Source organism: Callorhinus ursinus, unplaced genomic scaffold (assembly GCF_003265705.2).
Source record: "Callorhinus ursinus isolate GAN/ISIS: 27379988/994484 unplaced genomic scaffold, GSC_fseal_2.0 scaffold6, whole genome shotgun sequence".
NCBI classification, from domain to species: domain Eukaryota; kingdom Metazoa; phylum Chordata; class Mammalia; order Carnivora; family Otariidae; genus Callorhinus; species Callorhinus ursinus.
Genome location: NW_027397068.1, coordinates 2,993,159 through 3,281,516, shown reverse-complemented (window position 1 = coordinate 3,281,516; position 288,358 = coordinate 2,993,159). Strand labels below are relative to the sequence as shown.

The 288,358-nt window shown below is 38.7% G+C and overlaps 3 protein-coding genes, 1 non-coding gene and 3 pseudogenes across 17 annotated transcripts in view; 2 read left to right on the top strand and 5 right to left on the bottom strand.

The window, feature by feature from the left end:
* The window catches only part of BCKDHB (branched chain keto acid dehydrogenase E1 subunit beta), a 216,434-nt gene extending 208,907 nt beyond the window's left edge, over positions 1–7,527 (bottom strand). For 4 of the 8 annotated variants that reach the window (XR_012378482.1, XR_012378483.1, XR_012378485.1 and 1 more), the window contains exon 1: positions 7,255–7,525. Coding sequence is in view for 3 of the 8 variants with exons in the window: in XM_025859004.2 (XP_025714789.2) it covers positions 7,255–7,459 (205 nt within the window). In the remaining 5 variants the exon portion in view is untranslated. Of the gene's footprint in view, positions 1–7,254 lie in introns of all 8 variants that reach the window. The other 4 variants (XR_012378486.1, XM_025859004.2, XM_073893547.1 and 1 more) reach the window with 3 other exon arrangements.
* A 44,841-nt stretch (positions 7,528–52,368) lies between these two features.
* On the bottom strand, positions 52,369–52,857 carry LOC112813368 (centrosomal protein of 19 kDa-like; annotated as a pseudogene).
* A 10,541-nt stretch (positions 52,858–63,398) lies between these two features.
* Positions 63,399–150,779, bottom strand: TTK (TTK protein kinase). Of its 7 annotated transcripts, XM_025858568.2 has the most exons (23): positions 150,658–150,766; positions 114,240–114,589; positions 112,889–113,029; positions 108,359–108,578; positions 107,897–108,003; positions 104,950–105,093; positions 104,139–104,244; positions 103,909–103,981; positions 103,723–103,814; positions 102,190–102,277; positions 101,089–101,209; positions 96,750–96,898; positions 85,241–85,377; positions 83,777–83,903; positions 78,667–78,759; positions 74,219–74,376; positions 73,945–74,096; positions 72,785–72,909; positions 70,661–70,741; positions 66,415–66,591; positions 65,979–66,063; positions 65,561–65,658; positions 63,399–63,896 (listed from the first exon to the last, which is right to left on the bottom strand). In XM_025858568.2, exons 3-23 carry the CDS (start codon positions 113,025–113,027, stop codon positions 63,813–63,815), a joined length of 2,556 nt encoding a protein of 851 aa, XP_025714353.1. In that variant the 5' UTR covers positions 113,028–113,029; positions 114,240–114,589; positions 150,658–150,766; the 3' UTR covers positions 63,399–63,812. The 7 variants fall into 7 exon arrangements, with proteins under 7 accessions (XP_025714353.1, XP_073749645.1, XP_073749646.1 ...); XM_073893544.1 differs by lacking the exon at positions 114,240–114,589 and having other exon boundaries at positions 150,658–150,779; XM_073893545.1 differs by lacking the exons at positions 114,240–114,589; positions 150,658–150,766 and adding an exon at positions 143,125–143,143.
* On the top strand, positions 150,286–182,854 carry ELOVL4 (ELOVL fatty acid elongase 4). The gene is made up of 6 exons (XM_025858544.2): positions 150,286–150,764; positions 173,711–173,898; positions 175,097–175,177; positions 176,506–176,677; positions 178,231–178,358; positions 180,779–182,854. Exons 1-6 carry the CDS (start codon positions 150,665–150,667, stop codon positions 181,046–181,048), a joined length of 939 nt encoding a protein of 312 aa, XP_025714329.1. The 5' UTR covers positions 150,286–150,664; the 3' UTR covers positions 181,049–182,854.
* Positions 167,647–168,022, bottom strand: LOC112813779 (enhancer of rudimentary homolog pseudogene; annotated as a pseudogene).
* Positions 182,855–226,581: 43,727 nt separating the features above from the next.
* On the bottom strand, positions 226,582–264,839 carry LOC112813627 (parafibromin pseudogene; annotated as a pseudogene).
* On the top strand, positions 252,052–252,190 carry LOC112813664 (U4 spliceosomal RNA). The gene has a single exon (XR_003205562.1). It is a non-coding gene; the product is annotated as a U4 spliceosomal RNA (small nuclear RNA).
* Positions 264,840–288,358: the final 23,519 nt, after the last annotated feature.

Below are 288,358 nucleotides of genomic sequence, written 5' to 3'. Positions count from 1 at the left end.
TACAGCTGTTTCCCTTCCTTGGCTGGATACTTCCCTACTTGGTCGGTCTCTAAATGGTTTTTAAGTTCTTCTATATGCTGGTGACTCCCAAATGGGTTTCTCCAATCCAAACCTCTCCTCTGAGCTTCTGACTTACATCCAACAGTCGCCAGTTCCCAACTTGGGTGTCGGGCTTTTCTAAGTCAGTAAGCACTCAGCTAAACTCTTGATGTCTGCTCCCAAAACCAGTCTTTTCCATCTTAGCAAAGAGCACTATCCTCAACTTAAGTGTCCAAGCCAGAAATTGAGAAAGCACCCTTGAATGTCTTCCTTTGATTCATTTCTTGTATCCAATCCATCCAATCCTACTTCCAAAATAGAGCTTCTTCCGAAGACATATACTTTGGATATATCTTTGGATACATATTACTTCCAAAATATAGCTTAAAATCTAGTGCTACAATGTCCGAATTCCAGAACTCACCATCTCTTTCCTGTTCCTGAAAACCACCTCCTGATGTCTTGTCTTAGCCAGCTCTGGCTACTATAGCAAACACCACAGACTGAGTGGCTTAAACAACAGAAACTTATTTCTCACTCTTCTGGAGGTTGGGAAGTCCAAGACCACGGTGAGTCCCTGATGAAGACCCTCTTCCTAGTTTGCAGAAGGCCATCTTCTTGCTGTATCCTTACATGGTGGAAGAGAGAATCTCTCTTGTGTCTCTTCTTCTCAGGGCTTTAATCCCATTCATGAAGGCTCCACCCTCATGACCTAATTACCTCCCAGTGACCGCCATCTCCAAATGCAACCACACTGGGGATTAGGGTTTCAACATAAGAATGAATGACGGATGGGGAAGACACATTCAGTCCATAGTACCACCCCCTTCACCACTCATTCATCAAAGCGCTACTACAATAAGTCCTAAAAAAGCATTGCATTTCATGTTACCCCTCTGCTCAAAATCCTTCTAAGTTCTCTGACTGCACCCGGAATAAAGCCCCACTCCAAATCATGTCCACAAAGCCCTGCTTGATCTCATACCTGCCCACCTCAGAAGTCCTATTGTGTACCACTATCCCCAAGGCTCAGCACCTGACTCTTCTCTCAATTCCCCCAAACCAAGCTCCCTGCAACATCAGGACCTTCATGAACACTGGGTCCTCTGCCTGGCACCCCCTTCATACCTCTTTGAATACTCCTTCGTGATCCCTTAGAGCCTAGTTAAATGCTATCTCTTCTTAGGGGTCTCGCTAGATCTCTATTATTCTTTTTTCCTGCACCGGAACATTTCCTATAGGTCATTTATTGCAACTGGGATTGATTTAAGTATGCATTTGCTTGCTATTTGTTGTCCATCTCCCCCACTAGACTTCAAATTCCATGAGCACGGGTCCATATCCACATTTGTATTTTGTGCTAAGCACCTGGCATAAAGTTTAGCGTCCAGGAGAAAATTAAAATGCATACAATGAATAAAGAACCCTATACATACACATAATGCCTAAAATCAGGGACAGGGAGAGGCCCAGATGTGTTCTTGGGGAGCAAAACAGTGCAATGAAGGAAGTTTAAATGTCAAAAAGTAGAGGGGCATGTGGGTTCAGGTGATGAAGCGTCAGACTCTTGATTTCAGCTCGGGTCATGATCTCAGGGTCATGAGATCAAGCCCTGCGCTGGGCTCACGCTCAGCGTGGAGTCTGCTTGTCCCTCTCCCTCTGCTCCTCCCCACCCCTACCCCGCTCGCTCACTCTCTCAAATGAATAAATAAAATCTTTAAAAAAAAAAAAAAAAAGGAGAAGTTTAGGGTGCCTGGGTGGCTCAGATGGTTAAGCGTTTGACTTCGGCTCAGGTCATGATCCCAGGGTCCTCGGATCAAGCCCCGCATTGGACTCTCTACTCAGCAGGGAGTCTGCTTCTCCCTCTCCCTCTGCCACTCCCCCTGCTTGTACTCTCTCTCTCTGTCAAATAAATGCAATCTAAAAAAAGTAGAAGTTTAACCATTTAAAACCTATTTCCATCTAAATTTCTTTACCATAAAATGTGGATGATAATAGGATCCCTATCACAGCACTGTTATATGAGGATTAAATGAATTGCTACATGTAAGCACTCAGAATAGTGTTTGGTACCTGGTAAGCTCTGATAAAAGTGTCTGCCATCATTATTACCATTCTTTGGGGTACCATGGAAAGGTCTGGATGAACAATTATAAAGTCAGAAGAAGAAAATAGAGTAGGAAGAGAAAACGGGAAGGACCTGATTTGGGGCAATTCTGATTAAGACAGGGAAAAGACACATGGAGAGAATTATCTAGTCTCAAAGGTTCCCAACTTTTGACATGGTTGTGGTGGTGCCAGACTAGCACTCAGAAGAGCCTACCTCATAATGCTATATTCTGCCAACACTTCCAATACTATGGAATAAATGTTTGTGTCCTCCCCACCAACATTCATATGTTGAAACTTCATCCCCAGCATGATGGTACTTGGACATGGGGCTTCCGGAGATGAACAGGTCACAAAGGTGGAGCCCTCCTGAATGGGATTCATGCCCTTATAGAAAGAGACCCCACAGAGCTCCCTTCCACTATGTGAGGTCATAGTGAGAAGACAGCCGGCTAAGAAGCAAGAAGCAGGGCCTCACCAGACGCCAAATCTGTCAATTCCTCAATCTTGGACTTCCCAGCCTCTAGAATTGTGAGAAATAAATTACTGATGTTTATAAGCCACCAGTCTATGGTACTTTTGTTACAGCAGCCCAAATGCACTAAAACATCCAATCAACACATCCAAACCTAAGTCATCCTCTCTCCAGAAACGTGCTTCTCTCTTCCAGCACCCCTCATCTGTATCGGTGATACCACCACTCACCCTCCTTTCGGCATCCCAGGCTAAAAATGTCAAGTCATCTTTGATACCCCTTCCCCTCAGCCCCCACAGGCAAAAGAGCACCAGATCTAGTCAATTCCTTCAAAACACACAATCATCCCCGCTGACACTCCCCAACCTTTAAACAATTATATCCTCTCACATGGACAGTACAATATCCCTCTGATTGATTGTTCTGTCTCCTTACTTTCCCTTCATTAATCAATTCTATAAACTCTCCTCATAATAACACACGAGCACATCGCAAGCCACTCTCTTACTTATAAGCAAGTGATGGCCCTCCCCAGCCCACAGAATCAAACCCGAACCTGAATGTAATGCACCCAGCACAGTGTAAGCTACACTGCATATATTCAATCTTTTCTCTCCCCCAACCTTTCTTCTGGCTTTCCAAACTTATTTCCTACCCCTCCTCTTTTTCCTCCAAAAGAACTCACTCCTTCTCATTCCTCATAGAAACCTATGCTTTCTGGCCTCTCTTTACTCATGTTGTTCCCTTCTCTACAAATTCTAATACTGGAAAGAAGAACTTCATCCCCACAGAAAGAGACTCTTCGGTCTACCCTTGATTTCTGAGAGCTGCCTGCCAGCGCAACCACAAAGGCTTTCCCAGGCACCAGAGAACAAGCTTACCTCACATTGGGGGCTTCCGCATTGCTTGCCCTTTTTCCTTCTAGGAAAATACTGTTCTTCTACCTTGGAGTTAATTCCTTAGTCATTCCTCACAGTGAAGCTTAAATGTCACCTCCTCAGATTCGACCCTGACCATCACTCCACTCTAGTCTCTTTCATGTGTCAAAATAACCAAAATTTTAAAAATAAAACTATTTGTAGCATACATGAAAGACAAAGAGTTACTATCTTCATTAATATCTTTAATATGCAAAACATGAGCAGAACAGTAGTGTAAGAGGCTCTGAAGATAGATCTATTTGGGTTCACATTCTGGTCCGGCTACTCCTCAGACTTGGGCAGGCCACTAACATCTCTGAGCTTCAATTTTCTCATCTATAAAATGAGCATAACAGTCTCTAGGTCACAAGGTTACTGTGAGGATTACAGACTGATGTCTATCACACCTGGAATAGATAGTTGTTCAATAATGGTAGATAGGATTTGTACTGATAGACAAAATTACTAGGCATATAATTTTTTAAATAAGCAAAGACAAATAAATCTGGCAAACAAATATCTGGTAATTATTCCTTAATAGAAATAAAACAAGTACATATTAAAACAAAGTGCAATTAGAACAACACATCCAAGCATGCCGTGCACACACACAATTCTGATCCCAATTCCAATCTGTGTGTTTTTTTAACACACAACCAAGCAATTCTGCACCACCAGCTGGGTGCCCTACAATGTGACCCAATTCTGACACCATCTGCCTGGAGTTAGTGTCAGATCCCCCAGGTTAAGGGCTCAGTCCTAAGACTGCACCCACCTCCCAGTTCACATGCCAATCACAAGTCCAGGTTGTCACCCATGCTTCTGACTCACTGGCTATAGATTGGAGGTTCCCACCATTCCCTCTTTGGGTTCAATTAATTTGCTAGAATGGCTCACAGAACTCAGAGAAATATTTTACTTACAAGATTACTGGTTTATTATAAAAGGACATAACTCAGTAACAGCCAGATGGAAGAGATGCATAGGGCAAGGTATGGGTCAAGGACACAGAGCTCCCACGCTCTCTGAGCACGCCACTATCCCTGAATCTCTACCTATTCACCAACCCAAATGCTCTCTGAACCCCATCCTCTTGGGTTTTCAAAGGAGGTCTCATTAGATAGTCATGACTGATTAAATTCATTCAACCTCCAGAACCATTCCCCTCTGCAGAGGTCGGGGGTGGGACTGAAATCCCACGATTGATTTCTCTAGTGATCAGCTTCCATCCTTAGATGAACTAGGAGCTTTCAAAAAGTTACCACCAGCGTAACAAGACACCTTTATTGCTCTCATCAAAGGTTTAGGAGCTCTGTGCCAGGAAAAGGGGACAAAGACCAATATGTATTTCTTATTATAAATCACAGTATCACAGCACGACTGTGATTTTATCATGACACCCAATACTCAGACTCTTATACATGCAGATGGAAGTATAAACTATAATTTGAACTATGTAATAAAAATCCATTAAACTGTTCCTATCTTGAGTCAGAAATCTCATCCCTAGGACTTTAAAGAAATAATCTCAGATACATAAAGGATACATGAAATGTTTCTATCCACATTATTTATAACAGTGCAAAGTGTAAAACAAAAGCATAATGGTAATTATTAAAAGTTTCCACTTATTGAGTGAGTGCTTCTTAGTAGTCAAACTGGGTTAAGTACATTGTACACAACTGTCTATATTTAGTCTTCGTAACAATCTCTGAAGTAGGTATTATTATAAAATCCTTACTTACAAAGAAACTGAAGCCTAGAGATGGTAAGTGAGTAATCCAAAATCATAGGTAGCAGGGCCAAAACCAAACCTAGGACAATCTGATCCTAGGGCCAAGATCTTAACCACTAAACCAGAGTGTTTATACTCCATGGAACATGTCGCCTTTTTTTTTTTTTAAGATTTTATTTATTTGACAGAGAGAGAGAGAGCACACAAGCAGAGGGAGAGAGAGAAACAGGCACTCTGCTGAGCAGGGAGCCCAGTGCGGGGCTCAATTCCAGGATCATGACCTGAGCCGCAGGCAGACGCTTAAGGGACTAAGCCACCCAGGCACCCTGAACACACCGCTTTCTAAAGAAGGTTATGAAAACTATGTAATCATATGGGGAAACACTTCTGATTAAGTAATACAGATTGAATCTGCGTTAAAACTACAGTTACGGGAAAAATTTAATTCTGCTTATTTGATCAATGGAATAATGTAATTCCACTAAACTGAAAGGAAATACCTGGAAGGATACACACCAAAATGTTAGCAGTATTTACAAATAGTAGTGGATGGTGAGATTACTTTTTCTTACCTTTTTCTATTATCCAAATTATCTGTAACATGCATTTATTTTTATTTTTATAAGGACAAACGTGATTATCATTCTACCTGGATTTTAGTAATTTCACAATTATGGAAGGAGGCTGCAGAGATTAAGAAGACCTATATTCTATTTCTCGAGTATTGGGCTAAAGTTTCTTTGCTTTCAAGACAGAATTCAAGTTTCATCCTGTTGGTGAGAAAAAATTGCTATTCACTTTTATGGTATCTACTGTTTCACAAAAGTGGTACACCTCTTAGTAAATTATTTCTACATGCATTATAGCACATTGTTTAGAATGGAAGCTCTAGATTCTAAATAATTAAAATCCAAAGCAGAAGCTATCACTAACTTATCTGTGTAACTTTGGACAAACTATCTCAAGACTTCAGTTAACATCACTTACCTCTAAACGTTGTCCTAAGCATCCAATGAAATAATGAATGTAAATTTTTCAGCACAGTCCCTGACTATGGTAAGCACTCAATATATATTCATGCCTATTATTCACAAGTATAGACACCCTTCCAAAAATATCAGATCTAGCATGTGAGAAGTTATCAGGCAAGGAAAAGGTAAATGTTCTCTAATTGCTTCCATTGTTCTGATAATAGATCAGCAGATCTTTCGGAAATTACATATAACTTGCAGAAGAAATGGTAAAAGTCATGCAACTGTCATACTGTGAGGAGTTTGCCATGTGCCCTTCCTACCAATGAGAGTACTAGAGGGCCTCCTCCTCCCCTCACCTTCATCAATTACCCCCTCCTTAGCTAAGTGGCAGCCTAGCCCAGCCCAGCCCCAGGCTCACTGCTAGGCTCAAATGGGAAACCTGGGGTTCTTTCCCATCTCCAGAAACAACCTGTTCTATGACCTCCGGGAAATCAATTCAATTACTTAGTCCTTCCACTTCCTCTTCCCTGCCAAAGCAAAAATAATAATAATATCATCATCATCATCATTATTAAAGAATAAGAAAAAAAATTCTCTTTTAAATACCGGTGCCTGCAGTTAATGGCCCAGTTCCGGACAAACTGGGACAACACTAGGACCAAGGCTGGGAAAGTAAGGATGGAGAACTGAGAAAAGGAGGCGTTCCTTGGGCACCACCCCTCCATCCTCTGCCCTTCCAGACCGCGGTATGCCCTCTCACCCATCTCGAGGGTTCTAAGGGGATGCCTCTCGAGGATTGTACAGTCACAAAAATAGAGCGACGAGGAAACCACAGCCAGACCCTAAAGGAGGGAGGCTCCAGAAAGCGCAGGAATTACACCAAGATGCAAGATCAGCCTGCTGGCCGCCGCCCACACAAGCAGGGTGGCACTCCTTGCGAGGCCCCCACAGGCCTGGGAGGCTGGATTGCACCAGGAGCAGACAGGGCAGTCCCTAGCTCACCATACTCCTGGGGCTCCGGGTCCGGCTGGAAAGTGAAGTGAGCCACATGCCTCCTCTGCGCCGCAACCCCGGTGGCCGAGTCGGGCTGCAGCAAGCCCCGCAGCAGCCCCGCGCCTCGAAGCCGACGCCACTGTCCTTCCGCCCCGGCCGCACGTAGCCTCAACAGTCCGCCCACAGTCGCCGCCAACGCCGCCAACGCCGCCATCCCCACTTGTATCCCCGGTTTGCGAGCTACGCCGCCGCAAGCGGCAGGCAGAGAGGGCAGAGCACCGAGACGACTTCCTTATTGGTTGGGCCCAAGGGGCGGACCCATGAATCGGACCAATCGGAGTTAGGAATTCGGGGGTGGGGAAGACGACGAAAGGAGACCAGGGGTGTTTTCTTGTAGAGCGCATGCGGAAGAGGAGCTGGGGCGGGGGCGAGCGAGCAGGTGAGCTCCAATGAAATTGTTCCTGGACGTGGAGCCTTCACAAAGTCACTGCGTGGTCCCACGGCGCGGACGCGGGTCTGTAATCTTACACGCTAATCCTGGATTTGTTCTTTACTGATGTCATTTGCATTGTTACCTCCGATAACTTTTTCATTTTGAGATTTATGCTTTCTTTCCAAAATGTAACCCTTTTTTAGCCGCTCCTATTCTTTATCGTATTATTTTATAAGTAAAAGATGGAAAGGGTTACTGATTGGCATTGCTTATTGGTTTTGGGTTTCAAAAAACTGGGAATCACTGCTCAAAGCTTCCGCTCTTTATTCAAAGCTTCCTTGAATCCTTACTCTAAGCATGTAAACATTCTTACTGATTTTGTTTTTCAGGATTTAGGGGAGAGTTAGAGAGGTAAACTCAGATTTCATCCTGCAAATCCATGTAATAGGAATTCAGATGCATTTTTGTCCAGGTGCCGTGAAAATGACCTGACCGGCTTACACTAACGTTGAAACTTGGAGAATTACAATCGTTAATTTACGTTTATAATCATTACGTTTATAATCAATTTCAAAAATCTTTAAAATCCAGATGTTTTAAAGGATACCTTCCCTGCTCATGAATTTAAAAATCACAGTAAAATATGGCAGAGACAAAAGTGAAAGGGTTTCCATGAGATGAAGGTGGGAGGGGGGGAAGGACAGGCCCAAAACAGAATTGGGAGAGGAGTGGGAGAAAATGAAGAGGAAGGAAGAGGGGAAAGGATGTTCTTCTTCTGGTTATTCTTGGCCTCACCACCTATGTTTGGTTTTACAAGGGAGGTGAGGGAGAAGAGAGAAGAAATGGGGTGAGGACAAAGGCCAGGAGGCCAAAAACCAACTGCCTGTTTTCTGCTTGGGACTGAGAGACAGAAATTTAAATCTGCTAAAGAGAGAACCAGAATTATATCCATTATCCCTACTCCTACACCAATATATCCATTATTCCTATTCCTACTCTACACCTGCGAGGGGCTTGGCACTGGGCGTGGAGCCTGCTTAAGATTCTCTCTCTCTCTCCCTTTCCCTCTGCCCCTCACCCCCCCACCCTCTCTAAGATGATAATAATAATAATAATAATAAAAGAATGTCCTAGTTGGTAGAGAAAAGAGACAAATTATATAACTACAATTCAATGTCACAGGGACTCTAGAACAGTGTGAACAAAGTGAACCAAGAACAATAAGCTCTGTTTTTAGAAGTCAAGAATGCTTCTAGAAGTAATGCTGAGCTGGACCTAAAAGATGAGTAGAAATTATCAGGCAAACTAGGGAGGAGAAGGTATTCTAAACAAAGAAAAAAACACAAAGGCTAACAGGGCCAGAAGGAACACGGTGCATTCTAGGAAGAGAAAACAGATTGGTGGCTGCTAGACTTGGAGTATAGAGATTGACAGGAGTCGGAAAGATAAATTAGAGGGAGATTTTCAAGGTCTTCATATGCTGGCCTAAGAAGTGTGGACTTACAACCACATACAGTCAGGAACAACAAAGAGAATACCTAACAGATTTGTCTGCCAAGCAAATTATTATTGAGGGGGAGTGAGTTTGAAATTTTCCCTATCCTCACCACACCATCTGCCTGGTAACCGTGAAAATGTCTAGGTTATTAAAGTGGGATCTACCCTGGCCACATTTCATTGATAATAAGTTGGGAAACTGTCATTTTCTGGGAATCTTGGAAGCATAATTTAGAATTAGGGTATCTTTAAATGCCACTGGGAGATGCAAAAAATGAGAGTTTTCAGAAATCTGGTAGATCAGAAAAGGTGAAAAATATGACTGCATCTGAGTTCCTGATTCTATTTGTTCCTGAGGCCTAAGTGCTTTCTGGTCCTGGGTTTCTGTGAAACTATGAGACACCATGATCGCCTTAAAATAGATTCTCCTCTGAGCTTAAGTTACTTCTAATTGCATTTCTGCAACCTTAACCTCCCTGAACACCTTCAGAACCCATGACTGTGGAGGGAATACAAAGCGAAGTTGCTAGTCTTTCTTCAGAATGACTCTTGGCTTATTCTCTGTCATTGAGCTTCCGTACGTGTCAAACCTACGCCTGTTTGAACTCAGCTTACTTTTGGATACCCTTCATATATAGCAACATAATATTCTGTAGTCTTATATCCTATGTCCTGACCCCTGTTCCCATTCAAACTCAACCAGAGGCATGGGGAACATGAAGTAGCCAAGGGCTCAAATTCTTGCTTTAGAATTTTAAAGTAGATTGTAATGCTGATGGCAGAAACAATAATTTGGGAAAAGAGTTTGAGTTTTAAAGACTAGTTTCTGAATATTAAACCTTAAGAACCTGAATGGCTTAGGGCACAAAATTCATGATCTACACAAAATATTGTAAATAGCATGCTAATTTCAGAGTCCGTTTTTCCCACCGCCCATGGAGGCAGAGCCATAGCACACAAAAGAACTGTCGGTGTCTCTATCTGCAGATAGGCCTAGGAGTATGACAGAGTCCTCACACCCCGCACCGTGGCATGGCATTTGGAACAACAGAATGCTTCTCTTAAATGGCCAAGAGAGATGCCCGTATGGCATCAAGGTCCAGAGAACTTAAGAAGGCCCAGAAGTCAGAATGACAAGGCATTTTTATCTAGAATATACTTTTTAAAAAATTTTAAACTTGATAATAAGAAGATAAATTACCTAATTTAAAAAATAAGCACAGAACGCAACCATCGGTGGTGGGAATGCAAAATGATACAGCCGCTTTGGAAGACAGTTTGAAACTTACAAAACTAAACATACTCTCGTCATACATACAATCCAGCAGTCACGCTCCTTGCTATTTAGCCAAAGGAGTTGAAAATTTATACCCACAAACAACTGCCCACAAGTGTTTATTGCAGCTTGATTCATAATTGCCAAAATTTGAAAGGAACCAAGATGTCTTTCAGTACATGGATAAATAATTGGATTGGATAAATAAACTGCGGTATATCCAGACAATGGAATAGTATTTGGCACTATAAAGAAATGAACTATCAAGTCATGAAAAGACATGAAGGAACCTTAAATGCATACTACTAAGTAAAAGAAGCCAGTCACAAAAGACCACATAGTGTACAATTCCATTTATATGAAATATCCAGAATAGGCGAATTGGTAGAAATAGAAAGTAAGTTAATAGTTACCAGGGGCTAGGGAAAAGGAGTAATGGGGAGTGGTTGCTGTTAAGTATGGAGTTTCTTTTGAGGTAATGAAAATATTCTAAAATTAAATAATGGTGATAGTCACACAATTTTGTCAATGTACTAAAAATCACTGACTTGTACACTAAAAGTGAATTTAATAGCACATAAATTATATTTCAGCAAAGCTGTTGTTTAAAAAATCAAGTTATGGAAGAGTAATAAAAGTTACATTTGTCTACCTGAATATGTGGTTTCGGAGATTCATTCCCCTACAGCATGTGTTTGACATGTACGTTAGTTCATAGACTCTGTTTGAAATTGGTCTCAGTTCAGGACTGGAGATACTTAGATGGAAGAGCTCCAGGGTTTTCTTTGATTTGCTGCTTACCACATGGAAGAATCCTGTTGGGATCATTCTGAAAAGAAAATCCAAAATATAGCCAAAGCCAATGTATTCATTTCCTAGGGCTGCTGTAACAAAGCACCACAAACTGGGGACAGAAATTTATTGTCCCTCAGGTCTGAGGCTAGAAATTCAAGATGAAAGTGTTAGCAGAGTCATATTCTGGAAGCTGTAGGGGAATCCTTCCTTGTCTCTTCCTCGCTTCTGATGTTTTACTGGCAATCTTTGACATTCCTTGGCTTGCAGCTACGTAAACCCAATCTCTGCCTTTGTCTTCACAAGATGTTCTCGCTGTTCTTCCTTTCTTGTCTCTGGTATCCTCATACAGCCATCTTATAAGGACACATCCAGTCTTATTGGATTATGAGCTCACCCTACTCCAGTATGATCTCATCTTAACTATTTATGGCTACAACTCTTTTACCATATAAGGTCATATTCTGAGGTACTAAGTGGGGGTACTGGAGGCTAATTAGGTTCAACGTATCTTCTGGGGGATGGGCACAATTCAATCCTCGACAGCCAGAGATTTAATGGCAGAACAGAAGCTGAATAGATGCTGTTGATGAATTTTCTGGAGATGCCTGCATTGGTAAAGAGTCTTTATAAATTGCTTAATAGATTTCTTCCAATACGAAAATCTATGATTTGGAGTAGGGTTAAAGAAACTGGAGATAGTTGGTCTACATGAGACTTTTAAAGTTATATATTAATTCTCCTTACATGTTTGATGGCTCCCTTGTAGAAAAAGGATTAAATTTTCTGTTTGGTTCCAGCAAGAAAAACAAGAAACAGAAGAAGCAAATTCCAGCTCAATATAACATATATGAAGTATATAAAGTAAATTGTCTTGGGATGTGATGAATCTTCTCTCATTAGAGATAGGCAAGTACAGGATAGATTAACATTATTGGAGGAGCCTCTTGGGAGGACTTATACTTCATTTAGGAGTTGTTTAGGGGCCTTCTAATTTTAAGAATCTGATTCTGCTATTCGGTAGTGTGCACTGAGAACCTTGCATGTGTCAGGTACTCTGTTTTAATGAACATTATTTTAAGCCAGCCCATGGACCTAAGCTACCTAAACCATCCAGCATGTGAATTATCCCTCGTTGTGCCCTTCCCAAGCATCTAGGCAACTTCTCTCTGGCTTATCATCTCCTGCAGGGGCTTGAGATGCACTTGGGACCCGTCTGTCAGGAACCTGATCTTCTACTGGATGGAAATCTTCAGAGTAGACACCACAGAAAGGGCATCTTTCAAAGTGACATTATCTGGCCTTTGTGCTCAGCCTGATGGAAAGATTTAGATACAAATGATGGCTCAGAAGATGCTCCAAATACTGATACCTGTTATCTGTGTAACAAGCAGAGCCACTCATCTAGAAGCAAAAATATATGCCAGCTTGATGTTTTTTTAATTCCCAGCATAATTTGAGTATTGCCAGGTTTCTAAAAGCCTAATTCAAGTGATGGCTTAGATAATCATGAGTACTGGGGCCAAAAGAAATTTTTAAGACCCATATTTTTCCTTACCTTCATTTTTGTTGTTGTAACTTTTATCCATTTATCTCATTTAAAAACCTTGAACAACTGGCACTTCTGGAAGCATTGGAGACTTTGTGAGTATATTGGGAATGCCTGATGGTGACCAGGGTGGAAGAGAAGAGAGGAGAACATGGGCAGATGAGCACTGGTCACCACCAGTGACTCTGGACAGTTTGTGCCCCCATCACGTAAAGCCACCCATAGACATAGGCAAAACAGAAGTCCACCTGTGTCCCATCATGCATACATTTAACCTTCACAAACTAATATGACACTTTTTTTTAAAGATTTTATTTATTTATTTGAGAGAGAGCGAGGGCACGAGCAGGGGGGAGAGGGAGAAACAGGCTCCCTGGCTGAGCAGGGTGCCTGACATGGAACTCAGGGGGCGCCTGGGATCACGACCTGAGGCCAAGGCAGATGCTTAACAACTGAGTCACCCAGGCGCCCCAAATATGACACTTTAATTAGAGCAGGGGATTCTTCTCTCCCTTCCTGTCAAAGAGTATAAGCCCTAGACTGGGTATTCAACCTTGACTTCACATTAGAATCACCTGGCGAGCTTTCAAAACATACTGCTATCCAGACCCCAGGTGGTAAACATTAGCAATATTCACAGATATTTCCATTCCCTCTGCTTCTAAGAAATCTGGCAGATTGCCCTTCCCCAGCCATCTGAAATTAGGCATGGCAATGTGACTTACTTTGCCAATGAATTGAGCCCAAGAGTAGAGAATTACTCTGGGTGGAGGAATTTAAGAGCTGGTGGCTGATTCTGTTTTCGTCCTCTGCCGCATCAACTAGCAACATTCCAGACAGTAGATCAGCCTGTTCCTGGAGTGACACTACCTAAGGCATCACTGCCCTCATCCAGCCTTGTTTGACATGGAGCATGAGTAGGAAATGATTTGAAACTATAAAGTTGTGTGTGTGGTTTTTTTTTTTTAAAGATTTTATTTATTTATTCATGAGAGACAGAGAGAGAGAGAGAGGCAGAGGGAGAAGCAGGCTCCCAAGGAGCAGGGAGCCCGATGTGGGACTCGATCCCAGGACCCTGGGATCATGACCTGAGCCGAAGGCAGACGCTTAACCATCTGAGCCACCCAGGCGCCCTGTGTGGTTTTTTTAATAGAACATGACTTGTAAGCACAAGCCAACTACTTTACATGGTATTCAGCTACTCTAACCTATTCTAACTCTTAGTTATACGCTTAGTGAAAAGCAGTACATTTGTCCACAACATGATGCCATATGTTAAGTGTGGCCATATGTTACTATTGTAGATTTACATGATTTTCAACCATAATTTTGGCTACTCACAATTTTTGCCTTAAATATATTAGATTTTGGAATATAAACACCCACAAATGATGCAGCTTTCCTCTACTGAGGCAATATGAAAATCCTTTACATACATGTTTCAATCATCTAAAACAACTTGATGGGCAAGCTCTTACAATCCTCATTTTATAGATGAGAAAACAGGATTGGAGGAACTAATTGACTAACCACAGTTTAAGCAGCATATAAAGCATTCTAATCTCTGCGATTATGTTGTTTTCCTCAACTATATTTTGCAGAATAATCCCTGAGAAATTTGTTCCAACTTCAGATTCCCTGAATCCCACACTGAGAAACTCTTACTTATTAGGCCTGGAGTAGACCACCTGCATTTTTAATAAGCTTTCCCTACCCAGTGTCTTTGATATGGTTGGTCCACATATCCTATAGACAAACCCTACAAACCCAATACAGCCTTTCTATACACTCTGTTCCCCATCTAGAGAAGAACAGCCACCAACTTACCCCTACTCACTCTTTTATCAGTTAGGGTTATTTAGTTACAAGCTACTGAAATCACCTCTGGCTAATTTATGCAGAACTATAATTATTTAGAAGATATAGGATGGCCCAAGAAAATTGAAGAAACAAACAGCTCAGAAAGAGCTGACACCAGGGCAGACCCAGAGAGCCAGGTAACAGGAAGTAATTTAGAGTCTTATAAGGATATTAAAAACCTCTAGCTTGAATTGACTCTCTGTGTTTGAGTGATTCTGTTCAAGATTCAACTCCTTAGGGAGAGAATCTGGTTAGCCCAGATTAGTTCATTGCTATCCCTTGATAAGAAAGAGAGGGTATCATATTGACCAGTACTAAATACAAAGTAAAAGATAAGATTTCCCAGACATAACTCAAGGACTGCTACCAACCAAGCAGAGAATTGGTGCTTGGAAGCCAAAAGAAGACTTAATGACCGTACAGTCATCCTGCCTGGGAAGTGCCTGTGTGGTCCCTCCAGTCAAGAAAATTTCATCAAAAAAGTCCTCCCTCTGGATTCCTCACTGTGGAACATAGTTCATTATCTCTAAAAGAGGACTTTAAAATGCTTCTGAATTTCTGCAGAATAATGTGGCTTCATAAATCTGAATCCCCCTACATCTTTTCTTAAAAAAGAAACCAAGTAAAAGGGAAAGCAAATTAAACACATCAAATTTATATCTACAGAATAGTTAGAACACAAGAACACACAGAGGTCTACAAACTCCAAATTTATGTGTAAATGAGGAATTAAAAAAGTTGGCATTGGCTCACAGAGTGGAAGGAGTTTAGGAAAAGCTTTGCTTAGAGCAAGAAGATAATGTGAATAATCCTGTGTCTATTGAATAAATTAAATTCATACTTTAAAACATTCCAACAGAGAAAACCAGGCTCAAATTGCTTCACTGGTGAACTCTACCAAATATTTAAGGAAGAAATATTACCAATTTTATTTAAGAAGTCCAAGATATAGAAGATAGGGTAATACTTTCCAACTCATCCTATGATCAGGCATTACCCTAATATTAAAATCAGAGAAAGACATTATAAGAAAGGAAAACTGGGCGCCTGGGTAGCTCAGTTGTTGAGCGTCTGCCTTCGACTCAGGTCATGATCCCAGGGTCCTGGGATCGAGTACCATATCAGGCCCCCTGCTCGGCGGGAAGCCTGCTTCTCCCTCTTCCACTCCCCCTGCTTGTGTTCCTGCTCTCATGCTCTCTCTCTCTGTCAAATAAACAAATAAAATCTTTTTTAAAAAAAAGGAAAACTAAAAATAAATGGACATAGAAACAAAAATCCTCAACAAAAATCTGGCAAATATAATAAAGCAATATATACAAAAAGATAATACATCATGACCAAATGGAATTAAACACAGGAATGCAAGGTTGGTTTAACATTTAAAAATCAATCAATACAATTAATCATATCAACAGATTAAAAAAAAGTGTTCACTTTTATAGAGGCAGAAAAGGCATAGATAATCAAAAGACAGACAGGGGCACCTGGGTGGCTCAGTCGTTAAGTATCTGCCTTCAACTCAGGTCATGATCCCAGGGTCCTGGGATCGAGCCCCGCATCAGGCTCCCTGCTCAATGGGGAGTCTGCTTCTCCCTCTCCCTCTACCCGCCCCCGCTCATGCTCTCTCTCTCTCTTTCTCCCCCTCTTGCTCACTCTCTCTCTCAAATAAATACATAAAATCTTAAAAAACAAAGATCCAACTAAATGCTGCCCATAGATGACACACCTTACATTTAAAGACATGAAAGTAAATGGATAGAAAAGATATATCATGCAAACAGCAACCACAAGAAAGATAGAGTGGCTGTACTAATATAAGATAAAATAGACTTTAAAACAAACAAACAAAAAGTTACTAGAGATAAATAGGGACATTTTATAATGATAAAAGGGTTAATCCATGGGGAAGATAAAATAATTATAAGCATATATGCATCTAAGCACAGAACACCGAAACACACAAAGCAAAAGCTATTGGAAATGAAAGGGAGAAATAGACAATTTGACCATAACAAAGACTTCAATACTCTACTTTCAATAATGGATAGAACGAGGAGGCAGAAAATAAGCAAGGAAATAAATAGATGACTTGAACATACTATAAACCAACTAGACCTAACAGACATCTGTAAGACACTATTCAACACATTCTTCTTAAGTACACATAGAAAATTCTTCAGGATATAACACGTGTTAGGCTGCAAAATAAACCTCAATACATTTAAAATAATAGAAATATTACAAAGTATGTCCTCTGACCATATGGAATTAAATTAGAAATCAATAACAGGAAGAAATTTGGGACCCTCAGAAGTATGTTAAATTAATCAACACACTCCCAAATAATCAATAGACCAAAAAAGAAATCAAAAGAAAAATAGAAAATACTTTGAGATCAATGAAGATGAAGAGGGGCACCTGGGTGGCTCAGTGGGTTAAGCGTCTGACTCCTGATTTCGCCTCAGGTCATGATCTCACGGTCGTGAAATCTACCCTGGGCATTGGGCTCTGTTATCAGTCATGGAGCCTGCTCAAGATTCTCCCTCTGCCCCTCCCTCCCCTCTCTTTCTAAAAAAGTAAATTAATAAATAACAAAGATCTCAAATCAGCTAAACTCCCATCTTAAGACACTGGAAAAAGAAGAGTAAACTAAACCTAAAACAAGCAGAAAGAAGGAAATAATAAAGATTAGAGTGGAAATTAATGAAATCAAAAGTAGAAAAAACAATAGAGAAAATCAATGAAACCATAGGTATTTCTTTGAAAAGACAAAAAAAGAAATTGCTGAAACTTTAGCCACATTGACCAAGAAAAAAAGAGAGAAGCTGGGCACCTGGCTGGCTCAGTTGGTAGAGCATGTGACTCTTGATCTCAGGGTCATGTGTTCGAGCCCCATGTTGGGGCTAGAGATCACTTATAAAAAAAGAGAGAGAAAAGAATCAAATTACTAGAATCAGAAATGAAATAAAGGGAATGATATCAAATAGAAGGAATGCAAAAGATTTAAAAAAATGGTTAATGGTATATAAAGATAAAAGTTACCCTGTCCATTTCTTAATTCCATCAAAAAGCAAATGATTGTTTAAAGTAAAAATTATAACATTTTATTGTAGGGATTATGATGTATTTAGACGTAAAATATATGACAATAGCATAAAGGATGGGGGTATAAATGGAATTACACTGTCCAAGGTTCTCACAGTTTGCATGAAAAGATGGGATATTCAGTTTAGGTAGACACTGATATGTGAAGTCTTTAACCAATTTTGAGTTGATTTTTGTGTATGTTGTAAGATAATGGTTCAACTTCACTCTCTTGCATGTGGCTGTCCAGTTTTCTCAATGTCATTTCTTAAAAGAGGCTATCCTTCCCCAAGTGTATATTCTTGGCTCCTTTGTTGTAAATTAATTGGCCATACATGCCTGGTCATTTCTGAGCCCTCTGCTCTTACATTGATCTATGTGTACATCCTTATGCCAATACTATACTGTTTTGATTAACAGTGATAGACAAAAAGTGAAGAATGCAGTCCCTAGAGCAAGCACTACAGAATCTGTCAAAGAGGTACAGCTAAGAAGCTAACAAAGGAATTAAAATGAAATATTGATTTAACCCCAAAGAAAAAAAAAACTTATTAAAAGATTATTGATATAGTTGTCATATCAAAAACGTCATTATCATCTTATAAAAGAAAAATGGCTACATAATTATAGAATACTCTATATAATATACAATATAGAGTATAACATACATTAACTATTATATACTACAGAGACAGTGAAAGAAGAAATTGGCTTACATACCTGGTCTTCTATCTCCGGCTGTATGACCTTAGGTGTATCAATCTCTGTGAGTCACGCAGGGAGAACATTAAAACTGACCTAGAGGGATACCATGTTGGGAAAAAATCACAGAATACATAAAAGAGACTGGTACATAGCAGTCAGTAAGTATTTGCTGAATTAGATAGCTGATTCGCACATATAAAAGGTTTAATACAGGGCCTTGCCCAGAAAAATATCTAGTAAATATTAGCTATGATTATTTTTATTAACAACTCACAATTATGGGCTGTAGTAACTTGGTCAAGGCACCAGGTGGCATGAGAAAATAAAAATTACTGCTACTTTATAGTACTCTTCAGAATACAATTGTATAACGATTTGCATACTACATATGTTCATGACATGTTGAGATTCAAATTTCCTAAGTCACATATAAATTTGAAAATACCTCTATTAATTCATCGTCTGGTAGCAATTTCATTTCAGCATTTCAGTGTATCTGCCTTGGCTTCTGTCAAGTAATGATAGGCCAAGCCCCAAATATTACAGACACTATTTTATTTTATCCTCAACTCTCCTGGGAGGTATGTACTAACTCTAGTTTATATATGAGAAAACTGAAGCTTAGGGCAAAAATGGGATTCAAACCACGGCTTGACAGAAATGTCTTTAAAAATTAGTTTACATGGTCTCCCATGGTCCTTAATTCCTCTAAAGAAGAATGAATAAAGAAATAGCCAAAGTAACTCTTTTCAAGCAAAATAAAAGAAGCAATCTCCATGTTTATTATTCTTTTTAAGCTTGCATGTGGATTTCCAGTATTGAATTTAACAAGCATACTATAAAGAATTTTGAAGTGGAAGCTTATTAATAATGCAAATTATTTATATTTTACTCCTAAGAGTCTTAAAATACTTTCTGGTTTAAAAAATTAATATATAGTAGATAGGCATCGCAATTTTCCATTTATAAATGAAAGAACACACACATATGGGGATAAGTCATTTAATCAAGTCACTCCCTCCAAATCCATCTTGGAATTGGTTTCAGAGTATGCAAATGCTTGGTTTCCAAGAGCAAACTAACATTTATTTATTTTCTCCTTCATTCAACAAGTATCTATTGAATACTGTGTGGGGACTAATATAAACCAGACACAAATCATTCCATCATAAGTGTTCATCTCTGAGGTAAAAAAAAAAAATCATGTTGTAGAATAGTTTCTGGACTGGCTTGCCCAACCTGAAGACCATCTACCATTTCACTGGCGTTATGGCTGGTTCTTCCTGTTCAGATGATGTCGTCTGACTTGTCACTGATGTCTGTCATCCTGAGGGAGTGCCATTTCTAGACCTTGATAAAGTCCTACCTGGGGCCATGGAATGGAAGGATAGGAAGTTGAATCGATACTGCTAGTTCCTCCTCTGGGTGAGGTTCGCCAACCAATATAGACCTCCTTTCCAATTTTTAAAACCTTGGTGCACAGAAATGTCTACTCTACTTAGTTGGAAGGATGAAAAAGCTAGGACAGCTGTAGACAAGCCATTACAGAAACCATTCTGCAACCCATGCAGAATGTAATGCAAACTAGAAAGAAATAACACCCTTAAGGAACACAGCAGTGTTTTTCAGTGTGGTTGCTTACTAATGCATCATTATCAGCTAGAATGCAAGATGCAAGGTACAGAGATCTAAACTCTACTCCATACCTACCAAGTTAGTAGCACATCCTGAAATAGGGCCTGGGAGTTCACAATGCATTTTTAACATGCTTATTAGGTGACTGTGGTGTAAAGTTGAAAATTAAATATTGGAGATTTCTTTTAGCCAAAAGAATCAGGGAAGGCTTTATGAAGAGAGTGGCATTGCAGCAGGACCTTGAATATAGGGAGCAGACATTCCAGATGGGAAAGCAATAGCATGAGCAAAGGCAAAGCAGAGTATAAGAAGAGGTTCCTTTGTGACGGGGCAAAGGATACATGACAATTTGGGTTTTTTTTTGTTTTTTTTTTTTTAAAATTTTTTTTATTTTTTTATTTGAGAGAGTGAGCACATGAGAGGGGAGAGGGTCAGAGGGAGAAGCAGACTCCCCGCCGAGCAGGGAGCCCGATGCGGGACTCGATCCCGGGACTCCAGGATCATGACCTGAGCCGAAGGCAGTCGCTTAACCGACTGAGCCACCCAGGCGCCCCGGATACATGACAATTTGTAATAAGAAATAAAGTTGGAATGGTCCCTAGGGGCAGGTCAGAAGAGCTGTAAATGTCATGTTAGGGAGTCTGGACTTTGCTTCCCATTGTCAGATGAGCTACAGTAATGATCCCGATGAGAACAATAAGAGCCTGAGTCAGGTGTAATGAGGTATTACACCACCCCAAACCACTGGCTTATTTTCCATCTTCACAATTCTCTTAAGCTTTAATAAACTCAAACAGGGGTTTCTTTTGTTTAAAAGAATCATAAAATATTAGGGGGAAAAAAGACATTATCAAGTATGGTGGTTTTCAAACTAAGCTCTTGCATGGTGGCATGTAAGAGGCCAGTCTAGTGGGGTTCTGGGTCTCCCCATCTTATTTAACTGGAGTTTTTGAATAAACTGCTTTAAATATGCTAGACTCCAAAGGAGAACAGGACATGGTCACTGACTGAAAGTGATAGGATCTTTGTTTAGTCAGTGACCCAATAAGTCTCTTATCATAGAAAAATTCTCCTACATATGATCCCATTGACCCTCTTGAAGATTGTGTCTCACACTACAAGCATCTCGATAGGTTTTTAACTTTGTCTAAAATCTCGTTCCACAAAGAAAACTCTCAGCCATGGCAGAGGATTCTCCAACCTCGTTTTCCCCGTCGGTGCAGTTAACTCACAGGTGAAAGAGTACCTGCAATGAGGAGCGAATGTGGGCTGCTCATCCAATGACCCTGCAGTGTCAGCTGGCCTTCGCAAGATTGGCTGGTAGAATGTTCTAGACAGGGTCTCTTTTTCTTTAGAGTGATAAAGTGCTCAACAGAGATAAGTAAACAAAGAAACTTATTCTGGCAAAAGTGGTGAGATAGCAGAAAATCCAACTCTTTAAAAAGTGGTTGAACTAATCGGTGGAATTAACATTTAAAATAATCTTAAGCATTTCCATAGAAAATATTATATGGTTATATTTGCCATTACATAGCTTTTAAAAATATACATATAAAGCAGTTTATTCAAACCAAAAGACACCAAGCTACTCCAGTTAAACAATATAGGAAGACTCTCAAATTGATTACTGCTGACTTTGAATTGACATTGGCTTCTCACAAGTAGTCAGCGGATCATGATGTCACACTGGGCAGTTAAAGAAGCAGGTCAATAAGAATAAGCAAATGGGGCTAACTGTGGTGACACTCTTCCTCATATACAGTTGGTTTCTGCCCACACATACCCCTGAAATTGTCATCTTAAAGGAAGAAGTGACATTCTAACCACTAGCCTCTTTCCAGCTTTCATCTTTGTGGACTGATATGAAACATCTGATACTATTGACTAACCATTTTTTCTTTCTTTAGTCTACCACTTCTTTTTCCTCTACCACCTTGTTACTTCCTTCAGAGGTTCCTCTTCCTCCTTCCATCCTTCTAAATGTAAGCACTCTGAATTCAAAGCCCTGTCCTTGGACTTCTACCTCTGTCTCCCATAGATCTCACTTCTTTCCACTATCACTCAGTGGTAGTGGTAGCTTTCCTCCTTGAGGGTCTACTGTGTACCAAAGAGTGGGAAGTGCTTTACATGTGTTTTCCCTGACCTTCACTGAAATTCTGTTAATGACAATTCTTATCACTGTCCAGTGAATAAACTCAGAGGCTCAGTGGGTTAATTCACTTCCATATGGACATACATCTGCAAGTGAGATAGCTTGGATTCAAACCCAGGTCAGGGGCGCCTGGGTGGCTCAGTCGTTAAGCGTCTGCCTTCGGCTCAGGTCATGGTCCCATGGTCCTGGGATCGAGCCCTGCTTTGGGCTCCCTGCTCCACGCAGAGCCTGCTTCTCTCTCTCCCACTCCCCCTGCTTGTGTTCCCTCTCTAGCTGTGTCTCTCTCTATCAAATAAATAAAGTCTTTAAAAAAATTGTTAAAAAAAAAAAACAACCCAGGTAAGCTTGAACCCATTGCCTGACGTTTTCCCGTGCTGTCCATAATGATTGGCAGGTGAAGCCCAACACTACCTACAACAGAATGAAATTCGCAAAGATAGAGCCAGACTGATCAAGGTACAGAAAGGAAAGTTCAGAAAAAAAAAATGGGTTTTCCAACAAATTATGTTTTGACGTGAAATTTTAAATTAAACACCTACTTCGCACCACACCAAAATCCCAATTGGATTAAGATTTTTGATGTAAAAAACCAAACTGTGACATTTACCTATATGTTCTATATATATCACATATACTTACCTGTGTTTTCTGTATTTTCTTGTATTTTCTAGATACATATTTACATAATGTAGAGGAAGAGAAGGACTTGCAACGTATGACGCCAAAGGTGGAAAGCATAAATAAATTAATGAGAGGCTCAATTTCCAAACACATAAACTTCCAAAGGGGAAAAAAAATCTCTTAAATCTACAGCTCTGCACACATACGGCCACCGGCCTGGTGCCTGTGCTGCTGGCTTCTTATGCCTGTGTATCGCTTGCTATTTTCCCATTACCATCTTATCCTTATCTAGAAGAAGAAAGCTCTCGGAACTAGTATTCAACACTTAATTCAGCTTCAACTGTGACCTCAAATATGCCAAACTTTCTAGAACTCAGTTCCTTTTCTTATAAATAGGAAGTGTTGACCTGCAAAATTTCTAAGGTCTTTTCCATTCCAAAATTGTGATTCTCTTTTTACAGCCTCTATTCCCTTCTGTTGCAGTTGGGGAGGATAACAAATAACCACCCTTTCTTTTCTTGAGTTTAGAACTGATTAAGAAATAAAATACACCAGAGACACGAATGGTACCCCGAGGAATGGCTTTCTTATTGATAATAAATCAGAAAATGTGGCTTGAATCAAGGGCAACAGGAACATGCTAACACTATGCCACAACACAGAATTCAACTCAACCACCAGTCAAAGGCTGAGCTTGACCACACCACCGGCCACCTGCCCCCCAACTGCATGGCAGAGAAGGAAAATAAAGGGAGAATATGTGGGATTGAGCCACAAACCCTCATTTCCTCCTTGCAACCTCATCAGAGGTAGGAGCACAAACAAAGCTGAAGTCCTGGTCCATGAAGTCGTAAAGGCATGGGAAAATGCTCTCTCTGACTCCAGTGGGAAGGCACTTCTCTCATCGGAACTCCAATCATATATTTCTCCATACTTCTTGAAAACCAGCCTAGTTCAGAGTCCTTTCTCCCTCACTCAGAAAAATTATATTATCTAAATTGGTCTTCCCATCTCTGCTCTTTCTACCATCTTATCCATTCTGTGCACCACTTCTAGATTAATCTTCCAAAATTGGGTCATAATCAAGAAATAGCTATATAAAATCTGAACTTGAAATCAGGAAACATACATTTTTAATCCAGGTTCTTTGACTAATTACCTATAGGGCCCTACACAAGTCACTGTACTTTCCTAAATTTGGCGAATTCCCATCCATGGCATGGCATGGTTAGACTGCTCTTACCTGTTCCGTAATATCAATTCAAGTGTCAAAAACTTGCAGTAAATTTTGAGGTACCTGGCTGGCTCAGTGAGAAAACCATGACACTCTTGAGGCCCACATTGGGTATAGAGATTACTTAAATAAATACATAAACAAACAAACTTTAAAAAACTTTCAGTAAATTTGTCTACAGTATAAACCCCTTAGCATGGCGAATATGGCTCTATATAATTGACTAATGATTTCTTGACTTCATTCCCAGAACTTCCTACAGGGTCTGTCCTTTTTAGCAAAACAGATCTCTAAAACATTTCGTACTTTATTTTTTCTGTGCTGTTCTTTTATTAGCAGGTACCCACGCCCTCAAAACTCCCAAAACGGCTTCTCCAGAGACTGTTCATTCTAGAAGATCCCGTAAAAATAATACTTATTTCCCAAGGCTTTTTGGATCTTCCCAGCCAGAAGTGATCTCACATTCACATCTGGGTTAGAGCTATATTTGTCATACATCCATCTGCGTCAGAGATGTTTATGACGGTCGGTCATGCCTTACTCCCACTCTCCTTGCAGCTAGGTGAAGCCTTGTAACTAGTTCTAGACAATGTACCAATGTGTTTAAGGACACGTCCTATTTCTGAGCCAAATGACCCTCCAGTTTTCTCTTTCCCTGCTGTGGCAATCTGACAACTATGTGTTTAGCTGCTCATTTCATAAGACTTTGTGACATGAAAGACATGGAAGACAGCTTGATGAAGCAAGTGAGATTTATTACCACAGTGTAAATGACCCCGCCTATTCTACTACACCATCTGGAAAGAAGGCTGAGGGTCACATGGCCAACTGCTGTTTCCTCAATTGTACACAGAAATAGCAATAACACCATGATAGTGCAGTACCAATATTTATTATACCTATTTACTTATAATTAATAATTATAATCTGTGAGATTAATTATTATTTATATTAATACTATGGTGTATTATTATATGGAATCTTATATATACTACATTGTATTACATATGAAGTCATTTTATTATATTGCTTGTAATAAATACCAAAGTGTTTCTTATAGTTTTTTATTGTTTTTACCTTTGAAGCAGCTTTTTATTTAGGGCCTAAAAGATATAATTGAAATTCTGCTCTAAGCAGTACAACAGAGACCCAAATAGAAAGCTCCAACCTTTTAGAAACGGTACTCCTTCTCATTGTGTGTTGGATTTCATGACATTTTTATCACTTCCTAAAAATATAAGTGATTTAAAACAAGTGATAAATAATTTAAGCTGAGGCTCTAAGAGTTTCTGCCGACAAAGTTCACAGGGGCAGAGCAGGATGCTACATTGCCTTCGGTATAAAACAAACTTACTCAGGAAGGTAACCTGGAGGGCCTCAGAAATGATGCTTTTGCCTTCTCTACACATCTGCTTTACGAATCTCTACTTTTCAGGGGCCCCTGGGTGGCTCAGTCGTTAAGCATCTGCCTTCGGCTCAGGTCATGATCCCAGAATCCTGGGATCGAGCTCCACATCGGGGTCCCTGCCTCGTGGGGGGCCTGCTTCTCCCTCTCCCACTCCCCCTGCTTGTGTTCCCTCTCTTGCTGTGTCTTTCTCTGTTAAAACAAATAAATAAAATCTTAAAAAAAAAAAAGAATTACCACTTTTCAGACCACACTACTACAAGTAAAGTTAATGGCCCGATGAATCCCATGGCGCAGATTCAACAATTAAGACTTTGCCCATTTGCTCCTTCTATTTTTAAAAATTTTTCAGTAATCAGGGACACCTGAGTAGCTTAGTTGGTTGAGCGTCTGACTTTTGGTTTCAGCTCAGGTTGTGATCTCGGGTCCTGAGATTGAGCCTCTGGACGGGCTCTGTGCTCAGCACAGAATCTGTCCCTCTCCCAACCCCAGCTTACACACACACACGCTTTTTCTCTCTCAAGTAAATAAATAAAAATAAACATCTTTTAAAAAATTTTTAAATATTCATATTTTCTTACATAAACCACGCCGCCATTATCACACAACAAAGTTTTTAATTCCCACATGGATTTTTAAAAATTAAAATTAAAGGGAAAAATTAATTTTGCTGAGGAAACTATTTTGAAATGCAACACAATACCTCCCTGCAAAATCTGGAGATGCCCTCGAATCCAACAAAGTGGAGGCTCCAACTGCTCAGCGTCCCTAATAGCTTCCAGGCCTTGCGAATGTCACCTGCAGGTGACAGGAGATGCAAGGCAGTCAGCCAGCCAGTTCTCCAAACCAAAATACCCACTCCCAGGATGAAAGGTTATCTCTTGTCTCTTCCCTTAGGCATATGTCAGGATGCTTTCTCTCCCAAAGATACTCTTGGATGAGTGAGAATGGGACGGGAGAAGGCGTGACATGTGCAAGAAGAGCCTCAAGGATGCTAGACACTCCCCAAATCTTTGAAGTTTGGAGGAGCTGGTGTCGATGCCACTTATTGTTGTGTTTGTTGTTATAAGGCTTGTTATGTATCGGCGGGGGAGGGGTTGCTATAAGTCTTGACTTGTGTGGAAAAGGGAATTATAAAACAGCAGGGGGTGCTTGGAATGACTTCAGTCACCAGATGGAAGCTGTGAAGATCAGGAATCTTGTTTGGTATTCATGACAGGGCTCCTAGCATATTACGTATAATCTTTGATTTAAAAGCTAAACAAAACGACAACAAAAATTAGCTAAATATGAACAAACTGGGACTTGCAAGCCATGGTATCCTGGGCAAGTCATTTATCCCTAACCGTGGCTTTCCTCACCTTGGAAATGGGGATCCTGAAGCCTACCTCTCACTAGCGTTAGGCAGTGAGGACTAGAGAAAATGTGCGTGCGTAACGGGGGCTCGGTAGAAATGGTCCTATAGGAACAAGGTTGTAGTGGGTGGAATATGCTTCTAGAGATTCACCAGGGTCCCCCAACTTATGCCTCTGACCCAATTTTGGCATTGGTGTGACATCTGCCCACTTCTCTTTTCTCTTATCCTTGGTCATAAAATGTTAGGAGAGCAGAAACTTAGTCCCAGGTCACCCATAAAGCATGATCATGAGAAGGGAGCAAAGCGAGGGAGGGGAGCTTTGTTTTCCCTCAGGAGAGCTTCTCCTTGAGCTCAGTGTCTAAGGCAGACCTAAGTACTGGGCTGGAGACACGGGCAAATTTCAAGTCAAACAAAAAGTGAAAAGTTGCATAAAGAAGACAAGTGCACCTTACCCTGTTTACTTAAAAATATAGATATTATTTTTGAGGCACCAGGGTGGCTCAGTCGGTTAAGTGTCTGCCTTCGGCCCGGGTCATGATCCCAGGGTCCTGGGATCGAGCCCCGCATCGGGCTCCCCGCTCAGCGGGGAGCCTGCCTCTCCCTCTCCCACTCCCCCTTTGTTCCCTCTCTCGCTGTGTCTCTGTCAAATAACTAAATAAAATCTTTAAATACATATATATAGATACTATTTTTAAACTTGTGAAGATTAGAATTATTGAAGCTATTTGCTTTTTTATAGATAAATCACTGAATTGTGTTGTTACCAGTAAAATCTGTGATGGCTTAGCAAGGCCGGGGGTAGGAGAGAAAGGGGATCAGAATGAATCCCTTTTTGCCATCTGTAGGGAAAAGTGAGAAAGGGGCACGATAATCAAGTATACAGAGGTCCACAGGGAATGGAGTGCACGCAAAGCTGAAAGCCCTTCCTACTCCTGAATCCCTGTGCTTCTCAACTCCCTGAAATAGCCACAGCATGATGTGTGTCCCAAATACTGCCTCTTTGCGCCTTCCAAAGACATCAGCTTGCAGTCTGGGGATTTCGTTACAACAAAATCAAGCACAATAAGAGTAACAATAAGAACAAATGATAATAGAGAAGGTTTCCTATGAGCCAATCAAGTACTGTTTTGCCCATGAAAGCTCCTGGCAGGCAATAATTCCTGACAAGGTGTGCAGTTGAGAGGCCAGTTGGGTGTCAAAGCCTTTTTCCCCCTCTAAATTCAGAGAGAATGCCTCTCACACTTTATTCCATCTAGGTAGAAGTTTAAATCGATTTCAGGTCCATAAGTTGAAGCTTGTTCTGTAATGGAATGGAATTTTCCTTATTATTCAGGGAGCAATTCAGATTGGGATAACTTCTCTAAACATTCACAGCCCAGGTACTCTTTCAGCACATCTTCCACCCAACCACCTGTGCAATATTAAGCTTACAAAGGACAAAAATTGTGGGGCTTTTTAGTTGTCTTCTGGTTTATTTTAAACATTTTATTTCAAAATAATTTCAGACTTACACAAAGTTGCAAAAATCATAGAAAGAATTCCCTTATACCCTCCACTCAGATTCTTGAAACCACAGTACAATGATCAAAACCAGAAAAATATTAAGATCTATTATCTAGTCTATACATCTCATTCAATTTTGCTCATTGTCCCACTGATGTCATTGATTTTATCCAGGTTCCAATTTAAGAGACATATGTTTAGTTGTCATGTTGCATAATTAATCTAAATTCTATACCAGATGTTGGGAAACTTGGTCTGTAAAAGGTCAGAGGGTAAATATTTTATGCTCCCTGGGCCAGGTGATCTCTTGGCCAGAACTAACCACAGACAGTACATAAACAAATGGGTGTGGCTATCATCCCAATACAACTTTACTTAGAAAAACAAGCAGCCAACTAGGTATGGTTGATGGGCATTTGTTTGCCCATTGTAGACCACTGGTTCTCAAAGTGTGGTCCCTAGACCACCAGCATGTGTAGCACCCAGGAACTTGTTAGATATGCACATTTTCAGGCCCTATCCTGGACCTATGAATCAGAAATTCTTAGGGGGAAGAGTGGGAAACACCAATATGCATTTTATTTATTTTTTTTTCATTTTCCATTTTTTTCATAGTTTCTTTTTTTAAATTTTTTTATTGTTATGTTAATCACCATATATTACATCATTAGTTTTTGATGCAGTGTTCCATGATTCATTGTTTGTTCATAACACCCAGTGCTCCATGCAGAACGTGCCCTCTTTAATACCCATCACCAGGCTAACCCATCCCCCTGCCCCCCTCCCCTCTAGAACCCTCAGTTTGTTTTTCAGAGTCCATCATCTCTCATGGTTCGTCTCCCCCTCTGACATACTCCCCTTTTCTTCCTCTCCTGTTATCTTCTTCTTTTTCTTTTTTCTTAAAATATGTTGTGTTATTTGTTTCAGAAGTACAGATCTGTGATTCAACAGTCTTGCACAATTCACAGTGCTCACCGTAGCACATACCCTCCCCAATGTCTATCACCCAGCCACCCCATCCCTCCCACCCCCAACCACTCCAGTAACACTCAGTTTGTTTCCTGAGATTAAGAATTCCTCATATCAGTGAGGTCATGTGATACATGTCTTTCTCTGATTGACTTATTTCACTAAGCATAACACCCTCCAGTTCCATCCACATCGTTGCAAAAGGCAAGATCTCATTCCTTTTGATGGCTGCATAATATTCCATTGTGTATATATACCACATCTTCTTTATCCATTCATCTGTCGATGGGCATCTTGGCTCTTTCCACAGTTTGGCTATTGTGGACATTGCTGCTATAAACATTGGGGTACACGTACCCCTTCGGGTCCCTACATTTGTATCTTTTTGGTAAATACCCAGTAGTGCAAACCAATATGCATTTTAGCAAACACTCCCAGATGTTTATGATGTATGCTAAAGTTCTAGAACACTGAATGAGACACTTTCTCAGTCTTTGTCTTTTAAGACCTTGATCTATGTGGGGAGTATAGGCTTTTATTACGTAGGCTGTCCCTCAGTTTAGGTTTGATTGATATCTGCTTATGATTAAATTCAGGCTATGTATTTTTTGGCAAGAATGCCACTGAAATGATGTTGTGTCCTCCTCATGGGGATGGGAGTTATCAGAAGGCACATTGTATCAATTTGTCCCTTGAGAGTTGAGGGTAACTTTGATCACTTGGTTAAAGGGATGTCTGCCAGGTTTCTCTACTATAATGTTACTATTTTCTCTTTGTAATTAATAAGTATCTTGTGGGAAGATACTTCAGGTCCATGTAAATACTTTCATGTGCTAATTTTAGCATCCACTGATGATTCTTGCCTAAAACAATTATCCCTGTCTTTTTTGCCAAACATGATTTGCATCATTCTTTCTACACCAATTACTTAGAATTCTACTTTCATAAATAGCATTTCCTTATCTTTCATTTAATTATTTTTTCAATGATTTATTTATATCAGCATGGACCCATGGATTTCTATTATATTCATATGTGTTATAATTCATTACTATCATCAATTGTGTTCTTTCAGTTGTCGCAGATTGGACCAATCGTAGCCCCTTGAAATTGGCTCTTTTGTCTTTTTTGACTTGTCCCATCATATTTTGAGGCTTGAGATTTTACATCCTGGTTCCCTACTTTCTGCACTCATTTACCTAGTGACTAGGGTTCAAGGAATACGGACCACATTTAGCTGTGCATAAATAATAATAATAAGAGAGAAATATATTCAAGGAAATATGAAGAAAAATCAATGCAAAGTGAACTTAGCTTTTTTTAAAAATTTTTTATTGTTATGTTAACCACCATATATTACATCATTTGTTTTGGTGTAGTGTTCCATGATTCATTGTTTGTTCATAACACCCAGTGCTCCATGCAGAATGTGCCCTCTTTAATACCCATCACCAGGCTAACCCATCCCCCCACCCTCCTCCCCTCTAGAACCCTCAGTTTGTTTTTCAGAGTCCATCATCTCTCCTGGTTCGTCTCCCCCTCTGACTTACTCCCTTCATTCTTCCTCTCCTGCTATCTTCTTCTTTTTCTTTTTTCTTAAAATATGTTGCATTATTTGTTTCAGAAGTACAGATCTGTGATTCAACAGTCTTGCACAATTCACAGTGCTCACCATAGCACATACCCTTCCCAATGTCTATCACCCAGCCACCCCATCCCTCCCACCCCCGACCACTCCAGCAACCCTCAGTTTGTTCCTGAGATTAAGAATTCCTCATATCAGTGAGGTCATATGATACATGTCTTTCTCTGATTGACTTATTTCACTCAGCATAACACCCTCCAGTTCCATCCACGTCATTGCAAAAGGCAAGATCTCATTCCTTTTGATGGCTGCATAATATTCCATTGTGTATATATACCACATCTTCTTTATCCATTCATCTGTCGATGGACATCTTGGCTCTTTCCACAGTTTGGCTATTGTGGACATTGCTGCTATAAACATTGGGGTACACGTACCCCTCGGGTCCCTACATTTGTATCTTTGGGGTAAATACCCAGTAGTGCAATTGCTGGATCGAATGGTAGTGAACTTAGCTTTTTAAGTATGACTATGAAAGACTATCATCACAGTGTTTCAAATTCATGATTCACTTGTAACTGGATGCCAAGATTTACATTTGAGCTGGTCTCCTAAGTGTAAGAAGATGATCTAGGGGTTTCCAAGAGGTCATTATCACTGATGTCAGAATCCAATAATTTCACTTATATCTCTTTAAGCAACAGATTAGAGTCTCATTTCAAAATTTCCATTACAGAATAGAATTTTCATACCCTATACTCATTATTAATACAATGGACCTAGCTTTTTCTATCTTGACATCTTCAGAATGAAACAATGTATATGCTCTCCAAAAAAGATAACGGCATTATCCAGAGACACTGGTAAAACTTAGACTCAGAAAGAAATTGCATTTTGTCCACTTTTGTGACTGAATCCTGACATTCCTGGAGTAAGAGTTGCCAGCCAAAGTCTGCAGGTGGAAAGTGGGGTATGTGTTTTGGGTCCACAGTGAGGTAAGACACTGTCCCAGCTGCTTGTGATTGCTACAGAAATCTCAGACTGGCCCCATCAAACACCTACTTCTGTTATTGTTTGTGATACAGGTTATAGGTCAGAAAGCATGAGTGACAAAAGGAAGTACAGGTAGGAAGAACCACACAATCTAGTCCTTTATCACCCAGAATTGTTGGCAATAACTGGTTTAATTGTGTATTTACTTATTATGTATTACCGAGCACCTACTGGGTTCAAGGCCCTGAGCTAGGTCCTAGTGGGATGCCAGACTGTATGAGATACCTCAAAAGGATTATTCCTATTTTCCTTGAAAAAAATGTGATGAAAAGACTAAATAAGTAATGGATTACACAAACATACATATGCACACATGCATGAATAAGAAATTGCTAAGGCAATTAAAAAGTGCTTCTCAATTGGATATTGCTCTTTTGGTAATTCAATGAAAAAAATAATTTCTTTAGAAAGTTTTCAGGTAAAGCACAAACTATTAAAAATAAAATTATATTTTAAAATCAATTACTCAGGCCCCTGGCTGGCTTAATCAGTAGAGTGACTCTTGATCTCAGGGTCATGAGTTCAAGCCCTATGCTGGACATAGAGATTCCTTTAAAAGTAAATACATACATACACACATACATAAGCAAGCAAACCAATCAATCAATCAATAAAATCAATTACTAATGACACAGTATGATTCCATTTACATGAAGTTCTAGAATAGGCAAAATTAATACTAATAATATAAAAAATCAGAACAGATATACTGGGATGTAGTAGTATCTATTGCTCTATCACAGATTACCCCAAACTTAACAGCTTAAAATAACAAACATTTATTATCAAATAGTTTCTGTGGGTCTGAAATTTGGGAGTGCCATAGCCCAAAGGTTCTGGTTCGGGGTCTCTTGCAAGACTGAAATCAGGAGAGTGGCCAGGACTGCAGGCTTGACCAGGGCGGGCTGGTAACACTTCAAAGATGGCTCACTCATATAGCTGTTGGCAAAGGCCTCAGGTCTCTACTGACTCAGGCCTCCGCAGGGCTCCGTTTCTTGCCACAGTGCCTTGAGTATCCTCACAAGGTTGGCTTCTCCCAGAATAAGTGATCCAAAAAAGAGCAAGATGAAATCTGCAATGTCTTTAAAAATATAAATAAATATCAGGGTGGGTATGCTATTGCAACTCTGACAATTTTGAAATCGTCAAGGCGGCGCTTTTATCTTTGGCAACCCTGGCCCAACGGGCTCAGTTTACAACCTTACTCAGGCTTATACCTTAGCCAAGGGCAAAATTGCAAATATTTATACTAGTAATCAGTGTGCCTTTGGGGTAGCTCATGATTTTGAGATGTTATGGAAATGGCAAAGTTTCCTTACCTCTAATGGGGATAAAATTTAAAATGGCTCCTATGTCCAAAATTTATTAGATACCATACTTTTGCTGGTTGCTCTAGCTATTATTGAGTCCTGGGCATTCCAGACTCGACCCCCAAAGGAAAGCACCTTGCTGACATGTCAGCCAAAAATGTTGCTGTCAAGGATACCAATAACCAAACCTCTGTCATGGTCCAAAGGGATATCCTCCTAAATGATAATTTGGAAAAATTGACCAGAGACACCCAACAATTGGCCCCAGAAAAGAAAAAAAAATATTGGAAATCTAATAATTATTGGTTTGACAAAAAAAGATAACTCTGGTTTGGACCAAATAACAACCTAGCCCTACCCCAAATTCCAAAATTCCTACGACTTACCACTGTACCTGAATTAAACCATTAGTCTACTGACAAAATGATAGCATTCGTGAACCAATATCAGTGGGAAAATATTAATAAGGTTGCAAGAATTTCCTACCTTGCTCTTCCTGCCTATCCTAAATACAATCCTTGAAGCCTGTCCACACTGCCCTGTAGCATTTTAAGTTGACCGACGGACCATGTGAGGTCTGACAAATGGATTTCATAGAGCTTCCCCCATCTCATGGATATGAACATGCTTTAGTCATGGTTTGTATGTTTTCTCACTGGACTGAAGCTTTCCCTTGTATACAGGCCACTGCTTCTTTTGTGGCAAAAAGTCTGTTAGAAAAGATGATTCCTACCTCGGGGATCCCTCTTACGCTTCACAGTGACTAGAGAACCCACTTCACTAGTCGAGCCTTTTGATAGTCTGTGCTGTTTTGCTTGTCCTACAATACTTTACTCTGCCTACCAGCCTCAATCCTCAAGGCTAGTCGAATGCACTAACCCCACCATTAAGACTCACTTGGCGAAATCTGTTGAGACCCTTTAAATACCCTGGCTAAAAGCATTGCCATTGGTCCTTCTAAATCTCAGATCCACCCCCTTTGTAACTCATAGACTCTCACACTTTCACACAGTCACAGGGCGCCTGATGCACCTGGCTCCTGCCTCGTCTGATCCACAGCTGATAAAAGGAGATCTACTCGGATATTGTAAAGGCTTCATTGCTTTAGTTGAGAATAACCATGCTTTGGTAGAACGATGTTTTCACAGTACACTCCGAGACGAAGACCTTTAGCATACTACCTTGCCACCTGCAGATTGAGTCTATTGGAAAAGATACCTCCCAAAAGACTCTCTTCAGCTTCACTGGAAGGGTCCCTACAGATACTGTTAACCAATCCTGTGCTGCCAAACTTTAGAGAATAAACTCCCAGATTCACGTGTCACATCTAAAGGTAGTACCAAACCCCAACTAGACCTGCACACCAACTAGTGACCTGAAAGTAAATCTTTCCAGTAATGAAAGCAGATGACATCTTGCAGAGACAGCTTTCCCAAGATACCCAGAGCAGGCCTGTAACACCTTTTTCTCACTGTTGCTTCTTACGTTGTTTTCGCCCTCTCTTTTTTGAAGATAATGATCTTATCGGTATTTCCCAACCTATTGCCAAAGGGAGAAACCTTTCTGACTATTGGATCTGTCACCAGAAACTCTGAGCTGTTCATGATATCGGAGATCCCTGTAACCCATTTCTTACCTGTAACCCATTTCTCTTACAATCTGTTCCCCTGCACTCAAGGGAAATATCAGTGGGATGAGTCTTCATTGCAAGGGTTTTAGAAAAGAACCCTTCAGGATGGGATGCTACCTCACAAAATATTATCCCAATTCCTCTGATCCCTGGCTTGAAAAAGCCAATCAGGAAATTCCAGCTAATGGATCTATCAATGACCAGACCTTAGTTGGAGCCCTCTGTTTTCTGCGGGGTTTCATTTTTATCAATGGTAAGATAGCCTTTCCCAAGGGCATACGCATGTTTAGATAGCTGGTGAACTTACTGAGATGTTTTACTGTCTCTGTCAACATCCATAATAAGTAAGAAGTCTCCTGTTGGTCCACCCACACATCCTCCAAGGCCTTACACAGGAGCTTTCAGGAAGAGTTCATGACTCCAGGTTTGCCTTTATAGGGAGAGCCTTTTTCCCTTCAGTTGGAGTAAGTGCTAATGAATTCATGATCAGAAATCTCTCCCTAAATAGGAGAGCTGGCTGATTCCATAGCCAAAGCAGGAATAGACCAATGATGATCACTTGAGTCATTGGCTAAAGTAGTTTTGGACAATCTCACATAGCCCTTATTATCTACTTGCTGAACAAAAAGGCATTTGTGCAATAGCAAATACCACCTGTTGCACATGGGTATAGGCCTCTGGAGAGGTGGAAATTCAATTACACAAGACCAGGGAATAGGCCACTCATTACAACAAATTTCACCTAATGACCCCTAGTCTTTTAACCTATTTAGCCAATGACCTTCAGGTTTGGGCTCCTGGTTTTGAAGAGTCTAAACTGGATTTGTCATATTACCTTTGATTATGCTTTGCATAATTATTTTTAAGTCTTGTACCTGTTGCCTGTCAAACCTTTGTGAAGATGGCATACCCAGCAAGGTAATGCTAGTTTAGTGCTTCAAGATGATCTCCAATGTTTATGATCTTGATAAAATATAAACTTTAGAGAAGAAATGCTTTTGAGTTCTCTCTCCTAACCTTCCTTGCTACTCAAAGGTGGCCTTAAGTGGTTTTCAACTCTTATGCACCTTCTCTCTGACATGGTACGTGACAACCAGGAAAGGTCCTTTCTGGCAGCAAGGGACAAAAAAACAACTAAACACAAAAAACTTGACTCTTGATTAATGATGCTTTCTTTAAAAGATCTTGATCAAATGGGGGAAATCTCTCTTCATCGTTCTAAAATATTTTTATCTTCTACTCTACCTCATCCTAAAAAATATCAGTTCTGAAACAAGAGGGCAAAGAGGTAACTAAAGTTCTAAAGGCCCTCAGACAGCACTAGAAACAAGAAAATCCCTTGTCATATAACAGACTCTTTGATTTTAGACCTATGCCCATTTAACTTGGCTTTGTTGCTTAAAATTGCAGTGAGGAGAAATAAGAGCTTTTATTATTACTATTTTTTGCATTTCAAATTCACAAGTTTAATAATGGAACCAAATTACATTTAATAAAGCAATTTCTCATCAAGGAATAAAGCAAAACTTAAATGAACACTGGTTTAGAATCTGTGTACGCTAAAGGGAAAGTAAGATGTGCTTATCAATGTGTAATCTCATGAAAAAACCCTTTTAATTTCTACTTAATTTCATTGTTCTCCAGTCACTAATGATGTTGAAACCCACTCCACTTCTTTTCTGAGCTCTTTTTAACATGGTGAAAATATAACAGTTGACCCTCAGACAATGGGGGTTAGGGGTACAGGACCCTGCACAGTCGAAAACCCATGTATAACTGTTTTGACTTTTGCAAAACTTAACCTGATGACCAGAAGCCTTATCAGTAACATAAACAGCCAATTAGCATATTAACATGTATTATATACTGTATCTTTACAGTAAAATAAGCTAGAGAAAAGAAAATGTTAAGAAAATCATAAAGAAGAGAAAATACATTTACATCATTGTACTGTATTTATTGAAAAAAAAGTCTGCGTATAAGCAGACCCACTCAGTTCACTCCTGAATCATTCAGGGGCCCACCATACTTATAAAGGTCATGGATCTGTATCTTCTATCCATTCACAGTAAGGCAGGAGGAAGGCAGGGATAAGTTCTGATAAACTAAATAACCCATGAAGTATAACTCTGGATCATGGAAAGTGCTCTCAGGCCCTTACTCTGAAATCTGATTTCTGGCTAGTGTGACCTCCCTTGGAGCCCAGTGGGCATGAAGTGTAGTTAGGTTGACCAATAGTCCTGGCTTGCCAAAGTCTTTCTTGGTTTTAGCACTGGAAGTGTCACATCCTGGCAAACCTCTCAGTCCCAGTTATTGCCTTGGACTTGAGGAAACCTGGCTAGTTGATGTCCCTTGCACTATGGGACAAGGAGCGAGCCTTTGTAGACACTCATCATTTTAAGGCCAGGAAAGCCCAGAAATGACAGGTATCTGCATTGTAGCGGCTGACCAACTCAACCTGAAAGTAGATTAAAGTAGGTGCTAACCTTGGCATGTCTCTTGCTTTTTGGGGTGTTTTGTTTTGTTTTTGTTTTTTAGCATTCACAGGAAAAATTACACTTTTGCTCAAAGGCAGTCCTTTAAATTTCTCCGTGATTCTGTCTCTTAAGGCTGAGAGCAGCCTATTTTGGCCTGTAGTTACAGGACATAAAGGAGGTTCAAGGGCACAGAAAGACTGGAATAGGAATCTTGGGTGAAGAAATGGAAGCACCATAGAGAGGTAGTTGAACATGTGCTGTCTCTTCTGAACCTCTTCCTGGAAGAGTCCTAAATGCTACTACAGTGTGATTCCACGCAATGCACATGCCTACACTCACATTACCTACCACACCTGCCCATATTCCCTGAAATGTCTTTAAGAATGGAGAATAAAGGGTTTAAGATGCCAAAACCTGGGAGAATTCACATGCTCATATGAATGCGTGTTAAGTGTAAATGATGGTCTCAGGTCTTTGAATTGAGGGAGAGCTCCAAAAACTATAAGAATAAGGAAGCTGGTGGTGCCTGGGTGGCTCAGTCAGTTGAACCTCCAACTGTTGTCGGACTCAGGTCATGATCTCAGGGTTGTGAGATTGAGCCCCACATTGGGCTCCATGTTGGAGCCTGCTTAAGATTCTCTCTTTCCCTCTCCCTCTGCCCCCCTCTCTAAAGGGGGGGTAAGGAAGCTGAGGGGAAAGGGAGAGTTCAATACTGAAGAGTAGTAAACAGAAAGCAGAGGCTGAAAAGAGAGAAAAGAAATGCTTCCTAGCATTTCACCAGAACTTGGTTCACCTTTATCTATAGGGAAGACTAAAAATAGCCTGACCAAAGAAACAGGATACCCTCTCTTACAGTTCAGTCACAAGTACATTGAAAGTGTTGTTTTCAGGATCTTGACCCTTAAATAATCATTAAAGTGACTATACTTCTCCTTTCAAATGTAACTATTTCAGAGAGGTAGTTACTTTTATATATGGATTCTTACTTCATTTTGGTCTTCAATGTTCCTTTTTCCGTAAATGGCACCCCACACTGCCCAAGCTGGAAGCCTACAATTACCCTTTTCTTTTTCCACTTTCCCCAGTTAGAGTGACCATCTCATTGATTTTACCTCTTATTTACTGATCCATCCTCCTCTCCTCATCCCTAATCCACTGTCTGGGTTTAAGCTCTCACTATCTCACTCCTAGCCTTTAGCAATAATCTATTTGCTTATGTCCTCACCATTCTATTTTTCTCAAAAAATTAAAGAGACATTTTAAAGTGCAAATGGAGACAGAATTGTGTCTCTATCCTGTTTGAGAGCCTTTCATGATTCCCGGTTAGTGGCAGAAAAAGAACCAACTCCTTAGCATGGTGCACACAATCCTTCGCATCTAGCCCTACTCCCCACTCCAGCTTCAGCTCCTGCTGTGCCCCTACCAGCTTTATGGGAATAGGAAGTGTCTTATGTATTTTTGCATCCCCAGCACTTATCACACTCCAGGATTTGGTAAATGTTCTCATAATAAAGGAATGCCTGCATGCATAATAACAAGCATGAACTTTAAAAAGACAGTTTTCAGCTCTACATTTTCTATGAATGTTTCTTATTTTACAATTTTTTTTTTATTTGACAGAGAGACACAGCGAGAGAGGGAACACAAGCAGGGGGAGAGGGAGAGGGAGAAGCAGACTCCCCGCTGAGCAGGAAGCCCAATGCGGGGCTCGATCCCAGGACCCTGGGATCATGACCTGAGCTGAAGGCAGATGCCCAGTGACTAAGCCACCCAGGCGCCCCTTTCATTTATTTTAGATTATAAGACTAAAACTTCAAAGTCAGCTAAAGTTCAATTTGGACACTTAGAAACTGATCATAGAAACCGTATTTATATATATGTACAGATATGTGTATATAGGTATCTGTATATATGTATACACACAGGAATATTCCATAGAACATAAATATTTTTATTTCCCAGAGGTCTATCTTTTAGGTTGTATCTGTTTCCTAAAGACTTATCATTTAGCACAATAAACATATTGACAATTGTATCTTTTTGCCAGATAAAAAATGAGATGTTTTTGGTTAAATAGTGACAACTAAAAATTAGGAAAATTGAGAATAAAGAGGGCCAAAGTAAGACCAAGAAAAAAAAATAAAGCACAAAGGCAAGGAGGTATCGTGATTGGAGGCCCAAGGAATAGAGATCAGGCCAAAGGAAAGAGCACCTGAACAAGGTGTAGCTATGACCTGGTAAAATGTCTTGTTGATCTATGTGTCAATTCATTAGACATCATTTCAAACAGGTGCACTCATTATCAAAGCTAAACTGAGTCCTTTCTATGTGCCAAGCATCATACTGGGTGACAGAAAGGTCTAGATGACCACAAAATACATCTTGACTTGAGTTCACAATCTAGCAGGAGAGACAAATAAGCCATTAATTATTGTAATATGGTGGTAGAGTTAAGATGCTATTAAACATAAAGAAGGAGCTTGAGTGATGGGACCAAGAAGGAGACAAAATCAAGGAAAGTTTTCTAAGGGAGGTAACATGAACCGGGCTTTAAGGGAAAATAGTGAAGGGTTATCCTTCAGAGAAGCCAGTGTGAATATTGGCAAGGAAGTTTGTGAATCCATGGAATATAAGGTGCCAGATGGGAGGTAGGGGTGGTAATTAAAGGAAATGAAGCTGGACAAGTAGGTGGGAGGACAGATGATCCAGTGTTAAGGACAATCTAAGTAATCAATGGAGGACAGAAGTCACAAAGGCAGTATCCTAATCTCAGGCTCAGAAACCAGAACACTCCAGAGTGGATGATTTCATCAGATGGCTGTTCTTTATCCATGAAGCAATAGGGAATACTTCGCTAGGGTCATTTTGATTTATTAAGTTTCAAAATCTAGAATCATGCTTTTTATTCAGTGTTGTAGGTGTTGTCCTCTTACTAACCATGGTTTTCAAAATGCTAGTCAAATCCTATATAATCCAAACACAAGGATTTTCTGAATGGGGCGCTCATTAGAGTTAGCTATTTGATCTTCTTTCCAGGAAAATATGCTTTATTTTAGTGTTTTGGGCTTCTTTCCCCTTTTAACATTAATGCATTTATTTATACTCCTACCACTTCTACAAATGATTTCATGTAGTCTATAATGGCTATAGAATAAAATAAGGATAAAATATAAGTAGAAATAAAGAATTATGACCAGGAAAAATAGGGGAAAAAAAAGTTCAGGACCAAGAAAAAAAGAACAGAAATATACAGATAATAAGAACAAGTACAATTCTTTTATTAGGGCTTCAAATCTAACTCTGAGCTTCCTGGAAACCAAAGCAAAAAGGGGTATGCCCCAGTCAGCTGTGTGTTCTCACCAGGAGAAAGAAAAAAGTACACCAGTTGATCAGGAGACATGGGTCCTACACCAGGTCTTCCCTAATTTGTGTGACCTTGGGACAGTAACTGAGTCACTCTGTGTTTCAGGGTTCATATCTATGAAATGTATAATAATATTTCACTTAGTCTCTTGCAGGAGAATCAACTGGAATTATAATACAGAAGTACTTTGAATGATATAAAATGTCATACACATTTAAGGTATTATTTGTAACAGAATGCTGAAAAAGTTGCCTTAGGAATATTTGCTATCTATCTCCAATGATGCAAATTGAATGGCTCTTAGTAATTATCCCTGACAGCATGATAATCATGTTGACATTTATATCAATTTACCAAGTAAAACAAACACCATCATCCCACAGGACTGTCATTTGCCTGGCTTTGGATAGTGTAATTCCTGGGACACATCAAGCCTGCCTCTTTAGAGAAACAGATCTCTGATTCCTATCAGTGCAGTCAAAAACATCTCTCCACTCTCCCATTATATATAATCCCCTCCTTAGCTATTTATTTACATATTTATTTGGAACCTCAAGAGAGCAGAGCATTGGCTTAATCCGTATTCATCACATTGTCTCATTTATGGCACATTATCACTGCTAACACATGCAAATATCTTCTCTTGACTTTTATGTCAGTTTATTCATTTCCCCCCATATCCACCACCATTGCCTTCCCTAATATAAGCACACAATTTAATATTTGATATGTATCATTTTATTTGCATATTTCCTTGTAAAATATATATTTTCCTGGGTGCCCTTATTTTAATTAGCTTAAATGCTATTGTGCTCTAGAGTTCATTTTCTTCCCTACTTTCTCAGCACTGTTTTTAAGATATATGCATGGTGGCCCATGGACATTTAGTCTACTGCTGACAGTATTCCCCACTTTGACTTCCTCATATCCCCCATAACAGAGTCCCAGATTACCTCCATTTCCTTGATCATAAATGTGTTGTCATAACGTTGTTGAATGTTTCTGTGTGAACGTTTGTTTAGTTTAATAAGCCTTAATGACTCTAATTAAAATTTAACATTATTTTTTAATATTTTTTATTTATTTGAGAGAGAGAGCAGAGCGAGTGAGAACATGAGTGGGGGGGAGGGGCAAAGGGAGAAGGAGAAGCAAGCTCCCCCTCTGAACAGGGAGTCTGATGTGGGGCTCAGTCCCAGGACCCTGGGATCATGACCTGAGTCAAAGGCAGACACTTAACCGACTGAGACACCCAGGTATCCTTTTAATTAAAATTTTGAGGAACAACTTATATGAGAAATATCCATTGTATTAAAATAGCCAAAGTATGGTCTCTACCATCTAAGAGAGGAAGAAGGGAGTAAAGGAAAATGAAATAAAGAATTTAAATGATTGAGTTTAAAATGAAAAAAATTACATTTTATAGAAAGAAAATAATAGAAGAATCATCAATATAGATGTGAGTCTGTTGGAGAAAATTGACAAGCCATTACATCCGGTTGACCCTGGAACTGGACTCGAGCAATCAGAGGCTCCTCACCCTTTCCCTTATGCTTGGAAGGTATGCTCTCCCTACCATTCCCACAGTGGGAGCTGTTTTCAAGGATATAGCCTTGGGAGAGCAATGTGTTGTTGAAACCATCTGGACAGTTTACATGACTAAAACCAGTTAAGGCCTCTCCATAAATTTTTTAAGATTTGGTGGATGGTTGCAGAGATCTACTCATCTTGTGGCTGCCTAAGACAAACTTCAAAGTAAGTTCCCTTGTTTACTAAATGTGCTCACAAATCTGGAGTGGTCTGCTTCTTTCCTCTGTCTCTTTTTCCCCTGTGTGTGTGAGAGCTAGTTTGCAAACCAACAGAGTCTGGAGAGTATAAGACAGGAAAGAGTATGTGGAAAACTGGCTAAGTTATAGGAATTACCCGTTTCCCTCTTGATATTTCCAGGGTATGTGTAGTGGGAAGCAAGGAAGACGAAAGATTGGCAAGATCCATGGTTAACTTCTGGAACTGATTTCTTAACTTAAATGTAAATACAGTCTCATTACATCATGTATGTTGCTTACCCACATCATTGTGTATCATGCTCACTTATGCTATAGCAACAGCCATTCCATTTCTTTTGTAACTAGGCACATTAACTGTCAACCCTTCTCTACTTCTGTTCTGGGAACCCAAGATCTACTTGGGCTTTCTTTCCCTTTCCCACTCTACCAGTGCCTATTATGCCTCAGGACATAATGTTTATGATATGGCTTCTGAATTTGGAAACATATTCTATCTCCTCATCCAGGGACACCTGCGCCACTAAATACGCAAGCAAACATACAACTAAAATCTAATTATTGTCTCATCCACAAATCCTTGTATACCTGGATTGCAAAAGAGGACTGAATGTCCCCTGAGAAAATTTCAATAATGTGATGAGTTTGAGCAAGTCAAGAGTCCTGTGAGATGCTGATGTCTGATTCAAGGTGAACTTAGTTGTTACCAAGGCAAACCACACTTATTTTCCTTGCTTCCACTCTTTCTCCCCTATTTATTGTGATTTTTTTTTTCTTTTTTATTATGTTAATCACCATAAATTACATCATTAATTTTTGATGTAGTGTCCCATGATTCATTGTTTGTGCATAACACCCAGTGCTCCAAGCAGAATGTACCCTCTTTAATACCCATCACCACACTAACCCATCCTCCCACCCTCCTCCTCTCTAGAACCCTCAGTTTGTTTTTCAGAGTCCATCGTCTCTCATGGTTCGTCTCCCCCTCCGACGTACTCCCCTTCATTCTTCCCCTCCTGCTATCTTCTTCTTTTTCTTTTTTCTTAACATATGTTGCGTTATATTGTGATTTTTCAAATAACAAGGAAAAAATATGTTTTAGGGAGCAAAGGCATTTATAGATGAGAAAAATAAGATTAATTGATTGCTGAGACTGTAACATCTATCCTAATATCAAAATTAGAATAGAGACGATCCTCATTTCCCTTATTCTTTGCTTTGGTAAGTAAATTGTTCCCATTCCCATTTTTTATCCTACTGCAGTAGGATAATGTAATATTTTGGTAATTTTTTTGGCAGGTACTCTCTTACCCAATTCCATTAGGCCTGGCCTTGAAAGTGTTTCACATTTACATCTCCCTCTTTGTTGCCTGATCCAAGTCTAAATGCAAGCAAAAGGGAAAAAGTGGGAAAACAGGTGTATCTTAGTCATCAAACCACATGTGTTGGGGCAAGAAGTTCATTTGTGTCATTAAAATACACCAAAGAGCAATAAGATTTGGGGTAAATCTTAGGACATTTCTAGACCTCTTTTCCTCATTTGGACAATGAGAATTTCAGTGAGATGATGTCTAAATATCTTCTTATTCTCCACTTCTCTCACTTCCCACTGCTGACAGCCCTCTTTAGGTGAGCTTTCTTTTTTAGCAATCACATATAAATTAAGAAAAAGCTGTGTATCTGGATACACTTGGATAAGTGCTATACATGGCATCATTGACTGTCCATTGTGTCCTGGGCATTTTACATTAATTGTTCTATTTAAATCTCAAAATAATGTTGTGAGGCAAAGGAAACAGTCAATAAAACCAAAAGACAACTGACAGAATGGGAGAAGATATTTGCAAATGACATATCAGATAAAGGGCTAGTATCCAAAATCTATAAAGAACTTATCAATCTCAACACCCAGAGAATAATCCAGTCAAGAAATGGGCAGAAGATATGAACAGACATTTCTCCAAAGAAGACATCCAAATGGCCAACAGACACATGAAAAAGGGAAATGAAAAAATCCAAATCAAAACCTCAATGAGATACCACCTCACACCAGTCAGAATGGCTAAAATTAACAAGTCAGGAAACAACAAATGTTGGCGAGGATGCAGAGAAAGGGGAATCCTCTTATACTGTTGGGGGGGGGGATGCAAGCTGGTGCAGCCACTCTGGAAAACAGTATGGAGGTTCCTCAAAAAGTTGAAAATAAAGCTACCATATGACCTAGCAATTGCACTACTAGGTATTTACCCCAAAGATACAATGTAGTGATCTGAAGGTGCACCTGTACCCCAATGTTTATTGCAGCAATGTCCACAATAGCCAAACTATGGAAAGAGCCCAGATGTCCATCACCAGATGAATGGATAAAGAAGATGTGGTACACACACACACACACACACACACACACACACACAATGGAATATTATGCAGCCATCAAAAAATTGAAATCTTGTCATTTGCAATGACATGGATGGGGGTATTATGCTAAGTGAAATAAGTCAATCAGAGAAAGACAAGTACCATATGATCTCACTGATATGAGGAATTTGAGAAACAAGACAGGATCATAGGGGAAGGGAGGGAAAAATGAAACAAGATGAAAACAGACAGGGAGATAAACCATAAGAGACTCTTAATCTCAGGAAACAAACTGAGGGTTGCTGGAGTTGTGGGGGGTGGGAGGGATGGGGTGGCTGGGTGATAGACATTGGGGAGGGTGTGTGCTATGGTGAGTGCTGTGAATTGTGTAAGACTGATGAATCACAGACCTGTACCCCTGAAACAAATAATACAGCATGTTAATAAAAAAATAAATACTGATAGAGACACACACACAAAAATAATGTTGTGAGGTATTATTAACTCAATTTTACATAAGAGGAAACAAATTTAGAGAGATTAAGCAAGTTGCTTGAGAACATGCAGTTAGTAAGTGATGGAGCTTGGAGTCAAGTGGGTCAACCCCCAGCTACACTCTTTACATTAAAACATACTGCCAATCATGCAAATTAGTACAAACCAACGTGTAGACTGTAAAGGCCAAAAGTATTCTCATTCTATTCTAAATACCACCAAAGATATGTTAGGGGTGCCTGGCTGGCTCAGTAGGAGGAGCACACAACTCTTGATCTTGGGTTCATGAGTTTGAGCCCCATGTGGGGTGCAGAGATTATTTAAAAAATGAACTTAAAAAAAAAGATGTTAAAGTGTTTGTTTTTCAGGTGGTGTACCAGAAATTAAGAATTCCAAAAAGTTATCAGAGGATCTTGCATTTATAAGAAGAAATGGAAAGAGGGATGAACAAAGTTCAGAGGAGAGAACTGCTATTTTGGGCTGGGACTTTCTGGGCAGCTTCACAGAGTTAAAAGAACTTAAAGTTATGGAGCCTAGAGAAAATGTCTTTGTCTAAGAGGCAGAACAAGGGCTTGTGTGTTATTTAGAATGCTTCCAGCTACATAAAACAGGTAATATACAACTCAGCATGGCTTAAATATTAAGGAAAATTTATCTCATATAACAAGAACTCCCAAAGTAAGATGACTTCTGGATTAACCTTATGCTCTAATCATCAAGGACCCATGATTTTTCCACCCACATGGTCTGCCCTTTTAGTTTTCCTCATGGTTGCAAGAAAGCTGCTGCTTGAAATTAAATGCCGACATAACTGCATCCAGAAGAAATACAGGTACCGCTTCTTCCCATGAATTTATTTCTAAGACCAAAGACATATTTCCTAGCATCCCCCAGCAGAGCAGACTTCCCTTCATGTTTCATTTGCCAGAAGATAGACACTGAGGCCTAAACCAATCACTGACAAAACAATGAGACCACCAAGTTGGACTTAAGCCGATCAGGATTAACCCCTAGAATTGAGAACAGAGCCACTCCTCTGAACTTTTGGAGGAGGGGCGGACACCTCTAGGGAACCACAGTCCTGCCGCTAGGCAGAAGTGGGCAGCCATAAGGAGCAGGTAACTAGTGTGACTGCCTTACACAAAGATAAGGAGATGCCAATGCTCTGGAAAGTTGATCATAGAAAGGGCTTCACAGAGTCCTAACGGGGACAGGACTGGATCAATTGGGAAGTAGGTCAGAATGAGTATTTTCAGGACTACTTGTTGAGAATACCGAAAGAAGAAAGGAACAGATAAAAGAACTTACCTTTGGGCAAACGGAAAGTTGCTATATTATCTCCTTCACATGCCAGGAAAATGGGGTTAATTTCAAGGGATTTTAGCACAGTTTCTATTTTGTCTGTATCAGCTAACTTTTTAATATTCCTTAAAATTGTGCCTAGTTTTTTCATTTTCAAAAGTGTTCTAAACATCTGATATATTTCCAGCATTTTTCTTGTTCCTTTACTGTTGACCATGCCTTTCACGCATAGTTGATTATTTTCTGACCATCAGGCAAAGGGCTCCTCCCACCTGAAGAGGCAGAAATGAAGGGATGAAATGACTGACTTGGAGGAATAGGCCATCAGGTATAAACTCTAATATAGAAATAGACAAAAAGGAAAGAGTTTTCCAAGTTTAGTCTTGCCAAGGGAAGAGATCTCTTCAAACTCAACAAAATCTCAAGGCCAGTAAGTATAGGAAGAAATATATTAATGACAGCAAATATTTATTGAGTACCTATGTTGTACCAAGCACTATACTAAGCACTTTTCATATATTAACTCATTCATTCCCCACAATGACCCCACAGAGAAGGTACAGAGTCTTCATCTGTAAAATGGGGATAACTAATGCATGGAACACTTGAATGACATTTCCAAGATCACACAAGTAGTAAGTGGTGGGTCCAAGATTCAAACTGGTATTTGGCTCAGACATCATTCTCTTTCCATGATTGTCTCTTTATCAGAAGGTACTAATCGGACTAAAGTTTTGCTACAAATTAATAATAAAAACAGTGCATATTTATTAAGTACTTCTTAAATGTCTGGCATTGTGCTAAGCACTTTCAAGCATCTAACATTTACTCTTCAGAGCAATTATGCAAGGTATTATCATTCCCATTTTGTAGGTAGAGAAACCAAGGCTTAGAGAGATTAAGCAATTATACACAAAATTATACAGTGCGTGACAGAGCCAGGATTCAAATTCAGATCTGAATACCTCCAAAGCCAATACCCTTACTTATGTAAACAATGGAAATGAGCTTGCCGGTGAGGTAAATTAGCATTCAAAGACCAAAGAATACACAGGCATTAAAGGCCAAGTATATGCCAGTCACTGTGATAGGGACTTTTTCATCATTATTTCACTTCATCTCCATTATTAATATTTTTTTAGGATTAGGTCTCACTTCTGAAAATTTGGGATCAGGTTAGGTATTTATTATTCTTGTCTAAAGGTTCATAAAATACAGACTCTTAAAAAATATATAATTATTTTTTTAAAAACGCTGTAAAGATTAAAAAAAAGAGAGAGAGCCCAAGGATAGTTGAGTCAGAAGTCAGATGGTTGAGTCAGAAGATAGATTCCAGTCTCCTCTCTGAAAATAAACAGCAGTGCATTTTTGGGCAAGTTGATTTCTGGACTGTTCTTCATGTAAGAAGTGGCACAGGTTGACCTGAATGATTGTTTTATTTTTTTTAAAGATTTTATTTATTTATTTCAGAGACAGAGAGAATGAGAGATAGAAAGCACGAGAGGGAAGAGGGTCAGAGGGAGAAGCAGACTCCCTGCTGAGCAGGGAGCCCGATATGGGGCTCGATCCCAGGACTCCAGGATCATGACCTGAGCCAAAGGCAGTTGCTTAACCAACTGAGCCACCCAGGTGCCCCCCCAATGATTGTTTTAAAAACAAGACAGTCCTTTTAGGGGGGATTTCTGCAATGTATGATTTAGGGAGAAAGCAGTTTCCTGGCTCCTGGTGGCTCATGAGTGTCAAAATCACTCAGCTCACAGAGTGAGACACAATAAAAGGGAATTTTACTTCATTATCCTCTCCCTTGAGTCCTACTCACATGCCCACCTTACTACTGGGATTCCTACTCAACAGCTGTCATGAGGGCGGCATGCCCCTTCCAGGAAAAACAGGTTTCACTTAAATCAGACTGTCCACTTGCACCATTTTCCTGTCATTCCCCTTCCCAAATCTGCTCCCAACCCCACTGCTATCTCCTGGTGTCTGAACCCCATTCACCTTCCTTGATTGTTTTTCTTCAACCCCCTTTACAGATTTAGGCATTCAGCAAGAACTTATCAAGTGCTCACAGGGGATATCTAACAAGGGCTCTTTTCCTGTTTGGTTCTTTTAATCAAAAAGTCACCTTCTTTAAAAAAAAAAAAAAACAAAATGTGAGCATCTGCTGTTTATAGCCATCTTTCCCAAACATGCTTCATGATGGGAAATATTTGGGTACTTATTCAAATTATTGATCTTTAGGACCTTACCCTGAAGAATCTAGTTCAGAAGATCTATGGTGGGGCTTTGAGAATCTGTTTTTCACAAATAACACCAGGTGTTCTTATTATCAGGCCAGTGTTAGAAAGACTCATATGAAGTAGAAGAAAGGAATCAGGCATTGTGTGTGTGATGTTAAAAAGTTTAATATTATAAAACCTTGGGAAGCTTATAATCTATTTGGGGAAACTAGATCCATAAACATAAAATAATGGTTGTCAATACACGATGGGACAAATAAGTGCATTAGACCATAAAAATGTGTAAGACCAGAATAAATTCAGAGAGAGGAGAGAGCTCTGGGCTGGGCTCAGCAGACAGACTTGGGTTATGATGCTGAAGACAAAAAGGATATGATTCAGTATGGAGAGCATGGAGAGAGGAGTGCATGGAATGGCAGAAATGTCAGAACACGGAGATGGGAGTCCAACTGGAGCAAAGGCAATGCAGAAGATAGCAGTTGACAAATTGAAACTGAATCCTGTAGGGAATGGGAAACCATTCAAGATGTCTGAGCTAGGGGGCAACTGATGACAATGTTTTAGCAGGTGAATCTGGTTATCATGTTCATCAGTGGCTTAGAGGTTCTCACCTGGAGGGCCCAGCCCCACCCCACCCCAAAGTTTCTGATCCAGGGGGTCTGGGAATGAAGACTGAGAGTTTGCATTTCTAACAGGTTTCCAAGAAATACTGATGCTACTAGTCCAGGAACCACACAAAGAGAACCACTATTCCAAAGACGGATTAGCACAATAAAGAGGTGGGGATGGCTGAGTGCCAAGACAAGAGTGGTGGTTTTAAAATAGGAAAGAAGAGGAAGATATTATGAAAGAAATTGGTGTGTGGTGAGAATAGGTACACATAGGTAAAGCAGGAAAAAAGGGAGATAAAATTATTTAGAGTTAAAATTTATGGACCCTAAACAGCAAGTAAAAGAATGTTGGATTATAGGAAGATGAAAAGTTCAGTCTGTCATAACAGAGTCGCTGCTTGGGTTGAATCCTTCTTGCTTTGTTCCATGTTGCCCCTGATCATACCAGCTGGTGAGGACAAAGTGAATGCCAAGATTTGTAAGACTACAAGGAAAGTGTTCTGGGCACTCACGGGATAAATTGGGTAATCAATGATTGAGGGTAATCAATGATTGACAATGTCTTCCAACCTGACCTGACCTGACCTAGTTACCAAGTCTGTCCCTGGCTGAGCCAGGGTAGCATTGTTTCAATTCAGTCATTTATGCAAACTCCCACCTAAACCAGAAAATCCTGCTTAGGACCAGAACAACTGTTGTCACCATCACTCCACACCTACCTGGAGGCTGTGAACCTTGACTCACTAGGCCACTCCCAACTTCAGCGATGGGCAGCACTCTCCCTATCTTTTGTTCTTACCACAAGGGGCCCTTTCCAGCCCTGCAGAGAATCTGGACCAGCCTCAGGGTATGAAGAGGAAGGAGCCTCCAGCCTGGGGTGGAGAGAATATCTGGTTATGACAGAGTCAGTGCATGGGAAGTCCTCACCAGACAGGGGAGCCAGGGATCCCCTCAGAGATAGCAACAGAGTGGGAAGAGAGGGCAGCACTCTGCATCCGGCCCTCACCAGCCTCCCAGAGCCTGGCGCACACGGGCACACGGCTTGCCCCTTGTGTTCTGTCAACACTTCCATGTCCTTGCTCTACCGTGGTTATCAATGAGAACTAGAAGGTCAATGCTAGGTCATCTGGGCTACAGCCAAAAAAAAAAAAAATAAAAAATAAATTATTCCTTCTCATTTCACAGGAGAGGAGAAACAGAAATAAGCACCTGGAGGACAGGGACTTCAGTTTACTTCATTTATTTGAACATAGACATACTTCATCTAGGACCATGTATCATGTGATGCCTCTGTGGAAAGGCAAATCCCTAATTCTGTATGAAATCCTCTGTCAGGGGCGCCTGGGTGGCTCAGTCGGTTAAGTGTCTGCCTTCAGCTTAGGTCATGATCCCAGGACCCTGGGATCAAGCTACAGTCAGGCTCCCCGCTCAGTGGGGAGTCTGCTTCTCCCCCTCTCTCTGCCCCTCCCCTCCACTCATTCTTTCTCAAATAAATAAAATCTTAAAAAAAAAAATCCTCCCTGTCAGTCAAGGGCATGTCTGGAAAGTCTGCCTCTGTGAACATTCTTCATTCCTAAAAATCCAAGTGTTGCAAAGTAGGTCACTTGGAATGGGTAGTAGCCATAAAGGACATTTTTTTTTTTGAAAGAGTGAATAATTTTTACAGTTTAATATTAATCTCCCTGCAGAAAACATAGAATATCTGCCAATTAAACAATATTCTAATAAGATGTATCTGTACACATATAACCTGGTTCAACAAAGATCTTCTCTTTGTAGATCCAAACTCATGAATAGACCTAAACTGGAAATGCCTATTATTCGTTCGTTATGTCTACATTTCCCATTTTACAAACAAACCTCTTTATTTATGGGAAGAGCTTCAGGGTTTCAGAATATCTTTAGTACAGGTCTCCTGATCCTGGAGCGGCAGCATTCCCCTGCTGTCCATCAAATGACATCCACTTGCAGCTGCAGGGCATTCAGTAGGGCTACTCTCCCACTCCAGAGTTAAATACATACAAAGACATATTGCACACAGGATAATCCTCTGGTAACCATACATGCCCTCCAATCTTACCAAACTATAATTTGCTTACTGTTCCTCAAATAAAATGTTCTAATCCCTATCTCTTTACCACTACCCTCCTCCCTTTTTTTTCTCCCAGTTTCTCTCATCTGAAATTCTATATAAATTTCTATCCAAACACTATCATTTTGAGCAGCCAAAGTCCTATCTTACTAAAGGACACATTCTTCCCTGACTATTCTACCCCATGGTCATCTGGGCTCTGACCCTCTTTAACCTTCATCAAGCATTTGGCTCTAATCTTTTTGCTGCCTAATTCTGTTAATTAGTTTCTCACAAGTTTTTGAGTTATCTTCCAATTAGATTGTAAGCTCCTTAAAGGAAGATTCCTATATTCTGGTTTTCGTATATTCCTCACACATCTACACAATAGATACTCTACATGTCCTGGTTTTGAAAAGTAACCTGGTCAGGGCACCTGGGTGGCTCAGTTGTTAAGCATCTGCCTTCAGCTCAGATCATGTTCCCGGGGTCCTGGGATCGAGCCCTGCATCGGGCTCCCTGCTTGGCGGGCAGCCTACTTCTCCCTCTGCCACTCCCCCTGCTTGTGTTCCCTCTCTCGCTGTGTCTCTCTCTGTCAAATAAATAAATAAAATCTTAAAAAAAAAAATAAAAAAAAAGTAACCTGGTCCATCCAAACTTGACCCAACATGTACATTTAATGTTCTTTACAGATTTTTCTAGAACCATGTTCATACATCCTTTGAATAAACATGATTTTCTGCTAGCACAATCAATTCATGTGAGATTTTGATATCAGAACTCATCAGCTGACTCTGTGTCCCAGCCACAAGACTGCAGTTGTTCATCCTGAGGGAACCCAACTTCTATGTCATAAACGAAATTCAGATCATCCTTCTTCTTCCGATTTTTCTCAAAAAGTTCATCCATGATGCTCTTTTAGCAAGTTCCTTTTCATCTAGTTTGTTCAGATCTTCCTCAGAATCAATTGCTATTTCCTGTTGAAATTTGTTCCATTTTCTCAACTAAACTTTGCCCCCACAAGTAACCTCATAAAAAACCTGAATAACTTCTCTAGCTGCCTCAGGGACACTTGTTCAAGTTAATTCTTGTGTCATGGATGATTCTTTAATTTTTCAGCAGCTCTGTTGCAATCTGAAAACTTTGAAATTTTTGGACTGGCATGATGCATTGGCAACTCTTCCTCTTCATTTCATTGTCATAGATTAAGATAATAGCTGGAGGCTAGAACCTAATTCCACAGTTCTTGGCAGTGCACATCATTCTCACACATATACTTCAGGTAAATCAGAGGAAATCTGATGAAAATGTGTGAGTCACATAATGACTTCCTGCTGGAAGTGGAGGTGGAGGTGGAGACAGGGAGCTCCCTGATATGACTTGCAGGACTGCATCCAGGGTCGGGGGTCTCCATAAAGGACATTTTATTTTGTCCACCACTCTAGGGGTTACATCAGTCCACTGGGCTAGCCAGTTTGCTGATAAAGCTAACATTGTTTTTCTGTAAGAAACATAATTCTTGCTTTCCAGGAAGAAAACTTTTATTCATGCATTCAAACAATATTTATCAAGGGTCAACTATGGACCAGGCATTATATTAGGCACTGGGAATACAGTAGTGAACAAAACTAATAAAAAGCTTTGCATTCTGGCAGCTGGTATTATAATGGGGGGAGAGGGAGATAAGTAGTAAACAAAACAAAAACACACCCAAATCAATTATAGAGAATGTTAGAAGGATGAATCCTACAAAAAACAATTAAGCAACAAGGAAGAGGATTATGATGTAGAGGGGCAGGGGGATTATGATTTTAAATGTTACTTAAGGAAGGCCTCATTAGGAAAAATTACATTTGAATAAACACAAGATGAGGAAACAAGCCTAGTGACTACTAAGGAAAAAGCATTCTAGAAAAAGGAACGGCAGCTCAAGGGCCATAAGGCAGGAGTGTGGCTACTGCCTTCAAGATATGGCTACATACAGCAGGAAACCTACCCTTCAAAGACTTAGGCATTTACTCTGAATTAGATGGGTGTCAGTTGGAAGGTATTGAGCAGAGAAGAAAAGTGCCCTAACTCATATTGGAACAAATCACTCTGGGTGTCCTATAAAGAACAGAACATGTAGGGACAAGAGTGGAAGCAGAGAGAACAGTGAGAAAATGATTACAGTGACCCAAGGTGATGTATGTGCTGGTGGTGAGGACTGAATTCTAGGTATCTCCTGAAAGAGGAATCAACAGAATTTTCTGGTTAGATAGCCTTAGTCTCCTCCTTAAAATATTGCTTAATTAAATCTACTCAAAAAGATATTTGGCCACCACACATTAGGGATAGCTTAAATGTAAACCCAAATTTCAATAGCCAAATCTAATATCAAATTGCTGATAATTAAAAAAAAAAAATTCATGATGGTATCATGATCTCTATCTGTGGATTTATGGTATCAGCTACATTTTAGGACAAATACTAACTTCGATTTCCATTAATTCTGAATTATACACAAAATAAAAAATAGGGAAATATCCTTGTGCATTCACATCATAGGATATTACAAAGGAATCAAAATTGTATTTATGAAGGGTTTAAATGACTTAGGAAAATGCTTGAGAAAGGTAGGTGGAAAAATAAGAGTACAAAGTTATAAATATATTATCTCAATTATACAAATATGCCAAATGATAATAGTAATTAGCTGATGCTAATGGGATTGGGAGTTATTTATGCTTCTATTATACTTTTCAAGTAGATTAAAGTGAGACTATTATTTTCCTTTGATAGTAACATTAAAAAAAAACCACTATGGCAAGATTCATCTATGGTTGCTTTCCATTTATCCAACAAGATGAAATGGAGGAGGCAATGTGCTAGGTTTATTGAGGATGATCAGAGTCCCACTGAAGGGGAGAGAGGGAACATGCTAGAGTCTCCACAAATATGCCGCCCCAGCATCCCTAACCCTTCTCCAAAGGTGTCTCTTCACATCACCCCATTCTCCACCACCAAACTCGTATTAGATTTTTCTCCATAGTAGAGCTAGCTAGTCCATCATGACTAATTATCATTTTCCTCATTTGCATATGTTTTTAAAAAAGATATTATAATATCCTTAAACTAAATGGAGACTGGAACAGAGTTTCTATTGGATCCTCTGCTCCACTTGATGGAAAGCCAACTGTGTTCTTGCCTCTTATAGTAGCAAGAATGTGAACAACCATCCACAACCACCTCCTCATTTCACCTGTGACTACAGGGGCTTTCTGACCTTATTCTCTCAAATGTGCTAATTTAGTAGATTCCTAATAACAGCATAAGTTAATTCCATATATAGATATATATGCCTCTACAAACAGCCAATATACATTATTACTTTACTAAAAAAACTAAGTAATGTAATTACTAGTAAACTTCTCTCTTCAATACAATATACTCTCTTTCTGGCAGTAAAAGGGGTAGAGCAGAGAGGAAGAAAGGAAGAAAATAAGAAAGAGAAAGGGTGAAGAACCATAGAGAGCATCCCAAAGTTATTTGTAACTACTCTGGGAAAATAGCATCAATTAAAAATCCTCCAAAATGTCTTGGCAAGAAAAAACAGAATACTTTTATTCCCTGGGTCACTCAACACCTAGTAGTCCTAGGAACCCTTTAAATTTTACCCTGAGAGGGGTGAGAAGCTGTGCAACAGCCGGTAGCAGGGAAGCGAAGTGATCTTATTTGCATTTTGAAAAAATTACTCTGGCCACAGTGAGGAGGATGGACCAAGGGGGATGTGGAATGACCTGTGTAGGAAACTGAGCTTCACACTGGTATTGAATCAAATAAGTCAGAATTACTTTACTCTAAAAACTGTCAGCAGTTAGGGGGAAGAGACACTGAACTGCTTTCTTCCCTCTAAGAAATTTTCAGTTTAAGTGTGAGAGGATCTTCCAAAAGGATGTAGGGCAGGAGCAGGTAGTGAAAAACCTTGATGAAATTGTAACTTATTTTATGAAAAATAACAGGTACATATTTCAGAGCCTAATACTTTCTTATCCCAGAGTCCTGGGATCAAGTCCCACATGGGGCTCCTTGCTCAGTGGGGAGCCTGCCTCTCCCCCTGCTTATGCATGCTCGTTCTCTATGACAAATAAATACAAAAATCTTTAAAAAACAAAAAAAATTTTTTCATTTTTTAAAACTACTGATATCTTTCAGGGTTACTTGTTACCGTGGCAAAACCTAACCTGATTGGTACTGATACTGGTTTAAGGTAATAGAAAATGCTGGTGTGAAAATTAAAAGGAAATCTCTAGAATGGAATCAGGAGGTTCCCGGTGGGAGCTCTTATGCCCTAACACGTTGTCAATTACAGATCCAACAGGAAGAGATGGACCTTGCCCTTGGACACTATTTTGCTATCCCAGTAGTTGGAAGAAAAGCTTTGCTCCTTTCCCAGGCAAGAGCTCAGCCGATGAAAAGCCACTATACTTCAAACTGCCACTTTAATACAATGGAATTTTTGTTTATATCAGACTTCCTAATGTTCCCCTTTCCTAATCTTTAAGTGTTCCTCTGCTTTGTTCTGTGGACTTGCCTCCAGTTCTGCAGTAGCTTGCTTGTTCCAGATTGCAATTCTCTACTATTCCCAAATAAATCCAGCTTTTGCTAGTAAAGTAATTGGCAGTTTTATTTTTTAAGGTTAACGCTGGCTTCCTCTGGAATTTCCAATAATTGAGACCAAACAAATCAGAGATCATAAACAAAGACTAACAAATTCAGAAGAAGTGTTTACTCTTAAGAGTAAACATTGCAAGCCTGAGACTGATATCCTTAAAAAGGTCTGCTTGGAAGGTTGCCTTTGGCCAGAGTCTAGGAGCTCAAATTTCTGGAGGACTCCCAGCATTTCCTAAATAATTTGTGAGGTACAAACAATGTGGTTTAAGATAAATACCTGCTTTCCCTCTGGGAGCCTAGAATTTGGGTACGTGTTAGGTAAAGGGTGAGTACATGACCAGCACCCCAAAACACCCAGAGTGACAAGCCTCTAATGAGCTTCTGTGGTAGACAACATTTTGTGGGTATTGTCACAACTTCCTGCTAGGAAATTAAGTGCATCCTTTGTGAGTCACTGGGAAAAGACACTTGGAAGCTTGTGGCTTGTTTCCTGCAGACTATGCTTCATGCACCTTTTTCCGTTTGCTGATTTTGCTTTACATCCTTTCACTAATAATAAATCATCACAAGTATAACTAAATCCTCTGAGTTCTCCTAGCAAATCATCAAACTTGGGGGGTGGTCTCAGAGACCTCCAACACGGTAAGAAACCAATGGCAGAGTCAGAAGAGAAAACAAAAAAAGAGATTTCAATTAAAAAACTTCAAGTACTGGAATTGCAAATATGGAATACAAAATTATTCCATGTAAAATGACTAAAGAAATAAATGATAAAATAACACATTTGAGGAGGAAGAAAATAACCACCAAGGAAGAAAAGGTAGGTTTGAAAAACAACCAAATGAAATTTCTAAAAATGAAAAAATTTAAAGATAATAGCTGAGAATTTTTCAGAATCAAGAAGATATATGATTCCACTGACTTGGAAAGCATATTATATACCAAAAAGGATTAAAAACAAAACAAAATCAATCACAAGACATATTTTGGTGAAATAGATCACAGAGCTTTAGATCTTAAAAGTAGCCAGAGAAAAAAGACAGATCACTTATATAGAAATAAAAGATGGATAGAGCCTGAAAAAACAATCTCATGAAAATGAGAGATTTTTCAAATAAGCAAAAAGATTTTCACTATCAATGGATCTTTGCTAAAGGAATTTTCCAAAAAGCATACTTCAAAGAGAGGAAATCCTCTCAAAAGTTAATTTGAGATACAAGGAATATATAAAATGGCAAATGTTTCTGTGAATCTAAATAAGTACTTCTGTATAAAATGATAATACTAATCTGTGGGATTATAATAGGATAAAACTAAAATACACCATAATTGTCATACAAGTTGTGCTAATGTAGTTAAAATATATTAAAATCTTTGGTTGAGATATTTGTTTAACTTGATTCTTTGTCAAGTTAAATAACTCAGTAAAATTTAAGACAAATTACAAAAAACAAACAAACAAAAAAACCCCCAAAACTCTAAACCTTCTAAGCCATCAGAGGGAAAATTATAGAAAAGAAAAACACAAAACTAAAAAAAAATGAAAAAAAAAGAGGGAGGAGCAAACAAAGAATAAAGGGAGAATACAAGTGGATTAAGTAGAAATGCAAACATATGAGGGTAGAAACAAATTTACTATAATCATAACAGATATTAATAGATTAAAGTTGTCAGGCAAAAGAGACAAATTACCAGTGATTGGATATAAAGTAAAATTCAGGTATGTTATTTACAAGGGATATTCCTAAAAGGCCACAGAAAAGTTGAATTATAGGGGCGCCTGGGTGGCTCAGTTGGTTAAGCATCTGTCTTGGGCTTGGGTCATGATCCCAGGGTCCTGGCATCGAGCCCCGCATCAGGCTCCCTGCTCAGTGGGGAGTCTGCTTCTCTCTCTCCCTCTCCCTCTGTGCGTATGCCCTCTCTCTCTCTCTAAAATAAATAAAATCCAAAAAAAAAGAAAGAAAAAAAATCATTGGAATTAAAAAAAACAGTTGAATTTTAATTACACTCACACACCAGGGAACTATTAACCAAGAGAAATTGGAAAACACCACATTTAGAAGAAATAAATACATATTTAGAAATTAAGAAGATCCCTATGAAATGGTAAACATGATACTTAACCAGGAAGATAAAAAAATTCTAAGTTTGCATGCACCTAGTGAAATAGCCTCAAAATATGTAAGGCAAAAATAAACATAATTTAGCAACCAAAAAGTGGTATTTTAAACATATTTATATATTGTCATGCTAACTTGATAGCTTGTCTCTTATTTAAGAGTATTTTATTGTTCTAGGAAACATGTAATACATTGTCATTTTTCCATTTAACATAATAGAAAATAGGCTCCTGGTTAGGAGTTATTTTTGCACAGAATATCTGATTTTTTAAAACCATTAAATAGAAGACACCAAAATATTGTTCAAGAATATATACATATGTGATAAAATTATTTTTAAAGAACAAAGGAAAGGTAATTTAGAGCAACCCTCCTAAGGACAAACTTTTAAAAACAGGGAAAAAGCATAAAAAGAGCTAACATTTAGTGGTAGGGAGCCTCAAAGATGGACCATGATGATTTCTGCCTTCTGTTGGTCACACCCTCAGGAGAAACTAAAAATTATTTTGAATAAATGAAAATGAAAACACAACTTATCTAAATTTGTGGGATGCAGCAAAGTGGTACATAGAGAAAAATTTATAGCACTGAATGCATATATTAGAAAAGAAGAAAGTTCTACAATCGATGATCTAAGTTTCTACTTTAGGAAACTAAAAAAAAAGCAAACTGAATCCAAAGTAAGAAGAAAGGAATAATAGAATTAGAGCAGAAATAGTTGAAATTGAAAACAGTTAATCAATAGAGAAAAATCACTGAAACCAAAAGCTGACTCTGAAAAGATAAATAAAATCAATAAGCCTCGGGGCCCCCTTGAACCCCGTGTTGGGCTCCCTGCTCCGCGGGAAGCCTGCTTTTCCTTCTCCCACTCCCCCTGCTTGTGTTCTCTCTCTCGCTGTGTCTCTGTCAAATAAATAAATAAAATCTTTAAAAAAAAAAAAATCAATAAGCCTCTAGTCAGACTAAGGAAAAAAAAAGAGGACAAAAATTACTATATCAGAAAAAAAAGAAAGGACATAACTATAGATTCTATAGACATTAAAAGGATACTAAAGAACTACTGTGAACAACTCTATGCTCATGAATTTGATAAACTAGATGAAATGGACCAATTTCTTAAAAAACACAATTTGCCAAAACTCACACAATAATAAACAGGGCTCCTGGGTGGCTTAGTTGGTTAAGCATCTGCCTTCGGCTCAGGTCATGATCCCGGGATCCTGGGATTGAGCCCCACGTTGGGCTCCCTGCTCAGTGCGGAGTCTGCTTTTCCCTCTGCCCCTCCCTCTGCTCGTGCTCTCTCTAATAAATTAAGTAAAATCTTAAAAAAAAAAAAAAAAAAAGAATAAACTACCTGAATAGGTTTCTATCTATTAAAGAAATTGAATCAATAATTCATTACCTTCCAGATGGGTTCCCAGGCCCAGAGGGGTTCACTGGTAAATTCTACCAAATATTTAAGGAAGAAATTATATGAATTCTCCACAAGCTCTTTCAGAGGATAAAAGCAGAGGGAATACTTCCTAACTCACGTTATGAGGCCAGCATTATCCTAATACCAAAACCAAAGACATTATAGGAAAACTATAGACCAATGTCTGATGAATATAGATGCAAAAATCTTCAATAAAATATTAGCAAATCAAATTCAACAGTGTATTAAAGGAATTGCACACCACAACTAAGTGGGCTTTATCCCAAGTAGTCAAGGCTGGTCCAACATTCAAAAATCAATTAATGTAACCAATCACATCTACAGGCTACAAAAGAAAACTCACATGACCATTATTAATAGATGCAGAGAAAGCAACTGACAAAATCTAACATCTATTCATGATAAAAACTCAGGAAACTAAGAATAAAGGGGAACTTCCTCAACTTAATAAAGAGTATCTATAAAAAAACATACAGCAAGGCACCTGGGTGGCACAGTAGGTTGAACATCTGACTCTTAGTTTCAGCTCAGGTCATGATCTCAGGGTCCTGAGATTGGGCCTGCGTTGGGGTTCCACACTCAGTATGGAGTCCACTTAGTTTCTTTCTCCCCTTTCTCTCAAATAAATAAATCTTAAAAAAAATACAGCTAGCATATTTAATGGAGAGAAACTTGAAGCTTTTTCACTATGATCAGAAACAAGGCAAGGAAGTCCCCTCAACACTTCTTTCAACAGCATATTGAAAGTGCTAGCTAATGCAAGAAAAGAAAAGGGGAGCCTGGATGGCTCAGAGCATGCAACTCTTGATCTTGGAGTTGCGAGCTGGAGCCCCACATTGGGTATAGAGATTATTTAGGGGGAAAAAAAAGACAAGAAGAAACAAAAGGTATGCAGATTGGGAGGGAAGAAATAAACTGTCTTGTTTGCAGATGACATGATCCTCTATGTAGAAGACCCAAAAGAACTCCTGGAACTAATCAACAATTATAGAAAAGTTGCAGGATACAAGGTTAATATACAAAAGTCAATCATTTTCCTATATATAGCAATGAACAAGTGGAATTTGAAATTAAAAACAATACCATTTACATTAGCACCCTCAAAAATTAAATACTTGGGAATAAATCTCATAATATATATACAAGGTCTATATGAAACTACAAAACCCTGATGAACAAAATCAAAGATTAATAAATGGAGAAATATTCCATTCATGGATAGGAAGACTCAATATTGTCAAAATGTCAGTTCTTCCCAACTTGATCTACAAATTGAATGCAATGCCAATCAAAATCCCAGCAAGTTTTCTTATGGAAAACCAATCCTCAAGTTTATATGGAAAGGCAAAAAATCCAGAACAGTCAACACAATATTGAAGGAGAAGAACAAAGTTGGAGGACTGCCACTAGCCAACTTCAAGACTTACTATTAAGTGACAGCAATCAAGACAGCGTGGTATTGGTGAGGGAATAGACAAATAGATCAGTGAAAGAGAATAGAGCCCAGAAATAGACTCCCATATATGTATAGTTAATTGATCTTTGATAAAGGAGCAAAAGCAATACAATGGAAAGAAGACAGTCTCTTCAATAACTAGACATCCACATACAAAACAATGAATCTAGAGACAGATTTTACATTCTTCACAAAAATTAACTTATAGTGGATCACAAACCCAAATGTAACATAAACTGCAAAACTGTAATACTCTAGAACATAACAGCAGGAAATAGATGACCATGGGTATATGGTGATGACTTCTCGGCCACAACATCAAAGACCCAATCCATGAAAGAATTGAAAAGCTGGAGTACATTAAGATTAAAAACTTCTGCACTGTGAAAGACAGTATCAAGAAAATGAGAAGACAAGCCACAGACTGAGAAAAAATATTTGCAAAAGACATCTGATAAAGGACTACTATCCAAAATACATGAAGAATTCTTTTTTTTTTTTTTAAAGATTTTATTTATTTATTCATGAGAGACACAGAGAGAGAGCGAGAGAGAGGCAGAGGGAGAAGCAGGCTCCCAAGGAGCAGGGAGCCCGATGTGGGACTCGATCCCAGGACTCTGGGATCATGACCTGAGCCGAAGGCAGACGCCCAACCATCTGAGCCACCCGGGCGCCCCATGAAGAATTCTTAAAACTAACTTAAACCTTAAGAAAACAAACAACCCGGAACGCCTGGCTCAGTGGGGAGCCTGCTTCTCCCTCCCCCTCTCTCCCTGCTCATGCTCTCACTCTCTCTCTGTCTCAAATGAATAAATAAAAAATCTTAAAAAAAAAAAACCACCCAATTTAAAAAATAAGCCAAAGACATCTCACCAAAGATGGTATCAGCTGGCAAGTAAGCATATGAAAAGATATTCCACATCATGTGTCATCACAGAAATGCAAATTAAAGGAACAATTACATACTACTACATACCTATTAGAATGGCCAAAATCTGGAACACTGACAACTCCAAATGCTGGCAAGGATGTAGAGCAACAGGAACTTTCATTCATTGCTGAAGGGAATGCAAAATGGTATAGCCTCTTTGGAAGACAGTTTGGCAGTTTCTTACAAAACTCAATATACTGTTACCATCAATCCATCAAACCTGCTCCTCAGGGAGTTGAAAACTTACATCCACGCAAAAACCTGCACACAGATTATAGCAGCTTTATTCGTAACTGCCAAAATCTGGAAGCAATCACAATTACATATGGTAGGTGGATGGATAAACTGTGGTGCATCCATACAATGGAATATTACTAGGCACTGAAAAGAACTAGAGGAAATTTTCCAAGTGAAAGAAAATAACCTGAAAAGGCTACCTACTGTGTAACTCCAACTATATAATGTTCTGGAAAGGGCAACACTGTTGAGACAATTAGAAGATCATTGATTGCCAGGGATTATGGGGTAGGGGACAGATGCAGAGGAGGAGCACAGATTTTTAGGGCAATGAAAAGACTCTGTATGATAGTATTATGATGGATACTTGTCATTATACATTTGTCCAAACCTATAGAATGTATATCACCAAGAGTGAACTGTATGGAACTATGGACTTTGGGTGATTATTATGGTGTGTCGATGTAGGTTCATTACTTTTAACAAATGTACCAGTCTGGTGGGGGATGTTGATAATGAGGGAGACTGCATGTGTGGGGGCAAGGGCTATATGGGAAATCTCTGTACGTTCCCCTCAATTTTGCTGTGAACCTAAACCTGGTCTAAAAAAGAATCTTAATTAAAAAAAAAAAAGTCTATTGAAATCTAAAAAAAGAAAAGAAGAGGGGCGGGGGGAAGAGTCAACTGGATTCAGTCTGGAGACTCTAAGACTATACATTTGTAATTACCAATTACCAAGCAAGTCACACAGTGAAGGCATGCCCTATACAACTTATACCTCAAAAGCCAGCATGATACTCTAAACACCAAGCCATAGATATTATGAAGAATCAGAGAGAATTAAAAGAACAAAGTACAGCCCTAAAACTCGGTACCATAAAGCAATTAGGAAATCTATTTTAGAATTCAAACCGTTTGTAATTTTCTTCTTGACGTTCATTTACTAAGATCTACTCTTGTGTCTTCCCTTAATTCAGTTTTTATTAAGAATTATGCTGCCACACCAGCAGTACATTTGCTTAAAGAAAATAATTATACAATTTTTACATTTTAGTGTCATTTTATGCTACAAAGCTTTATTTACATAGTTCTTCAGAATATATTTCAGTTGTTCACCCACTATTCTAAGTGTGAAATGGTATCAAATAGAGTAGCTTTACAGAAAAGCATAAAAGAGAGAAAACAATTCTACAACTTAATATATACAGTATCATTAGTGGTTATTATTTTTACAGTTTTCTTTTGAGGATAATCTACTGAATTTTGCTGCCATTGACATTTCAGGGTGAAGTTGTCTTTAAGAGCAGATTTCCACAGAGAATCAAGAGTATAACAGTCCAATATATTTTACAGGTTGATATCTGACAATTTATGAGTAGCTGCAAATCATTTTTTCTCCCATTTTTTTTCAAAAGTCTTGGAGGAAGAGGAATCATGACTTTCACCACTACTGTAGTGGTCATATAAAGTCTGAAATGAAAAACACACACCTGTTTTGTAACTTCTAAAGGTCAATGTATTATCAGACAAATAAAGACAACTACAAAAAATGTAATGAATTTCTCTCTTGTTATTATAACTAGAAAATTATAAACTATTGAAGATAATTAAGAATAGTAAACACCTAGCTTGGCCTAAAAATCCACTATCATGAGATACAGCTCCATCATTCTATAAAAGAAATGTAACATAGCCATTAATAAGCATATATATACCTTAAAGGCCTTCTTGCTCTGCTGTATTTTTCTTTAATTAACCCAGTCTTAGATAAATTGCTACACTTTAAAATACACTCATCAGGAAATATAGTTTCAGATGATATTTCAACTACTAAACAGATGACATTAAAAAAATACAAATTGTTATATAAATAAACACAATTAGCTATATTACAATCTACATATTTTAAAAGATTTAAGGCTAAGCCAACATTTAATTTATAAAGATAACAGACATCTCTACCATTAAGGAACTTATATAACCTTAGAAGTCAAGGTAACTAATTCATCTCAATTTTATTTATAAAAGGCTCTATATAATATACTGGTAGAAATTTAAAACATGGAGATATGAAAGAATAAAATTATAAAACAAATTTTGCCCAATTTGAATTCCTAAAGCCATTGATTTAACCACGAGCACTTAGGAAAATTTAAGAAAAAATTTACCTTTATGTCATGAATGCAAATATAATAGTGAATATATAGTAAATTCCTCCAGAATGTATCCAAGTTCTTGACATCTTAGATTGGCCTTACCCTACCCAGAGAGCTAAGAGTATTTTTAATTTAAGCTCCCATAATTTTATAATAACATTATTACTGAAATAAATAATTAGTAACTGCTTGGTAACTAAACCAGTTGCTCAATAAGCATACATAGGGTTCAAGAAATGACTAGGGGTTTGACGGCAACAAGATCAAAAAATGTTGGTATAGATAGAAATAAACACTGGGAGGCTGAAAGGTAGGTCTAAGACATTTGCTTTGAGAAATGTGCTGACTGCTGTACATAGCTTCAAGTCATTACATGTAACAAATACAGAGATTTCTCCAAGATGGCTTCTGAAAAAAAAATGGCTAGAAGAAATGAATTCAAAAGCTGTGTTAAGAATGTCGTTGATTTAAACGACAAATTCCTTTTGAAATTTATTCTAATCAAGACCTGACAGCAATTTTAGGAATGCACCTAATATGATAATATACTTTCAATTATGCTATCTGCAGAATAAGAATGTAAATCAACTAAGTCTATATTTGTCAAAAAGCACACATTAAGTATCTAAATGTAGAAATATACTTCATAGTTGATCTGATGATTGGACCAACTTTTCTTTGGATTACTTGCTTAAGTGTCTATTCACTAAACTATAGAAAACATTTAAAAGTAATGTAGAGGGCGCCTGGGTGTCTCAGTTGGTTAAGCGACTGCCTTCGGCTCAGGTCATGATCCTGGAGTCCCGGGATCGAGTCCCGCATTGGGCTCCCTGCTCAGCAGGGAGTCTGCTTCTCCCTCTGACCCTCTTCCCTCTCGTGCTCTCTATCTCATTCTCTCTCTCTCAAATAAATAAAATCTTTTAAAAACAAACAAATAAATAAATAAAAGTAATGTAGAAAGAGAACAGACATTCTTACTTTAGCAGCTTTCAAAATGGAGTTGGGAGAATTCAGACCAACGAGTTGGCCCAGAACATATTTCATTTCTTCAGTGGTGCCCTTAGCCATCTGGTTACCTGTCAAAAAATATAATCAATAAAATGCCGGTACCAATAAAAAATATAAAATCACATACAAATACATTCTGTTTAACAGCACAATAACTGGCTTCTTGTAATTTATCACTAATCATAGCCATTTACCTAGAATAAGTAAATATGAATGCCAGCAAGTTAAAAAAAAGCAATTTCATTTAATTTAGGATTTTAGCATAAAAGGAACTTCCTTACGGAAGGAAGTAGGCTGGAAAAGAGAAGCTGATTCATATTGTTTTTTGTTACAGCTATGTATCTGTTTGGATTAGTAGTTACTAATAAACGGATTTTCAAAGAAGTACCTGGATGAGTTTGAATTTGAACATACGGATGTGCCAGAAGCTCAGGAATGGATATCCTCTGCTTAGGGTCCCTTATTAAACAACACTATACAAATAAGAATTAAAAGAAAATCAAGTTTTCTTATGTAATATTAAGTGTCTTTCAAGATTGTATCATACTACAGAAGTTGCTTTCCAGATAGCCTACTCAGAAGTAACAAGATTATTTCACAAGTCATTTTTGCAAAATCCCCAAGTATTCATAAGTTTTAAAACACCTTCAAAGTGAGCTTAACATGACTTAAAAAGCTAATTCATTCAGCAATTCATTCCAATAGACCAGATATATCTATTGAAGCCAGTTACATAATTCTAGTGAGTTCAACTATTTCTTCTAAGCAAACAATTTAAGTATATGAAATATTATTCTTCTATATCCATATACTATTAATGTTACCTTTAGCACATCTTGAAGATCTTTCTCTGGAATATCAGGAAATTCGATTTCATGATTAGGGTCAATTATGGCATGTAATTTAGAAATCTGATTAATTATATGCTGAAATGGTGTCTTCCCATAAGTCATATAGTACAAAATGCAGCCTAAGGACCAAACATCACTTTTGGGGCTTATCTAATTAGAGAAAAAAAAAGAATAGTAAGTTATTATAATCTTAACATAAAAGTAAATGTAAGAATATTTTATACACACACACCTACACATATAATCCCTAACATTTAAAATCATAACTAAAGCTCAATGAATGGGCAAATACTAGATTAGGTTTACATGAAAAAAAATCTTTGTCTAGTTTTTGTTATATTTTGTTATTTTATCAAGAGATGAGCTTTAAGTCTCTCAACAAACTTATAATTAAAATATTTCAACTGAAACATATATTATGTTGTCAGCTTCTGAAAATATAAAAACTAAAAAACTGTAAGTTTTAAATTTACTTTTCTCCAAAATTATTGGATTACAATAAATATTTTTTAAGATTTTATTAGAGAGAGAGAGAACACGTAGGTGAGAGCAGGGGGAGGAGCAGAGGCAGAGAGAGAGAGAGGAGACAAAGAGATAGAGTATCCCAGGCAGACTCTGTGCTAAGCACGGAGCCTGATGCAGGGCTTGATCTCACCACTGAAATCATGACGTGAGCCAAAATCAAGAGTCAGATGCTTACCTGACTAAGCCACCCACATGCCCCAGGATTAGGATAAATTTTTATATAAATTCGTAACATATAAGTATGCATAGATTTTAAAATGGTTTAAGTTGAGCTATCCTAAACCCAAGAACCCAAGAATAAATCCAGGCTGGGCTGGATTTGAATCCTGGCCTTATTATTAGCTAGTAATTCTATATAACTCCATTTCCTCACCTCTAGAATAGAAATAATAAAAGTATATTGTCATGGACATTAAATGAGTGATATAACCATGAGATATGTATAAGCAGAGAGAGTAATTTCTGGGTATAGTAAGTAATCAAGAAATGTTACTTATTAAGTGTTCTTTGTATTAAATAATATCATTAGAAATAATGCAATATTATAACAATCATCATTCTGACTTTAAAAAGAACATGAATAAGATAAACACAGCAGTGGGCATAATAAATAAGAAGGGTTAAATTCCTTTTAAAAGGTATATATTCAAACATACATTAAAACAAAATATAACTACATGCTCTCAAAAAAGATTCATCTAAACCAAATGAAGAAAAAAGAAAAGAAATGGACACATAACCAAATGCAAAAAAGAGAGACAGAAAAAAAGCAAAATAGGAATATTAATATTAGAAAAAGAGAATGAGAACATAGCAAAACACTTTTAACAGAAGAGGGAAAGTCATTTTATGATAAAAGATAAAACCAACCAAGAAAAGATGATAGTCACAAACGTTTATGCACTGAAACTACATTTAATAGAACTATATTAAGTAAAAACAATAGTAAATTCTTCTGGGAGGATGGTAGAGAAATTTCAACATGCCTTTCAGAAAATGGCAGATAAAACAGATCCCACTATCTGAACACAAAAAAAACTAAAAATTAATAATAATAATTAAAAAAACCCTCCTCTTCCTCCAACTCAAACATCCAGAAGTTAAATCCATTTCTAAATAAATCATGGATTAAAAAGGATTTCAAATTATGGAAAAATGGCAGTGGCTACAGCAACATAGTTGTTCTTATTTGTTTATTTCTGTAACTGAAGTATAGTTGACACATGTTACATTAGTTTCAGGTGTACAACATAGTGATCTGACAACTCGATACATTGTGCTACCTCACCGTAAGTGGGGCTACCACCTGTCATCACACAACACAGTTACAATACCACTGACTCTATTCTCTATACTATGGCTTTCATCCCCTGACTTACTCATTCTGTAACTGGAGGCCTGTATCTCCCACTCCCCTTCACCCATTTTGCCCAATCTCTTACCCCCCTCTCCTCTGGCAACCATCATTGTTCTCTGTATGTAGGAGTCTGTTCTTTTTGTTTGTTTGTTTTGCTTTTTAGATCACAGCATAGTTTTTCAATCTGTCCAAGTCCCCAGATAAGATAGACAGAGAAGCCTGGTAGCAAAACCATATACATACAGAAAATATTTACAACAAAACTAAGTGAAAAACTATACCCATGAACCCCAGAATATTAATGGAGACAAAGTACCAACAGCCACAAATCAAATCCTGTATGGTAGAGGTATTTGAAACAGAAAGCAGAGGGAAATAATGAATGGGCCTGATAGATTTCAGAACAGAAACTCCAAATAGCCAACAGATGTTCATTGGAAAGTAATTTGAGAACAGAGGAGACTGGGAGGGGTTTGTGCTCTTTACCAGCAGGGATTACCTCATATGTTGGGATAAAAAATTTGTCTTCTGTTCAGAATCATTAAGGCCACTGGATAACAGGGGTTTCAAATGACTGGAGATTTTCTCGTAATACTAAAGCACTGAGTTGACAACTGAAAAAAATCTGAACTCTACATACATATAATTCAAAATGAATCTTATTTTTTTTTAAATCTTATTGCATAGTATTTTAAAACTAAAACTGCAAATTTTAGAAATAATGAAAATAAGAAACACTACAAAAATGTGTAAGTAGAAGTTAAAACTCAAGAGTAAAATTTAGTTTTAATGTTTTAATTAATAAAATTGCAAAAATTAAATTAGCAATTATTTAAGTCCAGAAACTAGAGGGGCACCTGGGTGGCTCAGTCGGTTAAGAGTCTGCCTTCGGCTCAGGTCATGATCCCAGAGTTCTGGGATCAAGTCCCACATCAGGCTCTTTGCTGAGTGGGGAGCCTGCTTCTCCCTCTCCCTCTACCTGCCACTCCCCCTGCTTATGCTCATTCTCTCTCTCTCTGTCAGATAAATAAATAAAATCTTAAAAAAAAATCCAGAAACCAGAAAAAGAAACCTGAAGAAAATAAAAATAATAGAGATAAAAGCAGAAACTAATTAGAGAACAAATGAAAATAGAATAAATGAAGACTTTTTTAAGATTAACAAAACCTTAGTAAATCTAATCAAGAAAAAAAAGACAACAAATCCAAGTATTAAAAGAAAAGGGGAAACTTAAAAGATATAAAAAGAAATTGATGAGGACTACTTGACATAATGTATACCAGTTACTTGAGAAGATATTTAGAAGCCTGACAATTTTCTAGGACAGAAAATACAATTAGTAAATACACATTTATCAAGCAATTATTTTGAACTAGGTAATGTATTGATTAATATTCTTTCTCATTTAATCTTCAATTACTTTTTATTTTTTTAAAGATTTATTTATTCTGAAAGAAAGAGAGCGTGCGCACACACGAGCGAGCGGGAGGAGGGGCAAAGGGAGAGGGAAAGAGAGAAGCAAAAGCGGAGACTTACGGGGGCTCAAACTCAGGACCCTGCTGAGATCATGACCTGAGCCAAAATCAAGAATCTGACGCTTAACCAACTGAGCCACCCAGGCGCCCCTCAATTACTTTTTAATTAATTAAAAGTAGGCAAGTCAAGTCACAAAGACTGTTGTTAACGAAGAGGCAGATCTATTGCTTGAATGCAGGTCCCTGGACAACAATGTGTGCTTGCGTGCACTTTGTGACACTGCTCCAGAGCAAGAAGGGTTAGTTCAGAAGCCAGAGGCATCCTGGCAGGCAAAAGGAGCCCAGCAAGAACACCAATGAGGCTAACACAAAGCTCACTGAGGTGGTGAAATAAGGTAAGTGGGAAAGTAGCCTGTGGCAGGCTGGGAAAAAATTACAGACTAGAATTAAACCTGGAAATGCAGAATTCGCAAATGAATAAATGGTAAGAGATAAAACGTAAGAATCAAAGAAGAAACAAAAGACTTCAAAGTTTATCAGTTCAATACCATTTAAGGGGTCCAAATCAGAGATAATTTAGTCGTAATTTCTACCTTTAATTTTAAAACTTAAAAATACCCTGGGAACATTTCTTATTGGAGCACACTGTTGAGACACCATCATATTAAAAGAACAGTCTCAAATCAATAAATAACAGTAAAATTGAATCCCATGACAATTTACTTAAGAAAGCAAGGACTTTATAATGACCTAAAAAGTTTTAGAACTTGAGCAAATTTGAGTTGGCTGTTAAGTTTAATCAAAGAATAGTCCATTCCCTATTGATGCCCAATAAATGGGATGTAAATAACCTTCACAGTACCTTTGACTTGGATTTCCCATTCTCTCTTGAGGAAGACATATCTTTGATTGCTTCTGGTGGCATATAATTAACTGTACCAACCTGTATGCAAATCACAGAAAACACAAATCAATGAAAATACTTTATTTTGCCTTAGGTTTTTTAAAACACAAACGTCAGACTCTTGGAAACTTGAATAATTACATAATGCAGTAATTTTTTAAAAACTCAAGTAACTGACAACAATATTAGGACATAAATTTCTTCACAACTCCAGCAAATTGGATTCATAATCGGTAAATTATTCCTTTCAGAATGCTGAGCTTTTTCTATGATGATGGAGAACAATTACCATAAAACTGTCGAGACTAAAGTTATACTAAAAGCCATAAGCTTTTTTTTTTTAAAAAAAAACCTAGCTTTTTATTTTTATTTTTTTAAGATTTTATTTGTTTATTTGACAGAGAGAGAGAGATAGCGAGAGCAGGAACACAAGCAGGGGGAGTGGGAGATGGAGAAGCAGGCTCCTCGCTGAGCCAGGAGCCCGATGTGGGGCTTGATCCCAGGACCCGGGGATCATGACCCAAGCCGAAGGCAGACGCTTAACGATTGAGCCACCCAGGCGCCCCTAAAAGCCATAAGCTTTGAAGGAATTGATATCAATCACTCATTTCTGTGCTAGAATAGACCTAGAATGCTTTTTTTAAAAAAATCAACCAACCAACCAATCAAAACTCTAGCTATGTCTCTAAGTATTCCCTGGGCCTATGCCCAGAGTGAGATGGGGCAGGTATGTAAATCATGCAAGAGCTTCCACAGTCGGATTATGCCAATCTTATAAGGCATTTATTTTATTTTAAAACAAATGGTTCTGTTTTCAAACACAAAATACCTGTACTTTAGGACCTTGCCATAGAGGATATCTTCAAACTGATTTACAACTAAATATTCAGCCGTATTTTTTTTTTTTTTAACCATTTATTTGAGAGAGAGCGTCTGCACGTGAGGGTATGAACAGGGAGAGGGGCAGAGAGTAGAGGGAGATGGAGAGCAGCAGACTCCCCGCTGAGCAGGGAGCCTGACCTGGGGCTCCATCCCATGACCCTGAGATCACAACCTGAGCTAAAATCAAGAGTCAGACACTTAACCAACTAAGCCACCCAGGAGCCCCAATGTTCAGCCGCATTTATGATACAAAGAGAAGTCACTGTCAAATAGAATTGTTTCAAGGGCATGCCGTCCATCTATTCCTCCTAAAAATGGTCTAGTTTTACTTCTAGGATGGCAGAGCCACATCAAAAATCTGCATACATGGAACACATCATCTTGGCTCCAAGCAGGATTACTTTTAGTTATTCTTTGGTGTCATCACCTTAGTTTTTATAGGGACAAATTTATTAAGTCTGTGATTGCATACTGTATTAGAAAAATGCAGTTGAGTACAGTATTCATTATGGTGTTTCCAATATGAAGGCCCACTTGAGAAATTTTTTTCAGTGGCGCCTGACTGGCTCAGTCACTTAAGCAGCCAGCTCTTGATTTTGGCTCAGGTCATGACCTCAGGGTTCTGTGATCAAGCCCCACCTTGGGCTTCCCACTCAGTGGGGAATTTGCTTGAGGATTCTCTCTGCCCCTCCCCTCACTTGTGCTTGCTCGCTCTCTCTAAAATAAATAAATAAATCTTTTAAAAAACTAGTTATAAAAAAAAAAAGAATTTTTTCAAATGCAAGTGATAGGAAAAGCTTTACTTCTCCAGAAGAATGAAATAATCTTACCTCATAGACAATGAAAAACATCTAACTGCAATTTCCTCTTTGGTTGTTACCAGGTATTTCTGAGACAAAGTTTCAGGTGAACTCAAGATCATGACCAAGATGATCTCCAAGACAGGTATTACTGCTTCTCTACCTCAGCTATAGGAAAATCATTCAAAACTGCTCAATTTATTTCTACCTAATCTTGACTTTCTATACTAAAGTGTATTAAATATGGTTCTGATTCTTATGGTATTTATTCTTATACAAAGGTTTCAAATCCTTTGAAGAATGAAGTAGGAAAAAATAAAATCCCCGTTAGCAAAATACTTTACAGGTGAAAAGGAATTGAACCGTAGTGTGTGGAAGCCAACCACTCATTACGTCTTACCTGAGAGTCTTTAACAATACTTGTTGTATCTGGTTGCATTTGGTTTGCAATCCCAAAGTCAATTAGCTTTAGCATTCCATCAACTATCAGAAAGTTAGCAGGTTTCAGATCACTGTGAACGATGCCTTCAAAATAAAAATCCATTGTGATATCAGACAATGTAAAATATTTTAAGTACAAAAAAATTTCACAACCTACTGGCTGAGTTGATTCCTTTAGTCAATCAAATTAAATGCTCATTTTTAATATTTTCTAAAAAGATAAAGCGCCTGCTATGTGCCAGACACTTTTCTAAGTTTGCTGCTTAGATTGAATCACTCAATTCTCATACCAGCACTGGGTTAAGGACTGTACTATTATTATCCCCACTTTTAAGAGAGAAACTAAGGCAAAGAGTTTAAGTAATTTGTTCAAGATCATATAGCCTAAGTGACAGGGCTGTGACTTGACCCTGGCAATCTGGCTTGAGAGTTAATGATCTTAAAACCACTGATTCACCACCCACTACATAACATCATAAATTATACTGCCAAGTGGTAAGACCCTAATGCCCCTGACACCTCTATCCCTACAATGCTGATCTTAATCTCTGGTGAATTACCTTTTAACTTATAGGAGACATGAGGGGAAAAAAATTACAATTATTTAGGTTAAGGGTTATTTTTAAAAAAAGAATACAGTAAAGGCAGAGAAGCCCTAAAAAGAACCAAGTCCAAGTAAAGTAAAAAAAAACAACTTAGGGCTAACAATTGAAAAAGAATAAAACCAACTCCCACACAGGGCACACAATACAAAATGACCAGGAGAATGAGAAATAAACATCTCAGATTTTTGAGAGGCCTGAACCGCAAAGTCTCAGATCTGCTATAACTGAACTATTTGGAGACCCAGGATAATGGACTATGTTAATATTAATAAAGATATATTTTGCATTATGGATGCATTATGGCTGTGGGAACTTGAGTTCATGCACTATATCCTTTGGTAAACAATGCTTTAAAGAAATGTTTTTTTTGTCCTTTCATCTTTAAATGAGCTTCCAAATATTTATCTAGTCTAAAAGTGCCAATAACAAATACTTAAAAATTAATGGTGTATTTCTCTAAGATGACATTATTAATGATTATTATAACTCTGCATATAAAGAGATTTTAAAATACCATGTTGATGAATTGTGTAAACTGCTTCCAACATATTTTTCCAGTAACTTTTGCGTTCCCATGGATTGATGGATTTTTTCTTTTTAAGCCAACTATTTAGGTCTATATTTCCACACTCCATTACCATGTAAATGTACTGGTCCGTGATTTCACTGCCATTAAAAACAAATAAAAAAACCAAACAATTCATGGTTAGGTTATACTATTAAGATTTATTAAGTCTAAAGAATTATAGCAAAAATAGTTTTCCTTTAAATTAAAAAAAAATTCTTACTAATCATAAAGTCGGATGATCTTATCACTGTGTTGTTGTAGTTTATTCAAGTAAGCGATTTCATTCCGGTAACTCTCAATTGTTTGATTATCTGCTTCTTCTAAGTTCACATATTTTATGGCATGTATCTGTTTCTTTTCATTCAAAACCTGGAATACCTATATAATAGAACAAAGGATAAAATTTAGAATGTACTACTTTTACATTATCATAACACTTCTAAATTTATTAGAATTTTAGGTTAAAGAATACTAATATGAATAATTAAACTTGTCTGGGCTTATTTTGAGTACTGAAGGGAAAAAATATGTTAGGAGAGCTAAAAGACCACTCTCAACTACCTATGACAATGGGCATTCAATTATGCAAGGGGTAAATGTAAAAAGTTTTTATATTAACATGTAAAAAAGGTAATTTAAATTTCATATGTATTCATAACACTCTGTTGGATACCTTAACCTGGAAAATAACCTAAAGAAGAAAACATTCAAAAACGTTAAGAACATCGGGGCGCCTGGGTGGCTCAGTCGGTTAAGCGGCTGCCTTTGGCTCAGGTCATGATCCCAGGGTCCTGGGATCGAGCCCCGCATCAGGATCCATGCTCGGCGGGAAGCCTGCTTCTCCCTTTCCCACTCCCCCTGCTTGTGTTCCCTCTCTCTCTCTGTCAAATAAATAAATAAAATAAAATAAAAAATGTTAAGAACATCTAAGGGCTGTCATAAAGAGTCAATTCATTTCACAGATGGTGTTTTTTTCCTATGTGCCTGGAACTGACATTTCATTCATGTGGTAGAGAGTATTTTTAAAAAATGTAATAATTGTAAGCTATCTGTATATTCAGTTGTGAAAAGTGGATTAGGTCTAATTTTCAAAGTCAAGTTGACAGGAACAAGATGTTCCTATAAGCCCACTGTCAGGATCTCTGAGGTCCAGGTCAGACTGCTCTGACTATAATGACAGTCAACTTCTAAGCAATATTGATGGGGCAGATAATACATCTTGAAAAATAGAAAACACTGTTACTGTGCCCAACTTTCAGCAAACATGCAACAGGGATGAGGCTTCTGAAATGCATGAATACAAATACAAATGCCAGGGTAAGGAAGAAAAATCACATTCATTTATCCCTTTGGACACGCTGAAGTAAAATATCATTTACTCAAAAGCCATTTAACCTTGACTACCCAACAGGTCGGGGCAAGGAATAAGACAAGAACAGAAGTGTGTATGAGATTCATGCATTGCAATTGCACTAACAAGCTTCGTTACTTTAAAATTTTAAATACAAAACTCTAACAAAGTCTTACTGGATTTACTGGCACGCATAGCAAATTAGACAGGGATAGGCATTAAAACAGTGATAGGGCGAGACAACAGAAAATAGCAAGGGAAGAGATAAAAGGAATTTTAAAACATATAAAGCCACTTTGTCTAAGGTAAACAGCCTTACAAACCTCAGAGAATTGAGAGTGTCTACTACTCTAGGACAATTAAAGTGTTGTTAGCAGTACCTACCACGCAGGGTTGGAAGGATGACCAAGATGATGTGTTTGCAGGAGAGCAAAATTAGCTACTATCTTTAAGGACAATTAGGACAGAATAAAGTGGACTTTTTATTTTTTTAAAGATTTTATTTATTTATCTGACAGAGAGAGAGAGACACAGCGAGAGGGAGCACGGCAGGGGGAGCAGGAGCGGGGGGGGGGGGCAGGCTTCCCGCCGAGGAGGGCGGGGCTCCATCCCAGGACCCTGGGACCACGGCCTGAGCCGAAGGCAGACGCTGAACGACTGAGCCGCCCAGCGCCCCCGAAGTGGACATTTTAGACGAGAATGGGCGCGTTCAGGGTGGTATGGCCGTAGACGAAGTGGACAGTTTAGAATCTATTAAAGTTGTCAGGTATATCAGAAAAAAGGATTTGCAGGATATTAAAACTATATAATAAGATCTCAAAGTTTTGGAGGAAATGAAAACTTTTAAATCAACTTTTTGCATGTATGAGCTTTCACTCCCGTACGCCCCTGCTTTGCCAAAACTCTTGCAGTACCTGATGATTAGGTAGCCCTTGTTTCTAGTTCAGAGATAGCATCAATTATAATGTTCAGTTTCATGGAAAGTTAATGAAAGAACTAGAAAGGCCAGTGTCATGACCATTCCTAATTGCCCCCATGACCTTTCTAAATGCTCTTAATACAGTATAAATTGGTCATTGCCTAAACTCTAGAATAGAGAGAACATAAACAGTTTCATAAAGCAGGTTACCCTCTTTCTCTGAGGTATGTTGATTTTGTCAACTCCACCATAATAATTAAATTAAATAATGATAATGTAATCATACTAAAAAAAAAATATGGGTCAGTCATGGCCTTATCACCCGGCTCTTGACTTAAGCTAGCACCTTCACTATGCTCCAAGGAAAAAAATATTTAAAACACCAGCAAGATTATTTTACATCCTCTGAAAACATACCACTAAATATCACACCTTGACACTACTCAAATATAGCTAAAGAATAAATAATAAATATTAACCAAAGAATTTCTATTAAAGCAACTAAATTAGATAATTCCAATATATTGATAAAAATCAATTGTATTGTCCCTTTGTTCTTATGCCTGAAATTTGAGGCAACAGAAAGGTGAAAATGTATACAAAAAAGAAACTAATATTGAACAATTGCTACACATTATAATGTACATACCTTATTTATAATAAGTTAACAAGACAGTCTTAAATCTAGTTACTGTTAGCTGGCTTAGAGAATACAGTAAAACTTAAACCCAACAGGTTTTGCTTCATAGATCATTCTTAACAATTTATAACAGCAAAACAGCTGAGTAGGAACATTCATCCAACAAATTACTTCACTCTTTTACGTTCTAGGCACTATTCCAGATTACGGAGCAAACATTGTTGAGCAAATCAGACAAACATCCCTACCTTGATGGAACTCACATTCAAGTGCAGGAAGACAAACAACAAACCAAATAAGTAAATTACAGAACACACTAGAAGATGAGCTACAGAGAAAAATAAAGAAGCAAATGGAGCTCACCTGCAAGTGGAAGGTGGGAGTTGTGGTATTAAAGAGTGTGGTCAAGGAAGGCCTGATTGAGAAGACATTTGAGCAAAGACGTGAGGATATCTGGAGGAAAACTGACTTTTTATATGAAAATACACGAGGAGAGCAAGGATTGAATCAATGAGACTAGTTAGAAGGCTATTATAATAAACCATGTGAAAAAATGGCAGTTGCTTTGACCAAAGTGGTAACAGTGGAGGTGGTGAGAAATAGTCAGATGCTGGATATACTCTTGAGGTAGAACCAACAAGATTTGCTGATTAGCTGGATGTATGTGAAAAAGAAAGTGAAGTCAATGATTGCAGAGTTTTTGGCCTAGCTAGTGGAAGAACGAAGTTGCGATTTACTGAACTGGGAAAGACTCTGGAGCCAGAGTTATGTTTGGGACATATTAAGTTTTAAATACCTAGTAGACAGCCAAGAAGACATACAGAGCAGTCAGACTGAGTATACAAGTCTGGAATTCAAGGGAGAGGTCTGAGCTACAAATATGTTTGGGAATTATCAGCATATACATGGTATTTAAAACCTCGAGACTGGTCAAAACCAAAGGAGTGAAGTGAGTTTAGGAAGAGAAGAGGTCAAGGACTGAGACCTGGAGCACTGTGCCATTAAGATAAGGGACATGAAGAAGACTGGAAAGGAATGGCCAGTTGGAGAACAGGAAAACTGAGAGAGGCCAAATGGGGGCAAAAAAATAGTTTCAACAACGAAAGAACAATCAACTGTCCCAAATGCTGAGTAACCCACAACTAAAGCTAAAATTAGATTTGGCAAAAATATGAAGATCATTGGTGATCCTGATAACAACTGTTTTGGTGAGTGAAGATAAAAATATGACTTAAGTGGATTTAAGAGAATAGTGAGGAGAACTGAAGACGGTAATTGTAGATAACTCTTTTGACATGCCTTCCACCCAGAGAAGTAGAACTGTACAAATTTAGAACTCAGATAAATTTAGGAAATGATCCATTCCAATTCCAGAAATTCACATTACTAAACTCTGTTTTTGAAAAGAAAAACTAAAAAAACTAAAAATATTAGTCAAATATCTTGCTGAATCATCCCAAAATATTACTTATACAAGATTGTGATAATTTGCCATCCTAAAGTCAATATTGTCATTTTGAAAAGAAATTTGGAAGTACAGGACATCAGAGGGAAGAACAGAGAATTGAAATTAAGAGATAGGCCTAAAGAGATATGTCATTTGTTGGAGAGAGGGAATGGGAGCAGGGGATGAGAAGGATTTTTTGGCTCAAAAGCAATACAGGCCCGCCAGGTGCTAAGAAAAAAGAGCCCCCAAAGGTAAAAAGACAAAGGTAAAAAGACAAATATTTTTCCCTCTTAAATGTTTAAGATACTTACCTTACTTGAGCCTCCACTTCCTATCTGCTTCAATATAGAATACATTCTTCCTTTAACTGAAATGCATTCATTTGTTGAAGAGGATGCTGAAATCTAAATAATTAAAAAATATAAAGATTCAAAGGTGCAAAGAATATGCCTGAGAAATTAGCTTGTATTGGTTAAATGCTTCCAATTTTGAAATTATCTTAAATTTTAAGTATTTAGATGTCAGTTACAATATTTTAAAGAGGAATTTTACTCTATTTTAGTCAAAGAAATAAATTTATTAATATATACACTTCCAAGGTATACCCCTCTAACTTGCCTTTACTTTTTAAATGTATTAATTTAAAAAGATTTATTTATTAGAGAGAGAGAGAGAGTGCGTGTGTGCGTGTAGAAGCAGGGGGAGCTGCAGAGGGAGAGGGAGAAGCAGGCTCCCCACTGAGCAGGGAGAACAATGCGGGACTTGATTCCAGGACTCTAGGATCATGACCTGAGCTGAAACCAAGAGTTGGACGCTCAATTGACTGTGCCACCCAAGTGCCCCTACTTCTTTTTTTTTAATTGTTTTCAATTTAAGTATAGCTGACATACAATGTTACATTCGTTCACCTGTACTTTTTAGAAACATAAAATAAATAGAAGATTGGGGCTCCGGGGTTGCTCAGTCAGTTAAGTGTCTGCCTTCGGCTCAGGTCATGATCCCAGGGTCCTGGGATCGAGCCCCACATTGGGATCCCTGCTCGGCGGGAGGCCTGCTTCTCCCTCTCCCACTCCCCCTGCTTGGGTTCCCTCTCTCTCTGTGTCTCTCTCTGTCAAATAAATAAATAAAATCTTTAATAAATAAATAGATAGACAGACAGATAGATTTAAGATCTCTTCCAATATACAAACTCACAAGCTATTCCTTTTCACCTTATTTATTCTCTTTTCTTATATAAACCTCTTTATACTTCCATATATAGACAATTATATCTATATTCTTTCTCCTCATTTAGCATTACATTATAAAGAAAGCAGAGTGCTAAGGTGCTTAGAGCTCCAGAGTCAATCAGACAAATGCAAATTTCAGCAATGCCCCCTTTCTGCTGGGTGCTCTTCAACATGTTAGTTAATCTGAACTTCAGCATCCACCTCAGCAAACTTCTAGCTGATGTCTTACTGCAACGTGCCCCTTCTTCCCTCCCCTTATGCTAGAGCTCTCTGTGGACCTATAAATGCTTTGCACCAATGGAGTGTAGTGAAAAGTCATTCCAAGCTGACAAAGAAGCTGAAGACACAAAGAGCATCTTATTAGCTGATTAAGTTGAAACAAGGTCTGAATATAACCATGGTCCTGCTTTAGATTCCAAATGGTAGAACTCTCTTGTAATCTCCTTCTACATAATATAAAAAGATGCTAATTTCTTTAACTTCTAGGGTTGAAAAACACTGCTGAGTCATGAAGTATGTTTCTTTTCCTTTTTTTTTTTTTTAAAGATTTTATTTATTTACTTGTCAGAGAGAGTGCACAAGCAGGGGGAGCTGCCAGCAGAGGGAGAAGCAGACTCCCTGCTGAGCAAGGAGACCGATGTGGGACTCGATCCCAGGACCCTGGGATCATAACCTGAGCCAAAGGCAGACACTTAACTGACTGAGCCACCCAGGCATCCCTGAAATATGTTTTCTATAGGAAAATATTAGGCTTTGAAATATATACCTGTTATTTTTCATAAAATAAGTTACAATTTCATTAAGGTTTTTCACTACCTGCTCCGGCCCCACGTCCTTTTGGAAGATCCTCTCACACTTAAACTGAAAATTTCTGAGGGAAGAAAGCAGTTCAAAGTCTCTTCCCCCTAACTGCTGACAGTGTTTATTTTTTAATTTTTTATTTAATTTTTTAAAAGATTTTATTTATTTATTTGACAGAGACAGACACAGCAAGAGAGGGAACACAAGCAGGGGGATGGGAGAGGGAGAAGCAGGCTTCCCGCCCAGCAGGGAGCCTGATGTGGGGCTCAATCCCAGGATGCTGGGATCATGACCTGAGCTGAAGGCAGACACTTAACCACTGAGTCACCCAGGCGCCCCCTGCTGACAGTTTTTAGAGTAAATTCTGACTTAACTTGATTCAATACCAATGTGAAGCTCAGTTTCCTACACAGGTCATTCCACATCCCCCTTGGTCCCTCCTCACTGTAGCCAGAGTAATTTTTTCAAAATGCAAATAAGATCACTTCGCTTCCCTGCTACCGGCTGTTGCACAGCTTCTTATCCCTCACAGGTTAAAATTTACAGGGCCCAGCAGAGGGATACCTGGGTGGCTCAGTTGGTTAATCATCAGACTCTTGATCTCAGGGTTTTGAGTTTGAGCCCCATGTTGGGCTCCACACTGGGCGAGGAGCCTAATCATTTAAATACATACATACATTATATATATATATATGAAAAGGGTCCAGCAGAACCCTAAGGATCACCTAGCCCCTGCCTGAGCTCTAGCCACACTCTAGCCCCTTTTCAGTTTCCTGACACTGGGCTTTTCTAGAAGGTCCCTGGCTACTTCACTTGGTCATGACTTGACTTATCAACTCAAACAGGGTCTGACATGAGTAACAGCTCAATAAATGTGTTTTGAATCAATGTATGTAGGGAAACCCGATCATCTCTCTCTCCTTTGTAATTTATTATTCTGCTTCAATCCTCAGAAGGCTATTCTTCTTGGGGTGCCTGGGTGACACAGTTAAATGTCTGCCTTTGGCTCAGGTCATGATCCCAGGGTCCTGGGATCAAGTTCCACATCAGGCTCCCTGTTCTGCGGGGAGCCTGCTTCTCCCTCTGCCTCTGCCTCTCTGTCTCTCATGAATAAATAAATAAAATCTTAAAAAAAAAAAACTATTCTTCTTTCCATAGAATACTGTCAGCTTTCTTGTTCTTTTATTTTTTTTAAAAGCGATACTTATTTTAGAGAGAGGGAGAGCGAGCAAGGGGAGGAGAGGGAGAAAGGGAGAGAAACAGACTCCCTGCTGACCACGGAGCCCTATACGGGCTTTGATCTCAGGAACCTGAGATCATGACCTGAGCAGAAACCAAGAGTTGGACGTTTGACTGAGCCACCCAAGTGCCCCCCCTTTTTTAATTGTAAAATACACATAACAAAAAATTTGCATTTTAACCACTTTTAAGTACACAACTCAGTGGCATTAAGATAAAGTACATTCACACTGTTGTGCAAACATTACCATCACCCATCATCTCATATGGAAACTCTACACCCATTAAACAGTAACTCCCCATTCCTGCCTCTCTCTAGACACTGACAACCATTATTCTACTTTCTGTCAGCTAAATTTTTTATCTCTTAATTTGAAATAGCTAATTACCTGTATGGTTTTTTTTGTTGTTGTTCTTTTTGGCTGTTTATTTAAACAACAATTGCTACTAACTTTTATAACTTACTAAGTAGCAGACCCTTTTGTAAAAGTTACATATATATATTAATTAATTCAATCTTCACAATTATCCTATGGGGTAGGTAGCTTTGTTATTCCCATTTTTTTTAAAGATTTTATTTATTTATTTGACAGAGAGAGACACAGCGAGAGAGGGAACACAAACAGGGGAGGGGGCGGAGAAGCAGGCTTCCCACGGAGCAGGGAGCCCAATATGGGGCTCAATCCCAGGACCCTGGGATCATGACCTGAGCCGAAGGCAGACACTTAAAGACTGAGCCACCCAGGAGCCTGTTATTCCCATTTTATAGATGATGAAATGGCCACGGAAAATTTAAGTAACTTACAAAAGGTCACACAGCTGGTAAGTAGTGAGGCCAAGATTCATGGCCAGAAAGTCTCCCTTCAGAGTTCATGCTTTCTACCACTATTAAGCTGCCTCTCAGATAGTTATTAGAAACTAATTTTAGGGCGCCTGGGTGGCTCAGTTGGTTAATCGACTGCCTTCGGCTCAGGTCATGATCCTGGAGTCCCGGGATCGAGTCCCGCATCGGGCTCCCTGCTCAGCAGGGAGTCTGCTTCTCCCTCTGACCCTCCCCCCTCTCATGTGCTCGCTCTCTCTCACTGTCTCTCAAATAAATAAATAAAATCTTTAAAAAAAAAAAAAAAAGAAACTAATTTTAGTATTGATATCAGGAGAGTGTTTTTTTCTCTAGATGGCAGTACAATCGCTTCATCAGCAAAAAATTTTATTTTTATTTTATGTTATGTTAATCACCATACATTATATCATTAGTTTTTGATGTAGTGTTCCATGATTCATTGTTTGCGTATAACACCCAGTGCTCCACGCAGAACGTGCCCTCTTTAATACCCATCACCAGGCTAACCCATCCCCCCACCACCCTCCCCTCTAGAACCCTCAGTTTGTTTTTCAGAGTCCATCGTCTCTCATGGTTCATCTCCCCCTCCGATTTCCCCCCCTTCATTTTTCCCTTCCTACTATCTTTTTTTTTTTTTTTTTAAACGTATAATGTATTATTTGTTTCAGAGGTACAGGTCTGTGATTCAACAGTCTTTCACAATTCACAGCGCTCACCATAGCACATACCTCCCCAATGTCTATCACCCAGCCACCCCATCCCTCCCTCCACCACTCCAGCAACCCTCAGTTTGTTTCCGGAGATTAGGAATTCCTCGTATCAGTGAGATCATATGATACATGTCTTTCTCTGATTGACTTATTTCGCTCAGCATAATACCCTCTCGTTCCATCCATGTTGTTGCAAATGGCAAGATTTCATTCCTTTAGATGGCTGCATAATATTCCATTGTATATATTTTAGTAGCATCTCATATTAATCAGCCAATGAAATGAGGCTGCTCAGTAATAGCAGACTTAAATAGTGAATTCAAATAAAAAGTAACCTAAATTACAAGAGAAATTTTGTGTAGCTATTCAAACTAGATCTCTTGGCCTAGTTAGTGAGAAAAACTTCATTCGTTTCTTTAATAACTAACCTCTCAAAATCACAAAGCATCCTTAGGAGGATATTAGAAAAGAGTTTTGCCTCATAGAACTAAGAATGGACAAGTTCTTAAGGCCATTCCTAACAACTAGCTGCTGTGAAAATAAAATCTTTGGATTTGATCATACCTAAATCATATACCATCATAAATGAAGCGTATCAAACCTGTAAAGTCTGAAGTGGAGTAACAGGTATTTGCTGCCGTTGCTGCTGGAAATAGGCAAGTTGGCTATAAGGTGTTGACAACTGACAAGCAGGTGGGAAGTCATTCTTTACAACGGGAGTTCTAAAACTAGGAAAGATATGGTTTTAGTTTAAAACATTAAAATTGTAAAAACAAGATTCTGATTCAGTTTGTGTAATTTTAAAAGATGCATATAAACTTAAATGTATTACATCAAACAGAATCCAAGTCAGTTTTCATAATATAGTTAAATTATTCTAGATACACCATCACCAGAAATTTCATTTGGGGGCAATTCTTTCTGAAAGTAATATTTTACTCCAAGACAAGAAATTCTTACTAGTAAAATTAATAAGATGGCATTAAAGTATGGAGTTGGGGTTATTTTATAAGAATTTAGCCAAAGCAAACATTAGCCTATGGCTGGTCATAGAGCTTATGAGAGCTTTTTAATAATTATGTTCTACAATAGCCTGCTAGAAATATCTGAAAGCCAATTACATCAGAGGAGTTTGGCTTTTGAGCTTAAAGCTGTGCTTTGCTTGTCTTATTCACTATCACATCTTCAACACCTAGAATGGTGCTTGGCACAAAGGAATTCTACAAATATTTGTAGACAATAAATAACATAACTTCACAAAAATAACTACATCATGATTCTAGTTAGCAACCATTCTTTAAAATATTCTAACATATAATAAAATGAGGTAATATATAGCAAAACTGTATTAAATTGGTTAAGAGACCAGGTTATAAAACCTCTTTTATAAGGCCAGTTCTAATTAAGATCAGAGTACATTATGAAAATGAAAAGCAAAAGGCATCATGGACTTAAGTTATTCTCTAAGACATTAAAAATATAGCCACTAGTTGAATGATATAATGTGCCACATTCCTTTATTTCCTTTCTTTGAAATATCATTAATTTGCTTTTGCAATACCCTATTTCCTGTCAATCAGCACTGACCATCCAATTTCTTCACCCACCCCTCATTCCCACCCACCCAAGTCTTTTACTTTTGAACACTCCCAGAACTATGTGACCTATACAACCAACCTCTTTCAGATACTACATTCTAATTAACACCTCCTTTGCTATAAAATGTACCTACTTTATCCAGTCTAAGAATGCTAACCTTTAAAATATGTCACTTACAGAAAGATATTCATGTGACAATGTATAATTATCCAGAAGTTTTACGTATTTAGAGTATTTATAGGTTATAGGTACAGATTATAACATAAGAGACTTTCAAAACAATCCTTAAAAATGTATTGTAGTCACCTTCCCCTGCTCTTTTACAGATGAAAAAAGTGATGCTCAGAAAAATAATAGAAGTTTGGAAACTCTTTAAAGTAACAGAGCAGGATTCAACTATAGATCTATTTGGCCCCGAAGCCCATATTATTTCTATTGTGCCAAACTACACAACAAAAGTAATTACCAGCTCATGTAATCATCCAAGGCACTGCTACTGGGTGTTTTACAAATAGATTTTGGATCAGTCCTCTTAGGTGCTGATATTGGTGGTGACTGCTTTGAAACTGAAAAGACAGGCTGCTCAAAAGTGGTTTGTTTCTGCTAAATCAAAATAAAAAAACATCACAACTTAGTTTTTAGTCACCTGTTCAATCGTTTTACAAACATTATAACCTCTAAAAGAAAAAATAAACATATGAAATACACCAGGATACTCAAAATAAGTAAAACATGTATTCCAGACTTCCAATAACTTTTTAGTATAGCCCTCTTACTCTAAATTCCAAATCTATTATATTTTTCTCAAAGGGATTACAAGTGGAGGGAAGGCACACAGTATAGTTTAACAAAACAGGATCTAATATCCTCTGCCAACAGGGCTACTGTAACCATTATTGAACTTTTATAATCTAAATAAGTACTCTGTACTTCTGAAAACTAGTCTTTCCTTAATCAATAAAACCTCAGTATATGGGAATGGGTAGCTGAGGTGAAATTAAGGAAATGGTCATGAGAGAGGAAGGAGTTATTAATTTGAAGTAGATGGAAGTGATCCAGAGGCTAATATCTTCAAGGAATGATGGGGAGTCACTAGGATGTTCAGAGATGATAGTAATGAGCAAGGAACAGGATGGTATATCCACAAAGCAGAAGCCTCACAAGGCCAGGGCTCTGCAGGAGAAGAAATTGACTGGACACAATTACGGGGAGTTTCCTAGCTATAAGGTGAGATGTGAGACAAAAACGCTATACTTGAGAGGGCTGCTGGAGAAGCAGGGACCTCAGGAAACCACTTAGTTTCTTTTGCTTCTTTTCCTAAGCGTGTTCTTCAGTGGTTTTTAGTATGTTCACAAAAGTACACGATCATTAGCATTATTTAATTATAGAACATTTTCATCATCCTAAGAAATTCCATATGCACTAGCGGTCACCCTCCATTCCCCGCTCTTCCCAGTCCCTGGCAACTACTAATCTACTTTCTGCCTCTACGGATTTGCTTATTCTGGACATTTCTTATAAATGGGATCACTCAATACAAGGCCTTTTGTGATAGGGTTTCTTTCACTTAGCATGTTTTTAAAGTTCATCCATGTTGTAGCACTTATTACTACTTCATTATTTTTCATTGTTGAATAATAAAATGAAATAATGAATTTAGAGTACCACATTTTGTTTATTCGCTCACCAGTCAACGGATATTCGAGGTTATTTCCACATTGGGCAAATATGAATAAGGTTGCTATGAATATTCATGTACAAGTTTTTGTGTGGGTATAGATTTTCAGTTTTCTTGAGTAAACACTTAGAAGTAGAATTGCTAGATCATACGGCAACTCTATCTTTAGCCTTTTGAGAAACTGCCATACAATTTTCCAAGTTTTTGCACCATTTTACATTCTCACCAGTAGTATTTGAGGGTTCTAAATTAACCACTTCCTCACCAACATCTGTTATTGTCTCTTTTTAATTATAGCCATCTTAGTGGGTATGAGGTGGTATCTCATTGTGGTTTTGATTTACATTTCCCTAACAACAAATAAATGGCTCAAGTCCTTTACCATGCTATTGACTTTCAAGTTTCAAAAAGAAAGAAAAGGTGTTGTTTCATATGATCCATGATTTAAATTGTCATGACTTTTTCCATCTAACATTATCTACTTCATTACTTAGATCTTTAATGAAATAAGATAAAGTCTCTTCAATAAATGGTATTGGGAAAACTGGACAGCAACAATTAAAAGAATGAAACAACCACTTTCTTGCACCATATACAAAAATTAATTCAAAATGGATTGAACAGAGGAGGAGCAAGATGGCGGAGGAGTAGGAGACCTAAATTTCGTCTGGTCCCAGGAATTCAGCTACATAGGTATCAAACCATTCTGAACACCTACGAACTCAACAGGAGATCAAAGAAAAGAATAGCAGCAACTCTCTGAACAGAAGAGCGACCACTTTCTGGAAGGTAGGACGTGCAGAGAAGTGAATCTGAGGTGATGTTCGGGGGAGGGAGCCTCCGTCGGCCACTTCTGGCAAGTGTTAGAGCAGTGGAGCACAAAATCAAAACTTTGAGAAATCGGCTTCGCTGAGGGACATCGCTCCAGTGGCTAAGCGGGGGGTGGAACCCTCGCTGGGACAGTGTGGTCTCAGGACCCTCGGGGTCACAGAAAGACCGGGGTGCCTGAGTGCGGCAGAGCTCCCAGGTATTGGAGTGGGGAAGCTGGCTGCAGAGATGGAGCTGAGGCGCGGGCTCTCAGCTCAGGGTTGCCATAAACCGTGATCTGCGGCACAGTCCGGCCACTGCTCCTCCAGCAGGGACCCAACAAGCGGCAGATCCGGGGAGACTCCGCTTCCTCTCCCGGGAAGAGTGGCGTGGGAGCCCACCGCAGGATCTGCTGGGTTTGGAGACTCCACATGGGGTCATGTGCCAGAAATAGAAACGTTCAGTCACAGCCGGGTGAGCATGGAGTGCTGCCGGAGACCAGGGAGACGGGAGTGACTGACTGCTTTTCTCTGGGGGCACACTGAGGAGTGGGGCCCCAAGTTCTCTGCTCCTCCAGGGCGGAGATTGGGAAGCCGCCATTTGCACTCTCGTCCTCCAAAGCTGTAGGAAAGCTTTCAGGGAACAAAAGCTCCCGAGAGCAAACCTGAGCAGATTACTTAGCCTGGACCCAGGCAAGGGCGGTGCAATTACGCCTCTGGCAAAGACAATTGAGAACCACGGCAACAGGCCGCTCCCCCAGAAGATCAGCAAGAACAGCCAGCCAAGACCAACTTCACCAATCAATGAGAACGGCAGAACTCCAACGCTAGAGGAATACTGCACATAGAATTCATGGCTTTTTTACCATGATTCTTAGTCTTTCAAAGTTAATTTTTTTAATTTTCTTTTTTTTTTTGAATTTTTCTTTTTCCTTTTTTCAACCAACATCTTATCAATCCCTTTTTTAAAAATCTTTTCTATTTTTCATTTTTAAAGTCATATTCTGTCATTTCATTGTAGTTAACCTTATTTTTGATATATATATAAAGTTGTTCTTTCTTTAAAATTTTGGTATAGAGTTTCTTCTAACAGACCAAAATATACCTTAATCTCTAGTGTATGGCTTTGTCCTAGTCTCCTGCCCGATCACATTCTTTTTTTTTTTTTTTTAATTTTTCTTCTTTCTTTTTTCACCAAATGTCTTATCAATTCCTTTTATAAAATCTTTTATAATTTTCACCTTTACAGTCACATTCCATCCCTTCATCGTATGTACCCTTATTTTTGTAGATATATACGTTTTTCTTTCTTTAAAATATTGGGAGACAGTTTCTTCTAACAGACCAAAATATCCCCAAAATCTAGTGTGTGGCACTGATCTATTCACCAGCCTGATCATATTTGATCATATTCTTTTTTTTTTCTTTTTCTTTTTTCTTTCTTTCCCTTTCTTTCCCCCTGGTTTCGGGTCTCTTCTGATTTGTTTAGTGTATATGTTTCTGGGATCGTTGTTACCCTGTTAGCATTTTGTTCTCTCATTCATCTATTCTCCTCTGGACAAAATGACAAGACAGAAAATATCATCTTAAAAAAAAAGAACAAGAGGCAGTACAGACTGTCAGGGAGCTAATCAATAAAGACATTAGTAAGATGTAGGAACTAGAGTTTAGAATGATGATTTTAAAGATAGTAGCTGGGCTTGAAAAAAGCATGGATGATATTAGAGAAACCCTTTCTGGAGAAATAAAAGAACTAAAATCTAAGCAAGTCGAAATCAAAAAGACTATTAATGAGGTGCAATCAAAAATGGAGGCTCTAACTGCTAGGATAAATGAGGCAGAAGAGAGAATTAGTGATATAGAAGACCAAATGATGGAATATAAAGAAGGTGAGAAAAGGAGAGATAAACAACTACTGGACCACGAGGGCAGAATTCAAGAGATAAGTGATACCATGAGACAAAAAAACATTAGAATAATTGGGATCCCAGAAGAAGAAGAGAGAGATGGGGGCAGAAGGTATATTGGAGCAAATTATAGCAGAGAACTTCCCTAATTTGGGGAAGGAAACAGGCATCAAAATCCAGGAGGCACAGAGCACTCCCCACAAAATCAATAAAAATAGGTCAACACCCCTGTGGGAAACAGAACACCACAACGACCACTGGTGCATGTTCGCTCAGACTCCAAGATCTCTGAGAAAACTCGAGATTGCAGGGTGAAAAATAACCCAAAAGGATCAGAGTGAAATGCCCTTGGGACGGGTGTGGTCAGTTCTAAAGTACACAGCAGAAGATGTTTAGTAGATAGGAAGCCAGGTGTAAACAGCACACTGTGCACTCCCCTCTTTGTTCCCTTGTCCTGTAAATTCTGTTTTAAAGATTCTTACGTGCTTGACTAAACCTGTATACATGGAGAAATGTGACTTACTACGCCCCTGCTGTAAATAATTATAGATCTATATCGCTGTAGAAGGTATTTAAGAGTATGGAAAATAAACCTCAGCACCTCGGGCTCTTAACTCGGGGTCCCCTGTGCCTCGCTATACTGTCGTCTCCTTTTCTCAGTTCCATTGCCGCCCCAGGTCCCCGACTCTCAGAGGTCGACACACCCCGACATCTAATGGTAAAACTTATGAGTCTCAGAGACAAAGAGAAAATCCTGAAAGCAGCTTGGGACAAGAGAACTGTAACTTACAATGGTAGAAACATTAGATTGGCAACAGACCTATCCACAGAGATCTGGCAGGAACAGAGAGGACTGGCATGATATATTCAGAGCACTAAATGAGAAAAATATGCAGACAAGAATACTATATCCAGCTAGTCTATCATTGAAAATAGAAGGAGAAATAAAAAGCTTCCAGGACAAACAAAAACTAAAGGAATTTGCAAACACGAAACCAGCCCTACAAGAAATATTGAAAAGGGTCCTCTAAGCAAAGAGACAACCTAAAAGCAACATAGACCAGAAAGGAACACAGACAATATACAGTAACAGTCACCGTACAGGCAACACAATAGCACTAAATTCATATCTTTCAATAGTTACCCTGAATGTAAATAGGCTAAATGCCCCAATCAAAAGACACAGGCTATCAGATTGGATAAAAAAACAAGACCCATCAATATGCTGTCTGCAAGAGACTCATTTTAGACCCAAAGACATCCGCAGATTGAAAGTGAGGGGGTGGAAAACCATTTACCATGCTAATGGACACCAAAAGAAAGCTGGGGTGGCAATCCTCATATCAGACAAATTAGATTTTAAAACAAAGACTGTAATAAGAGATGAGGAAGGACACTATATCCTACTTAAAGGGTCTATCCAACAAGAAGATCTAACAATTGTAAATATCTATGCCCCTAACATGGGAGCAATTATATAAGCCAATTAATAACAAAAGCAAAGAAACACATTGACAACAATACAATAATAGTGGGAGACTTTAACACCCAACTCACTGAAATGGACAGATCATCTAAGCAAAAGATCAACAAGGAAATAAAGACTTTAAATGACACACTGGACCAAATGGACTTCACAGATATATTCAGAATATTCCATCCCAAAGGAACAGAATACACATTCTTCTCTAGTGCCCATGGAACATTCTCCAGAAGAGATCACATCCTAGGTCACAAATCAGGTCTCAACCAGTACCAAAAGATTGGGATCATTCCCTGCTTATTTTCAGACCACAGTGCTTTGAAACCAGAACTCAATGAGATGAGGAAAGTCAGAAAGAACTCAAATACATGGAGGCTAAAGAGCATCCTACTAAAGAATGAATGGGTCAACCAGGAAATTAAAGAAGAATTTAAAAAATGCTTGGAAACCAATGAAAATGAAAACACAACTGTTCAAAATCTTGGGATGCAGCAAAGGCAGTCCTAAGAAGAAAGTATATAGCAATACAAGCCTTTCTCAGGAAACAAGAAAGGTCTCAAATACACAACCTAACCCTATACCTAAAGGAGCTGGAGAAAGAACAGCAAATAAAGCCTCAATCCAGCAAGAGAAGAGAAATAATAAAGATCAGAGCAGAAATCCATGAAATAGAAACCAAAAGAACAGAACAGATCAATGAAATTAGGAGCTGGTTCTCTGATAGAATAAACAAGATTGATAAACCCCTGTCCAGACTTATCAAAAAGAAAAGAGACATGACCCAAATAAATAAAATCATGAATGAAAGAGGAGAGATCACAAGCAACACCAAAGAAATACAAACAATTATAAGAACATATATGAGCAACTCTATGTCAGCAAATTAGATAATCTGGAAGAAATGGATGCATTCCTAGAGATGTATCAACTACCAAAACTGAACCAGGAAGAAATAGAAAACGTGAACAGACCTGTAACCACTAAGGAAATTGAAGCAGTCATCAAAAATCTCCCAACAAACAAAAGCTCAGGGCCAGATGGCTTCCCAGGGGAATTCTACCAAACACTTAAAGAAGAATTAATACCTATTCTTCTGAAACTGTTCCAAAAAAAGAAATGGAAGGAAAACTTCCAAACTTGTTTTATGAGGCCAGCATTACCTTGAACCCAAAACCAAAGACCCCATCAAAAAGTATTAGAGACCAATATCCTTGATGAACATGGATGCAAAAATTCTCACCAAAATACTAGCCAATAGGATCCAACAGTACATTAAAAGGATTATCCACCACAACCAAGTGGGATTTATCCCTGGGCTGCAAGGTTGTTTCAACATCCACAAAACAATCAATGTGATACAATACATTCATAGAAGAAAGAACAAGAACCATACAATCCTCTTAATAGATGCAGAAAAAGCATTTGACAAAGTACAGCATCCTTTCTTGATCAAAACTCTTCAGAGTATAGGGATAGAGGGTACATACCTCAATATCATAAAAGCCATCTAGGAAAAATCCACAGCGAATATCATACTCAATGGGGAAAAACCGAGAGCTTTCCCCCTAAGGTCAGGAACACGGCAGGGATGTCCACTATCACTACTGCTATTCAACATAGTATTAGAAGTCCTAGCCACAGCAATCAGACAACAAAAAGAAATTAAAGGCATCCGAATCAGCAAAGAAGAAGTCAAACTCTTACTCTTTGCAGATATGATACTTTATGTAGAAAACCCAAAAGACTCCACCCCAAAACTGCTAGAACTCATACAGGAATTCAGTAAAGTGGCAGGATATAAAATCAATGCACAGTAATCAGTGGCATTCCTATACACCAACAAGACAGAAGAATGAGAAATTAAGAAGTCAATCCCATTTACAATTGCACCCAAAACCATAAGACACCTAGGAATAAATCTAACCAAAGAGGCAAAGAATCTGTACTCAGAAAACTATAAAATACTCATGAAAGAAATTGAGGAAGACACAAAGAAATGGAAAAACGTTCCATGCTCATGGATTGGCAAGAACAAATATTGTGAAGATGTCAATGCTACCTAGAGCAATCTACACATTTAATGCAATCCCTATCAAAATACCATCAACTTTTTTCAAAAGAAAAAAATTTCTTTTTTCAAAGAAATGGAACAAATAGTCCTAAAATTTGTATGGAACCAGAAAAGACCCCGAATAGCCAGAGGAACGTTGAAAAAGAAAGCAAAGCTGGCGGCATCACAATTCTGGACTTCAAGCTCTATTACAAAGCTGTAATCATCAAGACAATATGGTACTGGCACAAAAACTGACACATAGATCAATGGAACAGAATAGAGAACCCAGAAATGGACCCTCAGCTCTATGGTCAACTAATCTTCAACAAAGCAGGAAAGAATGTCCAGTGGAAAAAAGACAGTCTCTTCAACAAATGGTGTTGGGTAAAATTGGACAGCCACATGCAGAAGAATGAAACTGGACCATTTCCTTACACCATACACAAAAATAGACTCAAAGTGGATGAAAGATCTAAATGGGAGACAGGAGTCCAACAAAATCCTAGAGGAGAACACAGGCAGCAACCTCTTCGACCTCAGCCGCAGCAACTTCTTCCTAGAAATATTGCCAAAGGCAAGGGACACAAGGGCAAAAATGAACTACTGGGACTTCATCAAGATAAAAAGCTTTTGCACTGCAAAGGAAACCGTCAACAAAAAAGACAACCGACAGAATGGGAGAAAATATTTGCAAATGACAGATCAGATAAAGGGCTAGTATCCAAAATCTATAAAGAACTTATCAAACCCAACAGCCAAAGAACAAATAATCCAATCAAGAAATAGGCAGAAGACATGAACAGATATTTTTCCCAAGACATCCAAATGGCCAACAGACACATGAAAAAGTGCTCAACATCACTCGGCATCAGGGAAATACAAATCAAAACCTCAAAGAGATACCACCTCACACTAGTCAGAATGGCTAAAATTAAGTCAGGAAATGACAGATGTTGGCGAGGATGCAGAGAAAGGGGAATCCTCCTACACTGTTGGTGGGAATGCAGACTGGTGCAGCCACTCTGGAAAACAGTATGGAGGTTCCTCAAAAAGTTGAAAATAGAGCTACCCTACAACCCAGCAATTGCACTATTGGGTATTTACACCAAAGATACAAATGTAGTGATCCGAAGGGGGATGTGCACCCCAATGTGTATCGCAGCAATGTCCACAATAGCCAAACTATGGAAAGAGCCCAGATGTCCAACAACAGATGAATGGATAAAGAAGATGTGGTATATATACATATATACCATGGAATATTATGCAGCCATTAAAAAAAAAATGACATCTTGCCATTTGCAACGATGTGGATGGAACTAGAGGGTATTATGCTAAGCGAAGTAAATCAGAGAAAGACATGTATCATATGATCTCACTGATATAAGGAATTCTTAATCTCAGGAAACAAACTGAAGGTTGCTGGAGTTGTGGGGGGTGGGAGGGATGGGGTGGCTGGGTGATAGACATTGGGGAGGGTATGTGTTATGGTGAGTGCTGTGAATTGCTTAAGACTGTTGAATCACAGACCTGTACCTCTGAAACAAATAATACTTTATATGTTAAAAAAAAAAAGAGAGAGAGAGAAGATAGTAGGAAGGGAAAAGTGAAGGGGGAGATGAACCATGAGAGACTATGGACTTTGAGAAACAAACTCAGGGTTCTAGAGGGTAGGGGGTTGGAGGGATGGTTTAGCCTAGTGATAGGTATTAAAAAGGGCACGTATTGAATGGAGCACTGGGTGTTATACGCAAACAATGAATCATGGAACACTGCATCAAAAACCAATGATATAATGTATGGCGATTAACATAATAAAATTTTTAAAAAAATGGATTGAACACTTGTATGTAAGACCTGAAACCACAAAACTTCCAGAAGAAAATACAGGCAGTAAGGTCCCTGATGTCGATCTTGGCAAGGAATTTTTTTGGATCTGAAACCAAAAGCAAAGGCCAAAAAGCAAAAATAAGTAAGTGGGACAATATCAAACTAATAAGCTACTGCACAGCAATGGAAATCATTGACAAAATGAAAGACAACCCTCTGAATGGGAGAAAGTATATGCAAATCATATACCTGATAAGGGGTTAATATCCACGATATATAATGAACCGCTATAACTCAATAGCAAAAGAGCAAACAATCCAACCAGAAAAAGGGCCAAAGATGTAAATAAACCTATTTTCCAAAGACATGTAGATGGCCATTGGTACATAAAAAGATGTTCAACACTACTAATCATCAGGGAAATACAAATCAGAACCACCTCACTCCTGTTACAATGACTGTTATCAAAAAGACAAGAAATAACAAGCGTTGGCAAGGATGTGGAGAAAAGAGAATTCTTGTGCACTCTTGGTGGGAATGCAAATCAGTGCAGCCACAGATTGAAAACAGTATGGAGGTTCCTCAAAAAATTAACAATAGAACTATCATATGATCCAGCAATTCCAGTTCTAGGTATTTATTCAAAGAAAATGAGAACACTAACTTGAAAAGATACATGCATCCCTATGTTCACTGCAGCATTATTTACTATAGCCATGATATGGGAACAACCTAAGTGTCAATTCAGTGGATGAATGAATTGATAAAGAAAATGTCAAGCGCGCGCGCGCACACACACACACACACACACACAATTAGCCATAAAAGAAAATGAAATTTTGCCATTTGTGACAACATGGATGGACACTGATGGCATTATGTTAAGTGAAATAAGCCAGACAGAGATGGACAAATACTGCATAGTATCATTTATATGTGAAATCTAAAACAACCTCATAGATTTGAAGAGCAAATTAATGGTTACCAGAGGTGGGGGTGGGTTGGCAGACGAAATGAGTGAAGGGGGTCAAAAGATAAAAGGTATTTCTAACTACAAAATAAACAAGTTATGAAGATATAATGTATAGCATGGTGACTATAGTTATTAATACTATATGCATACTTGAAAATTGCTAGGAGAGTAAATCTTGTAAGTTCTCACAAGAAAAAAAAATTTGTGTAGCTGTATGGCCACAGATATTAATTGAGCTTGTGGTGATCACTTCGTAATATAAATATTCAATCATTAGGTTGTATACCTAAAACAAATGTTATATGTCAATTACACCTCAATGAGAGAAAACATAAAAATACTTATTTTTCTTAAAAGTATATCTATGGTCACATATGATGGGTTTATTATTGTTATTTTTAATAAGTTAATAGATATTTTTTAAATGTCTCAGTTCTATTTTCTAATATAGTAAATACAGATAAATATAACCTATATAAATAAAAGCTCTTTAGGGGCCTTGATAATTAAGAGTATAAGAAGGACCCCAAGACCAAAATATGTGCAAACCACTGAGTTAGAATATAACTGAAAAGAAATAGTGAGGAAAGTAAAGCCATGGACTTTATAGGTATGGCTCTCTAGTAGCCTACCAGATCATTCCTTCTAAAATGACCTCTGGCCCCTGGGAATGATCATTCAACCTGTTATAAATTCATATACATTGTCTAGTCTATATTATCCTATTTTATCCATGGGGATGTCAATAGGAAATTGTCAAATGCTTTGGTACAGCATCGCACTAGTTCAGGAATCAGCATATTGTGTTCTGTAAAGGGCAAGAAAGTAATCATTTGAGGCTTTTTAAGACAGATGGCTTCTATTTCAACTATTCAATTCTGCTTTTACAGTTCAAAAGCAGCCATAGACAGTAATGAATGGGCATGGCTGTGTTCCAATAAAATATTTTTTACAGACAGGCTGGGAACTAGATTTGACCCATAGGCTGTAGTTTGCTGACCCCTTGCACCAGTTTACCAGAAATCTAGAAACACCACTGAAAATAAAAGACTTCAGCTTAACATACACTTATACTGAATCTGTGACTATTAGTAATCATTGTTTTGTGAATAATAATAAAAAAAACCTTTAAACTATTCCACTAACTATGGTACATAAGGATTAAATTAAAGAAGAAAACATTTAACATGATAATCCACATTACAAACAATGGCAATGCTACACTTGAGAGGAAAAGAAACTTACCTCTGTATCAACTTTCCGGGCTATCTCTGGAATCTGCCACTGATTTGAAGATGCAGCAGGATTCTGGTTTACACATTCTGGCTTTCTCATAGACTGCCACTGTTTCTGGTCACTCTCTGGAACCTTTGGTTCTTGATGTTCCTTAGTTTCTGAAATTGCATTTGTGGTTATTAACAATAAAAGGAAAGAATATTTGATAATAACAAGATTAAATCTGAACTACCGAACATATTACAAACTGTATTAGCACTTTGCTCTTAAAAAACAGGACAAAACAAAGTGAAAAAAGGAAACTAAAAACTTTAAGCCGGGGCTGACAATTTGCTTTGAAATGCATTTTTTTTAAAGATTTTATTTATTTATTTGAGAGAGAGAATGAGAGATAGAGAGCACGAGAGGGAAGAGGGTCAGAGGGAGAAGCAGACTCCCTGCAGAGCAGGGAGCCCGACATGGGACTCGATCCCGGGACTCCAGGATCATGACCTGAGCCGAAGGCAGTCGCTTAACCAACTGAGCCACCCAGGCGCCCGACAACTGCTTTTAGCAAATCCATCTTACTGAGGCGCCACACAGCCATCTTCCTAAATTGCTACCTAGAGCTTTAGCAGAAGCCATTCTGAATTTAAATACTTCTGGTCTTCACCAGAAAACACCAAACAAATAAGTAAAAATTTAAAAATACATACACCTCATAAGGTCTTGCTAATAAAGAGAAGCTAATCCACTACTTTTCATAGACCTCTAGTTTTTTAACAAAAATTTTACCTTAAACTAGGCTGTACTTATTTTCTTAATGCTCTCTTAACAAAAGAGCCTCAACAATACATTTACTATCCTATGATTATCAATATTCATTCCTACCATGATAACAAATGCAAAAATCCTAAACAAATATTTGCAACTGAGATACAAAAGGGATAATGAATTATGACCAAGTTGTTTATTCCTAAATACAAAGTTTGCTTAACATTTAAAATCAATTTAATTTGCCATAACAGAACAGAGAAGAAAAATATATGATCAACTCAAATGCAGAAAAAGCATGTGATAAAATTCCACACTCAGTCACACACACAAAAAACTAACAGTACTCTAAGTATAAAGCAAAATTCATTGTTTTGATATTTGATAAACAGTAGCCACAAAAATCTACAGCAATTATCATAAAAGGGTAAAATATTGAAAGCTTCCCTCTACAATAGGGAATGAGTTAAGATCGCCACCTATCATCCTTTCTATTCATCATTATGGTGTTAAGTGCAATACAGCAAAAAAAAAAAAAAAAAGGTTAAAAGAATTAGAAGAAAAAGATTTTATATTATTTTCAAACAGCATGAAAGAATCCATAGAAAAATATTAGAATTATTCTGTAAATTTAGCAAACATCACTCTATTTAAGATCAATAACTAAAACCAGTTATATTTTTATATACCAACAAGAAGCAGAAGATAAAAAAAAATTTAAAAATAAAGATCCTATTCATCACAGCATCAAAAATATGTCAGATATCTAGGAATAACTCTAGCAAAAGATAAGAAAAGTCTCAACACAGAAAATGATTCTCAATAACATTTTAAATACTACTTAAATGAATGAAGGGATATTCCGGGTTAGTGGAGGAGAAAACTTATCTGTTAAGATGTCAACCCGTCCCGTTACGATCTCAGTTAAAATCCCATTTTTTACAAAATAGATTCTAACATTTATACAGAAACCCAAAAGGCCTAAATAGCTGATATAGCCTCAAAGATAAATGAAGTTGGAAGATTTTAAAACTGACAGATATACTTATTGCAGTAATTAAGAACCGTGGCACAAAGACAGATAAAAAGAACTATGAAACAAAGAAGAATCCAAAACCAGACATCACACACAGGATCACCTAATTTATAATTTTCTGAGGGAAAAGAGGGTCTTTTCAATAAATGATGCTGGACCGACTGGATATCTACATGGGGAAAAAAAACAACAGACTCTTGATACTTCATCTTACATATACATAAATATTAAATTCAGATAGAATATAAATCTAAATGTGAAAGGCAAAATGATAAATCATTTAAAATATATGGAAATATCATTACGATTTTAGAGTAGGAACAGATTTGTTTAAAGACAGGAAACACTCACCACATAGGAAAAGACTGATAAATTAAAATGCACAATAAGAATTCTTTTCCTAAAAAGTCTTCACTACATAATGGGGAAAGTTACTTTAACACATCTATCCAACAAAGGATATGTATCTAGGTGATATAAATATCTCCTAGGAATCAATGAGAAAAAAAAGAAAACCCCAATAGAAAAATTGGTCAGAGATTCAAACAAGAACTTCACAAGAGGATATCCAAATGGCCAATAAACACAGAAAAAGATGTTCAACATCATAAGCTATCAGAGAAGCACAAATTAAAACCACAATGAGCTATCACTTAGCAGCAACCAAATGTCTAAAATTAAAAACCAACAATAAAACAATTGGGACTAATAAGGAGCGAGAGCAAACTACTGCTGGTCAAAAGTACAACCATTCTAGAAAACTGTTTGGCACTATCCGCCACAGTTGAACATATGCACATACTGTGATCCTACAACCCCACTCTTGAATACACTCAGAAGAAATGTGTATGACTGAAATGCTATTTCTTTCTTTTTTTTTTTTTTTAAGATTTTATTTATTTGAGAGAGAGCGAGCACAAGCAGGGGGAGCGGCAGGCAGAGGGAGAAGCAGGCTCCCTGCTGAGCAAGGAGCTGACATGCGACTTGATCCCAGGACCCCGGGATCATGACCTAAGCCAAAGGCAAACACTTAACCGACTGAGACAGCCAGGTGCCCCTGAAATGCTATTTCACTGGGCTATATATATACTCTTACGATCTGGGCAGTTTTGTGACTGGTAGTTTTACTATATAATGAAGTATTACTGGCACTGTGTAGGTAGGTACTCAACAAGCTTTTATTGAAAAACATTAAATTAGGTGTCAGATTAGTACTATTAACAAGCATATTTGGTAAAAATGATTTTTCAATGCCAGTTTATAACAGATGCCATGAAAATTTCCTCTAAATACTAGAAATAGGTATCTATTCTGAGTCAAAATAATGGCAAAAGACGACTATTCTAGGACAATTAACAGTCCCGGTTTGTTAGGGACTGAGGGTTAAGATGATTTATGGAACTTCCAGGGTTAACACCAGGAAAGTTTCAGTTTGGAAACCAAAGAGTCTTGGCAAGCCTAGTTTTTCCCAGTTTTCCTCCTCAGTCCAATTAACAAAAAAAATACAGTAATCTGTCAACCTTTGGGCAAAAATCATCCAATTCGTGATCTTGCTCAAAAATCGTTATTGGTACTCTGATGTCTACAAAAAAAATTTTAAACCTGGTGTTTAGTCTACCTAGTCTTATCTCCCACTTTTACATGACTTGTTAATAGTTTTTCATGTAACTAGACTGTCTTTGGTTCCAAAATGTTTTATTCATTTGCTTTTGCTATTCCCTCCATCTGAAATACTCTATCACTGCTATTTCTTCCTATTTAAACCCAAACACTTCTTCATGTTCCCTTTCCTCCACAAAACATTTTCTTATTTATCCTAAACCAATTGGTTCTTCAGGTTTCTCCCTCCTCTGAATTCTCATAGCATTTTATTTATGTGGTTTTCATAACACTCTCTAAAATCTATACAGCATTATATTTATCAGTCTCTCCCCCATGCTGGATGGCTATCTCCTTTGGGCCCTGTCTCATTCATTTATATGCCCTTAGAAAATTTATCATAGTACTCATATGGTGGAAAATCAAATGTTTGATAAAAGAGAAAAGAGAGAACTTTCCTATAGGCAATACAGCTTCTGTGTTTTTTCCAGAAAGTATTTGGTCAAGCCAACTGAGAAACCTAACTCAGTCCCATTGTACTTTCCCTCCACTCTTCTTTCTAGGCACCTTTTAGGCAAATAAACTTCTGTTGCTACAGAATTCAATATTTTTTCATACATTCTATTTAATTCAACTGGCACACAAGATAAAGGGATATAGATACAGTCTTACATTGTAATTCTTAGATGGCCAGTCAACTTTCACAAGCAACAAAGTGGTGTTCTTTCTTTTTTTAAGATTTTATTTATTTATTTATCTGAGAGAGAGAGAGAGAGAGAGCATGCACAAGCAGGGGGAGGGAGAAGCAGGCTCCCTGCAGAGCAGGGAGCCCATGCAGGACTCAATCCCAGGACTCTGGGATCATGACCTGAGCCGAAGGCAGGCGCTTAACCAACTAAGCCACCCAGGTGTCCCTAAAGTGGTATTCTTAATTAAGAAAGCTTATTTTGTTTCTCTTACCTTCTAATTTTGTTAGAAGACCTGGTTCCGTTTTATTCTTCAGGGTTAGTGAATCAGTAATAAGTTCAGAACTCTTCTCATCTGACATCAGAGGTTCCTTGGAATGGATATTTTGAATAGACTACATAAAAAGAACAAGATATCAAAAAAATAAAGTCTCATAAACAACAACAGCACTAATGTGTCTTAGTGTTCGAAATACTGAGTCTCATTTATGTGAAAAGATTGCTAACTAAATTATCTACTACCATCAGATGTAGACTCACAAACTGAGAACAGATTAATTTCTTGAATTACTGACTAGAGCATCGGGAATGTCCATAACCATATATTTGGGCAATGTGCTTTCAATGGACATAATCAACTGCTAAAATATATTCAATTAAAAAGAGAGATTGAAATTTTGAATCCAACATAAGACATGTCTCATTATTTTGTTACTGTGATTGTATTTTATCCCAAAAATAACATTAATGAAAATTAAGATTTGTTTAAGTCTGAAACAGTAATTATTCTAAATCCAAAAAGTAAACTTTTGATATAATTATGCTCTGTACTCTAAGATAGCTGTGATTAGTTAAAATAAGCATAGACCATGACAGAGAGGAATCACAAAAAATACAAATTGAAAAGATCCACATTGTGAGGTCAGTGGTTGAACTCAAGTACAATAAGAATAGTATAACCCCTAAAAATCAGTGCATCAGAGACTAATAAAATTGTATCTTCTGAATTTACAAAGACACATCACATTTACCCTCATTGCTGTATAAGATACCTTGTCAGATCCTATGATTAAACACACCAAGAAACAAAAGTTGGGGGGAATGGCTCCCTAACCTATTCCCAAATCCAGGCCAACTAATCTGCTTAAACATATGCATAATAATTGTTACTTCAAAGTTATCCCAGGAGATCATCGATCATTTTGCTACCACCTCAATTTTGGAGGAACAGTTTAGGACTTCTGTATCACTTTCCATTGGTAGTCCTATATCTCTCAGGACTGCAGGAACACCACTGGAACCCTTCCCCAGAAAAAACTTCATGGATCCTGGATCAGGAACCCTTGCTCCATTAAAGATTTAAAAATTAAAATACCTTTAAATGTCTCAATTCACTGGACTCATTTCCAGTTGATTTAGATGCAGGCACAATCATATCTCGGCGTTCTGATCCAGAGGTCTGTCTATTACCCACAAAACAAAATAGTTTTAATGCTTAACTTGAAATTAATCTTTTCAGTGTGGTTTTTTTTTCCATTTTAAAGTTGACTTTTTAGCAATATGTACACTTAATTAGAAAGATCTCTTGAAAAAAAATTTTTTTTTTAAAAAATTGCATGATTATAGTACAAATATAACTAAATTAGGAGCTGGGCAATGACAAAAGAAATAGAGGTAAGTAGTACTTCATTAAGTAAGAGTTGCAGCTAAGTATGACTGTAGTAAAGGAGAATGGGACAGCAGTATGTAGGTGAAACTACACTTCAGATTGTAAACAGCTTAAGAACTAGAGTATAAGCCTTCCACGGGCCTCCACAGTGGTTAGCATATAGTCTAACATAACAAGCACCGAGAAAATGGCTGGTTTGTTTTTGTTCTTATTTTTTTATAGTGGGAGAAAGTCTCCTTTATTCTTCAGCTAGGTATTTGAAATGGAGAAGACAAAAGTCATCTCATAAGAAAATGCTCTCTTAATATCTATCTTTAGTCAAGCCCTAAGCATGACAGGATTTTAATTAAAGAGGATGTCAATTGGGGCGCCTGGGTCGCTCAGTTGGTTAAAGAGGATGTCAACTAAGAACAAGCAGTTGTACTTCTGAAGTTTATTTGCAAAATGATTCTCTGGAATCCAAGGAGCCTTTTCTAATAGAAATAAGAAATCAAGAATGATTAGAGTTAAGAACAGACCAGAAAAATTTCCTTAGCTAAGCTGCCATACTAGATTCCCACTTCTTTTAAGGGGATAAACACTCAACTTGAAGGAAGAAGAACACACTGGATGTGATGAACAATATTTTATCTCTAAGTGCCCTTCTCCACCTCTTGATACCCTGGGCTCTGAAGCAAATGAGTGAATTCATCCTCTTTCCCATTGATAGCAGCTCTTTTCCTTGAACCTGCTAGCAAAGAAATTGTTCCTGCCCCTGCTATGAAGACATTCATACACATGAAGAAGAGATTATTACCAGAGAGGCTATCCATAAGCAAGAAATGTCCAAATAGGAGTTTTTACCCCAGGAACATCTGCATAAACTTTTAAGCTTAATATTGACCTAATATTTTTTCTGCTGTGATTCCTAATTTGTTAATCTTTCCTTTAATTTCTTTTTTTAAGATTTTATTTTTAAGTAATCTCTACACCCAACATGGGGCTCATACTCACAACCCTAAAATCAAGAGTCACATGCTCCACCGACTGAGCCAGCCAGGCACTCCCATTCCTTTAATTTTTAATGAGTGAAAAAGTAAAATAAAGTCATTCCTCTCTTCCTAATAGCATTTAGACTCGGTAACCTTTAATACTAAATAAAAATTTAATCATAATTACTATTAGGCAATAAAAGACTTTGTGACCACTCTGTCATCAATCTTTAAGTACTGAAAACAAAAAATTAAAATTCAAACATACCTTTTTGTAAAACTTGGTACAACTGAACCATCTGTCTTCCCATAATCCGGGCTACTTAGAAGGTTAACTGGGACTCTTCCAAATGGGCATGACTAAAAATGTTTTGAAAGATTAAGTAACCAACTAGGAAATAAACATATACCTCACTGCTATCACTTTAATCAAGGTAGATTAAAAATAACTTACTCGTTTAGCTTTGTTCGTTTGTTTCAAGGGATTTCGATGACCTATCTCTGCATCTTGAGGGGGCATGTTCTCTCTATAAAGAAAATACCCCAATTTTTAAAAGAATAATATTAACTTATGTATTTCTATTAATTGCTAATGTTATTACCATAACATTAAAATACACATGCAGGTTTATAAATAATGTAAATATATGATGAACACTTAAAAAACAGATTTAGTTTCCTTACCCGTACAAAAACCTGGCTTTCGTAGTTTGTCCTCTGGAATCACAACTGATGTTCCTATTCTGTAAGTGTCCAAGTGAACTGGGGAATGATTCTTGAGCAGTCAATACTGTAGATGTTGTAAAAATTTTTAAATTGTAGTCAAACTCATAAAGATATAAGGAATACACAAAAAAAAGTAATCTCACAAATAAGAATATTTAAAAAGATAATTTATGGTAAACATTTGTCCTCAAATAAGATATGCAGACATGAAGGTGTTATGAAGATAATCTTCTAACTATACTTTGCAACTGACTCATGACATACCTATTTCCCCAGAATAAAGGCACAGTCCCTATTTCTAAAAATAAATTCATTCTCTTGCTTAGACTGAATTGTTTTTAATGTGTTACTCATGAGTTTGATTGGGGGGGGGAAATTCCAAAAGGGTTAATAAATATTTTGTAACTTCTAAAAGTCCTACCTCCTTTACATCTAAAATTTAATCTTAGATTTTGATCATTCTACAAAGATGGTATTTTTCTTTAAAATATTATCCTGGGGACACCTGGGTGGCTCAGTTGGTGAATCGTCTGCCTTCAGCTCAGGTCATGATCCTGGGGTTCTGGGATGGAGCCCTGCATTAGGCTCCCTGCTCCCCAGGGAATCTGCTTCTCCCTCTCCCTCTGCTCCCCACTTCCCTCCACACCTCACTTGTGCACATGCTTTCTCTCAAATAAATAAAATCTTTAAATAAATAAAATACTACCCTGTATTCTTTTTTACAGACAATCTACCACAGGAAAGTAGTAGCACACATTAATACATTTACCTAATAAACTCTTCTTTTCCTCCTCTGAAAGCAGCTGCTTCTTTTGAAGGTTTAAATTCCGAATGGCAATTTCCAGCATTTCCAATGGTACTGCTCCACATTCTACAGCTTTATGAAGAAGTTGTTTACTTTTTTTGAAATTACCTAACAAAGTAAAAAATAAATGTCATTTTAATGCAGTAATCTTCATTCCCCAGATACTTATTCATCAGGACCTAGGGAAAATTTTTTATTGTTATGTTAATCACCATACATCATTAGTTCTTGATGTAGTGTTCCATGATTCATTGTTTGTGCATAACACCCAGTGCTCCACGCAGAATGTGCCCTCTTTAATACCCATCACCAGGCTAACCCAACCCCCACCCCCCTCCCCCTAGGGAAAAATTTAAAAGACTTAGGCAAAAATATTTATTCCAAGATTCATGTACCTTATTTCATAAGCAAATAAAAGCAATTTCTCTTTTGGTAATAATTCCTGTCAAATAGTTTACCTATGTAATATGTAATTAACATAATTATGCATTAGCTTTATCACCATTGTCCATTTTCAAAAATAAAAGAAATATAACAAAGCAGTATAAAGTGGGGGTAGCAAAAACCAAATAAAACAGAAACTTAAGGAACTTAGTAAAAGGGAAAACTAAGCCCTAGATGTTATTATAGTCCCAAGAACACCAACCTATTACAATGCAGTATAATAATTATCATTCATGACAACATTTAGTTATTAAGGTCAACATCTTTTGCTAAAGGGAATCCTCTATCAAAAGGACTCATATTTTAAAAAGTAATAACAAAGATTAGTCTTTAGCTACCAGACTTAGACATACTATCCCAAAAATGCAAAATACTTGAGACTACAAAAATTATCTGACTACAAACAAATCATCAAATTTCCTTTCAACTGCAAACTTAATATATTTTGTCTAGAATTTGATTTCTAAATATCAAATGTATACATCATGGATCGTATGGAATGTGTTATCAGCATTTATGGGAGCCACTCAGCTATGCTACACACTTGGCACTTCAGATTTAAAAATGATTAAGAGATGGTCTCTAGTTTCTGACAGTTTACAAATTTAAGAATATAAATATATCTGATAGTGGCTAAGTAAACATTTATTCAGAGTACTGGTATTTCAGGATTTGAGCATTTTAGGGCAGCAAAGGAAGAAAGGCAGGCTTAGATAAGAACTAGTATTAGGGAGCGTAATAAGGTCATAGATCCCCTTGAGAGTCTGATAAAAACTATGCAATGTCTTCCAACACTACAAAAATATACATACACACCAAACTACACATAGGATTTCAGAGATGTGTTTATTTACTGAGAGCCTATTCATAACTTTGTTTAAAATAATCACAATTTTGACCTTGAGGCCAATACTACATTGCAGTGATAAAGTTTATTTCTTTTTTACAGATAACAAAATTTGAGATTTTTTTTTTTTAAGATTTTATTTATTAATTTGACAGAGAGAGACACAGCGAGAGAGAGAACACAAGCAGGGGGAGTGGGACAGGGAGAAGCAGGCTTCCCGCTGAGCAGGGAGCCTGATGTGGGGCTCGATCCCAGGACTCTGGGATCATGACCTGAGCTGAAGGCAGATGCTTAATGACTGAGCCACCCAGGCACCCCCAAAATTTGAGATTTTCAATATTTATATGTTCTAAAGATACAAAAATTTATGTTACTGTTGATAGGCCATAATACTTCAACAAATGTTTTAAGTAAAATGAAGAAAGAGAGGATATTAAAGGTCTGGCCAAACTTACTCTAATAAACAAGGAGTAATCAATTTTCCTAGGCAAAAAAGGAACGATTTTTTTTTTTTAAAGTCACCTGACAGTACACAGGATAGATTAGAGATGATTCAGATAACTAGGACACAGAAATATTATAAATAAGTAAAAGTGGGGCGCCTGGGTGGCTCAGTCGTTAAGCGTCTGCCTTCAGCTCAGGTCATGGTCCTAGGGTCTTGGGATCGAGCCCCACATCGGGCTCCCTGCTCAGCGGGAAGCCTGCTTTTCCCTCTCCCACTCCCCCTGCTTGTGTTCCCTTTCTCGCTGTCTCTCTGTCAAATAAATAAAAATCAAATGTTTTAAAAAAATATAAATAAATAAATAAGTAAGTAAGTAAGTAAGTAAAAGTTCAGGGTTTTCAAACCATTTCCTGAGTTTTTACAATGCTTTTCTCCAACCTCAATCCTGGGAAATACACTCCAATGACTGAGCCCTGCTATGGGCACGATGATGGGGATTCTGGCTGAGCCAAACCAATTAGTGATATGTGTATCACTGGTAGTAAATGGGATCAGGGTTGGTGCAGAGGGAAAATTAGGAATGTGGCTAGAGGGCAGACTGAGCATGGATCCCAAAGTCCCAGAAAATGAGAAAAAGACTAAAGAATAGGTAGGCTAAAAATGTCTGAGAGTTTGCCATGGTTCTATCCAAAAGTCCAAAAAGTCCAGACTAAGCAAGAATCAAATGAACAAGAAATTAAAGCTTCTACAGCAGTTTTCTTTTTAATTAAAAAGCAGAAGTACCAATTAATGCTATATTTTGATATCTATTTTGTAGTATGAAACCACAGCATAAGGAAAATTTATCTAAGTGCTAACTTATTTGATATCCTTCTATTGCTCAAATATGCAGTAAAAAAGCCACTTTCCTTTAGACATTTCCTGAATCTAATTAATAGCACAAATACGATGTTCATGCTTATTTCCCTGGATTATGCCTTACAAGTAGAAAAGCTAGTATAACAAATATTCTCTGCATTTACACTCTGGTGGCATTCTTCCCCCATATTCTCATCTGATCAACTTCCATGCCTTTCGCCTCAAATTTCTACTTCATATGTATGATTTAACATTACAGTCTGAGTTACAGCAGGAAGTTATCTATTACTTAAAATTTGGACTTGACACTTTCAAATTACCTTGCGATAGTTCAAACTGTGCAAAAGATACATGCACAAAAGCAAATTTCTTGCAGTTCGCTCTGGCCATCTGAAAGTAGTCACGGGCATCGTCCGGCTCCTGAATACTGTAATAAAGATTATAGAGTCACATTTTAAGAGAAAGGACATAGCTACTTAAGTTTGATAACTCCTCATTCAATTTTCCAAGGGACATGGCATGTTGTTTTTCTCTGTGTGTAAAATTAAATACTAATCAGTTAGTTTTTAAAATCTTTTTAGGCAGAGTCCAGAATATGTAACTTTTGTGGAAATATGTACATAGCAAACAGAGTTTACAATACTCACTTGTTAATTATAAACAAAAAGATTTGGTTAAAAAATATTAATTTTCTTATAATTAATTCTGACATGTTTCTTTTATAATGTAGTTATGTGCTATGTAATGTAGTTAGTTAATGTAGTTAAAAAGTGAATACTTACGCTTTTAATTCAGCAAATCTCACTTGAATTTGAGCAAAACTCTCATTTTGGCCATATTTATCTGGAGGAAGGACTTCAATTGCTTGACTGTAACGACCAATCAATTTATTTAAAAGAGCATCATTTAGGGGGACACTGTTTTTCTCTAGTTTGAGCAACAAATTCAACCAGTCCTCTGGGTTGTTTGCCATCATAATTTGGTTAACAGTTCCCGAGTTATCTGAATAAGAGAAACAAAATATACCAAAACAAATGCCAAATTAAACTTTCCTTTCAAATTAGTTAATAATTTATATTCTCAGTATAAATGTACATAAGGTCCTTAAAACACTGTAAAACTTTAACAATTCCTATAAATATGAGCAGCTTATTTACTGCATGTATGCCTTTATAAGAGTTTATTTTATTCCTAAAGTTATATATTTTGAAGGAAAGAAACTTTGGAAATAAGCTTTTTTATAAGTAGCTTTTAAAAGGCCATATGTAGTCTAAGAAAATTTTATGCTCTAGCAACATAATTCTATTTCAGCCCCCTAACTATCCGAAGAAAACCTAAGCCTCTCCCACAACCACCTGTAACAACTTTGTTAGAAAATTCTTCATCAGTGACTTATTCATTAAAAATTTTAAAACTTATTGCCCCATTCCTAACATAACCTTCTTTACAACCTCACCCATCCAACATTATCTCCATATATCTCAAACTTACTTTTAATCCAATTAAACAAAAAAAATTTATAAAAGATAAGTAACTGGTATGGTTATTTTCTTCTCCCTGCAAGTTACCCACATTTCTCCATAATTTTCATGTTGTAATTTATTTTTTTTTTACTTTCTTTACTGTCAATTGTTTTAAAAGGACAAATTGAATTAATGTCAGTCTCCTGTTTGGGATATTTTAGTCATTACTAAACATTATTAAATTCAGATTTCCCAAAGAAACTATCATTCCTTCTAACAGTTTCAGTTGCCTTCAATAGGGCAAAATCTTTGCTTTAATAAACAAAATTACTGTTTCTGCTTTTTACTAAAACATAACATACTCATTACTCTGCTTTTTTATTTTAAATTTAATCTGGCCTGATATTATTTCATTTTCCATTTTTTTACCTCCCTTCCATTGAGCTCCTAACAAATTTGTCTGCAAAAGGTCTAAAAACCACTATGTTGGAACCAGAAAAAATGCCAAATAGCCAAAGGAATATTGAAAAAGAAAACCAAAGCTGGTGGCATCACAATTCCAGACTTCAAGCTCTATTACAAAACTGTAATCATCAAGACAGTATGGTACTGGCACAAAAACTGACACATAGATCAATGGAACAGAATAGAGAACCCAGAAATGGACCTTCAACTCTATGGTCAACTAATCTTCAACAAAGCAGGAACGAACATCCAATGGAAAAAAGACAGTCTCTTCAACAAATGGTGTTGGGGAAAATTGGACAGCCACATGCAGAAGAATGAAACTGGACCATTTCCTTACACCACACACAAAAATAGACTCAAAGTGGATGAAAGACCTAAATGTAAGATATGAATCCATCAAAATCCAAGAGAACACAAGCAGCAACCTTTATGATCTCGGCCACAGCAACTTCTTACTAGAAGGCAAGGGAAACAAAGGCAAAAATGAACTATTGGGACTTCATCGAGATAAAAAGTTTGCACTGCAAAGGAAACAGTCAGCAAAACTAAAAGACAACTGACAGAATGAGCAAAGATATTTGCAAATATCAGATAAATGGCTAGTATCCAGTATCTATAAAGAACTTATCCAACTCAACACCTAAAGAATAAGCCAATCAAGGAATGGGCGGAAGACATGAACAGACATTTCTCCAAAGAAGACACCCAAATGGCCAAAAGACACATGAAAAAATGCTCCACATCACTGGACATCAGGGAAATACAAATCAAAACCTCAATGAGATACCACCTCACACCAGTCAGAATGGCTAAAATTAATAAGTCAGGAAATGACAGATGTTGGCGAGGATGCAGAGAAAGGGGAACCCTCTTACACTGTCGGTGGGAATGCAAGCTGGTGCAGCCACTCTGGAAAACAGTATGGAGGTTCCTCAAAACGTTGAAAATAGAGCTACCCTACAACCCAGCAATTGCACTACTGGGTATTTACCCCAAAGATACAAATGTAGTGATCTGAAGGGGCACCTGCTCCCCAATGTTTATAGCAGCAATGTCCACAATAGCCTAACTATGTAAAGAGCCCAGATGTCCATCAACAGATGAATGGATAAAGATGTGGTACATATATATACATATACACACAATGGAATACTACTCAGCCATCAAAAAAAATGAAATCTTGCCTTTTGCAATGACCTGATGGAACTAGAGGGTATTATGCTAAGCAAAATCAGTCAGTCAGAGAAAGACAATTATCATACAATCTCACTCATAGGTGGAATTTAAGAAAAAAAACGGGATCATAGGGGAAGAGAGGAAAGAATAAAAGATGACTCAGAGAGGGAGACAAACCAAAAGAGACTCTTAATCATAGGAAACAAACTGAGGGTTGCTGGAGAAGAGGGTGGGGAGATGGGTAACTGGGTGATGGACATTAAGGAGGGCACGTGAAGTACTGAGCACTGGGTGTTACAGAAGACTGATGCATCACTGACCTCTACCTCTGAAACTAATACATTATATGTTAATTAATTGAATTTAAATAAAATTTACAAAACAAAAACACTGTGTTTGCAAATGAATTCCTCAGGTCTCTGAGTACCCCATTCTCCCTCTACTCAGAACTTAATTTGTGCCTTATTGTGTCAGTATTTATTTGATGCTAAACATATTTCACAGTGCAGTGTAGTGATTACATAGATTTTTGTCACCTAGAAACCATGGTTTTAATCTTTGGATTTCCCTCAATATTTATGATAATGTCTTATATCCCAGTTATCAATATATATCAAGTATCCACAGTTTTGAGTGAGGTAAGAATTTTATTTTATTTAAGACTTTATTTATTTATTTGAAAGAGAGTGAAAGAGACAGCACAAGCAGGGGGGTGGGGCAGCAGAGGGAGAAGCAGGATCCTGAACAAGCAGGGAGCCCAGTACAGGACTTGATCCCAGGACTCTGGGATCATGACCTGAGCCCAAGGCAGACACTAAACTGACTGAGCCACCCAGGTGCCCCGACCTAAGAATTTTAAATAAGGATTCATCTTGGTGTGCAAGGTTTAACATTATTTAAGTACACATAATAAAGTATGGTAATATTCTACTAAGATTTTGCTTAACACCAAAATGATCATTTTCTAGGTTGTTTCAATTGAATATGATCTACCATCATGACTAGATTTCAGGTTCTTCCACTTAATCTCTCATCCATTTAAAGGTCAGTATAGACATAACAAATTTATCCAAAGGTCACTTTTCAAACAACCTCAATAATCTGAAATAGAGAGCGAATTAGGCTTCTGAGCTAACTGTTCATAAAGCTAGGGTATTAAACTTTGGCCACTTTTACTGATTCATCATCCCATAAAAATTTAAGTATCCACTACATGCCAGGCACCATTCTAAGCCCTGCAGATATAACAAAACAGATAAAAATCATGCCTTTATGGAGCTCATGTTCTAGTGGAGGAGACAAACAACAAACAAATTCATGAGTAAATTAGATATAAGGTGATTAATGCTATGGAGAAAAATAATACAGGGAAAGGATACACATGCCCAAACCAGTAGGTTGCTATTTTATTTTTTTTTAATTTTTTTTTTAAAGATTTTATTTATTTATTCATGAAAGACAGAGAGAGAGAGAGAGAGAGAGGCAGGCAGAGGGAGAAGCAGGCTCCCAAGGAGCAGGGAGCCCGACGCGGGACTCGATCCCAGGACCCTGGGATCATGACCTGAGCCGGAGGCAGATGCTTAACCATCTGAGCCACCCAGGCGCCCTAGGTTGCTATTTTAAATAAGTGAGTTAGGAAAGGCCTCACTGAGAGGACCTGTGAACAGACCTGGAAAAGCTAAGAGTTCGCAGATTATCTCAGGAGTGGTGTTCAAGGCAGAGAGCAAGAACAAAGGGATTGGGATATAAGCTGGTCTAGCATATAGGAGAGATAGGGAAGCCACTGTCGCTGGAACAGAGTAATAAGCAAGGGAGAAGAGAATTAAAGAGGGAGTAATAGGAAGATTCTCCCCTATCAAAAATTGAGTTTTTGACTTTAAGTTTATACCATAATTTCATTAAGATTCACATTTTTCTCAGTTTGCAGCAAAAAAAGAATGGAAAAAAATGGCATATCTACTGATGGCAGGCGTATAAACAGAATTAACAGCTGACAGTAATGGAAGAGTTAAGAGCATGCTGTAGTAAGTTTGTTTTTAAGAAAGCAGAAAATTGTGGAACATTTCCACACAGAAGGGTTAAAATATAAAGTGTTTGTAGACTAATTGGCAAGCAACAATTACTGAGAAAATTACATTTATGAAATACAAGTAGTTAACACTTCATTCCTTTACCTTAGCGGGCACTCAAAGAAAAGGAACTCACCTGTAGTATCAGCAGAGACTTTATTCAAGCTTAGCTCATCAGTAAGGTCTTCATTTTTAAATTTATTTTTAATATCTCTCACTTTGTTCATTATAGAATCAATTGTCAATTCTCTGCCACTTAAGTCCTCAGCCTCCATTTCTAAGGCAAAAAAAAAAAAATTGAACTGTCATCATTCCTTTTTACTAGCATTAAAGAAAAAATGTCTCAGCTAGCCTTTCAGAACCCAGAAGGTAGTTATACGAACACATCTAAACACAGATATTATCAGAGTAGTATTTGTGAAACTATGCGCATAAAAACAACAGCATATCCTTGTAATTTGTCCAGCAAGGTTTCCAATAGACCAGATACACCTTTTCTTCCCAGCAGAACTTCAGTGAAGCCATTGCACAACACAGAAATTGCTGCCCCTCCTTGCTTTCAAACTTTCCATTTTTCTTCCACACTTTCCTTTCACTCTTTTTCCAGAATTATTTCCTCTGGGCCATCTGCAAATTCAGTCATTTTTTAAAATGTGAGGGAATGTTTGCTTGGATTCTTGTAGTGACATACAGACATAAAGAATATTTTTGATAATGAAAACCATTCCTTTATTCACCTGCTGTATGCGAGTAAGCCTGCACACTGCAAGCGCGTTCAAAGCAGAATATAAACACATTATTGCCTTTTATTGATAAGGGGGTATCAGAAGGCTTGTTCTTATGCCTATCTGGCAGAATTATGATTTGCTATCTTAATCATTCTAAAACCAAAAATCTACTGCATTCTTAATAGCACCAGCACTTGCTCATCTGCACGGTGGTGATGTTGCAAAGTGTCTGCAGTCGTTCTTCCTGTCAATCTCAGGTTTGTGATTCTCAGACATTAACCCAGTAGGCCAGAGTACCTGATATTAATGCCGCCCCTGACCTCGAGTTTGACAATGAAAAGGGGCGATAAAGTGGGCAGCCAGATACCACTATTTGAAGTCAGGTTCAAAAGGTAACTGTCAGAACGGGGTCACTGTCTCCTCTCCCTGTTATAAAACACCAGACAAGAGGGCGTGTCTTTTGGGAGACGATTTCATGTCCCCCAAACTCTCCCCAGGTGCCCGCCAGGCCCTCTTCAGCGAGGTACACACCCACCTCTTGTTTCCTGGGTCCTCAACAAAATCTCCCTCACCACCCGCTGGATTGGCGGAAGCAGCGAGACCTCCTCTGCCCCTTCAGTTCGTTTAGCCGCGCCCCACGTCTTCTACCAGGCTCTGAGTCCTCCCCGCCTCGCCCTAACCACTCACCGACCCTCGCGGCTAAAGAGCCCACACACCGGCCACCGCCGTTCCTCGGTGTGCCCGCGAGGGAGAACTCACCGCCAGAAAGCGGAGTAAGGAAGAAAAGATGGAATCCAGACCCCTCTCCTCAAACACGTTTGAATTTCCCCGCCGCTATCGTCGCGACTGCCTATTGGTCAGTTCTAGTCACGTGGAAGCGTCTGCCGTAATTGGCTTGTGTGCGTTGGCACCGCCCGGCTCCCTGCGATCCGCCAGTTCCGCCTTAGGAGGTTCCTGCGCTCCGACTCCACCCGGTCAGCGCCGGCGGCACCTAGGTGCTCGTATCTGGTGGGCGTTCCCGGACTGTCAATAGGCCAATATTCCTGAACGTTCTCGTTTAACCAGGCCAAATTTTTGCCGGGGAGGGAGTCACCCCTGGGCGGAGCTACCTGGTGAGAGGAAAATAGTGATGGGGTCCGTTGCCCCGAGCATCAGGACCTAAAAGATGGCCTGTGAGGCGGCCCTTGCCGCCGCACTGCCACCGGATTCCGTCCTTCGCCCTCCCCACTGCCCGGCTTAGGGAGGCTATGGCAAGAACGGTTCGTTCGCAGAGCTACCTTCAGCTCTGCGGCCTGCGCAAGAATCTGTTTTTTGTCCTTGAGCCTTCCATTTGTGCCTTTCCGCTCTCCTAAAATAAGTAACTCCGCGCTTCTTCAAACCAAGGCCCTCCCCTTTGTCAGAATTCTGTGCAGAATTCGCAAGCCCGTCTGGATTGCAGCGGCCCGAACTCGCCTGATCAGCCCCCTCCCTCCGAATTTGTCCCATTCAGGAGCTCAGGTGCCCTCAGGGAAAGGGCACCTCCCTAGTAATCTACCCGTGCTGGGCCTTTGCTGTTAAAGTGGCTTTGTGGTTCAAGGCAACACTTCTCTTCTCTGCCAATCGAAGAGATGTCTTTGTTGTACCAGCATTAGGACATATGCTGTACGGTAGAACAGGCTGGTTGGTTTTGTGTATGTGTAGGAAACAGACTACAGCTGTCACTTGTTAACTCCAAAACTGTCCTTAGAACCCTCGCATTCCCAGCTCTGGCTAGCTACTTAGCCAGCAAGAAAGCCTTTCCTCACTTACTGCATCTTTCTAGATCTACTGGCTATGTATTTTTACCTCAGCAGAACAGAATCATCTGCCGTAGACCACGGTTGGGTGATCACCACCTTTACACCATTGCGTCTAACACTGCTTTTACTTGGAAGGAATTATTATTCCACCAATTCTGTTGCTCTCTTGGGGCCTGATTTCAAGATTTGAATCGTCCTAAAAATACAACTGCTGAATAACCTCACCCTAACACTTCTTTCTATATATTCATTCCTTTAGTAATCTCAATTTTTAAACACCAACTATATGCTAATGACTCCCAAATTTATATTTCCAGCTGAGCTCTCTCCCCTGAACTCCAGAATCATATATTCATTGCCTAATTAACATCTCCACTTAACTGTCTCATAGGTACCTAAAAACTGAAAATGTCTAAAACACCCTCCCATCTTCTTCTCCCTTATCCCCCAAACCTGCTTCTTACAAAATCTTCTCTGTAAAAGACAATCTCGTTGTTCTAATTTTTAGGCCAAAATCTTTGGGGTCATCCATAACACCACATACAATCTATAGGCAGATTGTGTTAGGTCCAGCAAAGTATTCCTGGAATCCTATCACTTCTCACCTTTCACTGTTACCAGCCTAGTCCTTCATCACTTAGATTAGTGCAGTAGCCTCCTGGCTGGTCTCCTTGTGTCTGCCTTTGCCTCACTTCAATTTATTCTCCAGCACAGCAGAGTATTCTTAATCACATCACGTCACTCCTTTGCTCCAAACCCTCCAGAGCTCCCTGTCTCACCCAGAATAAAAGCCAGAAGTCCTTAGAATGATCTAGAGCTGTACTGTTCAATATGATAATTCCTAGCTACATAGACTATTGAGCACTTGAAATGTGGCTAGTGCATTTGAAGAACTGAATTTTTAAATTAATTAAGTTCATTAAAACCTGACATTCGGGGCAATTATTGGAAGACTTTTAAGTATGTTTAGAACCTGAGTATGTGAACCTACTTTTTCAAATGTAAATCTTGAGACCTAAATGCAGATTAAGTACTTTCTGTGAAAGTGCTTATATGTTTTAAGTATAAATACACACGGATTTTGAAGACTTAGTATGAAAAAATAATGTAAAATATATAATGGATAATGTAAATATTGATCACAGTTTGAAATGATATTTTTATATAGTGTATTAAATAAGATATATTATTAAAATTAATATCCCCTGTCACAGACCAGAGGAGACTAAGGAGACATGACAACTAAATGCAATATGGTATCATGGATTGGATCCTGGAACAGAAAGTGGACATTAATGGGCAAATGATGAAATCCAAATAATGTGATTTAGTTAATAGTAATGTACCAGTGTTGGTACACTTTTTCTTAAATTCCACCTATGAGTGAGATTGTATGATAATTGTCTTTCTCTGACTGATTTTGCTTAGCATAATACCCTCTAGTTCCATCAGGTCATTGCAAATGGCAAGATTTCATTTTTTTGATGGCTGAGTAGTATTCCATTGTGTGTGTGTGTGTGTGTGTGTGTGTGTATATATATATATATACACACACACACACCACATCTTTATCCATTCATCTGTTGATGGACATCTGGGCTCTTTCCATAGTTAGGCTATTGTGGACATTGCTGCTATAAACATTGGGGAGCAGGTGCCCCTTCAGATCACTTCATTTGTATCTTTGGGGTAAATACCTAGTAGTGTAATTGCTGGGTCGTAGGGTAGCATTTTGACAAATGTATCACAGTTATATAAGACCTTAAAAATAGGGAAATTGAGTGAAGAGTAAACACCCAATTTTCTGTACTACATTTGCAATCTTTGTGTAAACCAAAAATTATTCCAAAATAAAAAATTTAATGAGATTTACTTTCACCTATCTCTTCTTACTTTTTAATATGGTTAATGGAAAATTGACAATTACATATGTGTTTTGCATTGTATTTCCAGCAGTGGTCTATAACATCCTATAGATATTTTTAAGTTTTATTTTATTATGTTAATCACCATACATTACATCATTAGTTTTTGATGTAGTGTTCCATGATTCATTGTTTGTGTATAACACCCAGTGCTCCACGCAGAACGTGCCCTCCTCAATACCCATCACCAGGCTAACCCATCCCCCCACCCCCTCCCCTCTAAACCCTCAGTTTGTTTCTCAGAGTCCATAGTCTCTCATGGTTCATCTCCCCCTCCAATTTCCCCCCCTTCATTTTTCCCTTCCTTCTCCTAATGTCCTCCATGCTATTCCTTATGTTCCACAGATAAGTGAAACCATATGATAATTGACTTTCTTTGCTTATTTCATTTAGCATAATGCTTTGTGATTAATAAATGAACAGAACCCTCAGTTTGTTTCCTGAGATTAAGAATTCCTCATATCAGTGAGATCATATGATACATGTCTTTCTCTCATTGACTTATTTCGCTCAGCATAATACCTTCTAGTTCCATCCATGTTGTTGCAAATGGCAAGATTTCAGTTTTTTGATGGCTGCATAATATTCCATTGTATATGTATACCACATCTTCTTTATCCATTCATCTGTTGATGGACATCTTGGCTCTTTCCATAGTTTGGCTATTGTGGACATTGCTGCGATAAACATTGGGGTGCACGTCTCCCTTCAGATCACTACATTTGTATCTTTGGGGTAAATACTCAGTAGTGCAATTGCTGGGTCATAGGGTAGCTCTATTTTCAACTTTTTGAGGAACCTCCATACTGTTTTCCAGAGTGGCTGCACCAGCTTGCATTCCCACCAACAGTGTAGGAGGGTTCCCCTTTCTCTGCATCCTCGCCAACATGTGTCATTTCCTGACTTGTTAATTTTAGCCATTCTGACTGGTGTGAGGTAATATCTCATTGAGGTTTTGATTTGGTAAAATCCTATAATTTTACTTACCTGACCTACTTATTATCTTATTTATTTTCTGACTCTCTACCCACTCCCCCACTAGAATGTAAGCTCCATAAGTACAGGAATTTTTTTTTAAGATTTTAAAAAAATTTATTTATTTGACAGGGAGAGACACAGCGAGAGAGGGAACACAAGCAGGGGGAGTAGGAGAGGGAGATGCAGGCTTCCCCGTGGAGCAGGGAGCCCGATGCGGGTCTCGATCCCAGGACCCTAGGATCATGACCTGAGCCGAAGGCAGACGCTTAATGACTGAGCCACCCAGGTGCCCCAGTACAGGAATTTTTGTCTACTTTGTTCATTACAGTATCCTGAGTGCTTAGAATTGTATCTGGTACTTTGTAGACACTCAGTGAATGTTAGCTAATTACTAACATTTGCAACCATTGGAGTACTTCAGAATCCTATTTCCTCTACTAGATTTGTAGACTTCTTGAGGACAAGAAGCTTCTAACCATGTAAGCTTCCTATAAGTGCTTGAAGAACCTTTTTACAGTGTCCTACACAATTCTCAGCAACTATTTATTGACAGGTTATCATTACAAGCTATTCAGAAACAAAAGTAGATACCATTCTTGGCTAAATGCTTTATTGATTGTTTTCATGGGAGATATGTAACAATGTGCCATATTGGGATGAATAGTTCCACTGAAGTGTTTAGACATCTACAGATGAGGGTGTCCAAGGCTTTCCTACTTTACCCAGAATCAATGCTTCTGACTCACCTATCCAAATAGATTTTGATCCTTAATTGTTGTTCATTCAGGCCATTGGAATCATAGACCAAAGAGAAGCCACCTCCAGAGATGAGTAAGGAAATGAAGTTGTTCCAGTGAAGATAATATACCACAATTACTAGTTTGTCTTAAAACCAACTTCATCTGACATAAATAAACTTGTTTATTTTCAGTCAAGCTTTCCACAAAACAATACAATTAACCAAGAGGTTATGACTTCAAGATGGAAAGCTTCACATTTTTTTACACAAATAAAATTTGGACCGTGTAACTTTGCCATTATCATCATGTCACTTTTTTTTGCTAATCTGATAACTTTCTGTTAGTATGGTTGCTTTAAAAAAAAATCAATTATTGAAGTCATTGTTACATGAGTTCACTAAATCCCAAACTTTGGTTGCAGAAACTGTTTCCCATATTTGGATGATAAGTTTTTACAGAATGTAGTCACAGTGATTATTCTAGGGTTAAAAACTTATTAGTATACCTGATTTGGGTGCATATAGGAATGGTGTGAACCTATAAGAATGGTGGGAGCCTGTAAAAATAATAACAGGAAAGCTACATGCCACAGAATGGACCAAGCCTCTTCCAAAAGAAAAAAGGGGGGCAAGGGCAGCCAACAGAGTACTTCAGGATTATGAAGAGAAATGGCAATGAGAGTTGAGATTATGTTCTGACCAAGGAAAACAGCAGTGATGGTTTGGGACTACTACTTGGATACCAGGTATTATTTAGTTATTCAGACAATAGGTCATGTTAACAAATGACAGAAGACAAATAAGATTCCTATTTTTCTTTTTTCTCCATCATGGGTAATAGCATTCAAACTGACAATCTTTTTTTTTTTTTTTAAGATTTTATATATTTATTTGACAGAGAGAGACACAGAGAGAGAGAGGGAACACAAGCAGGGGGAGTGGGAGAGGGAGAAGCAGGCTTCCCGCTGAGCAGGGAGCACGATGCAGGGCTTGATTCCAGGACCCCGGGATCATGATCTGAGCCAAAGGCAGATGCCCAACGACTGAGCCACCCAGGCACCCCTCAAACTGACAATCTTAAAAACAAATATGGTTGGGGTGCCTGGGTGGATCAGTTGGTTAAGCATCTGACTCTTGATTTTGGCTCAGGTCCTGATCTCAGGGTCCTGAAGGTAAGCCCTGTGTTGAGCTCTGCTCTGGGTGTGGCACCTGCTTGAGATTCTCTCCCTCTCTTTCCCTCTGCCCCTCTTCTCTCTCTCTCTCTCTCTCTCTCAAAAACAAACAAACCCAAAAAACAAAAAACAAATACAGTTGAAACTCTTACCAGGTGAAGCTGTATAAGAAAGATTTAAATTTTGTTAAAATTTTCTGACACAGTGACTTTTTAAAAAAATTTTAGCCATATGTTTTCAATCTCAGCTATACAGAAGGAACCTCACATAGCTGGGTAATATACTGGAGATAATAAGCAGAATATTGAAAAAATTTGCGTTATAGTTCCAGAAACATTGTTGGCAGTTTCTGAAAAGTCATGATAAACAAGACCAATGATGGGAAATCAGAAATGGACAAGTGACTCTTTTTAGAAAAGGTAAAATTTGGAAGCTGTAGGTCTATATAATCTGGACGTGGATTTTTAGCTCAATTCTGGAATATAAAATTGTTTAGAAGCAGAGATCTGCAGATACCAACATGGATTCATTAAAAAAAAGCCATTAGAATAAACTAAACTCTCACTGTGACAGTTTCTAAATTTAGGGAAGGCAATAAACATAGAATACCTTCATTTTTGCAAAGAAAGTGATAAAGACTCTCTTACTGTTTTTGTGGACAGGAGATGTGTATGTAAGCTCCATGCTGTTAATGTGAGATGATCCTGCAACTCTATGGACCATTATTCTCAAAGAACACTGCCTAATGGTTTGAGGAGAACTTCAGGTTGATCCCTTGTGGAAGGCCTCAGAACTCTATCCCTGGTCTTACTCTAAACTATATATTTTATCTGTGTGACAAACATATAGAAATAATGCTTATTCATTTTTCACATACTAATTAAAACAAAAAAAGGCAAAATGTCAGAAGAGAATTAAAAAGGATAAAATTAACAATATGAAATCTACAGGGATAAACGTAATTTAGGTTTATAAAAATAAAGTTCTCAAATACATAATTAGAGTCCAGCCAAGATGGAGAAACACAGTCCAGATTTATTCTCTGGAAACAACAAAGGCTGCACAAAATAAATGAAACAAGCATTTTAAAGCATTAGATACCAGACAGCATAGGACAATGATCCCTGAGCGCAAGGAAACAAGCAAATGAGCCCTGACATTGTCTGTACGTTAGTGCCTGGAGAGAGTTTCCAAGATGCAGTATAGGAAGGGGGAAAGCCAGGCATTGCCTGGCATTCCCCATAAGTTAAGAAGATGGAGTCTGGGATGGCCAAGGCAGCTAAAGTTCATAGGGCAGAGTACCAGAAAAAAAGTAAGCAGGACAGAGAGAGAATTCTGGAAATCTACAGAGAGGCCTCTTGAGGCTCTGGCTGAGTACCAATGAGTGCATATGTCTTATTTTCCCCCAAGGAAAATGATAGCTGAAAGGATCAGAGGGAATAATCTCTAGAGCCATAAAAAACAAGGGATAGTTCATGTTCACAGAGCATCAGACAAAGAACTTATATATTGCCTCAGTACTGGAGCAAAACTAGCCCTAAACTAAAGACTGCACTGGTCCAGCCTAACAAAACTTAAGAGCAAGCCTTAAAAGGATCAAGTTGTTTCTACATGATTTAACTGCATTCTAAAACAAAGTTTAAGAATATGTATAGAAGTACATGAAAATCCAACCAGATCAAATTCACAATGTCTAATTGAAAACATGACCAGTTATTCAAAGAAGCAGGAAAATGAGTAGAACAAACAACAGAAATTTATTTTCCCACAGTTCTGAAGGCTGGAAGTCCAAGATCAAGGTTCTAGCAGGGTTGTATCCAGTGAGGCCTCCTTTCTCAGCTTGCAGATGGCCACCTTCTCAGCATGTCCCTCAAATGGCCTTCCTCTGTGTACAAACTGAGAAAGAGAGAGAGAGAGAGAAGAAAGTCTCTTCTTATAAGAACACATCCCATTGGGGGTGTCCTAATATGACCACATACATTTTGGATTTTAACATATGAATTTTTAGGGGGACACAAACATTCAGTCCATATATAATATATATAGTGACTAATAGAGTTAAAACTGTAAATGTAATTATGCACACACACATACATTTCTTTAATGGTGGGCGAATGGATGAAAGTAAAATAAACATAAATGAGAAATCCCATCAGGAAGCCCCAAATATTTTCAAAATGTTTGGAAGATACTTTAAAGATGGAGCTGTGTTCCATATTTTAGCCTATTGGTGACTCAATCTTTCCTACCTGCTAATTCAGCCTTCTGTTTCTTTGAAAAATCCACATTCCTCCACTATTTCTGAGAGGCCCTTGGGTTTTGCACAAGTGTTCATATATAAGAACAGACAGCCAGGGTTCCTGGGTGGCTCAACCAGTTAAGTGTCAGCCTTCAGCTCAGGTCGTGGTCTTGGGGTCCTGAGATTGAGCTCCGCATCAGGCTCTCTGCTCATTGGGGAGTCTGCTTCTCATTCTCCATCTCCCTCTGCACCCTCCCCATCCCACTCATGGTCTCTCTCTCTCTGTCAAATAAACAAAATCTTAAAAAACAACAACAAAAAAAACAGGCAGTCACTACATAATATTTGAATTGTCTTCCTTTGGCTGCTGCACTCACTCTTCTCAGGATCCTATCAGGTCTGCAGGGCATCTCTGCCATTTTCCCTGTTACCTTACTATTATTAAGACTTTTAGATCACAAGTTTTATGTGTATGTTGCCAAATTCGTCGACATAGGGCCGTGTATGTGTGTGTGTGTGTGTGTGTGTGTGTGTGTGTGTGTGTGTTGGTTTTGTTTTTGTTTTTGTTTGGTTTTAATTTTTTTGTGGGCTCCATGCTGGGGCTTGAACTCACAACCCTGAGATCAAGACCTAAGCTGATATCAAGAGTTAGACACTTAACTGACTGAGCCACCGATGTACCCCCAAAATAGGGCTGTTCTAATGTGAAAGGTAGGCCTATAAAAGTTTCACTGCCATGAATCTCCTGGGAGGGGCAGTTGCTAGATAGTTAGTCTTGGTATGGAAATCCTCCAGTGAAGAGGAGGAAACCAAACCCACCCTGATGTCTCAGGGAGTGTCCCATTTTATGGCCCCCAAAGGGAATAAGCAGGGGTTCAGCTATTTGAGTCAATGTAGAGACACCACACGTTAGTGTGAAGAATGAGCTTGGTGGTAAGTCACTGAATAGTGCCAGTTGACATTTTCTCAGGACCAGCTCATAAGAATTTTAGTTTCTTGAGATTTGAGGGAGAGTACTGTTAGAAAATGGAAATGAAAAATCTCAGCACCTGTTACTGTAATTTCTAAAATTATGACTGTCCCTTGCTTATAACATCCATAGCATTCCTAGTAACTGAAGCAAGAAGCCATGCTCCTGATCAAAGTTTAAGGCCCTATATTATTTGGCCCTTCCTGATTCTCTAAGCTCATTTCATCACACTTTCTTCTCTCTCACTAAGTTCTAGCTCCCTGGCTTCCTCTCAGTTCCTGAACACACTGAATTTTTTCTCACCTAAGGGCCCTGCCTTTTATTGTTGCTTTTACCTAGAACACTCATCTGCAGATCTCTGGTGGTTGGCTCTTTTCCATCTTTTAGATTCCTGTTCAAATATTACCTCTTCAGTGGGGCCTTTCCGTTGTTTGTCATCATATCACTATGCTTATTCCCTTCCCTGTACTTAACCCTATCTGTATTTATTTATTTTATATTGATCTTTGTGTGTATTATCCTTGTGTTTATTATCTACTCCTACCAAGTAAGCATTTTGAAATTAAAATCCTTCCTTGCTTACTTGTTCATTATTATGCCAAAAACATTGAATGGTATGTAGCAGTGTAGGTAGTTAATAAAAATTGTTGAATGAATAAATAAATGAATCTGTGTTGCCCACCAGGCTATGAGGTCTGTAAGGAATTGATTAAAATATGTTTTGCACACTATGTACTCTATCCCCCTGCACAAAGGATGTACTTATGTGCTGAAAGAAATCAAAGAAAAGTAATAAGTCAAGGGGAACTATTAAAAACCTAAGAGGCTAAGCCATTTTGACCAGATAGTAAACGTAGCTGTATCTTCCATCTGTGGTTATTGTGAGCCTGCATCTAGCTCTGAAGGGACCTCGCCAGCCTGTAGGTGCATTCAGGGTCACTTGAAGATGATTCAGGTCTTATTACCCCTAGTTGCATAAAGCTGGTCCTCAACCCCAAAGATGCTCCCTTTAGCATTTCTGAGAGTCATAGGGGATGTCTTACTTGTGATCAGAAACCGACAGATACCTTACTAGATACCTCATTTCTCCTCCAACAGTCACCACAGCTTTCCCAGATCCTATTCCCCCAAGCATCTCATTCTTCACCCTATTGCTACTCCACTGAGCCCAAAGGATGTCACCACATGCTGCAGTTCTGAAAAGTTCAAAGAACCAAAATTTGGTGATCTGTGGCAAATTGGGGTTATCTGTCTCCAATTTGTAACATTCAATCTGAGGGGTCAAAAACAATGCAATATATCTGTGTGTATGCCTTCATGTTTCATGAAGTGTTCAGTGAATGTTCTTCCAATTTTTACTTATCGTCCTCATTTGACCTAGGACCCAGACAAGAATGTATGGGACTGGGCTTAGAACAGATGTGACAGTCACAAGGGTATACTCAGAATCTCTTTCCTCCTCTGATGAGTAGGGTTTTGATACTGGGGAGTTCATTAGGTCTTCCTCCTTCCACCTGTAGGATGAATTCTTTTCCAGGAGACTCTCAATAGCCCCCTCTCAATTTGACTTCTATTAGAATATCTCACAATTTACCCCAAATGCCCAGTAGTCCAGCAGGAGACAAAACTCGGGCTTTTTCCATAGGCTCTTCAGGCCCCAGGAAAATAGGCTGGTCACAAACTTCCCAGACATGTTCGGACAGGTATGAGCCTACAGGAGCTGCACCTCAGGTTTGTTATCCTGATGCACAAGAAAATCTTCAAATGAACTCAGCAGTGACAAGCTTTCAAATCACGTAACGCCAACGCACACCCTTGGTAAGAAAGCAGCCAGGAGCAACAGAAGCCATGAGGTGGCAGCAAGAGCAATTTAAAGGCCACCAAAGGGAACACAGAAGACAATCACACCAAAGGATATTCTATCAAGGACTGGAAGGAATTTGGGCTTTCAATAATTCTGCTGGAAATCCTCCATGATACTCCTCATATTGGAGACACAGATTACTTGTTAATATATATTGACTGGAAAAATATATGCAGCATTAAAATAGTTTCTTTATTTGGATGATGGAATTGTGGTGCTTTTTCAAAATAATTTTAGTTTTTATACTTTGTTACTCTGTTTTCACAATTAAAGGGCCAAGGAGTAAGTGAAGATTACTGTTAGATATCTGTGAGCCTATCATTCTAAGATCATCAGCTCAACAATAACCTCTTGTTCAAACCAAGAATAATTTATTCTCTCTAATCCCTTGTCTAGTTTGTGAATGTGTACATTGAAAGCCATAATGTAATTCAAATTCACAAATTCAAAAGTGCAAGGACTACCATATTTGTTTATAATCTATAAATCACTTGAAAGCTAACTCCATGCCCCATTCTTATAGGCTGGTGGGAAATTCAGTAGTAATTGGAGCTCCACCCACCCAGGGCTGTACCTGTGTCTTGTGTTTGACTAAGACTCCGGGGGGCTCCAGTTATCAATCATTTGCTCACAGTGATTACTGAAGAACTGTTGGGACATTTCCAGGGAATCTGCTGCTTTGGTCCACATTTAGGGTCCTGGAATCATCAGCAAGCCTGACAGTATCTGTACTGAAGGTACAATGTTCTGAGTGCCCCCAGAAAGAAGCCAGCTCCTCTAGGAGTCTCGCCACCTTTTGCCTGTGAGGCAAGGAAATACTAAGGGACTGGTCACCTGTTTGGAATGGATAATTCCAAAAAAGCCATCAATATGAATTCCTAGAGAACATTTGTAACAACTAAAACACATATAATTAACTTTGTAACACACAGCTGTGAAGATAAACATAATAAACAGTATTCTGAAATTCTAAAATAATTTCTGCAGATTAAATATAGGGCACAGAATGGTTAAAGTCTTTTCCTATTTATTTATCCTATTTAGAATTATCTTCTAATTGTGTTGCCTGGGAGGGGCCTGAATTAACTTATTATCTCAATACATAAAGTAACTCAATGCCTTTCCTCGGTTAGTTATGAAAAGAATTTAATACATTATTTTATTCTAATATTTAGGTGCCTGAAGTTTTCTTCTTACATAATTAAATGTGCAACTTTTAGTCATGGGAGCAATGTCTTAATATTTTCGTATTATTGTCTTTTATTTCAAATCTTAAGAAAGGATTTCACTGACTCTAAGCACACAGATGGGCAAGGCATTTACCTGAGGCAAGGAAAAATTCACCCACCCATAGCCTTTTGCACAACCATGTGTGCACACAGTCTGATTAGAGTGCCACTTGCGCCATGGACATCCGGGATAGTGACAGCAGTACCTGTCAGGGGATCACTCCCTGATTTATCGGATACGGCAAGGTTGCACAGGGAGTGTCCAACAGCCCAACTAGTCCTGTTGGATTGGAACCCACAGATGGCTCTGGAGGTGAAGAAGGGAGCAACAAGAGTCCCTTTCTGTAAAAACAGTCCAGATGAGGAAATTAAGAGGCACCTTCCCTATTGACTGTAGATGAGTGCAGGGAGGAGAGACAGAAGAAAAGCAGACATTGGCAAATGATAATTTTTTTGACAACACAAGTATCTTATAGAAGATAAGTCATCTGAGTTTTAAAAATGAAAGGAGAGGGAAAGAGAAATAGGAATTCAGGGGGGAAATATGGCACTCTTAGTGAGTGAAATTGAGGTTTACAAAAAGTAAATTTCTCTGGAATAGTACTTTATTAAGGTTTGGATATTTAATAATTGTTGATTTAGAGTTCTGAATTATAGTCATTTGGGAAAGAAATATATCTTACAATATGATCACATCAAATAAACCTATATCAATATGTTATGGTAATAGCAATTATAGGAAATTGGTCATAAGTTCCTGAAGGAAATATCAAGAGCGCAACAGAAAATGGTAATGTTTTCTATTTATAAGTAACCTTATAATTTTCAAAGTGCTTTACTTTGATCCTCATATTAGTTTATGAAATAGGCATAACATTTTTTTTTTATCATTTTGCAGGTAGGAGATTGAAGACTAGACCAGTTTACTGACTTGCCCTGGGTTATATGTCTGGAAAACAGCAAAACTAGGATAAGAATTCTGGACTTTTGCTTCCAAGTCCATTTTTATTTCTATCATAAGGATCTTTCATAATTCTATAGTTTTTGTCAGTGAAAATAGCCATTAATTTTCAAAATGGAGTAAACAGTCTCATGGACTGTTTAAATAATATGTGAATCAATTTAATAAACAAGTTGCTCACAACTTTCCCTTGGGTTCTTCAAGAGCCTGACTCCTCAATCAGCTTAGTTGGCAGATGGCTGAGTGTATAATTTGAAGAACATAGCTTCTTACCCACTCCACCCTTTGCCCCAGTTTCTACTAAAAGCTGGCACCACAGCCATGATACTGCATTCAGTTCAGAAATTTTGAGTTGGCTTTAAACCCGTCTTAGCAATTGCCAACCAGGCTATTTCACTTAGTCTGGAAAGGGCAAAAGTAGGAAGACATATATGCAAAGAGATTGTTAGGTTCATTCTCTTGCCCCACCAATTTCTTAGCTCCACCCCTTTCCATCCAGACCGAGGTGTAAATGTGCAGATAAGTGAGACTGGACACTTTAGTTGGGTCACAAAGACCGTGAGAGGGCCATACATTTCAGGTGCCCCAAATGCTGTCAGCTCTGAAGGCTCCCCAGAAACTATGGAAGCCCCATATGATGTGGTTCCATGGAGGCTATCCCATTGCACTTAGAAATTCTGGGTTATCCTGGGTCTCCTTTATGATCAGAAAAGGTCCACTCCTAACATTTGTGAGCTCCATGGCAAGAGTACAAATAGAGGTCCACATACCATATATCTAAATATTTAAATGTTATAGGTCAGGCTAACAAGCTGTAAGATGAAGTATGTTCTCTCCTACTGAAATACCAGTATATTCATAATAACAAAAATAAAATATGTGTTTAAAGCTATGGCTGGCTATTACTGATAGTTGGCAAAACATAGAAGACATTTGAATTTAATTATTACTCTACGTTTTAGGGATTTTTTTGTTGATGGGCCAGAGATATTTATATTAATAACATAAAACTTTATAATTTATAAATTATTTCTAATTTGACTCATTCCACGAATTTATTTTTCTTACTTTCATTAGAAAAAATCACTCATTATATTATTCTAATTAAGATTTTTACATTATTTGTGTTCTATTGACAGTAAAGAGCTAAAAGTTTAAAAAATAATTGCAACTATACTAAGAGTACAAAATTTGAATGTATTTTCAGCAAAAATTAAAATATAAAAATTAAGGTATTTTATATATATTTTTCCAAAAATCATTTTCTTCTAAAATATTCAAATTATATGTACATTAAAATTAAGTCAAAACACAAATTCTAATCAATGCAGATGAAAAAAAATTTTTAAAGATTTTATTTATTTATTTGACAGAGAGAGAGAGTATAAGCAGGGGGAGCAGCAGGCAGAGGGAGAGGAGAAGCAGGGAGCCCAACGTGGGACTCAATCCCAGAACCGTTGGATCATGCCCTGAGCTGAAGGCAATGCTTAAGCGATTGAGCCACCCAGGTGCCCGCATATGAAAAATTTTAATCAAAGTGATTAAATAAAGTTTATTTTCTAAATCATTTTTAAACATTTAATTAATTCTTAGTAGACATTTTTATAAAAATAAAACTATCCACCCATGGACCTTGAGGGCATCATGATAAATGAAAAAGGTCAGACAGACAAAAATAAATGCTGTATGATCTCACCTACATGTGAAATGTTAGAACAAAACAAAAACCCCAAACAAACTCACAGATACAGAGAACAGATTGGTGGTTGCCAGAGGTGGGGGATGAGGGGTGGAAAAAATAGGTAAAGGTGGTCAAAAGGTAAAAACTTTCAATTAAAAAATAAGTAAGTCCTAGGGATGCCATGTACATCATAGTGACTCCAGTTAATAATATGTATTGTATACTTAAAAGTTGCTAAAAGAGTAGATCTTAAAAGTTCTCATCTTAAGGAGAAAAGTGTGTAACTATGTATGGTGACAGATGTTAACTAGACTTATTCTGGTAATCATTTCATAATACATACAAATTTTAAATCCTTATGTTGTTCACCTGAAAGTAATATATGTCAGTTATATTTCAATTAAAAAAAACTATTCACAATTCTAGCATTGCATTTAATTGTTAATAAAGAATCAGTACCACACTTTATAAATATTATGTCTAGATTGGCACTGTCCAATAGAAATATAGTACAAGGCACATGCATAACTTTTAATTTTTTACATTAAAAGTTTTTCTACATTAGAATTAAAAAGTAAACATTTAAAATAATTGAAATTAATTTTAATAATATATTTTATTTAATGCAAAGTATTAAAATATTGTTCCAACATGTAATCTATATAACAATAATTAATGAGGTCTTTCACATTCTTTTTTTCACCTGAGTGTGAAAAATTTGATGTCTTTGTTACACTTACAGCACTTCTCTGTCAGACTAGCTACATTTCAGTTGCCCCAACAACCACATGTGGTTAAGACTACCATATTGGACAGCAACATAAAACTGTTACAAATACCATATTGATTGGTAAAGGCCTTCAGACGCATACATTGAAACACAAAGAGAAGCAAGCAAATGTATGTACCACACTCCTGGGAATGATGTTAAGAGGAAGAACTTGACAAGTTAATTAGTCTTTCTATTATCTAAGCACTTCTACCACTAACTGCTCTGAAGCAGTGTCCATCTCCACTGTTGGCAGTGGTACAACCCACAAACTCTCATGGCTGCAGGTGCCTTTTGCTTCAGAGGTCCTAGGATAAAAGGTTTGAAGAAGCATTTCCTTGGGGCTGGAATGGGGTTAGGAACAAGAGTGGATGTTTAGGGTTACAAATCACACTGTGTAATGCTGAGCACTAGATGAGTAACGAAGATTGAACGTGTTTGTTAATAAAAGTATTTGTTGGTGTGCATGTGAAAACTGAGGCTCAGGCGAGGGGCTCTTGCCCTGGTATGAGGGAGGTACGGGATGAGGGCACGCCTAGAGCTAGCTGGGCTTCCTGGGGGTACTGCAGAATATAGGAAGAGACGGAGAGAGGCCAGGCCTTCGAGGCCTGTGCTAGACCGGGACTGTGAATCCACGATGACATGAGTTTCTGTGTTGAGTTATTGAAATGTTCAGCATAAGGATGTTCACTGGTATATATTTTTCCCTCTGCTGTATTTTTTGATGCATTGGCTCCAATATCAGGGTTAAATTTGAAAAAAGCAAGGATGGAAGAGAGACAGATACCTTTTGAGAGATGCATAACAAATAATGACTGATCCAACCTCCCTCACCAACCTCCCATCTCTCAAACACACAGATACATCCCTTACCATATACACACACAAATATGTGCAACTCCAGGGGGGATGTATTGTACTGTATTGCTTTTATGCCTTTGTTTTTAAAGATATATATGATAAAATACATGAGAGGACACAATCTCCCAGAAATACTTGCTGCCAATACATTTTGCTGAAATTGCCTCCCAAAACTCTCACCTGTGTTTCATTTTATAACTGAATCTAACAATTTCCCTGAAAGCCTTGTGAAGAGGAGCTACATAGGACTTTCTGCTTGCCCTTTTAGAGAAATGATATCATGTAGTATTACATACATGGTAGTCTTTGCAGGGCCTCACCTCAGAAGACACATGACATCAGTTTCCATTACTGCTCATATTAACTTGATCATTTTGTTAAGGTACTATCTGCCAATTTTTCATTGTAAAACTTTCTTCTCCCCTTTGTAATTACTGTGATCTGTGTGAAGTGATGTTTCAGATTATGTGATTATCCTGTTCCTTAACAATCCTCCAATCAGTAATTTTAGCATCTATTAATAGTTCTAGCCAGAATCAACTATTACTATAGCTGTTGGAAAAACAAGGCTTTTCTACTTTTTATCATTCCTTCTGTATTTATTGGTATTTGTGTCAAAAGATACAAAGATGTCACTCATTTATATTAGTTTTATGGGAGCTGTAGGAATTTTACTTTGCTACCTCTGATATAAGCTACTTCCATTCATATCTTATTTATTAATAATTTAATCAAAAGCCTATAGAATAGGAAGTGCTTTGTGGGAAATACCAAAATAGTGAATATGGTGGCCTTAGCTTCTTCTTTTCTTACCACTCACCAGCAGTGTTATAGGATACATGCCATTTTTGCTGCATGATATCAAAGAGAACAGATGCTGTAAATTCATATTCAGTCTGGGCATAGAAAGGCTATTTTAGAATGTGTACATTACAAGAAATCATTGCTTAGTTCTAGCTGTTTTGTTGTCACAATGTTTTGGGTTTCTTTGCCTTCTTATTCTTTTTGACTTTCTTTTTATTGAGCTTTACTCTTTTGCCCCTTCCTACTCAGAAGAAATGTCTGCTCATTTACATTTGTAATGCTCAAAAATTTTGAATAAAATGCTTAAATATCAATTATAGTGAATAGAGATTTTTATAAATATTCAACACACACTATAATCTACTATTTCCTAGCTAGCAAATTAGTAAAGCTCAGTGCATTGTAAATAACAATCTTCATGGTACTTTGGTCTTATTTATTTTTGCCAAATGATAATTAGGAGAGTGGAGACTGGCTCCAGTAATTAGACAAGGAGATAAAATGCCTGGTGTGTGCGTGTATAGGTATCTGGCTGTTATTCCCACCCCTACCTTCAATCCTGCCTAGTTAACAGGACTGAAAGAGATTGTGATATATTCCTTTAGTCTATATTTTCTAGATAAGTCTACTATATCTACTTATCCATCCATCATCCACCCATCCCTCCATGCATTCAACATTTGCCATCTATATTGCACATCTACTCATGGTCCTGCATTGTTCATAGCATCACAAATAAGGAGATGAAAAGGACACAGTCCCTACACTTAAATAACTTCCATTACTGTATAGGAATCAATCCACCTTTAAGACCTTCTCTCTTTTCTTTCTGTTATTTCCTCCAAAATGTGGGTACCTGCTGTTTCCCTCCTCGATGCTAGTGCATATCAAGGCTACTTTTAAGGACTGTTATCCACATCTGCTTCTAGGAAGCTAAAAATCACTGTGCAGGGAGAAGGGACAGAAGCATTTGTCATGAGGGGACAGATAAAAATTCTAAAGAATATTTGAGTTCTCCTTTTCCAATATATCCATCAATAACTATCAGAGAGAAAATAATATCTAACCAAAGATTAGAGATTATAGCTCATGTTATTCTTTTTAAGAACAATAAAAACAATGAACAATTCCCAGTTAGGGCACCTGGGTGGCTCAGGTGGTTAAGCATCTGCATTTGGCTCAGGTCATGATCCTGGGGTCCTGGGATCAAGAGCCACATCGGGCTCCTTGCTCAGCAGGGAAGCCTGCTTCTCCCTCTCCCTGCCCACCTTCCACTCGTGCTCTCTCTCTCGCCATCTCTCTCTCAAATAAACAAATCTTTAAAAAAAAACGAATTCCAACTTATCTAAATTATATTTGTGGTGGCCAAATCTGTATAATCCTTTTAAAGGTACTGGGGGAGGTTTTTTCAACATGAGAAAATATAATGGAATACCTAAAGGGCTATACCTTTTTCCCATGGAAAGAAATAGTTATCAATGCTTATTTCCTTTTTGTACAAGGTAAATTTTACAACATTACATATAGTTACTTAATTCAATTACTAATGAAGAGAGATATATCACAATATCTTTTAAAAAATCTTTTCAATTTCCCATGAAGAACTTACTCTCTTTAAGTATGTTTATTAGTAACAATTTCAGTAGTAAAAATGCAATGTTTTAAATATACTTTCATATTCATTTGACCATACAACAATTATATGAAGTAGATAGAGAATACATTATCTTTATTTATCAGATAAGGAGAAACATAAAATGACACATGAATTAGTTAACATTTATTCATGACACATGTGACTTGCCCATGCCCATACACCTTAGAGCCACAGATAAAAACAGAACTGAGGTCTCCCTGATTCCTGGTCCAGGATGCTTTCCATTATAACATACTATCTTCCTAGTTGGTCTTAATATCTACTATCTGTTGCAGACAAAGTGCCAAAGGAAAATAAGGAACCTACTAGTTAGACTCTAATAAAATGTGCTCAAAATGTGTTGCTTTTCTTCAGTCTTATCCTTATCTACCCTAGATCAGAAAAGAATGAATGCATACTACCAGAAATTTACAAGAGACTAATTATTTTACAATTGTGTTAATTTTGTGGCCAACACTAATTCCCACATGTCATCCTTTACTTGCTAATCTTTTGTATTATTCTAGACCAAAATCTGACTAGTAATATAAGAAGTGTTGCTCAATCTAATTTGTCTATGGCAATTATAATTTGTGATTTTGCTGATCAGTTAAGTTAGCTCTACCAGATAAACCATATTACTTACAGACTTAATTTAGTTTCTTGGTTTAATGATCTCAGTAGAGCATGAAAGCATAGTTTTTTTTCGCTTTCCATTTTGACTTTATAAATGGGGAGAATTTTTTGATCACTTAGGTCCTATTCACTGACAAGCCCATGCAATTTAATTCTATGTATGCCCTGGCCAGGATAACACTTTCCAATTTAAAGAGAAATTTTTCTCCAAAGAATGCCCATTGGCCCCAGATATGATACTGACTGATTTCAACTATTTTAAAGAAGTAAAACTTATAGAAGGCAGCAATGTCATGGGGAAATCACATTTGATTTCTCAAAACAATGGAATAGTGTCTGATATACATAGTAGTAACTCAGTGAATGTTCGTTGAATGAACACATGAATTAGTTAACATTTATTCATGACACTTGTCTTAGCTAGTTATCATTTCTAGAAAGCCATTGACATCTCCAGTCTAAGTTAGGAGATCCTCCTGTTTCCATTGCACTCCATCATACTTCTGTCTTAAATTTTTCATTAATGTTGAGGTTAATGTCATTATTACTACTATATTTATTGAGTGCTGGAAGCCATGGCAGTAGGTAAGCTCATTTATTTATCTTTCTATTATGCTGTCAGTTCTTTGAGGACTGTGCCTGAGTCAGAGTCAGCTTTGAATAATAACAAAAACAGTAGCAACCAATATTTATTGAGCGCTCATACAACTGTATATGGCTGACCTCATTTATATTTCACAACATGCTTATGCTCCAGGTACTACTGTAAAACCTACTTTACCACAAGATACATAGTAGTTATTTAAGATATATTCCTAGAACTGAAATTACTGCAAAAGGTTAAAACTATTTTTTCATGATTTATTTATGATTTTAAAAAGTCTTTAATTTTTAGACAGTTTAGGTTTAAATAAAAATGGAAAAAGAGTCCCATATATCCTACACTCAGTTTCCCTTATTAATAACATCTTACATTAGTATGGTACATTTGTCTCAATTATTGAACTAATGCTGAGTTAGTACTTTACTCAGATTTCCTTAGTTTTTACCTAATGTTATTTTTCTATTCCAGGATCTCATCCAGGATAATACATCACTTTTAGTTTTCACGTCTCCTTAGGCTCCTCTTGGCGATGACAGTTTCTCAAACTTTCTTTGCTTTTGATGACCTTGACAGTTTTTAAAGAGTACTAGTTATTTTATGTAATGTCCCTCAGTTGGAATTTATTTGATGTTTTCCACATGATTTTACTTGGGTTATGAGTTTGGGGTATAAAGACCACACAGGTAAAGCACCATTTTCATTACATCAGAGCAAGGGTATATACTATCAACGTTTCTTATTGTTGATGTTGACCCTGATCACCTGGCTGAGGTAGTATTTGTCAGATTTATCCATTGTAAAATTGCTGTTTTTCTTCCCTTTCCATATTGTACTCTTTGGAAAGAAGTCACTATGTGTAGCCCTTACTTAAGGAATGGGGTGTCATGCTCCACCTCCTTTTTTAAAAGATTTTATTTATTTATTTGACAGAGAGAGAGTGAGAGAAAGTACAAGCAGCAGGAGCTGAGGAGAAGCAGGCTCCCCACTGAGCAAGGAGCCTGATGCCGGACTCCATTCCAGGACCCTGGAAACATGACCTGAGCTGAAAGCAGACGCTTAACCAACTTAGCCACCCAGGCGTCCCTATGCTCCACCTTCTTGAAGGTGGAGTATCTACATAATTATTTGGAATTCTTCTGCAAGAGATATTTCTCTCTTCTTCCCCATTTATCCAGTCATTTGTTTCTATCGGTACATACTCATAAATACTAATTTTACATTTTGGGCTATAATACAATACTACTTTATTTTGTTGCTCAAAGCTTCAGACAATGGGAGCTCTTCCAGTTGTCTCTGGTGTTCTTTTGCCACACTTACACCATTTACTTTTCCCCTTTAATTTCTTTTAATTTCTAGTACTAAAAGATGTTCTGAGATCATCATATACATTTCCTGCCTTAGTCTTAGAATCAGTCATTTTTCCAAGGATCCCTGGTTATTTTGACTGGAGAACAGTATTACAAACCAAAATCTGGGTAGTAAGTGTGCTTATTGCTAGTAGGGTATCAACATTTCTAAGCCCTCTCAGCTGATAAAGCAAAAACAATACAGGCATATACTAACCTGTATATATACACATGTTGATAAATACATCTATATGTAACCGTCTGATTCCATATCAAGCCAAACATGAGTTTACACATTGATGTCTCCTCTCCTAGCTTACCTATAAACTTCCACTCCAGGTGAGAAACTCGACTCACATCATTTGCCATGCATTTGCTTAATTGTTCAATTCTAGTGTACACATATAGCAATATCAGAATTGTTGACCTGTACTCCTGTGAGAAACTACTTTATCAATTAGAGTACATTAACTATCTGCAGTTCCTTTTGCCTTTAGTCTTAGAGACTCGACTCATTTCCAAATTTACTTACATCTGCAAATTTTACCCTGACCCCTTTCAGTGAGGTCATACTATACATTTTGTAATGTAATCAGATTCTTTTGTCACAGTCTGTATTCCATCTTGGGATCCCCCAACCTCCTAAATGATTAAGAAAAATTTTCATATGTTAAGGCTCATTCTCTGCTGCAAAGTTCTATGGGTTGTGACAAATACATAGTGTTATTTATCTACCATTACAGTATCATACAGAATAGTTCCATTGCCCTAAAAAATGTCCTGTACTAGACATATTCAACTTCCTTCTATCTCCCTGAGCCCATGGAATCCACAGGTCTTTTTATTGTTTCTATAATTTTGCCTTTTCAGAAATGTCAAACAATTGGAATCATACAGTCTATAGCCTTTTCAGACTGGTTTCTTTCAACTAGCAATATACATGTAGGTTTCATCTATGTCTCCCATGGCTTGATAGCTTATTCATTTTTATTGATGAATAATATTTCACTGTATGAATCTACCACAATTTGTGTATCCATTCATCTATTAAAGAGCAGCTTGGTTGCTTTCAGTTTTTAGTGATTATGAATAAAGCTATTATACACATCAATGTGTGACTTTTTGTTGGACAAAAGTTTTCAAATTATTTGAGTAAATACCCAGGAGCACAATTTCTGGATTATATGGTAAGATTATATTTAGAAACTGCCAAACTGTCTTTAAAAATGGCTGTACCATTTTTTTTCTTTTGCATATCTGCTATCAGTGAATAGAGAGTTCCTGTTGCTCTTTAACTTTACCAGCAATTGGCATTTGTTAGGCTTCTTTGGAACTTAGTCATTCTAATAGGCATGTAGTATATCATTGTTGTTCTAACTTGCAGTTCTCTAATAGCAGATTGAGCATCTCACCTGTTTATTCGCCATCTGTATATTTTCTTTGGCGAGGTGTCCAGATCTCTTGCTTTTTGAAAAAAATTGAGTTGTTTTATTTCTGTTGTTTTTTTTTTTTTAATTTTATTTATTTATCTGACAGAGAGAGACAGCAAGAGAGGGAACACAAGCAGGGGGTGTGGAAGAGGGAGAAGCAGGCTTCCCGCATAGCAGGAGCCCGATGTGGGGCTTGATCCCAGGACCTCGGGATCATGACCTGAGCCGAAGGCAGACACTTAACGACTGAGCCACCCAGTCGCCCCTATTACTGTTGAGTTTTAAGAATACTTTGTATATTTTGAATACAAGTCCTTTGTCAGATAAGTGTTCTGCAAATATTTTCTCTAAATCTATGGGTTGTTTTTTCATTCTCTAAACCATCTTTCACAGAGCAGGAGTTTCTATTTTCATGACTTATATCAATTTTTTTCTTTCATGGATTATGCTTTTATGCTGTATCTAAAAACTCATCCCCAAAACCAAAGTCACCTAGACTTTATCCTATCTTTTCATCTGGAATTTTTATTATTTTACATTTTACATTTAGGTCTATGACCAATTTTAGTTAATTTTGATAAAAGATAGATGGTCTCTAATTTTTTTGTTGTGTTTTCTTTTGTTTTGCATATGGATATACAATTTTTCCAGCACCATTTGTTGAAAACACTATCCTTTTTCCACTGAATTGGCTTTGTTCCTTTGTCAAAGATCTGTTGACTATATATGTGTGGGTCTATTTCTGGACTTCATATTTCTTCCATTATTCTATGCGTCCATTCATTCAATGCCACACTATCTTAATTACTGTGGCTTGATAGCAAGTCTTGAAATCAAGTACTGTAAGTTCTCCAATTCTGTTCTTCAGTATTGTGTTTGCTATACTTTTGCATTCCATAAGAACTTTGCAATAAGTCTGTTAATAGTGACAAAACAGTTTTCTGGGATTTTGACTGGTATTGCCTTGAATGTGTAGATCAGATTGGGAAAAACTGACATCTGAACAACATTTAGTCTTCTAGCCAGTGAACATGGAATATCATTTCTCTCCATTTACTTATATATGTTTTTATTTATTCATTAGGGTTTTGTAGTTTCTATATAGAGAGCTTGTATATAATTTAGATTATATACCTAAATTAGATTTATACCTAAATATTTAATTTTCATAGATGCCATTATAAGTGATACTATTTTTAAATTTCAAATTCCAACTGTTCATTACTGGTAAAGCAATTGACTGCTGTATATTATCTCTGCATCCTATGAACTTCCTATATTTACTTATTAGTGCCAAAAATTTTTTGTTGTGGTTGATTCTTTAGGATTTTCCACATAGATAATCAGTGTTATATCTTGTTTTCCAATCTGTATACACTTACTTCCTTTTCTTTTCTTATTGAACTGGCTATGGCTTCCAGTACAATGTTGAATAGGAGTAGTGAGAGAGGATATCCTCGTCTTGTTCACTATTTTAAAGATTTTATTTATTTATTCGTCAGAGAGAGAGAGAGCACAAGCAGGGGGAGTGGCAAGCAGAGGGAGAAGCAGTCTCCCTGCTGAGCAAGGAGCCTGATGTGGGACTTGATCCCAGGACCCTGGGATCACGCCTTGAGCCAAAGGCAGATGCTTAACCGACTGAGCCACCCAGGTGTCCCGTCTTCTTCACTATTTTAAAGAAAAAGTATCCATTTTCTCATTTTAAATATGATGTTAGCTGTAGGTTGTAGAGATTCTTTACCAAGTTAAGGAAATTCCTTTTATTTCTTGTTTGCTGAGAGTTTTTATTGCGAATAGATGCTAGATTTTGTCAAATGCCTTTTCTGCATTAGTTGATAAGACCAATAAGAATTTCTCCTTTAGCTTGTTGACATTGATTGATTTTTGAACATTGAACCAGCCTTACATAACAGAATAAGTCCCACTTGATCTTGGTGTTTACTTATTTTTATACACTGTTAGATTTAATTTGGTAGCATTTTCTTGAGGATTTTTACATCTATGTTTATGAGAGATCTTGGTCTCTAGTTTTTCCTTTATTTTAATGTCTCTATCTGGTTTTGGTATTGGGGTAATTGTGGCCTCACAGAATGAGTTAGAAAGTGTTCCCTCTGGTTCTATTTTCTGGAAGAGATTGTAGAGAATTTGGTATTGTTTTCTCCTTAAATGTTTGGCAGAATTTGCCAGTGAAACCATCTGGGCCTGCATACTTTCTTTTTTGGAAGGTTATGAATTATTAATTATTTTTAAAATAGATATAGTTCCATTTACATTTTCTTTCTCTCCTTTTATGAATTTTGGTATTTTGTGTTTTTCAAGAACTTGATCTGTTTCATCTAAGTTATCAAATTTGTGGACATAGATTTGCTCAGTCTTCATTTATTATCCTTTTAGTGTCCATGGAACCAGTAGTGACAACCACTCTTGCATTTCTGTTAATAATTTGTGTTTTCTTTCCTTTTTACTTAAGGATGGTTTAGCTAAAAGCTTATTGATTTTAAATCTTATTTGGCTTCACTAGACCTTTATCAATTTTATTGTTTTCAAAGATGTAACTTTTGGTTTTGTTGATTTTTGTTATTTTCTTGTTTTCAATTTCATTATTTTCTCTTCTAATTTTTCTTTTCTTCTGCTTGCTTTAAATTAACATTGCTCTTCTTTTTCTAGGTTCCTAAGGTAAAAGCTTAATGATTTTAGATCTCTTTTTCTAATATATTCATTTAATGCTGTAAAAAAATTTCTAAGCACTGCTTTTGCCGCATTATACACGTTTTAATGTTATATTTTCATTTTAATTCAGAATGTTTTAAATTTTTCTTAAAATTTCTTCTTTGACCCATGTGTTATTTAGAAACATGTTAATCTCCAAATATTTGAGGTTTTTCAAGTTATTTTTCTGTTACTGATTTCTAGTTTGATTGTATTGTGGTCTGAGGACATACTTTGTATGACTTCTATTCTTTTCAATTTGTTAAGGTGTGTTTATGGCCTAGAATATAGTCTACCTTGGTAAATGTTCCATATAAGCTTGAGAAGAGGGCATATGTTACCATTGTTAAAAGTATTTTACATCAGATCAGGTCGATTGATAGTATTGTTTAGGCCAATTATATCCTTCTGATTTTCTGTCTGCTTCACCCATTGATTACTCAAAAAGGGGTGGAAGTCTCCAATTATAATAATGGAGCTTTCAACTTCTCCTTGCAGTTCTATTAGTTTTTACCTTATGTATCTTGACATGCTGTTATTTGGTGCATACACATTAAAGATGTATTGTCCTCTTTATATTCTGTTGAATTCGCTTTGATAAATTTTAAAAGGATTTTTACATCTATGCTTATGAGGAATGTTAGACTGTACTTTACATTTCTTGACAAGTCCTTGTTAGATTTTGATATGAGTTATGTTGACATAATAAAATAAGTTGGGAAGAGTTACCTTCTCCTCTATATTCTAAAAAAAAAAATGTGTAAGATCGACATTATTTCTTCCTTAAATGTTTCATAAAATTTGCAATGATGTGACCTAGGTCTGGAACTTTTTGTTGGGACATTTTTAAATTACAAACTTAATTTATTTCATAGTTTATGGCTATTTAGATTTCACATTTCTTCTTGTTTTGGTTGTGTAAGTTACGTTTTCTGAGGAACTAGCCCATTTTATCCAATTTAACAAATCTTCTAGCATAAAGTTGTTCATAATATTACCTTATTATCCTTTTTATGCCTGCAGGTCCTGTGATAATATCCTTCTTTCATTCTCTTTTCCATCTTAGCTCAGGGTTTATCAATTTTCTTAACATTTTCAAAGGTTGGCTTTCATACTGTTGTTGGCTCTGCTGATTTTCTCAACTGGCTATTTTCTATTTCCTTTTATTTCTGCTCTTTATTATTTCTTTTATTTTTTATTTTACTTTTACTTTGATTTTACTTTTTCCCCCAGCTCTTTAAGTTAGAAACATAGAGCATTGATTGTAAATCTTGTTGTCTAATAAAAGTGTTTTACTTCTTTTCTTCTCACAGCTGCTTTAGCTACATCCCACACATTTCAGTATGTTGTGTTTTAATTATTATTCAGTTTGGGGTATTTTCTAATTTCTATCTTGAATTCTTTTTTGTCCCATGTATTATTGAAGATAGCTATATTGCTATAGCTAGCAATTTTATTAGTATTTTATTGTTATTGATTTCTAATTTAATTCCTTTCTGGTTAGAGAACATAGGTATATTATTTCAATACTTTGAAACTTATTGAGAATTATTTGATGACCCAGAAAATCCTAGATCTTTGTGAATGTTCTGTGTCTACTAAAAAGAATATGTATTCTGCCGTAATTGGATTTAGGATCCCATAAGCCTCAGCACGGTCAAGTGATTTACTTTGTGATACAAATCTATATTTTTGTCCATTTATTCAAATATAAGAGATGGGTATTAAAGTCCCTGACAATGATTTTGAACTTGTCTAGTTTTTACCTTAGTCTAAAAATTATTTTATGTATTTTGAAGTTGTTATAAGATGCTAACTTTTTATTGACCTTTTTCTCTCCACTAGCCTTGGTCAGCCTCAGTCATAAAAAGAAAAAATTCGGGGCGCCTGGGTGGCTCAGTTGGTTAAGCAACTGCCTTCGGCTCAGGTCATGATCCTGGAGTCCCGGGATCGAGTCCCGCATCGGGCTCCCTGCTAGGCAGGGAGTCTGCTTCTCCCTCTGACCCTCTTCCCTCTCGTGCTCTCCATCTCTCATTCTCTCTCTCTCAAATAAATAAATAAAATATTAAAAAAAAAAAAAGAAAAAATTCTATCATGTTTTAAGCACTCTTATTTGCAGTTATTCTGTAATACATACATACATAATACCAAATGATATAAATAGTATGATAGAAAAGTACAAGATAGAATGAAGGCATATAAAACCTAGTCATGGAAATCAGGAGGAGCTTCTTTTTTTTAAGATTTTATTTATTTATTTGAGATCAAGAGCACAAGCTTCAGGGAGGAGCAGAGGGAGAGGGAGAAGCAGGCTCCCCAAGCAGGCAGCCCGATGTGGGGCTTCTCGATCCCAGGACCCTGAGATCATGACCTGAGCCGAAGGCAGATGCTTAATGGACTGAACCACCCAGGCACCCCAGGAAGAGCTTCTTGATGGAAGTGATATATTAATAGTAAAGTGGAAGTTAGCTTTAATAGAGGAGGTTATGAAAAGAGCATTCCAAAAAAAAGGGAAAATTTGTGTGCACAAACCTTGAGGCAAGGAGGAACTTGGCTCTTTGAAGAAACTGAAAGAAGTCAAGAATAGCTTCATTGTAGAATGAATGAAGGCAGAAGTGGCAGGGGCATATGTGGAAACTTGGAAGCTTCCTGAAAGCAGTGGGAGCATTAAGAAGTTTTAAGTCAAAAGGCACCATGATCTGGTGTGCAATTTTTAAAAAGTACTTAAACTGTTGTAAGAATAAATTGTCAACAGGCAAGAAATGGATGCAGGGATTTCAGTTAGGAGGTGATTAAGGTGCAGGAGATGACGGAGCCTTAGGTTAAAGTATATGTAGTAGAGCTGAGGTAAGTGGAAGAAGTCAAAGATAAATTTTGCATCTAGAACTGATAGTTGGTCATGGATTGGATGTCAGTGGTAAGAGAGCATAAAGTGCCAGTAATGACTTTTGGCATGTGTGGAAATAGAGACATATGAAAGAAGAACAGATGTAGGGGGGAATAGGTTCTAGTATGCTGAATTTCAGATGCCTAAGTCACATCAAAGAGAAAGTATTACATAAGATATGAGCTTGAAAGAAGGCTCTAAGCTGGAGATATACATTTTTTGGAGTTATAAACAGGTTAGCAACTAATGCCATGAGAATGGATCAAATAATTTAGGCAGGAAGTATAATTATAAGCAAAAGAGAAGACTATAAAGCAACCAGAAAGAACTCTAACATTCAAAGGTCAGAAAGAAGAGAAGGAGCTGGTGAGAAAAAAGAAAAAGGGACCAGATATATAAGTGATGGTATAAAAGTCAATACTTTACCTCTATTGATGTCTTCTAGTTTTGTGTATGGATTCTTTTTTTTTTTTTTAAAGATTTTATTTATTTATTTGAGAAGGAGAGAATGATAGACAGAGAGCACAAGAGGGAAGAGGGTCAGAGGGAGAAGCAGACTCCCTGCCGAGCAGGGAGCCCGATGCGGGACTCGATCCCAGGACTCCAGGATCATGACCTGAGCCGAAGGCAGTCGCTTAACCAACTGAGCCACCCAGGCGCCCTTGTGTATGGATTCTTCAGAGTAAAGGTTGTTTCTCCAAGGTCTGAAGGACATTATGTGTTTTTGTATAGTTATTCATCTTGTGTGTATGTCCAACCGCACAGTTGCTGGGCCCAAAACATTGCAGCTAATTGCTAGGATATTTCTTTAAATTCATTCACATACAGTCATTTTCCTTAAGGCATTCCCAGAGTATCAGGATGTCTCATGAAAGACAGCTTCTGGAATTAGCTAAACACTGGCCTGGAACCAAGAATCAGATTTTTATACTAAGTCCTTGAAATATAGCGAATTTCTTTCCTCTATGATGATGAATTAATTTCCCCTCCAGACTCACTTTAGTAATGGGAAGACAAGAGCAGGATGAAGAGGCTTCTCCTTAACACTTTCCATTTATTATCAGATTTCTTGGTCAAGGTTTATATCACTGGTAAAGATGGATATGTTACAGGATATAGTAAATGAAGGGACTGGAAACCCAGACAATATTCAATTGAGAGTGACAGAACTTTTCTTCATATAACCAAGCCAGGAAGAGCTGGCAGACATACCATAGTTAGGCAGATTTATCACTCTGTTCTGGAATGCACGACTTGAAGTGTGGCTACATGGCCTTAAAGGATGGCTATGTGAAGGAAGACTGGACCAGTGGCATTGACCATAAAAGAGAAAGACTATAGACTAGGTGTACATAGTGGATGACCCCAAAATGATGATTACCCAATGTAAGCTATTTGCAGTTAAGATATTTGGAAAGCTCGAAAAAAAAAAAAAAGATTCTTGGAAAGGGAGTAGCATATGTTCCCAGAAGTGTAAATTAGAACTTCCAGGGGTTATACAATTTGAAAATGATCACAAGACATTCTGATACATAATTCTTTTGGAGGTGGCTGTGGTTGAGTCTAACTTATTTCCAGCCTCCAATATGCCCAGTTGAAAAGTATAACAAATCCAGTAAAAGACAAATAAACTGGGAAAATACACTTGCAACATATATAGCAAACTTGTTAACTTTATTACATAAAATCTCTTATAATCCATAAGAAAAATAGACACAACTAATAGTGTGCAAAGAATGTAAATAGGCAGTTCTCAAAAGAAGCTAAAATGCCAATAAATATAATAAACCACTAAGTAACAATGAAATAATATTTGCCTATCAGATTGGTAATGATTACAAAACATAATTAGATTAACTATTTAATATTAAATTCAGTGAGGAGAATGGGGTGTGGGGTATGAGCACACTTTCATAGATCTTGGTTGCACTGTGAATTGATATAACATTTCTGGAGGATAATCATGTATCACAATTTTTAAATTAAAGCTCCCTAAAAATAAACAAACAAATAAATAAATAAAGCTCCCTGACTCAGAAATTTTCCTTGTAAAAAGTTATGCTAAGAAAATAATTAGACATGTTAACAAAAGTGTGTATACAGGGATATTATTAAATATTATTCACCTTATGCCTATGTAAGGATAGGCTCTCTAACTCTGTACAAGCCCCACACACCATGTTTTACACAATGAATACTTAAGCAATGATGATGATGACACAAAACAACTCACAGTTCTTGCTGCGGTTATGAGATTTTCACACAAAGACACACATACACACAGATAAGTTTGTTAACGGTATGTCATGATGATTATTATTCATTAGGTGGAAGTGGGTTATCACAAAGGTCTTCATCCTCACATTTTCACATTGAGTAGGCTGAGGAGGAGAAAGAGGAACAGTTGGTCTTGCTGTCTCAGGAGGCAGAAGAGATGGAGGACATGGAAGGGGAGGCAGGAGAGGCAAACACACTAGGTGTCTCAGTGTAACTTTACAAAAATGCACTGGAATTCCTATCTGACTTTTTTGCTTTTTCTTTTCTCTAAAATGTTTTGATATGGCAAATCTTTCTTCCACTGTTAATTATAAAGCAAATGTATCATAGAAGGGTCTGTCATAAAAGAAGTCAAAAGCAGTCTTGAATAACCGGAACACTTCTGTCAGATTGTCTAATGTCAATTTGTTTTCTGGCACTGCTTCTTCCATGTTTTCTTCCTCATCATCTGGCACTGGTTCAAAAGCACTCATCTCCATCAAGTCATCTTCTGTTAATTCTTGTCGTGTGGTGTCTGTTAGCTCTCGAATTTCTCTAAGATCCATATCTTGAAACCCTTCACCCCTCACCTTTTTTTTTGCCATATCCACAGTCTCTCTCATGATTTCCTTGATTGGCTCTGTCATAAATTCTATGAAGTCATGTACAAAATCTGGACACAGTTTTCTCCAGCAGGAACTTATTGCTTTGGGCTTTATATTTTTCCACAGCTTTTTCTATAATAGTGATGGCATCTTTATTGGTGTAATCCTTCCTTACTTTTACAATGTTCTCCCTATTGGGGTTCTTTTCCATAATTTAACAATCCTTTCCACAGAGAACCATGTGTAATGAGCCTTAAAGGTCCTTACAACCCCCTGATCTAGAGGCTGAATTAGAGATACTGTGTATGGGGCCAAGTAGACCACTTCAACAACTTTGCTGTTGAACTCATAGGATTCTGGGTGGCCAGAGGCATCGTCCAATATCAAAAGAACGTTAAAAGGCAATCCCTGCGGTGCCTGGGTGGCTCAGTCACCGCTCTCTCTCTCTCTCTCAAATAAATAAATAAATCCTAAAAAAGAAAGAAAGAAAAGGCAACCCCCTATGGACAAGGTCTTTCCTGACTTCAGGGACAAAGCATTAATGGGACCAATCCAGAAAAAGGGTTATTGTTGTCCATGCCTTCTTGTTGTACAACCAAAAGACTGGCAGCTGGTGTTATCTTTTCCCTTCAAGGCTTACGAGTTAGCAGCTTTGTAGATAAGAGCAGTCCTGATCATAAACCTGACTGCATTTGCATAAAACAGTACAGTTAGCCTATCCCTTCTTGCCTTAAATCCTGGTACTCACTTCTCTTCCTTACTAATAAATGTCTTTTGTGGCATTTTATTCCAGAATAGGGCACTTCTGTCTGCATTATAAACCTGTTTGGCAGATATCCTTTCTCCTTAGTGACTTCTCTCTTTCTTTTTATCTCCTCAATTTCTTAATGGTGTCTGGGAACTCATCTACTGCTTCTTGGTTGGCAGAAGCTGCTTTTCCTGTTATCTTGACATTTTTAAAGCCAAACTTCTTTTTAAAATTATCAAACCATCCTTTGCTGGCATTAAATTCTCCAACATCACATACTTCAGCTTCCTTTTGTTTTAAGTTTTCATACAATAACTGCTTTTTTTCCAAATCATATTAGAGTCTATAGGTATGCTCTTCTGATAGCAATCCTGAAACCACATAAAAGCTGCATTTTCATTATGAGATAAAAGGGATTTTGCAAAAAGTGCAAGGTTTATGCACCTGCTGGCAGAGCTGCAGTAACAGCTTCATGACTTCTCTTTTCTTTCTTTTTTTTTTAAAGCAACGGTCCTTACACTGGATTCATTCATCTTGATACGGCAGGCAACTGCACCTGCAGACCTCAATCTATGCTACATACCAAGCAATTCGCCTTTTTATCGTAATGTCATGCTTTTCTCTGCTTCTTGGGAGCACTTCCAGCATCACTAGCGACACTTTGTATAGGTCCCATGTTATAACCTTGTTATTCACGGTTTACAGTATTGCACTAACTGTGATAAAAAATATGTGAGAACCATGAGAGATCACTTTTTACTGTGATTTGCAATTTACTAGAGAGACAAACTACTCACACAAAAATGATTAGTATCACACAGTGCTTTAAGTGGATACTGGCAACACTTGAGCTCACCACAGTAGCAACAGGAAGGGGCTATGAAATTATTATAGTGCTACAGTATGTACTAGTTAATTTCATGCAGTTATGACTTAATATTTTATCTTTACCTTTGTTTACATTTCTCTCAACTGTTAATGGTGCCATGTATGATCTGTAAATGTGTGAATAAGTTCTGATAAGTTTTAATTTTTTGTAATAGATCTGCATATATTTTATGGTAGCAAATGATAAAATAGATTAGCATCTATATATATTTTATGCATTCATGACATATCTTTTATTTTTTTTTATATTTCTAGACTATGTGGTTCATCTGTGAATTTTTTCAAATTGTTGTAAATCTCCAAAAAGGTTTTCAGTATATTTATTCGGAAAAAATCCATGTATAAGTGGACCCATACAGTTCAAACCTGTGTTGTTCAAGGGTCAACTACATTACCAATGATTTTCTCCCTTTTCTGTAAGTATTATCTACAATTTACTCCTGTAAGATTTAAGGTCTTTCTATAATTCTTCATCAAGCTGCTTGCTTTCACTCCTGATTCAACAGATTCTTAGATTCACTTTTTTTTGAAAGCACAGGTTGCTGATGCTATTGACAATGTGGAAAGGCAGAAACGCTAGGGAAACAATGAATAGCTTGATTTATGTTGTTAACTCTGTATGGGCTGTAAGAAATGTTAAAATATTTTGCTATTTTAGATAAAATCAATTTTTATTATAATCATATCCTCTCTCAGTTTTTTAGATAACTTTATCTTACTTGTATTTAACCCATAACAAAGAACTCTAGTCGAGAAAATTTTGCAGATACTATGGGTGCTTATATTTGATATTGTTCTGGCATGATGCCACCAAGATCTTGGTTAGATGGCTGCCACTCTAGGTGAGTAAATATGCAGGTCTCCTTCCCTTTGCACAGATTAGGTAGGCTTTGATTTAGTCAGCCATTAGTATTTGTAAACCACTAAACCATTTGTGAATTGAGAATGTACTAGGGTTCTTGTTCTTGGTGTATATTTAGACAGCTTATAAATGCAAATAAACATACTACTCTTCCAGGTAGTGTGCAGGAAATTGTTACTCCCTAGATTTGTCATTACTTATCTAGGATTTTCTTATATGTGATAGGCGCCCCCTAGTGAATAAAGGGACTTAAGTTGGCCTCTATTCAAAGAGGCTAGAAAAATAATCTGAGGCTGTTTTAACGAGTTCACACTGTATTAAACAAGTAAAAGAGAGAGGGAAGCAAACCATAATAGACTCTTAACTATAGAGAATAGAGGGTGCACTTGTGATGATCACTGGGTGTTATATGTAAGTGAGGAATCACTAAACTCTTTACACCTGAAGCCAATTTTACCATATATGTTAACTATTAGAATTTAAATAAAAACTTGGGAAAAAAAGATGCTAATGTTTTATGTGTGTGAATGCAGATGAGGGTGGGGATCTGTTCTCCACAAAAAGCATCCAGGATTTCACAATATAAAAGTAGTAATCAATTTTCGAGATGAAGGCCAAACTACTCTGAACTTTGCTAGGTCATCAAAGTACATGAGTAGAGCACTGATCTTTATCTACTCTCCAGGTATTACAACTTGACCGGATTTAAAAAAAGTGTATGTATATACATATAGAGATATATTTACATACCTCTATATTTCTTCCTATATATATCTACTAGAATCAGTATGATACACATAACTTGGGGTTGTGACTTGAGAAACCATAATTCAATCCAGAAAATGTAATCTGGTAAATATATTTGATAAATTACATTTTTTTTGGTTAATTTCAGGAACAGAGCATTAAAGAAGACTGTGGTTGCTTGATGCAATAAATCAATTACATTTAATTATCTTTTCTCATCCTAAAGCTCCTGTAACTTATAATAGTCTTCAAGTTCTGAAATAAGTATTCTAATTTTGACATCATCATAAATATTTATCATTATTTATAGCACTGGGTTAGGTCCTCAGTGAAGAACCGGAAATAATTCTTATCCTCTACAATGTTTCTGATATAAAATAAAGTCGAAGAATATACAACCAAATCAACTAAAAAACAAATCAAATAAATATGATGAAAAACAGTATTCACATTATTTTAACAGTGTTAAAGAGCAGACGCAATCACACACCTGACTCCGTGGCCTCTAAATGGAACTTCCTAAACCAACAATTGGAGAGAAGGTTAAACAAAGAGTAGGTCATGCGTTTAAGTAACAAGTAGGTGAGAAGTTTACGGAACTATTCTCAAAGATCTTGTTTGACGTCAGAAACTATGAAATTAAGAACTGTATGTAATGTATATTTGCTACTTTTCAGGTGGTTCACTTTTCTGGGGTAGATTATCCTGTTGCCTCCCACTTTATTATCTAAACATTTTTTTAAATAAATATGTTTTCTTCTTTCACCTAGATTGTCCTTTGTTTCCTGAGCAATGATCCTTTTATGTTCCTCTCAACTCCTTCAGGTCCAAGAGGACTTCTCTAACTGTAAGTTCCCTCTTGGTCCTCCTTCTCTGAAGCTATAACGACCCTATTTAATACAACTATATTGCTTTGATTATTCCATGTATATTAAAAAGTTTACAAAACACATGCAAGCATTCATTCAAATTATTTGTCAACTGGTTAATGAGTAGACCCCACAGTCCATTCTCCACCACTGCAGCTTGGAAGACAAATATCACTTGACTAACTTAGAGGGATAACTTGTGCATTTCTCTTGTCATGACAGGCATGTGCTGGTGGGGGTGGAAAAAAAAATGGAACCCAAAGGAAATAGAAGTGAATGACAGGTAAGGACCAAAGCATCTCGCCTACCTCATCCTTGCCCACAAAACGCCCATTCTTCCCCGTCCTGTTTCCTAAGATGTATCAGGGGCGGATGCGAGGTCACCCGTGGGAAGGCGGCATACTCCTCCGCAGGGGCGGCGTACCCTCCTCCTGAGGACGGAGACGGAGGAGGCGTGGGGAGACTCGCGGGGGTAGGTAGTCAAGAGAAGCCCAGGTGTCTTGCTCCCGCGCGACCAGGGAAAGGGTGAGACACTAGGGGTGTGGGACGGCGCGCGCCTGCGCGGACCTGACTCTCGCGGTTCCACGACAGCCTCATCCCTGCGCAAGAGTCCCAGCGCGCGGGCGGGAGGAGGGGCGCTGGCCCCTCCGCCTCGCGCGCGGCCACGTGACTCGGGCCGAGGAGATTGGAGCGGCGGCCGCGCGAGGCCGCAGACTGGTGCAGCGCCTGGCGCTCACGGGGAGATCTCCTCCTCCTCCTCTTTCTCCTAGGAGCCTGGACGGCACCTTTACTCCGCCCGGCTAGTCGACGCGGCCGCCGCATCCCAGTCGCCGCGGCGCCCCGAGGAGGCGGAGAAGACGCAGCTGGGCCGCCGCCGTTAGAGGGGTCCCCGGCTGCCGCTCGCTCCGTCGGCCGTCGCCTCGGAGGTCAACCCTCCCACGGTGTCTCCGCTTTCTCCTCCCGCTGCCGCCGGCGCCCGCTTACCGCCGAGATGGGGCTCCTGGACTCGGAGCCGGGCAGTGTCCTCAACGTGGTGTCCACGGCGCTGAACGACACCGTGGAGTTCTACCGCTGGACCTGGTCCATCACAGGTAAAGCGGCTGGCTTCCCTGTCTTCGTCCGGCCCTGCAATCCCTCGCTCCCTGCGGCTGTTGGGATGCTGTGGATCCGAGGAGATGCCGGGGCGCGGGGACAGCGGTCGGGCACTGGTTAATCTGATCCGAACGTTAAGGCCTCTCCCTCCGCACCCCCCACCCCCAACCCCCCTCCCCCCCCGACGCTCGCACGGTTTTCCTCTGAGCTTCCATCTCTCTTCAGCTTCTCGGATGCTGGAGCTGACATATCAGATGGAGTCTGTGCTGCTAAGGGCTCGACGCAGGAACCACTCCACCCTACACCCGCATCTCCCAATTTCATCTGACAGTTTTAACTTAGGCACAGGATTGATTTTAATATTTAGTAATAGTCCATTTGGCGAGATGGCTGGGGGGAAGGAGGAGGGCTCTAGAGGTAGCTGTGTTTTTGCTTCTTCGGCCTCCTGGTTGCTTTGACACAACCTGCTAGTATTTTGTCTAGCTCATCCATCTACAGTGTAATTTGGAATAAAAAGTAAAAAGCCATTGTTTGGCTTCTTGAACCTTGAAGAAGCTCAGTTTCTGAGGCTTTTTCAACAGCAAATATGTTTGAAGTGATTGTGTTTTGCGCAGTGCAGTGCAGTTAGGGGGAGGGGGAGGCTGAAATACCGGGAAAAAAATAAGTCTTTAGGAAGGGGGTCTCTAGAGCAGCACCTAGAGGTTGTCCCAGCAGCCTACATATATACAGTTTTCTTAAATTAGCAAACTTTTCCCTTTAGCGGTTGGAGTTTTATTTGACAGGGATCCTCGGTTGGTTGATTTCTTTAGTAGAAGTAGCTGTGCTATTATTATTTTTACACTTTACCATTTATTTTCTTAATTTGCTTCAGTTGCTTTTAGTTTTAAAACATTTAAAGGTTTTTGAAATAAAAAATTAGCCCAACAGGATTTTAGAAATGATCTTACGACTTAAAATTATCTAGTCCTTTGCAGTATGGGACTGCATCCCAGCAGTGGAATAGGCTAATGTTACATGTTGTGACTCTCTGCCTCCCTTCCCTAGAAATGAAAATATATTCCTGTAGTTTTGTATTTGTTGTTATTGTAAATGGAACAGTGGTTACAGCGTGATTACAATACGTGGAATAGGTTTTGTGGAGAAAATGTGTGCTGGAATTATTTCTGTGACAAAATGATTCTTTGACATTGATGCGGCTTTAACTTCTTTAGTAGGAATCTCAAGTTTGGCACTGAGAAATAAGCTATTATTTTTTAAAGATTTTATTTATTTATTTGACAGAGAGAGACAGAACACAAGCAGGGGGAGTGGGAGAGGGAGAAGCAGGCTTCCTGCAGAGCAGAGAGCCTGATGCGGGGCTCGATCCCAGGACCCCAGGATCATGTCCTGAGCCGAAGGCAGGCGCATAACGACTGAGCCACCCAGGCGCCCCAGAAATAAGCTATTTAATTAGCCATTGTGATTGAAAATGGTTAAAAGGCAGTTTTTAATGGAGTCTTTCCTTAAATCTTTCTTCTATGTGCTGTTAAACACTGAGGTTATGCTGTACCTACAAAAACTGGGAAGGATATACCCTTCCCTTCATCTCTGTGACTTTGGTTATTTAGACATTGCATCAGGGTTTCCCATTACACAATTGTGCAGAGCTGAACATCAGCTTTGGCAGATAATTGCACTTTGCATACTTGAGTTCAGACATTGTCAAGGTTCTCCAATCTCCATACAGCCAGAGCCACACCCAGAAGTTCTCCTTCCTGTCTATCATTCTCTTCCCATCTCAGAGCTTCCCTGCCTCTTGAGTCTCAGAAAGACAAACCGAGCACAAAGGTAGAATAGACCTTTCTGTGTTGGTTCATTCCTTCCTAATGGTGCTGGTGTAAAAAATACCATGAATGAAATGGGAAATTTTGTGCAGTTGCTTCATGTGAAAGCTTGCTACTACCCTGTGAAGGGCATATAAAATAATATTGTAGGCTAAGCCTGAGAAGTGAGAGTAGCCACTGGAACACAAGTGACCTCTCACTAGCAAGTCAGAAGGAAGGACGTATTCACCCATGCTCTGGCTATCCACTTACGAAACCTGAGACTCTTTCCTTGCTTTCTGTAATGAGCTACCTGGTGTAGGTAGATGGTATTTCTTTTTTATTTATTTATTTTTTTAAGATTTTATTTTATTTATTTGACAGAGAGAGAGAGAGACAGCGAGAGAGGAAACACAAGCAGGGGGACTGGGAAGGGGAGAAGCAGGCTTCCTCCTGACCAGGAGCCCGATGCGGGGCTCGATGCGGGGCTCAATCTCAGGACCCTGAGATCACGACCTGAGCTGAAGGCAGACGCCTAACAACTGAGCCACCCAGGCGCCCCGGTAGATGGTATTTCTTAAACCAACTTAGAGGCTTAGTGGGATATACTTCCTTCTGCCTTGCTGCTGTGAGGAGGAATATTTTTTAGATTCAGGCAGAATAGACCTGAACCCTATGGTTTCCCATTTCCTTTCATCCTTAGCCTATGCTCTCCATGTTCCCTTTCTTTGACTCATTCACATTGCTCTGATTCCACAAGGATCTCCTCTTGCTATAATTTCACAAAAATCTGAGTGAATGAGTTTTGAAATAGAAGAGTAGCTTATTACATGAGGTTGAATAAAAAGTTGATGAGTCACATGTTTGGAAAGGGGGAAATAAAAGAGGGTGGAGAGAAAGATGGTCTTGAGAAATCTTAGTGAGTGTGGCAAAAGGATACAGATTATTCACAGAGAGCAAGATGTGAACTAGGCTCTGTGCCCTTGAGTGCTTTCATCCCCAGACTGTAGTTCTATGCTTCCGCCTTTGTTTTATTAGTTCATTAACTGTTTCTCTCCACTGAAATTTCTACCTAAGTATAAATGAGTATAACTACTTTGGACTGTCATAATAAGAATAGTTACAGATTTATAGAGTATATTTCGTGATTCAAGAGATTTCTGCCCCAGGGCAAACAGTTTCTAGGAAAATACCATTTTGTGCTATCATATCAAATGGTGCTATTTAATAAAACATAAAGCAATGTTCAAGGCAATGTATAAAAACTGGGCTTTTCAAAGGCACATATCTAGCAAATACAGAATATGACCCATAGAGTATTAATACAGAAAATGTTGCTTTTACTGTAATTGTTAATACTTTATATATTGGTACTAAACCTGAAAAAGCTGTACTTTTAGAAAAAGAACAAAAATAATTTTTCTACTTCCCTATGTTATATTTTTAGATATTTTGAACAAGTAAGTTAATCTCGGTTTATATTTAATAGGAAAGTATAGACTGGTGTAGAACTTTACACTAGTTGGTGGCATGGGAGTAGGAACTCTGATGTCATTGTATTTTATTCTTCTAGTCTTTATGAGTACATTAAAATTATTAGGACTGGGATCCTAGGCTCAAATTATATATATAAAATCAAAGTTGTATGTAAATTTTTCTGGTGAATCGTAATATTCTCCAACTTATAAATACCCAAATTATCTACATTATCTGTTGTATTTATTTTAATAAATGCTTATTAGTAGCCTTTTGTGTTAACAAATTAGCATAGAAGCATCCTATAAAGTTAATAGCCAGCATGCCTACAATAAGGCCAGATATCGCCTGAGCTACCATATTTCTTTTTGACCACATGTTTTTAAACAGCCATTGTTCATGAAGTATGTACACACACGTGCGCGTGCGCGCGCGCGTGTGTGTGTGTGTGTGTGTATGGGGTGGTGGTTGGCATTGCTCTCTGTTTACAGATATAGTAGCTCATATTTTGATGCAAAATTTGTGTCTACTTGGGATTTGAACTTAGAGCATAGAAGGTCAGCTTAGCTAGCCTTAAATTCACTTTGGAGGGGCAGAAGGGAAAAGGGGATGAGTAGTATATGAAGGAGGACGCTGTAGGATGATGATGAAATTTGGAGGCAAGGCTTATATAATCATTTATTCTTTTCTCATCACTTACTATGTATAGGAATAGTTCTGGGCTCTGGGGAGAGAATGAGTGCACTTTGTCACTGCCACCTTGCTTGGTATCATGGTCTGAAGGCATGATCTGTGATCTGTCAGAATCAGGCCTAGTTGACACATAGGGAAGTCAGAAAAGTCCTTCTTCACTATTCTTATCTTCACTTTTTACCTGCATCACAGTCTTGAGTTGTAAGATTCTATTTTTAGAATATTTTGGCTGCCACCATGTGGAGTTGATGTGTATATTTTCAGAGTATTTGGATAGGTAGACTAAAAAGGCATCAAAGACTAAAAATTCGTGGAAACTGGGAGTGTTTTTAAGTAAGTCCATAAGTCATCCTCGCTTGCTGAAACTGGGGGCTTGTGGGAAAGGACATTTAACTCAGCTCAAATAATCTGGGGTAAAAGGTCTGTGCCAGGGAGTTCTAGGTCCCAGAGGAGCATGTGTCTTAGAGTATATTTACATTAGTATTATTATTTGTCATAGTCAATGTATAGTCTTTAATCTTTGTTATTGTCTAAAATATGTTTTGTTTGTTTAGCCTAGCCTGGAAACCTAATTATCATTTTTAATGTTTCTTTGAGAAAAGACACTCTAAATTCTAGGCAGCTAATTCAAGACAAATATGTGGAACATCAGCTCCTAACATGGGCTCTCCCTTAGCTAGTGTTTTCAGTGAGGTCCTAGAGTTACCTCCTGTCTCATAACCTCCCTGAAACCTCTAGGAGGTCCATACCGTTTTAGGGTTTTTTTGCTTTTTTTTTTGTTTGGTTCTTATTTTTGATGGCAGACTCTTGGACTTTAATATCTGATACTCTTGTCTATTCCCCAGCAGCCTCATCACAGAACATCCAATCACAGATGAAATTACAGGAGGGTAAAACAATGCAAATTCTAAAACTAGTGCCAGGACACAGTTTTATACAGTTAGATTTTTTTGGCTTAGGGAGACAAGGTTTTAAGAATTACATAGGTGAGGGCGCCTGGGTGGCTCAGTTGGTTAAGCAACTGCCTTCGGCTCGGGTCATGATCCTGGAGTCCCGGGATCGAGTTCCGCATCGGGCTCCCTGCTCGGCGAGGAGCCTGCTTCTCCCTCTGGCCCTCACCCCTCTCACGTACTCTCTCTCTCATTCTCACTCTCTCAAATAAATAAATAAATCTTTAAAAAAAAAAAAAGAATTACATAGGTGATTATATCAGACTGTACCTTTGTGAGCTGCAAAGAAGTAGTCATCCTTTGAAAATTGAAGTTGTTAGATTTTTTTCTCAAGTCACATGATGAATGTCATTAGTGAGTGATTTAATATTAGTAACCTAAGTATTATAGGACTTATTGAGTCATTTATTATTTCGAATTAGACATTTAAGAACATAGAGAAGTGTTGTGTGACAGAATCTGTCTTTTCTCACTGTAGATGGCTCTTTTTTTCCTTTTCATGATCGGGACGTTTCTTCTTTTAAAATCAAGGTGTTATTGTTTTATTTTCCCTTGGAATGAGAATGGATTCAAATACATTTTTAAAACTCATCAGGGTTTTGATTTTTAGAAAAGAGAAGGGAGGAAACACACGGCCTTTTAAAACCAAGTTTCCAAATTTCCTTTTTAACCTGGTCCTCCGATATATCCTTGTCCATAGACCTCTAGCTCCAGCCAGCCGGATAACTCCCTCTTGAGTAAAACATGCACATGTCTATCTTTGTTTTTCTTGTCACACTGTTTCCTTTGCCTTCACTGCCCTTTCTCCTCTCTATCTCTCCAGGAGCCCTTCTTCACAAAGCCTTTCTTGGCCATGTACCCTGGAGCAGTTCATTCCTTCATCTGATCCCATTCCCTTTAGCAATTGCTCGTGCACTTCCTTGTGCCATTCCTTCTGTAACTCTATTGCCTTGACCTATTTAACCTTTTTTATTATTTACCCCTTCACTCTTTGTATTTTATCCCCAACACTAGGGAGTGCTCTTGGATTTGTTGATTTGATATATATCAAGAGATAACCCCCTTAATCTAGCATAATGTCAAATAGTGATATATACTGGTTGCTAAACTAATAAAGTTTGGTGCCACACCAAATTATAGGAAGTTTTTTTAATGATATTTATCATAAGTTAGCAATAAATTCAACTGATGTTGACTATATTTAATGAAGGAATCAAACCATTAAATCATTTATTAGCACAAAAGAGTTACTTTCAAGAGTTATAAAATGAGATATAATTCTCTCTTCCCTGTCTATGCAGAAGTATTGTGGTGAGTGTGGAAGTGAGGAGGGCAGCATGAAATAAAGAAAGGAAAGAACACTAGACTGGGATTTAGATGACCTAGGCTTCAGTCCTAGGCTTTAGTATCACTAATTAGCTTTGAGAGTTTGGACAGGTCCCTTTGTTTTTCCAAACTTTTTTCATCTGTAAATTAAGAGAGTTGAATTGGATAATCTGTAAGGTCTCACTGGGCTGTTAAATTCTGGATATATATGAAATTTTAAAAAATTCTTTAAATAGGTCAAGCAACTTCAAATAAACATACATTGGTCAATAATTTAAAAACCTCACTCTGCAATAATTCCAATCTTTTCCAACAAACCCATTATTAGTGTTGCTAAAATAGAACAAATAACAGATTCACATTTAATCCTTTTTACTTTCTTATCTGCTCCAGAAGAAATAGGTAAAGGAATAGAAAAACAAAGGGATATAGATATTTAAGGACCTACTTTGACATAGCACTGTGTTTGTTGCCATAATACTGTACCTATTTAATTAGGTATTTCTTGAATAACCAAGAGTTATCTATTTTGTCAAAAATAATAGCAATAACTTTAAATAATAAGATTATATATTATGTATGTAATATATGTAATTATACATTACATTTATTATGTAACATACAGCTTCTGAGGATGGCTTGTTATGTGGTTTGGGGCAAGTTGTTCATGATCCTTTGGGTTTCATATTGCTACCTGTACCCTGAGATGGTTGAAACCATATCATCTCTTATGGCCACTTTATTGAGTCCTCATAATGTCTCCTCAAGTGGTGGCTTAAATAGTCTAAACTTAATCTTACTTTATATTTTTTTCTACAGGAAATGCAAAATTTTATCATATGTACTTAGAAAAGATTTTCAATTATAGGCACTTTATGAGCATTTCTAAAATTTGGAAGTATGGCTTAAAATTCTTATAAAATTGCTACAAATATATAGATCTTAGAGTATGGGGAAAACAAAAGAAAGTAAGTAATTTTGGTATAAGTATGTTCCTTAACCAAATGTTAATTTAAAAAATCTTGTTTTTGTCATATATCTTTCTTTATGGAATATTGTCATTCTTAAATACCTCTAAATATATTTTGTGATTGCATTTTACTTAGAATATAAGTCTTGGAATTTGAAAGGCAGATGCATTAATCCACTGAAGGAATCAGTTACTCCCTGTTAGGTGCAAACACAGAAAGGCATTTGTAATTTTGAACTGGAGTAGTCAAGGAGTAAGCTTTGTTATTTTTATTTATCAAATGCAAACTTAAGCACAGATATATATTGTTAAAGAATTGCATATAGTTTTACACACCCATGTTCATTGAAGCATTATTAACAAGAGCCAAGAGGTGGAACATGTCCATTGGTGAATGAATGGATAAACAAAATGTCATGTATACATACAATTGAATGTTATTTAGCCTTAAAAAGGAAGGAAATTCTGACACATGCCAAAACATGAATGAGCCTTGATGACTCCACTTATATAAGGTCTCTAAAGTAGTGTAATTCAGTGTTGATTGCCAGGGTCTGTGGCGAGTTGTTCAGTTGGTACAGAGTTTCAGTTTTGCAAGATGAGAAAGTTCTGGAGATTGGTTGTACAACAATGTGAATATACTTAACATCATTGAACTATACACTTAAAAATGATTAAGTTCATTTTACATTATGTCTTTTTTACCATAATTTTTTAAACATTTCATACAAAATGAATATAGTAATTCTAGACATGATCTTTCTTCAGTGTTCATTGGTAAAACAGTTGATTCTGTGAAAATGAGTAAAGGAAAAGCTCATTGAGAATGGATTTGAGGGGGCGGGCACCTGGCTGGCTCAGGCAGAAAAGCATGCAACTCTTGATCTCGGGATTTTAAGTTCGAGCACCACATTGGGTGTAGAGATTACTAAAAATAAAAAAAATAAAATTTTAAAAAATGGAGTTGTGAAGTTCTGAAGGGGCAACTCTCAGGCATGTACCACTTGTCACAGCCTATTTACACACTCCAACCCACAGGAAGAGGCTTACCTTAACACCCCACCCAGCAGGAGGAAGATTTTCTCCTGGCCCAGCAGCAACCCAGCTAATGAAAAGTTGCCACAACCCAGAACTGTCACCCTCTTCCAGTGGATCATCCTAAATAACCCCTGCCAGCTTGTTTTTCCCTCTATTAAAAGGATACTCTCCTCATTTGTTCTCAGGACTTGCATATGGTTCACCATGGTTTGCATGTCCAAAATTGCAGTTCCTCTGCTATCCTCCCATAAACTCATTTTGCTGGTAAACTAACTGGCTAGTTTATTTTTGTTGACAATTCTTTTATTGTTTTTTCAGCTTACAGTAAAATGGCTTTATAAGGAGAATGCATAGCTGTTGCCTAAAAAAGTACCCAATGGCTAGAAAGTAGCAAATAACAAGGAAGACAAACTTGCCTTTGTTTTTTGCTTTACAACTTTACCAAGAACTTCACAACCCTGGAAGATAGGCCTGGCAGGCATTGTTATTTTCATATCTTTAGAAGTTTCTGAGAGTCATAGAAATTAAGTCACTTGTGGATGAACACTGTAGTGGAAATGGGCTTAACAGGTTGTTTTGTCTCTTAGCCCAGTGCTCTTGTCTCCCCATCACACTAGCCAAGCAGAAAAGCAATAATCAATTCTCTGACCTATATATTTTCTCTGACTTTACCTTATCTTATACTGTTATCTATATAGTATCACTACTTTGAATATTAAGTCTGAACAAAGTCATAATACCACCAGAGGTAATCTAAAGAAAAGCATCTGAAATACTCAACGGTACTATAAGGGCTGTTGTGTGAGATTAAACTAAAAAGTGATATTTATTTATATAAATTTATATGTTTAAATCATATGTATGAATATACATATGTAAAGTATAAAAAATGGTATTTAGCCTGAGAAGATGAAGTTGACTTCTATATGATGGAGTGGCTAGGACAAAGAAAGTATATTCAAAGAGAGTTATGGAAATGTTTGCCAAATTTCACAGTGTAAGAATCTGAAACTATTGGTAATTGGTGAAAAGGAATAAATTCAGGACCAATAGTATTTTACCCATTGGATATTCCAGCTTATGGAACTGTTAGCATAAGAAGATTATGGCCACAGTTCCCATTAAAACACATATACACTCGGGGTGGCTCGGTCGTTAAGCGTCTGCCTTGGGTTCAGGTCATAATCCCAGGGTCCTGGGATAGAGCCCCGCATCAGGCTCCCTGCTCAGCAGAGAGCCTGCTTCTCCCTTTCCCACCCTCCCTGCTTGTGTTCCCTCTCTCTGTGTCTCTGTCTGTCAAATAAATAAATAAAATCTTAAAAAAAAAACGCACGTATACACGCTCCAATGGTATCTGCAATCTTTTTTTTTTCCTAAAAGGAAACACCATTTCAATTTTCTTAAATCCTTAAGACCATTAGTGGCACTAAGGGGGATGTTTGGACTTTGAATTCCCAGATTAGTACAGGAAGGCAGTTTTATGACTGCTTTTTCTGAGAAGTCAAACAAAATGTGAAAATGGGGTGAGAAGGAAACCACTTATCTGCATTTTTTCTTGGCTTCCAGGATGTGAGGGATCATTCTTTTATATCAAAAACACATTTACATAATGACATAGTCATAAAATCCCATTCATAGGGAAAAGGAAAAAAATGCCAAAAGGTGGGGGGATTTGGGGCAATAAGAGGTCTGGGAGAAAAATACACAACTGACTCTTGAATAATGCAGATTAAGGGATGCTGATCCCCTGCACGGCCAAAAATCCACATATAACCTTTGACTCCCTCAAAATTTAACTGCTAATAGCCTACTTTTAACCAGAAACCTTACCATAACATATAGTCAATTAACATACTTTATTATAGTATTATATACTGTATTCTTAATGATAAAGCTAGAGAAAAGAAATGTTATTAAGAAAATCATAAGGAAAATACATTTATAGTATTGTATTTATTGAAAAAAATTCAGGAATTTAAGTGGCCCCCTGCATTTTAAACCCATGTTGTTCAAGGGTCCAATATATATATATATATATATATATATATATATATATATATCCCTTATATTTTTTTAATGATGGATTTAGATATCATCTGTACATGGTGAAACTCACTGTTATTTATTGAGCTTCTAGTGCAGGACCCTTATGGACTATGACATCCTGTAGTGTGCATTTTATACACCTTATTTAATGTTCATAGCATCCCCATAAAGTAGGTATTATTTAATCATTCCATGATGCAGAAACAGACTAAAAACTACACAGCTGGAAAATAATGAAGCTGGGACCTAATCTAGATCTTTCACCTTCCCACATCAGTGACCTTTTCCTAATGCAGGACGGGCTCCCTGTTCATACAACAGATACTGTTTTACTGTCCAGTAATAATAGCAAACATTTATTGGATGCTTGCTAAGTGCCAGGGACTATATCCAATGCTTCACATGTATTATCACATTTGATCCTCATACTCCTTTGGGCTGCATACGATTACTCCCTTTTTCCAAGTGAGTAAACTGACTTTTCTTGGATCTTCTCCATCTAGTACTAACCCTCCCAAATTAAACTCAGAGTAATCACTCTTCAATTTGTAACACTTATTGATTCACCCAGCTCATCTGTTTTACTGTCTTTTCTCCTTTGCAGCTTCCGAGTCCATCCCTATTTATCTGCTCTCTGTGGGAAATTTTATCATTTCTCTCACTTTCTGCCTTTATCATGATCTCTGTTCAGGCAAACTTGGAACCAAAATTCTTTCCTTTTTTCTGTTTTTGAACATCCATTCTTTCAGGCTCTTAGCCGACTGTAATACTACTGAGTTACATAAAACATTTTTGCCTTCTTGTTCTAACTGCTTTCAGGCCATTTTCCCCCTCATCCCCTCAGATGCTGCAACTTACCCTTGCCTTGCTGGTAAGGACCTCCATTCCCTCCTGTCTGCCCATCACTCACTGACCTCTTGGTCATTTTTTGGCCTAGCCTCTGCCTGGGCCACCCCCTGGAAGGGCTCCCCTTTCCTTTCATTCATCCAGGCAGTCTTTCCAGCTGAAACCGTCATCCTCTTTCCTGAGGACATAGGGGAGGTTAAAGCAGAAATTTTCCCCGCTCATCACCCTGACTCAACAGGAACTGACTGGACTCTTATTCATCCACCACTTTCAGAATCTGTGCTTCAATTCTAGAGTGTATCTCGGAGTGTTACCTGTCCATTGTATCCAGTTGTGCGAAGACCCCTTCTCTACTTCTGCCTTTTTCACCTCATTGATACCCAAGATCTTACCTGGGGTGGAAAATGTATTATACATCACATTTTAGACTAGAACCTAGAAGAGGCCTTATAGTGTCATTTGGTTTATCCCTATTACAGAGATAAAATCCTTCTCAAACTCTTCTTGACAACAGTTACCTACATTTTTCATTAAAAATTTCTCTTAACAATGTTTGAGGGTGCTTGTATACTAGACATTGTTACAGATACATCGAGGAATAAGGACTGTGGCTCTGGCCCTCATGACCTTTATAATAAATGGAGGAAGGCATTGAATACCTCCTTAGGAAAAACACTGCAGTTTCCCTTTGGGGGAATCTCTAGTGTACAAGGTGACATTGACTGTTATTTTTGTGTAGTCAGTAAAAGGAAATGGATTTTTAACAATATCACTTGTATATTAGTGGTTAGTAGAGAAATATAAAAACATGGTGTTGATTTGCAGCTTTTGGTTCCAACATAGCAAAGAAGGGTGAATAATTTTGGAGAATAATATATAGTACATACCTTTTCATGCCTTGAATATACTCCTGAAGCTACTCAGTATCTTTAGTTGGTTGTTAGGCGTGTGTTTTTCTTTTGTTTATGGCAGGTTAAATAGATGTAGATATGTTAAAAGAAAAAAAAAGTGACTTATTCATTCAGGTAGACTCTAGGAACAAATAAAACAAGCTTTTATGACTGGATTATATATTATATAAAATAGGACCACATTTATGAGTAGACTAGAGCCGTTCTTAGATTTTAATGTGTAAATCACGTGGGAATCTTATTGAAACACAGATTCTGGTTTAGTAGTCTGGATTGAGGCCTGAGATTCTTTATTTCTAGCAAGCTTCCAGGAGATACTTTTCTGCTGGAGTACTACATTTTGAATAGCAAGGGAATGAAGGATTCTTAATTTCTTTGATAATCTGCTGCTATATATAGTATGGAAAAAGAAGAATTAAAAATGTTCTTAAGCTATTGATTTAAAAATATATTTAAGAAAATCAAACAATGGCATGCATTTCTATAGAACATTTAGTTGTTTTTTTACCCCAACAGATATTTTCTATATCTTTTAGAACAATATTGATCAATAACTCTGCTCATTTTACCTGAATCAAAAGGGCAGTTGAGAAATGTCTCCAATATCTATTTTCACAGTAGTAGTTGCCATAATAATATTTATTTTCTAGATACTTTGTGGCCTTCATTTGGTTTGTTAATCCTCAGCCATTTGCTGGATACATCTACTCTTGCAAGGCTTTGTCGCTTTAGAAATAGTAATACTGCCCCTGCCCAGTCTGTGTGGGACACACTTAAACAGACTAAAAGGACAGTTGCATGGTATGATAGAGGTAATCATAGTGTGTGTTGAAGGTTTCAAAAGAAATACATATTCAATACGTGTAAGTGCAAAAAAGAGTTAATGTTGGAGGGGCTTCTTATAGAGGGCTATCAATTTAAACCTCAAAGCAACTCTGTGGTTTGGGTAATCTTATTACCCACATTTTACATAGGAGGAATTGTGGCTCCAAGAGTTTCAGGTCCAAGCTGTGGGGCTAGCACATGACGGATAGACCTGGAATCTGGTTGTTCTTAATTCAGTTCCTGTCTCTTGCCCCTCTACCACACTCCCTCTGTTCCATGTGTCTTCTTAAGTCATTACCTGACTAGGATTATTTCCTAGTCTTGTGCTTACTCTTGTTGATTCTAGGAATTTGGATGTCCTAAAAATTAAAAAATTTACTGATTTTTCTTTTGGGAGATGATAACTAGCTTAGACTACTTAGGGGATAAAGTTCACCCTGAATTTTAAAAAGCTTTAGGAAAAATCAGCCTTTCCCAAACAAAAAAGAGGTCTGTTAGAGATTTTTTTTTTTTTTTTAATTTGAGACAGAAAGAAAGCGTGAGTGGTGGGGGGGAAGGGACAGAGGAAGAGGGAGAGAGAAACCTCAAGCAGACTCTCCATTGAGCACGGAGCCCGACGCGGAGCTCGATCCCAGGACTCCAAGATCATGACCTGAGCCGAAATCAAGAGTCGGATGCTCAACCAACCAAGCCACTGAGGTGCCCCAACCTATTAAAGATTTTTAAGGAAGTTCTTTTAATATACATAGGGATAATTTGCTGTAAGAATTAATTACATTTGTTTGTATATAAGTAGAGGTTTCTAAAGGACTTGGATTACTTCAGAACTATGGGATTACAAGTATTATTTATTAAAATCTTGTTTACACTTTCTTAAAAAAGAATGTTTTGTTTTTTTTTTAAAAAAACACCTAAGTAATTCAAAATTCAGATTTAGGCTTGTTATGTATGAGCAATACATTATAGAATGTGCTCTTTTCTCAGTATATGTTATAAAATGTTCTGTTTTCTCAGTTTAAACTCTTATAATTGTGGATGGTATTTTCCCTTTAATTTGGTTAAACTCTTCTCTTGGAAAAGAGGATTTAATGGTTTGATTATTGTCAGTGATAATGACAGTGCCAACATTTATTGAGCTCTTATTCTGTATCAGGCACCATACATTTAGCAATATCTTATTCCTCCCAGCAACCCTGTTATCATCCATAAAACCAGAGACTTATGTAATTCACTCAGTGTATTTACCTAGTAAATGAGAAAGCTAGGATTCTAATGTTGGTAGACTGAATGAAGAGTCAATATTTGGAACTTAGATGACTTCTCTAGGTCAGGAAGAAAAGGCCTAGAATACATCAAAGGACTTGACTTTTAATGGGAAGGGCTCAGATCATTCCTGACATAAGACACACCTGTGTGAAAATGTGGCATGGATGCAATAGGGTACAGCAAAGGAACAACTTTGTGGCATTCTTGTGTGCTACAGCTTTTACATTTAATCATCACACATCAACCCCGTGAAGTAGTTATTTCCTCATTGAAAAGAAAAGAACAGGTGATTCTCCATTTATAATCATCAGTTACCTACCCCATCATTTTGAAGACATTGTACTCTCTTGCTCCCTGTAATGTTATTTTCTCTTTTTCTCTGCTTGCTTCACTGCCATTTCTCCCACTCTTCCCTTAAGTGTTCCCCAGGGTTCAATCCTTGTTCATTTTTCACGTGCTCTTTCCCTTGTGACCTCAAACTCTGATGTGATTTTCGTTACCATTGACTCCTCCATGTGTCTGCAGTGCTGGTAGAGCCTACTGGATACCTCCACCCAGCAGGTGTCCACAGCTACTTCAGGCACAGGATGTTTAAAATTTCACCCAGTCATCTCCTTCCAGATCTGTTCCTCTTCCTTTAGGCTCTGTCCTGGATCCTGACTTTACCATCTCTGCCACCAGCCATGCCAGAATCTAGGAGTAATCCTGAACTTTTCTTTCACTCTTAACTCTTACATCCATATCAGTCACCAAGTCTGTAGATTTTACTTTCATATCTGCCTATCTTGACCATCACCAGTGCAGCCCTTTAAATTCAGGTTTCCATAACTTCTGCATTATAGTGATGTCCAAGCTGGCTGCCCACCAGAATCACCAGAGGAACTTTGAGATCACAGTCCTGGGCCCTATCCACAGAGATTTTGATTCAGTAGATCTGGGGTGGGGCCTAAGAATCTACACTTTTAACAAGCAGATTGTTCTTATGTGGGTGGCCCAGCAACAGAGAGATGTTTGAGAACCACTGATCCGACTGGTTTCTCTCCCTCTTGAGGTCTCCTCTTCCCCTTCAGTCCATCTCCCATCGTTTCTGCTATTATCTTTTAAAAGCTAAATGTGATCCCCTATTTTTAACCAATTAAGCATCTCCCCATTATCTACCAGACAGATTCTAGCCTCTTTGGCATAGTTTGTAAGACTCTCCCAGGTCTGCTCTGACCCATAAGGCTCCAGTCATCGTTCTCTGTAAGTATCCGCTACCTCAAGCCTGCTTAGTTTCCAGAATAAATATGTTACTTCTTGCTTTGGGGCTATTTATACATATGGTTCTCTCTGCAAGAAGGCCTTCCTCCTCTCTGTCTGTTTGGAAAATTCCTCTTCCTTTTCTTCAAGAAACAATTCAAATGTCTGTTCTTGAAGTCCATCTTGTCCCCTCTCACCTGCCCTACCACTGTTCTTAAGACTGGCCCCTTATCCTTAAGACTTACACTTATCATCCTGCAAAGCAATAGATTTTTTTATGTCTGTCTCCTTTTCTAGTAAATGAGTTTTGAGAAGTCAAGAACCAAATAACCTCCCCCGAATCACTTAGCTCAGAAGGGGTGGAGAGTCTGACCTGAAATTCTGTTCTATCTATCTATCTATCTATCTATCTATCTATCTATCTATCATGCTGTGTGATTTTAAGATACAAAATCAGATTAAAAATAAAAACCTGTTGGTGGAGGGTATTTGAAGGAAGCCCTACTTCAGATATACCATTTTTCCTCCCACTTGTATAAAGGTATAATTTACACATAATAAAAGTAACTCTTTTTAGGGTGCCTGGGTGGCTCAGTTGGTTAAGCGACTGCCTTCGGCTCAGGTCATGATCCTGAAGTCTCAGGATCGAGTCCCACATCGGGCTCCCTGCTCAGCAGGGGAGTCTGCTTCTCCCTCTGACCCTCTTCCCTCTTGTGTTCTCTCTCATTCTCTCTCTCTCAAATAAATAAATAAAAGCTTTAAAATAAATAAATAAAGTACATTGCTTAAAAAAAAGTAACTCTTTTTAGTTAACAGTTGTGAGTTTTGACAAACACAACTGTATGTTGTAACCATGTAACCATTACATGACCATTACATACAGTTGTGTAACCATTATATGACAAACACATACAGTTGTGTAACTATTACATGATCTTTATCATATGGATAAAATTGTGTGATTAGTGAACTAACTAATGTTTGTAAATAAATCAATCCTACTTGACATGAGCTTTATGAAATAATCAAAATGTTCTGAATGGAAACGATTTCCTGAGAAAAAGTTACGCCTTAAGAGTCCAGAAGGGTTAAGGTAATGTGTCTTAGTAATTCTTATTATTAAAATATAGTCTTTTTTTTATAACTAAAGAACATTTATTCATTTTTCACTGACTTTACCTTGAGCGTAACTAAACTGTCACTACCCCCCCCACCCCAACCTGAAGAAGGGTTAGTACAGTGAATGTTATAAAGCAGATATGAACAGATTGAAGGACTGGAACCAAGATTAACTGACAAACAACTTCCGTCTAAATTATCATAAAAATGTTTAAGTAAAAAAAACAGGGAGGGGAAGGGGGCAATGGGGGTTTCAGATTGAGCAAGATCTTCACATTTTATCTAATACCTTCCATCCTGGCTAGAGTACACCAAGATGGAGACAGGATTACTATAATACAGAACCGCCACTATAGCACGTTGTACATGCTTGTGTTCCAAGCCCACCCCCATCCCCACTGCTTCTAACTCAGCTATTTCCCGGCCTGTTGGGCCTGCCGATGAAGGAGCACATAGATCTTCTCTTTAATCCAGTCTTTGTTATAGGGCTGGTATGTCTGGGTATCAGCTCGGTAAACAAGGCAGCTGAGGTCTGCCAGATCGTCAATAAAATCAAACGACTGACTGATATCATATGTGATAGAGGGACTGTTGGGATTCATTCTCTTCAGATGTTCTTCATACATTTTACAAACACCTTCCATGCATTCATTCACAGATTCATAGTCAGCATAAGTTCTACCTTCTGGCCTCTTTGTAGGCTGTACCAGCAAAATGGTGTGAGACATCGCGCCAAACTCTCTCGCTGCAGCCTCTTGCTCCTGAACTTATTTTCTATAATACTTAGTTTTAGGTTTGCTTAAATTTAATTTAAAAGGAGGATAAGGAATTCATTGCCAAAGAAGACAGCTCTTTCTACTTACAGAAAGACCCACTGCTTAGAAATTTTCTGAATTTAGGTGTAATTCAGCTTCCTAAAACTTCTCATTGGTTCTAATTTTACACTCTAGAAATAGAGAATAAATCTGAGCTCTCTTTAGGTCTTTTAGCAATTGATGAGGCCTCTTTCTTTTCTCCAGGCTAGACATCCTTAGTTTTTTCCCACCTTTCTTTGTGGCATGGCCTCCAAAGCATTCATGATCCTAGACCAGCTCTGTCAGATGCAGCACCTAAGGAAGTGTGAGACTTGGTGTATCTCTTGTCCTTCTTTCTCCTAAGGGAAATTTTGTAGCTCTCTTTTATTTTCTTTTCCTTGAAGAAACATGATTGATAGTCACAGTTCTATCTTAAAATATCACTTAGACCAGTAATTGAGGAAGAAATGGATGGAAATTGTCTCCCTTAAAATTAATGGCTGTGAAGACTGAGTGGTACTGGAATAGCTGCTGGGATACCTGAGGCTCTTGACTTCTCTGAGTCTCATTGTTAAGATAACGAGATCGTATCTGAATCTAAATCTAAAAATCTGCAGCCCTAGTTTAGGTAAAGGTTTCCAAGTAATGGCTTAAAATTGTTAATAAGCTCAAAATAGGGGCAAAACCACTAACATGAAGGCATAAATATGTTAATAAACATAATAATAGTTATAAAATGTAGGACAATTTGACAAATAAATCAACTAGAGTTAATTTATATTTGTGCCATATTGATCCTTCCCCCACCCCAAAGCTTTGCAAATAGAGAATTCCTAAGAATGTTATATAAAACCCATTTGAATCTTGGTATTCCTTGACGACAGAGTTTGACTTCAGTGGTGGCAGGAAGAATAAGGTTTCAATTGAATATTTTCTCTCTCCTTTTTTTCCCCTAATAAATTCATGATATGGAATCCTGTTCATAACTGTAGAGGGCGCCTGGGTGGCTCAGTTGGTTAAGCATCCGCCTTCGGCTCAGGTCATGATCCCAGTCCCGCATCATGCTCCCTGCCCAGTGGGGAGTCTGCTTCTCCCTCTGTCCCTCCCCACTGCTTGTGCTCTCTCTCTGTCTCTCTCTCTCTCAAAAATAAATAATCTTTTAAAAAATAACTGTAGAATTCAGATACTGACAGTATACTGGAAATATGTCTTCTTTTTACTTTAATGTGCATAATCTATATTTGGATTCAGTTTAACTCAAATTTAAGTAAATTAAGAAGATTTAATTTACCCCTGAAATTTGTTATTTGAAACAAATAAAGCCCATAGAAAGAGAGATCAGATTTGTCCTTACTAGAGGTGGAGGGGGTCGGGGAGTGTTGGAGAAAGGTGGTCGAAAGGTACAGTCTTCCAGTTGTAAACTAAATGAGCACTAGGGATATACTGAACAACATGATGACCAGAACACTGCTGTATGATACACAGGAATGTTGTTAAGAGTAAATCCTAAGAGTTCTCATTACAAGGAAAACATTTTTTTCCCTTTATTCTTTTCTTCTTTCTTTTCTTTCTCTTGTATCTATATGAATAAGATAGATGTTAGCTGAACCTATTGTGGAACTCATTCACATCATGTGTAAATCAGACCATCATGCTGTATGCCTTACACTTACACAGTGAAGTTTGCCAATTATGTCTCAATAAAACGGGGGAGGGGAATCTAAGCAAATACATCTTTCTTGAAGAAAGGCAATATATAAAAATATGTTATTGAAACATTTGAGTTCATGAAAGGCTGGATAATTCATTATTTTAAGGTTATGTAAAATACATAAAGCTTCAGTATTCATAATTTTCCTTTACTGTTCTAATTCCACAATTCCACATCTTTTTTCTCTTTTCTTTTCTTTTTTTTTGGGTCAAGACTTGCGGGGGACCTGTTATTAACGGTAAATTTTCATATCATTGTATGACACTATTGTGACTCTCATTCCCTTTTAAGTGGAAAAGGGAACAAGTAAAAAGCATGGATATTTGAATCTTGTTAGAAGTACTAAAGAAAAATTTATGCAAATTTAGAAAGACACAAATAACTGCAAAGACCTGGAGAAATATCATGTGAATATCATCGTAGGATGGGATTGTGATGCTGCGCTTCAGGTAGCTGACAGTTACTACAATTTCCATAATGCTCATTGGAGGCGGAATTTTTAAGAGCGTTCTGACCCTGGTGAGCTGAAGGGCTAATTTGAGAAAGAGATGGTGTGAACTGTGTCCTTTTATAGGCTATAGACAGGGTTTTGTTAAGTAGATGCTTATTGAATGCATGACTTACACTGTTGGATAAAGAAATGGGGGCATTGCCTTTTTTCCCTGGAGAAAGCAATGAAGTAAAGACACTGCGTGCCTTATAGAGAGAGCACATATGTACCGCCTAAATACTGGATTGAAGTGTTGTTGACATCAGGTTCAAGTTGTATGCCAGCATAAAGGAGGATCTGGGAAGAGCTGTAGGAAAAGGTTGTTTTACAAAGAAACCTGGAATATCAATAAATGTACTGTTGGATTTTATTTGAAGGGTTAGAGAATAAAGGACTAATATGAAAAAAATTACCCACTCATCAATTATTCATCAAATAAATGTTGTTTAAGCACCCTGATAAGCCTTGCAGTACGGGAATGAGAGACCCAGACCCTGCCTTCAGGGAGATTACATTTTCAAGGAAAGTCACAGGACAGTGTGATGAGTGCTGTAGTGGTTTAAAAATGTGCAGGAACTTGCATGCACAGTGGGTCCCCTGACCAATGAAAATTGCCCATTTTTTGGATCCAGTTTTCCTCACCTTCAATTCCATTCTTCCTCCTAATTATCATTTTTAAAAGTAACAATTTTCAGAAGTTAAAAAAAAAAACCTAAAGGATTATCTAGTTCCTTGCTACTGAGAGGGTGGTCCATGGAATACTGACATAGCATCAGTTGGAGCTTCCTAGAAAATGCAGAATCTTCCTAAAAATGAGCTGCACCCCAGACCTACTGAGTCAGAACCTACCTTTTAACTATGCCCCTCTCCCCTGTAATTCTTTTTCTCATTCAAGTTGGAGAAGCACTAACCCATTCCCCTTCTTTCCAGCAGGTTTTATAGATGAAGGGATGAAGACAGATTGTGCCCTTTAAGTCCTCTGCACAGTAGCAGAGCTGATATTAAAACTCAGCCCATCTGTTTACTGATAGAGTCTAGAATGTCTTTTCTAATATCTGTTATTTCTTATCTATCCTTTTTACTCTTCTGTTGGCCTCTGTTAGTGTTTCATATTGTCAGATCTTCAGCTTCTTACTCATGTCTCTTTCTCTCACTGTCTTTCTTAGTTCTGTCTTTAAACTTCTCTGTTGAAGGAGAGAATGGCATGGGCTAATCACACTATACATCAAAAAGAATGAGCATTTTTATTTATTCTTGATTTTGGGAAAATTTTTTACCTGTTTCTCTCATTTTTTTCAACTTGTTGCTCAGAACTTACTTTGAAGTCAGCAGGAATTCTGTGTGTGATTAAGAGTGATAGAATTGGGGCTCCTGGGCGGCTCAGTTGGTTGAGCCGACTCTTGATTTTGGCTCAGGTCGCGATGGATCGAGCCCCACATTGGGCTCTGTGCTCAGTGGGGAGTCTGCTTGAGGATTCTCTCTCTGCCTCTCCCTCTGCCCCTCCCCCCACTTGCACGTGCTCTCTCCTTTCTAAATAAATCTTTTTTTAAAAATTGTGATATAATCTGTGATATTAGAAATTAGAATCTCCTTACTGATGAATTTATATTCCTTTCTTTGTTACATAGGATTATTTTATAACAATCCTTTTGCTCTTTGTATCAAACGTATGGAAAAAACTGTCTACCCTCTAGTTTCTGGATAGGAATAGGAAGCCACAGCTACTCTAGTTCCTGAAGTAAGTAGAGCAGGGCTTCAGGATTTAGAAGTTTGTCTTAAGTTTTTTTCCTATAGAAAATAAATATCTAAGTAGATAAATACCCCATGTTTTAAGGTGGACTTTGTCATAGAGAGATACATAGCAGGATAATATGACAATAATAAAGAAAAGCAAAAAATCAGTGATAAGACCATAGTAGTACAATGCCTTCAACAAAAGTCAGCCACTCATCTTTTAAGCCACACCCTCTCATAAGAGGATTATTCTCTCTTGTCGTGTAAGTGTTTTAGTTTATTTTTAACTCTGGAATATATTTTGATTTGAGTGATAGAACCATAATTTCCATGAATAGATAGATAGTAAGCCTCTCCTGTAAACTCTGAAATAAAATCAGTTTTTGTTTTTTCTTGTTTTCATATGTGTTTTTCTTCCAAGTCACTAGCGCATCTTTCTAACAACTCTTATTTTATAGAAACATAGTTAATGTCACTTCCTGACTTTGGAGACTGTATGATTAAACATTGTTCCATTTCTGTTTCCTTCCTTTTATCTTAATTTCTATCAATAGTGTATAGAAACAGACTAATTTTAAGTAAGATATTTTGAAACCGAATTAGCTAATCCAGAGCTATTCTGCATGTATAGTTTTAGTAAAGCTGACAGTTTAAATGGTGGGACATTATAATGAGAAATTAAGTTAAATTCATTTAGGCTAGCTCTTAGGAACTGACTGAAAGGTAGGATTTTTTGTTGTTGCTGTTTTAAAAATACGTTCTTTTCCTCAGCATAGAACATAGAAATGTTTTTGCATTACCAAGCATAAACTAGACATTAGATTCATAACCTATAAAATGCTGTTTAGGTTTTAGAAATATAAATTTCAGTATCTTTTTATAATGTATTAGAAAACAATTTTTTTAACCCTATATATTTCATTATCATTCTTCTCTTAGAAATGTTACTTGTGACAGAACCCTTATTACAAAATTGATTCAAGGTTGCATATTTGAATATTAAGGACAGTTGACTCATTTTAAATGAAATATTTACACACATATGAGGTAAACGCTTATAGCTTTAGAGAAAAGCATATAAGTTGGTTATATTCATGGCTAAATAGGCTCTTGCTATCAAAGAAAAAGAAAAATGTTTTGAGTGTGATGATTTTCATTTAAAGAAATCATAGAACTGTAATTCCCCTAATTTTTACCCCAAATATAACCATACTGTTGTCCTCAGTATCCAAAAATATTCCAGGGAATGGCTTCCATTGCTCTACCTCTTCAGTTTACTATTCTTCTCCTGCTTTAGGCAAGGAGGGCACAGCTTCCAAATGTGCACTGATACATTTCACGTGTTTAATATGAAAGACAAGTTTCTCCTTAAAATACTTATGTTCTGTCTATGTAGTCTTTCATCAACTTTTCATGCCCAGCTTGTCCTATTTTATAGCAAGGTTTATTTCTGGTCTTTGTTCTCTAGGTCTCTATAAAACTTAATGTGTGCTATATGTGATAAAACATTATTTTCAAAAAGCTACTCACAAGAATTGGTCTCATATGTTTAGTTTTAATGCCATGTATTTTTGTCATGACTCAAAGAAAACTGATCTGCATTTGGTCAAATTAGCAAAAAAGCTAAGTTGAAATATTATAATTCCTAACACGATCATTCCAAACAAATTTATTGCTTAATGAATTTAATGTTATTTTGTTCTCTCTAGATAAACGTGTGGAGAATTGGCCTCTGATGCAGTCTCCATGGCCTACACTTTGTATAAGTACTCTTTATCTCCTGTTCGTGTGGCTGGGTCCAAAATGGATGAAGGACCGAGAACCTTTCCAGATGCGTTTAGTGCTCATTATCTATAATTTTGGAATGGTTTTGCTTAACCTTTTTATCTTCAGAGAGGTAGGTTTACTAAAGTCACCTTATTATTCCCCAGGGTTATTGAAAATTAAGAAGTTAGAATATGTAAAACCATCATTGTATATTGTATCCCAAGATAACTGTTGTCTACTCTAAAAGTAAATTTTACTTTATTGACATTCTTATGTTTGGATAACAAAAATATGAAACATATGGAAAGTATAGGAGAGTTATTTAAAATGGAATGTTGAAGCAGACACACTAGATTCCAAAATAACCATTATTAACTGACAGTAGAAGTTATTTAACTTTTCTGAGACTTATTTTCCCCATCTGTAAACTGGGGATAAATACCTGCCTTCTAGATCAGAGATAAGTGAAATAATTTTTTCAGAGTGTTTGGCACATATTAAGTAGTCAGTAAATAGTTGTAGCTCTTTATTTATAATTCTTACTCAGCAGTTTCAGGTTTGGTCATATTTTGATCAAAATATGCAGATGTAAAATACTGATTTCGAGTTAAATCCTATTACATAATATCATTGTATTTGGGGTTGGAACAAAAATGAGTTAACTGTTACACACTGTTGCTGCTAATCATCTTGTACTTTTCTGGACTCCAGCAAGTTCTCCATGACATTCTGAAAAGAAATCCTAAAGGTTAGATTGACATAGGCATTTTTTAAGTTGTAAGAGTGGAAGGAATTTTTTTCCCAAGTGGAAGGAATTTGTTTCCCAAGAGATTCCTCATTAAAATTCTGTATGAACCCAGAGAACTGGACTGGTGATGCTAGGAAAATAAACACTACTCTTCTTTAAAGAAATCTGTAATTGACAACTTAGTCTGTAGAATCTCAGCTTCATAAAAATAATTTATTTGGATACTTTGACCTCATTTGTTAGATATAAACCACATTGGATCAGGAATAGAAATCAATGCACCTGTTGGATCTGAGTCATGGTTAATCAAAATTTCTCTTGATATAATAAAGTAGATAAGAGTTGAAGTCTCAGCTTAGAGTTACATGTGATTTTTAATTTAGCTTCCAATTTTAGAATAAATTGACACACAGCAAATTTTAGAAACTCCCAACACATTAAAATGTTTAATGAATTTCAATTTTTTTTTAGATAAAATTGTTCTTTAAAATAATTTGAAAGGTTGCATGTTGTATTTAGTGTTTTTAAATTCCATATCTGCTAAAACTTTATTTTAAATATTATTCCCCTTTTTTTCCAGTTATTCATGGGATCATATAATGCAGGATACAGCTATATTTGCCAGAGTGTGGATTATTCTGATAATGTTAATGAAGTTAGGGTAAGTACATTTAAAATACCATTCATCAGTAGAAGTGGGTTTAACTTTATAATCCCCACTCTGAAAAACATACTTTCATAGAGTGGTAAAAGTATATAGGATTGTGTTGAGTCAGTAAAGCTATGCTTTTCTTTAAAAGTACATAATTAAAAATGTTTTCATAGCTATAGTGTCCTATTTGTGTGAGAGTGAATATGTGTTGGCTTACTAGAATACAGTACTTAAGAACAAAAAATTTCCATGTTTAATGTAAAGGTGATATTTTGGATTTTTGTGTTTTGGGTCAAGAATAGAAACTCATAGAGTCTAATTCATTTGTTAAGAGTCTGAGGAAAAACAAATGTTGTATAAACTATGTAATGTTTAGTAAGTTAAGCATAGCACAACTGTATAGGTATAAACTCAGTTTTTATTATATTTGCAGAAAAATAAACCATTGGTAATATAATGTTATATTTTACTTTCTAGTCACCCTTGACATACAAAGATTTATAAACAGATTTCAGTTATATACTGTCTTCTTTGTTGTTTGTACATAGGACACACATCATAGAAAGTGGTAACATAAAAAATGTTGAGTTTAGTTTACTCTTACAGTAGGGTTCTTGTAAAATATTTTAAAACATTTACAGAGGTCACCTCTCACTGGATCCTTGGATCCTTAATCTCAGCATGTAACCTAATCTTTCTGTACCATCTGGTGTCTTAATTAGAGCCTAGGAAAAGAAAGGACTTATTCATGTAAGTAGGATTATATTTATGACCTAGGAAATATTTGTTATTTTTGTTTGTGTGTGTTTTAGTTTACCACTTTAAAGATTTTACTGCCTAATACAAAGTACTGTGGTTAGGTATTTATTTTGTTGCACACGTTAAAGTGAGAGACCAAAGCTAACAGAGACCAGTTGCTACACAAACATACTTGCAAGAATATCTGAGGTATAGTATAGGCTAAGCATGAACAACTGAAATACCTTTACAAAGTAAATATCTCGGATTTTTCTGCCACATTGAAAAACATAGCAGTGTGAAGGTATTTATAGCTCTGTGTTCAGCAGTTTGGTACTTCATGACATCTAACTATGTAAAACACTAAAAATTTTCTCTAAACCGTTGCCACTGGGTAAATATAGACTTGGACTCTTTCTTTCCCATTTTTTTCCCCATGGATAGATGCCTAGGTTTCACACCTACTTAGGCAAAAATGATTCCGTGCCTTGTACATTTTGTGCAATAAAGATTGTTTAGGACTAACTTAACAATAAATAGAAAACCATATGATAGTGTCACTCTGGTATTTATAACATGCTTTTCCTTTCTTTTTATAGATAGCTGCTGCTCTGTGGTGGTACTTTGTATCTAAAGGGGTTGAGTATTTGGACACGGTGTTTTTTATCCTGAGGAAGAAAAACAACCAAGTCTCTTTCCTTCATGTATATCATCACTGTACAATGTTTACATTGTGGTGGATTGGAATTAAATGGGTCGCAGGGGGACAAGGTGAGTATTTTGGGACATATCTGCATATATTAAATTATGTATATGTGTTGGGTGGAAAAGTAATGAGAAGCTGGAAATTTGACTTGGTCTTTAACTTGCTTGCATAGTTAATTATTTCTGTGTTAATTTCATTTTAAAGAAATATGAAGAAAAAAAAGAAATTTGAAGAAAGCAAAGTTTTGGTTTTTTATCTGTGGCTACTTAAGTACCTAAAGATTTACCTGAGAGATAAGCATAAACTAATCTTAAACGTAGCAAATAATTTTTGATGGGGAGCAGTTACAGTGGTTCTGACTCAAAGGATACTGAGCTAGGGGCGCCTTAAGCGTCTGACTCTTGATTTCAGCTCAGGTCTTGATCTCAGGGTCGTGAGTTCAAGCCCTGCATTGGGTTCCACACTGGGTGTGGAGCCTACTTAAATAAAAAAAAAGAGAGAGAGAGACAAAGGATACTAAGCTTTAACTTCTCAGTTTGAAGCCTCCATCACCAGTCGAAGCCCAGAGCCCACTCTTGCTCTAAAATGGGCCTTAAATGAACCTGTTGGTTCTTACTCAAAGGAAATTGTAAATAGCCTTGTTAAAGACGATCTGAATTCAGTTTGTTCAAGATATGTCTTCAGCTTTTCAGATGCCTGTAAATTGAAGATGATTTACATCACTGAGCTGGAAACAGACTATTTCTCTGTTGGGGACCCAGGTTACCGGTCATTATAGTAGTACAGTTTACCTTCTACTTTCATTAAAACTGTTTAGAACCCTAAGAAATAAGTACTATTTTGTTGTTGATATGTGTATATTGATATGTTTATGTTGATATGTTGGTATGCCATCTGAAGGCAATAATGAGGCTTTAAAAATCTATTTTTTAAAAGGTCCTTTTTATTTTATTATTTTTTAAAGATTTTATTTATTTGGGAGAGAGAGAGAGACATGAGTGTGAAAGGGGGGAGGATCAGAGGGAGAAGCAGACTTCTCTGAGCAGGGAGCCCAATGCAGGGCTCAATCCCAGGACCCCAGGATCATGACCTGAGCCGAAGGCAGACGCTTAACCGACTGATCCACCCAGGCGCCCCTTATTATTATTTTTTTAAGTAATCTCTATACCCCACGTGGGGCTTGAACTTACGACTCCCACCAAGATCAAGAGTCCCATGCTCTTTCAACTGAGCCAGCCAGGTGCCCCATTAAAAATCTATTTAAACAATTATATGTACCATGACTTTTTTCCCCGAGAATAATACAGGCAGTAGTTTCTATATTATGGCATACTTAAGTCACTGGGGTACTCCATTTGGAAGCTTGCCACTGTGAAAGCCCTTTGCATTTGAAGAACACTCATTTTTATTTATAGGCTAAAAGCCTGAGTCTAAACTTTAAAAATATCTGATGTGATCTGAAGAGAAGTCTTTTCCATTATTACTACTTTACAATTTTTATTCCTAATCTGTACTCAAGAATAAATGTTAGAAAATAATGTGGATTCATTTATTTTATGTCCAGATGGCTTATTGCCTACTAAAATTTTCTGTATCTTATAATTCTGTTTTTCTGAAGCATTTTTTGGAGCACAGCTGAATTCCTTCATCCATGTGATTATGTACTCATACTACGGGTTAACTGCGTTTGGCCCATGGATTCAGAAGTATCTTTGGTGGAAACGGTACTTGACCATGTTGCAGCTGGTGAGTTAAATGCTTCTAAAGTTGCTTCTGGCAAAACACTGCAAATATTTGAATTTACTAATTTTAAACAATTTTCTATTACAAAGTTGACTTTCTCTGTGCTCCAGCTGTGGGAGTTGAGGCTGCTTGGCTCTGAGCTTCTTGTTCATAGACCTAGTTGTCACTGCCACTAATTTTTTAATGTTCTTAAAAGACTAAACACAACTCTTGTCTAAGAGAAATGTTCTTTAAAAATATTCTGTGAAATGGATGAGTCAAGATCTAATAAGCACACCGTAAAGTACATAGACTCATATATGACCAGAAAAATAATGTAAGTTCTCTGTCAGGTGATTTTTTTTAACTTAAAATGTTATTATTACCTTTCTTCATCCTGCTCTTGCTTGAATTTTGTTTTCTATTCTATTTTTCAGTCCTTGTTAACAGATCCCATACATTTAGGATATAAAAGTTGAAAAGAAGGCACACAACCAAGGAAAGGGTGGGATCAAGGAAGAGAACAAAGACTAGAGAACTCCTCTTAATTCTCCAACACACAGTCCTAGAGAGCAGAGCTAGGTGTTCTCAAATCCTAGCCTTTAGAGCAGACAATTTTCAGCATATACCCCTCGTGGGACTTCTTGTAGCATCTGGGTACCTCAGTGAAACATTCAAGCAAGGTGCTAGCCCAGTCATCAAAGTGGAAATCCACACCAACCTGGTCGCTGTTCTTCAAGCCTTGGAATTTATTATAATTTGCTGTAATCATAGCATGTGCACAATTTATCAGTGGGATCACATTTGGAAATGCTATTCATCTCTGCTTTAAGTTGCTAAACAGCTGGCTGGCCGAACAGGAAACACAACTTTTGGGGAATGCTGGGTGGGAAAGATTCATTTGTAACTAAAATGCTACAGGAAACTTCCTCCAGTTTTTATGTAAGCTGTTTATATAGTTGGTGTAATTCATTTCTCTTGGTAATTAGAAAATGGGCACAAGAAAATGAAGAGATGACAAAAGTCATCTGAACTCTTTATATCTACTTTGTTGGAGTCCTCACTTGAGCCTCCTTGAGTGATGTCATACTTAATCACACATATATACATAACCCTTTTGGTGACTTAGGTTCTAAGAACCATTGTCAAATCAAAAGTTCTTAAAATCTGGATTTTACCATGGAGAATTTAAAGTTTTTTAGTCTGATCTAAATTTGGGGCTTACAAGGAATAAATGAATTTAATCATATTTAATATAATAATTAATATGGATAATGCTATGCTTAAAAGAGAAAACACAATTGCCCATTCCAAATAGGATGTTAGTTTCATGAAGAATTGAATATTTCTAAGCCAGAAGTTCTCACAACAGTTAATCATGTAAGTTAATCTTGTAAAAAGTTAACCCTTGTTAACACTGTGGAATTCATAATTCTTATATTGAGAACCACTCATTTATTGATATATTGGAATTTCAACTGATCTGCCTTATCTGAATTACAAAGCATCTTAATTTTGGCTTTTCTTCTTTTAAAAACTTTTAAAGTTGAAAGTGAGTCTTTTTGCACTTGTTCTCAAATATCTACTGAATTTTACCAAAAATCTTAATTTGTAAAGGATAGTGTTAATTCATTTAGAGAGGGTGAGAGAGCGAGCACATGGGGCCAGGGGGTGGGTGGGAGGGTAGGAGAGGAACTCCCCGCTGAGCAAGGAGCCCTACACAGGGCTCGATCCCATGACCCATGCGATCATGACCTGAGCTGAAACCAAGAGTTGGACGCTTAACTGACTGAGGTTAGTGTGCCTCAAGGATAGTGTTAATTCAAATACAGTATTATCTGTGTGCTATTTTGTAAGAAATAAATAATGAACACTTTCAATAGGTTCGTTTTTAAAAGTATATGTACCATTCCACTGATAGTTTTGTGGAAAAAAGTCAGTCTCAAATGTGGGAGGAAAACAAATATCAAAAAGAGTATATGGTACTATTAGTTTATTCTCTTAGGCCATTGATATTCCCTCTCATTAATAACATCATTCAACATTATCCAGCAAATACTCATTGAATCCAGACCCTGTGCCAAGAACTCCTCATGGAGCAACACAGAGCCATACCCTCTGAAGTTATACACTAGTGGGAAGATGGACAATCAAGAAGTTAAGAAGTCCAGATAGTTTTGTTATAAAGAAAAAAACCCACACCAAACAAAAGCCCTCATTAATGGGATTGAGAAGGCCAGCTGGATGGAGTTCCTTTGTCCTAGCTGGCAGAAAGCCCTTGCGGAGGGGATGACATCTGAGCTGCAACCTGATGGATGAAAGGGAGCTGGAGTCTATTGAACTTTGGACAGTGTGGCAAGATTTGGGCCTATCTTAGCTAGACAGAAGATTCTGATGTTGTTAGAAGTTACTTACAATTCCTACATTGTTGTTTGGTTTTTCAGGTTCAGTTCCATGTGACCATTGGACACACAGCGCTGTCTCTTTACACAGATTGTCCCTTCCCAAAATGGATGCACTGGGCCCTCATTGCCTACGCGATCAGCTTCATATTTCTCTTTCTTAACTTCTATGTTCGGACATACAAAGAGCCTAAGAAAGCAAAAACTGGAAAAACAGCTGTGAATGGTATTTCAGCAAATGGTGTAAGCAAATCAGAGAAACAACTAGAAAATGGAAAAAAGCAGAAAAATGGAAAAGCAAAAGGAGAGTAAATTGAACTGGGCCTTAACTGTTGTTGACAGTGAGGAAGTTCCCATTTCATATAAAATTTCAGGGAAAACAGAAGCAAATGAGGGTTTGGAGGTGGAGAGAAAAAGGCAAATGTGCTCTATGTCTTAGTAACCTTTAGATAGAGTAAAGTGTTAAATACAATGCCCGGATGTTTTATTTATGAAGTTTTATTTTAAACATTTTTTTTTTTATTAGCCTTGATGTTGTCCAGACCAAAGCAATCATTATGACTTTGGAGGCTCTCCCTCTGTTCACATCCATTTGTCTAAAGCATGAGATTTTTCATGTATCTTATATACATTCTTCAGTCTGATGATCACAGAAACACAGTATGAATTTTTTGGCTAAATTAGTATTACCTACTGATTACAATCAGTTACCTTACATTTTCTGGTCCAAAGCTGGAACTGTAGATACTTTAAAATTTGCACATTTGAATTCATTTGCTGACTGGAATGGTCGAATCTCTCCACCTCTAGTCTGAATATACCCTTTTGGTTGTAATTAAATTAAAAAAATCTGATGATCTCTGTAGATTCTTAGAGGCTTGATGATGATGGTGTTGGTGAAAATAAGAAAGAATTACAGTAAAATCCTGTCTAGCGACCCAAAGGTCACCATGACTTGCGGCACAAATCATTGTGGGAAACAATTTTTGTGATGAAAAGGCAGCCTTTCAATACTCCTATTACTATCAGAAATATATTATGAAAATTAAGATTATTGTCTGATTGGAACATGAAACAACTCATCTTTATTAGTAACATCATAAAAGAGTTACATTTATGTGCTGTTAGAAGAGAGTATGTTGATTTTTATCAGGCTTTCCTTGTTTTGATTTGTGGCTGTTACCGATTTTTCATATGTGGAAATATACCTACCTCTTCTGTTGGAAAGAACATTTAAAATTAAATAAATTTTAATTAAAAAATCAAGGAGTCCTCTAATGTAAATTTTAATACTAACTTTCGAATCCGCTAGTATTTTTTTGCTTTTTTTTTTTTTTTTTACAAATAGCATACACTCAATTTTTCTGTGAAACTATCCTTCTCTTTCAATATGTTTAGTTTTGGAGTGATAGTTTCCTTACGACAAAGTTGCAAGATCTTATTTATTAACTAGATATGAAGTGTAAACCCATTTTGGTGCAATATTCTTGACTCCTTGGTGCTAAAGATCATTAAATTTAGTGTGTGATTGTTACATGGTGTTCATTGTTAAGACAAAAAAATGAATAAAAATAAGAGTAGTCAGAACCAGAAAATGAAGTTTACTATTTACAAATGAAGTGTTTCATGTAATATAAATGAACAACTGGAAATACACTAGCAAAGAGAACTTGTACATTGTCTTATTGCATAGGTTGAAGTGTTAAGGGATGTTGACCAGGGATCATTACAGAAAGAAAAAATGTGACCAAAAAAAAAAAAAAAAGCATGAATATTTCTAAGTATCTCAACATGTCAAAACTGCATGTGCAGGATGTATGCTGTTTGTGCAGACAAACTATTTTAGAATATTTTGTAAACTATAAAATATTTATTGTGCATTAAAATTACACACTTTTTCCCCCCGAAGGCATGCAGTCATGAAAAATACAGACTATTTGCAACACTTAACAATGGTTTGACCTGAAAGGATTCGACACCTTTGTCTTTGCTGCTCTGTGTGTAATGACTAGAGATTTGTAAATCTTTGTGAACATTCTGTACTGATTCCCCAGACCTATTCATTCCCTGCTACCTGATTTCAGCACAATAAATATACAACTGCTGTGGGAAAAATGATTTTTTTTGTTAATCAGTTTATTATGTAAATTATCTGCTAGATGTTTATTTGATTCAGTTGTTAATATTCAAAATTCTTTTCTGCTGCCAATTTCTACTGTAGAGAAAAAGTGAAACTAAAATATTCCTGGAGAAAAGCTTATTTTTTTTTATGATGGCATATTTTTACTTTAAAAATCAGTTGCCTTTGGAAGAGCTTTTGGATCCAGACATAAAACTTAAAATTTTCTTCTAAACTACTCTTGCATTTGTCATTTCAAATGTAAGCTTTAACATTTTTTAATGCTGTGGGTTTTTTTGGTTCCAAAAATAAGGTGGAGGAGCCCTTATGTTCTTACATTAGATCATTCAGCTCTTATTACAGTTTTTAAGGTTCTTTATCTAAGATGATGCTGAGCTGTGATATGCAGCCTGTTCTGGTAGCTTTCATAATTTCTCAGTCATCACACTGAGTTGCATGCCTCATACCTAAAAATCAGTTGAGGAGGACTGCATCTTTTGGTAAAACTTTGTCAGTAACTAAAGAAATGTTTCTTACACAGAAAACAGGGAATTTATTAAATATTTGCAATGGCTAGAAATACCTTAGGCATGTACAGTGCATTTTCCAGTAGAATCATCAATGACTGTATCTCTTTTTTTTCTGTGTTACTCTTGACTTTGTTTTGCTGATGGACACTGACTAATGGCTGGTTTCAGTTTTAGCATTATTAATTTAGTCATTCTCTTTTTCTCTCTTTCCACACACTTCCTAGGTATTCAAAAATATTTTCATATGGATTTTTATGTTCACATTCTAGAACATAGAATCTAGTGTTTTGTAGTTTTAGGAATGTTTTAATTTACAGATTTGTTCCATATATGCAAGTCAGTTATCCTTTAAGTAAGAAAGAGAAGTGAGGTGGAAGTGATTTTTCCTGCCCTATCCATCTGATAATACAACAGTACAGGCATTACATACATACTGATGATTGGGACCTTTGTGAGAATGTGACATCATGCTGAGCTGTCCTGCTCTCTCAGCTCATGTCTTGTTTTAGCCTAAAGCTCAGCCAGCTGAATTCCTGACACTGTCCTTATTGAGAAAAAGATGGCCACAGATTGTGTAGGAGCTCAAGTGGAGTGAGTGCTAAGTACAGACCTGAGTGAGGTAGACTTGGAATCCTGCTGGATGGTAGATGGGGTTGCAGGGCTGAGGTGCTGAGCTACACACACAGGAACATAACACCTGCTTCCTGATACTGGTCACCTGCCCTCTCAGCATGCAAGCAATTTTGACAAGTCACCTTGGAAAGCAAGTCCTTAATAGTATATTTTAGAATCCATGCTTAATCTTAGGTATTTTAAGCAGATGCCATCTGAACCCAAAAAACAGTTATGAAGAGGCAGAGAAATATAAACAGATTCATTGTTTCAAAACACAAAAAAATCATGTAAGTATTAGAAGTTGGTTTTCCTAATTCTCTCCCAAATTTCCTAATTTCCGTCCTAAATTATGGAAGGAAGGCACAGCTGTGAATTGAAAGGCATACATTTTTTTTCAAGTTTTAAAAATAGGATGTAACATGACTACATTCCCGAAGGGGATTCAGAGGTATAAGTTAAGAATTATAATTGACATATAGAGCCACTCAGATGAAGACTGAGATTCTAGAATATATCGTTAAAAGAGCGTGTGAATTACAAAGAAGGTGGTCAATAGCTGTCTTCAGATGATGATTAATAGGAATTTTAAGTTTGTAAGGGATGATCTGAGATACACTTCGGTGTTCTTTTAGACTTATAGTTCTAGGTTTTGCTGTATCCTTTGAGAAATTAAACCTTTTTCTTTCCTTTTTTTTTAAAGATTTTATTTATTGATTTGCCAGAGAGACAGTGAGTGTGCACAAGCAGGGGGAGCAGCAGGCAGAGGGAGAAGCAGGCTCCCTGCTGGGCAGGGAGCCCGATGCAGGACTTGATTCTAGGACCCTAGGATCATGACCTGAGCCCAAGGCAGACACTTGACTTACTGAGCCACCCAGGTGTCCCTAAACTTTTTTCTACCTGTTAAGAAAAAAAAGACCTAGAACTTAGGTCTCCTTTTCTCTTTATATTTTTCATTTTACCACAAGAAGGCATGTTTACATGTCCACACGTGAACAGATTTCCTTCATATTTTCATTCCTTGGAGATCCATCCAGTCTTAAATAGAAATTGAACAGAATTTTTTCTCCTTTTCTCACTCTCATAGGTGAGGCTCTCCCAGGGCTTGTGTCCTTAAAGTAGTATCTCCTTTGAGAATAAATACATGCTGAAACACATCACTTGATATCTATCTACCTAATTATAATAATCTAATGCAGCTATCAGAACGTCACATTGTAATTGAACATCTACACAAAGAATATGTCCAAATTAAAAGCCATTCTAACACTAAAAAATCTTGGAAGGTTTAAATAATACAGCCATTTCTAAAAAGAGTGTGGAAATTATTGGGTATTTCCCAATTTAAATATAAGACTGTGAGTTGTAAAGAGAATTTGTCAGTCCACATGCATATTCCATATACTCTGTCAGTCTCCAGGAATCCCTGGATCCTTTTTCTGTAATTTGAGAGAAGCTAGTTAGGTTGCTCTTTTCCTCAGTTGTAAAACTTTTCTTTGAATTTGCCTTTGGGAAAGAGGAAAGCACCCATTAGAAATTCCTTCCTTGTCATCCCTGATGCATCATATTTAAACTGAGTTTCTCCTCCCTGTGAGGAAGCTATCCTAAGAACCAGTCTTTCAGGAATACTGATTACCTAGCTATTTGGTAATGAGAGGGTGGTAGATTATGTGTCTCACACAGGAGGTAGCATTATGTTAGTGACACTCACACCTCACTTTAAAAGTGGCTTGTGTTCTAATTTTGTTAAATCTAGGAATCAAATACAACATTTACATTTTTATAAGCATATTATATAGTTAGGGCTTATCAGCTGTACACGTACAGTTGGATTTTAAATGTTTTTTTTGTTGAGACCTCATAGTGAAAATTTAATAAAGATGTTACATGGTCACAAAAGAACAAATAGCTGCTCTTAAAAGCTGTGTTCATTCGCCAACATTTAAGTGTTTTCATTACGCTTGAATTATTACTGTTGGCCCATGTAAAAGTGGGGTCTGGTCTTTTTTTCCAGAAAGAAAAGGAGTATGGGAACCTGTGAGGCAAAAAGAATAGACAGATGAATTTGGGGAACACATTTCTAATTTATAATTAGAGTTGAGATTTGGAGTCTACATACTAGAGTCTACCCTAAATATTAACTACTTCAGAAAGCCAGTACCATCTTTAGATTAGTGTGCTAGATGTTTATTGGTTCTATGAATCCATCTCTATCCCCTCAATATACCTCCCTTCTTCCCTCCACCGGTGTTACAGAGTCTAAAGAACTAAAAATTACATTTCTCAGATTCCCTCACAAATTTAGGTTTTGTCAACATGAGGCACTTGTGAAATTTTTGGAAGGCATAAGGGAGGTGGATGCCATCCTTCTGTAGTAATGCAATTATATAAATGGGCTCCTTACAGACATAAGTGTTGGCAGCAGCTGAATTACGTGATCCACTATCTTGACACCACTTTTGTAAATGCAGGCGGTGGTAATGGTGACAGTGATCATGGCAGATGTGGTCATACTAATTTGAAGTCAAAGACTAGGGGTGGCCTGCTGACTCATTCCTCCAAGTTACCAATAATCTAATCCTTTGAATTAAAACACTCTCTGCTTGAAATACCTGAGTGGTATCTATTTCATGCAGTGAACCTTATCTAATTAAGTAGTCAGTGCCAAAATTTGATCAGGAAATAGACTGCCAAAGGTAATAATATGAAATTGGTTACTGACCTAGTTGAGTTTACAGGCGGTGATAACTTAATGACCACTGGGAAATGGGATACTGTTTTCCATGTAGCATATAGCTGAATTTTCACCTATGGCCTTGTAGAATGAAATCATTATTGCAGGGACACCTGGGTGGCTCAGTTGGTTAAGTTTCTGCCTTCAGTTCAGGTCATGATCCCAGCATCCTGGGATCTGGTCCCACATCAGGATCCTTGTTCAGTGGGGAGCCTGCTTCTCCCTCTGCCTGCATTCCCCCTGCTTGTGTTCTCTCTCTCTCTCTCTCTCTCTCTCTCTGGAAGTAAATAAAATCTTGAAAAAAATCATTATTTCAAGCAAAGCCCTTGGCCAAACAAGTGACTGCTGTGTTGTAGTATTATGATGGAAATGAGGAATATAGAGATTTTAGTGTGAGATAGTTGCTTCTGATTGCCCTGCAGAGCTTACAGAAAAAACTTAGCTTTTGTCTTAAATTCTTGGCTGCCCTAGAAGGCCCTGTTGTATCTTTTAGGTACAGATCTGAAACATCTTAAAACAAGATCCAAAGGGTGATGATCCAAAGTGAGTTGCAGAATTATAACTTAAGTTCACAGCCTCAATAGTTTCCTAAGTGAAAGTTGTGGCACTGATTGGGAAGGGTGGGCGGGGGGGACCTGAAGAACTGGAATGGGGACATTTAGGTAGATTGAGATGAATCTGAGAACCTAAATCTCCAAATTCTATTAAATATCCCTGGCCAAGAAAAGCAGACCCTCCTCCCTTGTCAGATGACCTCAGTTCTTTATTGCTTGAGATCCTGTAATGGCTTCAACCAAGGTAGTTACTTTCCAAAGGGATACTGATCTTCTTTATGCCTGCCTTCTACTCTTTCAGTGCCACCAGATCTGTAAGGATAATTAGAACACAGCATGCCTCAGGGAGACAAGTACAAAATCTACCTTGGGAGGAGATGGCTTAGAATGATAGGATTTGGTTAACTTTCACCTGCTGAAATGCGTAGGAACAGATTCAAAGAGTGCTAAGCAAAGAAGAAAGAAACATAACTTTAAACTGGACTGAAATTATTAATATAGGTGCATTTATCAGAAATTCTAAATTTAAGGCTATAGCTCAACAGAGGTAGCTTTAATGACTTGGCAGTTGTTTAACTGAAACTTGAAATCCTTGGTGGCCTACATTAAAATGAGATATATGTTAGAAATTCATTGGAATAATGCAAAGCTTAGGGAGTAAGGGATGTTGCAGATGATTTATCATGTGCAACCCACTTGACCACCCCCTCACTATAAGAAATACATAGGCAAATGTACATTGGTAATAGGTGCTTGAAAAATTCTGTAGTGGCTGTTTTCTGTAGGCTGGGGACTATAGGGAGGAAGACTCTTCCCCCACCTTCTTAGGTTAGTGACTGAGACTTGTGACTTAAACTGACAAAAGACAAATTAATAGGAGGAAAAGTTTATAACTTTTGTTGATACTAATATTTTTAATTTTATGTGCATGGGGGCTTCATAGAAAAGCAGTGAAAATCTCAAAGAAGTGGTTAGCCTATGGACTTATATACCATTGTAACAAAAAGCAATCCATCGTGCAGAAGTGACTAGACAAGGAAAGAGTGTCTGATAAATTGTGGGGAAGTGACTAGAGAATGTGGGGGGAACTAATGGGTTATTTCATAAGCTTTGTTTATGCAGACCCACCTTAGTGCCATCACTGTTTCCAGCGTTACAGCTTACTCTCCTTTTCTTGATACAGGAGAGTGGGACAGCTTCACAAATTTATGGCCTGCTGTCTGGCAGATAGAGGGAGGGCAAAGAACTCTTCCTGCATCTGCTTTTTCTCAAATGCCTTCAGCTCAAAATAATCTTTATGTCAAAGTGGCATATTTTAGGGTGACATATTCTTCTCCCCTTCAGGATGATGAGGGAGGGAGGATGCTCTCTCTAAAATGGGCTCCCTGACTTCAGTAGGAATGATGGTACTGCAAATGACTAGAGGCCAAATGGCAGTACTTAAATGCCAGAGACAAAGTGGATATGGTTACAGTAATGGGCAGCAGAGTCAGAGTGGTTATTAGAATGGCTTAGTACATGAGTATCTCTGATGGCGGCTAATTTTTTATTATGCTCCTAGGACTGAAATAGATGATTATTTATCATACATCCATTAGCTCTTATGTTTGACTTAAACAGAAATTGGAGAGTCTTGGAGAATAACAGTGGATTATCATTAACTTAATCACGTAATTCCAAGTTCAGTAGCTGTTCCAGATGTATTCAATTAACTGAAGCAACTCAATATGATTTTGGCATCTGATATTTAGTGATCAATCTGTTAAATGTTTTCTTCTCCTTTCCAGTTAAGAGATTCCAGACAAAGTTTCTTTCACCTGTATTCCTTCATGGTCTTGCCTCAGGACGGCATCAATTATTAAGTATTCTTTAATAATCTAGGAACCTTGTTTGTCTCATCTTGGGGTAAGACACTGCTTTGGTCCATCATGCTGATTGCATCTGGTGAGTAGAAGGTAGCAAGTACAATAGATTCTTTGGTCAGGAACATGTATGCCAGAGGGTGGGAGGGTAAAATATAAATTCAGGGGCCATGACATCAATAAAGTTTTTGGTAGTCCTGTGATCTATAGCAGATTGAGACTTTTCCTCCTCAGTGAAAGACAATTGCCACACTCATCTCTGTTAAAGAGGTGAATTTCTTAGACTAGGAAATCTCATCGGACTTTTGAAACAACATATATATACTTCAGGGTACTGCTGAGACTCACTTATCAAGTAACCCCATAAGGCTGACAGTTCTGAATAGGGCCAGACTAAGAGAAGGCTTTGTTACCACTGTGGACCACAGTGCAAGTTATCCTGCATTTGAGCCTTAAGATCCAGTAAACCAAATGGTGCTTGACGTGTCTGGCAGAAAGCAATCCTCTAGGGGCCTCTGGCAAGTCTTGATTTAGAATTACAGTTTAGAGCAGACCCATGACTTATTCTCCATATAACTGTTCTTTTAAGAAACAGATCCTGGGTTGCTTCTGGACCATGGTAGAAATTTGTGTTTCTGACCACAGAATATCAAATGATCATGTAAGCTAAGCGGCATGTCATGGACTGGGTGTTATCTGATCCACCATGTAATAAACTAGGGCATGCACAGCAGCACTCTTTCATCAAGTAGAAAATTATGAAGGCACAGGTAAGTGGCATGAGCAGTGCCTCAGTACCATTGCATCACTCCTGATGCTTTGTCACTTCTCCCTCAACCCACATGTTTGACCTCTTGAAAGTTGCTATGAAATGTTGGCTGACTGTGTTTGCACACCTTTGATTCATTTTGCCCTTGTTTTGTGTCCTAGGATAGTGACCCATATGGACACTGCATCACCTTGTCTACCTTGCCATCTGGTTTCCAGTTGGGTGCAATTGATAGAAGATCAACAGGTAGATGGATAGAGTAGGTAAGACATCTCTTCTATGCTCTCTCCCTACTTCAGTGTTGTATCTCTGACTCTAGCTATTTCCCTCTACAAACATAGCCCCTACCATAGTTTTAATTCTCACTGAGCTCCAGGATCACTGTTTCTTCTCTTGTTTCTTCAGTTCTAGGAATGATAATAACATCACACTTTTGCTGGTATTTGGGTACCTCACCATCCTTTGTTTGATCCTTTAACCTTGCCTATTCCTCTATAAGCAATTCTTCATTGAAGGCTCTTCACTTAAACCATATAGGATAAATTTTACTTTATCCTGGAGCCCTGATTGAGAAACTGGAAAAGAAAGTAATTAATCCTGGTTTACAAACGATTCCACACAATATACAAACACAAGCTGGAAATGGACTGTGGTGGCATTACAAGCTTTAGTTAGGAGTGGCCCTGAGAGATATGTGGAAAGAAAATGCTCCCAATGAAAGGACTTTGAGCAGTACCTCTGGTTGCCCACTTTTCCAGAAGGAAGAATTACCAGAGTTATAAATATACATTGGCTTTTGGATAGTTGACAATGGTTTGGCCAGATGTTCAAGGATTTAGAAGAGATAAAATTGAGGATTGGTGATAAGTTTTGAGAAGCTCTGAGTGTGACATTATTTGTGCCTCATGTAAATGCTTATCAAAGGCCCCCACTACAGAAAAGGTTCTCAACAAACAGAGGGACAGAGTGACCGATTCTACAGATATCAGTTAGCCTCTTTTCCTAGCCACCTCATGTTTGCTCAATGGGTTCATGAACAAAATAAGCCAGGTGGAATGTAATGGGCTGAAAGGTGGCCCCAAAGATATAAAGGCCTATCCCTAAGACCTATAAAGGTTACTCTATTTGGGAAAAAAAGGGGGGTCTTTGTAGATGTGATTAAGTTGAGGATATTGAGGTGAGACAATAACCCTAGATTATCTAGGTGGGCCCTAAATGCATTGTAAGTGTTCTTATAATAGAGAGAGGTGACAAAATGTCAATACAAAATGGAGAGGGTAATGTGAAGATGGAGGCAGAGTTTGGAGTGATACAGGTCAAGAATGTGCGCAGCTACTAGGAACTGGACGAGACAAGGAACAGATGGTCCTCTAGAGCCTCCAAAAGAAATGTGGCCCTGCTGACACCTTGATTCAGACTTCTGTCCTCTAGAACTGTGAGAAAATAAATTTCTGTTGTTTAAGCTAACAGTAGTGTGGTAACTTGTTACAGCAGCCACAGGAAACTAACCTATAGAGGGAAGGAGGTTATATGGGGGCTCATACAGTGTGGACTTCCCAGCAAGGCTGATGTGGCTAGGACTACTGCTGAGTGTCCAACCTGCCAACAGCAGAGAACAACACAGACCTTGTGATATGAACCATGGTTGGAGTAGCCATCCATTTGGTGGCTCCCATTATGGAGAGGGCATCAGTTAATTCGTACTAGAGTAACATTTACTCTGAAGTGTGTTTTCCAGGAAACACCACCCAACTGTGGACTTACTGAGTGCTTTATTCAACACAATGGTATGCCACAAAGCATTGCTTCTGGTCTGGAAAATCTTTATATAATAAGAGAACTGGGGCAATGGGCTTACACCTGTGGGATTTTAATTATATTTCCATTTATTATTCAGGATAGGCAACTACTGAAACAAACAAACCCAAATGAAAGGATAACAAATAAATACATTGATAATTTAAAAAATTCTATTTCAAAATAAGTCAAGCAGAGGAAGTCAATTATGTGGTTTCACTTATCTGTGGAACATAAGGAATAGCGTGGAGGACATTAGGAGAAGGAAGGGAAAAATGAAGGGGGGGGTCAGAGGGGGAGACGAACCATGAGAGGCTCTGGGAAACAAACTGAGGGTTCTAGAGGGGAGGGGGGTGGGGGATGGGTTGGCCTGGTGATGGGTATTAAGGAGGGCACATTCTGCATGGAGCACTGAGTGTTATACGCAAACAATGAATCATGGAACACTACATCAAAAACTAATGATGTACTGTATGGTGACTAACATAACATAATAAAATTTAAAAAAAAATTCTATTTCACCTGCACTCCACAAGCCAGTAGAAATCATCAGGGCAAGGGAGCAGAGGTAGAAGGCTCTACTCCATGCAATTATTCAGGGATCCCAAGTCTCCTTCCCTCAACTGACCTTCTGCATTCAGTCACAGAGATGGGATTAGACAGAGATTGCTCAGAAGATTTTATAGAAGGAGTGGCCTGTAATTGGAACTAGTTTGGAGGTGACAGTCATCAAATACAACTCACACTCCATTGGCAAGAACTCATTCAATTATAGCACTTAAGAGCAAGGGACACTGAGAAATGTAATCTAAATGTGTTTCTAGGAGGAGCTGTGTTTGTGAGCTTCTAGCCATTATCTGCAACATACCATATACTCATACTCTTATTTCCCTAAAGCATGTGACCCTTGAAACAATAAAGGGTTCTATTGAAGACTATTATGACTGTAGCATGAAGACAATAGTTTGAAAAGCTGAAGTGCTTTTCTACCGGATGCAGTATATGCTCTGAACCAGTCACAAATGTATGGCACTATTTCCCCCTTAGCCAGAACACTTGGGTTTGAGAACAAAGGGATAGATTTGAAAGTGGATCTTTTCACTATTACACCTACATGCAACCTTAAATTTTTTTTACCTTTGCAACTTCGTTCTGTGTCGGTTTAGAGAGCTGAGTTTCCATAAAAGGAAAGTCTTTACTGAGGGATACAATTATTATTTCACTGAACTTGAAGTTGAAACTGCCACCTGGAATTTAGGGATTCTCAAACCATTGAGCAAATAGGCAAGAAAGGGAACACAGCACCGGCTGGGTTAATTGCTGCTGCAAAAGGGAGGAAAAGAGGAATATTTCTGTAACCCAGACTCTGTTTGTTGGCTCCAAGTACTTACATGGCCAGTGGCAAAATTTAATGGATGCCTTTAGCAATCCCAAGGGACAGGACTATCAAGAGCTCCAGCATTTCAGCAATAAAGGTTCAGGTTATCTTACCATGGGAAAAACCTGTATAACTTAAATTATGACTGAGGCAAAACACAATTGGAACAAGCAGTGGAAAAATTAAGTTAACCATACTGTTTATGGTTTTCTGACCAGTTCTTGCAGGAATTAAGATCTGAGCTAATTTTGCATATTTTTTTCTTGCTTGGTGTATATATTTGTATGTCTTTACCAAAAATTTCCTGCTCTCTCTTTCCCTTCTTACTTGTTATAAGGCATATTAATCGTGGTAAAATTTATAACTTATTCTCTATTATAAAGGATATCAAGTTGGGATTATAACTGACCAAGAAGAGAAATGAACAATATAACATTGTTGAGTACAATGAATAGACTTTGGATCTTCTCTTTTGGGAGAGAGTGAGCACATTTTTTGTTTATATGCAGGCTAATTGTATTATGCAAGATTGAGAACATGTTGGTTTTGCTCCGGTGTTTGTTTGGAAGTTAAACATGGGCGGGAGATTATGGATGCTGGGTAGCTACACGGTGGACTGTGCCCAATATTGCCTATTGACATACGGCATCCACTTCCACCCCCTTATTCTCCCCTCCCCCATATCACGTATTGCAAGGGCTGGAGTGCTAAAAGCCACATTTCCAGACTTCCCTGAAGTTAGAGTCCTGGAGCTGATTTATACTGTGCTGATGAAATGCACCTTAGTGACTGTGTTTTTTGGAAGAAGAAGGCCGTCCAAACTGCTCAGATGCACTTAGCATTGCTAGCAGCTGGATCCCATATACATTCATTCATCCTCAGCTTCATTAGTGTGGAGCAGCTGTGATGTCATCAGTGGTGGTAGCAGTGGCAGAAGCAGTTTCCTGACCCTGAATCCCAGTCACAGGAGTGGTTCCTTGGATTACAAAATATAGTGGTGGCCTCTTGACTTCTCTTCTTCCAGACTTACACCATTATGTAAACACACAATTTCCTCTATTAAAACATTTTCCACTCCAAAACATGAATTTCTGTTTCCTGCACAGAACCATAAATAGTACAAATGAATATTGAGAAATTTCACAAGTACTTAAATTTTAAGTACAGTATGATATAAACTAAGGATGCAGCAGCAATACAATTATATATGGCTCTAGCATTCTAAAATGATCATTCTTATCTTTGACATGCCTTTTTCCCTTGCTGTGCCCAGGAGTGCTGGTAAATAAGTATTGAAATGTTTCTCTATAGTTGAAGGGGTGCCAAATAATTGGCCTAACTTGGGCATCCACATGTCTCAGCCTGGCCTTGATTCCTAGGCCTCTTGTGTCTTTTTTTTTTTTTTTTTCTGCAGTCAGGGGTTCCCGAAGAGCCTAAGACAAGATCTTAGATATAGATAATTTGAGAGTTGGTTCCAGGAAGCTGGAGTGAGTGTGTAAAGAACGTAGGATAGGCACAGGGGAAAAGCCAATAAAGGGTATACGTTAGGTTAGTTCGCACTGTGGGTAACTGGATACAGTTCTGCTGGGAACTCTCTGACAAACCACAAAGAAATCTTAGAATTTGTATCTGGAGGATAAGAGACTGAGGCACCTATCTATACATTTCTGTCTCTCACTGATTACACTGGAGAGTATTCTCGGTACCTGTACCCTCCTCCTGACTTCTAGAATACGTCTGTTCTCAGCGTAAGCCATCCTGAGGCAGAAAACAAAGAAAAGCAGCAAAAATGAGCTTGAAGTGGGACACTGCCTGTTTTCATGGAACTGTCCCTTCTAGAACTGAAACGAGAAAGAGATTGAGGGAATGTGGTTCTAGTATATGTGCTGCCGAAGAGAGAACGAGGGAATGTGGTTCTAGCAACAAATGCTTCTTCTATATCTGACTTGACTCTTAAGAAGGCTTCCTTTAAAAAAAAAGATTACTCTCACTCTGCTTATAGTATAATTTTTAGTATGTGTAGTTGTTTATAAATTCATTGTGTAGTCCATAGTGCTTTTTAAGAGTCATTACAGGTGGTGTGATAGCAAATTGCATAGAGAATTTGTATAACTCTCATTCATTGCTTGTCACAAGTAGTCATCATTGAATACTTAAAAATTTCTAAGATAGAAATATACATATATAACAATTAAAAAGTATACAGAATCTTGTAATATTAAATCAACAGTCTCTCACTTCATTCCTCTCCATCCTCAGTTCTGTTACAGAAGCAACACTTTTTGACTTTTCTGTTTGATTTCTTCTGGTGGTCTTTTATTTGTGTTTCTTTCTTTCTTTTTTTTTTTAAGATTTATTTATTTACTAGAGAGAGAGAGAGAGAGAGAGAGCGACTGTGCACGAGTGGGGGAGGGGCAGAGGGAGAGAGAGTCTTGAGCAGACTCCCACTGAGCGCAGAGCCTGACCTGGGGCTCGATCCCACCCACAACCCTGATCAGATTATGACCTGAGCTGAAACCAAGAGTTGGTGGCTCAACCAACTGAGCCACCCAGGTGCACCTTGTGTTTCTAAAGATCTCCTATCTTCTGGTGGTCTAATTTATATTTCTAAATAATAAATATGTCTTTCCTAGATTTGCCAACTCGAGGGGATTATATATTGAGTTCCACTGTCATAGATGAGGATTCAGCTCCATTACACCACACCCACCTTGTTTAAGTCTAAATGATACACTAAATGATACACTTGCACCGCTACTTCTCTTTTCGTGAGCTGCAGAAAGTGTCTGTGATCTCACATTTTGTAAGATGTGAGTATAAATACCCCTCTATTTGCTTTCTCTCCACTCCTCCCCAATTTGTATTCTGTGTCTGTGTTTTTTAGCTTCTATTGTCAATGGTGATACTATTTACATTCCCTTCTGTTATCATAATTAAGTCTCCTATGTTTTGTCTTCAAGATTATTCTAAAAGTTGAAAAATCAATAAAATCCATTTGCATTTAGACTATGTAAATTCAGTGATCTTCAAAACCAAGTACTGGGTCCTGATCACATTTCCTTTCTTAAATAGCTTTGCGTTTTTCTTAGACTTTTGGATTACCTTTCTGTTTTCTTGAATTTCCTCTTTGTTTTCCAATGTCTCAAGTATAGTATAAAATCTACAGAATCTCCTTTGTCCCTAGCTGTCTCACACCTTGAGGTTTGCAGAATGTGTCCTCCCTAGGCCTTTTACACAGCTGTCATTCTAATAATTCCCTTCATGGTTCATGGTGGTTGAAACTGCTGCTTCTCGGGTCAATATCTTTCCTTTCTTGGTTCATTCTCTCATTTTTCTGGATTATATCCTTTCCTAAGACAAGCTATGTGGATGGTATATTTTCTGAGTGCTTACATCCCTCAAATTGTCTATTCATGTGCTTAATAATTTGGCCTAGTGCAGAATTCTAGGCTGAATATCAGTATTTTTTCCTCGGAAATTTGGGAAGAAAATACCCATTGTCTTCACATGACTGATGGTGTTTAGGAAAAATCAAATGCCAGTTTGAATTGTATTCCTTTGTTAGTGACATGTTTTCTCTAGTCTAAAAGTATTTCTTTACCCTTTTAGGTTTCTGAAATTCCACAGTGATTTGTCTCAGTGTGGTTATTTTTTTTCATGTAGTCTGTTACACACCTGGAAGTCTCCTTTAATTTGCCAAGTACATTTCTTTTCAATAAACAAAAATTCTCTATCATTTCTACAATTCCTTCCTCTTTCATCTTTTTCTGGTGTCTCTGAAAAGCTATTATTTGGATGTTAGAGCACCTGAATTGATCCTCAGAATCCCTTATGTTTTCACACATATATATATATATATATATATATATATATTTTTTTTTTTTTGCCTTTTACTTCTTCTGCATTCTGGGAGACTTCCTTAACTGTGTATTTCAATCTTTCTATTGTTTCATCAATCACACTTAAAATTTCTAAGAACATTTATATTCTCTGATTATTTATTTTCTCCGTAACATTTGTTTTTGTTTTATAGGTGCAGCATATTCTGGAATCTTTCTAACATCCTTAAAGAATTTTTCAAAATTATTTTTTTCCCTGAATTACCCGTTTCGTCTCAGGTCAAATTTTCAGTGTATCTCTCTTGGTGTTATTATGTCAGAGCTATCTAATCCGTGCTTGCCATTCATATTGGAGCATGACCCAAGACAAAGGCCAGCTGGGAGTTGTGTGCTCACGGCAGGGGTGTTGTCTGGTAAGCTGGTACTTCACTGTGAGCTGTTGCCCTGGGGGCCTCTCGATGCCAAAATGAGGGCGACTGTAATTTAAAGCGCCAACACCTAGGCTACCTGCTTTAGTTCTCACCATAATTTTTTTGATCCAAGACAAGAACTTTGCTTTTCTCAGTGAGGGTATAAGAAGTAAAGGTTGGTGTGGTTATGCTATAAATTTTGTGGATGAGAGTGCTAGAAAGGAATGGGGGTTTTGATTGCGCCATACACAGGCTTTCCAAAGCCCTCTTTTCAACTCAAATTCTCATGCCCAATGTCCATCAGGGTGGCATTTTCCGGGCTTTATGGAGGGAATGTTGACTCCCTTCTTCACGGTAGCCAACTCTGCATGTGACTCAAACAAGTTCCTCTATCCTGCCTCGTGTGTCATTAATTTAACCACCTGCTTTCCATCTTCCAGAAAATTATTGAAATCTCTCCCCTGCTATGCCCTTTCATATTCTCTCTGTTGTGGGTTTAGCCATTTTACTACTCTTCTTTTATCTTTTAAATAGAGCCTCAAGAGCGATAAATAGTTGACAATAATTACAAAATGGGTACACAGGTAAAAAAAAGAATAGGTAAAATAAATAGGTGAGCTCACTCTGTTGTCTTGAGTCAGAGGGCTCTTTAATATTTCTGAAGAAGAAAACATTCTTGAAGACATTCTTAAAGCAAATGGGGATTTTGGGTGCCTGGGTGGCTCAGATGGTTAAGCGTCTGCCTTCGGCTCAGGTCATGATCCCAGGGTCCTGGGATCGAATCCCACATCGGGCTCCCTGCTCCTTGGGAGCCTGCTCCTCCCTCTGCCTCTCTCTCTCTGTCTCTCATGAATAAATAAATAAAATCTTAAAAAAAAAAAAAGCAAATGGGGATTTCAAATCCAAGTTTTGTCACTGATATAAACTTGAACAAGTTCTTTAATCTTCCTGGGTCTGTTTCTTCATCTGTAAAGTAGAGATAATAATATCTAACTCAGTTAATATAGAAAAATAAAATAGAAAAATGTACATAAAGTATTTAGTACAGTGTGTTGCTCATAGAAATTGCTTCATGTGAATTCCCTGCATTTTTCTTGGCATCTCCTTGAAAGTTCATTAATTCTCACATCTGGTAGAGTTGTTTTATTTTGATGTCTTAATTTATTTTGTGGCAGTACTGGGGAGAATTAGGCAGTTTTCAGGGCTGTTATTCTTTCCACGGTTATAAAAAGAAAAAGACTACTACCCTAGGCTTTCTTCTAATTGGAAATGATCCACAATCTGTTTTTATATTCACCTCCAAAAAAGGTTATTTTTCCCCTCAAGCAAACAAACTAGTCATTACTTATTTATGATTTATGATTTTCTTCTTCTTTTCTATTTATAGCTTAAAACCTACTTCTCAAATGGCTTTGCTATATTTAGAAAATTGTAGAGCCTCTCTTATGAACTGACTGTATTACACCTTTTCATGATAATATAATACGTTGTGTATATTAACTGCTTAGTAAAGGATTCAGTGCACTGTTATTTGCATAGCATAGTTAGTGTATTATGATTTCTTACAAACCAGTTACAGTGATGCTCTGAATTTAGGGCCCCCTGGGAAAATATTTATAATGAGATGCAAATAATAAAATCTCTAGTTCAGAGGGAGACCTTCCAATTAAAGAGTTATTGGGGTATTAATTGTACCTCTGCTGTCCTGATATTATTGATAGCGGATTAGTATACTATAATTTGAATTCAGGCAAAGAAAATCACTCAAGGAAATAGCATGATTTATTGATCAAGTACTGAAGCATTTTGAAGTTTATTTAGTAGCATAATAAACTTAAAGAAATTTCTATATTAGCTCTTATTGTTTTATATTGGGGATTAATTTGCACTTGTTATGAGACAGTGTTGCAATAGCTATGGTTAGAATAGCAGGAGAGATAATCAGATTAAGGGCTCATGGTTGGGCACTGTGACAATAATAGAAATTAATGACTTTAAATCCAGAGGGGCCTGCCATGGATCCCTGGATTAAGAAACACTACTAATACCATGCCCATCCCTGTATACATCTATAAGTCTCCTACAGTTTGAACACAAGTGTAATTATGAATAAGGCTCCTATAAAATCCATATGTAAGGTTGTTTTGTGGGGACGTAAGTTTCCAAATCCTCGGTAAATACCCAGGAGCAAACCGCTGGATTGTGTGGTAGGAGTATTTTGGTTTTTGTAAGAGACCACCAAGCTGTCTTCCAAAGAGGCTGCACTATTTTGTACTCCCACAGCAGCGAATGAGAGTTCCTGCTGTTGCCCCACATCTTGCCAGCATTCAGTGTTGCCAAGCCAGGCAAATAGGTGTGTAGTGGTATTTCACTGTTGTTTTAATTTGCAGTTTCCTAATGACATATGATGTGGAGCATCTTTTGATATCCTTATTTGCTATCTGTACATTTTCTTTGGTGAGGTGACTGTTCAGGTCTTTTGCCCATTTCAAAAAATCGGTTGTTTATTTTCTTATTCTGGAGTTTTAAGAGTGCTTTGTATATTTTGGACAGCAGTTCTTTATCAGATGTGTCTTTTGCAAATATTTTCTCTCAGTCTGTGACTTGTCTTTCTGCTGTCTTGATAAGTTCTATTTTTTTGGATCAAGTAATTTATCATTCTTAAAGGGACACAAACTGGAGCGAATATATTCCAAAATGGTGTCATTCTTGCTTAGTAGAGACAAATTGTGATTTTATAAATATATTGGCATAACAACCACAGACTATTATTAAGCAATACCACTTGCTTCTCTGAATACTCAGTCACAGACATTTAATCACTTATGTACCTCATTTATTCATTTAGTTTTATGTAGGTATTATTCATTGAGTCATCAATTTTTTTATGCCATCAGTGTGCTATAGACTGGATAAAGAAAAGGGACAGAGGAATTCTTCTTTCCAATGAGAAATTGGGTTCACCTCATATTTCATTTTTGTATTAAAATTTCATGTCAGTTTTCCCACTTCTCTATCATAACTGAGTGGCCATGGTTTTGATGAAGATTCAATGAGATGTTGTTTGAAAAGCATTTAGCTTAGGGCTTGTCACATATTAAATGCTCAAAAAATAGTCAATATTAACATAGGGTTTCCATAATATTATTGCTATAATAGTAATCCTTATTATTATGTCATATAATTGTAAATCTACATAATAATTATTTTGACTTATAACTTGTTCATTTTCATTTATATTTAACAACATAACTATACTTGGGATAAACATAAATAAATATCAACATAAATCAACCTGGGGAGCAGTGCTCATCTGCTGTAGAGTTCACAGCATCATGTGGCCAGCTCAGCTCAGGAAAGGGATTGCCTTCAACATACCCTAGACTGGGAGCCTGTTTTAGGCAGTAGCCTCAAGGACAACTAATAAGCATATCATTTGCAATTGGAGGAAAGTTTTGATCTTCTTATTCTTGGAGTTATATAAAGTGGCTCACCATAACCTAATGGGAGTTCTTACTCTGTAAGAGTACACTGTACAGTTGTGGGTGTACAGTGTTAACTATTTTCTAGTAAGGGGAAAGGGACAATAGTAACATGGAGAAGAGTAAAAAAAAGTAACGCAGATATGCATGTCATTTAATATTTTTCTCATAGATTTGTCAAATATTTAGTATAAATCAATATATTGTTTTAATCTTTGAAAGTTTCATTTATATATAAAATTTTAATCTGAAAGTGTCACAGATATGTGTGAAGGATATATATATATATATATATATATATATATATATATATATATATAAAATGGTGTAAGTGCTTAAGATACCTAGACATGGCTATGGAATTATATTACCACCTGGAATTAGCTATCTTTCAAAGACTTAATTTTAAACATCTTCAGAGATGATTAAAATTACAACTTAAAAAGGTTGTAAAGGTTGTTTTAAGGTTAAAATTGCAACAATTTATGCAACTTTTACCCTTTCATATTCACATTTAAGTCAGAGATTTCCTAATTATGACCATAATTTATATAAACATTTGGGGAGGGGCAACAATGTAATTCTGGAAACATTTTCTTGTCAAGAATTAATGTGCTTATGTCAGAACCTGTAATATGAAGAGAGCTTTGACTATCATTTCTATGGTAATTTTACTTTATATGCTCACATTATGTTGAATATATGCATTTCACAAATACTTAACAAATCCGTTCTTTTTTTTTTTTAACAAATTCTATGTACCAATTATTGTGCTAGACTGAGGGAGATAATAATATGCATCCCATGCTTATGAAGAAGCTGCTGACTTGTGGAGATGGGCAAAGAAACAAGTAATTATATTATAAAAGCTGCTAAGACAGAGGTCTGGACAAAGATGAGTTTTAACCACCTCAGAAAAGCTTGTTTTTAATTCGTGAAGAGCTTTTTGGAATAATATTTTCGTGCCTAGACATGAATAGGTTTGCATTTAGCATTTACGGTAGCCAGTGCAGTCTCACACGTGACAGACACTATAATGGAAGCTGTTGATGCAACGTTAATGAAACATGCTTACTTTTCTATAAATTAATTGAAGAACTCATTGACTGAAATGTATTAATGGAATCATGAATCTGGGAATATATTTAATTTAAAAGTCACCTTATTTAGGCTATGTACAAAAAAATAAAAATAGAGTACAAACCAGAAAAATTTGACCAAGCTCTTCAGCCAGCCAGAATCTCAGAATCCTCTTTTCTAGTCTGTACTGTCCCCTTTAATAATTAGAGGCCATTACTACATGGGAAAGAGGTGAATAAAATAAGTGCAAAGAAGTAGGTAATTTGTCAGCTTGTTTCATATCTACTGGAAATAAGATTATGGTTTAATATAAGAACATGGTACAATTTAAAAAAGAACCTTTAAAACCAGTACAGTGGATTTTTACTATTAGTTACAAATGTCTAGAGTTAATGTTGCAGAAATAAGGATTGTTGATATGGTGCTGGAGAATGTGCTATATTTTAATCCATTCCTTTAATATGTAGTTGTGGAAAATGGCCAAGTGCTAACATACCACTACAAGAGTATACATAATAAATGCTCATGAACGTTAAGGAAAATTTTAAACATGTTAAAAAAAAGAGCTAGTTGAGACCAAGTTGATCCAGGTCATTTTGTAATTACTAATTCATGCAAGTAACTAACCAGGTGTTTATTATCCATTAAGGATGATGACAGAGTTTGCCTTGCTAAGCAAGTTTGGATTCATTGCTACTAGTTTAAGTTGGTACTACGGGGAATGTTCTCTGGGCATGGTGATATTACACAATGCACCAAACATCTGTATCAGTAGTTTCCCAGTTATTTTTGAGTTGTGTTTCAAAAATTTGTTGATTATTCATTTGTTCAGCACTCCAGCTAAAAGTATGATATGTAGGTATTAAACCTCAGGCTTACCCACAGGGACTACTGAATTTATTTTATTTATTTATTTATTTTTTAAAGATTTTATTTATTTATTTGACAGAGACAGAGATAGCGAGAGAGGGAACACAAGCAGGGGGAGTGGGAGAGGGAGAGCAGGCTTCCCGCTGAGCAGGGAACCTAATGAGGGGCTCGATCCCAGGACCCTGGGACCATGACCTGAGCCAAAAGCAGACGCTTAATGACTGAGCCACCCAGGTGCCCAAGGAACTACTGAATTTAAAGTTAATCTGGAATAAAAAGTTGTACTTGAAACTTGACCATCAAGTAAATCAACAGCATTTATCTAGGAAAAAGTTTTCAGAGCTCTAACTCGAGGTGCCCATTCCACAGCTGACATCCCCACCACACTGGAAGCAGGAATCCATTGAGCCGCACACCATTGCTGACAGCTCTGACAGCTGAGAGCAGGACCACCACAGGTCAAGGCCTGGGTATAGGGCACAGTAAGGTCAATGGTAGATAAAGATCCCACCCAATTATAAGCCTCCTGTGGTGAGTTCTCTGAGGGCTGAGCAATATCTTATTTGTCTTTGAATAGATGTGTCAGGCGTTAGGGTTTGGCAAACACAGGTATTTAAAAATGGCTGCTGTGATTTGTCTAGCAGCGGCTAAAGTCATTTATATACAATTGACCTCAGGACTAAACTGCGAACTTGGACTACATCCATGAACTAAAAGAAGATAGGTATCACATTTTTAGAAAGTTTCAGAAATAAAGTCAACATTCCCTGAAACATAATCAATAGTAAACATCACCATTAATACTTCTATTGATTGAATATCTGCTGTGGCGCTCTCAGCATTGCTTCTCGGTTCTGTCTATCCAGCAATTTCAAATTATCCTCATAACTTGTTCACATTTTATTTTATAAATATTCTCAATTAAATATGAATTTCTTTCAGATCAATAAATATTTACTGTTCATCTTGGTATAATATGCTGTCCTAGGCAAGAGGTATGTTCAGCCAATGAGACTCAAAACTAGTCTTTAGTTAGGACCATGTCTGACTTCAGATAATTTTTATCCCTTTTTCTCTACTGATTCCAACTTTAAGGTGTTGATATTTTGTTTGTGATGCATTTTTTTGCATTAATTCTGATTTTTAAAAATATTGCATTATAATATTAATCTGGATTATTGATTTTTTTTATATCCTCTTAAATTTTGTGCCTAAAGCAAAGGCCTCAGTTGTTTTACTCTAGTCTCGTCCCTGCCTATTCCAAGTACTGTAACAATCCTTGTTCAACCCATTTACATTGATTAGCTTTTGAATCTATCCCTTGAATTACTTTTAAATTTTCTGAGCTTCAGATGAGGGAAGATATTTCAGAGACAAAAAACGAATAAATTGGAGTTTGTGTTTTCAACTATTGGAAATGAGAGTAGAAGGACCCAATCTTTTAAGTTGTTATGTACTGACATGCCCATGAGACGTAGCTACGTGGGATAGGGGACTGGCTACTAAGAGCATGGCTCCTGTCCTGGCTTCACACTTCAGAGTCCATGAGCCACTGAGCATGTCGCAGATCCTCTGTTGGCCTGTTTCCTCAGCTCCTAAAATGAAGGTAATACAAACTGCTTTGCCTATTCCCCAGAGTGGCTGTAAAGATCTAAAGAGATCAGGCGTATGAAAAGCTTTTTTAAACTGTAAAAGTACGAAGGAGCTTTGCCAACTGCCAGCTGGGGGCAGTGTAAAAGGAATAACTAAAGAACCAGAGTCACAGAGCTTGGCCGTAAAGGAGGCCAGCCCTCTCATCCTGCCGATGAGGAAAGTGAAGGCCAGGGAGCTTGCCCCTCTCAGCCACCTCAGACAGATAAATAGTGCAGAGGTGGAGCGGGACACAGGCTCCTGAGAGTGCACCAGAAGAAGTGCACTCCAGAAGAGTCCTGGACTCTTCTCTTAATTATGATCAAAGCATCAGATTCAGGACAGAATCAAGACAGGTCCTTCTAGAAAAGGAGAGGCAGATTCATGTCCTTAGAGGAAAATAAGAGGTGCATAGGGAGAGAGGGCAGAGATAGGAAATGGAGAAGATCGGTTTCTGAGGTGTGGATCATTTTTTACTGGGACGAGCAAAACTGGCATTTCCAGGCTCCTATCATGAGGTGTGGCCACAGAGGCGAACCACAATGAGTTACAGTTACCAGGTTCTTCAGTTCTGGTTGGTTTCGCCTGTGGTATACAGACACGAGCTTAACAAAGAGGCAAAGATGAACACAGGAAAACCATGATGTAAGAGTTAGTCATTTATGTTTGCAAATAAACTGTCTTTGAAAAAACATTTCCATTAAAATAATATAGCTCTTATATAATAGTAATCTACCTTAGAACCTAAAGAAAAGCACCTGGAAAAAAAATTTTTTTTTGGTGATGAACAAAATTTCTTCTCATGAAATTCAAAATTTTGCTAAGCTCCACCCAATTCTTCATTGCTATACCTGACTCATCAACCTAATCATTAGCTTTTACCTTGTACATGTGCTCTAATGACGTGCCAAGCGAGATAGCTTTTATTGTCATTAGTCTCAAATGGAAAAAAAAATTATGAAAGTTAAGAGTAAGAGAATCTAAATTTGGTTTAATTACCATGACTCACAGCACACAAATAACTGGCTCAAAAATTAAAGATAAATGGCATCCTAACTCTATTGTGAGCAATGATTTTTAGGGGAACAAAATTATCTGCATCTTCTCAAAGCGATTCCTAAAACCTCATTGTTCCTTGAAAGTATTTATAACATACTGAAAAGCACTCAAACTGTTTTTTGGTTAGTGTAAACACTTAGCTTGTTTCTGCTGGACTCCACTCAAAAGGCAAATTCTAGTAATTTGTTTTAAATAATTATGCTAAGCCTCCAGCAAAATTACTACATCACATTAGCAATGTCAAATTTCCTAAAGCCTGGCTACTCCTTGTGAAAATATTAGGAATCTTACGTGGATTGTTTTGTCACAGATAAGTAGCTACTACTCTTCATTCCTGGAAAGGGTGGGTCCGCCCCATTTGAAGGGAAGCGTTAGGTAGGCTCTATACTCCTGTGCCGAATGGCTCATATTCTCTCCAAAATTTGAAAGAGATGTGTGCCTCTTTTGCAGTCTTAAGATGGGTATTTTTTTAAGGTGATAATATTGCAGGAAACTCACATGAGACTATTTTAGTAGTATCTGCTTTCCAGGCAGGTGGATTCACATGGTTGCCATGGTCCAATATAGCATATGGATAGAGGACCCCCCGTGTAACGGACGGCCTTCTACTGTTCCTGAGAACTCGGGAGTCTGCTCAAGAAAATTGTTCCTCTGAGGAAGAAATACTTAAGCCACAGCACAATGTCGTTGACAGTAGTAACCTTTAGATGCCAGAATGAGAAGAAGGAAAGGAAGATCAAACTGGGTGCCATTGGGAGATGATCTAGTATTTGCCTGGTTATCCAGTCCAATGCTGGGCTTACATTTTATTTAAAAAGATTGTTTAGCTTCTCCATTCATATGGAATAGGAAGTATAAAGTGTTACCCCTTAGGAAAAATATGTAATCACACCTCCTATGACCTCCACCTTGTCCTCCTCACCTCTCCCTCCCCCATTCCCTACACTTAACACTTCAACCCCACACACTGTTGCTTATTTAAAGGGAACCTTGGCTCATTAAGGGAAAACCAACTTAGCTAGGCACTAGACAAAGCTGGATTCTAAAGGGAGGTTCTGAAGATTGGAGCAGTGGTTCTCCGACTTTAGTATGTGTAAGAATGATCTGAAGAGATTGTTGAGCACATGGTGGGTCATACTTCAGAGAATCATTCAGCAGGTCTGGGTGAGGCCAACGAATCTGCATTTTTGACAAGTTTCCAGATGACGTTGATGCTTCTAGTGAGTAAACTACACTTTTTTTTTAAAAGATTTTATTTATTTATTTGAGACAGAGAGAATGAGAGAGAGAGAGAGAGAGCACATGAGAGGGGGGAGGGTCAGAGGGAGAAGCAGACTCCCTGCTGAGCAGGGAGCCCGATGCGGGACTCGATCCTGGGACTCCAGGATCATGACCTGAGCCGAAGGCAGTTGCTAAACTACACTTTTAAGTAGTAGGTGGTTGGAAAGTCACCCCCGTGACCAGGGGACTTTCATGTAGCATATATGGATTTGGCCATGTCCACCTTGTCATTTTCCCCTGCCATCATTCCATGATTTACCTCTCCCATCTTTTAGAGGGAATTCGTTCTGACTTCGAGGATCAAGTATCCAGTAGGGAGTGCAGTGTTGCTATTGAGGATGGGAACAAAAAGGAGGAAGAAGGTCAGTGGGCCAGACTGAGTTTGATCAGGTATTTAGTGTAAAAGAGTTAGAGGAAAGCTGATTTAATTATTATGGCTTTCTAATGTTTAATGTCATATAATGCAGATCTCTCTTACTAACTTTAAAAAAATATATTGGCTTCTCTTTGCCCATTTACCATGTTATCTTGTAAATTTCAGTACTCAGGGTTTTTCATTATATCCATTTTCTTTTTTTTTTAAGGTTTTATTTAATATTTGACAGATAGCACAAGTAGGCAGAGCGGCAGGCAGAGGGAGAGGGAGAAGCAGGCTCCCCGCTGAGCAGGGAGCCCGACATGGGGCTCGATCCCAGGACCCTGGGATCATGACCTGAGCCGAAGGCAACTGCTTAACCGACTGAGCCACCCAGGCGTCCCATTATATCCATTTTCTTAACAAGATTCAATTATAGTTGCAATTTCTATTTTAACCCCAAATTTATCTGAGTGATTTTAGATGTATATGAATGACTGATTTTCTATTATTATTAAATATTTTGTTAATTTCTGACTGTAATCAGAAAATGTGACATGAACAACTTCCATACATTGGAGTTTTTTGTAAAATTGCCATGTTGTTTCAAAATGATGTATTTTCTCTAGTGTATAATTATATATTTATTAAATCAGGCTTTTAACTATATTATTCAAATTTAAAAGTCCTTATCACTTATGACCTCTTAATCCTATTTAGTGTTTATAGTTGTTGAATCCTATTTTATCTCCTGCTGGTTTTGCTACCTCTTTCTTTCTTTTCCTTTTCCCTTCTTGGTTTTTCTTTATACATCTTATAATGTTTAAGCATTGTATTTATTTTAAGGATGCCTTTTTTTTTAAAGATTTTATTTATTTATTTGACAGAGAGAGACACAGCGAGAGAGGGAACACAAGCAGGGGGAGTGGGAGAGGGAGAAGCAGGCTTCCCGCGGAGCAGGGAGCCCGATGTGGGGCTCGATCCCAGGACCCTGGGATCATGACCTGAGCCGAAGGCAGATGCTTAACGACTGAGCCACCCAGGCGCCCCTGTATTTAAGGATGTCTTATAGAAATGGCATTTACTTAGATTTGGTATTATGTTCCAATCTGAAAGCCTTGCATTTTTATTTTATTTTATTTTTTATTTTTATTTTTTTAAGATACTTTATTCATTTGAGAGAGAGAGCAAGCAAGAAAGAGAGCACGAGTAGGAGGAGGGGCACATTTAGGAAACTGTCAACTGACACCTTAATATCGAATCATCTGATCCACATTCTATATCTCTCCATACACATCATTAAATGTTTTTAAATTCAAGTACCAAACTTTTCTGATTTCAGATTGTGTTTTACTTCAAGACTGTTCACCTTAATTTCATAGATACAATTTTGTTTCAAATTAGAAATGTTCTAAAATTGCCTTTTTTTAAAATTTTTTTATTTTTTTAGTAAATCTACCTAGAAGAAAGGCATTTCGGTGCACCTGGGTGGTGCAGTCGGTTAAGTGTCTGACTCTTGATTTCGGCTCAAGTCATGATCTCAAGATTGCAGGACTGAGCTCTGTGACAAGTTCCGCACTCAGCATGGACCACTGCTAACATTCTCTTTCTCTCTCTCTCAAATAAATAAATAAGTAAAATCTTAAAAAAAAAGGCATTTCAACTTTATTCAAAGGCATCTTCTTCTTTAATAAAGCTAGCAGTTTTTCTCTATTTTCTCATTCAGAAAAAAGCCCCACTCTGCTGGTTATAGCCACATGCTCCGGGAGAGGAAGGGGGAGGTTCCTCCTTGGTGTTGGGCTTTTGTTTGTTGTGTTCATCTGCTCCAGAAGGAGGCCTACCACACCAATTTTTTTTTTTTTTTTTTTTGCTGCCTGCCTTTATACCCTTCAGTCTCAAACAAAAATATCAATGATTGGAATAACATGGTAATTGGAATAACATGGTATCTGGTGCTTGCCTTACAATAATCCAGTATGTGTGTGGGAGAGTGGGTGGAGGTGTAGACAGAACAAAGTTGACAGAGTTGACAGGGGTTCAAGCTGGGTGCTGGGTCCCTGGGAGTTCATTATACTTCTCTCTCTACTTCTGCATGTTCAAAATTTTCCATAGCTAAAAGTTTAAAAAGAATTATCTTGTGTTGGAAACAACAAAAAGAGTTAGGTCTCTGTTTTCCTCCTATTAGCGAGCTTATTTTATGTTCATGTTCTAAACACATGTGCACGTAGAGGGGACTTTCCTTCTGTACAGGCTGTAGCCACCTCCCAGACATCAGGATTTTGGATTATTGTCCTGATGCTCTTCTCAAAGCATGAATTTTCATCCTATTTGACCTCCCAGAGCATTTGATATCACTGGCTACCCACTTTCTCTGTTCTTTCCTGTTATGTTACAAACACTTGTCTCTCTGTCAGCTTCTCTGACTCCCGCTGTTTTCACTGGTTGTAGTTCTTGTCTTAGACCTTGGTCTCCTTCTTTTTCTTTACACACCTTTCATTGTTGGTCTTCCTAATTCCATTGTTTCAACTATCACTTTATTCCCTTGATATTTTGATATGGAATCTACTTTATTAGATTTGCAGAGTATTAATTTGTTCATTTATTTTCCAAACATTTTAAAAGCTTCTACCCTGTACCAGACACTAGGTTGAACAGATAAAGAGCTGAAGAAGACATGATCGTTTTCTTAAAATTGTCACAATAATGTGCTAAAGGCTCCCCAGTTTATTTCTCAAGCTCTGATCACTTTTCTAAGACCAGATAGATGAAATCGCCAACTGGGTGGTTTGTTAGCTTCAAAACTAGAACATCAAAAAAAGAGTCTCACTCTGTCCCTCTGCCATTCCGACTCATTTTTTCCCACCATTTCTGTTGGTGGCCTCAGCATGCCAGCACTGACTTATCTTCCTTCTTTTCTCCACCTTCCCGGGGTTCATGCCTACTCATTTCCAACACTTACCCTATGCTTTCGTTAATAGCTATGTCCTGAACATACCCCAACCTTCTCCCAGCCATCTAATATCAAAAGGCTTTTTACTATTGAGAAATGCTCCCTGGCATTTATTCTGGTAAAAGTTAGGATGCACGCTGTAACATTATTAACTTTTATTTGGCGACTTCTATTCCTCTCTTACGTGAATTTTCATAATGACTCTTCCATCTCTGGCTATCTGAGGAGGATGTGTTATTATTTCGTTCGATATTTATAGACCTCAAATGACTTGCTCAAGGTTACACTACAGGTAAGGGTCAAGGCCAGAAAGATAATTGGCCTGTTCCCCAAGTATACATCTTTTTTGTTGCTTGATGATTGTGAGATCAATTTGCTTCAGCTTCTTTTAGCATCATTTCCCAAAGGTTGTTTCTTGAGATGTTAATTGGTGCTATTAAAAAAAAAAGAATTCTATACAGATATGAATATGATATCTGAAGATGATAGAAAGTTTAAATATTGTTTTTGCTGCCAGAATTTGATTCTTTAATATGCTAATGTGCATTGTGAATATACAAGGCACAATATATGTTATATGGCATTTTCCAAAGGTTTTTGGCCAGAGAACCATTGCTTCACACCTTCTCTCAGGACTTGTTTTCTTCAGAATGAATCTGAGGAAATGTTATGCTGGAGAGAGGGAACTCTAGATCACAGTTCCAGTTCTTATGCTCTTAATTTCACTTGCCAGGAGAAATCTTCACTTGAACTTCATTCCCCTGGTTGACTCCTCAACCACAGACTAGTTATGGAATGAGTCACACATCATTTTCAGCTCTTGCTGACATCTTTTCTTAAGCTTAGCCCAGCTGATGGCTCAAGGAGGCCCTCGCCTTCTGGCAGAAAACCAGCTGAGTTTGTGTACACATGCCTGGGAAAATTATATTATTAAGTGATAAGAGCTTGCACTTTTTGAGCCCTTGCTCAATGTTAGGCACTGGTGCAAATACTTTTATAAGTACTATCTCTTTTAATCCTCACACTCACCCTGGGGAGAAGGTAGTATTGTGATCTCTGTTTTACAAATGGGAATCCGAAGGCTCAGGAGTACCCTCATGTCCATGAATACACAGGTGGCAGTGACGAGCTTCCGTCTCATACTCAAGTCTGTTTGACCAGAGCCCATGCTTTCAGCCCATACTTGTATATTCTGGATCATTATCAAAATATTTAAAGATAGGTGAGTCTGATTCAATGAGTAGAAGAATCTAACAGTAGAGACTAGTGTCTGTGTCCACTGGACAGTATTTATGGCTGCATTCCCAGCCCCTAGCACAGTGTCTAGCATGTACAAGAGGCTTAAGGAATCTTTGCTGAACAGAGATTGATCTGAATGATGGTGAAGAACCTTCAAAGGGAAGTATAGAAACAATGGAGCAAACTTGAAGAAAAGCATCAATTAAACAACCTAGTCTCCTCACTACAAGCATGTGAAGAAACATCCCATCACTCCTTGGAATTTCCGGAATGATTTTGGGAGCTATTTATTTTACCAAGACATAATTTCCCTGTTGGCTTATGGAGTTAGAGAACCATCCCTGCTCTTTGTTTTTGTGCGCTTAGTATATGCCGCAGCTGCAGCAGGCATGAATCAGGTGAACTTACACAATCTTGAGTGTCCTGAAGGAGAATTGCCTGTTAGTCATATATCAACTCCTTGCCTGCCCAACCAGTAGATTTCATCTTAAATATCTGAGCAGGTGACAAGTCAGCAATATAGACAGAGGTCTTAAAAAGAGAGGAATAGAAATAAGATATAGAAATCATTTTCTAGGTAACTTATTCAATTATAAGAGAGAAAAATTATTAACGTTATGATACCGTCTTCAAAGGGACATGCATAGGTGTAATTAGATGAGTTTCTTGCACCAAGATAAGATAATGATAATGAAATGTATGGACTGTGGGTGATGACTAAAGAAGGAAATAGTAATTATCTAAGAGTATGAACAGTGCAAATAGCCAAGGAGGGACAGAACTGAGGGGCCCAAGAATTAAGTTATTAGGAAAGCCAAAAAGTGGTAAGAGGGAACAAGGGAACATTTAGTTAAAGGACTTAGAACTATTCATTTTTGGTTTAATAGTAAGCCTAGCCGGGTGACCCTGTGATTCAACAAAATGGGTTTCAAAGAGTACTTCAACTTGAAGGTGTAACACAGCCTCCTTATGCCCTTTCAAGGAATTTTGGACTTTTTATAACCGATGATATTCAAAGAGCTTGCTGCTGACACCATTCCCATCCATGTGCCCAACAGCATGAGAGTGCACAGTGATCCTGTTCATCGTGAGAACATTCTGTAATCTGTTTCACTTTGACTTCTTGACTTTATTTTACCCAGACTCTTTCTGAACAAGATTTGAGGGGTGATACACACTTAGGTTAAGAAACCAAGGAACTCTTCATCCTATTCTCAGCTCCTAGCATAGTAAGCACTTAAAAAAGAATGTGTTCAAGGAATAAGTAGCAGATCTAAATAACTAAAAGAAAGTCTGGCTAAAACAGCTGTGACTATATTTTCTTTCCAAAATCCTTCTTTTTGTGAGATTAACTGTTCCTTGGAAGGTCTGCAGGTTCTACCGCACGTAACTTTTTATAATCTAGCATCAAGTGGAATTACTAAGTTTAAGAGCTTACATCTCCAATGGGGCTGTGCTACAATTGACCACATGCCAATGAAATGACACAGAAAACACCACGAGAACTTCCACCTAGCAATCTTGCTCTCTCACAAAGTGCCCTAACTTCTCCTTTCCTAAAATCATGTAAAAAAAATAAAATCTACTAGAAAATTCTCTTAAGAATGTCGCCTCCATGATTGATTTACAGATTTTAGAGGAGGAATAAACATCAAAGAACATCAGATCCTCTGAGTTTCAAATCTGCCATGCTTCATATCAGTGCAGATTCCTGGGCCCCTCTTTAGACCTTACTAGATCAGACTACTCAGGAGGTTCAGCCTGGAAATTTAAACACTAAGAAAGATTTTCGAAACCACAGTACTGTCCTTAGTTATCTAAAGAACCTTAGGTCTAGAGGGATGAGCTGATGAGACCCAGGTGGCAGAGCTGAGTTCCAGTGGAGGAATGACAGACCCATTGGCTGCCAGCCACTCACGGCTCCACCCTCCCTCCACATTTTCCCTTGCTGCTTGCTTTTTGACTTTCAAAATACATTCCCTAAGTGTTTGATCCTCCTTCTTAGCATACAAATGGCCTTCTCATGTATACTCAAGTACCATTGTGGTAAGTTGGAGAGAGATCAGGTAGAAGTGGGTTTGTACCTTGGCACCCTGTGCATGACCCTGGCCAAGTTCATTCCCTTCTTTAACCTGCCATTTCTACATCTGTAGAGGTGTGAACAGTAATGACAACCTCACTGTGTTACTGTGTACTAAGGACTGAATGTTTGTGTGTAACCCGCCCCCCCCCGGCCAAACATATGTTTAAAATCCTAACCCCCATAGGATGGTATTTGACGATGGGGCCTCTGGACAGTAGTTCGGTTTGGATTAGGTTATGAGAGCAGACACCCCCCCGTGATGGGACTGGTGTCCTTTAAAGGGATGAAGAGACTAGAGTTCTTTCTCTCTTCTCCATGTGAGGACACGGCAAGAAAGCAGCCAACTACAAGCCAGAAAAAGGACCGTGACGGAGAACCCAACCATGCTGACACTCCAATCTTGGACTTCCAGCTTCTTCACTATGAGAAATAAATGTCTCTTGTTGAGGCCACCAGTCTATGATGTTTTTGTTATAGCAGCCCGTGCTGATTAACATGCCATGAAGATCACAGGACGTAACAAGAGATAGTGCCTGCCACATATTAGATGCTCAGTAATTATTATGTCCTCCCTTATGAGTAATTTTTTAAAAGGGTGAGTACCCGATGGCTCAATTTCCCGTGCAAATTTCTACCACCCAGTCTGTGAGATGACAGATCAGGGCTAAGCTGGGTACTAGGGGATGGAGGTCCAGCATACCTGTGTAGCAGGGCTTCCAGAGACAATCTGGTTAAAAGGTGCAACTTCTGGGCGATTTGTCTTGAAAATGCAAAGCGAGATGATTGCTTTTGCTTAGATTTTGTTCTCTGGGTGGCTTGAGGGAGACTGACACAGACTAAAGGCCCCCCTTGCCCCAATCACTCCTTAGTATGGCCACTGACAGCAGCAGGGCTCCTAACACCAAAGTTCTGCCACTACTCTACCTGCCTTGCCTTGATCCCACTAATGCCAATGAGTGTGCTCCGTGACAGGTAAACTTTGGTGAGGAAACAGTTGTGATACGGTTTCTTTCATTCATTCATTCATTCATTCATTCATTCATTCAACAAGCAATGGTGGAACCCCTCTGTTGAAGGAACTGTCCTTCCAGGAACTCAAAGTGGAATCTGGGAGTCACTGCTGGATTCTAGAACCATGCTCGGGCTCCATTCCACAAGCTTAGACATTACCTGTGTTTCACTTACACTATAAGTCGTGTCCTGTAAAGCCATCTCATACTTATCGATCCCTCAGTGCTGGTCCTGACTCCAGCCATCAGTCTACCATGTTGAGTGGAAGTGGAATCCTAAGACCCAATTCCACAGTCATTGCTGAGGGTAAGGCCTTCAGCCACCACCTCCTCTCCTCATGAAGTAATCATTACCCGAGGATAAGAATAGGTTTCTTCTTTGTTTTTAATTCACCGCCCCTCCCCCCATGTATCTCAACATCAATTCATTTAAACATATTTACTGGGTGCCAGGCACATCACAGAAGACAGCTAAGTGTCTCCACCTTCCTGGACCTTGCTGTCTAAATGAATACTGAAAAATCATCTGGGGTCAAGTGGGGAGAAGGGCTTAGATTTCTCTTCAGCATGGAATGACAACGGCTGTCAGTCAGTCCTTAGTGATGGAGTGCAACCCCGGGTTAGACATGAACCATCAGCTTAGGTTGTTCTAGAGATACTTTTCCATTGTACTTTTAAGTGAAACAAAAGAAACACCATTTCTGCTAATGGAAACGGGGCCACTTTCCTGCGCAAAGGCCCCGAGGTGGGGGTCGGGGGTGGAATGGATCTAGGTTTAGCCGACTTTGAACTCCTCAGGCCCCTTCCCTATGCTTCGAGAACGCCCCTGAGGGTGTGGACTCAGAGTCTCTCCCAGGCCCAGGCGCCAGGCGGCCGCCCTCTTCCTCGGCGGGTGTGATGCCGCTGGAGGCCGCTAGAGGGAGATGAGCGCCTGAGTCAGCGGCGGCCGTGAGGCGGGCCCTTGACCTGGGCGCCCGTTCCCATTGGGCTTGGTAGTTGCTCTGGGTGGATTTAGAACGCCCTGGAAAACAAAGCGTGAAAACAGTGAAATCAGAGAAAATGCTGGACTCCAGCATCTTAAATCGAGATGTAACTGAGAGCCCTGTACTCTTCTTTGCTAAATCTTGGCAAACCTAATTAAAGAACAAAGGGACTCTGGGTAGACAAAGTCCTTCTAAGGGATGGGGGGGGAGGGGGAGAATTTTTCCTGCCTACCTGTTACTTGAATCTGGAACAAAGTTTTGTATCCTTCCGACTGGAAAAATTCACTTCACACGTGCAGAGGAGCAGTGATGCCGCCTGTGGCCTCGGCTACGAGAGGTCTGAGGAGTGGCCTTCTACTCCACACACCTCCTCCATTGTCTTTTTTTTTTTTAAGAATTTTTTTTAGAGTCTTTTTTTTTTAAGATTTTATTTATTTATTCATGAGAGACAGACGGGGAGAGAGGGAGAGAGAGAGAGAGAGAGAAGCAGAGGAGAAGCAGGCCTCCCAAGGAGCAGGGAGCCCGATGCAGGATTGGATCCCAGGACCCTGGGATCATGACCTGAGCGGAAGGCAGACGCTTAACCATCTGAGGCACCAGGCGCCCTCCATTGTCTTCTCTAAGGCTAAATGTGCTACTGAAGTCCTTTCTACATTCAGGAATTTCTCCTAAAGAGCTAAATATTTCTTTGAGACAATGTCTTAGCGCAGGTTGCAATAACAAAATACCACAGAGTGGGGAGCCTAACAGTAGTCATTTATTTCTCACAGTTCAGGAGGCCGGAAGTCCAAGATCAGGTCGGCAGAATGGTTGGGTTCTTGGTGAGGACCATCTCCCTGATTTGCAGAAGGCCACCTTCTTGCTGTGTTCTCACATGGCAGAGGGAACGTGCTCTGTTCTCTACATGTCCTCGTAAGGGCGCCAGTCACATAATTCGGGTTGCTTTCTCGTGACCTCATCTAAACCTAATTAACCTTCCAAAGGCCTCACCTCCAAATACCGTCCTCACAGGGGGGATAGGGCTTCATCGTACGGATTTTGGGAGGACACAAACATTCAGTTCATTGCAGACGAGAAGAGCAGAAGCTCTGTCAATGAAAACTTCCTGAAAGATTGCTTGGCTACTTGTTCAAAATTAGTACCAGACCAGAAAAAGAAATAAAACAAAAGCTTGGGTTGAGAAGCAGTAGGCAAGGAAGGGACCCAAGGCATCAAGACAAATAGGATCCCAGAAGAGGGGGATTGAGTTGCAGTTGCTACATTTCTAGTTAACAATTTTGTTCAGGGCTGGAGCCCTTTATAGAGGACGCATTTGGAATCTGAAGAGTTGGCGCATATCCAGTTAAAAAATGACTTCCTGGCACCTGGAACGTAAGACTGTGATTGCTATTCAAGGCAATAATAGTATTCTCAGACTGAATAAACTCAATCAATCGCAAGGAGCATTTTTGTTTCCCCTGATAGTTGGAACAGAGTTCTAATGTCCTTCGCATCCTAATAAAGCTGAAGGTAATCTCAAGGGGTTGTGCTCAGCTTTTTGTCTTGCTTGTTTCTCCCATTCAGAGTTGACAAATGTACGTGGAATACTGAGAAGGTTCTTAGAAGAAAAATATCTTGGAGAAAAAGTCGATATCAAGCAAAGGGTTCCTAATTACTAGGAGAGGCTGTCTTCATATCTGAGAGGACACTTAAATTACTGACCTTGAGGACACAGAACTCTCCTGAAGCCCTGGTTTAAAAAAAATTTTTTTTTAAGGTGATGACATTAATATCAAATTAAATCAGCAGGGGGCACAATTTCTTCATAATGTGTTAGGCTTTTTTTTTTTTTGATTAGAAAGAAAAACACAGAAACTGTTTCCTTGTACTGTTTTGAATCAGTGTTACTGTGTACATGTCTGATCATCCAAATATCAAAATGTCATGCACATATTCATTTCCCACAGAAAAAAACAACTTAAGCCATCCAAAAGGGGTTGAGAAATGAACTGACACTGCCCAGCTAATTGTATCATTCCTGCATTAGTAATTCTCTATTTTTAAAAATAAACAGTCATAAGGAGGGCATGATCGGGACTGTAAATGCAAACCCTACAGCTGAACCCGTTGCCTGTATTTAAAGTTTCTCCTAGAAACTGCCAGCCTGATGGTGACCCCCATTTCCGGGGCAACTAGAAAATGAGTAGAAAGATTTCATCTACTGATTTCATCCAGAAATGTAGCAGTTACTTTCAGGGGCTGTGTTTTGCAGATGTCTTGCACATCTTGAAACAGTTTGCACATTCCCAAGACCTCAAAATCAGATTTGTGATATTCTCTTTTTGATTTGCTAGAAAGGAATACAATCAATGCTCTTGTCTTGTAGTGTCCCTGTATGTGTGACATGGAATGATCTGGCAGTGCCCAAGTGTCAGCTCCTGATTTTGTACTGGCTCTGACTCAGTGTTAGCTTGGATTTCATCACTTTATTTCTCTTGGCATTCATTTTATTATCCTCAAAAAGAGAAACAGATTTTAAATTTATCACACAGGAATACTGGAAAGATTCTGGAAATCTTTTCACTAAATAGATACCAAGAGTTCTTCAACATTATCATTATTATTATTATTTTTTCAACATTATCATTATTAAATGCAGTATTAATAACAGCCAGAACTTACTCTGTTTTAGGCTTCATTCTTTTGCATTTATCAACTCATCAAAATCTTCTTCAGAGAGGTTAAGAAACTTCCCCAATTCACTGATGTAGCAAGAGGTGAGGCAGAAGTACAAAGGCATATAATCTGGCTCTAAAAACTATGTGCAAGACGTGGGATTTTAAAAATTTAACTTAATTTTTGGAAGAGGTAACGATTTACAGGTATTAAAATGAGGAATGGTATGCAGTGAGAAGTTCTGCCTCTGCTCTACCCACCCTGTTCTCTGATCTCTTCCCTCCACTCAAAGTATAGATACACGTTCAGTACCTTATGCAATTATAAATAAAAATAAACTGACCCTCCCCTTTATGACACCACAGGCATCGTTGTGTTCACTGTCCTGAGCTTCGCCTTTCTACTGAACCATCTGTCCTGCATACCTTCCTCAAGCACAACAGACAAGGTAGCCTCACTCTTTTCCAGCCCTGTTGTTTTCCATTGTGAGATGTACCACAGTTTATGTCACCAACCCTCTGTTTGTGGGAATGGGTTGCTTCTCTTCATCTGCTCTTATAGTCAGTGGCACAACACAGCTCTTGTACACGCTGTTTTGTAGCCATGCAGGAACTCCTGTAGGATAAGTTTCCAGAAGTAGAAGAGTGGAGTTGAAGTGTGGAAACATTGGTACTGATGCACAGTTACCACCACACAGCCCTTCTAGGGAATGCGCCATTTGTATTCTGCCAGAAATGCCTGTTTCCCTACGGCCTTACTAGCACAGGATATTGCTGAACTTCTGGATGTTTGCCAATATGATGAGTGAGAATGGCATTTCAGCATAGTTTTGATTAGCATTTTAAAAATTATGAGTAAGGTCGAGCGTCTTTTCATTGGTTTGAGGTTTCCTTTATACTTCTTTTTATGTGATTTGTCTGCCCATGTTCTTGTCCATTTATCTTTTGGCTGGTTGTTTTTTTAATCTCAATTTTTTAGGAGTTTCTGATGTTAGAAAAATAAGCCATTTTTACATGTTAGGAGTTGTAAATATTTTTCTTGGTTTGTATTTGTGTTTTATTGTGCTAATCTCTTTTTGGAGACCATGAATGCATTTTTTATTTTTATGAGTTTAAATTAAGATATAGATAGGCCTTGAATGTTGTAGGTTGTTAATTATTCAAGGTTTTAATTTTACTCAATAAAAGTATGCTGAGAACTTACTACTGTGTTTCCCAACTTGTGGTGAGTGTTTGGAACAAAACTGCTCCCCATAATTCCAGTGTGTCAGTGGGAAGAGTTCAATTAGAGATATGAGAAAGGGCTGTGAGATTACAGATGGCTGGACTAACTTTGGGGAATCTGTGAGAGATTTCATAAAGAAAGTTCTTGTTAAGCAGTGTCTTGAGAGATCTGTAGAAGTCTGACTGGTGAAAAAGAATGGAAGGGTTTCATCCTCACAGCCTAGCTCCTAAGGGATTAGGTTCAGTGTTAGCATTTGAAAACTTCTTTCCCCTCCAGACCAGATAGGTTGACTTTTCCTGGCACCAATTTGCCAAAATACAGGTAATAATTCCAACTATCTCTTACTGAAATAAGAGGGGATAGAATACTCTTACTTGAAGAAAATTTATTATAGTTGATTTTCTGCCAAGGTAAGTTTGTGGTAGCTTCAGGCTCTCGATGTCCACCTAATGTCATTCTCTTCTAAGCATTTGATGTTAAGTCTGGTATTTCACCTCTAGAATAAAGAATAGAAAAGGAGTTCAGAAGCTGGTGAATCTACCATCCTTAATGGTGACAATTCTAATAGTTTTTTTCTTTTAGGTTAGTCTTACAGTGTCTGCAGAACTGGAAATTGTTTTCCTAATACCACCAGTCATCTCTTCATTCATCAGTTCAGGTATGAGATACAACTGATATGCAAGCAAGGAGAGAATGGAGTCGGCTACTGACTGATCTTTGGGAGCTGGGAAGCTAGGACTCGCGACATTAGTTAAGTGGCATACACAGTTGTTGTCCACTTAAACTGTCCTCCTCTTGTGTCTCACCAGTAAAACTCCTGTCCAGTGCAGAGAGGCAGGGAGACAGCCCAGGGGTGTACTGTGACTAGTCTGGTCTACTCCAGACCAACTGTGCCAATCTAGTGCCTTTCTTTCAAAACTGGATATCTCACCTCCCTTAAGCTCAGGGAGCTATGACCCTGTTAGGGCCAATAATGCACAGAGGGAAAGGGGGCGGGTTTTGAGAAAGCTTTGCTTTCCTAAGAAAACCAGGCAGATAGTTGCTGCCTGCCTTCACTGCTTCATCCTGCCTTGAATGCAGAGGTGATGCCTAGAACCCCAGCAGCCATCTTTTGGCCAAGAAGACTGAAGAATTTTTGCACTGACATGTTGCTGACTTAACACAGAAGATCCCTATGTCCAGCAGAGGAAAATAAACGTTCTCCTTTTCTTAAGCTACTGTTGGTCAGGCTTTCCTTCAAACAGTCAGTCCCTTAGGGGCAGTGTGGCCACTTAAAACACGTTACGTTGGCTTGCCACACTTCTGTTGATTCAGCCAGTAAGGAGACCATAAGCCCAAATGGATTTAGACATCTATTAAACAGATAGCATAAACAAGAGCAGCATGGCACCAGCTCCCTGCATCCCTTGTCCCACAGGACTACCCCAGACCAAAAAGGCCAGATGATGGGCAACACAAGCCATGGGCCACTCTGTTGCCGAGGAGCCCACTGTGGACTCCAGCCAAGCACTTTTAGCGTCCCCAGCTCTTTTCAAAGGACTGGGACAGGTGCGAAGTCCATCTCGTAAGAATCAGGGAAACAGACGAGAAATTGCCTTGTGGCCACCTCCCACAACATAGGGCAGTGGGTGGGAAACAGCTCTATGACAGCTCCTCACCAAACTGCCCCTCTGCTGAGCCCCTGTGAGGGGGACAGGGCAATCCCCAAGACAAGTCACACTGCAGCTGGGCCTTGCCTCAGTGGCCCCCCTGTGGAGACCTGTAAGGGTGTCAGGGAGTCATGCTGGAGCTGGTTTCCTACAAATTGCAGATAAAAGCCTTTCGAACTGAAAGAGCTCTCCTTCCAAGGTAGGATGGGGGAAATGGCTTAAGCTTGTTGAAGGACATAGGTTTTTCAGAGGAATGATATATTCTGCTTCTAGTTTTATCTTTTGCTGAAATATTTGCCAGTATCTCATAAGAGTGACTACAAGGACATTTCCCTGCATACAAAGGTAGTGTTGCCCTCATTCTCAGACTTTTGCAAGGACAGATTGCAAGGACAGATATGTGCGTGTGTGTGTGTGTAAACGTGTGTATAAGGTAAACATTAGCAACACACCTCATAGACCCCTGGCACACTATATTAACAGGCTTTCTGCAGCTGCCCTTTGTAAGTGGTATATACATAATTACACATTTAAATTCATCCCCAGCCACACAAACTGGCTTGTCTCATTCTTATTTCTTAGATATATAATGCAGATTTGAAATGTGAAACTCCAACCCTAACAAGCCTTAAAAGAAACATTTTTACAGATATTGCTTTTTCATGCCTGAAAGGAAACCTCAAATAACAGCAGAAGCAGAGCATGGGTAAGGCTGCATATTCATTTGTCAGCCCAAACCACATCAGGTGGGAGAAGTGGCTGTTACTTGTGGTTCGTATATTCATGTCCTCTCTCCTTCATGTCCTGCCGTAGAATTTATGACATCTGTATATGACTCATCCTAGCTTTCTACAAGGAAAAAAGGAAACAAGAAAAAAAGGAAAAAAGCCTAGAAGACATTTGCTGTATAATTTGGTCAATAGTTTTCATTCTGTCTATTTGTATACTGTCATGATGTCTTAAACGACAGGAGTTACATACTGAGTTTTTATTTTTTGTTTGCCTTGAGCAAGGTAGATGGATGTTTTGGCCATTATAATGTGAAACCACTTTTTTTCTTTACAGTATTGGACCAAATTTGTGTGTCTATGATATTTGTAAATACATGCGGTATCTGTATTTCTTATCATAAGCCTATTTAGTTTTAGTCTCAGTAGGGTTTTTGGACTGCACAGTGTTTATATGATCTCAACTCCTTATACATAAGAAGGTGTGTATATTAATCCAATTATGGACTTAAAATATTTTAAAAGTATAAATACCCTTATTTGCTGCAAAGACCAGTGTGTAGACATTTGCTTTTTAGCAATATTTTTAAGTGCTCCATTTTAATGTCAAGGACTAAGTCTTTTGGCAACACAAACTGGTCAATAATAGGTAATGCAGGTATGTTCAGGTTAAGACAACAATGTTTTGCATTTTTATGCTTCTTTTCTGTCAACACTAATGAAGTCAACATTGCCTGAATGTCTGAATAATAAAAAAAAAATGGAATACATGATGTGGAATGGAATACATGATGTTTGAGCTGGTAGGGACCCAAGATCCCATCTTCAGCCCCCCATTTTACTGGCGAAGGTAACTTACCAAAACAGCCTGTCCCTAGTGGCTCAGGACAAAAGCTCACACGGAGTCCCTGGGCCCCCCTTCCCTCCCAGCCCCACTCTGTCCTGCCCTGTAAAGTGCTTCATGAGCATACGAGTAGGAAATGCCATCCTGCATGACCCAGCTCTGCAACCAAGCCCTTTGTAACTTTGTAGCCCTTTTCTTCAAGGTCCTCAAAGGGGATATATGGGAACATATTCTTTTTTTTTTTTTAAGATTCATTTATTTACTTGAGAGAACGAGAATGAGAGAGAGAGAGTACATGAGAGGGGGGAGGGTCAGAGGGAGAAGCAGACTCCCCGCTGAGCAGGGAGCTCGATGTGGGACTTGATCCCAGGACTCCAGGATCATGACCTGAGCCGAAGGCAGTCGCTTAACCAACTGAGCCACCCAGGCTGATTTGCAACCTTTTAAAGGTGATCCTGCTGAGGAAGTTATTCACTGGGAATTCTGGAATTTGTTGGGAAGACTTCACTAACTTTCTGAAGTTCCTAAAGAAGGGACTGACTCAAGAACTCTGGGTTGGGGGAGGTGGGTGAGGTGAGACTAGAGGCTAGAAGCAGGAGGGTTCAGTGAAAGCCCACACATCTAGGGGTGAGCCCCCTCTTCAACCCCAGGCTGAACTTTCCCCCCAGAACCCTGGAAATGAGGCTTACCCTCTTCCACTGTGGAAGTGGAAAACTCCTCTCTGGAGAAACAGACTGGGGCAGAACAACTATACAGACACCAAGACTTGAGGGTCACTTGACAAAATGGCTATCTCTGCCTATAAATGGCCATGAGGTTCACCAGGGAACAAGGGTTGGCACTGCTCACAGCTTCCCTCAGCTATGGGGTGGGGGGCGGGAGGGGGCTTTGCTCTTATACGGATGAGTAAGAACAGTCAAGGATGGGTAGATGTTGAGGGGGAACTTGCTAACATGAAAAACAGACAAAAAAGTAAAAACTAAAAGGAATTCCAAGGATTCAGAAACTGTACAGAGAAGGGAAGAAACAAACATGCCCAAACATCTTATAATTGAATTCCTCGGGGAGAGATAAGAGAATACATTATGGCCATGAAACAAGAGCTGGGGGGCTCTTGTAAGTTAAAATTCAGGAAAATTGAAATGGAAAAAGTCAATAAATTTGCTTAGGGGATAAATTTAAGGAACTAGATCAGGAAGTGAAATGAAATAAAAACAAAACAAAGTAAATCCCTAAAGAGTTCTAATAGAAAAACAGAAAAGAAACTCTCAGAAATGGAGGATTAAACTAGGAGATAAATTTAAATAATAAGAATTTCTGAAAGAGAAAAGAGAAGATAGAAAGGAGAAAATACAGTGCAGATGAGGCATGAGAAAAGCCCACGACCAACACTTCACAGAGACTATTCAGAGTAACCAGTACAACCCGCTGGGCCTAGGCTCTGGCCTCTGATTAGTCCTCCCATTTCCTGCTGGGCCAGGAGTCAGTTCTAAAATGCAGGCCACATGTCTGGGTTGGACAGCGTGTGAATGCTCACCCAGGATCCTCTGTCTTGGAGCTGGGCCCTGCTTCTGTGGCTCAGCTGCTGTCTAAGGACCTGCTTCAATTCAGATGGCTCGTCCTGCCCCTCCATTTTGCTGAAAGAGGACCTCCATCTGACCATAACTATTATCTCTGTTTGCAGAATGTTCTATAGCTGTCTGTTCACCAGCCTTGGACAAAGCTTCCAGCTTGGCTGGACTCTGATTCCACAGTTGGGAAGGTGGGCTATCCCTTTCAAAGTATGCGCGATGGTCAGGTTGTTTCCTGGTCCCGCCTGCTAACCTACCTTATCCCCATTCCCTACGGTCTTCACGCCTCATGACTCAGCCTAGAGACCTGATTTAAACAACATTTCATTATCTCGTAGTTAAACTATATGCTGAGTAGTATTTCTGGACCATATATTTGGACCAGGAGAAACTCTAGGCCTTACGTTATAAGATCTTAATAAACTAATGCCTGTATTAACAGGATCAGATTCCCAGAGAACTTGTTGGCATGAAACAGTTCTATGAGTCTTGAATGAAACACATAAGCCAGATCACCCGAATAAGGTGAAAGAAAGGAGTGAAATCACAGAGAGGAAGCTCAGGGTGCTACCCCTTCAGCAAAGCCTTTACTGAGAGTCTACTGTGTGCAGGCAGGGCCTTGTCCTTAGCTCTGAGGTAAGCCAGGCCTCTCCTCACTGGGCTTATGTTCTAGCAGGGGGCGTAATAAAAAAAGCAAACTCATTTTACTTACCCGTTTTATTTCACAAACATACAGTGACTATGTGCCACGTTCCGTCCCCAGAACTTTACGTAGTAACTCATTTAATCTTCCCAACATTCCTCTCAAGTCAGCACTATTACCATTTCTCTTTTTCAGAAGAGGAAACCCAGGCAGAGAGAAATTCGGGACCTGCCCAAGCGCCCACAGCTGGCAAGTCGCAGACGTAGCCTGCCCACGCGGGCTGCTGACCGTCAGCCGTCCAGGCGGGCCCTGGCTCTGCGGGCACAGCCGGGCAGAGGGAGGGGCTGGACATCGCGCGGGGGACACGCCAGTTTACAAAGTCAGGGGAGCGCTGGCTGAGAAGGTGCCATGCCTGGATAGCTCTCCGTGTGCTTTGGAGCTCAGAGTTCTCTGTAGAGTAGCGAAGTGGGGGGGCGGGGGGGTGCTTTTTTCCCTTCCCACTCTCATGGTTAATTTTAAAAGAAATAAGGAGTTTCTAGCAAGTGATGTCAACCTCTTTAAACCACCACAAGGCCACGTTTGCCAGGAGTGATGTCCCCAGTCACACTGCCAAGACCAGTTGCCGTGGCTTGTTGGGAATTTTCATTTCTTCTCACAACGATGAATTAGATTCTGTAGATGACATAATTCTCACCCATCTCAAACAGGCGCTGCGCGTCACTGCTTCTTTTTAAGGGGGTAATGGTTTACCGCTGTGTGGTTTTTCTGTGCTAATATTTATGCTCCCTGTTTGTTTTTCTATAATTGCTATTAAACATGGCATTTGTAGGACCCCAGGAAAATAGTATAGGTATAATCTACCTGAACAGAGAAAGCGAAGTTTCCAAGATTTCATCTTCCCTTTCCTTTGGTCTCCACATTTCAACTTTCAGCTTTCTCTTGATGCTTACCAACATCTAAATTTTATGTATATCACTTGGTAATAAAATTGCAGAACTATCGTGCCCAGCCTCTCTTCAGTCCTACCGTGCTTTCTGCAATTAGCAGAATCTTCAGATGCACTGTAAGAGCAAGCGTGGTGGAAGCCTTCCCTGGGAATGGTGTGAGCACAGCCGTGGAAGCTCATGTCCCCATGCAAACTTATCTCTTCACAGTTACAGGCCATACATTTTCATTAGGCGATCAACACAAAGGGCATGATTGCACAGGAGCACAACCCTGATATTTAAATTTCTTCTCCTCGACCTTAATGAGGGCATATATCAGAGCAGTAGAGTGGGGTGACATTTACGACAGTGCCCCTCCATTCTGTGATTAGGCACAGATCATTCAGAGGTGAGGTTTCCGACCAATGGCAAGCCCAAAGTATGCTAAACAGCAATCGTCGTAATTACAAAACTCACAATAAGAATAACAAACAATAATCTTGTTTTTCAAACTGCACCTCAATTAGCAGGAGCATTCCAGAGTTGGAAGCGTGGGAGGAGTTTCTACTCTATGCCACTCCCTGAACAGGGGAGTGCGAGGGAGGGGAGGAGCTTCTGGGCAGATGAAGATGTAGAGAAGAAAGTCAGGGAGTTAGGAGGAGACATCTGGAAAAGATAAAAGCCACAGAACGTAAGTATATGAATCAGGGTTCTCCTCAAGGCATTAAGCAAGGTTTTGTTAAAGATCAATTTGGGACCTTCGTTTGTAAGTTTTGGTAAATTCTTTAAAGCTTGAGTCTCAGCCTTTAGGGCAAGGTATATCCATGTTTCTTAATCCAAACTCCAGAAACAGGAGGAAATTCAGAATCTCAAGTGGGATGTCTGTTTTACCACATAACTATGAATGTTTCTCAGAACTCTAAGGAAACTGATTTGTCCAAAGGAATTCTGTGAGGACTGATTTCTTATTCTGTTCAGTCCTATTTCTGAACATTTAGATCTAGACAAACTTCATCATATTTGAGACAAAAGTCTTCAAATTTAGCAAATACATCAACTGGTGATCCATCAGGCAAAAGCCATGGCCGGTCTTTGAACCGCCAGACAGGACCCTCTGCAGAAACTGCTACAACCTGGTCCTCTTCCAGGGCATGCACAGATGGGGTTGATCTCTTGAGGCATGCACTCATGGGGCTGGTCTACTACTCCATAAGGAGCCCAGAGACGAACTGTAGGGCCTTCTGGCTATCTCTGCTCCTTTCTACTCTGAATCATAGTTTGGTTTTTCTCATTGGCAGCCTTGTTTCTGCTTCTCACCTGATGGGACAAATTTCAGAACCTGGAGAAGGTCTTTTGCTCTGAGCCTGGTTATTAAAGAGGTGGTAGCTGCCTAACTTATGATGATTGGGGTTGAAGATCCTTTTGTCTGGTTTGGTGGAAACCTGGCTTGAGAAACTGGTCTCAGAGCTGGCTGTGTTCAGGAGTCTGAGTCTTATGGGCAGATGCATCATCCTCTGTTACAGAATTTAGTGGCTTACCCTGGTAGGTACCATCATGCCAGTTTTGAAGACGTCCATTTCTTCTTCTCCTTTGAATGTTTCTTGATCATATCTGTTTTAGGCAGCTGGGACAGGATATTGGGTATATAACATGGGATCCCCAGGTGCTGTATTTGGGGCCAGTCACAATCCAGGTACATTCCATTCTTCTCTGGTCTTTACAAATTGAAGAATTGCAAAAATATTCTTGTAAAATAGTTTACTGTATTTCCGATCCTCACCCCAACTCTGCTGATGATATTTGGGTCAGAGTTACCTCAACATCCCCCCCAAACCTCGGTTTCAGGGCGCTTATATCGTCATCTAGGTCAGGCTTGCTGCACATCTTTTCTTAACCTTAACTTTGATTGCAGCAATTTTTCCCACTGCCATGGCTTCAGACAAAGACTAATCTGTTCCGTTTGTACAATCCTTCCTTTGGTCCCCTCCAAACCAGCAGCCGATCTCTCTTTATCAAGGTCCACAAATTCTCCATCTTCAATTCATGGTTTCTTTGTTCCTCCTAAAACTTCACCTCATTTTAACTTGAGCAGGTCCCTGAAGACCTGTTTCTGGGGGTGCCCTTCTGTCTTACTTGCCGAAGGTAATGTTGCACCAGGAGTCCTCCAAGTACATCTTCTCAGTCAGGGATTCTAATCATAGCCATGTTTTCAGGAGCTACAGCAGGACACCAACAGTAGGATGAGAAAAATACACATTAGTAAGTACAAATAAGATCGAATCCAATGTGGGGTGTTCTCTGAGTGGGTTTCCTTTCTGGTCTCCCCAACCTATGTACCTGGTCTTGACATTCTGGGGTTATTAGAATGCTTGACAATCACTTTGTTTTCCTTCACACAATCTCCTTTTCCTGGGTACTGTACTGTTGCCGAATGCTGGGACATGTGTCACCCACCTCAGTGCCATCTCTGATAACAATAGGGACAGTGCGCCCCCCCCCCAAGTCTCTGAAGACCCCATACTATAAGGCCTTATAAGGGTATATGAGATAATCTTAACCAGGCCTTTCCCATCTTAAGGTCTTTTTTTGATCGAAGCACGGTCCAACGTGCAGATCTATAATAAACACCCCCATCAAGAGGGATTTTCTTATAATTTCACACTGTGTCTAAAATTGGTCTCTTGACTACCTGCCCACACCCACCTAAACCTGCTTTTCTCTCTTTATTTATTTATTTAAATTCAATTAATTAACATATAATGTATTATTAGTTTCAGAGGTAGAGTTCAGTGATTCATCAGTCTTATATAATACCCAGGGCTCATTATATCATGTGCCCTCTTTAATGTCCATCACCCAGTTACCCCATCCTCAACCCCCTCCCCTCCAGCAACCCTCAATTTGTTTCCTATGCTTAAGAGTCTCCTACGGTTTGTCTCCCGCTCTGATTTCGTCTTGTTCTATTTTTTCCTCTTTTGCCCTATGACCCTCTGTTTTGTTTCCTAAATTCCACATATGAGAGAGATCATATACTTTTCTTTCTCTGATTGAATTATTTTACTTAACATAACACCTCTAGTTCCATCCATCTTTCTGATCAAAATAGTCTTCATTTTTTATAAAGGTTTGTGGCAAAAAAACCCGGAAGAATTGTCAACATTTCAAGAAAAATCTTACAGGCAACATCTCAGACGGCTTGAGCAGTCAGGCTGCATTTACTTGGCTAGGGAAGAATGGGGTTGGAGAAGTTCAGGAAATATTTGCAGCTTTGAAAACTGCTCTCTGGTAACCCTAATAGTATTACTTTAGCTCTTTGGGTTTTTTTGTTTTTTGTTTTTTGTTTTTATTTTTTTTTTATTTTATTTTTTTTTAAGTCTTTTTTCTTTTTTTAAAGGTTTTATTTATTTATTTGACAGAGAGTTAGAGAGAAGAGCACAGCAGGGGGAATGGCAGAGGGAGAGGGAGAAGCAGGCCCTGCACTGAGCAGGGAGCCCGATGCGGGACTCGATCCCAGGACCCTGGGATCATGACCTGAGCCGAAGGCAGACGCTTAACCATCTGAGCCACCCAGGCGCCCTGTTTTTTGTTTTTAAAAAAAACCTCTTTCAAGGGGTTATATGAACTTAGTAACCTCCCCCTTGCCAATGACCAGAGCAGGGTCTAACAGCCACAGGTGTGGTGAGGCCAGAGCTTCATGCCCTCTGGAGGAACTTCTCATTGTGCTTTTCTGGAAGGCAACTTGGAAAAAATGCATTCTCCATCTCACATGACATTTGTGGAAAATTTTACTTAAGGTCCGGCCATAGAAAAATTAAAGAAGACATTGATCTTGAAGCCTCCAGATTCCAAGAGGGGAGGGCGGTGTGGCAGAGAACAGATGGTGATGTTCTAAATTAAAGGAAATGGGATGTTGTAGCGCTATGTTCAACTTGTCTATTCTCAAAATTTGTCTCACATTTTTATTCTTTAACTTGAATTTATTCTGCTGAATATCTTCTTCAATAATATCTTCAAACTTGCTAGAAAAAGCAATAGATTTGTTGTTGTTGTTGTTGTTCAGGCTACTCTTTCACTGAAACAGTCCAGAGATGATTGTATTCAGTTTTATTTTTAAAATCTCCATTTATCAAATACTAGCATGCAAAGAAAACAGATGGTTTGATTTGAGGCTTCTTTTGTTGTATGCAGGCTAATGTTTTAAACATCATGCCAAAATTTGATTTTTAATTTTAAAATTGCTCTTTTCCCAGGCTGAGCTTAGGGTATTCTCAAAATTCTCAGACAGTCTCTCATGAAGGGAAGGCAAGATTTTTGCATTTGTGCTAATTCAAGAAAAGCAAGAATGTTTAAAGGATGCATTTTTTTCAAATCAAATTAAAAGAGTTTTATTGATTCCAGTGGAGAAAAAAAAAATCTCTATTTTTAGGACATATACTACCTATTGTATCCAATAGATGAATATTCAAGTTTTCACTTCGTTTTTAGTTAGTAAAGTATTGATATCTAAGCATCTTTGAAAAGAAGCAAACTTAAATTCATCTTTCTAATCTTTTATCTTTTACAGTTGGGTAAAGTTTTAGAGTTTATAAAACTTGCTCATACACGCTATTTCATGTTGTCTTTCAATTAACCTGCAAAAATATTATTTTTCCCATTTACAGATGAGAAAATTGAGGTTCAAAAAAATATCTTACCTAAGGTCAAAGAATATCAGCTATGGAGTTAGGGCTTAAGTGAGATTTTTATATCCACTGCAATTCTTGCAATACTGCTCTTGCAGTACTTGTCCTATGTCAAGCACCAGTAGCACACTGGAAATAATAAAAGAATAATAATCACCTCAAACATTTATTGAGCATGATGTGCCGGGTACTATCCCAAATACATGCATTGTTTCCTTTAATCTTTTCAACAAATCTATGAAATAGAAAATATTAAAATTCCCATTTTACAGATGTGAAAACTGAGGTCTAGAGACTTACAGAAGTGCATACATGGAAATAAGGAACTGTCACTTCTTAATCATTTAACAAGCACACACATCTCTGTGTCTAGGTCACAGTTACCTCCCCTTTGCTGGAGCCACTCAGGGAGGTGATCTCCACAAGATGGAACCACCTCTGGAAGCAATGGCTTCCATGACATATGGCTGCTTGCTGTAGTGCCATTGCATTTTTTCATGACCTTCAAGTTGCCAAGATGCAAACCTAACTCAAAGAAGCTAAAGCAAAAAGGATAAAAGGATGTCTGTTGACTCATCAAATCCAAGGGAGGGCTGAACAACCAAACCACGCACCCACGAGAGGGGTAGGGATGCCGCTGGTCTCAGGCACTTCTGGAACCAGGAACTTCGGTGCCAACGGAATGCTTACCATCTCTTGCTCTTACTTCTGTGTGCAGGCTGGCATCACTCTTTGTCACTACCAATGGCTTTTTTTTTTTCAAAGAGTAGAAATCTCAGTCACTGATAGCTCATGCAATTCATCTTTTGACTTTCATCAACAGAGAGTCTGACTTTCTTGGGTCTAGTTGGAACAAAATCCACAGAAGGGCTCTGATTGGCCAGGCTTATAATAAAAAGCCACCTCTGGACCAGTCTTACCACGTATGAACCTGCAAAAGTTGACATGTACAGCTGTGTGGTTTGTGTGCTTCACGAAGGTGCCCACCCAAAGGGCATGTGCCGATTGACACGAAGCCCTTACTCTGCTCACCAAGACTTACTGGAGGAAGGAATTCCCTTTGCTTCTCTCAGACACTGGGGCTTGCCATGCTGGGCGCCCACTGGGCTGAGCCCCTTTTTTAAACTGAGGTATGATTGACATAAAACTTTATACTGGTTTCAGGGGTAATGATAGGATATTTATATATATTGTGAAATGATCACCCCATAAGTCTAGTTAACATCTGTCACTATACATAGTTGCGAAAATTATTTTTTCTTGTGATAAGAACTTCGAAGACCTACTCTCTTAGCAACTTTCAAATATACAATATTATTTTTTTAAAGATTTTATTTATTTGACAGAGAGAGAGAGAGAGAGAGGGTACAAGCAGGCAGAGTGGCAGAGGGAGAAGGAGAAGCAGGCTCCCCACTGAGCAGGGAGCCCAACATGGGGCTCGATCCCAGGACCCTGAGATCATGACCTGAGCCGAAGGCAGACACTTAACTGACTGAGCCACCTAGGCTCCCCTGTAATACAATATTATTAACCATAGTCATCATGCTGTATATACCATCTGCATGACTTATTTTATAACTAAGAAATCTGTACCTTTGACTCCCTTCATCCATTTCATCTCCCAGTCCCCCATTTCTGGCAACCACCAATCTGTCCTTTGTATCTATGAATGAACACCCCTCCCCACCTTTTTTTTTTTTCACATGGAGGCGTTGATTAGGCTTGTAGCTGCTCTATGTAAAATATGACAGCTTCTGAGGAAATGATATATTTGTAGATAGAGGAAGAAAAGGGAAGTATTAATTTCAGAAAAAGAGGAGATACTCAACAGAAGGCTGAAAGGGAATTTAAGCCACTTGCCGTATTCAAAGGTTTCTTGCTTAGTAACAAAGAGTGAGTGGATTCTCTTTAGAAAACGATTTCTACTTCATGTAAATTTTTTAAAAAACAGTTCCGCAATTAGGTCATGAAAAAATGATAAATAGGGGTGGGCTATAATATGAGCAGAAACCACCGCCATTTCAAGGTCTAATAGCACGTTGGGGAGTGGCTTGCAACTCCCAGGCATTACACATCAGCTCTTTGAGGATGCAGAAGCTCTCTCACAGTGGATTTCAATTAAACAATTTCATGGTTCTTATGAGAAAAAACAGTCTGACATTTAATAGAGATGCCTGATAGTCTGATAGTCTCCACTAGCAAAGTGCTACTGAAAGCAGCCCTGGTTACATTTAAATGATATTTTTAGCACCAGGTTTGCGGTGCTGCAAAAAATTTAAAATATATATAAAAAAAAAAACAACCCCCAAAACAATTCTCATGGGTCATACCACCTTTACCAAGTAGGCTCAAAGCCATGGGCTGTGTGGAAGTGGTAAGACAGCATGTGTTTATTTTTTTTTTAAAGATTTTATTTATTTGAGAGAGAGAGAATGAGAGAGAGAGCATGAGAGGGAAGAGGGTCAGAGGGAGAAGCAGACTCCCCACTGAGCAGGGAGCCCGACGTGGGACCCGACCCTGGGACTCCAGGATCATGACCCAAGCCGAAGGCAGTCGCCCAACCGACTGAGCCACCCAGGTGCCCCGACAGCGTGTGTTTAAAGATGGGTGGAAAAGGCTGGACCCAGGAGCTTGACCAGCCAGGCCCTGTTTCAGAGCAGGCCACCCCTCCAGTCCTGACACAAAGGGCCCAGTGTATTTATTCTGAGATAATCACTTCTCAACTGGCAGTCTTCTTCCCTGGGTCACATATATGATCTCAAGAGTGTGAGCTTTGCAAACATTATCAGGCAGAATGCAGCCAGGGGAAAATCTGACATTTCAAGGGCTGTGATAACAAACTATCATTTCATCTGGTGCAGCATTTCTCCCAGCTAGAGTGGTTTTTGAATTTTAGACTCTACCTGGGTGGCCGCCATTTGCTTTAGCTCCTTACTGTTTCTGGCTCTTTTCCCCTCCAGTTGATCCTTCTTTAGTAGCCCAGACTCCTATGTCTTTGATTTGCCCACATCCTCCTGGTCTTCCTTTCTGCTTCCTTCCTCTTAGGGGTCTTCCTTTGTTCAATTAACTAGTTGGGACCTCAAGAAGTGAACAGCAGTGGAGAATTGGAGAAGTAGAAAGTTGTAACAAAGCCATTTAGGGCAAGAGTGGGGGACGCTCCCTGTCTCGATGATGCTCCTTCCCTCCTTCATTTCTCTTATTTCTCTCTCTTCTTCTTACACATCACTCATCATCGCCTCTCCACTTACTCGTTTGTCTCTTTTTTCATCTTCTCTACCTATGACCAAGCCCTCCTAACACAATTTTTCTTGTCAGGAAAGATAACAGCCTATTCAGTACATTTAGAATGCGATTATTGTTTGCTCAATTAAAACAACATACTCTTCAGCAAGGGACTGAAGGGATTTCTTGGGAAAGGTGTGGGGTGTGTAGGAACCATCCGGCTCCGCACCCGTTCTAAGGCCGCTGCCTTTCCCTGCTTATGGAACTCACGTTGGGTAAGCGGAAAACGGAAACGACAGCTATCATTTCCAGGTGGAAGCTTTAAGCCCGGTGCTCGCTTGGCCGGGCCCTGTTTCCCTCGGCCACTGGACTGGCCACGTTTCAGAAGATGGCTGCCCCCTCAGCCTGAGTCCTAGAAGGAGCATGACTTTGAGCAGAGGCTACAGCTGACTTTCATCAAGCACAGAGATAAACAAGGAACAAACCTTTCTTATTTTGTGTCACTGAGATTCTTATTTGTTACTGCAGCATAATGTTGTTAGAACACAGGAGCCAATAACAAGGAAGACAGAATGACATGTTTCCTACTGAGTAAGCCTCGTGGAAAATTTCCATTTGCACCATGAAATTGAAGCTTGCAACTCACTGCAATCAGGAAGGTAGGCCAGTGACAGAGGCTATTTTTAGTGCTTAGCACCTTAGTTTTGCTTGTGCTTCAGACAGGAAAGAATTATATCAAATCAATTACTGCACTGCTTGTGATATTTTCTTCCTACTCCCTAGTCTCTGGCCCTCAGCTGGGCCAGGTGGTTTTTTACCTGTACCCTCCAGGCATAGGGACACTGCCCTCTCCTTTACTGGTGTGATGGAAACAAGGCAGAGCTGTCCCTGCTTGCCCACAGCCCAGCTGAAACCAAGCTGTACCTCTAAGCAAGGCTTTATTGAGGATTTGAGGAAAATAAGGGAGATACCCAAGAACAACTTACATTGCTGACCAGGCTTGAGCCTGTCACAGGAGCTCCTGGCTCTCCCCATCTCTCCTGACGAGCTGGAAGCTTCTATGCCTGTCACACTCACCACCCCTTACACCACTCCCAGCATCAGAAATGCTAGTGGAATCTCCCTGCCTTAGACCAATGGCCCCAATGGGAAGGAAAATGTTCTCTTTCCCAACTTGCTTACAAAATCCTTATTTCTTATCTCAGGCCTGATCATTCTGAGAGTATCTGCTCCTTTCAAGGAAACTGAATCCCCACCTTCATGTACCCTGATCTGACCCTCTGACCTCAACAGGACAATCACACAATTGTATTAGAAAGGATAAGACAGGCTCTGCTGTCTACGGCCATACCACCCTGAACGCGCCCGATCTCGTCTGATCTCGGAAGCTAAGCAGGGTCGGGCCTGGTTAGTACTTGGATGGGAGACAGGCTCTGCTGTGGCAAGAAACAACCTGAGACCTCAGAAATTGGCTCATAGTTCAGAAAGGTCTTTCATGTGGTCTATGTACTGGTATTCGGGAAATCTTTTGATCACGTTCCTGTAGTGTTTAGTTTCTAGAGTTAATTGAAATTTATTAATTTCAGACATTTTCTCTTACCTTGCCTGGCAAAATCCTATTACTTTAAGTGTCAGTTTCTCTGTGGAGCCTTCCCTGGGTCTAAGCAAAGTGAATTCCTCCATTCTGGGTAATTCTGCAGCACTATCCTCCATGCCTTTTTGACAAAATTGTTTGCCTTATTATGTTGTGATTTGCCTTTTTTAGGCCTCTCTCCATTTTCTAGAAGATACCTTCCTGAGGACAGGAATTAGGTACTTTTTCTGTGTCTACTGCACTGCCTAGCACAGTACTTGGGACGTAGGAGCTATGCAGTAGAAATCACCTGCGTGGATAAGTGGTATTAATGGTGCCATTATTTCCCTAATTCATTCTTGAATCGTGCGTGTGTGTTTCTGTGCTGTGGGGCTGTGGAATATAGTTATTATATATATATATAGTTATAAATGCAGTCTGTGTAACATCACGTCTAAAGGGATGTGTTCAGAATGGTCCATATTGAACCTCTCGATATAGTTCATGGATTGATATATACAAAAGTTTGAGAACTACTTAGGTAGGAAACCACATCCAAAAAGGAAGATTGAAGTTCTTATTTGTCAAATAAAGCCTCCTATATCGCATAGTAGTAATCCCATATTTAACCCTCAGCCACTCCATTTATATTTTAAATTAGAATTTTTTAAAACACTTTTTTTCCCTTAAGGGCACATGACACAGTCTTGTATACATAACCTGGTAGTCTGAGACATTTTTAGTATGAAATAAAGGAAATAGGTGGACGATTTTTTTTTCTTGACAGGGATTTTTAAGCTCACATGATAAATCAGCATTTGCAACATGTTTCTTCATATGAGTTCTTTTCTGGTTTCACCCCTTATTTCTTGTGACATGAGCATGGTAAACTTTGCTGAAAAAAAAAAAAAGACAGAGGGGCGCCTGGGTGGCTCAGTCGTTAAGCGTCTGCCTTCAGCTCAGGTCATGGTCCCAGGGTCCTGGGATCGAGTCCCTCATCGGGCTCCCTGCTCGCCGGGAAGCCTGCTTCTCCCTCTCCCACTCCCCCTGCTGTGTTGTCTCTCTCACTATCTCTCTCTCTGTCAAATAAATAAATAAAATCTTTAAAAAAAAAAAGAGTAGCAGATTCTAACTGAGTTATTGTAGAATTGTGTTGCTACATTTCCCCCTCTTTTATTGGCAGTGGTATTTTATCATTTGTCAGCCCCCTGCAAATATCCTTTTTTCTCCCTTAAGTCAGAAATGACTTCTTTTAGGGCATATAGGATAAGTTGTAATAACACATTGGTAGCTCTAAATAATTCTTTTCTATCAGTGTACACACTGAATGTTATTAATGGTACAGTCTTTGCATGGACCCTGAGAATAACCAATAACTCAACTTGTCAGCATTTTGATAACTACAGGCTTCAATTTAACATGAAGAAATATAGGATTCAGTTTAGCAGTTTCAAAAGCAATGAATACAGATGATGAAATCTCTTCTTTCAGGCAAAGAGACTGAAAATTATTATATGTAGACACTTACTTCTAATAATGTCATTTCAATTTACTCCTCAGTTGCCTGATATTAGAAGTATTTGTCCAGGAATTGGATGAGAATTTAATCATTATTTCAGAGCTCCTGGCCCAATCTCAGGGACCAGCTGAAGATCTTATCAGCAACTAAAAGGCAGTGCTTCTCATTCCTTTCCTACGCTCTCACTGCTTCTCTCTTTTTACCTTCCAGGTTTATTTCAAACTATCCCAGAAATAGTCCCCCTTCAGATGCGAATTAACCATGATGTCAGGGTGGTTGTCCCCTGATGTGGCTTTTTGTCTGGTCCCTTCTTCCATCCTCACACCCTTCAAAATTCAGATCAGGCCTCCTTTTTCTAAAAATTCCCTCCATCTGCCCTCAAACCCCCTCCGTCCAGGTGAATGAGAAGAAACAGATGTTCTCAGGTAGCCAAGCTGCACCCAGCTACAGGTGGGAAGGAAAGCAATGCTATCGCCTGGAATGGGCAAACCATTACCAGCCTGCTCTTCTCACAAGGTCATTCCTCAGACCCGGAAAACCTTCTAATCCCATTGTTACGCTGTTGCTAGGTGCCATCTGCGCCTCCCAACTTCCCCCGGCTGCGCTGCACACAGGCCTCTCTCAGAGTACCACTCATGCTTCGCAGAGCCATGGGAAGAGTTAAAGGGTAGCACCCACTTTAAGGCTCTCTTCCTGGAAGATTCCCCAAGAGCCTACTCTAGCCAGCACCAAGTGTTGCTTGGTTTATGGTGTTAATCCCACACCTGCCTTACCGGGTTGCCCTATGCCGTACTTCCAAGCACCTTGTGTTTCCCTCCCATACCAATCTCTATTTTAATCATCTGGATACTCCTCTGGTGGCATTTTAGGCCATGGGCTCCCTAAGGGAAGGTACCACATTATCTACTTCATCATATTCAGAAAGCCTGGCGTGACGGTAGAAAAAGCTCAATAAATGCCAATAAATGCATGGCTAAATATTAAAAAAATTATCGACAGCAATATCAGAGAAATGTTGGCTTGGGTACCTCTTTTCTACATTTCTAGGTTTCTGGCATCTATTTTCCAATGGGATTCTATTTTGCCTCTAACGTCAGCTCTGACATAAAGAGCAGTCCCACTCTTGGAGACCGTATGTTACAGTGAGGGCCAGGGAATGTCCTGGGAAATGTTGATCAGTGTAGCAGATTTTCAAGCGACCAGCTTGTTGTCATCGAGTGCAGCATCAGAAGCACCCCCTTCTAGAGTATTTCTCTCATAGAGCTACGACATAACATTACTCAAAAGCAGAGATAGTAGTAAAATGTTATGAAATAATTAGGAAGTGGAAAGGTTTGAGTGCTTATCATCTTTGCTTTTCATATAATTTATTTAATTTTAAGTTGAATGTAATTTTTAATTATTGCCCTATGTCACAGCTGGCTTGCAAAATTCCCGATAATTTAATAATTTTCTATCACGAGACCGTAGGAGCTGGTTTCAGATATCATTGGATAGGACTCTTTTTTTTATTAAAGATTTTATTTATTTATTTGAGAGAGAGAGAATGAGAGAGAAAGAGAGAGAGCATGAGAGGGTCAGAGGGAGAAGCAGACTCCCTGCTCAGCAGGGAGCCCAATGCGGGACTCGATCCCAGGACTCGATCCCAGGACTCCAGGATCATGACCTGAGCCGAAGGCAGTCACTTAACCAACTGAGCCACCCAGGTGCCCCTGGATAGGACTCTTCTTGACCTGCCTTCAGTACCAGACTTCCCCCCTCCAACCTTGAACCCACTCAGGATCACTTCACCTATTCTCTTGCTAGCATTTTCAACCCCAAATACCTGCTGTTTGATTGAAACAACTAGTTGCTTAGGTTAATGGCAGATTTGTAAAAAACAATTGTGAAAAAAAGAATAGATAGACTGGAAAGAAGATTGGGACATTCTTTAACTTTTCAAAACCTAGAGACTTTTACTAAGTATCTTAAGTTGTAGGCAAGTAGCCTGCTTCAACTTACTATTTTTGTACTCGGCGGCACAAGGCATTTCTGTGCCTCACTACGTCCCAAGTCCTCCTTGATTTCAGTCACTCATTTTCTATCCAGCTGTATTTTCTGGACTGTAGAGGTCCTTTTCAACCTTCTAGAATGTACAAACAACCTTTAAAATCCCACCTCAAGCTGGAATTGTGTCTTGACTTTTGGAGGAAAGGGGAGGACTCCACCACTGTTACTTACTCCTACTACCCCACCAACCAAATCAAATTTGCTCTTTTTTTTTTTTTTAAATCACATGAAAAACAAAACAAAACCCAACAACCTTCTACGGGCCTTGATTTTATGGATATGTTGAATATTTTCATTACCCTTTTCTTTTATATGTCCACTCCAGCCTGCCTGTTCTTGATGAGTAGTGCTCAGGAATCATGCCCATTTAGTTTTCTTTGCATCTTACTCTGGAAAAAATCCTGAGCGGCTTTACAAATGTCTTTTCATAGCTGCGGGGATGGGGGTCTTCACGAGAAACTGATTGAAAGCTGTAGAATCATGCTCGTGTGTGGCAATATAGAAAACAATCAATCTTAGAGCACGATTCCTCATTGAAGAGTAGTAATGATGATGATCACAACGCTTTCAAGCTTCTGGCATTGTCCCCGTGTCCTAGCACATTGTGCATGCACCATAGCCTCTATGGAGATTGTGCCAAGACACACTCAAAAAGCCACAACTGCTGTGTCTTTTTAAATATATTTTCTAAGTTATGAATTCATGACACACAAACAAATTCTAGCTATTTTGTGCCTTATGAGTAATGAAACAATATTTCAGTTGCCTTATCCTTGCAAACAGTAACAACCATTAGGTTTTATTTCTAAATGTTTAATTCATTGCCACAGTCATCATCGTCTGGACTACAGATGGCAGACATACTTCCTAGAACTCTATTCCTAAGTGAACGGCGTTTCCCTGAACAATTCTGTAGAGAGAACATACAGTATTTACATTCCTCTCAGTTCTTCTTTGCATTTTGCCCAGATTTACAAGCATATTTGGGATGAATGACGTCACTAAAGAGCAAGTGTGTTCTCTCAAATGGTTAAGGAGAAAAACCAAACTAGACTAGAGGAAAAACCCTTTTAGAGAGATTCTTTTGGTTGGATTGCTTTTTTTTTTTTTTAATTTACATATAGCTTACTCAGTCTTTTTGTAAGGGCACACTTATCATTTCCATTCCAATTTTCTTTGCTCATAAATACCTGACCAAACATAATTCACTTAATTAACAGCTCTCTAAATAGATTGAGTTTGCTGCCTTAGGGGATAGCCACTGGAGGCCCAAAACTACTGAGTTGCCTGTCAAAGCTCCAAAAGGGCCTAATCACATGCTTGGACTAAAGAAATAGAACAGACCGAACTGCAAATGACAATAGCAGAGACCCTGGCCAGTGGGCACAGGAGACAGGCTGTGGAGAGGAGGGGAATCTCCCCCTGTCTTCCTTGTCTAAAAGGCCAGCTATAGGCATGATATTTACGAATTCCAATGATATGCACAGACAAATCCACAGGGCTCAAAAATCAGAGCAGGCAGACATTCGTCAAGCCAACCTACTGGAATTTCTGGAAATAAAAATTTCAGTCATTTGACATGAGCCTTTTGTCTCTGGAAGTATGAAACATACAAATAAAAATTTAAAAGAAAAATAAAATAGATAAAATGAAGTTGATGGAAACCAGCAAATTAATGAATTTACTGGGCTGACAGAAATTTGTATTGTCTATAGCATGAGTACTAGAGCTACATTTCCCCTGAAGTTTTGAGGTCTCCTGCTAACAACACGGATTTGGGGACTGCAAGATACCCGGGGCAAAGGCTGTTGAATCAGCTGACTTTGTGCTTTTAGAGAACACTTGCAAATTTCATACAGCTGAGATTAAAGTGGGACACGTGCATTGGGAGCTTGAAATGTTTGTGAGTGTTAATTACAGATTTTGATCAGCACTTTATGTCTGTCTCTATATTTCTTTACTCCTAGGTGAATATGATACTTGACCACCAAAGAGTAACCAGAGGGAAAATTAATATACTTCTAAAAATAGATTACCCCACTTAAATTATCACCTGTGGTAAGGAGTTAAATGTTGCTGTATGGTTATCTTTTCTCACATCAACCCCTGAAAGCATCCTGATGATAGAGCTCAGGCTTTGCTTTTAACTCAGGGAATATGACACACCTGACTTCATGTATGCAACCACAGATATTTACTAAGCACCTACTCTGGGAAAAGCATAATACTAGGCAATGTGCTATCAGCTAAAGCAGCAAATTACGAAAACTTTGGAGAAGGAAAAAGGAGTGTAGAAATACAAATTATACTCTGAGATTTTGCAAAGAAACTTGTGGCTGAACAGTGTTGGCCTTAGAGCAGGGCTAGAACCACAAGTTCTTATGCTTGGCTCCCAAGTTGTTCTTCTTTTTAAAAATAAACTCAATATCTTGAATTAGGAGATTACACACACACACAAAATTCCTATTTCTATTTCTCTTAAAAAAAAAATCAGATAATCTGGGCCAGTATCTCTGCAGGGCCACAAGCCCCAGGATGTGGATTGTGTTCTTTACATGCCACTTGAGCTCTTCATTTCAACAGTCTTCCCAGTGGAGAGGGAATAAATAAATGCCTGGTGCCATTACACCCATGGCTTCTCCCCTTTATCCTACCTGCCTGGCCGAAAAGAGACACTTGGCTCTCTGTCTTAGAATTCTGCATGAAGGTTGTCTTAGATCCTCTAAGACAACAGTACCTCATAGTGTTGGTGTGAAGATCAAACAACCCTGGAAAAGTACCTGTTACATAGTAAGTGCTATACATGTGTGAGCTATCATTGTTATTTTATGATTAAATACATAAATATTATATAATTAACTGTTAATTAATTGATATAAGTATTAAATTATATAATAGTTAAATGCTTTATTAATTCTACCTGATTTTGCTTTGTTGTATATTATCACCAGCGATATGTCAAGAGTGATCAAGAAACTATAATTTACTGAGATGTATCTTGCTGGTGGTAACCAGAGGCAGATTCACTATAAAAGTAAAAAAATGTCAGAGTGCCTCACTTTCTTGGGCCATTTCTAGGGCCTGGGAGATACATTAGAAATGTGTCCACATAGTCCTGTGTTTTTGTAAAATTAACCAAAGTAAGATATTTTCACCAGCTAAGACAATTGGCCCTTTCCATTCCATTGTTTCCCTTGTTAGACTTGCCCTAGGGTCTCAGGGTTTTAGAATAGCATGGGTTTTGAGAGACAAATAAAGGGAGTTAAGTTGAGGAAACATTTACTTTTGGGGCATATTTATATAACTCAACAAAACTTCATATTGTTATTTATTGCTCGGTGTCCAGGTATAGGAATGACTTCCAGGAATCCCACTATTATCCCCAGTGCTGACTCATCTAACTCATAAGTGTCACAGATTATGCTGCAATGGGCACATGCCCTATCTACTCAGCCCTAGATATGAGGGCCATGCAGGAGAAAGAAGGCTAGGAATGTATGGACCTGAAGCTAGTCGGCTGAAATTTCTTCCAATGATCAGACACACAAAATTGTTAGTGGAAGATTTGGTCTCCACAATACGTACAAAAAATGGAAATTTTATTAGGGATAAACTAAATAATTCAGAATATACAATTTTAAATACCTTATACATTTTTGATGGGAAACATGTAAAAGGGTGTTTATGAGAATTCCTGTGTTCAGGGGTGCCTGGGTGGCTCAGATGTTTAAGCATCTGCCTTTGGCTCAGGTCATGATCCCAGGGTCCTGGGTTGGAGCCCCTGGGATGGAGGCTGCTTCTCCCTTTCCCTCTACTCTTACCCCAGCTTGTGCTCTCTTGCTCTCTCTGTCAAATAAATAAATAAAATCTTAAAAAAAAAAAAGAATTCCTGTGTTTATAGAGCAAAACCATTGCAGTACCACATGCATCCAGAAGGTCTGTGTGTGAGGTTGCATGTTTTATGCATCCCGATGGATGCAATCATATATTAGCCTATCCAATGCATCTTGTCCTGACAGTAGTTCCAGATGAAAAAACATATAATGTTGACACTGATATAGTGAAACCACATACAAAATTGCCCCCAGATGCAGTAAAAAGACCTGAAGAAAATAGTGTTCCAATGATAAAAATTCCTACACATATCCATCAACAAGTTAATGAACATAGTAGGAGTGATTTGATTACCAATTTATATAGCTCTATACAGTACAGGAGCAATTTTAAATATGCATTTTAATTGTACTTTTGCATATCTTAAATTCAGATTAATTTTGTACATTTTTTTCTGAATTTTTGAAAGAAGAAATAGAAAGTATCCAACTAGCAGCCAAAAACCTATTCTGAAAAAAAAAGACTGTAGTAGCTTTAAAATGTCTAATTTCTCTTAATACATCACAAGGAAACTGAAGTCTCTTGTGAACAAAATCATGAAGATAAGGAAAAGGACCAAAATAGCCCAAACAAACAAATGTAATAAAAATGACAACAGAAAAGATAAATATGGTTATGAGAACTGGACTACTTCTAGAAGGATAAAATAAAGGATGAAGGAAAGTAAAAGGAGAGAAATTGTAAGTTCAGCGAACATTTCAGATGGTCAACAGCAGCTCCATTTTGATGGAGAACTTGACTTCATTAGGAGTCACATCTTCCTTCATCACGTTGTTACAAAAGGCAATGAAAATTTCAACATTGTTAAGTTAATACTGTTTTTCAAAGTTGTGGTCCTAATATGTATAGAGAACAGAAGAGAATGTAAAATAAAAAGAGTCTTAAACAGATATTGTCAGAATAAAAAAAGTAAATAGTTCAGTTACTTAGAGAGCCTTGCTAGCCTAGACCAACACTAAAGGTTGCATTAATTGTTCGTAAACTGTTTTCAAACAGACAGACACAACTTATATAAGACAAGTGTTCAGGCTGAACGACCACATTGACAATGCTCAAGTCAGGAAGACTACACAGAGTATAAGGAGGCTGTGTTTATTTGTTTTATATGCAAATCAAACAAAACACACTGGACCAGTGTCTTAAAGAACAAAGACAATTCAATATTATTTCTAGTGTGCTAAAAAGTAGTTACAGTTGCTATATTTTAAGTGAAAAAGTTTTGTCCCACAGAGGTCATAATGAAAAGTGAGGTTCTCAAATAATGGAAATTTTATGGAAATCATCTAATTATTGAATTTAATCCATTGTTGCACAAGGACTTGAAAAAAAATGTCAAAATGAAAAAAAGTGTGACTTTTTATCCAAACATTTTACAAAAAAAATTGAGACGATGAGGGGCACCTGGGTGGCTCAGTCAGTTAAGTGTCTGCCTTCGGCTCAGGTCATGATCCCGGGGTCCTGTGGCAGGTTCCCTGCTCAGCAGGGAGTTTGCTTCTCCCTCTCCCTCTGCTCCTCCCCCTGCTTGTGCTCTCTCTCTCTGTCAAATAAATAAATAAAATTTTTAAAATAATAATAATCGAAATGATGAGAGAATACGTATGAAATTAATTGTTAGGTAACGCAGACACCACATACTACTCCACTGACATAGATTCTACACTGGAAAAGACATGTTCTGATCACATGTCATAATGATGAAAAAGTGTTACAAAAGGAAATCTTATGAGCAGTTCTAAGGTTTTGTTTTTGTTTTTTTCCAAATGAAAATCTATTTGTGAGTTTCTTCTACCAGTAGAATATGTTCTGGAAAGTTGCATCCTGTCATTTGAAAAACATTTGCCCTCAGTTGTACGGTAACATAGCAGTTATGAGCTGAGGACCAAGAGCTGTGTGAACTCTTTAAAAACATGAATATGTAATGTGTTGCTCCTTCTCTTTATCTCATCAGATAAAAAGTTGCCTTTCAGGATCAGAAGTTACTAATTACTTTGGTATTTTAACAACAGTTTTGTTTTCTTTTCAGGTTCATCTAGTTAATGGAGTAAATTAAACACACATGCTGTCTTAGATAATTTTTGAAGAGTAAGTGTAACAAGATAGTCCATCCCTAATAGCACTGGGGTTGGGGTACAAATGGGGCAAGACTGGTCTGTTTATGCTTGCTAGGGTTGGGTAATGGGTTCGCTATACTTGTCTATTTAATTTTATATATACTAAAAATTCTCCATTAAAAAAGTTTTGTTTTGTTTTGTTTTTTTTTTTGGTTTGGTGGTAAAAGAAAAAAACTGATTTTCTATTCATTTGAATTATGTACACAGATTTACTTGTTACTTCCTCTAGCTATATAAAAATTTGGGTGGGGAACCCTCTTTAAGTCATTTCTCATTTTTTTCTATAGATTTTGTGCTCAAAAGTTGATGGGCTATAAGAAAAGCAATAAAGAACAAGGAAATAGACATATTTTGGGGCACTGAGAAGCAAATTGTAACAAAAAAGTTTGCAGAGCACAATAAAAGCTGTAATTCACTAAGAGATAAACTTCTGATAGGAGTAATATATAAGATATTCAGTTATTTGCTAATCTAATTAATGGAGAAGAATGAATTATATGAACAAAGAAGAAAGATTTGTATGATACACTGATTTCACATGAAAAACTAAATTCAATGAAGATAACCTAAAATTCATAGCACATTTCAGTCACCACAGAAAGCTTCCTTGTCCCAATTTTCAATCAACATTTCCACTCCTATCCCCATGACCAGATGCAACTGGTATTCAGATTTCTGCCCCATAGCTTAATTTTCCCTGTTCTAAAATTTTATGTAAATGGAATAATATGCTGTTTACTCTTCTGTGAATGTTTTCTTTCAGCCAAAGTATTGTTTTTGAGATTAATCTATGTTGTTGTATGTATCATGATGTTATATTGGTGAAAATACCCTCTCAATGAATCACATTGTTCTATCACCTTGTCTCTTTGTAATGTAACATTGCTACTCTTCTCATCAAGAGATAAGGTCTATTTCCAACCGCATGAAACCTGGGCTGCTTTTCTGACTCAACTGGAAGTGATATTCTTTGAGTTCTGACTTTTGACTTGGACCTCTGACTCCAAGCCTTAAGAAAGCAGAGAGCTTCCACTTTAAATTTTGGAACCCAGCATCCATATAAAGAAATCTAGGCTGTCTTGATGAGATAGAGAAACCCTAGAGGATAAGACCATCTGGCCACATGGAGTCCTGCTAAGTAAGGTGCGTTTAGCCCACAGCCGGCATCAAAGCCTCAGACATGTGAATGGGGTTTTCCTGGATCTTTTCAGCCCAGTTTAGGCAATAGCCGAATACAGACGCAAGACTGAGCTTAGGCAAGACCAGCAGAAGAACCACTCTGTCAACCTACAAAACTGTGAGAAATAATACATTTTTTTTTTGTTTTAAGTCACCACATTTTGAGGGGGTTTGTTACAGAGCACCAGATAACTGATACACAGTACTTCATTTTTACATTGTTGTTGAGTAGAAGAATTTCATTGTATGGATATACCACAATATAATTTGGACATTAACTTTCTTAATTGTTTTTTTGTTGTTGTTGTTTCGTTTGGTTTGGCTTGGTTTTGACTATTATGGAAGAGTTGCTATGAGAATTCTTGTACAGGTTTTCTTATGAATATATTTTCATTTCCTTAGAGTAAATACCTACGAATTGAATTGCTAAATTACACAGTAAGTATATGTTTAAACTACCAAATTGTTTTCCAAAGAAGTTGTATCTTTATATATTCCTGGCAGCAATGTAGAAGAGTTACATTTGTAACAAATGTTGTCCATCTTTTTAATTTCAGCTATTCTAGTTAGTGTAAATTGGTATCTCATTGTGGTTTTAATTTGCATTTCCCTGTTGACTAACAATGTTTAGCATCTTTTCACATGTGTATTGGCCACTTGTATAACTATAATCATATAATTTGTTCTGTGAAGTATCTATTATAATTTTTGCAGTTTTAAAAAAATGGTTTGTTTTTCTATTATTGAGTTGTAGGAATTCTTCATATATTCTGAGTATGAATCTTTGGTGAAATATTTATATTGCAAACATTTTCTCCCAATTGTGGCTTGCTTTTTAGTTATCTTAATGGTATCTTTTGATGCATAGAAGCTTTGAATTTTGATGGAATGTATTTTATGATTTTTATCTTTTTGTCCTTCTATGAAATATTTGCCATCTCTAAGGTCTCAAAGATTTTCTATGTTGTTTTTCTTTTTTTCTAGAAGCTCTAGAGTTTTACCCTTTGAGTATATATATCATTTATACTGAACAATTTATACATATATGTATGTATGTACATACTAGTATTCTGCTTCTCTGATTGAACCCTGACCAATACAAGCTCAAACATCAGAGAAGCTTACACAGAAATTTGGATCTGTAGCAGAATCTTTTCCTTTCCCATCTCCACTAATTTCTAGTTTTTAGGTTAACTGGGTTATAGTGGTACACCAAAATGATGCATATTTTATTTCTAAAACCCAAAGAGACCCACTAGACATTGTGTCACTTTCTTAGGAGGCCCAGATGCAGCAATTTTCCTTCCCTTTGGAAAAGATATGTCAACGTGTCCTAGACCAGTGGACCTCTAGAAACTTCAGAGGTGGCAGGCCCCTGTGTTTTTAGGGATTTATTTCACACTCTTTGACATGCATATATATTAACAGTTTTCCTGAGGTAGTTATTACTTCCTGCTCACTAACTGGTTGCTGATACCAACGTAATGAAACCATGTGATGAGATGTGCTATGAAGTGACTGGGGTCCCTGAGGACTAGATAATGGCATCGCACCAGCAACCTGGCATGGCTCTGAGGTAGGACTTTGAAGCCGTGCTGTTGGCCCTGCCATCCAAAAGCAAAGAGTCCCTGATAATATTTACTAATAGTTACAGGTTTTTAAAAAAAGTGCAGTAACAAGCTAAATCCCTGTATACCAGGAGCCAGCGGATGTATTGATTTGCTCCAGTAACAAAACATACCTGGAATCCAGCCGCAATTGGAGTCACTGCCTGATTAGAGTAATGTGCTACCATTTCCTGAGGTCCATCTGCTTTCTGCACAGGCTAAATAAATCAATTCAATGGGAATGTTGTGGAAATCACCATCCTTCAAGGGAATCTTTCAAGTATTTGGTGATGACACTCTGCACCTTTACTCCTCCAGTAATGCAACATGACTTTGGGTTTACCATTTTGGTAGTTAGGGCAGTTCTAGTGGCTTCCTCTTGACTAACTTTATACCTTAAAGAGCTAGAGAAAGAAGAACAAACCACACCCAAAGTGGGCAGAAGGAAGGAGAGAACAAAGATTAGAGCAGAAATAAATAAAATTGGAAGTAGAGAAATATCAACAAAACTAAGGGTTGTTGTTTTTTGAAAAATAAACAAAGTTGACAAACTCTAAGCTATACTAAGAAAAAGAGAAAAAAGATTCAAATAAATAAAATGAGAAATGAAAGAAGAGACATTACGACTGATGATACAGAAATAAAAACTTATCATAAGACACTACTGTGGGGGCACCTGGGTGGCTCAGTCGTTAAGCGTCTGCCTTCGGCTCAGGTCATGATCCCAGGGTCCTGGGATCGAGCCCCACATCGGCTCCCTGCTCAGTGGGAAGCCTGCTTCTCTCTCTTCCTCTGCCCCTGCTTGTGTTCCCTCTCTAGCTGTCTCTCTCTCTGTCAAACAAATAAATAAAATCTTTTTTAAAAAAAAGACAACTACTGTGAACAATTATACACCAACAAACTAGATAACCAAAAAGAAATGAATAAATTCCTGGAAACTGAATTCCTACCCAAACTGAATCATGAAGAAATAGGAAGCCTACACAGACTCATAACTAGTATGGATATTGAGTAGATAATCAAAAATATCTTCCAGCAAAGTTTAGGCCTAGATGACTTCACTGGTGAATTTTACTAAATATTTAAAGAAGGTTTTTTTTAAAGATTTATTTTTGTTTATTTCAGAGAGAGAGCTGGGAGGAGGGGCAGAGGGAGAGGGGAGAGAGTCTCAAGCAGACTCTGCACTGAGGACAGAACCCAATGTGGGGCTCAATCTCATGACCCCGAGACCATGACCCGAGCTGAAACCAAGAGTCAGATGCCCAACTGACTGTGACACACAGGTGCCCCAAATACTTAAAGAAGTATTAACATTGATCCTTCTCAAAGTTTTCCAAAAAACCGAAGAAGGGGGGCGCCTGGGTGGCTCAGTCGTTAAGCGTCTGCCTTCGGCTCAGGTCATGATCCCAGGGTCCTGGGATCGAGCCCCACATTGGCTCCCTGCTCTGTGGAGAGCCTGCTTCTCCCTCTCCAACTCCCCCCGCTTGTGTTCCCTCTCTTGCTGTGTCTCTCTCTGTCAAATAAATAAAATCTTTTAAAACAACAACAAAAAAAACAAAGAAGAGAAAATACTACCAAATTCATTTCACAAAGCCAGTACTACCCCCATACCAAAGTTAGAAAAAGACATCATAAGAAAGGAAAGCTACAGGCCAATATCCTTGATGAATACAGATGCAAAAATCCTTAGCAAAATACTAGCAAATAAATTAACTGCAGTTTATTTATCCAGTTCACCTACTGAAGAACACCTTAGTTGCTTCCAGGTTTTGGCAATTATGAATAAAAGTGACTATACACATCTGTGTGCAGGTTTTTGTGAGAATATGTTTTCAAAATTACCAAACTGTCTTCCAAAGTGGCTGTATCATTTTGCATTCCCACTACCAATGAATGAGTTCCTATTGTTCCTCAACCTTGCCAATGTTTGGTGTTGTCAGTGTTTTGGATTTTGGCCATTCTAATAGGTGTGTAGTAGGATCTCATTGTTTAAATTTGCAATTCCTTAATGACATATAATGTTGAGTATCTTTTCACTGCTTATTTGTCATCTGTATATCTTCCTTGGTAATATTTTTCAGTTTTTTTGCCCATTTTAAAACTTGGGTTGTTCATTTTCTTATTAAGTTTTAAGAATTAATTTTATATTTTAGATAACAGTTCTTTATCAAATATGTCTTTTGCAAGTATTTTCTTCCAACCTTTAGATTGTCTTCTCATTCTTTTGCAGAATAGAAGTGTCTTCTATAGAGTAGAAGTTTGAAATTTTAGTGAAGTCCACCTTAGCAATTATTTCTTTCATGGTGTTGTAACTAAAAAGTCATCACCAAATGCAGTGTCATCTAGATTTTCTTCTATGTTACATTCTAGTTTTATACTTTTGTGTTTTACAGTCAGGTCTATGACCTATTTTGAGTTAATTTTTCTGAAGGCTAGAAGTCTGTATCTAGATCCAAGTTTTCAGATGTGCATATCCAGTTGTTCCAGCACCATTTGTTGAGAAGATTATTTTTCTCCATTGTATTGTCTTTGCTTCTTTGTCAAAGATCAATTGGCAATACTCATGTGGGTCTATTTCTGGGCCCTCTATTGTGTTTCATGATATATTTGTCTAATCTCTAGCTAATACTACATTTGATTATGGTAGCTTTTTAGTAAATTTTGGAGTGGGGTAGTGTCAGTTTTTCAACTTTGTTCTTCTCCTTCAATATTGTGTTGGCTCAATATTTCAACCTGAAACTACAACTGGGTTCAAAATAGCCTTCTCCCATTTATTCTGGGTCTTATGTCTCTCCATATAAACCTTAAAATCAGCTTGTCAATATCCACAAAATAATTTGTTGGGGTTTCAGTGGGGATGGTATCGAATCTACAGATCCAATTGGGAAGAACTGACATCTTGACAAATTTGAATCTTCCTATTCATGAACAGGGACTATCTCTCTATTCTTTAATTTCTTTCATCAGAATTTTATAGTTTTCCTCATATAGATCTTGTATATATTTTGTTAGATTTATACTTAAATATTTCATTTTGGGGGGTGCTAATGTAAATGGCATTGTGTTTTTTATTTCAAATTCCATTTGTTCATCACTGGTATATAGGAAAGTGATTTACTTTTGTATATTAACCTTGTATCCTGCAAACTTGCTGTAATCTTCTATTAGCTCCAGGAGGTTTTTTTTTGTTGATTCTTTTGGATTTTTTACATAGACAATCTTTTTATTAAAAAGACAGTTTCATTTATTTTTTCCAAACTGTGTATCTTTTATTTCTTTTCCTTGTTTTCTTGCATTATCAAGGACTTCCAGTATAATGTTGAAAAGGATAGAAAAATACAAATTTGAAGGGATACATGCACCCCAGTGTTTATTATCAACAGTAGCCAAAATATGGGAACAACAGCATTATCAACAGTAGCCAAAATATGGAAAGAGCCCAAATGTTCATTGACTGATGTGGGAAGATGTGATATATATCCAGTGGAATATCACTCAGCCATCAAAGATTGAAGTCTTGCCATTTGCAATGACTTGGACGGAGCTAGTATGTCGTATGCTAAGCAAAATAAGCCAGAGAAAGACAAATACCATATGATTTCAATTATATGTGGAATTTAGGAAACAAAACAATGAACATATGGGAAAGAAAAAAAAGAGTGAGGGAAGCAAACCAGAACAAACTGAGGTTTGATGGACGGACGTGGGTGGAGGATGGGCCAAGCGGGTGCTGGGTACTCAGGAGGGCACTGTTGTGATGAGCACTGGGTGTTACATGTAAGTGATGAATCATTGAATTCTACTCCTGAAACCAGTATTACTCTATATGTTAACTAACTAGAATTTAAATGAAAATTCGGGAAAAAAAGAAAAGGATTGGTGAGAGGCGACATCCTTGTCTTGTTCTTTTTTTTTAAGTTTTTATTTAAATTCCAGTGAGTTACCATACAGTGTAATGTTAGATTCAGGTGTAGAATTTAGTGATGCAACACTTGCATACAACACCTGGTGCTCATCACAATAAGTGCTCACCTTAATTCCCAGCACCCATATAACCCTCCCCTTACTCCCCTCCCTTCCGGTAACCATCAGTTTGCTCTCGAAAGTTACGAGTCTCTTTCTTGGTTTGCCTCTCTCTCTCTTTTTTCCCCTTTGCTCATTTGTTTTGTTTCTTAAATTCTACATATGAATGAAATCATATGGTATCTTTCTCTGACTGACTTATTTAGCATCATACTCTCTAGCTCTATCCACACCCTTGCCTTTCCTTGTTCTTGATCTTAGCAGGAAAGCTTCTAGATTGTTGCCGTTAAGTATCATGTTAGCTGTAGGCTTTTTGTGGTTATTATTTATCAAGTTAAAAAAGTTCCACTCTATTCCTAACTTACTGAGATGTAATCATTTTTAAATGTGTCTTAGTTTCTTAACTCTAGTGACCTGTTTTGGGTTTTTTTTTTTTTTTTGATGTCTTATTTAAATTCAGGGATAGCGATATATTACATTCAATCTCCATTCCAGGGGAGAAACTTGAAACTACACTAGGAAAACTGAAAGCCAGGAAACAGTTAAGTTTCTCTCTTAGTAAAACAAAAAGAATGAAAAACCTTTATGTATAGCTTTGCACAGTGGCAGTATCGTAGCCAGTGAGGTTTATCCGAGGCACGATTATTGCTAATTGAAAAACCTTTATATAATATTGTAAATAGTAGACTGCAATGAAGTGTAGGATAATTATGTAAAAAGCATTCATATTCTATGGTTGTATCCACTGGCTTAACTTATTTTATATGCCTTTTTTCTTGATTATCAATAAATAAAAGAAAAAACTTAGAAAATAGTGAAAAGAAAAACAAATTTTAAATTCAGAATTTCACCACCCAGAGATAATCGAGTTTAACACTCTGAAATAATTCCTCTTATTTTTAAAAAAATACATACTATTTGCAAATATATTATAAATATATTAAGATTCACATATAGTTAATTTTGTAACATAGTTTTACATTATGGATTTTTACAGTTAAAGGAGCCAAAATTTTTCTTTTTTTCTTTTAAGATTTTATTTATTTATTTGACAGATAGAGACAGCCAGAGAGGGAACACAAGCAGGGGGAGTGGGAGAGGAAGAAGCAGGCTTCCCGCCGAGCGGGGAGCCCGATGCGGGGGCTCGATCCCAGGACCCTGGGCCCATGACCTGAGCCAAAGGCAGACGCTTAACGACTGAGCCACCCAGGCACCTCCCAAACTTTTTCTAAATAACTTCTAAAACAATTTTTGTGAGGGTTTAATATTCTAGTTTGTAGTTTTTAAGATCTTTAAAAACTGATTTGAGAAATTAAAAACTTTATCATTGTATTTTAATTTTTTGTATATAGAACGCTGTGATAAACATCTTGAGATGCACACGCCCACACACACACAAACTCATTTGAACTTATGTCTGTTTAGTTTCTTAGTACAGATTACTAGAAGTGGAATGACTGAGTTACAAAAATACTTAAGATTGTTTATACATTTGCCAAATTTAATGATTCTTAAAACAATTTGGCTATTACAAATTTCTTATACCACAAGGAACAGTTCCTAGGGTAAAGGGATGAAATTAAAATTGTGAAGAGAGTAAAAATATGTAACATGACGGCAACACTGTACAACATTTGAGTCAGCCAAGAAAATATGAAGATTTCAAAGAGTCCTTTTCACTTCAGCTGGAGTGAGATTTCCCAGGTGTCCTATGTTAGGCTGTTCTATTCTCAGGTGGGCTTCCCCTCCCCCTCATCTGTCTTCACATGCTTATAAATGGAAACACTGGCTTTCTCTACAGTTTCTCTGAGTATAGCTGTCTTAATGTGTTCAGGCTATTATAACAAAATACTGTTGACTGGGTGGCTTATAAATAAAAATTTATTTCTCAGAATTCTGGAGACGGGAAGTCCCAGATCAAGGTGACAGCATGGTTGAGAGCCTTTGGGATGCAGACTTCTTGTTTCCTCACACGGTAGAAGGAATCGAGGAATCTCTCCGGAGCCCTTTTTATAAGGGCACCAATCCCATCCTTGAGAGCAGAGCTCTCTTGACCTGATGAGGACCTAATCACCCAAAGGTCTCCCCTACTAACACCATCACCTTAGGGGTTAGGATTTTTATGTATGAATTTGGGGGAGAGGGGACACAAACATTCAGACCAGAGCTGTGGCCTTTGCATATCAGTGTCTATTTGAATAACAATTGGGTGTTCTTAGCTCAAGAAACTGAGGGTTTTATTTTTTTATTTTTTAAGATTTTATTTATTTATTTGAGAGAAAGAGCACAAGAGCGGGGAGGGCCAGAGGAAGAAGCAGACTCCCCGCTAAGCAGGGAGCCCGATGTGGGACTTGATCCCGGGACTCCAGGATCATGACCTGAGCTGAAGGCAGTCGCTTATCCAACTGAGCCACCCAGGCGCCCCGAGAGGGTTTTAAATTATACATTTTATATGCGTTTTAAACAGCAAACTTTGGAGAGAGAAGGGAAACAAAAGACTATCCTTCTTTTCCCCTACTCCAACCACAAATCAATCCTCCCTCACTGTGTGAACATTTTGTAGTATATTAAGCCTTGGGGTTTAGAATAATGGCTTAGTTTGATTAATGAATCGGATTAGTCTGGGGAAAAAAACAAGGTTGAAGGCATTATTTATTGCCAGATATATCTTGTTTTGTAAATGGAAGTGCAACTGAACTTCTTGTTGCATATACCTGGGGTGCTTTGAATCATTAATCACAGCTGTCTTCCCTGCATCTAGGGGTTCCCAGCAAGTACTGGCGTTCCCGGCCTGCATGGTCCAAAGGGCCACCTTGCCGATAGTAAGAATACCATTCTCCGCTCATGCTGATTACAAAACCCAACAAATTTTCATTTAGCTAGTCTCCTGGGAAAATTATTTCCAATTGTTTAGTACAGTTTTCTTTATTGCTAGCCACTAGGCTGTTGTAGCTTAATGAAAGACAGAAAAAGGAGCTAGAAGATAAGTAATTTTTCACATAAGAAACAGCCTAGAAGCATTTACGAATGGGAGCAATTTAGAACATATCCCTTCCTACGATTTACAGCAAAGACCAGGAAGACCGGGGTTACTGCCTCCACAACTGGCCCCTGTTTCTTTTTGATTGTTTATTTCCCAGATGAAGGAATCAATAAACTCAAATGGAATTCAAATGGATAAACATCACTGCCTGAGTCGCTCAATTTGCAGTAGGCTCCTGAGGATTTTGCGTTAAATGGTAGCCTTTTGTCCTAGGAAAGAAAGTTAATCAAACTGTCCTACAGCGTCCCAACAAAATGTCTGTTTTGTTCCCAGAGCATGTCTTACACAGAAGTAAAAATGGTTTGCCAGTTCCAAAGCTCCTGGCGTTCAGCAAAACTCTGCAGTAACCCCACATCTTAAAATATATTTCTTCCCTGAGCCATCTTTTCGACCATTACTTCATTCCTTCAAAGGTAACCATGACTTTTTCCCTTTTCAGTGTTCCTAGGACCTGCATGATCGATGACTCTTCAAGACCTGCATGATCGATGACTCTTCAAATATAAAAAGGCATTGCTTGTCACCTCAGCAGAGACTGTTTGTCATTGTGGTAAAACTGGTGGTTCTCCACCGGTTTTGCTGTGAGGTTCAAGTGACCAAGACTTAATGAAGTAAGTGGCATTATCATGCTAGTACTTGAAATCTAAACAGATTTTCTTTAGGGGAACTCTAACAACTCATAATTAAATGTCAGGAGGAGGGGCTCCTGGGTGGCTCAGTTGTTAAGTGTCTGCCTTCGGCTCAGGTCATGATCTCAGGGTGCTGCTCAGCGGGAAGCCTGCTTCTCCCTCTCCCTCTGCTGTGTTCTCTCTCTCGCTGTGTCTCTCTCTGTCAAATAAATAAATAAATCTTACAAAAAAAAATAAATGTCAGGAACAAATAAAACACCAGACAATTTAAAAATAAAATGGAAAGAAAAAAAAACTTTCGATGTCAACCTTTAACTTAGAAGAAACTTAGGTCCACATGGACATTTATGTAAGTTTATAAAAGTTTTTCCAAGCGAAGCTGAACATTTGCACATGTAGTGCCTTCGGGAGCAGTTGTCTTCTGCCTAGCTGAGATTTTAAGTACTGCTACTCTCAGTTCTCCAGGGAAACCACTTACCTTAGCTCCAGACTGTTGGGTAGCCCGAGGCTGGATACAAGGAGGAATCAGGCCTGTTAATGAATGCCTGGGTCTCCTCCATCTAGGACCCTAGAAATCAGGACACAGGTTGATGTTTATCACCCAACCAATTGATCCCACAGGGTCAGCACAGACACTCCCAACTGGGAGACTTATTTCTAGGACTCTACATTCATGGAGAGAACTCTGGAAGAGAATCGCTTTTTCTGAAAGAGCTAGAAAATGAATATGAGGGGAAAGAATTGATCAAGTTCAGTGATACCTATTCTTTTACCCTTGATTCTGGATCTGAGATAGAGCCTGGGACTATGGAAGACAGAAAGAGCCATGTTAGGAATAGGTCTCTGGTCACAGCCTGAAGCTGTGTGACCGTTTCTATGTTCTCTGGCCTATGATCTCACTTCAAGTTGAGGCTGGGTACTGCCAAGTAGCACCTCAAAGTTTCACATTCTATCTGTCCTTGAAGTCTGTGTGGGGAGCCAGTCACATATCTTCTGTAACCCCACAGAGTAGGAGAGGCTCGTTGAGTCAGAATTTTCTCCAGGATGTCCTTCACCAGCCCTGAAGGGGAACACAAGGGGAAACCCAGCACAATGCAAGGAGACCATCCAAGCTACAAAAACAGAGAGCACGTATAGCAACAAACGGTAGCAGAGAAATCAAAGCCAAGGGCCAAGAATTGACGGGTTTACAACTCTTAGATGGAGTTTTTTATGAAGAGCAAGAGAAAACTAGCCCATGCTTATTTTAAACATTTCAAAATGAACCCAGAGCATCTTAAAGTATATAGTTTAAGAGATGAATACTAAATATCTGTTACAAATTCATGGACTTAATGATTAATATAAAACCAAGAGCCTAGTCTTCACAATGAATTCTTTGTAATGCTCTACACAAGGCTTCCAAACAGATGCCAAATATGCACCATTAAAAATAACACTGTTTAGCCTACTTACATCAGTCAGACAACTGCTGAAGGCAGTTTGCTGCTAGCTGCTGAGATATTATGTAACTGGGTGGTTGTATCTGTCTTCGTGCCAGTCGGTCGAAGACCATTTTCTCGAAAGATATTTGCTTATTTTTCATTCCTTTCAATTTATAGCATGATTTATGATCAATGATCATAGTAGAAGGTTCTCTACTTTGCAAATTATTCCCAGCATTCTGCTGTCACTTGGAGACCTGACAGTCTCTTCCCTCTGCCTGCTGGAGGGAAGGTACCCCAGGAAGACAGGCTCATTTGACATTCAGCATTGGAAAGATATATTTTCTGCATGAAAATCGCATCACATTTCCAAACCCAAAAGAGCTTTCGTATTATCTGCATGGGCTTGTTCACATTGCCGTTCATTATTGGAAAAACAGAGACCTGACTGTGATTATTACATTTCACTCAGGTTTTGGAAAGTTTAAAGAAATGTTAATTATTTGAGATGTTAAATGATAAAAATGTAGCTTTTTAATATAAAAATGAAAGTGAATACTTTTTAGGTTTGAATAATAAAAGCAGTGGTAAAGCATAGAAATCATAACTAATAATAGTTTTTATTATATAAGGTAATACCCTTATTATAGAACGTATAGAAAATACAGAACAGTACAAAGAAAATAAAGCCTACTTTGAATATCATAGCTGAAGTTTATAACTTCAAATGTTGTAGTATGGTCTTCTCATTGTATTTGTAACATTTATATAATTTTTAAAAACTTGTGATCATGCTATGTGTACGATTCTGAAGATTCATTGTAGATCACTATCGTCCCATATTAAGTACTCTTCTAAAACATGCTGTGAATAGTTATGTAATAATTTACTGTGTGTTTGTAACATTATTTAACAATCCCCTACTGATATTTCCAAAGGAGAAATAGATAACATCAACTTTTCTTTATCTCATTCCGAGAAAAATAATTTCACATAATTGTGTGAGGTAAGAGTGAAGTAATATATTAATATCTGGGTTATGTTCTATTCTAATTCTTAATATGTAGTATCAAAATAACTTTGTATCTGCAATTTTCTCGTTTGAGCATATTTCACTAAAATTTATATCATCTGCCAGGATTTACTCCAAATGCTTTCATTAATATCAATTTTACTCTAAAATTGGTGTTTAGTTTTTTCACCCCATACACATGTTTGTGTGTATATATACATATATACAAATATATTTGCTTACATATACATATATATATGCATATATTTGTGTATATATATTTACCGAGGGAGGGGTGTGGGTGGGGGACTGGTTAAACAATGCTTTAAATGTTTGTTTTGATTTTTATTTGTTGTTCTTGTTTTGTTTTTGCCTTTTTTAAGAGGAAGAGCATCTGCCATTTAAAGGCACTTTTCTGTGCATGTTAGGTGGACACCTTGGTCACCTGGATGTAGGTGTCTTCTTTAGGGAAGTCACTTGACTGGTGTCCCTTTGATAATGTAAATACAGTTGATTCTCATGACTCACGATACTTATGTTCTATAAAGTCACCACAAACACTAAATTAGTAAATACTGAAACACTGCTTCTAAGGCAAATTCAGGGTTAGGTTCTCAAGAGCCTCTGGACACAACATTCTTGCTAACTGATCGAAACATATCCTTCTCTTATGTGTTTCTATTTCAAGACAACATATTTAATATATATTGTTGATTCATTAACATTCAGCTCATGGCAGACAGCACTTTCATTTGTGCCCGAATGAAGCTTGTCTAACACACGTAGTTGCTCGGTAAGACACAGCACAGGCTTCTTGTGCTTAGGTGCACTACAGAGAACTTTAGCACTATTCCTGGGGGGCCTTTAAACCACCAAAAAAAGGGAAATCACCAACAAATACACAAAAATGTGGAAACTGTGGCACTGACAGACCACACAAAGGATATTTGCTTACAGTCAAAGAGCTGAAACATGAAGGCAGAGTTGACCTCAGCAGGAAATGTGTGCATTGGGCAACTCAATTCTTTTACTGCTCTATGCATGTCTATGAAGGATAATGAAATCCCCAGGAATGCTGATTTTAGGGTTACAAGTAAATTTTATTGAGTATGCAATTCACAAATGCAAAATCTGTGAATATTGAGGATCAACTATTCTAAGAAAGAAGATTCCCTCTCACATAAAGAAAGGGCACAATAAAATCCTGTGTGGCTTGACCAAGTCTGCTCTTTCTGCTTCCCCTTAGGATACCATCTAATGTCTGGGGAAGTTTTGCATATTTGTAAATTTCTTTGGTCCAAAGAACTTCCTGGGAACAGAAGAGTGGAGAAGTCCATTCTTTCCCTGTTGCGGTCCAACAGTTATTAAACTTTATCTTACAGATGACCAATGGTTTTAATTGAGTTTGTCTGCCAGGAAATTTGAAAGGCCCTCTTGAAGGGGAACTCACTGTAAGGTCTTCTGGATGGGTAGTCTGTGCTCAATATAGAAATCCTTGTTTGGCATGGAACAGGAGTCAATTTGGAAGAGTAGATGAAACTGGCATCTTCTGATCTAGGTACCCAAGTATTGGGGCACCTTTGGGAACAATAACCATGTGAATATAAACAATAGAGCTGTGGTGCACCTGGATGGCTCAGTCAGTTAAGCGTCTGCCTTGGGCTTAGGTCATGATCTCAGGGTCCTGGGATCAAGGCCTGCATCCCTGCAGTGGGCTCCCTGCTCAGCGGGGAGTCTGCTTCTCCCTCTCCCTCTGTCCCTCCCCCTTCTCATGCTCACTCTCTCTCAAATAAATACAGCTTTATTTTTTTAAAGATTTTAACTGTGGCACCCAGGATTAGGGCATTGTCCCCCACCCCAGAGTAGAGCATTTAGGGAATGGGATTATTCTCTCTAAATTACCTGTTATAGTACTTTTGGGCTCTTTAAAACAACAGAATTCATTGAATTTTCCTAGTTTTCTTCCTGAATCACTGGCCAAGATTTCCTGCTTCGGTCCAAAGGAATTTTGAAGGACTCCTGAGGCTTAATCCTGGGAATATCCATTGTAATTGCTTCAGATTTTTTTAGTCTTTTGGGGGATGTGGGAATTTGCTTGTTTTGCAAAAATCCATTGCCTTTTCCAGGTTTTCTTTCTATCTTGCTCTTTCCTCTTCTGATAAAATTTTAATTGCTTGAGTGCTTAGAACATGGTCTTGGGTCCCTTCCTGCCACTCACTTTCACCCCAGTGCTTTATATCTTTGACTCTCAAAATTAGATCTCTAGGGCCTCCTTCTCTAAGCTTCTGACTCCATATAAAACTGCTTACTTTGCATCTCAGCTTGAGTATCTAAGAGGCATTTTAAATCAGAACCATCCAAAACAAAATTTTATTTCTACATTTTCAAGCCACACTTGTTTCTCTTCTCTGTCTTTCCTATCTTAGTGAAAAGCATCACCTCTCATCCAACTGCTCAAAACCAAAAAAACTAGGAGTGGTCTTTGATTTCTTTCTTTACTTCATCTATCATATGCAAATCAACAGCAAGTTCTGTCAGCCTCCAAAATATGCCCGGTGTGTCTATTTCTCTCTGCTATCTTAATGGCCAGTGTTCTACTATCTTAGTCCTAGCCAAATGGTTGCTTGCTGGGATGATCCCACTTGCCTCCTACGGGCCCTCTTGTTACTCTCTCTTGCCTCCTTTCATCAAACACACAAAAACAATTTTTATAAAATTGGATCATATCACACCTCTGTTTACAACCTTCTAATGGCTCAAATACATCACTCAAATATCACTTTCTCAGTGAGGCATTTCCTCAGCACCTTTTCTAATGATGCCTGACCCCTTTGGTGGCCCTTTACCACACTACCACTTTCTTCTCTTTATTATACTCCATTCCACTGGTATTATTTTGTTTAGTCTCTTGTGTATTTGTGTATTGTCTGTTCTCCACTAGAACATAAAGGTAGGGACTCGCTTGTTCAGGGAATATTACAATACCTTAATATCATGCTTAAAAGATAGTTGGATTTTCAAGAGACAATGGTTCAATGAGTGAAAGAAAATCAAGAAATCCCAATACATAAAAAAAGAGCTCTGAGCAAAGTTGCTCTCCTTGAATAGGAGCTGAGGGTGGGAATGAGTGGTGGTGATAGTAGACTGACCCCTACCTGAGCTTCTCTTCTAGTTGTTCCTGAAACTCTTTGGAGAAGAGTAAGAAAACCAGGGAAAGTGTGGGGAGGGGAGGAGCCAGCAATCTGGAGACAACTTGGTCAACAATTTTATTTTATTTATTATTTTTATTTTTTTAATTTATTCATTTGAGAAAGAGAGAGAGAGAGTTGGGGGAAGGGCAGGTTGAGAGGGAGAGAATCTCAAGCAGACTCCCCCCTGAGCCAGGAGCCCGACGTGGGGCTCCATCCCATGATCCTGAGATCATGACCTGAGCCGAAATCAGGAAGAGTGTGACGCTTAACCAACTGAGCCACCTAGATGCCCCTTGGTCAACAATTTTAAAAAGAGTTTTAGAACCACTAAAATGACTCAGTAAAAAAAAGCCCTTAACTACAGTGTTTATTCATGGCTCCATATATTAGTTGCAAAATGTATTTTGATACAGTGGCCTTAAATAGTTAAAAACAAAAAAACCAAAACTTTCCTTTGCTGCAGCCAAAACATTTTCATTGGATAGTTTTGTGGTAAGCATTTGAACATTGCTTAGGGCAGCCATCAGCCAGGCCACCAACCCTCAAACTAATCAGCAAATAGTCTCCAAAAGTTGATAGTAACATTGGGAAAGCAAATTATAAGCATGGTGTTGCCTTTTGGGATCAAGTTATTTACTTTACCACTGAAATTGTAAATGAATCACCTCCCAAGAAGTTCCCTGGTTTAGAAAATTGCATGTAGTACATTTCTTACCTGAACATTAGTAAAGAGATTATATAATTAACAATGAGATATGTAATTTTAAGAGATGAGATAATTATAAGAAAAGGAGTTAATTTCTCCTATTATCCAAGAATAAATTACCAACATTTAAAAAAATTATTGATTTGTAGGACTACCTTTCCCAAGGCATTTATATGTCTTGACCTTACATTAAATAAATGAGTGATATTCTCAAGGGACTATGTCTTGTTTGACAAAAACTCCTGATACTCCTTTAAGCCATAACGACACAGGAATTCTGCACAGATGGTGAGACTCCCTCACAAACCCCAAAGCTCTATTCGGCTCCTGCTGTAATGAAAGAACTAATTACTTTAGATCGTAGACTTCCTGGTTGCTCTTGAGAAGCTGATATTTAGGATGAAAAATAAAAGATTTCCAAGGAATTTTGTACTTTAAAATTTATGTGAAAACTTCATTTAAAAAATTATGCTTAAATATTTCCGAATAACGTTTTTACGTAAGTACTGTACCTGCAAGAATAGAATGATAAGTATTGGAAAACAGACCCACGCCTTGTAAGCATAAGGACAATACAAATATTGATTTGTGGACAGTTGGAAGTAGGAAAAGAGAGGAAACCAAATAAGAACGAACCTGGACTTTTCAGCACACGACACCAAAAAACCCACCTCAAGCTGACTTAATTCTTAAAGAGGCATTGACTGGTTCTCGGAACTGAAGTCCCAGGAGTAGAGCTAGTTTCAAACACAGCTGAAACTGGGAGCACTAGGGATGTCCCTAGGTTCAGTTTCTCCTTCTCTCTTAACTTTTCTTGCCCTGTGGTGACTTGATTTTCAGCTGCACTTTGCAGAGCAGGGGCGGCTGCAAGCTTCACACTTTTTTTTCTTTTTATTATTTATTTGGGAGAGAGTGAATGAGAGACCACTAGCGGGGGGGGGGGGGGGGGGGGGGGGGGAAAGGAGAGGGAGAAGAAGGCTCCCCGCTGGGCAGGGAGCCATTGGTGGGGCTCGATCCCAGGACCCCAGGATGACGACCAGAGCGGAAGGCAGATGCTTAACCGACTGAGCCACCCAGGCGCCCCACACTGTTTTTACTACAAACCCGTGTGAATGGAAAACTGCATGTTCCTCTCCCTCACCTGTTCCCGGAAAGTGTCCGTGGGTCTTACTGGCTCTGCCTGAACCAATCACAGCAGCCCAGGGAATAAGCGCACAGGTCAGAGAGGATTGCCAAGAGCTAAGAGAAGCCAGCCTTGGGCAGGTCAAAGTTACAGGACAGGGACTCAGCCCCAGGGGAGAAGAACGTGATGCAGCTACTGAGAGCAAGGCTCTGTGAACTTGGGTAAATTTCTTCGACTGAGCCTCGTTTCTTCCTGGATAAAAATGCCTAGTTCATAGTATTAAAACGATTAATCAAGATAACATAAAGCGCCTAACAGAGCAGTAGACTCTGGATAAATTTTAAAGGTGAATTAATTCTTATTCCATTTCCTTCCTGGCTTTGGAGTCTGTAAGCATAAGCAGCAATGACCATTATCACCACTAGGTGGCAGTCGTGTGCTGGGAGGTAATGGGCTGGCTTTTTGGTTAGTGGAAAATTAAGAATTGGCTGAAATGAGGATTGGCAGTTGGACGAAAGCGGGCGTCCAATTCCTGCTGCACGGAAACCGGGCTGTGTGACCTTGGTCAAGGTCTGAATTGATTTCTGGCCTGGATTTCCTCAAGTAAAACTTAGAGACTAATTCTCCATTTGGCTTTCTAACATCTTTTTGATTCTATAAAAAGTGAATCTTGTATTTCATAGTAAAAACCGCGACTGTAATATCGGAAGCCTAAAAAATACTCAACAGTCTTGGTTGTTAATATAAGCTGTTTTAAAATATGACTTTATGAGGCGTAATCCATTCATTTATTGCTAAATCGTTGCTACCCCGGGAGGCCTGAAAGAGTTCATGTAATTTTGTAAGGTGACTAATGGGCTCAGAGAGATGCTCTTGAGTTATACACAGCTCAGAAAATTGTCCTCTGAGGCACACAATTCAGAAACCTCACTATTAAAAAAAGTCTCACTGAGCAGACTTCAAAAGTATTTTCAGTCATGTAATTATGTTTTAATGCTAGGTTCTTAAAATGACTTGGAAAAGAAGTAGTTCAGAAAATTTCAGGTCTGAAATGTGTTGGAAGTATCTGGGGCAGCAGGAGGATGAATCAGGAAATGGTGATTTAATTGGGTTTAAGAACAAGAACGACTCTCCACTTTTGCATGAATCAAACCTTATAACAAAGTTGAAATAAGATGATGCAATAAAAATTATCATTATCTGGTATAATATATTGTGGGAGGGTACAGAATCCTTTACTACAAGGAAGTTGTATGCTGGTTCCACCTTGGTTAGCATAAAAATCCTTGCAAAAGGAGACCCAATTGAAATTCTAAGGGTGTTCACACGTTTCTACATTCCATGGAGATGTGGAACAGCCTAGTCTGAACACTTGACCTTTATTTCTCAGCATGCTCTTTTTTTCAGGATAAAGCCTCCTGAATTTTTAAACCTGGAAGGTGGGGGGTGAGGATTTGTTGGAGAGGTGAGGATCTGATGAGTTCTCAGGTTTCCTTCATTCTTTATAAATCCAGACTGTGCTTTACACAGTGCCTTATAAAAGGGGAGAGATAATTAAGGTATTTATTTTGTTATTTTATTGTTGTAGAAGCATGGGAAAGAATGAGAGCTGTTTTGTTTTTACCTCTCTTTTTTTTGCTCCCGCACTTTATTAAAGGAGGTAGCCAGGACTTGAAGACCTTTTGCCTCTGGGTGGTTGTTGGGGGTCTAAGCAGATAGCCCCAAATTGCTTTAAGGCCCCAGCAGTGTTTACAGACACAGCATGCTGGGCCCTACTCCCAGGGTTTCTAATGCGGCAAGTCTGGGGCGGGGTCCAGGGATTGGCATTTCAAACCATAAGGGTACCTTTAATAGTGATGCTGCAGGCCAGGACCGCGCATTTGAGAACTACTGGGTTGCGGTAACCTTTCTTTCCGGCAGCCTGGAAAGCTCCCTTCTCTTTCAGAGGCCTAAGCTTATTGAGGGACATGCTGGGGAGTATTTGTGTAGGGAAGGGATAGGCGAATGTGTCTGTTGAGGGAACATGGGAAGCTCTTGAAACTGAGGGAAAGGGCATTCCCAACGCCCAGGAAAAACATGGAGGTCTGTAGGTCCTGAACTTCTTGAGATTCAGACCCAGGTCCTTACCGGTGCCCCAGGGCAGGGCTGAGCTCAGTTGAGAATGAGGCTTGAAGGAAAGCTGCTTGGCCCGGAACCGGGTGAGCCGAGCCCACTCCTCAGATGGACCGTTGACAGTGATAATCTGAACCATGCGTGACACAGAGAGACTCGCTAATTTTCTGGGCCGCAAATAAGCCTCCCAGATTTTTATGTAAGTCCCGGGAGGAGAAGACACAAACAACGGAATTTCTTGCCAACTCAGTGGCGTAGGGGATGGCAGTCAGATATGATTCGATTTGGAGAAAATAGATATTTCTCGCCTACCCAACTTTGAGAAAATGCCACACCCACGACACGGACTTCTGGCTTGGAAAAACATAATCCATATGTATTAAGTACTTGAGGCTTCAAACGATGTTCTGGCCCTGCTACAGCTCTGTGTTCACTTGGGAGGCAAGGGGTGGGGCTTCTCAGCACAGCTGTGCAAATCTTGCCCAACACCTGGCGGCCGAAATCCAGGCAGGCTGTGAACAAAGGGTGACTTCGTCTAATTTTCTAGTGGACACGCACCATTCGTGCGTCACGGTACGGCCTGTGAGTATACTACACGGGAAGTGTTTTCCTGTTGACTTCCGTGCGGTTTCTACTTTCCATCGTCATTAAATACCCTCCCACATTTCTCCGGCATGTGTAAATACTTTTAAATTAGATCCTTAGAAATGGAATTGCTCAGCTACCTGAGATTTCCGCCTGACTTCTCCCACAGAAATTCTGCCAATTAGAGATACAGATAGTGTTAGAAGCAATTTGTTTTATTTTTAGCAGGCAAAGACGTCTCAGTGTTTGGGCCATCATGCCGGGGTGTACATGAGCCCACACAGGTTGCTCTCCTCTAACTTCCAGTTGAGAGATACTGTTCTGAGCAAATGGAAGAAAAATTAGAGGGGAACGAGTGGAGGATTGCTACAATAGGTACATTGGAGCGGGGATTGGGGTGGCATGCCTAGTGGCTTATGTTACATGAAGGTACTGATTTCCTGAGGGGTGAACACAGGAGAGGGATGTTCGAAGATAGAAAATTGTTAAGGATTAGCTTGTATCTCAAAATTAAAGCTCAGCCCAATCCCATTTCCCGTTAAGAAAAAAGGGAAAAACATCCACTTTCTTCTCCCTGCGACCCAGGGCTCAGATGATGTGTGTTAAGCCTCATTCCGGGTTAAATAGCCTTCACAGGGGATCACATGGGAATTTAAATATCATTGCAGCATTATTTCAATAGGAAATGGATTTCTCTTTCCAAAAGATTGACTTAAGTATATGCTTTTGGTACCTGACCCCTTCTCAGGAGAATGCCGTCTGTGGTTTTATTTATTTTTTTAAGATTTTATTTATTTATTTGACAGAGCTAGAGTACGAGCAGGGGGAGCAGCAGGCTCCCTGCTGAGCAAGGAACCCGATGCGGGACTCGATCCTAACACCCTGGGATCATGACCTGAGCCAAAGGCAGTTGCTTAACCGATTGAGCCACGCAGGTACACTCTGTGGTTTTCAAGCTCAAGCTTGAAGGACCCTGGCTCTCTGACTTCAGTAAGCACAATTAAAATGGCTTAGTTGAGAGGAAACCACGTTTTAAAATTTCTGAGATGCTCCACCACGTCTTTACTGCAATTCTTGTGTTGGGGTGGTTTGTTGTCATTTTAAAAGCTAGGCTGTTAACAGTATTATGTGCCCTGTCGTTTTCCCCCAGGACAGTTCTGTGGCAAACAGAGCCCTGCAATCTCTGGCCACCCGGGGTGTCGTGAGGAGGCTGAGGGAGGGGGCCGGCAGCCCCAGCTGCAGGAACTGGTACGTTCCTGACCTGGTTTTTGAGAATATTCAAGGACAAAGCAGGGACACCCAGACTCGCTCCAGCCCAGCTAAATAAGACCATGTTCCTTTTATCATTTCATTTTAGCAGGATTTGAGCAGCAGGTGAAGCGCCTTTCAAAAGACTGTCATCTCCGAGGGAAGTCATCTGTTTTACATTAATTGTCCATTAGTCTCCAAGCCTCCATCCATTAAACTCCTCAGCCACTCATTATGTATATTGTGCCCGAGTCCTGCTGTCAGCTTTCAATGCAGAGCTGTTTTTCCACATCTGACTTAATTGCTCTAAGTGCCTGGTCCTTTGAGAGAGCGTTGAGGGTACCAATTAATGCAAACTTCCTTTCCTTGGCAGGTTGAACAGATAAGCCATGGTGAGGACAGTTCCGCTGCTGTTTACTCTAATTTATTAGGGACATTTCTGCTTTACACTCACACAGTGGGGATGTCATATCTGTACCGCTCTGTGTGCCTGGTAGACTTCTAGATCTGCTTTCAGTGGGCTTAGTTTTCTATAGTGAAGATGCTCCATAAATTTCCGATCCATCCATGTTACTGTGATAAGGGGTTTAAACTCCATTTTCTTCTGATTGATTTAAACATGTAATTTTTAAATGCATATGGCACTCTGAAGAACAGCTTGGATGAAACTGATTTTGCTGATGGAAAAATTAAGCTTTCATCCTTTCAAATCACAGCTCTAGGGGTGGCAACTCAATAATGTAATTACTGGGGCTGCTTTATTATAACTAATTCACCACCTTGAGCCCCACGGCTGCTGTTTTGGAAAAACACATTTAAATGGAGAGAGGGCAAAAATCATTAAGATAACCAATCTTGGAGTAGTTTTTAGAGATTTTTGATAGGCATGGAGGGATATAAAAGTATGTGGGACTGAGAGAGAAAGAGATTAACAGATTATCTTCAACTCTGTATAGAAATGCCAGAAAAACATCATCCTATTTATTCTTTTACTTTGTTGTATTCTTAAGTTTTGATTTATTCTTTTACAAAATTGTACCAGATTCCCAACTATTGCATTTTATACGGTTTGTTAATATTAAAAATAGCTGGTCAGCTAATGTAAATTCCTTTCAAGATATGGTAATGTGTCTGTGAATTCAAATTCCAAATAATGACTATTGTCATTAATAGATTTTATTTCAGGCTTTAAAATCTTTGCCCGGGTTTATCTTATCACGGAGTTTATTAATAAATGGCTCAGTTAATATTTGGTAAGTACCCGTGTATTGGTTTTGCTTGATTACATTTAAGCCATACCAGAAAAAGTGGAGAAGGAGAAGACTACAAATGCATCCAGACTGACTTAAATTACAGAGTATAATGAAAATCAGACAGAATTTTGTGTTTTCTATTTCCTGAACATTGTTGGGAAAATATCCACTTTGCCATCAGTGAATTATTTAGACCAAAAATAAGCAACCACTGTGGGAAACATTTGAAGTGGGTAAACTCTGCCTCTGAGGCTCTCTGCCTCCCTTCCAAGGGGTCCCTAGCATGGGGGCACTCTCCCCTACACTCCTCCCTCCTTCCCATCTGGGGGCCAGTCCTGCCTCACATCTCAGAGGGCCCTGGTGAGTAACCAAGACAACTACCAAGATTTAGGATTTTGACCCTTTCAGAAGGTTCTCATCTTCATCTGCATCATCCTTTTCTGTCAAGATTTTTGAGCAGACTGTGTACAGAGTGTGGGGAGCCTCTAGCAGTTACATCCTCGCAAATGGTGATCTTCCCCTTCTTGATGGACTAGCTTCCCTGATCAATTCTACAGGTTTTGTTTCTGTATCATGGGCCTAAAGGGTGGCCTCATCCGTCTGTCTTTATCACCCCCAAGCCCAGGCTAATCTATTCCTTCAATAGTCCATCCCAGCTGTAGGCTACTCTTTTAAAAATCCTGTCAGCTTTTCTCTCAACAGTTTTCAGGAAGAGAGTTTTGGAAAATACCAAAATACAGTCTAAAAAATTTGAAGGTGTATAGTAGGGGTTAAAAAACACATATACATCCTTTTGCCCTTCAGGATAATGGTCCTTGATTCTAGTTAGCTTTCATAGTATGATTTGTATTAGCCAATGATTAGACTAGAGTAGCAGAATTGTAGGATGCTGGTGCAGCTTTATTTTGATTCTGAGTCATCATCTTTTACATCATCTTCTTTGTTAACTGTTTCATTTGCCTGGGGAAGTGAGTCTGAATTTTCATCCCAGTGTTTTGCTTCAAAGTCTGTTCACATATGTGGGATCTTCCTGGAAAAGATATTCTTTCCAAGGTCATGCCCTTGTACTAACTCCCAGATATCTGTTTTAAAACGCTTTTAATTATGGTTGAATCTCTTCCCACCCTTGGCAGACATACCATAGGGTAACTGCTCATGAGTCAGGCCCTTAATTCCCTCACCATGAGTGTAGGTGGAACCTGTGATCTGCTCCTACCCGATAGAATGTGGCAAAAGTATGGGATATCACTCCTGTGATTATTTTATATAACAAAGGTGAAGGGATTTTAAGGATATAATTAAGGTTCTTAATCAGTTGACTTTACTTTTTATCGATTTTTGTTGTTTTTTATTTTCATTCCAGTGGAGTTAACATGCAGTTTTATCAGTTGACTTTAAAAGTTAAACAAAAGGGAATTTATCCTGGGTGGGCCTGGCCTAAGTAAGCAAGCCCTTTAAAAGAGTCTCTGGGCCTTCCCTCCAGTTAGAGACTTGAAGTAGCCTCTCTCCATTGCTTGCTTGCTTTCAAAAGGCAAGCTGCCACGAATTCTGCTGCCATGAATTCTACTGCCACAAGGAAATGAATTCTGCCAACAACCTGAGCTTAGAAGCACATCCTTTCCTAATTGAGCCTGCAGATGAGAATACAGCCCGGCTGACACTGATTTCAGCCTTGTGAGGTCCCAAGCCGAAAACCCAGTTAGGTCATGGCCAGATTCCTGACTCGCAGAAGGTATGAGATAATAAGCGGGTGTTGTTCTAGGCTCCTAAGAGTGAGGTAATTTGTTATGCAGTAATAGAAAACTAATACACCACCCCTGTAATAAAAATATTTTGTTGTTTTTATTATCTAGTATCCCTCATATCACTATTTACATAGATATATCTCTGCATACAAAATCTTCTTGCACTTTATTGCTAGAAAATGTACCTGAGTCATACCCCAGGCTCTAGAGATGACTTATATGTAACCCTTGTGTCCTACAGGCTTTGCCCCAGAGAACCCAAGAACAGATTTGGTGGTTAACGTGAGGATAGTTCCTTTCAAGGACCTGGGCACACCTGGTGCCTTCACTACCTTCACATTGGAAGTTCTGACATTTCTTTCTCAGGAGCCCTTTCATCCAAAGTTACCGAAAACCTCAAAGAGATTTTTTTTTTTATGTGGGTCATGTTTATCATCAACTGTAATTAAAATTAAAAGGGAGCAACTTCAAAACATGAGAATCCACAAGCACACATCCCATTAGCTGTCAGAACAATGACATCAGCCCTTGTCAGGAAGCCTCTGGAAAACCTCACTGTTCACTTGTGAGAGAACGAAAGTAAAAAGGTAAATAACATCAGAGCATTATTATAACTGGGCCTTGTGGAAGTAAGACCCCCAGGCCGCAGTTTGAGAACCATTGCTTTCTATCTTCAGTTTTGTCTTTGTTCTGTTTTACATGGCATTGAGTTTTTCCCACTTCTATTGAGATGTAATTGACATATCATATTGCATTAAATTGTATTAAGCAAACTCAAATACGTTTACAAAACGTGAGGTAAACATTTTTAAAAATGAAAAACAAAACAAACCAAAACAAAACTAGCTGTGTGATCGTTCTGGTCATTCCTCGCTTGCCACACAGATACATCATGGGCTCTTCTCTGCTTGGTTCTGTGCCCGAAAGCTGGCTTCTACAGATAGCACCGAGGCTCCTGGCCCTCTGGCTTCCAGCCAGTGTTGGCCAATGGAAGGATGGGAGGGGAGCGAGGTTGATGGCATGCATTTATCCCCCTCATCCCTGCCACATGGCATTTTGACAGGCAGCCCCTCTGCTGTGGCTCCAGCTCTTAGCTGGGCTCCAGTAACCCCATTCCTTCCCTTCCCCTTCAGGGGTGGGGTGGCAATGGCTTCTTGCCGCTCTTAGTCCCTGGGTGTCGCACTGCACCTGTTGGCTTCCCTAATTCTGCCCACATTCAAGTCATGACTTTATGTTTTTTCTTTTTTTTTTTTAAAGATTTTATTTATTTATTTTATAGGGAGAGACACAGCGAGAGAGGGACCACAAGCAGGGGAGTGGGAGAGGAAGAAGCAGGCTTCCCGCCGAGCAGGGAGCCCGATTATGTTTTTTCTTTTGACCTCTTTTGATTCTGTTTCCTAAGGGATCTGGCTAATAGGGTGACTTTAGACAAGTGCCCTCAGCTAGCAGGTCCTCGGTTGATTTGTCTATAAAATAAATAAAGGGCCTGCGCAGCATTTCCCAAAGCGATTTCCACACATCAGTCTCACTATAGTCCTGTTTGTATTCTGTGATCAAATATGTTTGGGAAACACTGAATATAATGTCCCCTTTTGGAGAACCACAATTTATGGCACCATATCAAAAGCTCTGAGAGGTCATGAAGTAAATAAACCTGTTTAACCTTGCTTAACCCAGCATTTCCCTAACACAATTACTTATGAGACCACTGTTTTTGCAGAACACCTAATATCATCTAGAAAACTCTGGACCAGGTCATCCTCAGGTCTGTCAGAACTGGCATTATCTCATTATATGGAAAGGTCTCTGTATGCATAGTCTTAATGGTGGGACTGTTTTCTGGTTGTTCCTCTATCTTGAAACCTAAAACACTCCTACCCATGGGGCTCAGCTTGCTCCAACTACAATAATGGTGGAAACCCAGCCCCAGCCTCGCTCTCAAATGTTCAAGAAAAATGCTCCAGTGAGAGACTGAATGCCCCCCAGCAGGTCCACCTAGGGTCTCTTTCCACTTCTGTCCATCCATCTCCTCCAGCTGGCACGGAGATTGGGAGATATGAGTGGAAAAGAGCCCAAAGCCAACTTGTGGAAGTTACGGAAAGTGGACTCATGGTACTGTGACCTCAGTACCATGTTGAGCTACTCTTCTGACAGTGACTTTGTCATGGTAAAGAAGAATTCCTTTCATTAAAATCAAGATTGACCATGGAATTTCAGAAATAGCTGAACGCAAATGTACATGAAATACAATGTAATCCAAGGACACTTGAATGTGGTGGTGCAAAATGAGGTGTGAGTCCTACAGAAACTCCCCAAAGGTCTGTAGATGTCATGAACAGCAGACTCCTGGCAAGTCTTGGGGTTCCTCCTGGCTTCTTTTTACATTAAGTAGTTATCCTCTTGACCCGTTTCTGGAAAAGCCAACGTATATTGCCTCATTTCTTATTGTCCAAAGCTCCAGCATCAGGCTAGCCCACTCCAACGCGAAACAAAGTTGGGGACCTAGTCCTGGGTCCAGGGTTCAATCCTGACTGAACGAAGCCAGTTTGCCTGGTCCTGTTCTCTCTCTACTGACAGATTTCTGAGTGGACCCACTTCTGGCCAATGGGACATGTAAGAGGACTGGTGTGTTGAGGGGACTTTGGGCAAAGTTGTCCTTGTTTCTAAGAAAACAAACACCAGAAACCATGCTCCCTTTTTGCCACCCAGTGGTGTTTCGTTTCTGGATGTCTCACTTGGGAAGGCGGTGGCCATCTTGCTCCCATCAGGAGGAGATCCTGAAAATGGAATGGATGCTGAGGACAGCAGAGCAGGTGGGAGGAATTTGGGCAGGTACATCACCACCTCAGTGCGTACATTCCTTGTAGTTTTAGCCAGTTTGGGCCAGCGTCTTCTGTCTCTTGAAGCTCAAATCTTTCTGACAGATGCCCCTTTCATGGCCATTATTTTCACCCTCCAGTTCTTCCCAGGAGTCCCCCGTGAATGTGCAGGAAGTTGCAGAGAATTAACATTGCATTTCTCTGTTCACATGCCTCCTTCCTCCTGTGCCCCAGGCACGCAGTGACAGCGCCAGCACCGCCCCTGGCAGGACGGCCTGTCAGAGCCGCTCAGGAGTGCAGTCAGGGAGGACAGCACTTGTCTGGGAAGGACATCCACTGAGCATTTCTGGCAGAGGATTTTGGGAAGAAAGACAAACTCACATAATTTCCATGCTTCCAACAGATTCCCTGATCCAGTTTTCCCTGGGCACACACTTTAGGTTATTGTGCCGACACACACACTTTCATGTATGCCTGGCCACTGTAATATCTCTATCTTATTTGGAACTTTTGGAAGGTGAGGACTTTATCTCTGACATGTGTCCCCAGTATTTAAGACACAGAAATGTAAGTTATGTGCATTCAAGAAACACTTGAATTCCTACCTGGTTGTATTATAAGGAAAGAGCTGCATGACCAAATGAGCCCTTGCCTTGTATCAGTCAGGGTTCAATCTGGAAAACAGAAGCCATGCTAGGTTTTCCACTGAGACGTGAGCGAGGAGTTAAGGCTTGCACACCATCAGAAGGGTTGGGTAGGTAAGGGGCAGAAGCTGGCTCTGGGGACGTCTGGAAGTGCAGGAATCCCAAGGGAAATTGGGGCTGCTGAAGTGATTAAGCTGCCCCTGGCGGATGTTTCTCAGGACCACCCCCCACCCACCCCAGCCATCAAGGACTGGAGTGATTGCCTGCCTGCCTGCCTGCAGCTGGTGCCAAGGAAAACTGGTTTCTCCATCCCTACTGCTGCGGTCATCTCACGGTAGGGGGGTGGGGGCTCTTCACGGCCAGATCTAAACTGGAGGAACGAAGGGAAAGGATTTCTGGGGAATGAGGTTCCTGGTTTTTCACTGAGACATGGAGAATTGTGGGGGAGGGAGTGGATATCACAATGAAGCCAAGTTGTCAACAGACAACCCAGCACTCCCACCCAGATCCTAATAGGAAGTAAAATCAAAACAAAAGCAAGAGCAATTGATAAACAACTCTCTTTAAATTATACCAAGGACAAGATAACTCTGGCAAAAGCATTTGATATTCAGGGAATTGGGCAGGAACGGAGCCTTTTTTTTTTTTTTTCGATTAAGTAATTTCTTGCTCGAAACTCACTCAGGCGCCTGGGATCTGACGCTCGAGCCAGATATAGCAGCATCCATCTCACTGACACTTTCTTTAGAAGCTTGAGATCTGGAGCAGCTTTCTGAAATCTGCAACTCTAAAAGCTGGTACAATTCAGTAAAAAGCTACACATTTGCTTGCAGCAGCTTTAAGTACACAGTAAAATGACAGAAACGATTTCAACCAAGAAATTAACCAACTTTCTTTCTCCTCTTGATTTAAGAAGGAAGAAATAGCTTTGGAGGAAAATGGCAATGCTTCTAAATTTACACATGAGTTCACACCTACGCACTTTTCTCCTCGTGATCGTCACGTTTAGAGCTAACCTGCTTTTCTAAGATGAACCTGGGATGAGGGAGAAAGAAGAGTTAATTGACCAGAAACTAAATGTATTATGTACGAAAGACTGTGGTGTTTCTAGAGGAAGCCTGATGCTTTGGTTAAGAGGAGAGACCCAGTTACAGACCCAGCCTCTGGGAAGCCTCCAGAGAGAAATCTGCAATCCCTTCCATGCATGGGTTCTAGAAACTTCCTAGGTTCCTGCATTGCCTGCCAACACAAAAGAGCACCGGGAAGTCAGAGGCCGGGAGAAGCTGATTTAGGTATATCCACAAAGTGATGACTCCCTGGAAGCTCTGGTAAAATAATTGAGTGTGGAGCTGACAGGAAGAGCGTTAAAGGAAATGAAGTTTGGGGTCAGTTACTCGTTATTTTCCCTATCCCTCTCACACATTAGCATAGGTGATTGAAAAAGGACCATCCGTGTGTGTGTGTGTGTGTGTGTGTGTCTGTGTGTGTGTGTGTGTGTGCAGATGGTGGTAGGTGAGGCTGAAAGGCTGCTAATGACATTCTACGGAGTCAGTGAGACCAGAAACATGCAGGCCACAGTTTTGACTGCCCCCCATCCAGTTCTCAGACTGGAGCCCTGGTTCCCGGGGCCTGGCATTGACAGCATGTCCCTCATTGCACCTTTGGGCAAGAACTTCTACTCAACTCAGTACCTTGTACCCTGGTCTGGATAGTCACAGCCAGGACTGGGGACAGCTGCCTCCTCCTTTACACCCGTTCTCTCTGAGAGGCGCCATCCCCCACCATCCCCTGCCATGCCTCTCCATCCCCCGCCACCCCCCTAATGTTGCTCACGCAGCGACTCTGCCATCACTTACCCTGGTGTCCATGTGCCTGGCCCAGTGGAGCTGAGCACAGTCTGCACAGGGGACAGCCCCCATCGGCAGCAACGCCCACTTGCTGGCATTAGCGTGTGGGTGCTCACAGTGACTGCAAGGTGATGCAGATTGAAATGGGTTCTCCAGGGTTTTGAGTTAAGTGCTTTCTGCTTATGAGGTTATTTTCTATCTTTTAAATAGAAGAAAACAAGCGTGCATGGAAGAATGTACTTCAGTGCTTAATGGGGGAAAAGCCTGATTTAGGTAAGTAGATCCCCTATGAGGAAAAATTAGTATTAATTAGTATATAATTAGTATATGTGATAAATCTTGGGTATCATTCTTTGAACTATAAATGTTAGGGCTTACACTAAAAGAGGACACCCTATCCACATACTACTCAAGCCTCTTAGTGCACTGATAAACATATTCACTTGAGGAGAATTAAGAGATCTGCCAAAAGAAAAAAAAAAGATCTGCTTTTGAGCAAAAGAATAGCAAGACAATAGCTGCCATATTGTACAGTTTTCCCAAAGCAAATATTTTCATAGGAATTATTTATACTTTGTATTACAATTATTGGTTTAGTTTTTAAAGATACTGCTATGAAAATGGCCGTAATTATGTTATCTTGGCATAATATTTTATTTTCTGCTTTCACATCTGGCCATTGGTATATGCTGCATGCCCTGCTGTGCTAAGTTCAGGGGTAGTAAGAGGCCAAACGAGCAGTGACTCTTACAGCATAGAGATTGTTTAGTGAGCACGGGATGCCCTCACAAGTCTATCCCACCCATTCAAATATGGGCCACCGTCCAAGAAAAGGATAATAGACGGTGAATTGCACGGTGCAAAGATAATCGTCTATTTGGAAAGCAGCTCTGCATACCCAGTGTGTGAGCATCCTCTGTGTGTGCTCAGGACAATGCAGTAGGCATTGGCTGAGGTAAAATGATCACAAGACGAGTCAGGCTGTGTGTCTGCTCAGCTCCCTCAGTGACCACCTGGGAGTCAGTCTCCCCCCTGTCCCCAGGGACCTTGCCTGTACTTACAGAATGTTTATGGTGCTGGGGGGCCAGGTGCCCTGCTGAGTGATTTTCATGAGGTGCCCAAGGCCCCTCAGGACAAACTGGGTTGTGAGGCGGCCGGGGCTTGCATCCTGGCCCCAGCAAGTACTATCTGTGGGTGTTACTTTAAATGAGTTGTTCACTCTCTCTATTCTTCCGTTTTCCTCACTTGCGAAAGGGGTGCCTCATGGGTTAATACAAGGAAAATGCTTGGCGCAATGTGTTACACATGGTAAACACTCGGTACATTGAATACCACTCCGACTTTCTCTGCAGAGGCCCTGCCTGCAAGCAGCTTATGATCTAACTGAAGAGGGAGAAACCTACGAATCTGTCCGAAAACAAGTGAGACTTGCAGCAGAGCGCAAAACCCAGAAGAACTAAAGAAAAGGAGAGAAAAATGAGGGTGTGAGCCGGTTGGGGCAGTCTTTGTGAAGAGTGGGATATGGTAGGAGCTTCCAAGAATGGGAGGAAGGTGAAGAGACGGTAAAGAGAAGGAGAGATATTCGGGCAGGGGCGGTGGGGAGCCAAAGCCTGGGGATGGCAATGACTGTGGAGGACCGCAAATGGTGAGGAAACCAGCCAGGGCAGAGTACGAATCAGAAAAAATGGTACCCAGGGGGATGGAGAAGCAGACACCAGCGTGCTACTCCCAGCTAGCCACCAGCCTCGTCCTGAGGGGTTCTGAAAGGATGCTGTAGGGCTGTGATTCTCCAAGTGTGGTCCCAGACCAGCAGCTTCAGCATCTCCTGAAAATCTGTTAGACATGAAAATTCTCACCCCTCTCCCCGCACCTCTTATCCTGCCCCTGGCCTCCGAGACCCACTGAATCAGAACTCTGGAGGTGGGGCCTTCCGGTCATTCTGATATACAATAAAATCTGAGGACCACTGGTGTAGTGGGTGGCAAGAAGCCGCCTGTTCCCACCCCATCCTACCCACTCAAGCAGGTTCCCCTCTCGTGCACAGCCCCAACACAGGCTGATTGGGGGCTATGCCTCAAACACATTTTCTTCAGCCTGAGAGAAAAATTCCAGAGGATGAGCCATGAACCTGAAGAAACACATCCCTCACATCTCAGGTGACTTTCAGATATCGCATCCCAGAATCTGCCACTGATATCTGGAAGGGATTGTACACTTTAGTATCTGGTAAAGTGCATCTTGGGCCTTGAACTGCTGGAGGAAGATTTTGGCTGATGGCTGGTACATTGCAGTTATTAAGGGCTTCGTTTCCTTGCAAGGATCTATATAGAACACTTTATCGTAGAAAATATTGTAATGATTTAGATTTTTCCAGAATAGGAGGAGGCTGTAATACAGTCTTCAACCCAGTCTAATCCACTTTAGAAACTGACACTCCGGTGATGGTTTTTCTGAGACAATCCAATTCCATCAGCCTCATGAAGGCCTTTGTATTATCAATGTCTATGACAGCTTTTTAGTCTTTATTAAACGCTAGACTTGAGCAGGTGGCCATTTGGAGGATGGAGTGTGCTATTTGCCATTAAGAGCAAACAAATGGCTCTTGGTTATAAAAAGGAGCATTTGTGGGAGGTAGAGGAGGTCACGTGACTTCCCTCAGGAAGGACCTCTAACATCTACTCTAAGAATTTTTGCACACTTAATTTCAAAATGCAGGTGATAAAACAGATAAATTACATTTATTGGATTCCTTCATTTACCTTATTGAATTATTTGATTGGTGCTGAAAACATAGACACAAGTCTAGATTCATTCAAGGGTCTCCTGCTTCTGAAAGAATTCCAGAGTATTTTAAATTGTATTTTTTTTTTGTCTGATGCATAAAATAGTTTTCACCTTAGACATAGTTGCCTTTCAGAGGAGTATCTGGAATATACAGACGGGGGTGCTGTGGGGGAGCCAGACGACAGAGAATGGGGCAATAATACTTAGAATCTTAAATTCCCACTTCCATCTATTGTGTAGGTAAAGGAAAGTAGTTTATTATGTGCCGCTGCAAAACATTCATCGAAAGGCCTAGAGGGAATCACGGGCATCCCTGTGTTCCTTTGCCCAACTGCCCTCCCTTTCTGCAGCATTGGAAATCTATACAATTTGACAAACAAGAAATTAAAGCAGTGATGCGAAACTGGCCTCTGAAACTCTTTCGATTTAAAATTCATTGCCTAATGGCTAGGACAGAATGGGAAGTTGTTTGTTGGTTAATAAAAATTCCAATGAAAGTCATGTAAACTGGAGTTCATGCACCAGGACATACTATTCTTTTCAGAGCTGAGAAGATGGGGAAGAGGAAGACAAAGCTTTCTGCAGGGTCCTTCACTTCCACTCATCAGATCCAGCCAATCGCCCGAGCCCGTCATGTCTACCTTGGCACTGATGCTCTTAGAAGCTGCAAGTCTGACATACAAGGGACAAAGCAGGTTTCTGCTTAAAAGTCACCTCCTCGGAGAGACATTCTTCTCTGGGCTTTCTAAAATCTTAGTCCCTCCCTGTCTCTCAAGCCCCCTACCTTACTTTGTCTTAATCATTCTCATCACAAGCTTATAGTTTATTATACTCCCATCTATCTAGTGTCTGATCCAACTTTAATGTAAGATCCACAAGGGTGAGAACTTTGTTGAATTCACAGACCCTCGAAAAGCACTAGGCACATGGTAGACCCTTAATAAATATTTGATTAAAAAAATAAAGGAATCAGTTATCACCCCCCACCCCCGGAGAATCAATGAATCCTGTTGCTGTTCCAAGTATTATGATTAGTGATTTAATAAGTTTAGCTTTCTGGGAGTTTGAGCTGAGAGTGAGAGATGAGACTGAAACAGAAGCATGCAGAAAGGCTCAGGAAAGTTGGGTCCCAAGGGGAAGAGGCCAGCCTGAAGGCCTCTCCACCCTCAGCCAATCCCTGCTGTCCGCAAGATGACCCTAAATCATGACACAGTTTGTGTTCATTTTTCATTTGTTTATCATTCACTCATGTACGTATTGAACTACTCCACTAACCTATCTTTTGTGCCTAGCATATGTCAGGCAATGCTGGATGTACTGAGCACAGAAATATTTATTTCACCATTGCTTCCTCTTTTGGGCCAAGCATTTATGATTTCACACAGGGGTGATGTTTAAACAGAGGCCTAAAGGATAAGCAGAAGTTTTCCAATAAATGTCACCGTTTTCCAACTCTATCTCCCCCTCACTCCCTTGAGTCTTGATCATGCCCCCTGGGGACCCCTCCCATAATTAATCTCAGAGACCCCTGCAACCCTACTTCTTGCATCATGGTGGATGAAGCGATAGCCTGCCTGATGATGGCTGGTTGTGACCCTCCTGTCCCAGTTTGCTCCAGACAGGACACTGTGGGACCTTGGTCATATTTCTTAACCTCACTATGCCTTAGTATCCTCATTTGAAAAATAAGAACTTTAAACAGGATCCTCTTTATGCTACTTTCTAGTTCTAGAATCCCTCGAATGATGACACTTAGAAAAAATATTAACAAAAATATTTAAAATTAAATCACCTCAATTATCTGGAAAGCTCTGTTATCCTGGAAATGTATCCACAGAGAAAACCTTGTTCTACCCGATAATGCTGGATAAATGAGGTATTGCTGATGGTCCTCAGTCTCCCCAGTGTAGCTGGCAAAATTAATTTAACCTTGTGAATGCCCTCTTTGTATGGACTGGGCCAAGTGAGTTTTTATAAGATCCCAGAATATCTCCTGACACACCCCGAGTCTGAGTTGCATGGGTGTGACTAAAGAATGCCCTCTTGCTTCCCAGAATGGAAAGCCCTGGACAATTTCTAGTTACTTGGTGAAATCTAGGAAATTATACAAAACTGAAGCTATCATGAAGGGATTCCACCCCCCCCTTAAGATTCTGTTAACTATAAGTACAAGTGGCATAACTCCTTGGGATATATTACATTTCATTTCTAGAGCTTGTTAAAAGTCACATGTCTACCTCTAACAAAGAGGAAAACAGTGGCCTGGTAACTGCATGAGGCTCTGATCTGGCCAGGAGCCATGTACAGGGAAGTCTGAGCAGGTATTTCAGGGCTGCTTCCTGCGTAAATGCAAATGGGCTACAGCTTGCTTCCACCACCTGTGTACCAGGGCTTCGTTGTGGATGATGCTGGTGCTCTATAAAGACCACCACCAGTTACTATGAGATGGGGGCTGGGAACTGCTCTGAGATCAAGGTCATGTTGTGGCCTTCCGACTTTCTCCAAAACTTTGACATAAAATCAAATGACCTAGGCCTGTTATCATCATGTGATGAGGACTTTTTCCTTTCTAAATTCAATTTTTTCCCAGATAAAGTGACATAAGTGCAATCAGTTATTGATTTGACAACTCTTCCAGTCAAAACAGACTGCTGATGTGTTATTTCTCTTGTCCCGTTAGACATTAAAATTTGCTATTCCTTTCAATTAAATCTGGGACCAACATGTTTCTGGCACTCAGTTTAGTTATTAAATAGAGGAAACTATGCTATTACATAACTGAGGGGATTTCAGCCTTTTACAAAGTTTGATGTTTACTATCAAAGACTAAGAATGCTAATGGAATCATAAATTTGAGTTTTAATGAGAATATGAATTTTAATTGTTTTGTAGAAGTACTTTTTTCTTTAAATACAGTTTAAGTTACAATAAGATATATAAACTTTTCACTTTTCAAAATAGCAAAGGTCTGAACATGGGATAACACACTCCATTGTGGAAGGTGTCAGGGAGACAGGTGCTCTTACATTGGTGGTAAGAGCCTCTCTGAATGGCATTTGGGGAAAAACATCAAAATTAAAAATTTGCATAGCATTAGGTGTGGTTGAGTGAAGCAGGCATGAGGGTGGGGAGAGGGAGCTGGTGCAGCCTGAGCAAGGCAAAGAGGGGACCCAGCAAGAAGGAGAACAGGCATAGGGTGGCAGCCCATGAGCAGAGCGAGAAGGGCATCTAAGTGGAGGGATGTCTGTAACAGCAGTCCACTTCAGGGCTCCAGAGCCCAAGTGGGATGAGGGGGCAGAGGGCGGGGCGGGGGGAGGGTGGCCCAGAACAAGGCATTAAAATCCAGCGGAAGTTCAGTACAGAGTGTCAGTCCTAATGGAATGAGGCCAGTGTCCCCACTTCGAATTAGTAAATATACTAAGGAGCACATGAGACAGGATTCTCAGTGTTGGAGAATGGAGTTACGGATATGGAAAGGAAAACTGGAATGAACCCTGCAGTGCTGGATTGGAATTGAGAATATTGGTGTGAACTCATGGTCCTTAGTATATAGAGGTAGTTATAGAAAAAAAATGTGATGTTAATATATATGTGTGTGTGCACGTGAGTGTGTGTATGTGTGCACATATATAGATTCCCTAGTTCTGTCCCCTCAGAAGGCCTGCGAGCTGGGACACCTCCGTAGCAATGAACATATATGGTGCCTAGATTTTGGTTTGTAAATAATTTTCTGTATGAAAAAAATCCAAAAGTCCTTGGATAAAGATATGATACCTGGGCTGGGGGCAGAGAAAGGAAAAGCTGAGCCTGAACATCTCATGATGCAAGAAAACAAGGAAGTGATCAAAGGATGATCTATGAAATACCATGCCAGCTTGAGTGGATTCCCACTGATTAAGGCTGGAATAATGTCCACATGGCAATAAGTAATGACACAAGTAGATTATAACCTATTGGATGAACTAGAAATCCGTGAGTGCCTGATGATACAGATGCATGAATGAATGAATTGAAAGTTTGAAGAGGAACGGGATAAATACATGGTTTCCAAATACCTTCCCACAAAATACTTACTAATTATGAGGGAAGAAAGTCACTTTAGCAGTCTGGTCGAATAATTAAGCAAAATTCACAACACCAGGCATAGGACAAACTGAAATCATGCAACACCTGGTAGCATACAAAGAGCATAGTGCAGCGAAATTTCAGTGAGGCCATAAAGATGAACACCTGAATTTAATTGTGACAGAACAGCAGACAAACCTCAACTGACAGACATTCTGCTAATAACTGATTTGTAATCTTCAGAAGCACCAAGGGCATGAGCAGCAAGGAAAGTCTGAAGAGGTCTTCCAGAGTGGAGAAAACTAGAGAAATCTACATGCAACATGTGATTCTGGACTGAATCTTTCTGCTATAAAGGACTTTGGGATAATTAGCGAAATCTGAATGAAAGCTAGGATGACCAATGTATCAGTGCTAACTTCCTAATTTTGATGGCTGTATTGCAGTTATAGAAGAGAATGTCCTTGTTTGTAGAAAATACATAATAAAGGAGAGCTGGGGCATCATGTCAGCAATTCACTTTTGTATAGTTCAGGAAAAAAAAGTTCTTTGCACTGTTCTTGCACCTTTTCTGAGTTGGAGATTGTTTCCAAATTAAAAGCTGAAGTATGTATGTAAAAATTCCACTTTTATAAAGAAGGTATGTATGTCGGTTTTTGTCTTACAGATACTTTCCTATGTGGAAAATGTTGTATGTGTACAATAATGTTCATTGATGCATTGTAGCAAAAGATAGTATATAGTAAGAACTGGATAAGTGGAAGGTTGTTTTGATTCTGTTCTTTGTTATACAGCCTATAATGAGATTACAGAGCCTGGGGCTGGGAGGGGCGGGGGCTGAGGAGGGCATCCTCACAGGGTGGGAACAGCTTGGCCTGGGTAGGCTGTCAGTGGGGGGTGCTCCAGAACAAGATGTCACAACTGAGTATAGTTCTCAACGTCAAAGGTATAAAAAACTGAATTTACTTTTCCCCTTGTTTATTAGCTAAGCTGTATACTTTACTTTGAACGTACATTTCAAAAGTTCATCTTGGAAACCATCATGAAGAGAAGGGAGGAGATCTTGTACAAGTAGTTCTTAATTCCAGCTGCATATTACAAAGGGAGCTTTAAACAATGCCCATTCCTGGGCCCCACACCCAAAGATTCTAATTTAATTGGTCTGAAGCTGGGTCTGGGCATCACCATCTTTTCTTAAAAAAATATTTTATTTATTTATTTAAGAGAGAGGGAGTGAATGGTGGGGGTGGGTGTGGAGAGGAGCAGAAGGGGAGGGAGAGGGAAGGGGAAAGAATCTTGAGCAGACTCTGTGCTGAGATCACAACCTGAGCTGAAACCAAGAGTCCGATGCTTAACCGACTGAGCCACTCAGATGTCCCTGGGTGTCACCAATTTTTAGAAGTTCCCTGGGTAGTTCTAATGTATACCCAGGATGGAGAACCACCTTCTGTCACCTCAACAGTGAAAGGTATACATCCAGTTTCCAGGACCCTAAAAATAGGCTCTTGGGAGTGGGCTAAATCACTTCATCTCAGACATCATCCATTCTAACTACAACCATGCAAATTTTCATGACTGCTCTGTGCCATCTACACTATTACTAAATATTTTGCTTCCAACTGACTCTGTTTTACTTAATTTTATTATAAAAAGAACTTTTTTAAAAGAATATATTACTGGGGCGCCTGGGTGGCTCAGTCGTTGGGCGTCTGCCTTCGGCTCAGGTCATGGTCCCAGGGTCCTGGGATCGAGCCCCGCATCGGGCTCCCTGCTCTGCGGGAAGCTTGCTTCTCCCTCTCCCACTCCCCCTGCTTGTGTTCCCTCTCTCGCTGTGTCTCTCTCTGTCAAATAAATAAAATCTTTAAAAAAAAAAAAGAATATATTACTGCTCTGTGTGGAAAATCAGGATGACTTGCCATAGAGAGAATGCAAAGGTAAAAGTAAATACTCAAATTCCCCCCAAATATTATTACATATTTTTTAAAATTTGAAAATTAAGTAAAATGATAAGAAATAAGAATAAGTCTAATCCATTTGAACAAAAAAGGTATATCTGAAATGTAGTTTCCCCATAGGATTAAAACTATAAGCAGTCATTCATAAAAGGCATCATTTAGTCAGATTTTACTTAGGTTAAGATGAAGATGAGTTTCTAGGCCGGGGAAATGATTGGATTTTTTAATAGTTACTGTTAGTAAGTTTGGAGAGACCCTACCAACGTGTACAAAACTAGAAAGAACATAAAGGACTATTTGAGCATTAATTTCTAATCCAAATGTTAGAGGCTTTTGTTCAATGAAATATGGTTTCAGGAAGTAATTTTGAAAGAGTTCCAGGTGCCACTAATATTAAGAATTACTACTATGGGGAGATATAAAATACATATACGCTACTGAGGCTGATTTATTCATTTAGGACATGTTTGTAGTTTAAAACAGGTTTCTCAACCTCAGCCATATTGACATTTTGTGCTGGGTAATCATTCATCATAAGGGCTGTCCTGTACATTAGAGGGTGTTTAGCAGCATCTCTAGCCTCTACTCATTAGATGCCAGTAGCACCGACCCCCCACCCCATCCCAAGTCGTGACAACAGAATGTTTCCAACCATTGCCAAATATCCCTTGGTGGGAGGTGGGGAGGGAAGGACAGCAAAATCTTCCCTGGTTGATGATCACTACTGTAAAAGTCAGGAAGCTTCCTTTGAAGAGGTAATTTATTTCTAGTAAATTATCCTGAAGTAACCAGAAATGTGTGTAAACTGTTGAGGCTTTTCTTCCCCCTTAAACCACAATGTTATTTATAATATATAGAAATGGAAAGTTGCCATAATGTTCAACAATAAGAAATTGCTTAAAGTACTTACGGCACGGCCATATGATGGAGTACCAGATGGAAATTACATGGCAGAGGCATAGTCACCATCGGAACGTTCAGTACTGACCCACAACATTTTCAGCCTCCCTGAGAGTCAGATGGAGGCCAGGTGGCCAGTGAGGCCACTGATAATGGAGTGGGAGGAATTGTGTGATACTTGGTGATAAACATGGGATCTTCTTTACCTGAGGGAGCTCACGGTCCTGCCATGTGTCAGAAGAAAGTGTAGGTAAGACAGTCTTCATACAGAGGGTAAAAATAAAAATAAAATAAAATAAAATAAAATAAAATAAAATAAAATAAAATAAAAAGGCCCTAAACACCTAAAGGAGAAAATTCTACATCCCAAACCTGAAAGGATAGAAATAATGGGACATACCTTTCGTGTACCTTGGACAGAGCACATTCTGTACAATTTAGTTTGGCACAAACGAAGATTAAAGATACAGAGCTCCGGGACGTTCTGTCACGGCTGAACAAACCCAGTTGTGAACATGGTTTTGTTGAAGGAGATTTCATTAGATTGCATAAAAGTGCCACCCCTGTTTAGGACTAGATGTTTTGTAATCTTTCTGCTCTATTTGCTGCATGAACATTCATTATTTTAGATCAAAGAAAACAGAGGAAACCACTCACACTCCCCCAGTGTCTCTCTCATTAAATTTAATTATTTTCCCAGTTCAGTCCTCTTTGTTCACAATTGTGTCCAGTGAGAGAAACAGGTCTGAGGAAACCCAATTATGTCTGAGGCAGTTTCAGAATCAGATAAAAGGGTTGGGGGCTGGAGCTTAAGAAAGGCCTGGTAGGAAATAACTCACATTTTTAACGACCTGCCATATTAAGAATTCTCCTCCTTGGGATTAGTTTTGGAAGCACTTTGCCTTAAATATAGGCATTTTCCAGTTTTAATTTCTAAAACTGGAAAGAATATATTTCATTCAGAAAGGAATGGAACCATTTTCCGTATTACTTTATAGTACATGAATTTAATTACAACATCAGGCAATAAAGGAATCAGGACGCATTCTGCCGAGTATTTTGGTAATATTGTGCAGCCACGGGTTTCACTTGTTTTATTTAATGAACCTATAATATACATATAAATGATGCCTTCAAACAGAGGATTTGATTCCCAGTTCACTGGGGAATGAATATACTGGTTATTATCAATGCATAAACCATGCCCAATTAAATGTTTCAGCAGAAATAATCTCATCGAAATGAAGACCTGACAGCACAGCTTAATGTAATTTATTTTACTTCTCAGTTGTTAATAGAAAATAAGAGCTTTGTGTTCCAAAGGCAAAAATAATGTGTTTTAAATTTCAAAGGAGTGCTAAAAATGAAAAATTAGTGCTATGTCTCATTCGCAGGCTCATCTTGACAAGAGAGCATCAACATCGCACACATATCTGAAGAGTCAGAGGAAGGCTCTGGAGTACGGCATTCTATGTCTCCAACGAGGCCTCTCACGCTTGTTAGCTACATGTGTCATGGTGCTGTTCATCTCTACCTGGGAAACAGTGACAGCCTCCCTCCCCTAGGATGCAGGGTGATGCAGCCATTGCTGTGTGGGAAGCTTGGAAAGAGGCTTGTGCAGAACTTCCCCAGAGAAAGGAAGAATGGTCTGGATCTGATTGTTTCCTGACGCGTTCAGGCATCTGGGCAGGACCTCAGGAAGGTGGGGACTGACAGTGAGCGGGTGGGGTGGGATGGGGGGAGACGACTCTCCAGGGTGCTGAAAGCAGGAGCAGGACTGAATCACAAATGGTTGAGTCCCCCCAAAATTAATATGTTGAAACCTAATCCCCAGTGCAATAGTCTTGGTAGATGGGACCTTTAGAAGGTGATTAGGTTGTGAGGGTGAAGCTCTCATGAATGGGTTTAGGGAAAAGAGACCCCAGAGAGCTCCCCTGTCTTCTGATACTACCATGTGAGGACACAGGGAGAAGACACAGGGAGAGTCTCTGAACCAGGGAGCAGGTTCTCACCAGATGCCAAATCTGCCAGCACCTCGATCTTGGACTTCACAGCCTCCAGAATTATGAGAATTATATGTGTGTTGTTTAAGCAACCCTAGTCTATGGCATTTTTGTTATAGCAGCCCGAACGGACTAAGACACAGTCTAAATGTACAGTATGATTGTTAGCAAGCAAAGTTGGTTTTGTTACTTTTTATTACAAGTTTTGGCTCATTTTTACTATGAAATATCTTCACAGTAGAAAATATAAATCATATGAATTAAGCAGAATAAAGGAAAATCTTAAAAGTGCATTCCTATCACTTTAAAGAAATAATCATTGTCAATATGTTAGAGTCTGTCTTTCCAGATTTTTTCCTGTGTATATATTTAATACTCTATTAAAAGTATGCATTTTAAAGATTATTCCCAATTTGATTTTTAAACTCAGTAATAGCTCAACATCTTTCTATATTACTATGAATGTACCTACATAACTTTTCATTGTTGCATACTATTCTGTTGTATAGCTATAACATGACTTATTTAAACAAGATGATTGATATTTCGTTGTTCCCATTTTATTCTGTTAAATGCTATTCCACAAAAATTCTTGTATTCATATCTTTGTACACTCATTTGATTATTTCCTTAAGAGAAATTAGAACTGATATGCCAAAGAAATGCATACTTTTTTAATGCTTTTGACACATAATGCTAAATTGTCTCCTGGGGTGAGCAGCCTCTAAAATGGACCCAGTGATCCTCACTTCGGGTTTTATAACCTCAAATGTATGAACTTTAGTGTGTGTCAGACTGATATCTCCAACCAACAATCAGAGAGGACTGGAGACCTCTTTCCAGCAGGGAAGTGGATCCTCACCTGATTGAAATCTGTGCCCCAACTCAACCCCTTACTTATAGTCTTGGGAGAGATCCTGAGCTAGAAGACCCAATTAAGCTGCACCCAGAGTCCTAACTCATGGAACTGGTGAGATAATAAACGTTTATTGCTTTAAGTTTTAGTCAGCTTAAATATATCCTCCCAGCACCCCAAAGATTATTCTAATTGAGAGTACACTAGATTTCAGTGGCATTCCTCAATGTGACAGCCAAAATGTCTCCAGGTATCGCCAATGTCCTCTGGGAGAAAAATCATCCCTAGTTAAAAACCATGGCTCTACACCCAAAGCAACTGGCTAAAGACATTTATATGCAAAGCATATTCTAGTCATTCTTAAAAAAAGGAAGAAACAAAGGAAAGGAGGGGAAGGAAGGAGGGAGAGAGAGAAAGAAAAAGAGAGAGAAAGAAAGAGAGAAAGAGGAAGGAAGGAAGGAAGGAAGGAAGGAAGGAAGGATAGAAGAAAACTGACTGACCTAGGCCAATCTCTCAAGGCACTCACATTTCAAACAAGACACTACAGACATAAAAATACACAAAATGCTTGATATCATGGAATTACATTCCACATTCAAAAGAAAACTAGGATCATCTTTCAACTTTTCTTTATCAAAAAGAAAGATAAATCTTAATATCTTTCGCATGAACCCAAGTTGAGAGACCAAGGTCATTTCTAGATTCTATTTATTTTGCTAATTGGTTAACAGAATTGGAGAGGACCAGGTGTCCAATGGTAGTAATTCCACTAACAGTGACTTTGAGAAAACAATATAAACATTTTGAACTTTTGTGTCCCCTACAGTATCATTCGTCTCCCAGAACTACTATTTGTGGAAGCATTTTCAAATGTATATGGTACTATCCAAATGGTAGGGAATGTGTAACTATAGTATACACTCAGGATTATCTTCTCAAGGGCATGATGGTGTT

What these genes read in the sequence shown, in the direction of transcription:
- ELOVL4 (XM_025858544.2), top strand. Translation starts at nt 150,665, where the DNA reads ATGGGGCTCCTGGACTCGGAGCCGGGCAGTGTCCTCAACGTGGTGTCC. An exon ending in CTGGACCTGGTCCATCACAG is followed by an intron (nt 150,765 to 173,710) that starts GTAAAGCGGCTG and finishes TGTTCTCTCTAG; the next exon opens with ATAAACGTGTGGAGAATTGG. An exon ending in ACCTTTTTATCTTCAGAGAG is followed by an intron (nt 173,899 to 175,096) that starts GTAGGTTTACTA and finishes CTTTTTTTCCAG; the next exon opens with TTATTCATGGGATCATATAA.
- TTK (XM_073893544.1), bottom strand. Translation starts at nt 113,027, where the DNA reads ATGGAGGCTGAGGACTTAAGTGGCAGAGAATTGACAATTGATTCTATA. An exon ending in AGTCTCTGCTGATACTACAG is followed by an intron (nt 108,579 to 112,888) that starts GTGAGTTCCTTT and finishes TCTCTTATTCAG; the next exon opens with ATAACTCGGGAACTGTTAAC. An exon ending in GGAAAAGAAGAGTTTATTAG is followed by an intron (nt 104,245 to 104,949) that starts GTAAATGTATTA and finishes CAACATCTACAG; the next exon opens with TATTGACTGCTCAAGAATCA.